The following is a 225,000-nucleotide window of genomic DNA, read 5'->3' on the forward strand; positions in this document are numbered from 1 at the left end:
CTCTTCTGCCACTCAGGTTGAAGAGTGCATCGCTGCATGTCTGGCTGACATCTCACAGTGGATGTTTTCTTCTCGCCACCTCAAGCTGAACCCAGACATGTCTGAGCTTCTCTTCTTCCCAGTTAAGTCCTGCCCAATGCAGGATCTCTCTGTTTCCATCTCTGGTGACTTCCGTTCCAACAACATTCAAGGCACACATCGCAGACTCTATATCAAGGGTTCCCTAACTTTTCAGCCCCCCCCCCCCCCCACCCCCCCACATGATTTTGGACGGGGGTAAAAAAAAAAGAAATCCTTACCTCCGGCTCCCCCCTGACCTACTGTAAATACCATTCATTTTTAAGAAAGATATCATTATTGTATCAAAATTAATTAACTATACTATAAAAACTGGTCAAAAATTGGCCAAATTGTCAAATAATATAAGAAAGAGGCAAACATTTTGAAAATGTCCGATCTACAAGCTCACAATCCCTCGCAGCGTTTTGAGCTAGGCGATCAGCTATTTTCACAATATTTGATATCTGTGGAACCGAGTCAAACTAAATGTAATGCCTCAACTCCTGCAATTCCAAACTATGCATGTTGACAGATTTACTGTACGTACTGTACTCTCTCACCCAAAACGCGCACAAAATCAAGCATACGTTACTATAAACGGCTCTTTACACATTAGTGACGGACTACAGAGTGGGCTGTGGCTGCTCCACTAACACAGTGGTTCTCAACCTGTGGGTCAGGACCCCCAGGGGGGTCCCCACATGATTTTGGACGGGGGTAAAAAAAAAGAAATCCTTACCTCCGGCTCCCCCCTGACCTGTCTACTGTAAATACCATTCATTTTTAAGAAAGATATCATTATTGTATCAAAATTAACCAGTAAGACTCCCTAATCGGGAGATAAGCCCACAAATAGGGCAAAAATGTGTTTTGCCAAAATCTTCCTGATCCATGTTGATGACGAGTGTAGACATACTGTGTAGTGATTTTCGTGATTTTAGGGCAAAATCTGTAGGAGCAGTGTCCAAAAATGTGTTTTTAAAAATCGGCCTGGAGGTGGCGCTATATGGGAGAGATTCATGTTGATGGGATGAGTGTAGACATACTGTGTACCGATTTGCGTGATTTTAGGGCAAAAATTGTAGGAGCAGTGTCCAAAAATGTGTTTTGCAAGAATCGGCCTCATGGTGGCGCTAGAAGAGGGCCATGTGAGAAATGAGGGGTGGGGTCTCCGCGCCGGCAAGGCGGACGAATAGGTACCGGCCCCGGCTGTCCCGGTCGCTCCTAGCCGGAGTTACGGCATTTTATGTGAGCTGCAGTGTAGGGGGTCCTCCACTGGGGGCGCCACCACTTTTGCATCCGTTCTGGAGCACCAGGAGTCGGTGGTCTTATCAGGGTGGGGGGTCCCCAGTTCAAATATGATTATTTTGGGTGTCGTGGGTGAGAACCACTGGACTAACAAACTAGCCTGGAGGAGAAGAGAGCGTGTCATTTAGAAAGCATGTTATTCAGACTGATGCTAGGTTCATTGTTTACCTGCTATCCCATAGTTTCAGTGTACAGATCAAACCTTCTGATGGATTTCATAGACTTGTTTGACAGCACTGTCATCGTTGTTGTGTTGGATTCATGTTCATGTGTATTTTCAGACATTTAAAGTTATACCATGTAACTTTTTTTATAAAGCAAATCTTAAAATTGTCCTAACTGTTAAATCGCTAAAGTTTTAGAACACCCACTCCGTTATTTTCAGCTTCTAAAGCCTTCTCTTTATATGTTTTCTATGATCCTGACCGGGGCCCGGTTTTCGCGGAAAAATTACGTCATCATACACTACCGGCCAATCACAGCGAGGGTTATACACTGCCGGCCAATCACAGCGCATCTTGAAGTGGGGTCGCTATCACAATAGGGCGGCCATATTTGTAGGCGCCCGTGTGTCTCTATACTCGGGTGAAGGAGTCCGTTTCTCCGGAATGCCTGAACGCACAGGAACCAGGGACCCCTCTAAAGATAGATCTCGGCGAGGTGGAGGCAGACACGGGGGTGTGAGGCCCGGTCCGCGGCGAAAAGCGGCCGAAAGACGCGGACGCGACCGCGGTTTGCTATAGAGCTACTGACCACTAGTTGAGCAACTTACACAGTATAGCTTTAACATGACCTTTGGCTACTTGTATTGGTTATGACATTGGTTTTCCCCTCTTCACCAAATCACTGCGACGTGTTGTGAGCTTGTAAATCGGCTATTTTTGGGCGAATGTTCGCACTAGAATAGGGATGTTGGTTAAGTTATTAACACTTGGGGAGCCAAACTCGTTCAGGGACGAGTTAAGGCCACTAGGTGTCACCCTGCCAAAAGGAGTTATCTCGTTGAGAGACGAGGCAACATAGGGTTAACTTAAGTTACTTTACGTGCCTGTAGCCTGCCCTCTGAATGACCCGAGTCCATTGCGTCACCCCGCAGCAGGCAGGGAGAGAGAGGGGAAGAAAATGGCGGAGGCAGCTTACATTGCTTTACATTATCCTCTGAAACATAAGAAGGGCTTTATCTCCGAATGAGATGAAAAGAGCGCCAGGGAAGCAGAGATCTGATTGTTTTCACGGCGACACTTTACCGCGATGGTCAGCCCCGTTTTGGATTATAGTTTCGCGACCCTAACATCAAAGGGCCAATCACACTATAACTTTGACTAAATGGTTCACCATTGTATTTTATAGTGCTCAGTGTGAACTGCCCTCAACACCACAAATCAACACCATTTGGGACATTAAAAACGGGTTCTATAGTATACACCCATATTGTTTTAATGTTATTTTAATTAAATGGTTAATTGGAAATGTTATTAATTAATGTATTGTTGATTTTGTTTTCCTGTAATAATTATATCTGCTCTCCTCCCAACAGATACACACACACACACACACACACACACACACACACACACACACACACACACACACACACACACACACACACACACACACAACTCAATGGAAATCCTTTTGACAGGCGTTTATTAATATACATTTGTGTCAATAAAGAAATTAAATCAAAACCCACCTTGTCGTGTTTTTTGACGACATACAGTAGGATTAGATAGGTTCATGTTTTTGATAGTATTATTACAGTAGCCTATATGTTGTGTCTTATGATATGAGTTTCTTTACTATATATAGAGGGTGTGTGCGTGACATCATCATCATACCCGGACGTTATGTGGGAACACCTATTGAGTGGCAAAAACTACTTTCTGGCCTTGACAGCCCATACATCCAAACAGAAAGGTCCTGATTGCATTAAACAACGTTAAACAATGTTAAACTCACTTTGCCAACACCACTACCGCCAGAGGGTGTTGTTGTGTTCGGTCTGGTTTAATAACCAGGCAATCACATTGACACTCGATTTGCCACTCAATTTGCCATTCACTTTATGCATGCGCATAGCCTTTATTAAAACACCTTCAAAGCCGTCCGCACTTGCCCGTACTTGCCTCGACCACCAATTAGCCGATCGTCTATTCCCGTACTTTCCCGTAATTTATGAAATTAATCATAATTTTTTGAAAAATACAGTCGCAGGTCGTGCTCTGTCTCTTTAAGAGACGTTGTGCAATCGGATCACGTCAGAAACGTGATGACGTCATCGGCTGGCTCTGCCACTGGCTCCACGAGCGGCCATTACGTTCCCCTTCACTGTGTGTGCTGCAGCCTGGCTTAGCCCATCCCCTCGTCTTTTTCGACCAGACGACAGGCGAAATCAAGGCTTCGGAATGAGTGGAATACATGGAATTAGATCGATGTGCGTGCGACGAGGACGTAATGTACTTTCGAACGCTGTTTTTTCTCGCGGATTACCCCATCTCGCTCCATGCAAATGAACGGCAGAAATACAGCCAGCAGCAGCTTCTAAGTAAGTGGCCGCCCAAACACGTAGTGTGTGCACGTCCTGCTGGCTTGCACTGAACGACCCGCGCGCGTTGTTTATCATTTGGTGTGTTTGTTTTTTAAAATATGTTTATAAATAAAACGCTGATTGCACGGCAGTACCGGGGTTCAGGGGGTTCTGCCGGGGCTTGGAAGGTGTTAATGGTTGAGGTGAGGTTTTTATGTTGTAAAAAAAACATGGAATTCAAGTGGTTGGAATCTATTTTATGTATGTTTCAAGTCAAACAGGCAGAATGCCGTCTAGAATCAGTTAGAAAACAGGATGCTGTCTAAAATCTGTAACTGAATGCAGTTGATAACTATGTGTCTCAGCTTATAATTGTTCATTAATGTGATATGCTGCATGCCATGACTGGGTGTAGTATGTACGACACCGCCTGAAACTTTATAGCTATTAATTATTTGAATGTAAATACCAAAATGTATGCTTTATGATGGAAAAATCAGAACACCACATTAAATATGCGAATATTTAAATATTTGTATGCTTTGACCTGCCATCTGTTGCTTCGACTATAAATATGACTTAAAACAATTTTAAAGTGTGAATGACCTGGTGGTGGAAAGGTGAAGCATAAGACTCGTAAGCAAAAGGTTGGGGGTTTGAATCCAGGTGATAACAGTTGCATCTTTTGTCCATAAGAAGACTCCCTCAGGTGGGGAGTGGCTTAAAATGTAAATAATAAAAAAAAAAAGTTTTGTTTGCTTTTCCCCTTCTTCATTACCTCCTTTCGTCTCCGCCCATCTCGAGGTGTTGCTGTCTACGCCCATCTCCACCCAGCTCGAGCTGTTGCTGTCACTGCCCATCTCGAGCCGTTGCTGTCACTGCCCATCTCGAGTCGTTGCTATCTCCGCGCAGCTCTACCGAATTTGAGCTGTGGCGTTGCTGTCTCCGCCCATCTCAAGCCGTTGCTGTCACTACTCATTTCGAGCCGTTGCTGTCTCTGCCCATCTTGAGCCATTGCTTTTGGAATCTCGTTAGTGCAGTACACCTTACATGCTGATGTTTACTGTCTTTTTCCATTTTACGTTTTTTTCCCATTTTTCGGGATTTTCCCTTGTGCCATCTTTCGCACTTTTCCTTCACCATTGGTGAGGTTTGAACTTGCAGCCTTTGAACTCTGAGGCAATTTTCTTAACCACTTCACCACTGTGGTTCTTACTAATTCAGTTCTCTTACATGCTGTTAAGTGAAACATTATAGGTAAAGGTACAAGAGCCAGGTAAAACTTTGAAAAATCCCTATATCTGGTTTGAATTAGGAACCTTCTGCTTCTTGGCTCTGTATCTACTCCACTGGACCACCATGGCTCTTAAAGTAACAGTTCTCTTGCACAGTTTCAAGTGAAGATTAGTTAAAAGTATAGGAAAAAACTTCAAGCAACATCCTTGCCAGGTTTGAACTAACAACCTTCTGGCCTCCAAGTTTTCACCTTAACCACTACGCCATGAATGTTCGTGAAGAACTTGTTCTCTTGCAAATATTCAGTAAAAGGTTAGGTAAAGGTGCAAGAGTAAGATAACAATTAGGCAGAACTCTTTGCTGGAGTCGAACCAGAACCCTATGGATTGCCAGTCAGGGATCTTACCACTGCACCACTGGAAGTAATAATTTGTTTTCTTTCAAGATTACATAAAGCTAAAATAACTAGATAAAGATGGAGAAAATTCCATGTTGGTTTTGATCCCACAACCCCTTACATACAAGGGCTGCAGCCTAACCACTATACTACTGAAGTTAATGTATGACGCGTTCAATTTTGCACTTTTAAATGAAAGAATAAGTTACTAGCGCCAGACAAAACATGGGAAATGTTCTTGTTGGTTTCAAATCAATCATCCTGATTGCGAGCCCTGTATCTTAACCACTGCATCAAAAATCCAGGTAAACAGAGGAAATAAAGAAAGAAAATAAACAACATATGGTTTTGATTGTGGTAATGACAGTTCAAACTTGAAAAGCATACCTGGTGGTTTCGAACCCACGATCTTCAAATTATGAGATCTGCACTTAAACCACTACTCCACCATGGATCATACTCCTCTGCACTATTACAAGTTCTTGCTTAAAAGATTATACAACGGTAAAAGAGGCAGGTGAAACTAAAATTAAAGATCCCTGCTGGGATTGAACCAACAACCTCCTGGTAACAAGTCCCATTTCTTAACCACTACCCCATCAAGGTCACTCTTGCATGTTCTTCACTAAAAAAAAGATAAAATAAACAACAAATCGATTTGCTTGCGGCAATGCCGGTTCAAACTTGAAAAGCACACCTAGTGGTTTCAAACCCACGACCTTCAGATTATGAGATCTGCTCTTTAACCACTACTCCACCATGGATACTGCTCTTTAACCACTACTCCACCATGGATATTACTGCTCTGCTCTATTACAAATTCTTGATTAAAAGATTATGCAAGGGTAAAAGAGGCAGGTAAAACAAAACTAAAGATCCCTGCTGGGATTGAACCAACAACCTCCTGGCATTAAGTCCCATTTTATAACCACTACTCCATCAAGGTTAACATTTTCTGAGTTCTCTTGTATGTTTTTCAAAGATCAGATAAAGGTGCATGAGTAATGTAAAAGATGGCAGATATATATGCTGGGTTTGAAACAAGAACTTTAAAGTGGCAAACTCTATGACTTTACCACTGCACCAACTGTAGTTTGTGCTTATAATGTTCTCTTGTGTGTTCTTCAGAGTTAGTCTAAAGATTAGATAAATGTAAAAGATCCATGTAAAAATTGGAGAATACTCATATACTGGTTTTGAACTCATATCCTTCTCTACTTAAGGTCTGCACCTGAACCCCTGAACCACTATACCATTGAAGTTAACACTTTCCTGGATTCATGTGGATATCTTACTAAAATATTGGGTTTTAAAAGCCAGGTTAGAACATACTGATCGCAAGCCATAAGGTTAATTAAATTAAACTACTCTTGCACGTTTTTAAAGGGGCCCCGATTCATATCTTCTATAAATATGGGTCTATAATGCAGTTGTACACAGGTTTTGGCCTAAACCAACTCTCAGATATATAAATTTCACGTTCTGAATGTCTCTAATTCCAAAACACCCTTTGTAGGCAACAAGGTACTGTCTTTGGGCTAGAATTGGAACAATATTGTACAGCCCAATATGAAATCTCAATGAGAACCTTGTAGAGTCAATCCATTAAAGCCAATTTTAGTACCACTTTACCTCATGGTTCCACCTCATATTAAGGGTGCATTCGGAAATGCGCACCGGGTGTGTAGTAGTACTAGTAGGCTGCAATCAGACTGGAACGCACAAGTTGAGTGAGAGTTGTGTGGGGGAGGCGGGGGGCAGAGACAGCACAATGCATTGCGGATGGAAGTCGAGTGGTTTGAAGTCTAGTGTGAGTCGTGAGCAAGTTGGACGCAACCACACAACACCACACGACTCGCACTCGACTTCAAACCACTCGACTCCCATCCGGAATGCATTGCGCTGTGCCTGCCCCCCGCCTCCCCCACACGACACGCACTCGTTTTTGTGCCTTTAGGTCTGTAGCCGGCCGTAGAGTGCATTCAGTGTAGCTTTTCAGAAAGTTTTCCTTCTGATAAAGCTCACCGCTGCCCCGTTAACTGCTCGTTAAATAAGCCAGACTGAATGTACTCTACTAGTCACCACGGGGCGGCTGTAGCTCAGGAGGTAGAGTGGGTTGGCCAATGATCCATTGGTCGGCTTCTCCTGTCTACATGTCGAAGTGTCCCTGGGCAAGACACTGAACCCCAAGTTGCTCCCGGTGAGCTTATTGGTGCCTTGCATGGTTTCCACCGCCACCGGTGTATGAATGTGTGTGTGAATGGGTGAATGTAATGTAATGCACATTGTAAAGCGCTTTGGATAAAAGCGCTATATAAATGCACCATTTACCGCCCACTGCACTCACTACACTGAGCACACACCCGGTGCGCATTTCCGAATGCACCCTTAATTAATATATACTAGACCTTACCCGTCCGAATATATGTGCTGCAAAATATGTGCAGAGTGTGGGTTATGGGGAAAGTAACTGTAACTGCATGGTGCGTGCGTGAGAATATGTGGGAGCATCATAATGTAAGGAGCAGCCCATGGAGGAGTGTATATTTATGATGGATACAAATAATTTAACAGCAAAATTAGGTGAATAGAAGTATGAGGATGTATTTGCTCCACATAATTTTTCTATACCCGTTGGAAGATGAGACACACATCACCCGTTGCATGCGTGACCCATGCAGAGAGAGAGAGAGAGAGAGAGAGAGAGAGAGAGAGAGAGAGAGAGAGAGAGAGAGACTGCAACATTCCTAACTGTGAGAGAGGTGTGTGTGGGCCCGGGGCTACAGATCCCATGGCCTGGAGGAACGGACCGTAACCCTGACAACAGGCTGTAGAGCTGTAGAGTGAAGAAACGCTAATAAATAGCTAGAATTTGGGAAAAATGAAATTCGGGCTCCGTCACCGTGTGTATAATGCTAATGGCCAATGCCATGTTAAATTTGAGATCAGTCGCTGAAGCGAGTGAATAGATAATGCATTTTGTGACCTACTGACTGACTGACTGACTGACTGACTGACTGACCTCTCTCTCTAATTATAGTATAGATGCACCCTTAATATATATGAGGTGGAACCATGAGGTAAAGTGGTACTAAAATTGGCTTGAATGGATTGACTCTACATGGTTCTCATTGAGATTTCATGCTGGGTTGTACAATATTGTGCCAATTTTCGCCCAAAGACAGTACCTTGTTGCCAACAAAGGGTGTTTCGGAATTAGAGACATTCAGAACTTGAAATTTAAATATCTGAATGTAGGTTTAGGCTAAAGCCTGTGTACAACTGCATTATAGACCCATTTTTATAGAAGATATGTATCGGGACCCCTTTAAAATCGTACAAGAGTAGTTTCATTGAATTAACCGTATGGCTTGCGATCAGTATGTTCTAACCTGGCTTTTAAAACCCAATATTTTAGTAAGATATTCACATGAATCCAGGAAAGTGTTAACTTCAATGGAATAGTGGTTTACTGTCAATATTCCAGGATGACCTCCCACTTGGGATATGACGCCCCCTGGCGATCATTCAGAGAAACTACTTCAGCTCCCAAACTACTTCAGCTCCCGTACTAACGTAGGTAGGAAGGGCCTGTCACTCAAACCGGAGTGACCCGCCTCCAGGCTATATAAGCCCCCGGAGGCGGAAGTAACATCCTCTTTTCACTCTCTGCGGTATCACATTCAGATAAGTTGAAACTCAGCCTTTGTATTATTATTCTTCGCGCATTAGCCTAAAGCGGTGGCATTAGGAGTCGCCCACTGGCGAGTGTTGAATTAACCCGTACTTAAGAATACTTATTCTTGTTCCGTCCTAAATCGACGGTTATTTCCTTTTATAACAAAGGATTATTACTGCTTGTTCAGGCCTCCGCCGAAGCAAGCGTGGCATAGCATTAGCCGTTAGCTTGTTAGCTCGTCTGCTATTGTTAACGTTAGCTACACTGCTCACCGCTTGTTCAGGCCCTGCCCGAATCAAGCGTGGCCTAGCCTTAGCCGTTAGCTTGTTAGCTCGTCTGCTTCTGGTTAACTCTATCTACAGTGCTTCGCCATGGATCCTCTGGCCTTCCTGCCGAGGCAATGTCCAGGCTGTCCAGGACTCATCGACGGACAGGATCTTCACCATCTCTGTGTCGGCTGCATGGGCGTTGCACACGCCTTCTCTGCACTGAGTCCTCAGGGGAGAGCAGGACCTTTCTGTGACTGCTGCGTGGCCTACGACCACGATGTACTGATACACCGGTTCTTCCTAGCCAGGGCAGGCCTCGGGGCCTGCGCTCCACCAGGTGGGTCCACTGCTCTCAACCCCACAGCCCAGTCTTTCCTTCCCCAGGCGGCCCGCACCGTTGGTCAAGGTGCGGCGCTGCCTTCCGGAGATCCGCTTGACAACCAGCGCGCCATTCCAAGTCAAGATGGCGCCGTGCTACATGAGACACCGCCTGCCGCGCAACCGACCGCAGCTAGCTCCACTGTCACTGGAGCTGGCGGGTCTGGTGAAGTCGCCGCTAAGAAGGCGACCAAGAAGGCTAACACCCAGACGAAATCTCCGGTAGCCTTTTCCCCTTCGGGCGCGGTGCCCAAAAAGAAACGCTTGGATGTGACCGTCGGGGACGTCCCCCTCGACGTGAGCATCACCAAAACAGTCCAGACCTTCAGGCGAGAGTCGGACCTGAGCTCCGGTCAGAGCGAGGGTTCTGGTTCTGAATACTCTGGATACACGGCCGAGGAGGAGGAGGACTCCGTCGAGGACGAGGGTTCTCGACTCACGGTCACTGTGAAAGGTAATGCCCCTGCGGCTCCAGCACGTCAACTGGACGCCGCAGGGAGCTCCCAGGCCTCCTCAGGCACCACTGCCCCTCCACCCGCCAGTCAAGCGAGTGAAGCGGGAGCAGAGGACGTCGATTCTGCAGCAGAAATGCTGGATCATCTCACAGTCTACATGAGAGCTCTGGCCAGAGTTGGAGAGGAGTTGCCACCTCCTCTCCCCTCTGAAGAGGCAGAGGATGATGATGAAATGCCCGGGCAGGAGCCTTCGGTTCCCGCCCCTTATGTCCTCTCCAGGCTGCCGCTGGTGAAAGGTTTCACCAAGGCCCTCCATTCCTCATGGAAGACACATAAAGACCCCAGGAAGCTGCCTTTCTCTGTGCTGGATTTGGTGGGCGGTGCGGAGGCAGGCATGTCCACCTGCCCTAACCTGGACCACCTGTTGGCACAATCTTTTCTGAGTTCCGTCAGACCCCAGTACAAAGATGTAGGCACGGCTAAAAACGGGCCGTTTGTTGGCCCCGTCGGCACCAACCCGCCGGGGTTCACTGTCCTGGAGGACAAGCTGCAGTCGGACAGGGCTCGTAACGCCTACCGGTCCGCTGCTCTGGCCGCTAAGGACCTAAATCTGATCCAGCTCTTGCTCGCTTCCACCAAGGACCTGGTCAAAGGTCTGCCCACGGGGGAGCACACAGCTGAACTGAACACTCTATTTGACATCATGCTGAAGGTCAATTGGCATGCGGTTAAGTGGATGGGCAGGTCCATGGACTACAACCTCCAGTCTGAGAGAGCCCGCTGGCTCGACTATGTCGACCTCGAGCCTAAGAGGGACGTGGGCGAGAAGCCTCTAGGTCCTCGCGGGGAGATGTACAAGTCTCTCATAAATATGGAGAACAGTCCCACCACCCTCATGGGTGGGGGCTTGGAGCTGCTGCAGGGTAGAGTTACCTTCTTCAAGGCGGCTAAGGACATCGTCGAGTCCACCACAGTGCCACAGGATGAACCGCAGCAAGCTAGGAGGACGTCCCGCTCCTCCCGCGCCAAGGAAAGGGGCCGCTCTGCTTCTTTTAAGAAGCACTCGTCTTCCTCCAGGGGAGCCTCTGCAGCCAGGGCGCCTGACAGGCCCCGCACCAAGGCTGTGGTTCCCGAGCGCGCTCAGCCGCGCCGCCCGTCCAAGGATGGCAGGCAGCAGTCTTCATACCGCGGTGGCCGCGGTAGGGGACAGCGCAAATGACACTCTGAAGAGGGGAATTGTGCTGGGGCGGGGGTCCGAGGTGTCTCTCGGTCCCCCTCCCCCCGCCCCGTTTTTCGGTACCCCGTGTCGGGGAAATGAAAATGTTAATTTTGATGCCTCCTGTGTCGGCAATAAACATGTTGAAAGAACAAAGTCTGTCTCTGTCCAACTCTCTCGCACTAGCACAGACGACCCCATCGTGCATGCCTCCTGTAGTAATGATGAAGTCCTGTCAGGACTCGATAATCAATCACAGGTTTTATCAGAAACCAGTAATGTTAATGTCAAACAATTATGTGGTTCCTCAAGCGCGCGAGTGGGATATCCCTCGCGTCGACAATATGAATCCTTTATGCATGCCTCCTGTAAGAATGATGGAGTCCCGTCAGGACTCTTTAATCAGTCAGAGGTTTTATCAACAACCAGTAATGTTAACGTCAAACAATTATATGGTTCTTCATGCGCGCGAGTGGATTTTCCCTCGCGTGAGCGATGCTATGAATTTAACCTTGAGTCAGAAATTCTGTCGGCCTACTATGAGCCCGGGTCAAGGGACAAGCATAAAGGCCTTAGAGCAGGTATTAAACGTAAAAGTTCCTCTCCTGTCAGGGGAGAATGCTTTAGTTGTGGGCGAGTCTGTTTATCAGTCGAATCGCTTTGCTCTTCCTGTCGCTCTATCGAGCCAAAACCGAACGCTTCCGGTTTCACCGGATACGGATTCGCTAGCTCCCCGCTTCCGGTCCGGCCGCAAAAGAGCTCCGCTAGTCAAGCGGTACAATCGGAAGGTGTTCCCACCTTGCGGCCTATTGAACCCCTGCGCTCCGCATCCGGGTGTTCCGGATACGGATACGCAGGTTCCCCACTTCCGGTCCCGCCGCAAAATAGCTCCGCTAGTCAAGCGGTACAACCAGAAGGTGTTTCCGCCATGCGGCCTATTGAACCCTTGCGCTCCGCATCCGGTCGTTCCGGATACGGATACGCAGGTTCCCCACTTCCGGTCCGGCCGCCAAAAAGCTCCGCCGTCACGGAAGCACAGGGGTGGGGTTTCTCTCGCTCAAAACACGCTAGCACGCTGTGCGCGCCAGTGGAAGTTATGCAACCCGAGCCATTGGGTATTTCGAACGATAACCAGGGGTTACAGGTTACAGTTCGCAGACATACCCCCGCTTTCGAGCAGGGTTATTCATACCAGAGCACGTGGTTTAAAAGCAAGTCTTTTGAGAGAAGAGATCAGCTCATTGCTAAGCAAGGGTGCTATAGTGGAGCTGGACAGGACCCAATCCCGCATGGGATTTTGGAGCCGTTATTTCCTGGTGCCCAAAAAGGGGGGGGGGCTACGTCCCATCCTGGACCTAAAGGCACTAAACGTGTACCTGAAGAAGTACGTTTTCAGGATGCTAACAGTACCCACCATGTTACGGTCGGTCAGGCAAGGGGATTTCCACTGTTCAGTGGATCTGAAGGATGCTTATCAGCACGTCCAGATTTATCCCCCACACAGGAAATTCCTTCGGTTCGCCTTCGAGGGTCGCCTGTACGAGTATACAGTACTCCCTTTCGGTCTGTCACTGAGCCCGAGGGTTTTCGTGAAAGTGACCGAAGCAGCCATCGCCCCGCTGAGACGGCAGGGCGTCAGGTTGGCGACGTACATCGACGATTGGATGATTTCAGCGAGCTCCGCCCACGAAGTGGCGCGTCACACACAAGTGGTTTTGGCTCACCTGAAGGCCTTAGGTTTCATAGTCAACCACGGCAAGAGCATGCTGACTCCAGCAAGTCGTCTTACATTCATTGGGGTCCTTCTGGACTCATCCGACATGTCGGCCCGTCTCTCAGAGGAGAGGGTGGACAGGTTTCGGGAATGTCTCGACTCCTTTCAAGTGGGCCAGGAGGTCACTTACAGGAGTTGCATGGTACTGACGGGAATGATGGCTTCCGCAGTACATCTGTTGCGTTTGGGCAGGTTTCATATGAGACCTTTTCAAAGATGGATGTTATCCCTCGGGATCCCGCCCTCCTTGAAGTACAAGAAGGTTACGGTTTCCCCTTCCTGCGCGATCGCCCTGTCTCCGTGGCTGGTGGAGGGGTTCCTCACCAGCGGAGTCTCGATTGGCGAGGTGGTTTCCCACAAGTCGATCACGACAGACGCCAGTCTCAGTGGATGGGGAGCCACTTTCGAGGGGCGCACAGCGCAGGGGCTTTGGCCTCTGGAGATGAGGGGTCGTCACATCAACTATTTGGAGTTGATGGCTATACTCCTGGCGCTCAAGCATTTCGAGCCTTGGATTTTGCATTGTCACGTCCTGGTCAGGACAGACAATACGACGGCCATGTTTTATGTCAACAAACAGGGGGGCCTGTCGTCGTTGCCTCTGGACCGTCTGGCTCGAGAATTGACGGTTTGGTGCTTGTCGCGCCTCAAGTCGATCAGGGCCTCACACGTCCCAGGTCTCCTCAACAGCGGAGCAGATCTCCTGTCCAGGGGAGGTCCTCGCTACGAGGATTGGTCTCTCCACCCCAGGGTGGTGAGCCAGATTTTTCGCAAGTTTGGTCAGCCAGTGGCGGACCTGTTTGCGTCAGCGGAGAATACGAAGTGTCCGTTGTTCTTCGCGGTGAAGGGCAGTCCTCCCTTGGGGTTGGACGCCTTAGCGCACACGTGGCCGAGAGGTCTACTGTACGCGTTTCCCCCCTTCGACTTAATCCGACCCACTCTGGAGAGAGTCAGGAGGTTCGGTCTGGAGATGCTCCTGGTGGCTCCCTACAAGGGCACGTGGAGATCGGCGATCGCCCCTCTCCTTTGCGAACCGGGTTGGCAGCTGCCTCAGTGCAGGGACCTGTTGAGTCAGGCCAGGGGGGAGATCTTCCACCAAGGCCTGCAGGTCCTAGACCTGTGGGTTTGGCACGTGAAAGGTTAAACCTGCTGGCAGCCGGTTTTTCTTCTGAAGTGGTTGATACCATTCAGAGTGCTAAGGCGCCCTCTACGAGGGCGTCTTATGATGGAAGGTGGAATGCCTTTGAGGACTGGTGCGAGTCGCGTGTTCCACCTGTGGTGGCTCATGTGGCGTCAGCCCAGGAAATTCTGGAATTTATGCAGAACCGCTTGAGAAGTGGTCTAGCATTTTCTACCCTTAGGGGGTATTTGGCGGCTATTAATGCCTGTCACCTGGGGGTGGCGGGCAAGGCACCTTCTAAAGTCCCGGAGGTCATCAAGTTCATGCAAGGAGTTGAACGTTTGAGGCCGGTGACTAGGTCTTTGTTCCCAGTTTGGGATCTGCAGGTGGTTCTAGGGGGCCTATGTCGGGCTCCCTTTGAGCCGCTTGTAGGGATGCCTTTGAAACTTTTGAGTTTCAAGACGGCTCTTTTGCTGGCTTTGGCCACGGCTAAAAGAGTTGGTGACCTGCAAGCTCTCTCGGTGTCTGCGGAGTGCATGCAGTTTATGAACAATGATCTCAAGGTGTTGCTCAAGCCTCATCTTAAGTTTGTTCCTAAGAACATGGTGGTTCCTAAGGAGCCTGTTGTTCTTCTGGCTTTTCATCCTCCTCCGTTTGTCTCGGTGGAGGATGAACGGCTGAATTGCCTTTGTCCTGTCAGGGCATTGAAGGCCTACTGTGACAGGACTGCTGGTTCTAGAGCTTCTTCTCAGCTCTTTGTAGAAATGGGCAATGTTCTTGTCAGAAAGCCGGTGTCTAGACCCACTCTTTCGAGGTGGATTGTGGATGCTATTAGGCTGGCTTACTCTAGTGCGGGTGTGGAAGTGCCGGCGGCACTTAAAGCCCATAGCACTAGGGGTGTGGCTACTTCGTGGGCACTGGCAAAGGGAGTCTCCGTTCAGGAGATTTGTGTTTCGGCGAATTGGTCTTCGCCTTCTACCTTTGCAGCCTACTATCACCTGGATATCGAATCCTCTTCGCTAGCGCATTCGGTTCTGGGTGCAGTTGCCTCCTCTACGTCATAGAGGAGTCGGATCTTCCCCTCCCACAGGTGGGCATGTAGCCACCTGGGGTATTTTGGGGGGGACCCTGTGTTTTCCTTATATAGTGTGTCTTACTTATAAGGCGGACTTGTCCTTTTCATTTAGTTGAATGAGGCGGACTTCGGTCTGTCAGGGTCTCTCCTTATTTTCTCATGCCTTCACACCCAGGTCCGGTGGGCCTGGGACCTTCTGGGTGATGGGTCACGCCCGTTTGGGCTGTGCTCACCCGTATGAGGGGTGTGTGGGGGTATGAGAGTAGGTTGTGGCTTAGAGGGGAGTTTAAGAATCCCAAGTGGGAGGTCATCCTGGAATATTGACAGTAAACGGTAGGTTCCGTACGGAACCATTGTTTACTTAGATATGGAAGGATGACCTCCCACGTAATGCCCCTCTGTTTCACTGAATGTGGCAGAGAGTGGTATTAAGAGGATGTTACTTCCGCCTCCGGGGGCTTATATAGCCTGGAGGCGGGTCACTCCGGTTTGAGTGACAGGCCCTTCCTACCTACGTTAGTACGGGAGCTGAAGTAGTTTCTCTGAATGATCGCCAGGGGGCGTCATATCCCAAGTGGGAGGTCATCCTTCCATATCTAAGTAAACAATGGTTCCGTACGGAACCTACCGTTCAGGGGTTCAGGTGCAGACCTTAAGTATAGAAGGGTATGAGTTCAAAAGCAGTATATGAGTATTCTCCAATTTTTACCTGGATCTTTTACATTTATCTAATCTTTAGACTAACACTGAAGAACACACAAGAGAACATTATAAGCACAAACTACAGTTGGTGCAGTGGTAAATATAGCATAGAGTTTGCAACTTTAAAGTTCTTGGTTCAAACCCAGCATAGATATCTGCCATCTTTTACATTACTCATGCACCTTTATCTGATCTTTTCGTGAAAATCATGCCAGAGAACCCCATAAATGTTAACCTTGATGGGGTAGTGGTTAAGAATTGGGACTTGATGCCAGGAGGTTGTTGGTTCAATCCCAGTAGGGATCTTTAGTTTAATTTCACCTGCCTCTTTTACCCTTGCATAATCTTTTAAGCAAGAACTTGTTATAGTGCAGAGCAGTATGATCCATGGTGGAGTAGTGGTTAAAGTGCAGATCTCATCATCTGAAGGACGTGGATTTGAAACCACAAGGTGTGCTTTTCAAGTTTGAACCGGCATTACCACAAGCAAATCGATTTGTTGTTTATTTTATCTTTCTTTTAGTGAAGGAGATGCAAGAGTGACCACAAAGTGTTAACCTTGATGGGGAAGTGGTTAAATGGGACTTGTTGCCAGGAGGTTGTTTGTTCAATCCCAGCAGAGATCTTTAGTTTAGTTTTACCTGCCTCTTTTACCCTTGCATAATCTTTTAATCAAGGACTTGTAAAAGCGCAGAGCAATAATATCCATGGTGGAGTAGTGGTTAAAGTGCAGATCTCATAATCTGAAGGTCGTGGGCTTGAATCCACCACTTGTGCTTTTCAAGTTTGAATTGTCATTACCACAATCAAAACCACGTGTTGTTTATTTTCTTTCTTTATTTCCTCTGTTTACCTGGATTTTTGATGCAGTGGTTAAGATACAGGGCTCGCAATCAGGATGATTGATTTGAAACCAACAAGAACATTTCCCATGTTTTGTCTGGCGCTAGTAACTTATTCTTTCATTTAAAACTGCAAAATTGAACATGTCACACATTAACTTCAGTAGTATAGTGTTTAGACTGCAGCCCTTGTATGTAAGGGGTTGTGGGTTCAAAACCAACATGGAATTTTCTCCATCTTTATCTAGTTATTTTAGCCTTATGTAATCTTGAAAGAAAACAAATTAATACTTCCAGTGGTGCAGTGTTAAGATCCCTGACTGGCAACCCATAGGGTTCTGGTTCGACTCCAGCAAAGAGTTCTGCGTAATTGTTATCTTGCACCTTTACCTAACCTTTTACTGAAAATGTGCAAGAGAACAAGTTCTTTCCAAACATTCATGGCGTAGTGGTTAAGGTGAAGACTTTGAGGCCAGAAGGTTGTTAGTTCAAACCTGGCAAGGATATTGCTTGAAGTTTTTTCCTATACTTTAAACTAATCTTCACTTAAAACTGTGCAAGAGAACCATTGCATTAAGAGTCATGGTGGTGCAGTGGAGTAGACACAGAGCCAAGAAGCAGAAGGTTCCTAGTTCAAACCAGATATAGGGATTTTTCAAAGTTTTACCTGGCTCTTGTACCTTTACCTATAATGTTTCACTTAACAGCATGCAAGAGAACTGATTTAGTAAGAACCACAGTGGTGAAGTGGTTAAGAAAATTGCCTCAGAGTTCAAAGGCTGCAAGTTCAAACCTCACCAATGGTGAAGGAAAAGTGCAAAAGATGGCACAAGGGAAAATCCCGAAAAATGGGAAAAAAACGTAAAACCAAAAAATGGAAAAAGACAGTAAACATCAGCATGTAAGGTGTACTACACTAACGAGATTCCAAAAGCAATGGCTCAAAATGGGCGGAAATGAGCGGAGACAGCAACGGCTTGAAATGCGGGGAGACAGCAACGCCACAGCTCAAGATCGGCGGAGATGCGCGGAGATAGCAACAACTCGAGATGGGCAGAGACAGCAACGCCTCGAGGTGGGCAGTGACAGCAACGCCTCAAGATGGGCAGAGCCAGGTGCGCAGAGTTGTGCGTAGACAGCAACACCTCGAGGTGGGAGGAGATGGGCGGAGACAAAAGGAGGTAACGAAGAAGGGGAAAAGCAAACAAAACTTTTTTTTAATTATTTACATTTTAAGCCACTCCGCACCTGAGGGAGTCTTCTTATGGACAAAAGTTGCGACTGCTATCGCCTGGATTCAAACCCCCAACCTTTTGCTTATGAGTCCTGTGCTTTACCTTTCCACCACCCGGTGATTCACACTAAAGAAATGTTTTAAGTCATATTTATAGTCGAAGCAACAGATGGCAGGTCAAAACATACAAATATTTAAATATTTGCATATTTAATGTGGTGTTCTGATTTTTCCATCATAAAGCATACATTTTGGTATTTACATTAAAATAATTAATGGCTATAAAGTTTCAGGCGGTGTCGTACTACACCCAGTCATGGCATGCAGCATATCACATTAATGAACAATTATAAGCTGAGACAGTTATGCATAACTTTATGCATAACTGAATGCAGTTATCAACTGCATTCAGTTTTTTTTAACAGATTTTAGACAGCATCCTGTTTTTTAACTGATTCTAGACGGCATTCTGCCTGTTTGACTTGAAACATACATAAAATAGATTCCAACCACTTGAATTCCATGTTTTTGTTACAACATAAAAACCTCACCTCAACCATTAATAAAGGCTATGCGCATGCATAAAGTGAATGGCAAATTGAGTGGCAAATCGAGTGTCAATGTGATTGCCTGGTTATTAAACCAGACCGAACACAACAACACCCCCTGGCGGTAGTGAGTTTAACATTGTTTAACGTTGTTTAATGCAATCAGATAGGACCTTTCTGTTTGGATGTATGGGCTGTCAAGGCCAGAAAGTAGTTTTTGCCACTCAATAGGTGTTCCCACATAACGTCCGGGTATGATGATGATGTCACGCACATACCCTCTATATATAGTAAAGAAACTCATATCATAAGACACAACATATAGGCTACTGTAATAATACTATCAAAAACATGAACCTAACTAACCCTACTGTATGTCGTCAAAAAACACGACAAGGTGGGTTTTGATTTAATTTCTTTATTGACACAAATGTATATTAATAAACGCCTGTCAAAAGGATTTCCATTGTGTGTGTGTGTGTGTGTGTGTGTGTGTGTGTGTGTGTGTGTGTGTGTGTGTGTGTGTGTGTGTATCTGTTGGGAGGAGAGCAGATATAATTATTACAGGAAGACAAAATCAACAATACATTAATTAATAACATTTCCAATTAACCATTTAATTAAAATAACATTAAAACAATATGGGTGTATAGAACCCGTTTTTAATGTCCCAAATGGTGTTGATTTGTGGTGTTGAGGGCAGTTCACACTGAGCACTATAAAATACAATGGTGAACCATTTAGTCATAGTTATAGTGTGAATGGCCCTTTGATGTTAGGGTCAATTCTTGTGGTGTTAGGATATATTTGTATGGTGTGTGGGTTATATTCCTACTTTGTATGGTGTGTGGGTTAAATTCCTACCTTCTGGTAACACTCTAACAGGATGTGGTCTAGTAGAGAAGGTGGAATTCTGTGCATCAGGATCCTGATCCACTTCCTCAACAGTGGATCCACCCTGAAGGTCAAACACAAAGGTCATTAACTGATGCAAAATTATATTTATAATCCATTCATTTCAACAGTAGAATAATGATCAGATACTATAGCTATAGACAGTTATATCTATAATCCATCCGAGGACAAATATAATTACTCAGGATTCCTTGTTCCCTGAGGGTTGTCTCAATCTGAAGGGGTCAACGTAGCCTTTCTTTCACATTTTGTCAGGATATATGTCGGCCCTTGGGTGTTTTAATATTTTCTAATGTGGCCTCCTTTGAAAAAGGAATGTGGCCCCCTTTGAAAAAGATTTGGACACCCCTGATTTAGGAGGTCTAAATCGGCCTCAAATCTTAATGGGAGGAGAACGGCCCTGTGTGAGTGATTCAGATTGTAACATTCACTGCCATTTGCTACACAGCATATAACCTAGAACACTCACAGCCATGGTTTTCCTTTGTTTTAGTAAAATAGTCTGATAACAACAAAATGATGCTCAATTTGGGGCAGAGGGTCTTCCTTGACCTACCGGGAGAGAGAGTGAGTGTGTGTGTGTGTGTGTGTGTGTGTGTGTGTGTGTGTGTGTGTGTGTGTGTGTGTGTGTGTGTGTGTGTGTGTGTGTGTGTGCAAAGTTTGAGCTGCACTCGTACATGCGCACACATGCACACAGTGTGAAGTGAGCTGTGCTATTTATGAGCTAATTTTCATAAAGTGTCCCGCAAAGCTTGGCCAATGTGACCCTGGGCGTACAACACACATTGAGCGTTTGTGCCAAGATGTAGGCCAGGTGTAGGCCACGCTTCAGAGCCCGGACGAAGACAGATGTTGGAGCTTAGCTCCTTCCAGGAGCACGCTTATAAACAACGTCTGTCCCATCTGCACTGGGACCGTAACGCTACACCACTTATCGATATAACATCACAGTCAAACAATAGATTAAAACCTACATCAGTGAGTGACATTACAATGAAGGCATTTAGCAGACAATCCTCCATCCAGAGCGACTTACATTAAGCAAGGTAAACACATAGGCCTACAGTACATAGAATAGAGAGATAGTGTAGTGCCTCAGTAAACTATAGGATCACATACTGTAGAGGGGGTCACAAACAATATAGGAACCCTATTTGTTTATTTTTTTACATTAACCACTTAATAACTTAACCAACATCCCTATTCTAGTGCGAACATTCGCCAAAAATAGCCGATTTACAAGCTCACAACATGTCGCAGTGATTTGGTGAAGAGGAGAAAACCAATGTCATAACCAATACAAGTAGCCAAAGGTCATGTTAAATGTCTGAAAATACACATGAACATGAATCCAACACAACAACGATGACAGTGCTGTCAAACAAGTCTATGAAATCCATCAGAAGGTTTGATCTGTACACTGAAACTATGGGATAGCAGGTAAACAATGAACCTAGCATCAGTCTGAATAACATGCTTTCTAAATGACAATTCTAACATTGTGGTCAAGAAAAACAAGCCTAAGTAACAAAAACACAAGAATGACCAGTACAGGCTAGTTTGTTAGTCCAGTGGTTCTCACCCACGACACCCAAAATAATCATATTTGAACTGGGGACCCCCCACCCTGACAAGCACTTGGAATTGCAGGAGTTGAGGCATTACATTTAGTTTGACTCGGTTCCACAGATATTAAATATTGTGAAAATAGCTGATCGACAAGCTCAAAGCGCTGCGAGGGATTGTGAGCTTGTAGATCTGACATTTTCAAAATGTTTGCCTCTTTCTTATATTATTGGACAATTTGGCCAATGTTTGACCAGTTTTTATAGTATAGTTAATTCATTTTGATACAATAATGATATTTTTCTTAAAAATGAATGGTATTTACAGTAGACAGGTCAGGGGGGAGATGGAGGTAAGGATAGGCATTTCTTTTTTTTGCCCCCCCTCCAAAATCATGTGGGGACCCCCCTGGGGGTCCTGACCCACAGGTTGAGAACCACTGTGTTAGTGGAGCAGCCACAGCCCACTCTGTAGTCAGTCACTAATGTGTAAAGAGCCGTTTATAGTAACGTATGCTTGATTTTGTGTGCGTTTTGGATGAGAGAGTACAGTACAGTACGTACAGTAAATCCGTCGACATGCATAGTTTCTCTACGTTATTTACGTGCCGACCCGCTCTATAGAGCAATGGAAAAGTAATTTCCCTCACTACTGCCCTATTCGGTTGACAACGGTGGACGTGGGTACTTCTTGATACGGACAAATCTTGTACGTTCAGTTGGGAGCTGTACCTACGTACAGGGAGAAACTAATGAAAAGGATCAAATGGACCCAAATCTCTCTCACCCTCTGTTTCTTGTGTATTCCTGCGGTCCTTATGTACTACTATGCATGGTACTTTAGTGGAGCAGCCACAACCCACTCTCCAGGGTCCAGGGACACTATGGGTTCCGTTTGGGAGGTCTAAATGGACCCTTACAAGTATGTAACTCTGACAGTATACAAATGAAACCAAATGGACAAGTTTGAGAACTACTGATTTAGACCAAAATGTAGGTTTAAATGCATTCTGCAATGAATCTCTGTATTAACAATTCAACAGGATTTTCTATAAGGCTCTCCCTCATTGTATCACGATACATACAATATCTCTGAAAAGGTATAATGTGGAGATATAGTATCGTCTCAACAATATTTATCACCATATTGCCCACCCCTAGTTACAGGCCGAGGTGGAGTCTCAAGAGGTGAGAGGTTTCCTAGAGTGAAAAACTTGGCTTGTTGGAGACCAGGCATGCTGCATTTGCTGGGTTTTCAGTGCACAAACATGCTGGGAGGGCCAGTGAGGAGAGAGTTACACTAGCAGTAGTTTTGATAAGACTGATGTCTGGATAAGGAGCTGGTCAGCTGGGCTGACTCCTGGGTGAGGAAGGGTCTGAACCTTACAATGTTACTGAGCCGTGGTTCCCAAACCCTGAGCCGGGCCCCCAAATGTTGTTTTCTCACTCAACAGTAAACAAACCAACATACAACGTGTATACAGTGGTATCTGCACATTACTTAATTTAAAATGTAATGACTTTTAATGGCCTTTTAAATACCAAATTGGCTAAATATTACACATGAAAGAGGCAACCATCCACCACCACAGAGGTTGTGGGTTTGAATCCACAGCGGTGCATCAGGCTTTCCTGATGCACCGCTGAGGAGTAGGACGAAAGCTCTGCCTCTAGTTATTATCAACTGGCATAATACAACTGAGCTTGTAGATCGGCTATTTTCACAATATTTATCTGTGGAACCGAGTCAGACTAAATGTAATGCCTGCAATTCCAAGTGCTTGTCAGGGTGGGGGGGGTGGGGGGGGGGGGGGGGGGGGGGGGGCTGAAAAGTTAGGGAACCCTTGATATAGAGTCTGCGATGTGTGCCTTGAATGTTGTTGGAACGGAAGTCACCAGAGATGGAAACAGAGAGATCCTGCATGGGGCAGGACTTAACTGGGAAGAAGAGAAGCTCAGACATGTCTGGGTTCAGCTTGAGGTGGCGAGAAGAAAACATCCACTGTGAGATGTCAGCCAGACATGCAGCGATGCACTCTTTAACCTGAGTGGCAGAAGAGTGGAGAGAGAAAGGGTTACAATCAACTAATTGCGACCGTATGTCACATTTAATTGCGACCGAAGGTCGCAGTTTACCATGAGAAATGTCGCAGCTTGTCTCCGTCTGTCTGTGTCAGTCAATCAGTCAGTCAGTACACATTTTTACAGTCTATGGGTTGGTTCCCGTGTCACTGTGACATCATAGGTGATATCACAGGTGACATACCCTATGTAAAAGTCCATATATGGGTATTCCCCAGATTCCCTTTTATGCCCATATATGAAGATCCCTGATGTCATCGATATACTGTATATCACTGGCAAGATGGCCAAGACATGGCCCATATCTGTGTGGCATACAATATATGTATGTATATGGATACATATTATTATTAAAAAAGGATAAAATAAAAACAAAGTCCATATATGGGCATTCCCAGAAACAAAATCCCTTTTATGCCCATATATGGAGATTTCTGATGTCATCAATCCCAGGCCCTAACTGGCCCAAGGGCCTGCTTTACTCTGATTTACACCCTACCTTCCCCGAAAATGTTAATATTAAGTCCATATATGCAAACTTGCCACAAAAAGTTCGGAAATCTAAATTTGGTTGATTATATCTCCCCTTTAATAAACCCAAATGGTATTGTGTTTTATATCATTTTTATCGTTGATTTCTCACCTTTCCAACGAAGTATAGCTTGTAAGCATCGGGCATTCGAGGCATGAGCTACACAGCCAAACGTGTGGGTAGCGCTGACCAGAATTTTGCCAAAATGGCTTGCAATATACTGTTCTGCTGGCATTTACTCTCGTTTTGGGCTTCCCTGACACTGAGCTTAACATTAATAAAGTGTAAAAATTGCCAATATGTGTTGTTTTTTCTTTTCCTTATTACTGTGAGAGAGTGCAATCATTCAATGCCTCAAGTAACAAAGGTGAAGACCAAAAGAACAGTATTGCAGGCCTGCCAGGCCATTTTGACAATTTTTGGAGGAGCGCTACCCACATGTTTGGCTGTGTTTCTCATTCCATGAATGCCAGATCCTTACAAACTGTACCTCATAGTAAAGGTGACGAATCAACGATAACAATGATATCAAAAACAATACCATTTGGCACAATTAAAGGGGGGATATAATGGACCGAATGTTGGCAAATTTTGGGTCAGCTCAACCCACACGTTTGGCTGTGTAGCTCATGCCTCGAATGCCCGATGCTTACAACAAGCTGTACCTCGTTGTAAAGGTGACAAATCAACAATGAAATGATATAAAACACAATACCATTTGAGTTTATTAAAGGGGAGATATAATCGACCAAAGTTAGATTTCCGAACTTTTTGTGGCAAGTGTATCCCTCTAAGGCCCACGGTTGTAATATTACAACGTTTGTATTTTATCCAAAAAAAGGTTTAAATCATTTTATTTTAGCTCCCCCTACCACCTAAACACCACCATTGGATTCTATTGTTTAGTATTACAATGCCATTGGCCACAATATTTGCATATAAATACCCCCCACAGGGGCTGACATTCACACCCGCCACACCCGCTGAAATTCCAGAGTTTTGACGAACAACATCTCACTTTTTCATGGAAGCTATACCTCAAAAAAACATAAGTAAAATGCCTGTACTATTCTTTTTGGTGATCATTAGAATGTCTAGAACATGTACATATGTTATTATTTTGAAAAATATCCCCCATATGTAAATTAGAGCATGATTTATGATTTTTGATTTATGGCTATAAAATCTTACAAAAACATTTTTTTTGAAAAAAACATTACATTTTCCTCTTAATAGGACTCCTACAACACCATCTGATTTTTTTCAATTTTTTATTTCAAGTATTTCTTAATGCGGGCCTTAGAGGGGTATATATGTAAATAAAGGATAAAATAAATAAAATGTCCATATACAGCATGGGCAAATTGGGCATTCCCAGATGATGCCCTGTTAGGGTACCCCCTTATGCCCATATATACCCAGACCCTGCTTGGCTTTACTAATTAACATACGTTTTGGGCCCATATAAGGAGATCCCTGTCCCAATGTCATCAATATTAAGAACATATCTGGGAATGCCCATATCGGTAATGTCCATATATGGGCATGTTTTGACATCACATTGTTGACTATCATGCAGGGGTCTCCATATATGGGTAACTGGTCCGATATACATCACTGGCCAGATGGCCAAGAATTGGCGCAACCTTGAGGTCGCATGTCGCCCTGAGGCGTCTTACTAGTATGAAAACCTGCAGATCATGTGAGTGCGTGCATGCCTCAGTCAGTCCGTCACGCTCCATATGTGGCCAAGACAGTCCCTTTTATGCCCATATATGGAGGTCCCTGATATCATCAATATTAAGCCCATATCTGGGAATGCCCTTATATGGACATATTGTGTCAGTCTCTGTTGTTTCAGCACAACCTCGCTTCTCGCCCTTAGGGTGTCTTACAGGTAATAAGGAGTAAAATAAATATCAGATCCTAGATCTGTGTCACCATCATGACATTTCACTTGATGATTTATTGTCATACAAATAATTGCACAACAATTTAATTTAATTTGTCCTTTGAACATTGGAAGGAATATATAAATTATAGGCCATAAATAATGTTATAGTCAAAATTAAAAGTAGTGGAAATAACGTGTCACATTGCGATGCATTTTGAGCATATAGATCAGATATACATAGCTATATTTTTTGCAACATGGAGACGATTATGATCGCGATTATATCATAATTGTGACATGCATATCTTCAACCAACCAATAGTAACAAAACAACTAGAAAAATATTGTTCCTTCGAAACAATTGTGGGCTCGCTTCAAGCCAGAAAACAATGGCTATAAAAGTACAAAATGTCAAGATCGCAGGCAGTGCTCTCTTTGACGTTACTGACGTCAAAGATTGGTCCATTTTGTTCCAAAAATGTGTTGTGCAAAAGTTGACCCGCTGGTGGCGCTATAACAGGCCAATGTGAGAAGGGTGGTATCTGTTCCTTGACCTATTGGGAATGTGCTTGCAAGATTTCACGCACATTTCAGGCTGTGTTCATGATTTGAGGTGTTTTTGGCTTTGGACACTTTATCGCTGCTTGCAGCTATATTCATTATTATTATTTTTTTGTGTGTGTGCACTTCATAGGCATATTAGATAAAGGTCCTTAGATTGTGTGTAGAATGTTTCATGCAAATTGCAAAAAAAAAATCCTAACGGGTTTAAGCGTTTCACAAACTGCTCAAAATGATATAGCGCCCCCCTTTGGCCAATTGGGGTAAGATTGGTTTTAGTGATATTTGGACTAACACTCTACATCTTTGCCAAATGCCATGAACATGTTACTTTGCATGTATGATTTAGAGGCAGAAGAATAATTTGCATAAAACTGCAATATTCATTGAATTTATTTTAAAAAGCATGTTTCAATTTTAAAGAAATCCGATCTGACAGATCTTTAGATATCGGTCCAAAGTTCACGTAAAAACAGTTTTGTGCACGTGGAGCAAAAATTCCAGAATAAAAGCGGGTTTACGCGTTTTACAAACTGCTCAAAATGGCGGAAAATCGAAGGGCGGAGCTTACTTAACAACGACACAGATGTCTTCCGCTTGAGTCAAAGCACGCGTGTAACAAGTTGCATGTCTTCAAACGAAACGAGTCATGACTTATGCCCGTTTGAAGTTTGAATTTTCAAACGCTTCGTATAGCGCCCCCCTTTGGCCGATTGGAATAAAATTGGTTTCAGTGATACTTTGACTAACCCTCCACATCTTTGCCAAATGCCATGAACGTGTAACTTTGCATGTATGATTTAGAGGCCGAAGAATAATTTGCATAAAACCGCAATATTGATTGAATTATTAAAAAATTATATTTCACTTTAAAAAAAATCTGGTTGATCAATCTGACCGTATTGGTCCAAAGTTCATGTGAAAAAAGTTTTGTGCACTTGACGCAAAAATCCCAGGAGGAGATAGATTTTTACTGTTTTTCATATAATTCCGAATTGTGGGAGACCTAAAGGTCAGAGGTCAAAAGTTAGAGGGTAAAAGTTGTTCGGCATGAGGAGACGCATAAGTGTATACAGGTTTCATGGCTGTAACTCAAACACAGCATGAGCTATACCTGTTCAAAGTTTGCACTTTCGAAGGCTTCCTACAGCGCCACCATTTGGCCGATTGCTGTAAAAAGTAATAGCACACTTCGCCACTGTAAACTGAACACATTGATGTTTTTATTTTCATTTTCTCACTAAGTATGTAGGAGTAGAAAGGAACCGAAATCCCGTCTACTACTAGATAAATAAATAAACAAATAAATAATGACAATATCTAAAGTGTGCTCGCCTTATAGGCGAGCCCACAATAACATCAAACTGACTGATTTACCTATCATTAAAGCAGCATCATACATGCAAGAAAGAAGTAGTGAATCACTCTGCTTTCATTTAAAAATAATGATTCTAACATGAAGGACCCATCCAGTCCAAAGGAACATTTATTTTTGTGATAGCTTCACAAACTACATTTGTTTTTGTCCTGATTGCTTGTTGGAGTTGATTTGAAATCCTCAATGAAAGTATTGTCTGTGCTCACAGTTCCTCTGAACTGAAAACTTTGGACAGACTGCTACCTGCAAGAAGTACCCCAACAAGATGAGTTTGGGTGAGCTGGAGAACCCAGTACTTATTTGTCTGTCTGTCTGTCTGTCTGTCTGTCTGTCTGTCCATGGATCCTCTGGTATGCAGTAACACGTCCTAATCACCTCTACTGCACAGCTTTGGTCGCAGGTAATATAAGCACACAACACTGTTAAATTAATTTATGTATTTCATATACAGTATAAAGCCATAGATCACTCCTATGCTCTCCTGTGTCGGTGACATTGTGAAATGTATGTGATATCAGCACAGCCATTCTAGGGCTGAAGTTGTCAGATAGCGTCCATACTCACTCAGAAACCAAATGTCTCCCACACTCTCTTCTCCTCCAGGCTAGTGCTGTTGATCATCCACAGTCCATCTAGTAGTTAGTAATGTCAGCTGGTTAGGTTATGGTAGAAATACTGAGTGAAAACCCATCTCCAAACACACAGACATGCTGATATATCCACACTGGTGTATTATCCCTGGCCTGCTTCATTTGGTGACAACATTTACAAGATTATTGATTTCATAAAGATCACAGTTTTCAGTAGTTTCTCTGTCAGATTGTTGTCCTTCCTGCAGCTTTTAGCCCCACCCCCTTCTTGTACCTGCTAGGTTGTCTAGAGTTGATTGACACCTGGATACCCAATGACATTGCTTCCATGATCTTGGTATAAATCTACCACATCTGACCAAGTAGCTGCATGTCTGCCCCCTAGTGGACCTGGTGCTTTAGAGTAATTGCCTTCACAAATTGTCATTGTATGTTGGGGGGCCTCTATAGAGTTTACTGTACCTCAAAACACCAATCATCACTAAGCATCAATCAGAGTCTGTACTTTAGAGATTACCAAAACACAAACAGCTGCTCTGTCTGCTGTAAACTCTATTCCCCCTCACAGCTTCCTTATGTCCTGATGATGATGGCTGCATGCACCCCACAACTGACACGGCTGACTGTCTTTCCCTCCACTCCTCTAATGGTAGGTGCAGTGTGGAGGTGCTTGGAGAACGCCCTCTCTGAGGACACCTCCTCTTCATGCATCACTCTTATTATTTTCATTCAGATTCAAGTTGTTTGGAGCATTATAAACTACCCACAAAAAGTTAGGAAACCAAACTTTGGTCCATTTTATCTCCCTTTTAATAATAATATAATGTGTTTGATATCATTTTTATCGTTAATTAGTCACCTTCACAACAAGGTACAGCTTGTATGCATCAGGCATTTGTGGAATGAGCAACACAGCCAAACGTGTGGGTCTCTGCCGAACTGTACTTATGTACAGTATCACCTGTCACTATCACTCCTTTTCATGGAGCATAGGCCATTGACTACAGTCTGCCAGCTAGTCCTCCATCCTGGGCCTTCTTTTCCAGCTGATTCTATGACAGTCCACACTGCTTGATGTCTTGTGCCTTGCGGGTTCATGTAGTCCACACCAATGCAACCCCTTGCAGTTTGAGCCCCTGACCTCAATGACACCTCAACTACAGTTGCTATATAAGGTCTACGGACAAACTGTATAGTGTAGTATATCATTCAAGCACAAGATTCATTTTACACCGATATGGATTAAATAACACAATAGAAACTGAACGTTAGTGAAGTTAAAAACTTTATTTGAAGATGTGACAAACAGGAACAACAAGGTCATTTCTATAAAGGATTCAAAAACCTTAAAGCCCTTAACTTCTTCTCTCTTATTTTTTTATAAGTGTTTTCTTCACAGATATATTAAACACTGAACAGGCAAATTCTGCAAACACAAAACAAAGCTCAAACATTTACTTTACAAATGAACATCAGTCCCTTACTGTCCACAATGCCAGAGTTGATTCAACTCTTTCCCTGACCACTAATCTCACACCAGTATTTGTGTCAAAACATCCTGGAAATATAAAATACATGAGAAACAAAAATAATTCAACTTTTGAATAACCTTCCGTAAAAGGAGCATATTTTTCTTTAATTAATGAATCCCTCTTTGTCAATCCCACACTGCACACATGTAGTTGAGAATGAGAATTAAGTCATACTCTGACTTAATACAATGACAGAACATTTACAGTATTTACAGAACCCTTTTTTTTAAGACACAAAGAAAAATAACCTTAATTTGGTTTTAAATGTACATTTATCGACTGAATTCCAGTGTGAACTTAGAACTGTACATGTAAATCTCTAGCCCTGCTAGAAAACATGGGAACACATATTTATGTAGGTATAAAACAAAACATTTTCTCTGTATACCGAGTTGTCTATGGATAAATATCAAATACTTTCAAGAACTCATGTTGCACAGTGAAAATAAGCTCATCAGCTACACAAGAGAGGTTTGGACTGAAGAACCTGTGGTCTTTTAATCAAACACTGCCATCTAGAGGTTGTATGTTAAAACTGCACGTCCTACAATACATTTCAGTGGATGATTAAAAGCACAAAATAAATAACACTTTAATTTTGAAAGCTTTTGTATTTCAAACAAGAATACTTTTTTTTGTAAAGGTGAATAGATGTGTGCCTAGACAGAGTAAGAACCAGCATACCTTTAGAAGTCATAAAGTACAATTCAAACAAACTGGGGGAAGTTTTTACATTGACATTTAACATGATTGGTGACACCTCATAACCTCATACAGTATATACACAAATTAAATTCCTGGTATCACAAAATATTTCCTTAAAATATTATCTTCCATAAAATGTAAATTCCAATCTTATATGCAACGGCAGCCAAGTACTGTATCTAAATCCATCTATCAAAAGATCAACAGGCTTGGACATCACTGATATCAGGTTATTAAACATACAGGTATTTTCAGCCACCTAGTAGAGCATTTATAAATGTGAAGCAAAAGAAAAAAAAACAACCATCCCTGTTAAGACCTCATTGATGGTATTCACAGTGCCCAAAAGGTATATACTGTACACTGAATCTCGTTGCATTAACTGAAGTAGTAACCCGTGGTTACTACACTGGTTAAAATATAGCAGTTTTGTTTTAATAAACACAGGACAACAGACACCAACAGAGCAACTGAGAGGTGATGCGGAAGTCTGGTAGACACCAGACTATACAGGGGGGGAAAAATCATTCAAGACAAATCAAAAACACACGATCAACAGAATATACCTGCAAAACCTTGCCCTTAAAAGATTGATTGCATGTTTTCAAAGGTGGGATATTTGCTAGTCTCAAAGGGATTTGCTGCAACAGTACTTAACAACCAGGAAAAGTACTGTAAGGCAATGGCATCAACAATAGCATACATGTAGCATGCAGAACAACTATGATGGCTTGACGAGAATAAACCCTCCCTCACCTCCCAAACACTGTGGGTAATGCATACTTAGCAACATTACTTACCATGTGCCATGACTAACAACCATCCAGTATTATTGGCTTTGTTGGCACACCAACTCCACTAGACTGCAGCTAACCTAGTTGTACCATCACAACCTGTACCTTGTGATGGTGCAACAAGACTACTATTTCTAGGCCCACATATACCCATACTGACCAAGTATTGCGTCCTGACAACGTCTTCTTCCTATGGTTTCCCAACACCAGCACATCAACACAAATAGAAGAGGGCTTGGACAGCTCCAGCCCAACTGTCCTAACTGCTGATCACAAAACTGACAGAACCAGGCCACTGCAATTTCCTTGAAAGCATTGCAGAGGAGTTGCACAATCCCAGCGAAACACCTGATGCTCCACGGCAAAGAGCTGCAGTACCTGAGCAGCAGTCCTATAGTTATGGCACGTATCCAGTATGACTACTCCTTTTGGTTATAAGCCAGGTGTTTCATCTTAAGCTCACTGTCTCAAAAAGCAGCAGGAGCATCTGCTGATCCCTCTGGCTCAGTGACAGCAGACAACAGCCTGAGAGAAACTTGAATGCCAACATTACAAAGAGACACTGAGCGGGGTAAAATAGCTGCTTTTAGAACGAAAAGCGATATAATGTGGGACGTTCAACAACAAAGACAGCTCATTAGCTAGAGTGTTTTCAGTTCAGTCATCTAGGACTATAAAGCACTACAGAGAAGATGTCTATCACTACTACTCCACAAGACAGACATCAAAATTACATCAGAAACAAAACCTCCAAACAATGTCTCTCTCCATTGCTTGCTCTAACTGGCACTCTGAACAAGCTGTTCTCCAAAGACAGGAAGGGAGGGAGACTAGTTAGGAATCATCCATAAGAGACCGTGGTACTTAAAACACCCCATTTCTCTGACAGCGTACCTGGGTCCCCACCGAGGCAGTGAGTGGAATCTTTTTCTTTGGAACAAACAAGCCTTGCTGCAGCAGTGCATCAGCTAATAGAGCACGTCTCCCAGAGGGTAGTTCAATATAGGACACTCCACTTCCCCTTCCTCCGCTTAAGCTATTAATAAACCCAAACAAAAGAGAAGAGGGCTAATGAGGCAGCAACAGGGAACTCATGCACACAGAGCTTTGTGGCGTTTAGCTGCAAGGGTTCCAGCTTTTAATAGAGGCAACAGATACTACTTGTCTATTTCCACTGTGGTTAACGTACTGCACGGGCCAAAGCACAGGTAAACTTTTGTTGGCTATTTCAAGTGCTGTGTTCTGACCCCGTTGGCCTTCTTAACCACTTTCAACCCGGCGTCCCTATTTTAAGCATGACAATATACAGGCAAACATTTTCAATATTTTAAATAGCAAATCTAAAAAATAGGGCTGAAGTGGTTGTTAAAATGATAAATCAATTGAATATAGGCGTACATGGATGCATAGTTCTGAGTGAAGAAATGTACTCACGTTGATAAGTCCTTTAAAGTTGCAAAAGGCATACCATATCCTGCTACTAAAAGATGATCTTGACAAGAAATATTTAACATTAGTTGGCCAGAAAAGAATGCGACAGAAAAAAGCATTTCTGAGCATACGTATTTGCATGATAGCTTAAGTTAAGAGCAGGTACTTTAAAGTTGCTCTTCAAAAAGATTTGTTTCTCACTGTCCAGTACATTAAAATGGAATTAGATGAATCAATGCATTTATTTAAACAGAAACTTCCATATAAAAAGATGATATCTCAATTAAGGTCTTATTCAGGTGAAGCCTTTTTATACTGTATGCATCTTCATCTTCATATTATATATTAATAGAATATCCCAAATATTCACTCAGCCTGGGTTTAAAAAATATATTGATAAAACCATTTTCTGGTGTTGTTTTTTTTAAAGGCCTTTGCTGTTCAAATGCACTAACCCTTAACATTCCAATAGCTCCAATTGTCACTGAATAATAATGTAAACACTCATATAAAAAAAAAAAAGTATAAATAAAAGTATCAGCGTCATAAAAGAATGCAAGTTATCACACAGTGCAAAGATCATTATTTCAGTCATGCAGTACAACATTGCAAAGAGAGGAAGTGATTTGGAAGAATGTAAAAAAGTTCCTCATTAGGAATTATTATTGGTGAAATTAAAATAAAATAAAAAGTAAAACAAATATATATATAAGATCTATAAGCTCTCAACATGCTGCGCAGCATGGTGTTGTGAGCTTGTAGATCAGCTCAGTGGCATGTCCAGACTTTTTTTTACCTGAGGTGGCCCTATTGGCACAGGCAGTCAGGCACACATATGCGTGTCTGTGCGCGTGCACATGGTGCCACACAAATGTAATATTTGTGTGCATTCATAAATATGTTGCGAGAATCTTTTCAGAATTCATTGCGCACTGCTGTTGACGTCATAGAGCGCATTATTTATTTATGAACGGTAATTTTCCATTCTCAACGTTCATCCCAAGTATAAAGACGATTATAACCTGATTTGTTACGGGTAGATGCGGACATGCGGTAAAGAATCTCAAACCACCAAGAGAGATCATCCCCGGACACATCTGAACGTATTTCCCGAATGCACGAACTGTAACTGGGTGACACCTGGGCTGGCACCTCTGACTCCAGGGGTGACCCGTGCCACACGAGACCACCCACTGGAGTGGACATGCCACTATTAACAATATAATGTAAAAATATTTGTGGTTAAGTGGTAAGAATCAAGGCGCTGATAAGCAGGGCAACCTTTTTGTGGCAGGTCTGATGGACATGGGTGACAGAGGAGCTGCCTTTTGCTGCCAGGTTGAGAAGCACCATCCATCATCACCCTTTAACCAGCAGCATACTCCGAAAGGAATTCAAACATTTATACTGAGAACAAACAGTTTTATACTGGCTGCTCTTAACAGATTTTCTTACAGATCTCTGCTGTTTGTTTACATCAACCTCCGACGTTCTTTGATATAATTTGTCTCACAATTTCTGGCGACAGACACGATGGACAATGTGCATGCCATCTCTCTCCGTGAATTACTTGCCGTCTGACATACTGTACACCTCCTAACCTCCTCAGACAACCTTTTACAGCATGTTACACTGCCAGCAGATTGCGGAAACAAAATGAATCACAAGCGCATTGGGTGTCTGACCAGTCACACGTCTCTGCAGTGATGTTTGGCGAGTTTGAAAGTCTTGGAGGTGTAAGATGGCAAGGCACTGCGTTTATTCGGTTCTTCTGTAATTACCGAATGTTGTTATTTGCCTGCTGGAGCAGAACCTTTTTGGAGTATGCTGCAGGCTTTACTCTGCATGCTCTACTGTACATTTTTACTGTACATTTTACTCCAACTTCGTACTTCGGGGGTTGGTAATCCTCCAGTATGAAATGGTGCAAATGGCACATAATATATCTTAAGAGAAAAGCAAGTCTAATTTTCCCTTTGGCACGGTGAACGTCAGCAAACTCAACTTAACAGCTCATTACGCAAGGGCTGGCCAACCTGAATGTTCTGGTAGGATATTCAGACCAGTCCCATTCTTTGTATTCATGTTGAGATTATGTCAACTTTTAGGTTCTTCACCACAAACTACTCCCAGTCTCAAGCCAGTTCCGCTAATTTGATTTGGGGAATCTTTTCTATTAGGGTCACTTCCACTCCGGTGTTTGACTGACACAACTGCATTTGGTTGACTATGGCAATATACAGTATACATATTTTCTTATCAACAGACTATGCTAGTTTAAAAGCCCAAATAAATATTTAAGCAAAAAAAGAACCGCATAGGAACCATAAAAAGAGGCAATGCATGTCAAGTGAGCAAGCAAGCGGGTCGAAGTGGCTTATTATCCCCCTAACAACAAGGTCCTAGACCAGGGAGAGGGATTGCTGAGGTGGAGCACCTCATATACTGTCAGCTCCCAATACTTATGCACAAACAAAGCCATGCTACTCATACGCTTAGTTGGCGGTGCCTGGTATCAAACTGAGAACCTTATGATTCAAAGTTAAGTGGTCTACCGAATGTCCTACGCAGGCATGCTAAAGCAGCTGGTATGGTAGAGAAAATTTAGCCACAGCTAAAATGTACTACCATTTAGCTGAGGGCTAGTGTTTATTTTGCACCATGCTTCTGAAGATTAGACACCTGACATGAACTCTATACTTAATGTGTAGTCCTGATGTCTCACATTGAGAGAGTTGGAATTAATTTATCTCAACGAGTTGGTAACTGTGAAGATTACATAGAGATGTTGTCTGGTCTTTTCTTCTTTAATTCTATTTTTTTGCTCAAAGCATAATAAATACATACACAAAATATCTAGTTTAAAAAAAGACTCACACCGTGTCCATTGATTAATTTCAGAGCCATCTGAAGCACACACACAAATAAGTTAACATAAAAACAATGTAGCTCATCATAAATAAACTTCAGTCTTTAATGGTTTATAAATTACCCTGCTCCATTCTGCAGAGACCTTTCTCAGAAGAGGAGAGAAGTGGACCCCTTTACCAATAAACTGTATAAATCACACTGCAACATTCCCTTTAAAATCTCTAGAGCTCTGGACACATGGCAAAAATTGAGAATGGTTAAAGGCAATATAACTTGGCCTCAACACATTGGACACATTGGGGCAGTAGGACAGCGCATTTGTTTGGTGACACTTTTCCTTGTACACTCCCTGATTGACACCGTCTCGTGTGAGAGAGGGTGGGACACGTTAAAAGACTAAGGGAATTACTAAAGGCTATTGCTAGACATGATGGATTGATTGATTGATTGGTTGGTTGTGGTGGTTGCTGCTCCTGTTGCATGCTCGGTTCGGAGTCATGCTCTTGTCCATGCATAATAAGCTCTCTGCCAGAGGCCAAAAGGGAGAGTGAGAGGAAAAGAAAGAGAGGGGGAGAGGGAAGGAGAGAAGGATCCCTACACTGTTCCTATCCATCTTTTAGTTCAACAATATTTGCCCATGTCGCTCCATCGCTCTTTCACTGACCCTCTGAGAAGCGGAAGGCTGGAGGCGCTGGCTGGTCTGCCTGCTCAGAGTCCGTACCCGCGGTCAGGGGTGTGTTGACAGGGGTGCTGCAGGAGGGCTGGGACACGGAGGGGTCGCTCTCCGGCGGCGTCTTCTCCTGGGACTGGGAGGAGGACGAGGAGGACTGGGTGCTCTCGCTGGAGCTGCTGCGCGTCTCTGTGCTGGTGCTCGTCTTCTTCATCTTCCTCCTTTTGGCCAGTGGCGCCTTATCCACCGTCTGCAGGCGGAACCCCTCTCGCTTGCACTTATTGAATGCCTGTGAAAAGCCAAGGGAATGATCTGGATTAACGTCATGTAGAAAATGATAAAAACACAATGTTAGAACAGAAAGGTGAGGGCCTTTCTGTGTGGAGTTTGCATGTTTTCCCCGTGTCTCCTAGGGTTGATTGATACCCTCACAAAAACATGCAGTAATCCTGGTCTCAATAATGCCTCCCCCTGGCCAGCCGGGGCGCTTGATGGAGGGGAAAGGAACTGGTTGGAATAACGCGTTCCTTCCACGCGCTACGTCCATCCTGGGGAAATCCCCCCTGTCAGGTGAAAAGAAACAACTTGGACTACTCATGCATAGAAGGAAGCATTAGGTCAGTCCGTTGTCTCCCCAGGCGCGGCAGAGGGAGAGCAGAGCCCAGGATTACATAGGCAATTGGCACTGGGTGAAAATGGGTTGCAAAATCGTGGGATAAAAATTATATAAAAAAAAAAAAAAAGAAGGTGAGGAATGGTTAGACTCCCCCCCCCCCCCCCCCCCCCCCCACAGAATACAGGACTGTTAAACCAGTTATACAAAATGTTATGATTGAAAAACCAAAATTAACAGAAAGAGAGAGAGTGTGTGTGTGTGTGTGTGTGTGTGTGTGTGTGTGTGTGTGCGTGTGTGTTTAATTTCATACATTGAAGGTGGCTTTCACATAGGTGTGGACGTTGGCGGTGGAAGAGCCCAGGATGTCTGGGGTCATTAGTGGGTTGGAGGACAGCTGGCTGTCATCCTGGAGCCAAGCATTGTAGCGCAGACCACACATCTTAATCCTCTTGTTTGGATCCACCGTCAGCAGCTCTATGGGAAGCCAGACAAACCATTAACGTCAGCTCTTCTGAAAGGGTGAGCCAAAGGGTGAGCATTTTCCCTGGCCAGGTAGTTCAACCAAACTTGAGCTGCTCAGTAGAACTTTTAAGGTTTAGACATTTACTAAAAAAAAGAGAGTATGTACTGTGCCATGAATCATATACATAGCAGTTTCTCTTCTATTCTATTCCTCCAATAAAATGATAAAATATACCCTTTACAAAATATCCTGGGAGAAAGATTATAATAAAGAAATCGTACTCAAGCCAAGCTACACTTACAGTAAAACTCTTGGGTTGGATACAAATTGTTGTCAACTCAATTCTAAATCTTTAAGCTCAGTGAGACTGATGAAAGGATTCACCTTTCCTTACAGTTTAAACGGCTCACATAATTATATTTTTACTTGTTGAAATACTTTCCTCCCAGTAAATCGCAAACAGCTCACAGATTTGTCCTTGTTGAAAATATTTTTCTTTAATGACAAGAATAAGTATGGGCCTGAGGTGACAAAACAGATCAACATTGACCCTGACCACAAACTCAATGGTCGGTGGTCAATTTGACCACCAGGGCCTCATTTAAATGATCCATGGCATGGTGTTGTGATTGTGTTTTATAGGTGCAAGACTAGGCTGAATTACTTTTAAAAGTAACTCGTTACCTTACAGGATTACCACCTTAAAAGTATTCCGTCACGTTACAGGTTTACCGTCTGAGAAAAGTATTTGGCGTTACTATTACTAATGATTAAAACCCACCTGCGAGGAAGTTTGGTAAACATAAAATCAAGAGTGCAGCCTAAGCGCTGGACGTGACAATGACAAATACGTCAGTTGTAAACTAACGATGAGACTAGTACTAAACTTAGCAGTGTTTAGCGATGGGTGTAAAATAGGGACCACAGTCAGAGTCCATCCTCACCTTGTATGAGGTCCTTAGCCTGCTGGGACACATTCCTCCAGGCCTCTCCCTCGAAAGAGAAATCCCCCTGTTTGATCTTCTTCATTATCTCTGCTGCACTGGTGTGGGTAAGGCTCTTCTCCTGGCACTGGAATGGTACCTGGCCTGACAGCATGGTGTACTGAAACGAACAAGAGCATCAACTGTGAGTCAAATCACCTGGCCAGACAACACAGTGTACTGAGACGAACAAGAGCATCAACTGTGAGTCAAATCACCTGCCTGGCCCGACAGCATAGTGTACTGAAACCAACAAGTGTCAAATTCCAAGTGAAAGGAAACTTGGCCTATCAGGCCTGAAGTATAGAGTAGTGAAGTGTGACGTAATTTACACATCCTACCTGGTTCGTGGTTTTCTTCCCCCAATCTGAATTCCCATAGACCTTTTTCATATCACGTCATATAAGAACTGTGTTCCAATTATAAATCAGCGATTTGACTCATATGGATATGAAGAATCAACTGATGGTGAAAAAAGCTAATGTTACTGTCGCCGAATTAGTTACATTTTTGACTATCATAAACCATACAGAGCCACCTCGCCAACAATATCGCAAAGACCGTTTGTTTATTTTTGGACCACAATGCTTATATGAGACGATTTAACCCATTCTGTGCCCCAGAGATTAACGGATTAAAATGTCCAGAGTGCCTCTCATTGGCTCCATTAACGGCCTGTCTCTTATTTTGAAGGCCAGAAGTCCATAGCGTTAACACTTCCGGTCTGACGTCATCGCGTCATGACGCCGATCGTCCACATGGTGTTGTGTAATGGCGGAACTGAGCTTTTCAACATGTGTTTTATTAGCGATCATCTATTGCCATCCTCCCACTTGAAAGTGTTGTTTTGAGATAATGGACATTAAAGATGAGATTCCCCGTCTGCCTCAATGTTATGGGATTACTATTTTGTGCTCGTGGATCTGTGATGATGAGAAATCAGCGACGGAGATCGGCTCGGAACCTTCCGCCATTGTACCCGGTAGGATAACCACCGTTACAGTAATATATTACTTTTCGCGAGTATACTCGGGATCGGCACTCAGGCTACTCGAGTACTTTTCACAAGTATTCTCGGGAATGGCACTAAATCGATGACCCAATGTTATTCTCCATAGAGAATTACTTCCGTGGAACCGGGGTCATGACTTCACTGTTCTATAGGGTTTAGGTTGTTAGGGTGATCTAAACTGCCACACTGTGGTTCTAATTTCCAGTATGATAAGTTTGCTAGTTTTAGAATATGGCACTACTGACCTTCACAAAAATGTAGTTAATTATATTTAAAATACTTGTTCACACACAGGAGAGAAGAGCATTTTTATGCAGTATCAGTAAACACTGCTGGATCTCTAATGTAAACACGGTTTTAGACATATTATTGCTTGCAGACTTAATACCATATTATTTAAGGAGTCAGTGACATGGAATTTAAGCAACACTGGTCACGTTTCCAGTTTCCACAAAGAGGTTTTATTTGAATATACAGTATATTTGTAAGAATATATTTAACTATTTAATGGTGATCAGTCTGCTAGAGATGAGAAGCCTGGGGACAAGATTAGTGCAGTTAGGATAGAGAATAATAGGTCTTCATAAAGAAATCGATTAGGCACAACAAGCATTACATTTGTCTTAAAATGTGTTTTGCTATAAAAACAGATCTGCTTTTTGAACCTTTGTGACATTTGTTAGGTTATTGATGGGCATTAAATATTGAATGTCTTTAACTGGAACCCACTGCTACACTATAGATTTTGTTAGAAAATAACCTTTTAATTGAACATTCATATTTTAAATCCTATATAATTCATTGTACAGTATGTCGAATAGCGAGATAGCTAGCTAAGAGTGCTTCCCCTACATTTCAAAGCGATCAGAAAAGGATTGCTCCTTATATTCACAAAATGCAAATCCATTGCCTTTCTATTGCAATTATAATAAATAATTCAAAGAAGTCAACAGAGATCACTGTCCATACCACATCTGCAGTAGTAATGCAGCAACAACATGGCAATAGCCTGTGCCTTTTATCTCCCTGTATTGTGACTACACCATAAAATGAGGGGCAAAAATAATGTTGAGATTATTATTAACCACTTAGACCCCATATGGTCGAGCAGAGTCCCTCGGGGCGCCACACTAGCGTCTTTTCTGTTTTTCTGTTATTGCGGAGAAAGCTTTCGCAGAAAATAGCAGATCGGCAAGCACACAATGCGTTGTGCTGTGACGCATTGTGAGCTTGTCAATCTGCTATTTTCTGCTGTGTCTCAGAACAAATGGCAGAGATCTCTGTGCCAAGCTGCTAAAAGAGAACACTCTCACCTTGGCCTGATTATATCTGCCCTCCAATTTCTCATTATGCCTAATTTATTCTTAGTTTTGTGACCTGTGTCGCATGCCAAATGTAGCAGATACAAGCTTGTACATCAGCTATTTTCGGCACACAACTATGTAAAAATCTGTCTTTAGACAAGAGTCACAGCAGAGAGGACCTTTGGCTGCGTACACTCAGATGTGCCCTAATATCTCTCTATCTCTCTCTCGTTTTCTCTCTGTTCCTCCTCGCTTTCTGGCACATGCATATTGTGAAAATGCACTGTTTATATGTATTTTTCTGTCTCTCCTTGGCTCGCTCTGTTTCCAGGGCATTGTGCAGGCAGCTTGTCAGGAGCCATTTCGTCAGGGCTCTATGAAGCGGCATTGCTCTCCTATCCCCCCCAGGGGGCGACAGTGTGGAGCAGTGCTTGCAGTGCGAAATGACAAGAGTGAGCGGGAGTGTGTGAGGGAGAAAGATCTCTGCATGCATGAATAGTCTCTCTCACTCTCTCGCTTGCCCTCTATCCACAACCTCTGATTTTAATTTTAAGCATGAATTATACTTGGTTGCACGTATAACTCAGGCTTTACTCCTGTCTGTGCAGAGAGCTGCTGAGTTAAAATGACAATTGTGCTGCCGGGGAAAGCCAAGTCTCACAAGGATGCAAGCATCAGCTTTAACCAGCTCTGTGATTTGGAGCTGGTTACTAGTGGGTCTGTGGTGCATGTTAAAAACTGTGTCAGCACACCACATGACACCAATGCATGCAGTGCTGAACAGGAGAGGGAGATGGATATCACACAAACCTGACTAAACAAGACACAACAACACACATACAGTATATACATACGCACAAAGACACAACAACACACATACAGTATACATGCACACAGACACACACAATGGAAAAGCCCAAACCTGAAAATCTTGACACACTGTAATAATCTTGAAATACAAAAACGGATTAACAATGCAACACTGGGCCGCCTAATGAGAACACCCTGCAGCAAAAGGCCAACCCATAGACTGGAAAATAATATCAACACGCAAACGTATGAGGAAAGCCATGTAAACAGCACCCACTTGTAATGTAGACTAAAGACTACAGTTGACAAACTGGAGGTCAGTTCTCCACCAGGGGGTGGGGGAGAATTGTAAATATGATTTACACAATGTGACGGCCAGTACAGCTAACACAACCAGTAAGACGCCTAAGGGCCGTGTCTTGGCCATCTGGCCAGTTATGTATATCGGACCATAGTGCCATCTGTCTTGGCCATATATGGATTCTGTTGTCTGATCATACATACAATCCCTTTTATGCCCATATATGGAGATCCCTTATATGCCCTTATATCCCTGCTCTGAGAATCTGACATCACTGCGATGGCACCTGTGATGTCACAGTGATGTGTCAGGGGATCCACAGTGTCAGGTGTTACAGACAGACAGAGATACCGTCAAGCTGTGACGGTTCACATACTAAATTGCAACCTACGTTCGCAACTAAACTGCATCCTATGGTCGCAATTAATATTGATGACATCAGGGATCTCCATATATGGGCATAAAAGGGATTTGGTTCCCCTGGCATCACAGGGATCTCCACATTTCCATATATGGGCATAAAGGGATTTGGTTCCCCGGGCATCACAGGGATCTCCATATATGGTCTTAAAAGGCATTTGGTTCCCCTGACATCACAGTGACGTCAGAGTGTGATGTCAGAGCGTGAGAGTCAAACAAAAAAGACAAGCGTTACCCATACAGACAGGGACAAGATGTGACGGTTCTGATACTAAACTGCAACCTACCATCACAATAAATACACTATGTTACCATGTTGATGCTAGGATATTTTGGCTAAATGAATAAGACTGAGCTGCGGTTAGTACTGCAGGTTTGACTAGTCCAGAAATCTGTTCACTCACTGATAAACCAGTGGTTGGCAGGTCTTGACCCTGTTGGTGTTTTTGTTTTGAATAATTGTGAGATAAAGCATCTTAATGTTTGTTCCACTCAGAGTAGAATTACCTGTCTGTTGCTTTTTTAGCAATTACGTTTTTCCTTTTTATCCCAATTTAGCGGTTATGCCAATTCCCAATTCCCCATGTAACGTAGTCTCTTTTCACTGCCATCTCCAACAGTTGGTCCTAGGGACAGTACAGACAACCACATGTCTCCTCCGATGATCTCAAGGCCACTTATTTTCACCTGACAGTGAGGGGTTGTACCGGAGGACTCAAAGCACGGTGGATATACAGTACACCTTATTCTTCCTAGTTGCACTGAACAGGCACCTTGACCAAGCTGTAGGAGCTTCTGCAACACCCGAGTGTCGTTTTGTTTAGATTTCTAACTTTAGAATAAGACACTATACTGTATGATGGTCCTATGAGTGACCCTCTATCTCTTGGTGTGTACATGCTTTGCATCTCACCAGGATTACTCCCAGACTCCACAGGTCACAGGACTCGTCATAGCCATCATACTTGAGGATCTCGGGCGCGGCATACTGCAGCGTGAAGCAAGGTGTCTTCAGAAGCTGATTATCTGGAGGTTTTAAGCGAGCAAAACCAAAGTCTATGATCTTTATCTCCAAGTTTTCACTCTCGTCGGTAAAGAGCAGGTTCTGTAAAACAAGTTTGACAGAGAGATTGTGATCATTTATAGAATCCGGTTCAGACTTGTCATTCCTCATCATTTCCCCAATTTTAAAGAGAGACAACAAAGTCTCTCTTTAAAATGTATCATTAAAAATAATACAAAATGGGGCTGAATAATATTGATTAAAGCCATTAGGATTACAGTATCAACTATGTCGATAACAATATACCCTTGTGGTAACCCTTTACCTAAAGACCCAACCTCAACATAAAGTCTTACCCAATATTTTGTGCAATAATTGAAAGTGCATTTATTCTATGCTGCAAATGCCAGAAATGTTACGAGGTGCTGAGTGGAAATGCGCTTCATGTTAACGTCTGGCATTTTTATCTAGGCACCCAAGTTTAAATATTTTCAACTGTGGCCATTTGGAAGCATTTTAGGAGTGTGCTTTGGGTTTTCAGCAGGGAAAAACGCTTTTGGTGGACACACGGCCTAAGATCAAGTAAGGTAATAGATGTATTTTTACACCGTGTTAATTTATACATTTGTAACTCTGGGAATATACAAATGGAATGAATTGGACCCGTGAATCCATTTGGTTTCATTTGTACGTCCTCATAGTTAAACGAATAAGGCAGGGGTCTTCAACAGGGGGTCCATTACCCCTAGGGGGTCCTCAGAGTTACTACAGGGGGTCCTCCAAATCTTTGTGTGATAGAAACCTTTTTCTATTTTTTTATATTAACCACTTGAACCCTAGCATCCATATTCCGAGAACTTTAGCCAAAAATAGTAGATCTATAAGCTTGTAGATCGGCTTTTGGTAAAGAGGTTTGGTGTAGAGGGGGAAAAGAGCACTAAGAACAGGGTGAAAGGTCATGTTTATTAAGGGTGCGTTTGGAAATGCGCACTCAACGCACTGGTGTGCCATGTTGTCGTTTGTTTATTCAGTGCACTTGGTGCGTTGTCGTTCGGAAATCCAGTGCGCGGCGCACCAGTGTGCTGCGCACCAGTGTGCTGAGTGCACGCACTCACCGACCCTACTCAGAAGATGGGGTTTGACGGTGTGGTGCGTCAGTGCGGTGTTTTGATTGGTTGGTTTTCATGGCCATGTCTCGAACGCTTCACAGATGTCAACAATGGAGGAAATTACCGCAAAATGCAGCATTTGCAGCTTCATTGGTCGTTTGGGCTTGATAGCTTTACACACATCAACGTGTAAACTAACAGCAGGTATGCCAATGTTATGAATTACATCTCCTTTCAATATCAACGTTACGTTAGCAACTGCTGCTTTTCAGAAAGTTTACCTTCAGAGTTCAGAGTGAAAAAGCGCACAGCTGCCTCTTAAGTCTTAACTGGTCGTTCGTAAATAAGCCACACTGAACGCACTCTCTAACGTCATGCCCACTGCACTCACTACACTGAGCACACACCCGGTGCGGGTTTCCGAACGCACCCCATGTATTGACGGTTCAAGTGGTTAAATATCTGAAAACAAACAATAATTTACATGAATCCAAAATACACTGATGATTGTGCTGTCAAATAATGAAACTACCGGTATACAGAATCTATGAACAGATTGTAGGGGTCCCTGCTTCATCTCTCTCTCAACCAAGGGGTCCTTGGCCTGAAAACGTTGAAGACCCCTGGAATAAGGAATAATTCATGAGTTTTACAGTATGGGTACCTCTGGTTTGAGGTCTCTGTGTACAACCCCTACATCATGCATGTGACTGACAGCAGACACCAGTCTGCGCATGATGCGGCTGGCCTCCGTCTCACTGAAGTGCTGCTTCCTGCGGATCCGCTCCAGCAGCTCCCCTCCTCCCAGCAACTCCAGAACCAGATATGTGTGGAGCTGCAGAAACAGAGAGACACAGGCACGGTGGCGTAAAGTAACTACTGTAAGTGCATTTATGTACTTGAGTCAAATTTTTAGGTATTTTTTACTTTACTGGAGCATTTCCAATTTTCAGTTCTTTTAATTCAACTTCACTACATCTCAGAGGCAAATATACTTTTACTCCACAACAATTATTTGATACATTAACCACTTTCAGACCTACAGTATACATTTTGGTCATTTGAAAAGAGACGATCTACAAGCTCACAATGTGTTGTGTTGTGATGTGAAGTGTTGCGAGCTTGCATATCTGCTATTTTCAAAAGATTTTGAAAATTCTTCATTATGAGTACTTTTACTTTTGGTATTTTAAGTACATTAACCAATTTTGATGCAAATACTTTTTTTTACTTTTACTCTTAAAATGTGTGTATTTTTTCCACCACTGCACACACACACGCACACACACACATCCAGTCCAAGTGTAGGCACACGTGCCCAGACACACAGACCGGCAAACACACAGTGTATTTTACATTTCGCCCACTTCTTTATTCTTTGACACAGATTGAAAAATTATATTGACGATATCAACAGTGCATTACATGTGCAAACATTCCTGCAGGGTTATGCAACTTCAACAAACAGCGAGTTCAATTACAACTTGACGTTGACTGATGTGTTTGTAGTTGATCGTGTTCACTCAGATTGGAGTTCAAAACAGTCAAACACAGACCAGTCAGTGATCTGCCGGCAACAAATCTTTCTTATGTGACAAATATCAGCCCGCCGCCCCACCCTCCCCCTCCTCAATCCCAGTGTGAGATCAAACCAACACGGTATCGTATGAAGTGAAAAGCAGGCCAAACAAAATTGGTGATGGGAATAATGTGCATGTGCCTGGTGGTGGTACAGTTTCTCATTAGTGCAGGAGCCAGGGAACAAAGGCAGGGGTGAGGCGGTAGTGCTTTGATCTGGGTCACAGGTCCTCTGAGGTACAGTAATAACCCCACTGGGCTCATGAGAGTTTAACGCAGTGCTCCCGTGCTTGAAGGGCTGGCGCTAATGAACCTGGACACCATCAGCCACACAGATACACACTCTTCCACGGCAGAACAAGCACTCCACGGCAGAACAAGCACACCATGTTTCTCACGATGTGCACACTTGTGTGGGTCAAGTGTGGGCCCGGAGATTAGGTAACGCAGCGCCGGCGAAATCTAGGTTGTACAGGAGGAGCCGGCAAAATAAGTGTTGGTGCAGCAGCCGTTGTTTGAAAATAGATACGCTGTGAGATGCCAGGAACAGGGAAAAGTGTTTATGGGCCGATACGCGAAAAGATAAGAGGCCCAGAGGGCTCCCAACACCCCCAATTAATCTGCTTTGTTCCAGTTCCAGGACTTAATAAGGCTGCAGTCTCTAGACATTCACAGTGAACATCAAATAGAATTCACTGGTGTGAATACAGGCATAGTTTTGCACCTCACCTGATCATGATAGACCTCATGTAATTTGACGATGTTGGGGTGGCCATCACACAGCTTCAGGGCTGCTAGTTCCTTCTGTGTTTGCGCCTCCATCCTGAAGGTGTGAGAGTGAGAAAAAGACACAATGGTAAATGAAGAATGAACAATACAGCGCAAAACCACAAAGACACTCCACTTCTATAATTCAAGCCGCTGTGCATATACCAACACGGGTGACATGGTTAACTAAAGTATCATTCACCATTCATCATCGCAGGAAGGTTGTGCTGCAAAATGTATCTTCCTACAGCCACTCTGGGTGGCTGCTTGTCACAGTTTATTAGTGGATGAACTTCTGCTCATGTCAGAGGGTGTCGGCACACCTTGAAGCCTAATTTATGTCTCTGGGAATACATGTTGTGTGACATGTCACTCGACATTTTTGTTGAAGCATAAATTAGGCTTGTAATATGCGGAGAAAGAACGTCCCAGCTGTCTTGTGACCCGGCGGGGATTGTGCACAGAGCTGTGTGGCCTTGTGCTTCTGTAATGTGATAGTCAACAATGTTCAATCAATTAATCAAGCACTTAAAAGACCAGTATACATACATTCTTGGTCAGACAGTATTACACCGTTAGCCTGGAAACCAGACAAATCTGCCATTGCAAAATAAAAAACTGCAGATTTGGTCTGTCACTGCTCAGTTGTGATTGGCTTTCACTCCCTTCGAAGTAGTGAGGGACCAATCAGGGCCCAGTATGCAAATGTAGATAGAGCAGGCTTATCACCAGGGCCATTTTTTTATTCAGACCTTGTAAATTCAGGTTCCACACAGAGATTCCAGACTAATATCTACGCAGTGATATTAGTCTGGCCATGCCAGGCTATTACAGCGTGGCTCTGCAGGAGACTAGCCGTCTAAAAGGGGTCAGTGTGTGTTTGTGTGTCCTCAGCTAATCTCACAACCTGCTGGATTGATCAGTGCAACATTATATATATATATTCAATTCACATATTTAATTCTCTGGATTAAGAGTGTCTGCTAAATGACCAAATTGTAAATTACTTAACATATTCATAATATCTAGGCTAACACGCACATCAAAGCAAGCATATTTGTGCTGGTGTGTTTCAGCAAAATAACCATAACATAACACTGATAATATTTAGGTAGGCAAGCACACTGGCAAGTACCTCTTGCTGACAATCTTGACTGCATATTTCTGGCCAGTCTTCTTGTGTGTGCATTGTCTGCAGATGGAGAAGCTGCCCTCTCCTAGAGCGTTTTCCTTCATGTCCATCTCATAACTCATATAGAAAGGAGAGTCCTGTGGAAGGGGAGACAATGGCCCAAACCAATGGGTCAGATCCAAGAGCATAATAAGCACATGGAGGACATGAATAGGTTGATTCCAAAATGATATGGCAATGACACCTTCTCTCTTAGGGTCATCGTAAAACATTTGTTTAGGCAAGATTCATTTCAGCTGTTGAATTTTTCATGAACATTCTTTTTATGAATCTCTTTAATTCTTTGTTATTTGTTTTCTGGAGACTTTTTTTTTGCATAAAATGCAACTACAGTCCTTTTGCCTCCAAAGGGACTCTATGATAACCAAACTGAAAGACTTCCTGCTGTATTGGTCACATCACAAGGGAACCTGCCAGAGACACTCAAGATTGGGTCAGATGCAAACACTAGGCAAAACATTATCAAGGGAATGGCTCAAAGTTGACTTTTACGCTAAAAGGACGAGAATAGGGGGAAAAGCTATCCGTCAGTGAGGGCAGCCATTAGCGTGAGTGTGTTTGTGTAGCGGGCTCCAGGCCCATCCATCTTACCTTCATCATGGCGCTGCGGGCCACCGCCGCAGAGCCTGGTCTGTCAGAGCCCCCACACAGCTGGACGGTGTCATCCATCACCACGTTCCTCTTGAACAAGATGGAAGGGGCCATGAAGGAGTAGCCCTGCACCAAAACATGCACACGTTTACATTAGGGAGAAACTAATGCGATACGGAGCTGGCCTATGTCACAGCACTACAGAACAGGGCTTCACATTGAAAGGGAAAATACAATTCACATAATTTAAAGCCTCAAGACTAAACCGTAGCATCAGCATCCGATTGATATACAGTGTGTATGTATGTATGTATGTATGTGTGCAGCATATATACTATACATCAGTGGTTGAAGGGGACCACCAGTGGTCCTTGAGGGGATTCTAGGTGGTCCCCGGCTAAATGATGGAGAGTTGGTTACCAAATTAACAAATTAAACCAATTAAAGATCTTTAACTCTTGAGAGTGTAAAATGAAACCAAATGGACCCTTTATTTTACACTGTCAAGAGTTACATTATTGTTAATGATCTGCATTAATTCATTTACAAGAAGTCTACACAATTAAAGTATATAGAAGAATTGTTATTTTGATGAACGTTTTGCCTGTTATCACTCATGGTACCAATGTCAATACGGCATGACATTTTGGACAAAATCTTATCCAGCAATAGGCTGAATCTCATCAAATGGTGGGCCGTGGCTCAAATGCCGCATAAATAATGGACCTTGATATGAAAAAGGTTGAAAAGCACTACATATATGCATACTGTCAACACACACACACACACACACACACACACACACACACACACACACACACACACACACACACACACACACACACACACACACACACACACACACACACACACACACACACACACACACACACACACACACACACACACACACACACACACACACACACACACACACACACACACACACACACACACACACGCTGTCCATCTGTGCCTATTATTAGAGCTGTCATTTGTGGAAGGCTGCCTGCATGGTTCCAGCTGTTGGAAGCTCAGGGCCTTGAGCTGGCATTAATGTCTCCCTCCTCTCTTTTCACTCAGACGCACACAGAGACACCACACAGCTGTGTGGCACATAGTGACAGCCGTGGATGGACGGAAGGATGGATGTTGAATGCATGAGAAGACCCTAAATTACCAGGCTTGAATATTTGATTGCTCTGCTGTGAAATTACATCTCAGGCCCATTAATGCAATTTTAATCTTGTTTTGTGAGACAGCATTGTGGGGGGGTTGTGGGTAAACGCACCGTTTAAAGTTGGGCTTGCTGCCATTACCTTACAGATTACTAGGCTTGCAAATTATAAAGACCACAAAATTTGAGACTGTGAATGGCAGGCAAGAGGTGAAGAGAAAAAAGAAAAAAGCCAAGATGAAGTTGGCAATCAAAGGTTGAAGGCGTAACCGAGACAGAAATGGTGATTCTCTCAAAGTGTAACCTTTTATTCCATGAGAGAAGCCTGTTAATGGATCTATTGATCTGCTGGGCTCAAGGATCCAGAAGGCAATCAGAGTTGAAAATTCATACGATACATCAGACAGACATCAGCTGGCACAGAGTTTGCAGGCCACATTATGGTTCAAAGCCACATCAAAAATAGTCATTCACATCTGTTACCTCAATCAAAAGCTGCATGTGGCAGTAATTACAAGCCTTCAGTGAAAGCCCCTTCAGTCAATTTGAATACTGATGCACACAGACAGGCTTGTGTTGACTCACAAGCAACATTCAAGTGCATTCAGAATTTCACTCGAGCATTTCAATAACTGTGGAGTGAGTATCTCAAATATAGTCGCAGACCAAAACTGTACAAGGTGCAATGTTGTTTTTCATTTTACACTGCATGCAACCAAAGGCCAGCTGTAAAACCAAATATGTAAATCTACTAAAATAATGTACAAGCACAGTTGACAGTGAAAAGATAAATGTAGGCCTGCGTGATGACCTAAAAGCAGCACGCAAAAGATATGCTCCCGTGCATAAAAAAACAACATAAATCGTCTGACTGTCTCAAACCCCTCATGTTCCTCCCACCTGGAAGATACGGTCACAGTTCTGAGGCAGAGCTGCAGGAGAATAGGTAGGGTCCATCTCTGTGAACTCTTCTGCAAAGTTGCTGACATCCAGCTCGTCTCGAATAACTGGCTTGAATGGCGCATGCACCTTCTTAGCTGCCAGATCTTCCCAGTTAATTTTCTAAAAGAGATTATAAAGGGGGGAAAAAGGTCTATTCAGCACCAGTTTCTTCTCCCCATTGCTGAGAAACAAACTACATTCAATTTAGTTATTGGCCTCCGAGTGGCTCCATGATGCAACACTAACAGCCCACCCTGCAAGTATATTTTAAACAATGTGAAGTGTCCAGAGAGAGGTGTCCCACCTGGTAAAATGGGTGTTTTTTAACATTTTCTGCCCCGCTGGGACCTGAGCCCAATCTCTCCTTTGGATCTTTGATGAGTAGCCGCTGGATGAGGTCTTTAGCCAGTCCCATTTCTTTGGGGAAAGGAGGATCCTTCTTTAAAATTCTCCTGAGAGGTAAGGGGCAGGGAGACACAGTCAGTAATCAAAACAATATGAAAATGTATTGCAAGATTCATTTCAGTACAGCAATCAACTTATAGTGGCTTGAAACCTGCTCAAACTATCTAACATATAATTTAGCGAATGTCTGTCTGAGTGTCTGAGTGTCTGAGTGTCTGTCTGTCTGTCTGTCACAGCGTTTCTCCTCAGTGGCTGGAGCAATTGATCTGAAATCGCATCACCATTAGCATATGAACACACCTGACACAACTGTGAAGCCCTTTTTTCACTTTCACAAATCGTTTAATTGATATTAATTTATTAGTGAATTAATTTTTCCCATTGACTTATAATGGGAATCGCAAAAACTCACATTCAATATTTTTTTTCTCGCAAACCATAGGGGCTACAGTTACAAAACTCTGAGAGGAGATTTATAATGATATCAAGGATTAAATAAAAAATAACTTTGTCAGTTGGCCTCATGGTGGCGCTATAACAGTCCACTTTACGTTTCGGCCTGTAACTCTTGAACCGTAGGTCGGAAAATTAAAATTATTTTTTCCCTGGATTCCGTGGGTCGAGACGCATCTCCCGATATAGGCCACGCCCATTTGCGCCAGGCTAGATTTTCCGCCATCTTGAATTTTCTCCAAAACACACTTTTTGCTCCTTTTCCTACATATTTTCTTCAAATGTCGCAAAAAGCGGTATACATGATCTATGAACCCATGCAATGAATATACTCAAGGGATATGTTGATAGTCTGTACCGTTCGTTCGTAACGGGCTTCCAAAGTTATTAGCAGGATGGGACCGCAAACAATAGCCGTAAAGCACAAACAAATTGTCGAGTCAACACTGAATTTTAACCAAGTGTCGCGGGTGGCATACTCAACGAATCCCCAAAAGCATTTCCACTCTGCCTCATGGTGGCGCTATAACGGCCTACTTGCCTTGTAACTCTTGAACCGTAGGTCGAAAAATTAAAATTCTTTTTTCCCTGGATTCCTTGGGTCAATACGCATCTCCCCATATAGGCCCCGCCCATTTGCGTCAGGATAGATTTTCCGCCATTTTGAATTTTCTCCAAAACACACTTTTTGCTCCTTTTCCTACATATTTTCTTCAAATGTCACGAAAATGGGTACACATGATCTCTGAACCCATGCAATGAACATAGTCAAGGGATATTTTGATAGTCCATACCGTTCGTTCGTAACGGGCTTCCAAAGTTAGCGGGAGGGGCCCGTTTTGCAAACAATAGCCATAAATCACAAACAAAACGTCGAGTCAACACTGAATTTCTGCCACAGGTTGCGGGTGGCTTACTCAACGAATCCCCAGAAGCATTTCCAATTCCACCCGTAGAGGGCGTCACAAACGCGCAAAACGTAACCGTTTCGTTCCAAAACGCGTTTTTCAGGCGGACCGACCCTCTCAAAAAGAAACACAGACTACTCTGCGGATGGTCTCACGGTCCAAACCGCTGCACACACACACACACACACACACACACACACACACACACACACACACACATAGCCATTAAACGAAACGGGTATTTCTTACATTGATGCTCCTACATATTATCATGCAAGTACCAGTTAAAGTTACTTTCCATCCCTCATATACCGTGTGCACAGTGCACATCCCATAACCCACACACTGCACATCATTTCGGAGCTCATATCTTTGAACGGGTAAGGACTAGTAAACTATAAACAGCACAGCTATAGTCAACTTTTTCTTGAAAAACGGATGCTAAAATAAAAATAATGTTTCGAAAATATTTCATGAAAAAATAAGCTTCATATAAGTGTTTCTATTCAAAAATGACCACAAAAAGCGTGAAATAATGATAAAATAATAATTTCGGCCATTGTCAGACGGACACTTTGTTTACATTCTAGTCTATAGACTAGGATGTAAACAAAGTGTCGGCCCTACAATTAAAAAGTTGACTATAGCTCCTTTAAATATCATTGCATGTTTTTTCTTTTCTTTTTTATGTCAAAGTTATCTTATTTTTGCATTGTAAAGCAATTGAAAGATTCTTGCACAATACAGATTGATTGAGTACGGATTAGTTACATTATTTTGGAGAAATAAAAAATAAAGCCGTTGACAGGGAAATGTCCTAAGTTTATGTAAAATATATAGCCGATGACAATGACATTGCCAGTATGGTCCTTTAATATTGCACAGCCCTTGTCAATATTGCAAAACTGTAGTTGAGATCAAGGAGAATCCATACTTGGCAATGTCTGTGTGTGAGTTCTCATCTCCATCAACAGTGAAAGGTGATCCACCCGTTAGCAGCTCATACATCAGCACACCAAGACTCCACCAGTCCACAGCCTGAAAAACATTACATCTTCTTTATTTCACGTTCCATTATACAAATATAATAATAATAATAATAATCTTTATTGTCCCCGGAGGGAAATTTGTCTTCACAGTCTGTTCAAACAAGAAACAACATGTAACACATAGCCAAAAAGACAACACAACATATCACACAGACAAGTCATCAGTACCCCACTATACACAGAAAAAGACCCTCTTAGCGACGGGGGCGATTGTTCAGCAGAGTGTTAAGTGCAGCAATGGCTGAGGGGACAAAACTCCTTTTAAACCGAACTTTTTGCCACGCCAAGGTTCTGTATCTTCGCCCAGATGGCATTAGGTCAAAGTGGCGATGCAGAGGATGGTCAGTGTCACTTGTTATTGAGAGTGCTAAGCGTGTAATGGCCTTATCGTTCATATCAGACAGTGTGGGTATGGGAAGTCCAATGATCTTGGAAGCAATACGGGTAATACTGTAAAGTTTGTTTCTGTTAGGCATGGACAGTATGGTGAAGAAACATGCAGAGCAGTACAACAGAACAGGTTGTATGATGCTTTTGTACAGTAATAACAGAAGATGGGGGGCAACGGATAGTGATCTTAGCTTACGGATTACATGAAGTCTTTGCTGAAAACGTTTATGGATAGATGTAATGTGTTGATCAAACCTCAGTTTATTGTCCAAAGTGAGTCCAAGATATGTGAAGCTATCAACCTGTTCGACTGCTTTACCATGAATAGTGAGTGGGTTAAGTCCAGTGTGGGTTTCTTGAAAAACCAGCTCTTTTGTTTTGTCCACGTTCAACTCTAGATAGTTGTCAGTGCACCACTGTGTAAAATGAGAGATGGTGTTCTGGTAGTCCGTAATAGAGTTATTGTCATGAAGCAGTCCGAGAATAGCAGTATCATCAGAGTATTTAAAGTAGGTGATATTGGTGGGGGAGGGGCTGGTGCAGTCATTTGTGTATAGTGTGTAGAGGAAGGGGCTGAGGACGCAGCCCTGCGGGGCTCCTGTGTTGGTAATGACTGTTGATGAAAATGATGAACCTACTTTAACTGCTTGTGGTCTATTGCTTAAAAAGTTGTGAGTCCAGTGGATGAGAAGTGGGGGAATGCTGAGGTGGTGCAGTTTCTTTATCATGTGATGTCGTTGAATGGTGTTAAAAGCAGAACTGAAATCAACAAAAAGAAGGGTGGCAAAATTGTCTGATGAGTCGTCCAGGTGTTTGAGAAGGGAATGAAGGAGGCATGCCACAGCATCCTCTGTCCCCCTCTTGGCCCTGTAGGCAAACTGGTACGGGTCCAGCTGTGACCTGACAGCTGGCAGCATGATGTTCAATATCAGCCTTTCCAATAATTTCATCATTATAGATGTTAATGCCACAAGAAAGTAAAATTCCTTGGTTTCAGCTCTTCTTCATTACTAGCAACAAGTGAAAACAGACAGAAGTTGCAGTAAAATTACAGTAAAAAAAAAGGGAGAAACTAGAAGCAGTGCTCTTCCGAGCACAGGTCTCCACCAGACCGTGCGTCCTGGTGAACTGATCGGTGGAGTTATAGGTAAAACCACAAATCAGCCTGTTATAGCGCCTAGTGGGAACGTGTGTGCGCGATTTCATGATAATTGCACTTTGCGTTTGTGATTTGAGGCATTTTGTTCAAAACGGCTCAATCCTACAAACTTTGGAAGCCAATCTTAGCCAATCAGGATGGAATATGCCAAATCGGACAGATCCGTGTCGATCACATGACTGTCGAGAGACTGCCTACCGATTTGTAGGATTTGTGGACAAAATCTGTAAGAATAGTGCACAGAAATGTGTTTTGCAAACATCGGCCACTAGGTGGCGCTAGAAAAGGCCCATTTGAAAGATTTAGGGCAGAGGTTCTAGATTGGCATCCAGGGAATGTGTGTGCTCACTTTGGCAGCGACCGGGCCAACGGCAGTGCACAGAAATGTGTTTTGCAAACATCGGCCACTAGGTGGCGCTAGAAAAGGCCCATTTGAAAAATTTAGGGCAGAGGTTCTAGATTGGCATCCAGGGAATGTGTGTGCTCACTTTGGCAGCGACCGGGCCAACGGCGACTGAGATTAGCTGCTCACAAACTGCGAGGACGCACGCAATCCTACAAACTTTGGAAGCCAATCTTAGCCAATCAGGATGGAATATGCAAAATCGGACAGATCCGTGTCGATCACATGACTGTCGAGATACTGCCTACCGATTTGTAGGATTTTTGGACAAAATCTGTAAGAATAGTGCACAGAAATGTGTTTTGCAAACATTGGCCACTAGGTGGCGCTAGAAAAGGCCCATTTGAAAAATTTAGGGCAGAGGTTCTAGATTGGCATCCAGGGAATGTGTGTGCTCACTTTGGCAGCGACCGGGCCAACGGCGACTGAGATTAGCTGCTCACAAACTGCGAGGACGCACGGACGCGAAACATCGGCCACTAGGTGGCGCTAGAAAAGGCCCATTTGAAAAATTTAGGGCAGAGGTTCTAGATTGGCATCCAGGGAGTGTGTGTGCTCACTTTGGCAGCGTCCGGGCCAACGGCGACTGAGATTAGGTGCTCACAAACTGCGAGGACGCACGGACGCACGGACGGACGCACGGACGGACGGACACACGGACGGAGGGGAAAACATACTCTCCCTCAGCCTTCGGCTGGTGGAGACAATAACAATGAAAACACCTATCCGTGACAGGTCACTTTATAAAAAATCAAACCTCGGTTCGAAGTGGAGTGGTGAATCTGAGCAGCTATACCCTGTGTGTGTGTGTGTGTGTGTGTGTGTGTGTGTGTGTGTGTGTGTGTGTGTGTGTGTGTGTTTGTGCCTGCACAACAGCGCCCCTCCTTTAACTTGTGTGGCCACTCAAGGTATTGCCAGGCTACGGACATAGCCAGCCAGCCAGCCACATAGCCAGCCACCCACCCACAGACATACCTGTCTATTGGGAGCGCTTTCACCGCTCCAAAAACAAAAAAAAGGAGTTCACTGTAGAAAGCTAATCACATTCTGGAAGAAGTCAGGGTGTTTCATGAGTGGGAATAAAAAAGAAATACAGAAGAAGAGCAAACCAGCATGAAACTGTAGTATACCTTGTCATGCCCAGACTGCCCTCCTTCCACTATTTCTGGAGCCATGTATTCAATGGTGCCACATATGGAAAATGCTCTCTCCACCTGTGTAAAGACACAAGAATCACATACTTTAGAACAGTGGTTCTCAACCTTTTCAGGCCGCGACCCACAAAATAATCATATTTTAACTGGGGACCCCACCCCCCCCAACCTGATGAGCACTAAGAGTTGAGGCATTACATTTTGTATTACACGGTTCTATTGTGAAAATAGCATAACCCCCAAAATAATTTGGTGACCCCCCTGGGGGTCCCGACCCACAGGTTGAGAATCACATACTTTATTTTTTAGGAAGTTAAAACTTAGGCATTAACATTAACATTCCACGTTGGGTTGGAGATGTGATGGAATATTTAAAACTTGAGATCTCAAATACTCGACCAGGGCCTCTGTCCAGAGATCCTATAAGGTTTGGCAGCGTTTATTGGATTATCATAATTTGGAATTTCTGGCTAAGAACATGGTGGTTGGTAAATTGTTAGATTGAGAACAAGAAAATTATCAAAATGTTGTTGTTTTTTCTGTATCACTGTTTTTATTTTTGTATTGTGTGGTGACGTGTTTTCCTGTGGCGTATACATCTGTGTATTATTGACAGATTTATGAAAGACCAATAAAAACATTTGAATAATAATGATAATAACCAGTAAGGCTCCCTAATCGGGAGATAAGCGACCGTAGGTCACTTATCTCCACAAATAGGGCAAAAATGTGTTTTGCCAAAATCTTCCTGATCCATGTTGATGACATGAGTGTAGACATACTGTGTAGTGATTTTCGTGATTTTAGGGCAAAATCTGTAGGAGCAGTGTCCAAAAATGTGTTTTTAAAAATCGGCCTGGAGGTGGCGCTATATGGGACAGATTCATGTTGATGGGATGAGTGTAGACATACTGTGTACCGATTTGCGTGATTTTATAATGATACTAATAATTCAATCAGGATTTGAGAACCCCAGGCCCTCAATAATGATAATAATAATGGTTAGAGCAGCAACAACACTAAGTGCATATACAGTATATTATACATTAAAGCAATATATTCAGTGAGCAGATTCATGAATCCCAATCAATGACGTATAACTAAAAGTAGGATTTCAGTGTGGATGACTGTGTGATGAGAATGTCATGGTAGGGTAGTATCACTCAGTTTCATATTGGTTACTAGTAAGGATGGAGAATCCAAACACACTATCACACAGACATACCTGGTCAAACTCTTTACTGAGGCCAAAATCTGTGAGGACTATATGACCACTACAGTCCAGCAAAACATTCTCTAGCTTCAGGTCACGATAAACAATTCCAAGCTGCAATGAGGGGAAGACACAAGGGCAAAAGGTACAGTTATTTCTTTTTGGCATCACAGTACATTCATTATTAGCTAAATTGAAGCAGACATAATGTGTACTGTAGGCTATTAAAACCATTTTAGGCCTAGAATTATTGAATGCTTTAACCAGTGAAAAATAGCAGATATACAAGCTCACAGCGCGGCACCGAGTGCCGCGCTGCGAGCTTGTAGATCTGCTATTTTTGAAAAAGTCAAGAAAATGTGTGCAAATCTTTGAATGTATTTTCAAAGCGAACGTTTGCAACTCAAATTTTGCTTCTGGGCGGTCCCTGGAACTAAATATTTTGAGATGCGGGTCCGTGGCCAAATACATGTCATTTTGGGGGTCCTTCACATGAAAAGGTTTGAGAACCACTGACACAGTAGTCTCTCAAGAACCAATCTGGGAACCACATCATCAAAGAAGGGGCGACGCCCACTCTGCCTGTCTCTCTTCCTCTTCAGAAGTGTAGCGACTCTGAGGCTGTCTTGAGAGATTACTCAAGAACAGACTAACTGAGCTCCAGTTAAGTGAAAAGGACCTTTTCTTTGACGATGGCTTGCCAGATTGCCGACATAGAAACATGGGTTTTACAAAAAATCTCAGAAGGATTCAAAAGACACTAATAGAATCGGGTCAAAATTCTAATTTTCACGATTTTTCAAAAATAGCAGATCTACAAGCTCGCAGTGAGCTTGTATATCTGCTATTTTTCAATAGCTAAAGCATGAAATAATGATACACAATAATGTGTACCCATTCTAAATGGGTTAACAAAACTGAAGAAAACATGACTTTGTGGAATGTGGGAGTTACCTTGTGTAGGTGCTCTAGTGCTAGCACGATCTCACCACTGTACAGGGCCACCTCCTGCTCCTTAAACCTAACCCTCTGCACCAAATGCGTGAAGAGCTCCCCGCCGTTTACATAATCTGCAATGAGAGGAGCATGACAAAGACATTTAAAGAAATTGGACACTTCATGCATGCAATATCATTACCATAAAAATGATTTCACTTTGCGGGAAGGTCACTTGTTTTTAGAACAACCCCCTTGTGTATAGAATGATCCAGCTGGTAAATGTTGGTCCACTTATTTCACCGGCCTAATGACACTGACGGGTTTGATTTATAAAAAAATAAAGTAGAAAATAGCAACTTAAGCCACACACTTCCTCATAGCTTGGAGCTTAGAGATCGGCTATTTGTAGCAATGACCAAAGTGGAGACGCTAGGGTCAATGTTAATGTAGTTACACATAGATTTTTAATTAAATAGTTCAGTAGTGCTATTAGATCAAACATATCAAACAGTCTACATTTCTCAAAAGGAAGTCTATGAATTTAATTCAGTCTGACCAGAAGCAGTGACAAAACATAGCACCGCCGGTGATAAAAAAAAAGAATGACCAGAGTGGTCGCCCAGCAAATCCAACCCTAGTAACTTATAACGCAGGAAATCTGTATCACAAGTAGGGATGGGACGATATGAACATTTCATATCACGATTATTGTGACAAAAGGAATCGCAATTTACGATATTATCACGATAATTAAAATCAATTATCCTGGGGCGACACATTTGCCAAAAAATAGCAGATCTACAAGCTCACAACACGTCGCAGCGCGTTGTGTTGTGAGCTTGTAGATCGGCTATTTTTTGGCAAAGACATTTGATAGAGAGTGAAAAAAAGACTATCAATTACGTATATTATACCATTTCTAGAGGGTTTATGTGGTACCAGATATGCAGCTCGGCAAATAAAAGGTGAATTGATCCCAGTGCATGATGGAGGACGATGTCACACTAAATTAAATCTCCACGATACGATTATCATGAGTGTTTTTTTATCATCATAATATCGCTTATCGTCCCATCCCTATAACTGATAACGGAGGGAATCTGTATCACAAGATAAAAACAGAGAGACTGACCAAGAATGAGGTGTAGCTTGGTGTCTGTCTGGAAGGCGTAGTGCAGCGTGACGAGGAATGGCGACTGTCGGATGTGTTCCAGGACTTGGCGCTCTGTCCGCGTGTGCTCGGCAGTCTTTGCTTTTTGCACGATGGTGGCCTTCTTCAACACCTTCATGGCATACAGCTTCCCCGCATCGTGGCCGCTCACCTTTCGCACCAGGAACACTTTACCGTATGCTGACAGGGGAGGAATGTTATCACAAAGACGGCAAAGACCTCAATGTTGAGTCATCCATCAACACCACACACCGTTGGACATAAACAAGGAACCTCATCATTTCAAAAACAAACAAAAAAAACCACAAACCCTAAGATTTTCAAACACTTAAATTATCACATATGCAACCAATTGTAATATAGGTGGCGACAGGCAGGCAGAGATTCATCAGTGTTTCTTACCTCCAGTGCCCAGTACCTTTAACAGCTCAAAATTCTCAATGCCAACCCTTTCCACATGGCCTGTCAGGTTGGCTGAAATAGAGCAAAAAAAAAGGAAATCAGATAATGTAAGGTTTAATAACATAGTTAAATACATGACATACAGTATAACATATAAAGCAAGACAACAATGACTTGAGAAATAACAGGTAAGCAAAAATAAAATAAGAAATACAAAATAATAATCACTACCAACATTACATCATCACAAAAACCATGGGGTGTCTGTAGGTATCAGCTTCCCTGATTTGCCAAAAGAAACCCATCAGCCCTTTACCCATGACATCGATGACAATTGTTTGTGTTCAATCTGTGTTTTGAGATATGTCTGTATTTCAGCATGTACTAGTGATGCATTTGGCATCATATGATGCAAAAAACATCACTGATGATGCAAAATGCATCACTAGTACATGCTGAAATACTAACATATCTCAAAACACAGATTGAACAAAAAAAAACCTCAGGATTGTGTTGATCGTGTCCCAAACAACAATAAAATAAGATCTGGTTGTCCCAGTGGTGAAATGGGCCTTTAAGAACTAGAACTGCACTTTGTCGAGGTGCCTACTTGTGTGCCAGCAGAGCGCACCATGAGGTACTTTTACAAGTAAGTAAATATCATAGTTTTGTTTTGGATAAATTACATTTTTCCTGTGTAAAATTACTTAGGCCGGCCCATTAGTTTAATAAGGTGACAAAAAGGAAAATGAAAGATCACCAATTTGAACCCCTTTGTCCATTTTAGAAAGCGCAGAGAAAGCAAAGTGAGTGGCCCCTTGTATACAGAGAGACCCTGCAATAGTGCCATAAAGATCTCTCACTATGCTGGCTTTCTTTTGCTGGCAGCAACATTCCTGCCTTGAACAGGTTGTGTAAATGGGCTAGTAGTTGTGAGTGCCAACAGCTGCTCCCAGGTGTGCATATATGTAATGAATGTGTAGCAGCCAGGTCAGTGCTCCATCGGCTGCATGCTCAGCAAACCTTCCCTGGACAAATGCTGGCCAACCACTCTTTTCTCCGGTAATGTAACCCAGGCTAATTAAACTCTCACCTAAACAAACAACACCCTGTGGCCTAATTGTCATTGAACAAACAGTCTTTTTTTAAATGGCAGAAGTGTCTTTCATCCATGATTCTTGTCGAATTTGGCCTTGGACTTCAGCGTGCCAATGATTTTCATCATCACGACCAACATGTTGTGATGTCTGTCTGCATGCCACTACCACTGTCCAGCTGAATGAGCATACAGTAGCACGCTCATAGACATGCATGCCCATTGTACTGAACACATTCCTTCTGTCTCACACTCTGAAAATAGACACAGCACTGCACAATTAAGGCAGCTGATTCAATCTTTTTCCTGTGTCCCTCTTTCAAATTAGATTAGAAGCAGCTAATGTAACTATTAAGACAATTTAAGTGAATTTAATATCAACAGATCAATTATTTCTGACAAAATGTGAGGTCAAGGGTTCAGGTTGCATAACACCACCATCAACCTCTCCCTACTAGGGTCAAGTTTGATCTCAGTGTTTATTAATAGACTGACAGAGTATATCCATCCAGATCAAGAAACATAGCCGAACTACTAAAGTCTATCTGTGCGTGCTTGCTCGAATCATGTGAACCTGCAGCAGGGGAATGGCATCCTTTCATATGATTACAAAGATCTTGGCGTTTTCTTCTAAATAAACAGCTGTCTCTCATCCAGGCTTACTACTTACAGGAGTTTGACATACAGGCTTTGATTTCTAAGTAAATCACCAACATTGCAAAACAGAAAACAAAAGGTCTTAGAACAATTGTGTAAGAAAGGAGTGCTACGAAACAGCAGGCAGGAGGTAGAAAGGGAGAGGGACAGAGTATTTTCTCCCTCAAGGACAAATGACATACCAGAACAAGTACGCTAGAAAAACAAGATATAGTATGGAGGGTGAGAGGGTTGAAAATAATGCTGCATAATGTTATCATATATAATTCTTTTCTTCATATAGTGCAATGTGAATTTCCATATTAAACATATCGCAAAGGCCTTCGATGTCAGAATTGCTGAGCTACAGGAAACCAGTAAATTGGGACAGCAGTGAAAGGTCCCCTTTCTCAATACATACTTCTGCTTCAGGCCATGCAAAGAAAGTAGGCTATACCTTATTCACACCACGGCCATCGGATCACATGACCACATGAGGTGGTGACAACACATCTGAGCCTGCATTACAAATCATTGTAAACAATGGAGCGATGGTCCCAAAATATTAGTTATTTTCAACCAATGTCTTTGAAGAAATTGACAAATGGGCAGATGACAAGGTCAACATCCCCAAAAGGATTCAAAGGAAGTAACTGGATTGAATGGTACATCCACGATATTCAAGGTGGCAACATTACTGTGTACAAAGATTTGCTACATTATCTGTGCAGCAATCTGGCTAGCCATCGTCAAAGAAAAGGGAATGCCCACTCGGGTTGTCCCTCTTCCTTTCCTTTTTTCCTTTTCTCTTCAGAAGCGTAAGCTATCATGACTCTGTCTCGAGAGAATGTCTGTGCAGTGCTTGCTCCGCCGTCATATTAACTTACCGCATTGTGATTTTTGCATGTTAATTATGAATCAATCTAACACGATTAACTTGCAATCTAACAACTTAAGTAGTGCTAACATTAATTAATTACATTCATTCATGTAAACATTAACTGCTGTCAGTTAGCTGTAAGTAGATATGAGCAACTTGTAGTTGCTAATGTTTCCATGCTAACATTGTTTTATTTGTTATTAACAAATAGTTAATATGAGGCAGAGCAAGCACTACACAGATGCAAGTCCGTACACAGTAATGTTGCAACCTATATGTTGGATGTACCATTCAATCCAGTTACTGTAGCACTTATTTTGAATCCTTTTGGGGGTGTTGACATTGTCATCTGCCCATTTGTCAATTTGGTCAAAGAAGTTTGTTGAAAAGAACTAATATTTTAATAATACTAATATTCACTCCATTGTTTGCAATCATAGGCGATTTTAAGGGGTGTCCTAGGGTGCACGTGCAACCCCTGGCCGCCAGGCGGCCATTTTGATTTTTTATTTTTTTGTAATGTAACTTTACATCCACTCAGACCGAATACAACAACACCCCCTAGTGGTAGTGATAGAGGCTGGCAGCTCCAGGCAGCCCCCCCCTCCCCTCCTGATGTGATGTCATATCCACGCGCCAGTATTGAAATTGAAAACAACATCTGTTAAAAATAAAGCATGGAGTTCGAGCTCTTCACTACTATGGACGTGACTACCGGTAGATATTATAATATAGCTGCTTGCCCTGAAACATCACATGGAGAGGATCATTTTGTACCTGACTTTCCTCTACAAAACACAGACCTCAGGCTCTATCAGCCAGGACTCTTGTCTCACTGTGCGTGACTGAACCATTTCCTCCTGACCAGCCCAAGGTAAGACTAAGACAGTCAGATCATGCTTTTATAAACCCTATTATATTAAGCCCAAAATGGTTCTGCCGCCGTGTAGAACCGAACCGATTTTAACTTGAAAAAATGCATTGGGTACAAAATTAACTGCAGAAATCCGCTAAAACAACATTACAAAACCGCTAATATCCGCATTTTTTTTCGCGCGCGCGCGAACGTCGTACACGCACGCTGTGCGCGCGTGCATGAGGTAATAGAGGTCGTGCACCCCTTGCTGGAAGAGGCTAGAGTCGCCTATGTTTGCAATGATTTGTAATGCAGGCTCAGATGTGTTTCCACCCCATGTGGCTATTTCTGAAGGAATGCACACAGTTGGTCTATGTTTGAGGAGGGCATCTTGCCCCATACCAGTAGCTAAGCGCAATCATACCTGCTCCGAGCAGATGATGATTACAAGGGAAAATCCCAGTTGTCCTACGCCCAGTTGTCCCACCTCAGCATTCGTACAGCTACTCAAGTAGTGTACAGCTCTCGCCGAAAATTTGCCGTCCTACTGCTGTAATTATTGTCCACAACATTGCAAGCGGCGCGAAGGCCAGCGGACCTTGGTCCTGCTCTTCGCGCCCGAGCGCCGCAGGCGCGAGTGCCCGCAGTTACGAAGCCGTGGTGAATGCAATCGTTATATTTATGCCCAGGCCGTAAGGCCTGGCCAAGCGCACGATAAACGCATGAATGGGATGAAGATCGCTTGCTTTACAGTCTGTTCGCGGACTAGCCCATACAGCCAGGCTACCGTAGGACAACTGGGACACAGTAGGACAACTGGGACGTAGGACAACTGGGCGTAGGACAACTGGGACTAGCCCGATTACAATAGTCATCATAATCCTCAGTCATCATAATAACTGCTCCTCCCAAACCCTAACAGCTCATTTCCCTTAGCCTCCACCTTCCCTTTAATCAACCACCATCCAGCCAGCCTGACGATGATGCAGGGAGCAATATTAAGCCCACGGTATATCCTCCTCACTATCTCCTCCAGCACCAGAACCTCCTGTGTGAACTTCAGCTCTGCATTCGATTCAACACTGTCTGCTCCAGGACAAGCTCACTCAGCTGAGTCTGCCTGGCTCCACCTGCAGAAGGATCACTTTGTTCCTAGACAGGAAGCAGCCCGTGCAAGCTGGGTGAGCAAACCTAAACCACAAGTTTGTTGACAATACAACAGTCTTCGGTCTGCAGTGGATTAAATTGGTCAACCGAAAGGATCATCTGTGGCTACCAGCCATAACTCCAGGGCCTGCACCTTCAACCCTAGTGGTCACTACTTCTTCCAAAAGCTGTCAGTATATCACTACCTTGCTCCACTCAACACTTTTTACCCTGGCAGTGAGGCTCACATACCACCCCCCAAAGATACCAATATGGAGTATCGAAGGCCAAAGTTAAATTCTGTTCAACTGGTCATTGAATAATCAGGTCATATCAAGTTACCAATCACAAAAGAGAAGTGCCCGAGTGAGTCTATATTTCAAGGTGATGAATCAAAAGATATCCTCTAACAACAGAAACATTGTTGTTGGAGGCAACAATGAAGGCTTTTTAACATTGCTGGCAATGCTGAGAACAATATTTTCACTATATTGTGCAGCCCTACTACTTCTTGAAGAGCTGAGCCAAACAAACGAATGCCGGTTGCACCCACAACAATAACCAATAGCCCAGCCCATCCACAGCTCAGCAGTGGGACTTTGAACGTAACCATTTTATTATTCAAACTAGAAGCAGTGCTCTTCCGAGCACAGGTCTCCACCAGGCCACACAAATTGCCCTGTTATAGCACCACCATGAGGCTGATTTGAGAAATTTGAAGTGGCATTTCTTCCTCTACCTAGTGGGAATGTGCACGCCCAATTTCACCAAGATTGCACGCTGTGTTCATGATTTGAGGCATTTTGTTCAAAACGGAGCAATCCTGCAAACTTTGGAAGCCAATTGTAGCCAATCAGGATGGAATATGGAAAATCGGACGTATCCATGATGATCACATGACTGTGAGTGAGATACTGTCTACCGATTTGTAGGATTTTTGGACAAAATCTGTAGTAGTGTACAGAAATGTGTTTAGCAAACATCGGCCTCATGGTGGCACTAGAACAGGGCCATTTGAAAAATGTGGGGCAGAGGTTCTGAATTGGCATCCAGGGAGTGTGTGTGCTCAGTTTGGCAGCGATTGGGCCAACGGTGCCGGAGATTAGCTGTACACAAACTCGGAGGACGGACGGACGGACGGACGGACGCACGGACGGAAACATACTCTCCCCCTGCCTTCGGCTGGTGGAGACAATTATTATTGTTCAAATTACTTTGAACCGTTGGGTTTCTTGGAAGAGTGTTTTTGGGGTTGATTTTGCAGGCCAATGAACTCAACATGACCTCCTACAATACCTGCTGAGTGAGCCTTAAGGTCTGGGCTGGGTGCAATAATAGAGGCCTATTTTACCATTTTACTGATTTTATATTGTACCAAATGTAAATATTTGATATTGGCACAGTTCAGTAGTAGCCAGGCTGCTGTGTGAAATTATGATAACAATGACAACTAGACTAGTAAGACTATCTGCATATTTAGGGCAGGACAGTAAATGGGAGGGGGATTTAGCTATACATGTTGGTGCCTGAATGAAACATTATAAACCAGTGGTGTTACTGAAACTGCATTCAGCAAGCCTCTGTGTTTAAGTACAAGACTACAGGGTGTTCTCTATTACACAGGCATTATTACAAACATCTGGGAGATTCTTGCAGTGGCTTGTTTCCTGTTTCATGCTACGAATTGTGTGTTACAATTACAAAGTACAGCAACCCATTTATAACAAAATCAATCAGACTTCTTCACTCAGTTTAAGACATGGAATGAGAAATGAAACCATGGTCTGACCAAGTGAGTTAAGAATGACATCTATGACATAATAATCTACAGTATATCACCTATCATTCAGGTAAAAAACACAATATCAGGTACCCATTTTGAGTTTTTCACGTGAATCAACGTTAAATGCAACCTGGTGTTCTTGTGACTGTCCACCCCTCTGCCAGAGTGGACAGTGGAGACATCGCCGTTAGCTAATAGCTGTTCACTGAATGCATGTGTGTGGTCTTTGGTTTGAGAGTTATCTAATGTTATGTCCGCCTAAAAATCCAAACACGTTTCTGTTATTGTGATCCGCAGATTACGGTCATTCGCTGTGTTAACTAGGTTAACAGCAGCCAGTGGTGTAAAGTACATTTACTCAAGTACTGTTCTATAAGTACAATGTTGAGGTATTATTTACTTTACTGGAGTGTTTGTAATTTTCAGTACTTTTACCTCTACTCAACTACATCTCATAGACAAATTACTCCACTACAATTATTGCTGCTATTTCAATGGATTTTTAATACATTTTTAAACATGAAATGGGACCTTCTGCATAATGAGTACTTTCTACTTATGGTGCATTAAGTACATTTTGATATTACTTTTGAAGTTTTACTCGAGTACATTTTGTGTTCTGGACTTTTACTTGTACAAGAGTATTTCTACAATGCAGTATTAATACTTTTACTTAAGTGAAACATATGAGTACCTTTTCCACCACTGGTATTAGCAGCAACTAAGGGTTAGGTAACCGTTTGCTTGCCATAAAGCTACAACTCCCGTGGACGGACGGTTCACAAACGTTAGGATTTCCCTGCCTTTTTTGGACTTTGCCATAAGACTGAGAGGAACATTTATGTTGTAGATAATTGCAAACGCCCATCGAATCGATGGAGGGAAGAAAGGCTACTATAGCCTAACACGTACGCTATCGTTTATCTTGTCACACGTGTTACCAAAAGAAGAAGGGACGGACAGACAGGTAAACACGGGCTATCAAGTGCACAGCTGGCTGGCAGCCAAACTTACCATGTTTTAGCTCGTGTTTCACAGTAACCAGGTCACCTTCTCTGGAAGATCCCTCCATCGGGGATGGCATCGTAATTTCGTATTCCACTGAATGTTGAGACACAGACACCTTGCTATTCACACTAGCAAGTCAGTTTGCAATATATCAACATGGATAAAACAGACTGATTCAGCGAGGTCCGTTAAAGCATTTGCATTAGGAATCGAACTTAAAAAATAAAATAAAAACTATACCAAAAAAGAAATGGGCAGAATATTGCGAAATCTAGTGTAGCAGCAGGAAAATGCAGCGCGAGGAAACACTTGCTTTTACCACCACTACCACTACCATCGCAACCATGCAGCCCTACAGCGTCGATTGGGGTTGCTATGTGAAAAGGTACCCTCTAATTGGCTGTTTCTAGTGTCGATCACATATGGACCGCCTCCGTCGAAGGAATTCCCCTCTACTACACCCATTGGTTGAATATTTGATGTTGTTATCATAGTTGACGATAGATGGCAGCGTTGGATAGCAATACATCCGTACAAGATCAATCTATGAATAAATAGAGAATGTCACCTGAATCACAACTCCAATTCCCATAATCCAACATTATAATGTGTATTATGATTTATTTTTTTTAAAGATGTTTACTTTAAAGGAAGGGGCGGGGCAAGTGATATGTTTTGGTCAAAACAAGTCATTAGTCATCAATTATTCAATAAATCCATACATCATTATGGAGAATTTAGAATTGGTCAATGAATACCAATTCTCCAATGCACCAGCATTGGAGAATAAAGCCAAGCCTAAATTGTACTGGTCCTTCGAGCCAGAACCTTTAACTGCTATGGTCATATGTCATAATATCTGGACTATGTGTTTGCCATGCCATCATTTACATGTCATGTAAAGTCATAATATATGTACTGTGTTTGCCAATCCATCATTGACATGCAATATTATTTGGACTGTTTGCCATGAAATGCCATGCCATGTCATAATATCTGGACTGTTTGCCATGACATCGTGTCATGGCAAACAGTCCAGATATTATGGCATGTCATTGACATGCGATAATATCTGAACTGTTTGCCATGCCATATGATAATATCTGACTGTGTTTTATATGACTGAAAAGCTGCTCCTATGCAGCACTGGCTGGGACACACCCATGTTATTTTAGCCTTACTGTGTAAGAGAATGACAAGAATGAATATATTAATATTATTGTATTACCTAAAATTGTAGTTTGTAGCTTGTAGTAAGAAATTACAAAAAAAAAACTACCTGAGTCGAGTCAGTCGACACGCCACATGAATAGGAATGTAGTTGAACTACCAGCATACCTACAGCAATATGTATGTCAGTCAGCCATTCATGTATGCATTTATAGTCAGGGCTGAAGGCTGATCCTGCTGCAACAGATGCAAACATGTCCCGATAGTGCCTACAAGTTATCCAGGTGCTCACATGTCCCTAGTGCCCAGATGGTTTTAGTGCCCTGTAGTGTGCCCACCTCTCCAGGTGCCCACTCATCCAAGTGGCAACATAGTGTCCAGGTGCCCACATGTTCCTAGTGCCCAGATGGTTTTAGTGCCCTGTAGCCCAAGTGCCCACCTCTCCAGGTGCTCACATGTCCCTAGTGCCCAGATGGTTTTGGTGCCCTGTAGTCCAAGTGCCCACCTCTCCAGGTGCCCACCCATCCAAGTGCCAACATGTCCCTAGTGTCCAGGTGCCCACATGTCCCTAGTGCTCAGATGGTTTTGGTGCACAGTTATCCCAGACAGCAGTGCCCACTGCCCAGATGGTTTTGTTGGCAGGTGCCCACCTGACCTGTTACCGTCGGCTGTTTGTAGCCCAAGGTATGTTTTTCATGCTACAAAATTGCTTGCAATGGATTCAGACCTCTCCACATGCTACTTAAAGAAGATTTTTTTGTGGGGGTCTTTTTGGAGCTGTGTGGAACACAAGCTCCCTATACGTGGCCGTGTGTGTGGGTCTGTCTGTCTCCGTCCGTGTCTGTATGTAGCCTAAACTTCGGCGCGTAACTAGTGCCGCACCATTTACGCCACTCGTGCAATATATACATCAAAATGTGCGGCTCGGCCGGGAATGGTGTTCTATTACCTTTCGTTCCGATCCGCCTTACCATGCCGACGTAATCGGCAAAAAACGATGCTTAATTGTCCCCATTGACTTATAATGGGACAATGCAAGAAATCACTTTCAAGTATTTTTCTCTCGTAAACCATAGGAGCTACAGTTTCAAACCTCGGAGAGGAGATTCATAATGATTTTAAGAATGAATCGAAAAATAATTACATCACTCGGCCTCATGGTGGCGCTATAACGGCCCACTTTACGTTTTGCCCCGTAACTCTTGAACCGTAGATCGGAAAATTAAAATTCTTTTTTCCCTGGATTCCTTGGGTCAAGACGCATCTCCCCATATAGGCCACGCCCATTTGCGCCAGGATAGATTTTCCGCCATCTTGAATTTTCTCCAAAACACACTTTTTGCTCCTTTTCCTACATATTTTCTTCAAATGTCACAAAAATCGGTACACATGATCCTGGGTGACCAGAGAGGTGCTGTTGAGTCTAGCCTGCCCTGAGCATCAACTGCAATACACACACACACACACACACACACACACACACACACACACACACAGCTCCACTTCGAACAGAGGTTCGAACTTAGTATGTGAATGGACCCAAACTTGAACCCCCTGAATTTACCTTGTCTGATCCACTAAATATATAATTCACAACCTTTAATTTGTTATTTATGTTATTTATGATTACTATTGCAATTTCTTGGCTGGACTAAACAGACCCAACACATGATCCATCATTGAAAGCGGCGCAGTGATCAGCATCATACCACAACCAATCAACCGCTGGGTCGTTCTCGTAACAGCCAATCAACTGCGAGTCCGCTCTAAGCTCAGCCAATCGACTTTGGTCTCGGCACCGTCTCTCTTTCCCGGAAATAAAATCAAGTCATCGCAGGCAATTTCAGTACTGTCTGTCTGTCAGTCAGTCTGCTGTTGACTGTACTTGACCTCCTTTCCAACATGGCTGGTGTTCGAGCCCTTGGTGCGCTCTCCAGAATAGCATCAAGGAGATACGCTCTCATTTCAGGTACAACTGACTTAATTTCTGTGAAGGATTACATTTTTAAAAGAGCCCAGTGTTAAGTTGACCATTGGGAAGAATTAGCCTAGCGGCAAGTTAGCTCGGTGCTGATCGTCTCAATGAAGGCTAACACATACCAAGCCTTTGTTTTTATATTATTATTCCACTTCGCACACATCTAATAACACAACACAGGCTTGTCATGTCAGTGAATACCTCTTCACACATAGGGGCTTGAGGACAACAACATGTAACTCCTGGAAAAAGTGAAATTATAGTAGTATGAGCTTAGATAACTGGCTAGCGAAACCAGGCTAGAATGGGACCAATTCGCTCTGCACATTGCAGATCCGGTTATGAACGGATACGGAAACTGTTAATGTTTTGTGTGCAAATTACAGGTTGCAGTAGGCGGTTTGTAGACCGGATCTGAGCACTGAGCAGTTAAATGGAACTTAATATTGGTACTGCGGAAAGCCCGGTAAAGCGAGGTTAAACCAGGCCCCGTGTTTGATCGAAATACGTGTTTGGTATAGCTTTATTACTGTTAAACGTTTGATTTCTCTAATGGCATTCACTTCAGTTCTTGGTTTGATGATGGATATTGACCGTAATGTTGTTGTGTGGCTAAGTTGCCATTCATTTTATTATTCATTTGACTTTTCTGTGTGGGAGGGGGGCGGGGAATGTAGGTGAGAGGGCACGTTTCAGTGGATTTGCATGCGGTGTGTCCTGGCAGACTGACTGCGAGTCTTTTCAGGTCACAAGTTCTCACAACACAGATTAGAACTGTCAGTCAGTTTGTCTTGAGTGCCAGACAGTTCAGAAGTTGTCCCAGCTAGGAAGTGATATTTCATAACAGTTGTGCTGCAGGGGTACTGTAGATGGAACACAGTCAAATCCTTTTAACCCTGAGAGTGTACAAATGTAAACAAATGGATCTGGATACTGGATCCATTTGGTTAAATGTGTATACTGTATCTGATTTACAAAACGATATAGTGTTTACATTTATTTTACTGTGCAACAGTCCTTGTTCTGTGATTGCATACACTTATGACGTTCCTTTTCCTCACAGGCACTACTTATCGTACCTTCTCAGTTGCACCTGCCATGCAAGGTAATTTAAAATCATATGCTGTGGACAGTGGACATAATGGTACATTTGGTTAACTTTCTATCTCACTGCATATTACTTGTCTTGTATACTTTTAGCCAGAACTCACGTAAGCTATGAAGTCAAAGACGATGTCGCTGTTGTACGGATCAATGACCCAAACTCCAAGGTATGAAGTGAACCACTGACTGCATGTTAGCAGCACTAATGTAATGCAAGATGATGGTTGTCATTTAGGACCTGTGTACCCAAGCATAGAAGTTAACTCTGTCTTATGTATTTTCAGGTCAACACTTTATCGGTACAAATGCAAAAGGAGATGGCAGAAGTTATGGAGGAGATATGGGGAAATAATTCGGTTCAAAGTGCTGTTCTCATCTCCTCAAAGCCTGGTTGCTTCATTGCAGGAGCTGATATTAAGTAAGAATTAATGGACCTAGCCCTTACAATGTATCTGATGTACAGAATTATTTAACGATTATTACATTATTATTATTGCCTCAAGTTCTGCTACTTGCCATGTGTAAATGACACTCCTCTGATTTCACTTGTGTATTACACCTGTAATTCACAAAATTACATCTGTAATTCACAAGTGATTGTTTATTAGGGCGGCTGTGGCTCAGGAGGTAGAGCAGCTCGTCCAATGATCCGTGGGTTCATTGGACAGCGGTTTGAATCCCGGCTCCACCTGTCCACATGTCAAAGTGTCCTTTGACTTAAAAAATACATTGCAATGGGAGAATAGAATGGATATTTCCTATTCCATGTCAGACATGGAAGAGGATGTACTCAATCCATGGGGACCTCTGTAATGCTTATTTTCCATAATATAGATGCATTGGTTATGAACATTGATGTAGGGCACTCATCACCCATCTACACTTTTCTCTGTTTATGGGAATGTCTAAAATGTCATTTTAATGTCCTTCCAATTGTCTGCAGTATGATCCAGGCTTGCAACAGTGAAGATGAAGTGACCAAACTGTCTCAGGAAGGGCAAAAGATGTTTGAGAAAATTGAGAAGTCTCCTAAACCCATTGTTGCTGCCATCAATGGTTCTTGTTTAGGTGGCGGTCTGGAGGTGATAAAAAAGCTCTTTTAAAACTTGAATATGTTTTATTTTACTGGACATTATTTAACTGCATATAATGTACATTTCAGTTTGCCATCGCATGCCAGTACAGAATTGCAACTAAGAGCAAGAAGACAGTCCTTGGCACCCCCGAGGTGATGTTGGGTCTTTTACCTGGAGCTGGAGGGACACAAAGACTCCCTAAAATGGTTGGTAATACCACTTGAGAAAATTCTTTAGTGTACACAAAACTCTTAAATGTGTTGTATTGTGAGCGTATTCTCTACCACCACCAGTCTCTTGTTATAACAAAGCGAATATTGCAATTGTCTTTTAGCTTGGACTTCCCAGTGCCTTTGATATGATGTTGACTGGCAGAAATATCAGAGCAGATAAAGCCAAGAAGATGGGGCTTGTACATCAGCTTGTAGACCCGCTTGGTAAAGCCCTATCCCTAATTCTTTTCATCCATTGTTAGTTTGAAATTCTCCTTGTGAGTGATGTTGAGCTGTGCTCCAGTAGTGCAAGCCGTGGCCACATGCATAATTTGGTTTGTTGGATGAAAGTGAACTTAAAATATTCTAATTAAATTGACAGGTTTAGACAAATGTTTTTGGGTTTTAATCTATTTTACATGTTGTGTTTTAGGCCCTGGCCTTAAGGGGCCAGAGGAAAGGACAATGGAGTATCTTGAGGAAATTGCTATTGAATGTGCCAAAGGAATTGCCAATAAGAAAATCGCACTCTCCAAACCAAAAGGCATGATGCAGAGTAAGTAAAAATGGAAAATAAACCAACAGAAAAGTAGTTTTTCCCACCTTTCATGATCAAAGCATATTAAGGAATTAAGCAATTGAGGGTTTTGTTTTTTGTTTTCTCTATAGAGATTCAGGACTACATTATGAGCTATGAGATGGTGCGGAATCAAATTTACAGAACTGTCCATGGAAAGGTTATGAAGCAGAGCAAGGGACTTTACCCAGCACCCCTCAAGATCATAGATGTAAGTTTAAGGTTTTTTATAAGCTTTCATTTTAACTATTGTGAGTTGTGACTGAACTGAAATGTCAAGAACTGAACTCGGGTTTTGTCACACGGTATCCTCTGCCCTATTCTCTTCCGTGGAAACCCAGCCAACATTATCCATGTATTGTAGCTTGGAGATGTCTTTTAATTTCTTGTTAAAATAGACGACTACATTTGGCCGTCTTTTGTTCCTTTTCAATTCTAGTCCAGAATTTGCTCTATTGGGCTTCCCATTTTATTTGTTATAAATGGTTCATTCTTTACTGTCCCTCTTGACTAAAATAATACTGGTCCCATCCTCTTTTACAGTACACTTTAAGACATAATAAGACAGAATAAAGCCATAATAAGAAATAATGTGTTGGTAATTTGAGCTATTATATTTTATTAGACAGAAACAAAGACAGAATAGTAGAAAGAGCGAATACATTCTCTGGCACCGTCACCTGCCGCGGAACTGCAGCGGCAGACACTGCCGCACGACCGCTAGTTCGACCAGCAGTCGCACTGCATCGCCGGCGATAGGACCAGCAGTCCCGCCAGTAGGACCGGCGGCCGCCGCACGGACCGGCAGGTCCCGTAGCGGTAAACTGCCTGTCCGTGCGGTGGTGGCTGAGACAGAATAGCAGAAAGCGAATACATTATCTGGCACCGGCATCGCTGGTAACTGCCGCGGCAGCCACCACCGCACGGATGGGCAGTTTACCGCTACGGGACCTGCCGGTCCGTGCGGCGGCCGCTGGTCCTACTGGCGGGACTGCTGGTCCTATCGCCGGCGATGCAGTGCGACTGCTGGTCGAACTAGCGGTCGTGCGGCAGTGTCTGCCGCTGCAGTTCCGCGGCAGGTGACGGTGCCAGAGAATGTATTCGCTCTTTCTACTATTCTGTCTTTGTTTCTGTCTAATAAAATATATTAGCTCTAATTACCAACACATTATTTCTTATTATGGCTTTATTCTGTCTTATTATGTCTTAAAGTGTACTGTAAAAGAGGATGGACCGGGACATTTCTCTTAATCCTTTTAAGACTTGAAATTATTAACATTTGTTTTTCAGTCTGTAAAGGCTGGAGTGGAACAGGGTCCCACTTCTGGATATCTCGCTGAATCTCAGGTGAGGGGGAAATGCATTGTTTCTCTACATCAACGCGTATGGAAATGTACATATATACATACTGAACATACATAAATTGCTGTTTCTGTGCTCTTGTAACTAATTTCCATGTTTCGTTTACATTAATTTTTTACACAGAACTTTGGTCAGCTGGCAAGAACCAGTGAGTCACAAGCCCTCATTGGCCTTTACCATGGCCAAGTTGCCTGCAAGAAAAACCGCTTTGGAGCCCCTGAAAGAGCTGTGAAGTAAGCTAATGTAAAGAGACTTGAAGGGCCCTATTTTGGGGCAGGCGGATTGGCATGAGGCTTGCTGTAAATGGGTGAATTGACCATTTCCAGAGGTGAAGTGGTGTGATTTTTTTCCCTGCCTGCATGTGTTTGGAATTTTGGGGCCTCGCTGTGCACTGTGTGGGAGAAGTGCAGCAGGGGATTTGTTTTGTAAAAATCAGCAGTGCACTGCAATTCTGGGGTCAATAGTGATCAGGACCTGTGCTGCCTGCCTGCCTGCCTGGACCAGTTATAGCGATCAGGGGTGTCGCACCAAATTCTGGGCCCCGGGTACAAGGATTCACTGTGTTATTTTGCTTTAACTATTGAAAAATAGCAGCTGCGAGCTTGTAGATTTGATATTTCATTTAAATCGTGAAAGTTTGTGCAAGTTTTTGAATATTTAAATTCCTTCTAAGGTTTTTAAAAAAAAACTACGTTTCTATGTCGGTGGTGCTCAAACATTTTCATGTGAAGGACCCCCAAAATGATATGTATTTGGCCATGGACCTCCATCTCGAAATATTTAGTTCCGGGATCCCCCCAGAAGCAAAATATGAGTTACAAATGTTCACTTAAAAAATACATATATTCAAAGACTTGCACACAATTTCATGACTCGCAGCGTGGCACTCGGTGCCGCACTGTGAGCTTGTAGATCTGCTATTTTTCAATAGCTGAAGTATAAAATAATTAAGGCCTCTCCACCTTGAGCCCTAGTAACTCAGTCCCACTTTCCCCCCTTGTGACGCCCCTGATACCGATATGCGCGCTCGCCCATTGCTATTTTTGCACACTTTAATTGGTGTAAGCGCATCCAGAATGCTGTCATGCCTTTCATTTTGGTATGAATACCTCAAGTTGGAAAATATTTCAGGATGTTTTATTATTATGCATCTATTACTGATTGGTCAACTACTGTAGATAGATTATTACACATAATGCCTGTTCCAGGTTCTGTTGGGCTTGCTGGACATCATTGACTTATATTGATATTTAAAGAAGTGGAGGTACTTCTGTGGCCTATTGGCTGCTTGGTCCAGCGGTTTGTGAGAATAACTCTGGACAGACAGACAGAGCCACGGAATAAAAATGACTGCTGCAAGGACTTCCTTGGCGGACATCTGATCAGGGCCTGCTTTATGTCCAGACTGACCTAAAGTGAACCCTTAGCAGATGTCTGCCTTGGAGGTTAGTTTTATTTGCTGATTATGAACTGGGCTGAGAAACCTTTCTCACGGGACCAGTTCTTATTTCCTCCCTATATACAATAAAAAATGTCTGCGAGATTCTGTATATTATTGATGACTTTACCTCCCACACAAGAATATGCACGCGTTTACACGCTCGTGCACCGTTCGGTGCCGTCCGTGCGTCCGTGTGGGAATTTTTCCGACCACACGGCGTCCGGTCGCGTCCGGCCTCCAAAGCGCTACTGTCCATGACATGAAGATTGCTAGTGCTCTGCTCTTAAAGCTAATGAAAAGCATTACCGGTACTTTGATTTGAAACATGCAATACACCCATTCTCCCAATAATAATATTTTGAGCCTAATCCAACCCACCTGCCTCGTCACTTTAACCTTCTCAAGTCCAGAAAATGCCACATGTTATGCACGACCCACCATGCTATTGACAGTGCTGCACGCCACTTTGTCTGTTTCCCCAAAATATGGCATGACATTTTACAATCCTTTCAATTAGATTATTGGCTAAGTGTCTGTTTTTGTGCCTCTTATTATTATTGAACAGAACACTGGCCATCTTGGGAGCAGGTCTGATGGGGGCTGGCATTGCCCAGGTAACAGTGGACAAAGGTGTGCACACAATCCTGAAGGACACCACAGTGGAGGGATTGGCAAGAGGACAGCAGCAGGTCTACAAAGGGTGAGACCAAATAAGGTCATCTTGTCTGTCCATTTATTTAGAATGTTGATAAAACATTTGACCCAGATCTGTGGTATGTTAAACCAAATTGATGGCATTTTTGAGAATTCTCCCAAGTCGGTTCTTTTTTTAATACAGTACTTCAATCCCTCAGTTTACTATACTTGTTGTGTATCAGGTGTATATATATATTATAACTCTATACTTGTGTATCAGGTACATTATATATATATATATAACTCAACACGTACTTGAGTAGGAGTGAGCAAAGTGAGAAATTGTATGGCTTTCGTTGAATCACCTCTGAATAATGTTTTTTTTTTTTTACCAGGCTTAATGACAAGACCAAAAAAAAGAACATCACATCCTTTGAGAGGGACTCCATACTTTCCAATCTGACTGGCATGTTAGACTACAGTGGATTTGAAAAGGCTGACATGGTTATTGAAGCTGTGTTTGAAGACATCAACATTAAACATAAAGTCATAAAAGAGGTTGAGGCTGTAAGTAACTTCATGCCATATTATGTCCTGTGCTTATTCAGGAAAGGTCTTTATATTGTGGGATTGTCATTAAAGTATTTCCTAAAAATACTAAGCTTTTACTAAGCTTAATTTAAATATTTCAACAGTTATTGTTTGATGCTTAATTAATCATTCATATTTAAGTTATTAATCCACAAGCCTTTGTTTTCAGGTGATTCCCCCACATTGTATATTTGCCACCAACACATCTGCTCTACCAATTAAAGATATCGCTGCTGCCAGCAAGAGACCAGACAAGGTGGGTAATGGTAATCTCTATGAATATTATAGTATAGTAATATAATATTTACACATTTGCTTTCTTTGCACTCTTATTTATGTGATAATTTACATCGTTTGATTAGGGTTCATGCCATTTACTCTGATCTTGCACTAATTGTAAATGTAAGCCAGAAATCTTGTTATGTACAAAGGTTTCTATAGGTCTGTTCAGCATTTCTTCAAATGTGTATGTTAAAAACTGAAAGCAATAAAACGTATTAATCGCAAAAATCCCTTTTCTTATATACATATGATTATAATGACTTTGTTCGCTAGTCACACTAATTGTACAGGAATTGTCCTTGTGACAATGGAACAGATGCTGACAGTGGCATATTTTTTTAATGGTTTTCTGTTCTCTGGCCCTAGGTCATTGGAATGCACTACTTCTCTCCAGTGGACAAGATGCAGCTCCTGGAGATTATCACCACTGATCAGACCTCAAAGGACACTACTGCCTCTGCTGTGGCAGTGGGTCTGAAACAGGGCAAAGTCATCATAGTTGTGGGGGTGAGATAAGTACTGCAGCTTCATGTTAGCAAGATTGCAAGTAAATGTCTAATACAACTTGATATTTGCCAGTAAAGTACTGATATTTCTGATGATAGAATTCTCTTTTTTTAAGACTCAACAACACAAATCTTGGGTAGAAATTGAACAACAACTGGGAAAGCATATTTTGACTTCTCAGATTTTGTCCTCTACAGGATGGACCTGGATTCTATACTACAAGGTGTTTAGCTCCCATGTTGGCAGAAGCAGTGAGAGTACTTCAGGTTAGTAGTGTCAGGGGGTGAAACCCAACCACGAAGTTAATAAGTTGTAGCCTCTCCCATATTGCTTGACTGAATGTATGAGTATTGAGTAAATGGAAGTGCTCGAGACTCAATACATATCAATACAAACTAAATAAACAACAAAAGATGGAGTGCACTGGTTGTAATAACAAATCCCAACACTGAAGTTATGGGGCACTTTTATATACTTGCACTTGCTTTTTATTTTGGGTGATTTTGTGTATATTTTTTGTACTTGCAGGAAGGAGTTGACCCCAAGAAGCTGGATTCACTAACCACAGGCTTTGGGTTCCCAGTTGGTGCAGCAACGTTGGCTGATGAAGTCGGCATTGATGTTGCTGCCCATGTGGCAGAGGACCTGGGTAAAGCTTTCGGCTCTCGCTTCGGTGGCGGAAACGTGGAAGTCCTTAAAACCATGGTGGAACTGGGATTCAAGGGTATGATCATTCTACCTGAAGGACTGTAATTTTATATTATCTAAATAAAATATTTCACATTTGAAATCTATATCAATTGTAGGTTGCATGATTGTTTTAAAAAAACAACAAGTAATGTATAGTTGCATAAATGTATTAATCCTTACCATGTCTTTTTAATCCAAAGGTCGTAAATCAGGAAAGGGTTGTTATGTCTACCAGCCAGGCCTCAAAGTCAAAGATGTCAACCCTGATATTGAGGACATCCTGGAGAAATACAAGATGACACCAAATCCTGCTGTGTAAGTTAAAATTGGAGAATTTTAACTGAATTATACTGTATGCTGCATCTCTTTATCTACAGTACCTTTGCTTGAACCTTGATTACGCCTGGTCATCATGGCTTTGACTTAATCACTGGATTTGATTCTTTGTAATCTCTGGGCACCACTTATGGTGGAATTATATCATGGCCACAGAAAAAAACTTGTTTCAGTTTAATCACTGTTCAAAATCAATGCTCATAATATCAAACTGCATGTAAACATAACTGTAATAAACAATCTGTATCAGCTGTTTGGAACATTGATTATATGCTGTCAATTGTAAAAGTAAAACATATAAACAAACCCACTTTTTTGTTGGTAAGTGGCCATGCTATTCCTATGATAATGCATTCATGATAGGATGTCTTGCAGTGCTTTATACATATATAATTTCTGTAGCTGTAGCTTTATGTGGCAGGGTTCTTGGCCCTGCACAAAACCCTTGAGAGGTGGGTTGGCTTTAATGATGAACAGTTATACAGTATATGTCAAGCTTAAACAATCAGTTGCCCATTTTGCTTCTGTGGAGAAAATATAATGTTGCAATAACATTTGAATTATATTCAACAGTAGGTCTGTAGTTTTAAAATGGATGCTTGATGAATCTGGCATGATCAATGCAAATTATATCAACCTTTGAGTCTGTACTATCAGAATATGTATTAAAAAATGATGTACTAAGTTTGTTGCTGTCTTCGCTTCGCTTCCTTCAGGTCCTCAGATTCTGATGTCCAGTATCGTCTGGTCTCACGGTTCGTCAATGAGGCAGTGCTTTGTCTGCAGGAGGGCATCCTCAACGGTCCTGTGGAGGGAGATATTGGGGCAGTGTTTGGACTGGGATTCCCTCCTTGTCTTGGAGGTCAGCATTCAACTACATTTCTGATCACAAAAGCAGCTCATGTTTTGCCTGTTGGAACGGTTCATACTGAACAAAACAATGACACTTTTTCTCTGTTTGACATCATTACACATTATGAAAGAAGGCTTAAATTGATGAGTCTCAGCATTTACTAAATGAGTGTATGTGCAGTGCACAGTGATGTAGTAGACCTATCTACCAGTGGTGAAGTCTAATAGCCTTTTATTCTTGACTTGTGTGACTGATTTTAAAATAATGGAATCTGTGGAGGTGGTCATGTAAAGTGATGGCTGTTTTTCCTGCACAAAAACACATTACAAACAACATAGTCATCCTTTACTCTTTCACAATGGTTCTGCTGCAAATAATGTCTAGAGGGTACGCTCATATGGACCAGTGACTGAATGATAGAAGTGTTGACTATTTGTAGCATTTAAATGTAAAGTCTCCCATCATGTGAAGCAAACCTAATAGTTATCTTCTGTTGTTCAGGTCCATTCAGGTTTGTGGACTCCTTTGGTGCCGACAAGCTGGTGGAGAAGATGAGGAGATTTGAAGCGGTCTATGGAAATCAGTTCACCCCATGCCAACTATTGCTTGACCATGCAAAGGACCCCAGCAAGAAGTTTCACAAGTGAACACCATGTGCTGAAACGAACTCATGCAGTCTGCCACTAGAACGTGCCTAACATTTGCGTGGATCACAAAAGAGCAAGAAAAGAAATGCAATGTCCAAACTGAAGCAGAGCAAGAACATACTTTAAAAATACAATGTCCTCTGTCCAAACTCAAGCATTTTGATTGTCAAAGATGGATATGGTCTTTTTTTGCACTTTTTTGAACATAATTCCTGAAGTTCCTACTAAGTTATGAACCAAGAGTCAAGAGTTTTGATAGATTTAACACTATTACAAATGTTTAAAAAATGTAGATGCAAATAAATTCCAAGTTGAACTGAAGTATGGTCAGTAGATGTTTATTAATAAGTAGAATTGACTGTTGTTGTTTTTTTTTTTTTACATTAAAGACTGGCCTTATTCTGTGGTGTGGGCACTTATGTATTATATTTGAACCCGTAAATAAAACTTTGTTATTGAATCAATACGAATACTTGTAATTGGCTGTGGGTGTTAATTGGAGTCTAATTTATTATATTTACAGCATTAATATCAGCTGCATCATGGAAAGGTTTCTGAAATCCAATTTGTTGTGCAAGTCACATGTCTTCTCCATTGTCCGCAGAGTAGGTAGGGTGTGTGCATCGGGTACCAGTCTGGCTGGGTTGGGCGTGTGTGGGTTTTTACTCCGGCGGAGGCGCATTTCGCAGCATCCTTTGTATCATGCATCGTCGCTTGACAGCTACAGAGCGCGAAGGTGGAGAAAACGCAACGTTCATCAGGACATCCAAACGATTATACAAACTGGGCTACGGCGATGGAGAGATCCCATGGGAGAGATGAGGTGTGTCTGTGTCTCGACTGCGTGACCGCTTTTTCTAAATGAACGTGCATAATAACGTTGCCGCACCTGTATACGATACGAGAAAGAGGCGCACGATCGAGGTACCGCTGTTTTGTATGCGAACGATGGCTACATAAGGCGTTGTTTATTAGTAAGAGGATTGTATAACCAAAATGTCAAAAACCAAACATTCCGAGGCTGTCAGGGTGGTGGTCCGCTGCCGCCCGTTCACTACGAGAGAGGAGATGATGGGCTTTGACAACATCCTGGAGGTGAATGATAAACTGGGACAGATCACTATCCGGAATCCGAAAGCACCACCTGATGGGCCAATGAAGGTATTCACGTTTGACTCGGTCTATGACTGGAAATCAAAACAAACAGAGATTTATGATGATAGAATTAGACCTCTTGTGGAGTCCGTGATACAAGGCTTCAATGGGACTATATTTGCTTATGGACAGACCGGGACAGGTAAAACATACACAATGCAAGGCGTTTCAAACGACCCAGAGAGGAGAGGAATTATACCAAATTCCTTTCAGCACATCTTTACACAGATATCCAGAACTCAGAATCAGAAGTACCTGGTGAGGGCTTCATATCTTGAAATCTACCAGGAGGAAATCAGAGATCTCTTATGTAAAGACAACAACAAGAAATTGGAGCTCAAAGAGAATCCTGATTATGGGGTGTATGTGAAAGACCTGTCCTCAGTAGTCTGTAAAAATGCCACAGAGGTTGAGCATGTGATGAACATGGGCAACGAGTCCAGGTCTGTGGGGTTCACAAATATGAATGAGCACAGCTCTCGATCCCATGCCATCTTTGTCATAACGGTGGAGTGCAGCGAGGTGGGGGCAGATGGTGAGGACCACATCCGAGTTGGCAAGTTGAACATGGTTGACCTGGCCGGAAGTGAGCGGCAGAGCAAGTCAGGTGCCAAAGGGGTGAGGCTGAAGGAGGCAGCCAAGATTAATCTGTCCCTCTCTGCGTTGGGGAATGTAATATCAGCCTTGGCAGATGGGAAGAGCTCTCATGTTCCTTACAGAGATTCAAAGCTGACCCGCTTGCTCCAGGACTCACTGGGTGGCAATGCAAAGACTGTCATGGTGGCAACAGTGGGGCCCTCGGGCAAGCACCATGACGAATCCCTCACAACGCTGAGGTATGCCAGCAGGGCAAAGAACATCAAGAACAAGCCTCGTATCAATGAGGACCCCAAAGATGCCTTGCTGAGGGAGTTTCAGGAGGAGATTGCCCGTCTGAAAGCACAGCTGGAAGAGCGATGTATGCTTGCAAAAGAGAGGAGGAGGAGGAGAAGGCACAGTAAAAGATTGAGTCAAATTGTGGCTGGCATGGAGGATGAGCTCTTTAAAGAGCGAGAAATGGAGTTGTGGAAGGCTGTTGATGAGGAGCGGGAAGTAGAATACTTTCTGAAACATCAGTTTATGGACAATGCTAATGCCAATGCCTACCAGGGAAGCCCTGAGAAGTGGAAGCAGATGGGTGAAAAAGTAAGAACCATGGAGGAGATGCAAAAGGAACAGGAGGCACTAGAAAGGATGATAGAGAAATATAAGGTACTGTGCAATAAAATCACTTGCCTTTCACTGTAGTACAGTATCCACCTGCTGACATACTGTAACATTGGAACAAAGGAACTCCACATAAATAATGTATTGCATCATGTCTGTCTTTGTTCTCAGGCTATGGAGAGCAAATTATTAGTTGGTGGAAAGACCATAATTGACCACACAAATGAGCAACAAAAAACACTGGAGCTGAAGAGGCAAGAAATTGCAGAGACGGTAAATTGTGTCAAACAATTTGGGTTGTCAAATATCAATAATATTAACAAATACTGTACTGTCAAATACTGTCTGTGACACCAACTTTCTTCATACTGTCTGTGACACCAACTTTCTTCATAACTGTGCAGTTCAGAATTTGTGTACTTGTTCGTGTGTGTTTGTACTGTTTGTTCTGGACCTTGGAGCTGATTTGTTTCTCTGGGTTTGTAGATAAGACGTGAGAGGGATATTCAACAGCAAGTGATGGTGCAGGATGAAGAGACTATAGAAATGAGAGAGACCTTCTCTTCCCTACAGCAGGAGGTGGAACTCAAAACTAAGAAGCTAAAGAGGGTATAGGATGATTTACTCAATCATCAATATGTGTCACTCACTGCCCCACATTTAATACATTAATACTAGTTTTATTCATGACAACACAGCAATCAAAATGTATTTTGTTTGTGGTGGCTTCTGTTAAGCCTTTATAAAACAGTTATACATTCCACCCATTTGATCTGTTTAATTGAACAACTGGATATTATAATACCCATGTCACTTTAACTTAATGTAACTTAATCTCAACCCAGTAAACTATTCCTATGTCCATCCAGATATATGCCAAGCTGCAGCTCGTGAAGGCAGAGATTGGTGATGTAATCGATGAGCATGTTACAACTAGGCAGGAGCTTGAACAGACGCAGAATGAGCTCACCAGAGAACTTAAGTACAAGTGAGTAATGCACACATATGACCGTTGATGTGCCACCAGATGGAGTATTACATTCATATTAAATTAGCCTTTGATTTTATTCTAATACAGAGCTACAGGGATGACAAAGTCTTTTTGTAGGAAATCACATGAGTTCCCATCAGATATTTCCAATTGCATTTAAAATCAAACAGCAAACAAAAGCTCATGATATTATTCACATATTTTGTTCAACAGCATAGTCTCAAATCAAATCAACTTAGTTAAAACACACACACACACACACACACACACACACACACACACACACACACACACACACACACACACACACACACACACACACACACAGCATAAAAGCATAACAATTTCACAGTTGAGGTATTAACAGGTGTAATTTATATCATAGAACAAAATGTGAAAGTCTCAGGCTGATGTTAGCCGCAGACTTTATTTTACACTTAAATCCGAAACCCTATGGGATAAGGTATTGGGAAAACAGTGAAGGAACCCATTGTGAACTTGCTTCAAGGTTTTAGTACTACAGTCCAATCTGTATAACGCTGACGTTTCTTGCTCACTCATCTCAACATGTTATTAAAGTGTAGTAAAAGTCAGAACATCACAGGCAAACTACATTTGGGAGAGACCTGGTTCTTTTGTCCCGTCAAATCATTAATATAGCTTGGAAAGACAAAAAAAATGCCTTATGTTATTGCGATCGAATTGCAGAGCTAACCACATGTATAATATTTTTCTCAAGTGACAGGTTACAAAGCTACTAATAGAATATCAAGGATTGAATGTCTCCACTTCAAGTGTACAGCATGTATCAAATGTATGTCTGCTGTTCACAAAAGGACACCTGTACTTTATTGCAGGTACCTCTTGATTGAGAATTTCATACCTCCGGAGGAGAAGAACAAGATAATGAACAGACTGCATTTTGACAATGAGGAGGACCAATGGCACTTCCGGCCTGTCATTCCATCAGAGAGGTCAGTGATTTGATCTCACTGATGGTAGGTACTGTATAATATGAATTTCTGCCCCTCCTTTTAATATATATTTGTCTTTATTGAAATGGCAGTAAAACTGGTAAAGGAGACATAGTAGTAGAGATTATGGTGAGAATCACTCCTCCAAAAGCTACAATAGGGTCCATTCAGTGGTGTGTTCTAGGTTTTTTGGAGTGGTGAAAGCACTCCCAATAGACAGGTATGTCTGTGGGTGGCTGGCTATGTGGCTGGCTGGCTGGCTGGCTATGTCTGTAGCCTGGCAATACCTCTAGTGGCCACACACAACACACATGTTAAAGGAGGGGTGCTGTTTAGCAGGCCAGGCACACTCAACACGCACACACGCACGCACACACATGGTATAGCTGCTCAGATTCACCACTCCACTTCGAACCGAGGTTTGATTTTTCAGAGTGTATATGATAATGCCGAGTCCGACATGCGCTTGGTTGTGGTTACACTCGCACATGTTTAATAGATTAAATGGTTAGTACAAAGCTGTGCTTTTTTTCAAAATATTCTGCACATCATACTACGTATATAGTGAACACGGTAGAACACACCACTGGGTCCATTATGGTTCCAGTGATAATGATTTCACCTATTTTACATCATCTCTTTGTAAAAGAAGGAACATGTTTCTAACCCTTGGTTTTCCATGTATTCATGCCAGTGCACCCACTCAGGTTAGGAAAAGGCCTTGCTCTGTCGTGGGACACAAAAGGCCAATCAGCCAATATGCACAGCTGGCTGTTGCCACTGCAGCAGGGGCCCCATCCAGATACCAGGTTGGTATTTAGTATTTAGTATTTAGTTTTAAAAACTCTAGTGAAGTAACATTTTATAAATGTCCAGGTCAGAAAAATTGTCCTTCTTTAACTCATAATAGATACTGTGTTTTACAACACTGTGTATGCAAATGAAATAGACTATAACTAACTATATTTGACAACTACCTTATATTGAAGTTGATATTGTTAAATATATCATTTATATTTTCATCAGGTTAAACAACTAATGCCTTGTTTATTATTATTATTTCTTTTTTACTTTTTTTGAGTTTTGACTAGATTGTGTGATCATTTTCACCACACCAGCTTGAATCTAGCAATATAGTATTCATACATTGGTTATAATTATAAATGATAGATGACTTTATCTTTTAGTTTGTCATACAAATTTGAGCAAACTATATCTACTGTATATGAAACACCATGTGACGTGGAACATTTCATCACATGCTTGGCTCATATTTCATTGTAAGCATAGCATTGTGTGAGAAACCAACCAGGTTCTTTACTTGTTCTTCCTCCAGGCTGAGAATATAATGCTGTTAGAGTTGGACATGACTCCACCCACAATGTTCACCTTGAACCTTAATGGAGCTCATCTGGAGCAGGCGTTCTCTCCCAGACCCATGAGGGATCTGCTCACAAGTGCTCCCTTCAGGGAGAGGAACACTGCATCAAGAGTCAGGAAGTCCCGATCCTGGTGAGACTGGTTGTGTCCAGCCTAATGTATGATGATGACACTGTAATAACCAATGTCTGAATTGCTATTTTGTTGTATTTCTTTTTTTACCTTGCACCATCTTTAATGTGAGTTATTTGTGTTTTGTTCAGAGCACACACCTGACAAAAGACCATTGATATTAAATATTGATGATAGTTAAATATTGTAATTGCGATGCATGTGACTTTGTTATGGTCCGACAGAAAGTACATTTTGTCAGGAGATAGCGTCGGCCCTTGGGTGTTTAAATATTTTGAATAAAGTTTGGACACCCCTGCAGTATGTGGTACAGTATATTAACAACCCACTGTCCATATGTTGTGTCAGTGTGTAGTTGATTCAAAAAGTTTATTTATTTTAGTGTAGTGTCACTAAACTGTCACTATAATGTTGTTATACACTACAGGTATCAGGCACCACAAGTCTCATCCTCCTCATCATCCCAGTGCCTCTCTCAACCTCCAAGACAGAGACCATCATCCGTTGCCTATCATCCGCTTGAAGGTGCCAGTGAGACGAGCCCTTGACATGAGTGAATGTTTGCATACACACATCTACGCTCTGGTCTAAGTGCTGCTTGTGGTTCTTGATTAGCCAAAGGGACAAAATAAGTGATTGAATATCCAGTAATTTTTTTATTGATTTTAAATTAATTTGTGAAGATATGGGATTCATTTAGCATGACATGTATCTGGTGTCACAGGAGAAATCAGCGTCTCATCTTTCATTTGGGTATATACGGCGCTCAAACACTAGAATGCCTAGAAGCTTGTCAGAAGAACATACTGATCAGGTGGAGCTCTTGTAACTAGCCCTACCAGATGCACAGTAAAATTCTCAGTGTTGTACAATCCATTCGTTTTATGTCCTCTCCCGATGGTGAGACTGAGAGGTAATTGTGATTGTAAAACACCCAAGATTTGAACCCAGCTTTCCTGCATAGGAAACCAAACACATACTGCTTGCTTGGCCTGTGGAGATATTGGGCTTATGAGCTTCAGACTGGGTTACTTATCAACCAGTAGGTGTTGTTTTATTCATTAAGATAAACTCCAGATTGCAGCTTTAATAACTGTAATCCAAAGTTAAAATAACACTCAGAATTTTACAGTGTGACCTTGTTTTCTTGCCTAGACATGTCTCCCTTTACCCTACATTGTCCTCTAGGAATATCACAACCCAAATAATATTAATAATTCTTTGAAACATTCAAAAGCGCCACATTATTGTACAACCAGATGCAAGCATTTTGGGGGGTGGTCTTTAAATCCTTAACGATGGATTTACTGCTTTTTCAATATAGCAATGATGTAGGCCTACTCCTCACTATATGTTAACATAAGAGGCCTTTAGGTTAATTACCTTTTCATGATGCCAAAAATTGGAAAATGGATTAAAATGTAGGGGGAAGATGACTGTCACCATATTATGGCGAACCCTGGTTAGATGTAATGAATTTTATGATGGGTTGTTCAATGTTGCTTCTGCCTCTCGCTAGATTGTATGAGCAAAACATTTTGTGAATACATTTGTGATGCTTTCTTGATTAGCTGCCTTATTTTTCTCAAGGTTGTGAAATTGTGCAAAATCCATTTGCTTTACATATCAGAATAAACAATGGGGAATGGAAAATGACTCTTCATTATTTGTTATACATTTTTATTAATTACTACGCAATTACCAAGTCATAATTGTGGTGGTCGTCATGTGTGATTACAATATTTGTGATGTGATGATCATGCATAGGCTACATACCTTTATATAATTGGTTCTCAAAGTGGGGTCTGGGGAGTGGGGACCCCCAGGGGTCATTGAGGGAGTTCCAGGGAGTCCCCAGCTAAATGATAGATAGGAACCAAATGGATCCTTATGGGTATGCAACTCTGAGTTAAATTAACATTGATTTTACAATATTAATTGGGATCTCAGAGCCTAATAGCCTACAAGTTTGACATGTAGGCTATTAAGCTAGTTTAGTTTGACAGTCAAACTGGGGGTCCTTGAAATTAAAATGGTTAGGAATCACTACTAGAGGCTATAGAGCCGTAAAAATCTTCTCTTATGGGGGTCCCTGGCATGTCTTTTTAAATTGGGGTCCGTGGGCTATTTGCTTAAGTGTCCATTTGGGGGTCCTTGACATGAAAAAGTTTGAGAAGCACTGGGTGGCCTAGCTACATAGCCTACATACATGAGAAAACTCAGGACTTTGACATGACAGCAGCCATACAGTAAGATGACGTCTCTTTCGGTAGTCACATGACACACTCTTTACAGTAAAGTCCAACATGGCAGACGGAGAGGAGCTTACGCGGTAACTAAAGCAACATTTCAACAGACACGTTCAACAACAACACTAAAATACTCCGCACAAGACGGCGACGATGAGGGAGCGGCAGAAGAAAAAGAAGGGGAGGACGTGGGCAGAAGCAGCCAAGACGGTATCCATGCCGTTTTTTCTGATCCGCCCGTGTGTTTGTGGTTGTTTTCCTTTGCAGCTCTGCTCTCCCACTTGTACAACTGAACTGTGTTTATGAGTTCATCCATGACCCACCGCCGCCGCTTGCTGCAGACTTGTCGTACGTGTAGTGGCGCTCGCCGACAAGAGCCGATCGATTGGCAAGCTGGCGACGCGTTGTGAGCTTGCCGATCGGCTCTTGTCGACAAGCGACACCACCATCGAACAACCGTACTAGTAGGAATAAAAATGAGGCTTGAAGGCTGCGTCCACGGCGACGATCGAGGCCTGTGTGTGTGTATATGTGTCAGTGTGTGTGTGGTGTGGAGTGGACGCTACTGACTGGACGGGGATCCACGTTTGGACGTTCCACGGTCACGGCGGCTGTTCGTTGCGCGACCCGTGTAGTAGCTCGACAAAAATGATTCAACTGCATGGGGGAGGGAAATGAAAGTGTAGATGCGACCCGCGTCATTTTTGTCGCGAGACACGCTCGTGCGACGTACATATTATTAAGCTTTAAAAAAAAAAAGAGCTGCTAATGTGGTGTAACCATGGTGTAACACCCTTGAATATGTGTACTTGATTCAGACCAATAGAAAGCAGTGTTTTTCTTTTTGTATGCGCACCCAAACCCATGCGTGTCGTGTCTACTAGACAGCCAGCGCGTGTGTGTGACAGACAACATGTCACACATTCTAGACTAGAGTGAGCTAAAGTAAACCTTCCTTATTAGTAAACACGTCAAAGTGTTGCCTATAAAGCTATAGCTGTGCTGCTAGCCAGTTAGCAGCTCGCTCTGTCTGACCTAGCTAATCTCTTACATGCTAACGGAGCGAGATATAACCAATACTTGCCATAGGACTCAAGTTACAGTCTTGCTAGTGTAGCGCTACCATGGAGAGCTGCGATAAGCACATACATTCATGTATAATCACATAATAAACGTAACTATGTTGCTTTCGTGATTACAAACACTGAACATGATTCTTGTTTAATACCTAGGATTGTCCACATGAATGCCAGCTGCTTTAAAACCTTCTGCAGTTTCAATACTTGGGTTGAAGTGGAACTTGGATGACTGTTTTCTTATTGACAAAGTTAACTCGTGTACAGAATCTACAGATAGTTGATAGATTAGTAGCCTAAATATTTGAGCGAAATAAACTAACGCCACAACAGAAAAAATATCTGCAAGTTCACAACGCAGTGCTATCTGTGTTGGGGCTATTAAGGGTTAAGGTTTAAATTAACTAAGATGTGGTTAAGTGAATACTGTCAGAAAACACATCTGCTGTCATTCTGAGAATCCTCTCACAGTGATGGAAGTATGTCATTGCCCCTCTGCAGAATATTAAGGTAGCAAGCTATACGTTACAAACATGATAATATTGCCAATGAATGACTGCTTCCTCAGTCAGGATCCCTCCAAGTCCCAAATACCCAAAAGCATTTTCCTATATTAAATTCCTTCCATCACGGTGATGGCATCACCAGAATAATTTACTGCTAGTAGTACTGCACTTGTCCACTGAGGGGGTCAAGTTGATATAACCGTAGAAAAGCACACCTTCATTCATTAGAGAAGTCTGTATGCATGTGTCTTTGTTGTTGACAATTATCCCAGAGGCAAGGGAATTAGTTACCGCAGATGTTATTTCAAACCGCTGATGGGATTTCTGTGGATTCCCCAGCTCCAGCCCAAGCTGTCAACTGCACTATGTAACTTTACTCTTCTACTTCTACCCCAGATTTGAACCCGGTTCAAGAGGCAAAAGAACAACATTGAGCTAATAGAGCCTTCTTGCTTGTTCAGGGGATAAACTGAATCTTGATCATTAGGTCAAAATTCATGTCAGATCCTATGTCTAGGTGAGACATGACTTTTGACATGATAAATGTCTCAATAGAAGAGCAGGGAGACAATATAGGCCTACAACCACACCAATTGTTTGTTATATATTGTAATAATATACTCTGCCATACATATTGGTAAATTACATTTTACAATTACAAAAAAGTTACATAGTGCCGCTTTAATGCCGCTCTTATAACTTCATAAACGCCATACATTTTGAAAACTGACATGTTGAATTTGTTGCAACCCATAGGCTGTTGACTTTGTTGCAACCCATAGGCTAACCCACTACATTATGTAAATTTCACTTTGATGGCTACTGTAGCTACTACTCCATAAAGGTGTATTATATAGAATTGTAGCAGTTATATTACCAGTTATATTAGTTTATGCTGCACAGCATAGTCAAACATTATTTGCATCATTGTAATTTTTATGTCCTTTAAAAATATTATGTTTCTTTCAGGTTTTGGAGAAGTATCCAAACACGCCCATGAGCCATAAAGAGATCCTGCAGGTCATCCAAAGAGAAAGGCTTAAAGAAATTAGGTAAAGAATAATTCTAGTTCCTTCATTTCTGGCAGTAGTCTTATCATGGCAAATGTTGTTCACGCTAGGTCCATAGCGTCATAAGAAGCAGTGTGACTGTGTCTTTCTCCTCCTGTATGGATGCTCATGTCATGTAATTTCCTTCAACTTGTTTACATAGTGGTGATTATTTCACTCAAATTCTAATTATATCATTTCTTTTTGTCTCATTGTCACTGTTCTCATCTAGAAGGTAAGAAAAAAGCTAGACCCCACCCCCCACCTGCCCACCAACTATACCCGTTAACCAACTCACTGCAATGCCATTTTGTTTTGTCTTACCTTGTGCATGTTATTAACAATAACATGTCTTTTGTTCAGTTTTGTTTCGTTGTGTAACTAAACTATTACTACAACCTTTATTCAAATTTGTTAAACACACCTGAATTCAGCTGTTGCATGAAAATAAACTTTTCATGCAACAAGAAGCAATTTATATTTGCATCGTTTTATGGACGTTGAGTGATTGCATTTAATCTGAATAATAACAGAATTGGTAAGAAAATTTAATTTACTGAACAAAAAGCCTAGTTCAAAATGTCTTCTTTCAAAGGAATATTATGGTATATAGTTTGACAAATGGGACAAATAATCTGGCAAATGTTAGCCAACTACCTCTGTAGGCACCCTGCTAGTGAACAGTGAATTGTGGAGTAATTGTTAACATTAACACAATAGTTGATGGCTCTCTTGGGGAGAAATGTTTTGTGCATTTGTTTTCCTATGGAAAGATACAACTGTGCAGCCTGAAAATCTACCGGTATATTGTATTTGTTAATGCATGATAGCTTTTCCCACCCAGATACCAGAACAGGTTTTCATTCCTTTACAGCACCCTCGCAGCAGTCTTTCTTAACGGTGAAACAGATGTGTAATTTGCATTTCTCTTTTATGATCTAGTGGAACCTCCCCATTGGCATGTCTCAATGCAATGCTACACACAAACTCCCGTGGTGAGGAGGGATTATTCTACAAAGTTCCTGGCCGAATGGGAGTCTACACCTTGAAGGTTAGCCTGACAATAAGACAGTTTCGAATCAAACACCTTTGTTGGCAGATACATTTGCATATACTATGAAGTTGACTTGGTGTACAGTGTAAACGGCTCTCCAAAGAACACTATCCTCCACAAGCAGAAAAAAAATCCACCAGCCAACAGGTGGTACATTTTGTCTGTGGTTGGTCAGTTTGCCTACTGTATACCAGCCACTTTGGCAGCCCTCCAAAAATAATAAAAAATAAATAATAAACTGGTAGTGCTCTTAAAAGTGACTGGTGGGGAAACAATCCTAAATAGGGTATATGTTCATGGTCATTACAGCACTTAAAAGATAAGTAACATACATCTTTCACACACACACACACACACACACACACACACACACACACACACACACACACACACACACACACACACACACACACACACACACACGCTGTTGTACATGTAACATAAAGGTAATTAATATATGCCTGTCATGTGTTATGTAGAAGGACGTCTCAGATGTGGCCAATGAGCTGTCCGAAGATGGCTCTGAAGACAGCAGCGACAATCTCTCTGATTCCCGAAGCACAGAATACAACAGCAATTCCAATGCACCAGAGGGCCGAAGGGGAAGGTGGAGGCGGAGAGGTACTGTGCATATTAGTTAAGAAATTCAGAATGTTTACTTTACATGTTCCATTGGTTTATTATAGCTGCATCAGTCTTTCTGTACAAATCCATCATGGATTTAAAAATGTAACAACATATTTTGTAGTAGATTTCACCCAAATATGTTTTTCATCTTTATGCAAGTTATTACACTTCCAGAACTGTACTGCTACCCCTGTAGGTGTTGTACAACTGTAGAACCAAATAAGAAAATTGAAACGTGGTTATATGAGAAGACCCTGGCTATACGGGGTCATGCTCAAGCTCCCTCAGCCCTATGTTCCCTCAGCCCTATGTTCCCTCAGCCCTATGTTTCCTCGCTCCCTAACAATTTATTATACCCTATGTTCCCTCAACCCTATGTTTCCCCGAGCCCTATGTTCCCTCAATTCCAAAATAGACCCTATGTTCCCTCAGCCCTATGTTCCCTCAACCCAAAAATAGACCCTATGTTCCCTAAGCCCAAAATAGATGCCATGGCATTAGTCCGACATCTCATTGTTCCGATGTCCCATTAAGGGCGTCTTACTGGGCAAGGTCGTGCCATCTGTCTTGGCCACCAGTCTTGGCCATATATGGATTATGTTGGTGTGGTTCCCCTAACAGGGCATCATCTGGGAATACCCATATGTGATATGGCCTTAATAACCAGTAAGACTCCCTAATCGGGAGATAAGCGACCGTCAGGTCGCAGTGTGATTTTAGGCCAAAATGTGTTGGAGCAGTGTCCAAAAATGTGTTTGAAAAAATCGGCCTGATGGTGGCGCTATATGGGACAGATCCATGTTGATGACATGAGTGTAGACATACTGTGTACCGATTTGCCTGATTTTAGGGCAAAATGTGTAGGAGCAGTGTCCAAAACTGTGTTTGAAAAAATCGGCCTGATGGTGGCGCTATATGGGACAGATCCATGTTGATGACATGAGTGTAGACATACTGTGTACCGATTTGCCTGATTTTAGGGCAAAATGTGTAGGAGTAGTGTCCAAAAATGTGTTATTAAAAATCGGCCTGAAGGTGGCGCTAAATGGGACAGATCCATGTTGATGACATGAGCGTAGAGCAAGTGTGTACCGATTTTTGTGATTTTAGGGCAAAATTTGTAGGAGCAGTGTCCAAAAATGTATTTAAAAAAAATTGGCCTGATGGAGGCGCTATATGGGACAGATCCATGTTGATGACATGAGTGTAGACATACTGTGTAGGCTACCGATTTGTGTGATTTTGGGGGAAAAAATGTGTTTTGCAAGAATCGGCCTCATGGTGGCGCTAGAAGAGGGCCATGTGAGAATTGAGGGGTGGAGGTAATGGTTTGGCAGTCAAGGAGTGTGCAGACGCGCGGGTCCCGGTCGCTCGTAGGCCGTGTTACGGCATTTTATGTGCGCTGCAGTGGCGGGGGTCCTCCACTAGGAACCACTTTTGCAACCACTTTTGCATCCGTTCTGTAGCACCAGGAGTTGGTGGTCCCCGGGAATTCCCAGTGAGCAGCCCCGTTGGGGTAGTTATTTGGTCATTTTTTAACTTTTTGGCAGGCGGCGGCAGGGGGTCCCTGGAGCTCAGGGGTGGAGGTTGTGGTTTGGCTGCCAAGGAGTGTGTGTGCAAAGTTTGGCATGGATAGGGGCAACGATGGCGGAGATATGAGTAGGGCAAAAGTGTGACGTGACGTGTGATGGACAGACGGACTGACTGACGGACTAACAGATAGCCAGTGGAGGTTTTTGCGACTGTCAGGGAGCAGTTTACTATGAAAACCTCCACCGGCCGTCCGTCCGTCCGTCCGTCCGTCGGTCGGTCGGTCGGTCACACGTCACACGTCACACCTTTGCCCTGCTCATATCTCCGCAATCACACTGCTAGCTTCGCTGCTGGTGATGTCACTAGCTATGATGTCACTGTGACTGTGCACCATGCCCAAATTTGGAGATCATGTGTGGCAAAATATCAACAAACGAGTGAAAGGCCTTTATCAAGTAACCATAGCAACTAAAAATCAACAAATTGTGCAAAGTGAAATATCTTTATCTGGTAACCATAGAAACCAAAATAATCAACAAATATGAGTATTTGTCCCCTTGTAGTATGTCACTAATTTGAAATATGTGGGAATGGCTGACACAGAACTCCATATTTGGACATAGAAGTGACAGACAGATGATATCTCCATATATGGGCATAAAAGGGCATGGCTGATGATATCTCCATATCGTGTCCAAATATGGGACTTGTGAGGTCAGACTTAGTGAGATTCGTCGGTTATCTCCATATATGGAGGGATGTGTTGGTTATCTCCATATCTGGAGATTCAACCTTCAACGATTTTGACATCTTGTTACTAATCTGTCGGTAGATAATGCCGGTCTTATATAAGGGTCATTTGTGTACGGTGTGATGTCATACTGCCAGCATGACTCACACCATCCTTCCTAGACGATTTTGACATATTGTTTGTGGAGATAAGCGACCAACGGTCGCTTATCTCCCGATTAGGGAGTCTTACTGGTGATAGTAACTGCGACCTGACTGTCGCTATTAGCCTTCTTTCTGTGTTAAATACAAAGTTATTTTAATCAGTTCTAACCAAAATAATCCCTTGCAACATGATGTACACGTGTAAGTATCCCCAGAACATGTGCTTTCAACAGTGCACGTATAATTTGATGTTGTGGTTACCATCAACACAGGTGTAAAGAAAAATGTGTGGGCTGAGGGAACATAGGGCCTATTAGGGGACTGCCCATAAGTCTGACATCTCTTTAGTCCTGCAGGGTTAGGTTTAGGCATAGTTTTACTGATGTTAGGGTTATCATTCACCAGGTTAACATTAACCAGGTTAGCATTCACCAGTGTCATCAGGTTAGCATTCTTCAGGTTAACATTCACCAGGTTAGCATTCACCAGCATCGGCAGGTCAGCATTCACAAGGTTAGCATTCACCAGCATTCAAAAGGTTAGCATTCACCAGTATCGGCAGGTCAGCATTCACGGGTTAGCATTCACCAGCGTTGGCAGGTCAGCATTCACCAGGTTAGTATTCGCCAGGTTAGCATTCAGCAGCGTCGGCAGGTTAGCATTCACCAGGTTAGCATTCACCAGCATCGGACGAATGGGGCGTCAGAACAATGAGACGTCGGAAACAATGCCATGGGGGACTGAGATTTTTGGTCTGAGGGAACATAGGGCTGAGGGAACATAGGGTCCTATTTTGGGATGAGGGAACATAGGGCTGAGGGAACATAGGGCTGAGGGAACATATGGCTGAGGGAACATAGGGCTGAGGGAACATAAGGCTGAGGGAACATAGGGCTGAGGGAGCTTGAGCATGGACCCGGCTATACTGGGAATATACAATATATAAGGCACTGATATAGGCAATATGCTTACATATGCATTCACGTAGATGTTATGTTTTATTTGTTGGTGCTGGTAAGTAAACACTGATGTAAAAAGCTATAATATTTTATGTCTCAATAAAAGTAATATATTTATTGCCAACAGAGTAGTTTGTGGTTATTCATCACAATGAGTCGAGGTTCTTTGGCTTCTATTTTTCTTGCTCTATATTATGGTTTCCAACCACTTCTTTAGCTTAATTACACCTGTTTGTTTTATTGTAGAGCAGCTTCAAAAAGAAGACCCTTTTGCCCAAGTATAAATGTTGTTTATCATTACTGCTCCCTGCCACTTTAATATTTTGAGCGAGTGTTGAAACAGGAAACTGTATTTTCTCAGTTTGACCCGTGACCACTTCCTCATTATGCATGTTAGAAACTGGCAAGCAAATAAATAACCTTGGCACAGTGCAGGGTGGGAGGATGTCTCTTGACTAGACGTATTCGTGAGATAATCTATGCAAAGAGCCAAGAGGTCAAATGCTAAGAAAACCACCTAAAAGACACCAGCAGCTCTGCTACGGTATGTGGAAACTTTGCACATCTGTGAGAGATGAGGAAATAGCAGAGAAGTCTATTGCCGCGAGGCTTTTAGGCCATTTTGATTTTGATAATCAGTTATTCTTGAATAGTAATGCCATATGCCTATTTGTGTATCTTAATGGTTTTAACTTTCATCAAAACAATGGCACTGCGTGAAAAGTCAGTGTGGCTCCCTCGGGGGATGTATTTTGTAACATCTACTTTGCACTTTTTGTTTTCTTAGTCCCCTCCAAGCTCCAGTCGCAGCCCTCGTCTCCACAGCCTCGATGCTCGTCACCCTCTGTCCCTGCCAGCAAGCTCATCTCTCCTTCTCAGAAACACAGCAAGAAAGCCCTGAAGCAGGTACAATGTCTTTATTTTCTACAATTACTAACTGTTGGGACTGTTGCAGACAGTCTGTTGGTTTCTTCAGTTGTCTGAAAAATAATTGTTTTCAATAGCACATATGCCACAATTCATATTAGTTGTTCTTTTGCCTCTAATCTAATCCTTGTTAATCTGGTAAATCAAAAGAAGTTTGCCTTAAAGGACAACTTTAGTTTTTTACAACAAGGGTTCATATTTTAGATTGTAATTAGAGAAAAGAAAAGGTGAGTGTGAAAATGTTTTCATTTGCTTTGTTCTATTGTTTTATTGCTAAAATGTGGGGCATGCGTACAAGTGGCTAAATATGTCTTTTTAGATAATAAATCAGCAGTTTCTTTATTGCTATTTACAGTAACACTTCTAGCCCCCATAAGTCACATCCAACCATGAAAGGTTGCGTTGTGTCTTGGTAATGGGTTTATTCTGTGTAAAATGACATATTTAGTACTTGTACGCATGCCCCCAACCACTGAAATAAGAATCTCTAAAACAATAGAAAGAAGTAAATGAAATAATTTTAACACTCATCTTGTATATTCTCTAATTACAATCTAAAATATGAACCCTTGTTGTAAAAAACTAAAGTTGTCCTTTAAATTTGATACTCTTTGCTGTAGTACATTTTCACAAAATGCCTCAGCACACAATTTTGGTGCTACTGTAGGTTTTCACACAGGCACTCGTTATGCTTGTTATGCTCAATTCCCAGGGTGTTACTTAGACATCTTGTGCTGGTTATTTAAAAACAACGGGTGTCAGGGGAAAAAATGCTTATAGCTGGTTTTATTAATGTTCTCATAATCCACCCCTTCAACATTTTCCTATTGGCTGCCTCATGCCTTTTGTGTTGCATGTAATTAGATTTCACTTGATTGCACAGATTGTAATTCACTCCATCTGCACTCTAGTGGAAATGTTCAGCTAAAGACCAATTGCTTTGGTTTATTAGGCTACTGAAACCCTAGTAAGATGAAGGTTTGGCTAAAATGTGAGATATTGTGGAGACTTATAACCGCCCCACCCCTTTTTTGTATTTATTTTTTTATCATTTGAAAAGAAAGGAAAAGCATGTAATCAATATTGTTCTGGAATCTGTTGGTTATCTTTATATGATAATTTGTGATCAAGTTATGCATTTCATTTCATTGGAACACCATTTTAAACTCAGGCGAGCATTGGCTTCAGCCGGGGGAGAGAGAGCTGCTCATTTTCACACAGAGACTTGTTTTGAACATTTCTTATCATTGTACTTTCGTTCCTTCCTTATTGTCTCTTTTCTTTTGCTTGTTTTAGGCCTTGAAGCAGCAGCAACAGAGGCAGCGTAGGCAGGGTGGAATGGCTACTACCTCCAGCCCCAGACTACTCCTGAAGACGGTCAAAGATATAACTGACAACATTACTACAAAGACTAGTAAGTGGTAAATATTTCAGTTTAAACCAGCCCCAGCACACCCAGCATATTTCGTTTCGCTTGGCAATGTAGTGTGGCACAGGATCTCCTAGTACAAAAAGTCTTAATTTCATTGTAAAAAAAACAACAACATAACTTTTCTGATTGGCAGCATCACTATGGGAACTGAAACAGTCAGAACGCTGTCCTGCCAGCCCTCAGAACTCGTCCTCCAGTTCCTCTTCCTCTGTCAAAACAGAACTGTGCCACACGGCTGCAACCAGGAAGATAGCCCCGAGGTCCAGTCGTCTCAATGCACGTGAGTACAAACGTCAGGCATATTTATATTAAATTCTCCATTATGATCGACTTGTCATGTCATCTCATTTCATGTCACAAATATGAAAGGTTTGTGTTGATAAATCGAAAATACTGTATATCGACATCGTGTTAAGGTTATATCCCTCCCTTGTTTTGTTTTCCAGGGCAGCTGAAACGTAACAAGTGTGAAATAGATGTGGAAACTCCAGACTCCATCTTAGTCAACACTAACCTGCGTGCGATCATCAACAAGCATACCTTCTCTGTCCTTCCCACAGAATGTCAACAGAGGCTGCTCAAACTTTTACCTGAGGTTGACCAGCAGGTAGATCCAACATTTATGCAGCCTTGTTGCACTTAAATAATCTCACCGAATGTGGAGAGGATATCAGGGAGACCTCGCCTATTATGACCTGCACAGGCCCCAGAACAGGGGGCCAGAATAGGGTTCTAAAGGTTAATACATGGCTTACCATCTCATACCCCTAATACCGGCCGGGGACGGGTCTCCATTTCGACGCACCATGTTAGCATACACCAGTGTCGGCAGGTTAGCTACTCATCAGGTTAGCATTCACCAGCGTCGGCAGGTTAGCTACTCTTCAGATTAGCATTAACCAGCGTTAGTTTTACTGAGGTTAGGGTTAAGGTTAGGTTTAGGTGGTCGGAATAGCGACGTGTCGGAGTGCTGACGTGTAACCATACCGGCCACCTCTCCTTCTCCCCAGGCATGTATGGATGGTCTTCTCAAGGTCACCAGTTCTGCCCTGAACAACGAGTTCTTCACATCGGCTGCACAGTCATGGAAGGACAGGCTGGCTGAGGGTCAGTGCCATTGGATACATGAACAAATTATCGAATTCACAAAGTCCATTATAAGAACAACACAAAAGAGGGGATGTGGAAAGAGAGCAAGTATAATGTAAAACATTTTCTCTTTGTTTTTTCAGGTGAGTTCACTCCAGAGTTACAGCTAAGAATACGACAAGAAATTGAAAAGGAAAAAAAAGTGGAGCACTGGAAAGAGACCTTCTTTGAGAACTACTATGGCGAAAAGTAAGTCACTCTTTAGCATGAATAGAAATCAAAAGTGGAAACGTCAGTACATCTCCAACAATTGATGGCAGCTTCCCTGATTTGTAAACCCAATCCATTGGTGAGCCGATGGGCCGAGCTTGATGACATGTGGCATCAATAGTGGTAGTGTGCTGTGCACAATAAAAGTGAAACTTATTTTACAAAGCAATGCACAAAATCTCTGTATCTGTCTGTCTGTCTACGACTCTACGGGTTCGTAGGTCTCCCATTTATGTCGATGTATGTCATCAACACAACGTCGGCAGTTATTGACGGCATCACAGATCCTCGTATCTTAATATTTCATATTGTAGTTGGTAGGGTTCTCTGACAACAGATACACCACAAATCGGTGGGGCATGCATTCCCAACTTGCATCATTGCCAGTGCCTATTCATACCATAAATATCACATTGGTTGTAATATCTAACATTATTTGTACTGTACGCAGTTGGTACTCTAGCAATGGGTACAGCGACTCCAGTACAATGGGTATTGCATAACTGGGTGGAGCATGCATTCCCAATTTGCATCGTACCTGACATACAGTACATCAGTCCCGATTTGTGTGGTTCCCAAGTATGTCTAGTTTTGCTCAGGCTTGTGTAACTACAAATACTGTTTTATGATTCCTGTCAAATGGCTGGAAGTTACTTTCTGTAATGGTGATACATTTATATACAGTACATATTTTCACCCTTATTCATCCATTAATTTATTAGTGAGAATCACGGCATCCCAAATAACTAAAACTGAAACTCAAAACTTGACACATTAAAGCTAATAATAGAACAAATAAATATGAAATAAATAAATATAAAATAAAAGTTAAAAATCTTTTTTAACACATGTCCAATGTTAGAGAAACAAATGTATTGGTAATGAAATTGTCCCACCTGGTGCTTTTTAAGCTGTGTTTTCCAGAGAATTGTTTCCGTCACAATTCTGACAATGAGTCAGAACAGAAAGCGTGATTGTTGATGATTGTATTATACTATGTATACAATGCAATACAATGCATACAATATATACAATGATAATAATTATTTTTCAACCATTTCTACACACCATGTGTCTTCCTTTGTCTCTTTTAACACTCCTGCCCCCTCCCCTTTCTCTGGTGTGTAGCTCTGGGCTCAGCTATGAAGAATCTAAAGAGCTGACAGAGGCTGATCTGAATCAAGTACCTGCCAGGCCCCAGTCTCCCGGCCACCGCACAGGACCTGCTGTTCAAGCACTGGAGAATCCCAAGGACACGAAGGACAACAGCCAGTCTGCTGCTGCCACTAGTAGAGACACGAAGTCACTATCACAGGAGCCTCCAAAGCCACAGCCTGCCCTGAAAGAGTCGGCCCCCACCACTATGGAACCCATGAAGACACGGCGATCTCTGCTCATTGGGGATCGAAGGCTGGCCAGATCCGTGGCACCTGTACCTGTTCCAGTGCCGGCACCTGCACCGACAGCACTCGCTGTGGAGAGACCCGCCGAAGTGGATGCAGAAGAAGTCATTCCGCCTAAAAAGAACCGCAAAGAGGACGTGAAAGAGGATAAGGAGGATCTCCCTCAGTCTCCCGTGAAGAACATCGTGCCACCAACGGCCACTTGTGAGTCAAAGGAAGACGTGCCAGCATCTGTGGATCAGCCTAACCGGCTGGACAGTGAAGAGTCTGTGGATCAGCCTAACCGCATGGAGAGTGAAGAGTCTGTGGATCAGCCTAACCGCATGGAGAGTGAAGAGTCTGTGGATCAGCCTAACCGCATGGAGAGTGAAGAGTCTGTGGATCAGCCTAACCGCATGGAGAGTGAAGAGTCTGTGGATCAGCCTAACCGGCTGGAGAGTGAAGAGTCTTCATCAGTTACCCTGGTGGCCACCGGCCCTGCAGAGCCACTGAAAAGGAAATCTTCCAGTGACTTGGAGATTGAACTGACACCTGAGAAGAGGCCCCGTTTGTCCTCGGTTTCTTCAGTGTCCTCGGTTTCCTCTGTGTCTCCTTCAACGTCATCCATGCCAAGCCCTGCCACACCCACTGCAACAACGAACCAGAGAGTTCCACCACTCAAGGTAGACAAATATTAGTAAATCGAAATTCCTTATCAACTTATTATAATGAGTTATTATGCAGCATGTATGACTGATGTGTTTACTCTCATTGATATGTGCTCATAAAATTATTTGTCTTTTTGCAAATATAGATTCCAGTGTCACGAATCCTTCCCATCCCGTTGTCGCCAAGTCCAGTCTCGCCAAGGACGCCAATCCCCACCCCCCTCAGCAGCCCTGGCCGTACCGGTGCCCGTACTCTTGCCGACATCAAAGCCAAAGCTCAGCTTGCCCGAGCACAGAGAGCAGCAGCGGCTGCAGCTGCTGGGACGTTTGGATGCAAAGGTGCAGTACCAGGCCCTGGGCCAGGGGGAGGCGGTAGTGAGCAGGGACAATCATCCCTGAGCCCTAGCCCAACATCATTGGAGTCAAGCCCACGGTTACCAACCAACAGCAATCAGACCATCACACCTCCTTCCCACTCATCAGACTCCTTTGGTCAGTTAAATCAGGTTCAGTCTCAAGCCTCTACCTTCAGCAGGGCTGATGATGAAAAACAGAAATGTCAAGTAGTTTGTCCTTCAAATGTAGGGCTCCAGAACGTTCAAAAGGCTATAGAATCATCATCGATCCAACCAGGTCCCTTTTCTGTGTGTAGTGTTAAGGGACCAGATATCCCTTTATCCACTGGATCAATAATCAGGTCCAGCTCCTGTATCCCTGCAAATAACCCACTTGTCACTCAGCTATTGCAGGGCAAAGAGGTTCCCCTGGAGCAGATCCTTCCAAAGCCGTTGGCTAAGATGGAGGTCAAGGTGACAGGCTTACCATCTAGTAATAAGGGAAAGACATCACATGCAACCACCGGAGGGGACCACAAATCTGAAAAGCAGGTCTCTCACCAACCCTCAGTAACAGGACGATCCGCGATTTTCCAAGACTATGTGCGACATCAAAGAGAACTGCCTGATAAAGAGACCCAGGATCAGATACTACAGGCTCTGATGCAGAGGAAAGCCCAACAGAGCCAACCTTATGGAGTCATTGTGCCTCCACAGCCCAGCCCGTACATAATCAACCAACTGGGGCATGTGGAGGAACGCGAGGACAGGCCTAGGTTCTCTGTCGGCTTTCAGGGCCGCAAGAGGATGGCCAGACCTGCTATGACGGGACATTACCTCCTCAATGTGTCTACATATGGCCGAGGGTCAGAGAGCAGCAGGAGGTTGCACCAGTCTGTCATCCCTAACACCACTGTGACCAACTTGAAAAGAGAAAACGCGGAGGGAGAGGAGGGAGGGCCCAAGGATGAGGAGCCAGCCAGGAAACGTATGTCTCCTCCTTCTGGGGTAAAGATGGAGCAGCATGGATACTGTGCTACCAAGTCAGATGAAGCCGTAAGCTTTCCGCAGTGTTCTAGAGTAAAGTCTGAGCCTCTGCCAGTAGGCTGCGTATCAGAGGATGGTGCTGCCGGTGCAGATAACAGGGACAGTATGAGAGCCAAAGATGCCGGTCCCTTTTCTCAGTCCCAGCGGAGGCACCTCGAAACCAGCAATAGTAATCAAGGGAATTCCGAGCCATATCTCACATCGCCTCACATAGCAATGGACCCCAGTCACCAGCGCCGGACCGTATTTCAAACGCAGCGGACACTCGATAATCAGGAGGCTGCGGTAGGTCCGTGCTACGGTGGCACTATCAGCATGTCAGTACCTCACACTTTGAACCACAGCCCCGCTGCCTCCCCGGCCTCGCTGTCGGGGGCTAATGACGGTGGTGTCCATGGGAGCGTGATGTCCTTCTCAGTGACTGTTACTACCATACCTGCCGGTCACTCCTTAGACCACAGTAACCAGGGTGAGCCATCGCCGGAACAGTCATTCATGGAGGCCTCCGGCATGGAGGAGGTCCAATCTAAATGCTACTGCCGGCTAAAGGCGATGATCATGTGCAAGGGCTGCGGAGCTTTCTGCCATGACGACTGCATCGGCCCCTCTAAACTTTGTGTCTCATGTTTAGTGGTACGATGATAGGAAAGTAAGAATAATAGTGGGTTGTTTTGGTCTATTTCAGTGGTTCTCAACCTTTTCAGGCCGCGACCCCCAAAATTATCATATTTGAACTGGGGACCCCCCCACTCTGACGAGCACTAAGAGTTGAGGCATTACATTTTGTATAACACGGTTCTATTGTGAAAATGCTGTTGTGAGCATGTAGATCGGCTATTTTCAAAATGTTCTGCCTAGAATATTTGACAATTTGGCTAATGTTTAATTTGTCATTTTAGAGGTATTTGAAAAGTCTTTAAATTGTCACTTTAGAAATGGGCAGATACCCTCTATACACTTAAACTTAATGTTGGTTTGTTTACTGTGTGAGAAAACAATGTTTCACATTAAGCTAATCATCTGTGGACCCTCCAAAATAATTTGGATACCCCCTTGGGGGTCCCGACCCACAGGTTGAGAACCACTGGTCTATTTGGTTTGCGTTGCATCCATGCACAAAGTTAGACTAACCTCATTCAGGATTGATAAACATCGGTTACCGGGCGTGAGGGACTGTAGCCGTACACCAGCATGTGGTTGCTATCAGCAAGGCAGGAATTCACACTGGATGTTCGTATGTTCCCCAAACAGCTGAGAAAAGTGGTTTGTTTTGTGCAATTTTGGTAGTAATGTTGATCAGTTTGATGCAAATCGGTAGTCTTTCAGATATGTGACAAATGTCAAATCTGGCAATTCTTTGCACTCAGATAGGGTTAGTGTGCTATATTTTTTTATATATGTTTGTAGTTTTTTGAAAAGGAGGGAAAATGAATGTTGCTATTTTTGTAGATTATAACGACTGTGTTGTGTTTTAGACTGACACTTTTTATTGTGGGGCCTGAGTTGGGATTGTTCAAAGACAAAAAAGGGCGTTAATGATAATCATTGGTTGTACAGTACCTCCTATTTGGTATCTATGTACAAGTGGCAGGGACGTGCAACTTAAAAGCAACTATTTTATATAAACTGTACATTTAGTACTGAACACATGCTGATTCAGAACTAGAAAATTCTATACTTTTAAAAAGAGATATTATTTAAAAATATATATATATCATTTTGAATGATACTTTATAAAAAAATATGTTATGAGGATTGCACATCACCTTGTTTTTACTAACAGTTACAGGGGAGAGCACTTGAAAAATCACCTACATATACCATAGTAATAATGTACAGCACTTAACACTCACAAAAGACATTTCGTCTTAGAAAAAAAAGGAGCAGAGCAAGTTTAGATGTTTCTGGCCACGGTCATGTTCTAAGTCGGTTTCTACAGTGTGAGTGCATATTGCCTCCTCAAAAAAGCCTAGACTTGTAGATATGCTGTCTCTGATGTGTACTGTATACTCTCATCTGTTATCTGTTTGTAAAGCTAGAGTTAAATGTTATCCGTTACAAACGGTAGAAAATGACAAATGGAAGAAAAGAAATAACACTCGAGGGAAGGGAAGAAAATGAAGATAATCGCTCTTGGGCTTGTTTGTTTATTTTCTCTGTAAATATTTGCTCAGATTTGCCTAGATTTACTAGACCTTAATTTTCTTCATGTTGCACAGCTTGCTTGAGCATATGTACGTCTTATATGACAAAAGGATTTATACAGTGGAAAAGAACAGCAAGTTTTGATAAAATGGCAAAAGGAACTATGTCAAGGAACAATTAATTATTGCACAGTTCAGCTCTACAAGACCATGGCGGTACATTGTGACACAGCAAGGCAGAAGTGAGTGTTTGTACTTGCTGATGGCAAATCAAAGAATTATTAATAATATTTCGAAATCTCACAGAGGTGCAACCTATAGGCCTACGTTTTATAGCAATTATTTTAATGGTAATATGCCAAAGTCACCTTAAGCAGGCAAAATAATCAGATTTTGTTTTTCCATGTTTGACTAGTTAATCAAAGTAATATATTTTAATTAATATATTTTAATATACAAATCTATTTGCTAATTTAAGAGAAAAAAACAACAGGGTATGTACTATAATAATATACTGTGATTTTTGTTTAGAGTGGACAGATCATCATGAATTTATTGACTACTTTTATAACTTTAAATTGACCAATATTCTGATTCTGTAAGGCCCAGGTTTTTGAATAAATCTGTCTATTTTTTCCAGAGGGAAGATAATATAATATTTGTAGCCCTCAAACTCTCTGCCATTTGAATAGTATGAGAAATCTGTTGTGATCATGTGCTTATTTAGTGAAAACGGTCGTGATGAAAACAACTATATTTTACCTGTATATTTTAAGCATTTACCAAGACCCATTTTAATAGCTAGTAAATTAGTTTCTTAATGAGGGATATTGTCAGCTATAAAATGCATTGAAGGAGGAGTTGTAGAATCCTATTGATTCCCCCAATACTGAGGATGGACATATGAAAATGAAAACTGATATTTGATAGAATAAATGTGTTACGTTTGAATTAACCCCTGCCTTCTAATTTGGCTAATTTGAAGGTCTTTGTAATATTAAAATGCTTATTTACTGATATGAAAATTGCGCTGTGGACTGGATTGCACTGTTAAAAACAAAACATGAAAATGAAAAGAAATCTATCAAAACCCCACAGGGCAGCTTGCATCTTAACACAGTGGTTCTCAACCTGTGGGTCAGGACCCCCTGGAGGGTCCCCACATGATTTTGGGGGCCTGAAAAGGCTGAGAACCACTGTCATAACATAATTGAGAGGGTTGAGAAAGTGATAACCCATTTGTCTCTCTTCTTTCATCATTGAGAGAGAGTGTGTGTGTGTGTGTGTGTGTGCGCGTGCGTGCGTGCGTGCGTGTGCGTGCACGTACGTACATTTAGAGGAGTACGCCATCAAGTTCACTGGGAAAAGTGTCACAGGCAATCAGATTCTTTTTGTAAATGATCACATTTTGTCATGAGGGGTGAATGTCTGTCTGTCATTCTCGCTGTTTTGCATCGTCTAATGTCTCCATTTTAAAATGCGGTGAATGTAATATAGTAATCAGCACTTGTAAACGTTTTATCAAAAGATATAGGCTATTATAAATAAATAACACAGAAGTAAACATTTTGACTGAATTCTTTTAAGTGTGATCTGCTCAGAAAAAAAGATGCCTAGACGCTATTATAGTAGGTAATGCAATATTTGAACAGTGGTTCTCAAAGTGGGGACTGGGGACCCACAGGGGTCCTTGAGGGGATTTCAGGGGGTCTGGGGTTCCAGGGGAGGTCCCCAAACAGTGGTTTGGGACCCATTTGTGGGTCACGGACCAATTTTTATGGGTCACGACTCAAGGTAAAATCCAATTTTATTTTCCTAAGTTTAAAAAATAATATAATACATTTTTAAAAATATATAATGAAGAAGTAGTGAAAATACTCTGAGGTTAAAAAGTTTGGGAACCGATATAGGCTATTTGAAAATATCACACCTACACAGTACACACATTTGAGCTTACATTCCCAATTTTCCAAAAGGTCTTGAAAGAAATGTGGAAAAATCCAATGTATTGGCTATTTCTGAAACATTTTAAGCATAGGCCTAAATCTTGTATGGTGGCTGATGGCTGTCACAAAATATGTTCAGATGGTGAGATGGGGTTCCATGGCCGGGAGTCCTTGGCTTGACTGGCTTGACATGAAAAGGTTTGAGAACCACAACCACTGCTGTGAAATTAAGTGACGTCATGGCAGTTGTATTCACACATGATGTTCTGGATCCCATAGTCGGACCGTTGAGCAGTGATTGGCTGGTTAGTTGCAGCCTTGCAGGGTAACTACATAACGATGTAAGTATTAAAAGAAAGGGAAAGTCGAGCAATCTCACAATTATGACGGATGACATGAGAGGTGGCAGCATAGGGCCAGGATACTATGTGATTGTGTGGACACAGTTGTTTATTCATTTTCTGCTGGGCGTTCAAACCATAAATATTAGTATTGACTAAAACAGCGGTTGCCTAACAACGACATAATAACCAATCACAGCGTGGCGACCCAGAGAGTCCCTTCGGTCTGTGGGATCTACATTAGCCTCTATGAAGCATTACCTCTATTATGGTGTGCACACTGTGCAGGGGTGGGAAAAGTATTCACATGTTTTACTTTAAAGTAAAAGTATCAATACTGCAATATAGAAATACTCTGTTACAAGTAAAAGTCCGGAATTCAAAATGTAGCCTACTTGAGTAAATTATTAAAGTATTTGTATCACTTAAAGAGTAAAGACAAGTAGCCTACCAAAAGTAAAAGTAGCCTGCTACAAATTGTTTGCAAAGCAGATCTACAACTTGTAGATTGGCTATTTTCAAATAGCCTAGGTATAAAATAGGGTAGAGTCAGTGGTTAATGTAGGCTATAGGCTATTTATAATAATATTATAATGTAGGCCTATATCTACAAAGTAACTAGTAAGTTGTGAATGTAGTGGAGTATCGGATATTGGATATACTCCAGTAAAGTACAAATGCCTCAAAATCGTGCTCAATAGGCCTACAGTAGGGCTTAGTATTTATAAGTAAATGTAAGTTTAGTTACATTACACCACTGTGTGTGTGTGTGTGTGTGTGTGTGTGTGTGTGTGTGTGTGTGTGTGTGTGTGTGTGCGCGCGCGCGCGTGCGTGTGTGTGTCTGTGTGTGCGCGCGTGCGTGCGTGCGTGCAGAACCGTGCGTGGCTGCTTGCATGCGCGTTGCTTTGCTGTCCTCTGCCGTCGGGTCGTTGATGATGCTGAGCAGAGCGGGGCGCTCGTACATCTCTATGTCGCTACAACAACCGCAGTTCTGCAAAGATCGAGTCGAATGAAACAGGAAAGAAGGAACTTGAAATGCGATGATGATGATGATGATGGTGATGATGATGATGGATGGCGTGGATCGTTTCTCATCGCCCGGACAGCAGCAGTAACGTCAGCCGGACCAGCGTGCGCATACATCAAAGGTGAGAGAGAGAGAGAGAGAGAGAGAGAGAGAGTGCAGTGATGATGAATCACGGAGAATAAATATCCTCCTTATTCACCCTGGACCACTTATTATCCTCTTCATCTGATGCTGATGATGCTCCAGTCTAACGCAACCTGCGTGATTTTCCTCCTGGTAAGGCCAGTTGTCCAGTAGGCTATATGCCTCTTATTCGGTGGCCAGCCTTGGGGAGAGAGAGATCATCAATAAGGAGAACGCGGAATGTAGAATTATCTGTATTTGTTATCCAGAAATGATCATGGCCATCACGACACACCATTCATTCACATTGCGGAAATAAGGTAAATTGTGAGTTAAATCATCAATATGGCCGCGTTTGTCGTGCCGTTGCTTCTAGAGTGGAAATGCAAGTGCTAAATAGTGTTCCACACACGGTCAGATTTGGGGTTTTATGGACACAGGGGGAAGTAGGAAAATATTTGAGTCGTTCGAAGGTACTGCAGTAGCCGAGTGCTTATGTGGAGTCGCGTCAAAGGATGTTGTCATTACCTCAAAGCTGAAGGTGCGGTTACAGTAAAATGCACCTTTATTATACGGGCCTATGATGGATAATAAATACTCCATCTGGAAATGTAGCTGGGTTAATATTGGCGATTATTGTGCAAATGTCTTTATTTTAAACGTTTATTTTTTATCATTATTATTAAGGCACACAATGGATGCAGACTTGCAGTCATTCAGATTATATGGATTTAAGAATCCCAAGACTCAGGCCTTTATCTGACTGATCACTGATGGACACAATATGTGAACCTGTTATATGCATTATATGCATAGAGCTTTTATTCTTTCAGTTATAGGTTATTTGAAGCTCCGTCACACACTGATAAATCAATGTAATACATAGGCTATGACTTATTTTTGTTTTAATGACCTACATCAATTTTTCTGACGTCCCCTGCAGGCTCATATAGGGCTCAGTCAATGGCTGTCTTACTTGTGACTTTTACTCCAATTAGGTTACTTTTCATTGCACGAATCAGTCATATAAGGTATAGATTAAACTGCCATCATCTATGTCCTCGCCGGCTGTTCACAGTTTAGCTGTCAAATGCCTTCCCACACAAGGCAGCGGTCTGGTTGCCTACATGAGTTGGTTGTAGTTACTTCATAGCTGCATGTTTACAATGAACCATTGTGTGTTATTTTGCTGACGTGACTATTATAGGTCTCCCACTGCTCAGCTGATGTTTTCTACCCTTTCCCCCCTTTGTCTGATGATACTAACTTAAGATATAGGCCAGAATTGGGCAGATCTTTGTACAAATGGAACTGTGTGTGTGTGTGTGTGTGTGTGTGTGTGTGTGTGTGTGTGTGTGTGTGTGTGTGTGTGTGTGCGTGCGCGTGCGTGCGCGTGAACATACACACAGTGTATAATCTATATATATTCTTATATTCTGGATGGTATTCATCCAAAACGCCTTACATGAGCTTGTACATTTTGGGTGAGCTTGTTTCCCCCTGGGGTGGGCCCAGGGGGAAATGTGCCCCTGGTCCTGCCAGTGTTTCTGCCATGCTCTGGCTGTTGAACCGCAAAAGGTCCTACCCCTTTGCTGGGGTCAAGGGATGCCTGGTGGTCCCATGAGCCCGAGTCCTCTTTTAGAGCCAAAATAAGTCTGTGTTGTATTCTGTCGTTAAATCTCACTGAAGAGTGAAATGTTTCTAACTAAGAGGAAACTGTGGTCTCGCCACATTAGAAAGAAAACAAGAAAGATGTCACGCCTATCGGCTGATATCCTGTAGTTAGCTTAACCATAGCTACTTCGCTCACACAGTTGGTGTACTGTAGCTGATCCACACACATCCTGTATGTTTGTTTGTTCAGTAGTACCCTTGTTGGTCCACGAGTGCATTCTGTGTAACAAACATGTGACTTAGACATGTTTGACGCTTTGGAGTTAAGTCCCTTAGCCTCGGCTGTCAGTGCTACCCGGGTCTTATCCCTCACTGGCCAGCCCCAACGTGCTCCTCCTTGTCCATCATCGAGTGGGTCCTCTGTGGCCTGGTTAGTGCCATTAGCCCACAGGATGTGGTCTTTGCCAAGCGGGATGTCATAGAGAATTAGCATTTACACAGAGCATGGGTACTCGAGTGTTACTACACACGGACACTACTGGTGGGGGGGAGACTTAATCAAGCCCTACAAGGATTGGAAAATGGTGTTAATTGCTTACTAAAAAGCTAAGTGTGTTCTGATAGAGAAGAATTGTTTACCTCTTGGAGTAAAGTAAGAAACCATTACTAACTGTCCTGATATGACTTCTCTCTCTGTAGGGTTGACGTTTTTAGACCTTCAATTTGCTTGAAATTCAGCCAGCAACAGGTAAAACTACCTTTCAATGGCCTGACATGAAGTCTACCAAAAACTACTACTACTTACACTAGTATGTGAACAGCAGTATATGTATGAGTTCTTCAACCTGTGTGGTGCCTTCATTATATACTCTATACATTTCTGAGTGTAAGTTAAATTAACAGCTTGAAAAACATAAGTAATGGATAAATTCACTTTATACTTTACCGTACAGCAAAAACTGAAGCATTTCACTGAACGGTCAACACAATTTTAATTAGGCTTAAAAGGTGCATGCTCTCCTGTTTGATGTGCCACAGAATGATCGAGGAGGGCAGCAAACGAGGCAAAGCCATGGTGGAGAAGAGACAGCTCTTCATGGAAATGAGTGAGTGGACTCAACTGACTGAGAGAAATCTCCCCTTCACAGACAGCATGGGCTTATGCAACTCCTTCACTGACTGGACATCACATCTTCCTCTGACACACACGCACACACGCACGCACGCACGCATGCACGCACACACACGCACACACACCCGCACACACATTGAATACCCTAGCCAATTGTCATGTTGAATGTCATTAAATCAATGTGTTTGGTGTAATCCTTCTTTGTGTTCTTCTTACTTTATACAAAGTAACACATTCATCCGATAGCGGTATGATGTCTGTGTTTCTTCGTAACTTTGTAAACTAAACATCTATAACTATGTCTTGTTTATGTCAACAGGAGCTCAGAACTTTGATGTTATTAGATTGTCAACCTATAGGACCGCCTGTAAGCTGCGGTTCGTGCAGAAGAGATGTAATCGTAAGCACACCTTTGTTTGAACCATATAGAGAAACATACTCTTTCTCTCTTCCTTCCCTTTTCAGCAACTTCTTTTTTATCTCTTTATGTGGAATGAAATGAAGAATAGAAATATATTCAGGAATACGATGAGGATTGTAAGCTAACTACTCTTGTCCTCACTTGAAGTCTCTCTCTCCATCTCTCTCCCTCCAGTTCATCTGGTGGACGTGTGGAATATGATTGAAGCCTTCCGTGACAACGGGCTCAACACGTTGGACCACAATGCTGAGATCAATGTGTCCCGGTTGGAAACTATCCTGTCTTCCATCTATTATCAGCTCAACAAGCGGCTTCCCACCACCCACCAGATCAATGTGGAGCAGTCCATCGGCCTTCTGCTCAACTTCATGGTGGCCACCTATGACAGGTGTGTCCACTATGGTCAATGCAGAATAGGGCTGCAACTGCCGATTATATTTTAACAATTGTTCTATTGATTACTTTTTCAAATTAATCAAATAATCGAGAAGCACATTTTTGGAGTATATATGTTACAGTTAGATTGGGTAACTCAGTTAGATTGTGGTAAGAGCACTCGTTTTGTTGTTCACCACACACCCCTACCACCACCTGGATCAATTCACTTTGATAGTCTCTTATCAGCGCACCTGTGTAATTCTGCGTAATCACCATGAGATGGCGACAACAGCCATTCACTTGTGTAGTCGCTGACGTCACTTGTTTGCGACCCCTCTTTATTTGTTTATCTACTAGCCTAGCTCATCCTTGTTTAGCCATTAGCTTACTATGCCTAACTCTAACCCTAACCCTAACCTTAACCTCAGTAAAACTATGCCTAACCCTAACCGTAACCTCCGTGGGGTGAGGCGCTATCATTCCTGCCGACGCTACGTTGTCGTTGTCGTTGTTGTGGATCAAAGCGACTGCTTGTTCCGCCCCGCGCCGCACGACGAGCGCTCCGGTTCTCGATCTAACTGATTCTCGATCTAGCGGTGACATATACTGTATATATACAGTATATATACATATATTGTATATCAACCATTCAACGTGAAAACATCTGAATAGATTTTCTAAATTAAATTAAATTAAATAGTTTGATTAACAACATTTAAGCCCTATTTTATACTCAAATCATATGATGGTGTCACATTAAAACAATATCTACAAGTTTACAATATGTTGCTTTGTGACACATTGTGAGCTTGTAGATCAGCTATCTTTGCTATATTTATGTTATTGCAATCAATTATTTATTTTCTAATCACATTAAATCGATTAATTTGATTAACCGTTGCACCTCTAAAGCAGAACAACACTACTGTCTAGTATTTACCTATCTGTTGTCTAACATGAATAACAATCAATGTTATACCGAACATCACACTATGTGTACACTGTACATACATAGGTGCAGTATTTGTGCGACACATCACTGTACTATTATATTATTTTGCATGGCTACATTACTGTAAACAGTCACAATCAGATAAAGAATCACTGGATTAGCCAAGTGTAATAAATGTACAGGTCCAGGAACTTGTCTGGTCGGCATTTGATCTTGCTGCGATGCAGAGAGATCAAATCTTATGTAATAGTACAGAACAGGCTGATACATGCGTGGTGCAGGGACAGTTGCATCTCATATACACAGTGCGACATTGTAGAGCATGACAGTAGATGGAAAGTACTGTAGAGCAGTGGTTCTCAACCTGTGGGTCGGGACCCTCAGAGGGGTCCCCAGATGAGAGTGAAGTGACAATTTAGGTCTTTTAAGAACGTTTTAATACCTAAAAAACTAAAACTATGAAAAATACCATTATTGCATAAAAAGTCAGCAACAAACTAACTGGTCAAACATTGGCCAGATTGTCAAATAATAGAAGAAAGAGGCACATTAAATTGAAAATAGACAATCTACAAGCTCACAACGCCTTGTAGATCTGCGATTTTCACAATATTTATCTGTGGAATCGAGTCAAACTAAAGTGAATGCCTCAACTCCTACGTTCCAAGTGCTTTTCAGGGTGGGGGGTCCCCAGTTCAAATGATTATTTTGGGGGGTCATGGCCTGAAAAGTTTGAGTAGAACTCTGCAGTAAGTAAGAGTCAAGCTGTGTTCAAAGAATGGCTGTGTGAATGGTATCAAACACGTGACGTCACACGTGCATATCTCCTTGTATGGGCCGTTCTGTCCGTGACGTTTGTTATCTCAATACATGGAGTTCCGTGCTACACAAAGCCAGACGTAGGAGCGGTTAGCACCGCTCAAAAAAAGACACCCTCATGACGTGACAGGATAGACCCTTATGACAGAGAAGGGATATACGGATACGACAGGAGTATTTGATACAATAGAGAAGTAAATATACACGTATTGGAGCGGTTAGCAGTGCTAAAGAACAACAACACCCCTTGTAAATCTCAAACACACGGATTCCCTTTTGTTTTCACCTGGACACCCATCAAGACTGATCAGAAGATACCGTACAACTAGAAAGATGCAATTGGAAATTGCAAGTGTGGTTGCCTTGAGGCGAGTCACACTTGCAAATATCTCTCAGTCCTTGTCCCTATTCGAGCGGTGCTAACCATTCCGTCCTTGTCCCTTTTATGCCCATATATAGAGACCCATGATGTCATCAATACACATTAGGTGCCCACTAATAATCTTAGCTATTCAGTGACAGCGTTTTCTGGTGATTTTACAATGTTTTCTAATGGTGATCATCACACATGCGCACGTGGGTGCATGTGCACGCTGCTCTGTTCTGCAGCACACTATAGGTGTAGTGGCTCAGAGTGAGGCGAAACATTTTTAGCCTGGTATAACTAATGCATCTAGCTAACTAACTGCAGTATCTATCCTTCCCTCCTTGTTTTAACATGGGTGGATGATGGTATATCTGCAGCTAGGCTAAAACATGTTTGCTCCCTGCCGTGTAGCTTCTCCCAGGCATCACTACACACTGTGGGAATGGGGCGCATGGCGCTGGGGAGCGCTAGAACGGAAGCTATGCTCGTTTTTTCGGCAGAAGAAGAATTGAACCGGATAGAGGAGTCTGTTTTGCTTTGCTTTCACTTCTGTATGCACTCGTCTCATAGTGACCGACGGTCACCCGGATTGTACATAACGGCGATATTAATCAGATTAATTAATAAAGAAGATAAGACGGAGATCTCCGTTTTAGGCACGAGATGGCCTACTTTTGGTAAGACGGAGATCTTTGTTTTTAAACATTTTTAACGAGTTGTGGGTTGCGCCATAATATATCCATATATGGAGCTGGCCAATACCTCTACATCTGACATCACAAACTCCAGATATGGATATAGCTCCATATATGGATACAAGTCAATGGAGGAAATTCATTCAAGAATACATTTATATCAATTAAACTATACAACCTTTCTCTACAGATATGTAGAGCACATGATTCCTGATGAAGCTGGTCAATTTTACATAATATGGCATGAGTGTGTGGCACAAAAACTGTGGGAGGAGTAGTGTGGCAAACGTTTGTCACTCTTGAATAATAAAGTCGGACAAGTATTATAGTACCAAACTTTGGTCACTCTTGAATAATAAAGTCGGACAAGTACTATAGTGTGTTGCCCTGTTAGGGCAACCACACTATTTAATGATTACAATGCACTTGTACGATAATATCAGGGCTGTTTCTGTTTTAACTTAAGAAAATAAGATTCATGTACTCTGTTCCTTCCCTCTGCTCACATCTCATTACAAACTGATTTAGACGTGAATGAAGTGGCTTCCCATCATTTTAAAGCATCTAGAAGCAAGATCTACCTAAGATCTACGATAAAGATCGACCTATTCCCGGCAGACTGTTTCTTGAACTACTGCATCACTCGACTAGTACAATTTTAACTTAATTTGATATACACTATACAGCATGTTATTTTAAGTTGTATTTCATCCAACCTCTGTATTTGCAAAGATATACTTTTTTTAAGCCAGAGCGCCAAATTAATCTCAGAGCGACTACCAGGTTAAACAGTAGAATCTAACCATTAATCCCCTGAACTAGCTCTTGAAAGTCGACTTGTGACTGAAAACGAATTGGATGCTTTCATGACATCATTGCAAGCTCACAATCTTTTTTCTATTTTACAGTGAAGGCCACGGGAAGCTTACTGTGTTCTCTATGAAATCCATGTTGGCAACTATGTGTGGAGGGAAAATTGTGGACAAACTACGCTGTAAGTCAACTGTATTTAACCTGAATATTGTTTTCCTGGGTTGCTGGTATTTTATCTACTTGTTTTTCACAGATCCAAACTCAAGACCCCCTCAGGGGCTATTTGTCCATTGGTGTAGTTGCTCAAATGATGCACATAGGGGCGCTGTTGGGACACATAAAAACACAACATTGCATACACACATTAAAGACATGTTTTAATTGCTTGTACTTGTTCTTGTATGGTAGGCAACTGGAGTGAATTGTTTTAATTTCTACAGAGTGCACAGTCTGTGTTATTTTTACAAAAGAATGGGGCTTGAAAAATAGCTGATTTAATTAGTATCATCTCAATCACATTAGACAAGATTAGCTCCCCCTGCCTTCTTCAACATTACTGTCGTTCTTATGAACATAATCAGCAAAGGAGTCTCTTGCTGTGACACCTGTGAATTCACATAGTTTAGGACTAACCCAGAGAGCACATGGATCTTCTTCCAAAACAACCAGCCTTTTATAACGCCACGAGAGGCAGACTAACCTACCTGTGCTAAAGTTTAAAGTTACCCTAATCTTAATGTCTATTACTACTGCTGAGCCAAGTCTCCTGAGGTGGCGCGTCTGAGGCCTGTCCTGGACAAGTGTCGTGTCACCGGACGTAAAAACCTACAACAACAACTACTGTGATCACCGGACGTCTTAAACAAATGGCAACCCTATTTTGTGCATGTCATTTTGTAGGTAAAATCTTTAAATAGCCAAAATAGCAGATCTACAAGCTCACATTAATTTAGAGAAACTCGGGCCTCAGCCACTTTCTTAACCACTTACATCATATTTTTTTACTTCATCGTACAACGTTGTGAGCTCGTAGATTGCCTATTTTAGCCATTGTTGACACTGTTGTACAATGAAGTAGAAAATAATGCTTGGGTGGTTAAGAATCTGGCTGAAGTGCCAGATATACTCTCTTTAAATGAATACAAAATCAAGACAATCTTTCTTTCTCTCAGATATTTTCTCACAGATCTCTGACTCGAGTGGAGTGATGGTCTTTGCCAAGTTTGACCAGTTCCTTCGCGAGGTGCTGAAGCTGCCCACTGCTGTGTTTGAGGGACCCTCGTTTGGCTACACCGAGCACTCAGTACGCACATGTTTTCCCCAGCAGGTAAGAGGCCAAAATATCCCATTTGAATGACCAGGGCAGAGTTTTCTGTTTGACCGGTAACATTTTAATTGGTTGGCAAATTTAAAGACTGCCGGCCACAGTGGCCAGCCGTAAATGCTGTTATTAAGCCTAAATATTATTAAAATGATTTTGATTAAAAAAAATGGTATCCCGATCTGACACTGTCACGAAGGCTTGCTTCTGTAGCTGCTGTGTGCAGAACTATATCAGTCTATTTGTCATATGATGGTGTCGCGCATTGAAAATATCAGAGCTACAAGCTCACAACATGTTGGAACTTGCAGCTTTGTGAGCTTGTATGTCTGCTATGCTCGTCACGCACCATCATACGGCGAAGCACAAATCCAGCTTTTCACAGATGAAAGAGGGAACGCACTAACCACCAGCGCTCTGTGTCTTGGTTTGCTCGGCACCGTTTACTGTTATGATAAACCGCCCGAGGTATTCCAAACTCTATATGGGTCGTGGAATCACATGGATATTATACAATCAAGCACAATGACTTTCTGATCGCAGCAATGGATGTGGTCTGGGTGACCAGATCCAAACTATTCATTTGAGGGACAGAAGTATTGTTTGTGTGGGACAATGTGGGACGGTCAGGCAGGGTGGTTAGCAACTTAGGCCGCTCAAGTTGCTATGCTTTGAGGTCATTTGATACTGTCTATCGTTTTGTTGGTAACCTGCTGTAGCCTAGGGGATATTTTAACAGGCTTAAAAACATCTTGCAGGAAAAGGGACAATGAGAGAGATTTACAATGGAAAGCCAATTATTAAGAAGATACCCAACCCTATAATGTATTCACATGCTGCTAGAGCAATGCTGAATATGTCCAGTCTGGTCCAGTCTAGCTTGCTCACTAACACCTGCACATTGATTATTACACATTGATTACACATTGATTATTACACATTGATTATTACTTTCACCACATCATGTGGTGAAAGTTGGACATGTTGGTTGCAGCCAAGTCACCCTTCCTTGTGCCATCATGACATAACAAAACAAACAAAGGTTGTAGGTTTGCATAAGGTTGAATGAGATCAAATTATAATTATATATTAGTTTGTAGGCTACTGTGCGACTCCGCAAGGCAAGCAGTTCACCCGTGTCCCCTTTATTCAGTTATGTTTTGGCAAGCGACACCTCTGCATGAGTACTGTAAATAGATATTATTTAGTTAACTATAAAAACAGGAACAGATTGCATCTTTGATAAAGTGGAAAGAAGTGCATCGCCAATGCACATACAGTAGCCTACCGTTGTTTCCCGTTGAGATTGGTAGATTTCACCCAGATTTCTTCCTCTCACTCACGTCACTTTGTCTGCTGACCTCACTCAGCAATGAAATTAAAATAAAATAAAATAAAACAATTCACAGGAGGCAAGCAGTGATCACCCCCTGGTGTGCAATGCAATGTAGTATCAAATGCACCGCTTTTTTAAGAGTAAAAATCGAACCTCTGTTCGAAGTGGAGCTGTGTGTGTGTGTGTGTGTGTGTGTGTGTGTGTGTGTGTGTGTGTGTGTGTGTGTGTGTGTGTGTGTGTGTGTGTGTGTGTGTGTATTGCAGTTGATGCTCAGGGCAGGCTAGACTCAACAGCACCTCTCTGGTCACCCAGGGTTACTACATACAGGCTGCATACAGACCCACAGACCCACCCACCCACATACCCACATACCCACCCACATACCTACACACACGGCCACGTATAGGGAGCTTGTGTTCCACACAGCTCCAAAAAGAAAATAGACCGTGTGACATGTGTGATCTTGGATATGTGCCAATCTCAATAGTAAACAACTGTATCTGCAAACACGCATACAACATTAATTATAATATGAACGATAAATTAATTTGTTGACCGGTAAAATATAATCCTGCCGGCCATGGTGGCCGGCACTGAAATTGCCTAGCCCCCCTCCCCCCGGTTTTCATTTTTACAGTTTTCTTAGTTCTGCTCCTGCTGAACTTCTGACCATTCCCACCATTGTATCATTTCTGACCGCCTGCAACAAAATGTAGTCATTTAGTCCAGATGCAGCATAATCCCGTAATATTACCATCTCGTCATGCTTCAGGTGTGCTGATATCCAGTTTAATGAGGTACGGTGTGGGATTCTTTGGGCCCACAGGTCATTCCCACTCACAAATATATACAAAATATGCTCGCCCCTCCAAAAGTTGCATAGATTCCCATGGGATCCCGCTCCCAATGCATGGCTCTCCTCCCTGTGTTTCCAGCTCTTTAGTAAACAGAAAATACATTTTCAGGTGGGATACCATTGGAAGACAATGGAAAAATAAGCGGACTATACAATATAAAATGTAAGCTGATAAAATACTGGATCTTTGTGGGGTTCTCTTTCCTGATTGGGTAAAATTGGTATCACACATGAACCTGTATGTATGAATTTCCACAATAGCAAAAATATAAGATCTACACGCTCACAAAACATCATGATGTGACTAAGTAGTATGGCTTAAGAGAGGTTTCCGTTTCTTCTTCTTTTTATTTACATATGGAACCCTGATGACAGCTCATATCAAAATGAACTCTGAACCTTTTACAGCTATTTTTAATCTTGCTACAGATCTTTATTTAACTACTCTTGCTATTCTTGGATGCTTTTCACTGAACGCATGTGTCTGTTCATATCTAGAAGAAGATCTCGCTGAACACGTTTTTGGATGTGTTGATGGCAGATCCTCCCCCGCAGTGTCTAGTGTGGCTACCTCTCATGCACCGACTCGCTAATGTTGAAAATGGTAAGTCTGGCTGTTGTAACATATGGGTCTAGCATTTCCAAAACACTATTTTTCGGGGGGATAATTACTTGGAAATTATCAATCAATATTCTTACATTATACATCGCAGTGTTATCAGTTTAGACACATTTTCTCAAGTAAAATCCCTTACCCCTTGAAAAGTTATTTTCTAAAGAATTGTCTGCTGTCAATCTTTTATTTTAATTTTTTATAACTACAAGTCCTTTCGGATGGCATTTGAAAGCATTTTTCCTTCAGCCTGTTCATTTATTTCCCTTGTCCTTTCTTCACCACCCAGTCTTCCATCCAGTGGAGTGTTCATATTGCCGGAGTGAAAGCATGATGGGCTTTCGGTACCGCTGCCAACAGTGCCATGGTTACCAACTCTGCCAGAGCTGCTTCTGGCGTGGCCATGCCAATGGTCCCCATAGCAACCAGCACCAGATGAAAGAACATTCGTCTTGGGTAAGGCAGATCCTGGATTTCACTCAAATACTACAATGTGTTCTTTTTTTGGGTCCTCTATCCAAAAGATACATACTGTAAAGGTGCAGTTCACAATGAGCACTATAACTATAACGATAACTATATCGTTCACCATTGTATTTTTTATAGTTGGTGTGAACACACTTGACTTCCACTTGACTTTGAACTATTCTTTTAACTATATTTTTGTTATAGTTATAGTTATAGTGCTCAGTGTGTACAGCCCTTAGGTTGTGGTCATCGGTACTCAGATTGTTGTGAATTCCGCCATCTGTACCGCGAAGCGCCCATCCTGCTTGTCACATCGCTCATGCCTTCAACACGATTCAGAAGGGGATTTCCAGTGTTGGGAAAGTTCACTTTAAAAACGAACTAGTTCAAGTTCAAGTTCAGAACTTCAAAAATGAACTAGTTCATTTTTAGTTCATAAATCCCCATTATGAACTAAAGTTCATGGTTCCCCAAAATGAACTACATAGTTCTTTTTTAGTTCTTTTTTTAACCATATTTTTTTTATACTTTTGGCTATTCAAAAAAAAAAAAAAAAAAAAGGAAAAAAAAAAATATAAAGGTCTATATATATAAATGTTTAGACGTTGCTGCATGCTATTATTTGTCAAAATTATTGACTCAGCCCATATAGAACCACACACAGCAATAATTTCATCCAACTTAACATTGAGGTGCCCACAATATTTATGTGCCCACTGCCTAGTTCCCAGTCTTCCTGCACCCTTATTGTGAAGGGCTGAATGTAATAACCATGTTATTGTCTCATTGTGTGAAATATCATAATATTCAAAACAAATATTTGACTCCAATTGATTCCCCACACAGTATTGACTTGATATAGCAATAAAAAAAAATATATATTACACAGCAGTTGTGGGAAAACTAAGACATTGTTCAAAAAACACAATTCCGATTTTGGTCATTTTGGAAATAGGGCAAAATATATATTTTTCTTCAATCTACTGTCTTGACACTCTAACCAAAATTGTTCTATAAACCATAATCTACAAATTGGAAGTGAAAGAAACTTTAACACACATTTGAAATGAAAACAAAAAATTACATGTACAAGGAACCCCACTAGAAAAAAACCAAAAAATTACATGTACAAGGAACCCCACTAGAAGGCAGACGTTTCTAAACCGTGCACAGCATGTTTCCGCGTTGGTTAAAATAGCTGATCTACAAGCTCACGTTGTCTCGTGGATGCGACGCGTTGTGAGCTTGCAGATCAGCTATTTTCGCCGTGCAACACACATAGGACAAAGTATAGTCAGTCAGGCTTGCGAGACGAGGAGGAGATTCACAGTGCATCAGCAGAGTGCAGACAGCACCGCATATCGGAACGTTCACGAGATGCAGTAGGCACTGCTGCGTGCTGCTGCGTGCAGTGCCTACTATTGGAGCATGTGAATGAAAAGAGAGACGAGAGGAGCAGAGGACAGATGACCGCGGAGGCGCGGACCGCCGCATGAACGGCCGACGAACGCCGACGAACGTCGTTCACGGGCGTCAGAATGACCGCGTTCGACAATATCGTTCATCAAGCGAAAACAATTACGTTCAGTTCACGTTCGCCCAAAATATGAACGTGTTCATGAACGATCGTTCTTTGAACTCGTTCGGGTACAACACTGGGGATTTCATAGGGGTTTCACTCAGTTTAGTCAATGAAATCGTATTGATTGGATTCTCAGTGTTGCTTCGTTTCCCCAATGCTCAATCATTGCGTTGTAAATTGAAACAAGGGAAGATATATGCGCTGCTTCCCAAATCCAATTCCCAACCCGCTGAGTGTTCTACAGATAAGAAGGATTGTTCAAGAGGCCTCAAGACCAGAAGGGAATGTCTGAGCATAGAAAGTAGGGAAAGGATGTTGAAATCATCTCAGTGGGTAGAGGGTGACAAAGTGTGCGTTTATTCTGCTGTGGAAAGCAACTACTAAAATGACTTGTGAAATTACATGTAATTAATAAGCCACTGTTGACATAGTATGGCATTAAGTGTGACATTCTAGCTCTAGATATGCAAGCTACACCTAAATGAGGTTAAATCCAATCATAAGCCACTGTACTGCATTATAAATGAACAAGCTGATGGCAGCAGATATCAGATAACAGATATAACGTCTGCTCTGCCCTTCTCACAGAAGTCTCCGGCCAAAAAGCTGAGCCATGCAATCAGTAAATCTCTAGGCTGCGTCCCCATCGGAGAGTCACCTCATCCACTGTTCCCAGAGCAGGCTGAAAGACCACAGGAGCTAACCCACACAGTGTAAGTGCTGTTCTCAAGACGTTTGTCACAGTCTTTGTGCTACTAATGACAGAAGTCTATCCGATTTGTTGATTAACAGCATGGCAAGGTCCAGTATACCGGTGATGTATGGTCTATTCTTGCCATGTTAACCCACCTCCATCTTTCCATCTTGCCTTCATAAAATCAAGTATTGGCTGACATCATTCAAAGTTATCAAGCCCCTGATTATTTGATAATGTGAAAATGCTGATATGTTATCTGAGTTTGTGCGGAGCTGCAGTGAGCAGCACAGCCGTCCCCATTAGTCTGTTGGCAATGAAACTAGAGTGATGGTATAAATCTCTGCGCTCTGCCTTTGAAGGCTCCTGGAAGTCATTATAGAAAATGCATTATATTCCAATGCTGTCTTAAGCCTTCAGTTTCAATTACATTTCAGCTGAGAAATAGGAGGATTTCCATAATCAATTCCAGCATCGAGATAGATCTGCAGTTGTCCACATTGCTAAGGTCGCTTCATATCTTTCTTATCACTGTGCTCTAGGTCTGAAGACATGACCTCACCCACTGGCACATAATGTGTGAACGTAGAAATTATTTGAAATGAAAAAATTATGTATGATATGGTCTTCATTGTATGGTCATAGTATCATTTGAAATGTCACAATGTACTTGTGATGTGAATATTTGAATGTAAACCCTGCATTTGTTCATGGCACGTTTCATTACATAATCATGCTCCATATTCAAGTCACGACCATGAATCTAAGCTGTCGGCTATTTTTCTTTATGTGCCGCTCATGGCAAGTGTCAGTGAGTAATTGATAGTTGGTTGCATCAGGGAGGAGAAACTCGCTCTACCATGGAAAATGGACAGGACGTAAATACATCAGGGTGATTTCCTGCTGTATGGCATGATAAATATCTAACATCCCCGAGTGACTTCTCACAGAAGTTCTAGGAGCTCACTGACAGAAAGATTTTTTTTTTCCTGCATTGTAACCAAAGTTATGCATTTAAGATTAAGTTAACATTTACATAAATTTACAATTCATTACAACGCGGAAAATAAACTGTCAACCCAAATGTTTCCCGCCAGCAAGAGATCGGGCGATTGGATTAGCTCGTGCGGTACAGGCTGTGTAGCATGAAATTGCATTACGCGAGTAGATTGATATTGATTAAAAAACAAAATTTGCAGCTAAAACTATTTGAAGATCACATCTCTCTGGTAACCACGGAAACCGGTAATCCGTGCCCTTTTCTCAGTGTTCATTGGTTTACACAAACTAGAGCCACGAGAATATCAAGTACTTTCCCGGAGATTCGGGGACAATTCAACCGGGACTGTTCGTCTTCGTTTGTACAGGATTTTATGGTACAACGGCCCTTCACATTGATTCTATTTCTCAGAAAGACTTGAAACAGGATTCTAACTTGAGGTTTTAGGCCTCTTGTGGTAGTAATGCAGAGCCATGTCCACTGTATGACTCAAAACTAGCAATGTATCAGGGATTGGACGATTTGAACATTTCATGTCACATATTATTGTGACCAAAGAAACAATATTATCGCGACAATCAAAATACCCCCAACATCCTTTATCCTGGGGTGGAGCATTTGCCCCAAAAAATAGCAGATCTACAAGCTCACAATGTCACAACGTTCACTGAAAAACGTTACTTCCGGGGCGTGCTCGTTGACGATGGTAATGCATCGACCACCTGGGTTGCATGTCCTTCGCATGTCCTGTACATTTCAAAGACAAATAAAGTACTTTTGACATAGCCTAGCTGTGCAAGGCTACTTTTGACACAACAACATTTCTAGGAAGGGAAATCGTACATTAACCACTTAAGCCCTATTTCAAATCTACAAGCTCACAATGCATCGCGTTGTGAGAATATTCGTTTGCATCAGTTTGCGGAACCTCACTGTGTTCGTTAAATACAGGAGCTAAGTAATCTAAGTCATCAAAAGCAGTATGATTAAATGTGTGTTTGTGATCCTAATGACATTTTGAAATATAATGAGTGAGGATGTATTTTCAAGTCTGCCCTTTTTCTTTCTTGGTTTAAATCTTGTATCCAAGGTCTAATGCCCCCATATTAACTAATTTCATCTGAATAAATCACAGCACAAAATGACTTTTAAAGGCTATTCCATTGAACAGTCAATGCATTTTAAGCATGGCTGGAAACATCATGAATTTCAGTTAGTCTGGGATATGATGAAGAAGCATGATGTGATATTAGAACAATAGAATAAAATGAGGCGACTGCAAATATTAAGATCTAAAAAGGCCATAATACAGTGGAATATATATAGTTTAATGATACAAATTTATATTATTATAAGTTATAATAATCAAGCAGAACACTAACCTAAAATATTTATTTAAGAGAATACACAGTAAAATCCTCAGTGTTTCCATTTGAAACTAAGAGTGTACAATCTTAAAATAAATGCACAAAATGTCTGAACGTATGTACGATACAAATGTACGTATGTCTGTCCATAGTACATGTATCTTGAGAACCGTTCGCCGACCGACTTCAAGCCCTTTCCCGAGTAAAGTAAGATGTAGTTGGTTAAATTTGAACTCTTTTACTGCATTGCTATTATTCCTTTATTATTACAGAGAGAGAGAGAGAGAGAGAGAGAGAGAGAGAGAGAGAGAGAGATAATGAATGTAGTGTCATAAAACCTACTGCAGCAGTTAGGGCTGGGCGGTATGACTTCAAATCAATATCACAATTATTTCAAACTTTTGCCTCTCTTACGATTTATGAACAATATATATATATTTTTAAAGTGCAAATAGCAGGTCTACAAGCTCACAATTAGCTGTTTTCACTATTTTGTGCGAATATTGTACAGTGAACTATTGTATAATAAAAGGCTTAAGTGGTTAATTAGACTAATTGATTTAGTCAATTATAACTTGTTAATAATAACAAATTAGCACATTAGCATTAGTAAAATGTTTGTGAGTATTTGTGTGCGTGCTTGCTGGTTTCAACACACACATACGCACACGCGCACACACACACGCACACACACACACACACACACACACACACACACACACACACACACACACACACACACACACACATGCATGTTTGCATATGTGTGTACCTTTCCACTGAATAACAATGGCAGAGTCAAGGTAGAACAATTGGGTTTGATCAAACTCCATGCCTGGCCTCCCAGGACTCCCAGCCGGCCAAATTCAAATGTTGCCATTCTGATGGTGTTTTGAAATATTTATTCGCGTCTGAAAGCAAAGACTATCAGCAAGCTGACCTGTGAATTTGTGGTCATCTCAAAACTGGGACTTGGACTGAAGAGTGAAGATATACAGTAGGTGTAGTAGTAGTGTCTTCTCTCAGACTCTCTATGTAGGATATGGCTAACAACACAGGCCTACTATTCTGCATTGCTTCAGCCGAATCTTTTCAAGCAGAGAAATTATTCAGAAATGCGTACCAAATCCGACACTGCGTTGATGTGGAATGCATATTGTACAAACATGCATACAGTACAGTGTCGAATTTTCAGTGCTGAATTTTTTACTGATTTTATAGAAACCAAATAATCCCCAGAAATCCCTTTGTATTCCTTAAATGGTTTCCACTGTTTTATACAGTTATTCATTTTCCTGATTAATCTAAATTCCATTAATGCCTTTAAAATGGGGGCACATGCATGCAAGTAATTTCTGTTAGCATCGACCATGTTTTTTTTTTTTTTTTTTTTTATGGCTTTATTGACAAGCTTGGGGAAAAAAGAAAACAGACCTTTGCCAGGAAGCTATGATAGGAGGCGGAGGCTTCAATGTATTTGCATATTATTTTTAGCCGAGAGATGATGATCAAATGCAACCATGCACCGAGCAGTGTCAGAAATAGACTAGAGGCTGAACAGTGTTATGAACTGAACGGAAAGCTATCAAAGCCCTGACTTTAAGTCCCCCTCCTGTCCTTTCTGTTAAAGGTGATGTACAAGGAGAATGGGGGAACATTGTCATTCACGGCACACAGGTAGCACGAGGCTTAGCGCATTGCAGACTCTGATCTTTGAGTGCCTAAATGTTATGTCAAGCTGGTGCTGCTGTGTGACCTCCAAGGTACCTCGTGGCTCCGGCAGGAGCGATGACCGATGGTTGTGCGGGCGTTTCTGTGACTTTGTGTCACATCTTGATGTGTTGTCATCCATGGAGACTGGAAATCTTAAGGCTCTCTGGGTGAGGCAGACAGAGGCACAGAGAGAGAACGTGTGTGAAAGAAACAGAGGAGAGAAAGAAAGAAAAGAGAGAGAAACAGAAATAGAAAGGAGAGCTTACTATTTTACCTTCTGCAGCGATATTATTTATCAACATTCATCATTCTGATTGATTGATTGAATATTTTAGTTTGCAAACAACAAGCACAGGAAAGTACAGTTCAATACAATGTCTGCAAAGAGGATTTTAAACCCAAGAAAGTACTATGGCTTGTTTCCATTGGGGTCCTTTGTATTCAATTCATTGAAAAGTTGTTGGCAAAAGCAGCATCACTCACTGACAGGACGCTGTAGTTATAGGGCTCAAGAGGTTAAACTGCTTTCAACACACACACACACACACACACACACACACACACACACACACACACACACACACACACACACACACACACACACACACACACACACACACACACACACACACACACACACACACACACACAGAAGCCTTTATATAACAACTTCAAGTATTGTTATTCATACTTCACCCCCACACCAGTTATTTTGGTGTGCTCTTTGTTTGTTTGTTTGTTTTTTCCCATGAAAAGATACAGGTTGAAATGCCTGTTATGTAACTTGCCAGGTGAGAAAGGGTCACAGTATGTAAATGTAATTATTTGGAGGGCAATTATGCTCTTTTCTCAGATGGCTCAAGGGAGAGATAAGAGAGAGAAATAATTTAGGTGACCAGGCTATTTGGAGGTCGTGGCTGCAGGGTTTATCCTGGCTCAGAATGGGCCTCTGAGGGTTGACTACACACGACAGTAAGGATGATCTGTTCACGTTGTGACTATATGCAACAGTAAAGGCACTGAGCCTGTGTTACCTTATTTAATAGAAATCTATACATTTTCCTGTCATTTCTGAACATTTGATAAACAAAAATGTATATATTATCTATTATGCTTTTGTAAATGAAACGCCAATTATCAAAATGTAAAAAAGAAAACGAAAAAGAATAATAAATTGGAAGGGAGGGGGATGGGAGTGAGTTTGAGAGGGGAGTGGAATGCCATAAACCCTTTGAAGGCTGGTGATTGATTTATTGATTGGCAAATAACTTACTTGGGCACATAGGGGGCACACATTTTATTGTCCATTCGTATCATTTTGGTGCTGATAACTCTCCTTTGGGGCAGTTAAAACCTCTTTGGAGGCCACCAGAATTTCAACTATGCAGGAAAAACCCTAGGCTGTGATATTTGTCTTTTGGTTCATCGTCGGTATGTATGTGAATGTTCATTTATGCGATATACAGAAAGTGATTGAACAGAGAGCAGGGGCCAGTGTACGAGAGAGGGATTGGGAGAGAGACAGGGTATTCGGAGAGAAGAGAGACAGCGAGGGACTGGGTATATGAGAGCGAGAGAGACAGAGGGAGGGAGGGCGAGAGAGAGAGAGAGAGAGAGAGAGAGAGAGAGAGAGTCTGTGTCGTCATAGAGGCACGTGACTGCTGAGTTTCCTTGGAGACAGCAGCACAGTACATTGAGATGCTCGCCCGCCCAGTTGAGGGCACAGCAAGGCATCTGACAACAGCAGCAGCGGTAGTTGGATGTATTTGACCAGCCAGGCAGGTGCCTTCCGTCCTCGCTGAGGTAAGTAAGTGATTCCTCGTGTCTCCCTTTTCCTTTAATCAGAAGAACCTTGAGTGGTAGTGGTATTGATGCTCGCGTGTCCGGAAGGAAAGACTTAGCTGGCGTTCCGTAATGTCTGGAGAGTATGGAAAGAAAAGATCTAAGTGAAATTGGATTAGTGTGTGTGTGTGTGTTATGTTGGTGTTGGTGTACGCTGTCTGCCTTGTATATGGCATATTCACCTGCATGTTCCAGTTTTGAGTATTCACAGGGAGACCCTCAGCTGCCTTGTCTTATTTCTGCGTTTTAATTTTGTGGTGAGAAAGTTAAGCAGATAGGCAGAATAAAAGGCTGTGCCATTTATTATGGAAATGAACATTGTGACCCATGAATTACTTGTGAAGGACCACCAAAAATGATTCCATGGCTTGCTTTTGGATGATATAAAATTTACAATTGTCCCTTTTTGGGAACAACATACTGACTCCTCAGCAAAGAGAATTCATGCATTAAGTAATTCAGCCTATTGACAATTAGGAAAAAGAAAAGAAAAGAAATGCCTCAAATTACTTGCAATTATGGACCCACAAATTATGCTGTGTTGTGATTACTATCATGCAGACATAACTACTATACGTCAGTATTCAGCCGCTGTACAGAAAAGATTGTGTGTGCAGTTCAACTGTTGACACCACCAGCAGGATACAGCTTTTCCTACATTGTGCTGGAAACACTATTCCATACGACCTGGAATTAATAGTTAATAGTTTCGTAGTTGCCACAATTCTCCATTGCAGAAATAAGCACAGCAAGAACATAACACTGTTCCATGTATACTTTGCCGTCTTTGCATTAAAAAATATACTATTATGAAGAGAGAGAGAGAGAAAAAAAGAAATCATTAATGACTGAAACGCAAGATGTAGTGGAGAGATCGCAGAGTTACACACAGATTTCCCCCACACAGATATGGAAATATGGCGTTGTCTATTGTGCTGGTTGTTTTCCATCCCTGGGAAGTGCTATTGTAGGAACTTGGAACACCTGAGATGTGCGGACAGATATTTAGATCTGCTAATGAGGTACTGTTGTGCAGGTCTGGGTGCCAGAGAGAGATAGAGACTATCTCCAGCTGGACCTCCAGTGCTTTGTTTACTTTCACAAATTACCTCCTGCAATGTCACCTTTCCTTGCCTTTTACCACATGCTTCCTAGTTTAATTAGATTCCTTGTCTGCGGTTGCTCCTCTTGCTTGTTTTAATTAGGTTCAAGCTGATGGCATTAAATAAAAAAGAAGAAATCTAAATAGCTGTTATCGTAAAAGTAAATTATTCCTGTAGGATTTAGAATGAACTGGTGGATATTGTGTCACGTTGCCAGTTTGCGTGGGGTACAACTTCAGATAATAATTCCCAGACATAAAACAATTTTTGTACATGTGTAGTCAGGATTGCTGATCCATGGTTATTAATAAAATGCAAATGTCCTCTCCCCCCCAACACGCACGCACACGCACCACACACACACACACCCACACATACGCTCCCTGGTGACAAGCACAAAGGGCTCTGCAGTGTAGCATTAAAGACCTCTAATCTTGTCTTTTAGTCAGCCGAAACCAGTGACCAACAACATGAACGACACAATGCTAATGTCCTCTGGGGCACCGACACCCACCAAAAGGTAAGTGCCTCAGGTACACGTCCCCCCGCCCCCAGGCATATAAACACACGCATGCACGCGCGCGCCACACACACACACACACACACACACACACACACACACACACACACACACACACACACACACACACACACACACACACACACACACACACACACACACACACAGCTTTTGAAGATGTTTCTGGACTTATGCCACGGAATTAGACTCGGTGTGAACACGTTAACTTTAAAACCAGTCCGCACATTTTAAGATGACAATGCATATATTCAAGTTACAGCACACGCGCCCTATATCAAATGATGTCCACTTTTTGCGCAGAAGAATAAAAAAGAAACGGGAGGGAGACAAACGTTCTCTTCCAAGCTGAAAGGAGGTGAACAACAGGACTACAGATGTTATTGCTTCTCTAGACACACGTTGTTTGCATCCAGAGCAATATGCCCTTGCGTGTGTATTTTTAGAGAGAAATTTGTTACGCTGTCATGAAGCATATCTGAGCACACCCACTTAGCAGGCTCATTTGACAAAGAGATCATGATGGAATTACACCGTTATAGTGTAACCAGATAGATGCGAGGCTCTATGTGCAAGCTATCTAATTGTCCTCTCATTTCAGCCCCCCAGTTAAAGGCCATCCCTATTATTATTTATTTGTAATGGTAATGAACCGTCTAATAGCGTGCTGTGGTTATGAATTCAATAACAAGAGTGCTCTCTGAAAGCGCTGTAATGTGTCTGCACTCTGTCCTCCATGTCTGCCCATTACATACAGCGTACAGCATCTCGTTGTTCAGCCGTATCTTTATAGTAATAGTAATTTACACGAGCAAGATGAAACCACTCTGAGACGATTCTCTGAGGACTTCTCTGAGGACACGTGTACTGTATCTGGAGGGAGGGAGGAGCAGGTGTGCTTTGTAGGATGCAGCCATCGTAGAAGTGCTACTTTTTACTGCAGGCTTGTTGAACCTTTCATAGTGATATGGAATGATAGTGAATGCATAAGGGGGGGGGGGGGGGGGGGGGGGCTGAGTTACTAGGGCCCAAGGTGGAGGGGCCTTAATTATTTTTATACTTTAGCTATTGAATAATAGCAGATCTGCTATTTTTGAAAAGTCGTGAAAATGTGTGTAAATCTTGAATATATTATGTATTTTTTTAAGCGAACATTTGTAACTAAAATTGTGCTTCTGGGGGGGACCATGGGGGTCCGTGGCCAAATACAGATCATTTTGGGGGTTCTTCACATGAAAAGGTTTGATCACCACTGACATAGAAACATTTTTTCAAAAAAAGGATTTGAAAAATTCAAAGAGTTTTCAAAAATAGCAGATTTACAAGCTCGCAGCGCTGCACTCGGTGCCGCGCTGTGAGCTTGTATATCTACTATTTTTCAACAGCTAAAGTACCCAGGGCACAAAATTTGGTGCGACACCCCATGTCATATGTTACAAGGAATGTTTTGGTAACCAGTTGGCTGAGAGACATTATAAATCTCTGTTAAAATGTACTAATTTGGTATGCCACATTCATGTACTGTATTGCAGGCCTAACGATATATTGATTCAGTATATTGACTGAACGAACTAAGATGTTAAAGAAAAAAATAGTTTGTGGTAATTGTAATCCTGACTGTATATTGATTTAGTATATTGATTGAAGGTTACACCATAACGTCAAAGAATGGTCTGCTGTAACATTTGCTGTGCATTCGTGTATTGTAGGCCGAACAGTATACAGATTTCCGTATTGAATTTTATACCATAATGTTAAGGAAATAATGTTCTGTGTTGAAAGCATGAAGTGGTGCAACAGCCACCATTGTTCTGTAGGAAAAGCAGAAGTGTTCACATCCACTATTTTATGTCAGCTGCTGGATACATTTGCATGACAAAGACCTTGTTAGTGTAAAAGTGGTGCACCGAGTGCTTGAATCCAATGTGGGGATATTTTTCCATTTGTTCCATCATGCCCATGTGGTGATGATGCTACCTAGACAGCAAACTCAAGACACTTGAAGGGCAGTACACAGACACTGCAAACAAAATGCCAACGTTTACAAGTCGTTTCATCTATTATTGAGTCCTAAATTCCAGTTTTTCCCTTCAAGTGGAAAAAAAACTGCTACCGAGGCAGATAATTTAGCTTGTTTACAGTGCAGAATTGCATGGTTCATGACCTTTCGTCCCACGAAAGCCAACATCTTAAAATGAGGCAGCTACCTCTATCCCAACTCTAGTGTCAAGGTAGCAAATGCATTCTGAAGAGGTAAAGAAATTACACCCCACTGACAGATCTTATTTTATTTTTAATACAAAGAAAACCACATTCACTACTAGATCAAATGTCTCATTAGGGAGGACATTTTGAGCAATGCGGAGGCTACATACGTATTTTGTGAACAGTGTCCAGAATAAAGGCGAATTGAAGAGAGCTGACATGATTGAGACACCTCGGGCGGTAAATCGTGCCGTTCATCCTGACCAACGGAGGTCAGTGGAATGCTGCAATGTGTAAAGAGAAGAGGAAAAAAAAGGCTGTGATCTCCTGGGGTTTATTTCACTGTGGCAAAGTAATGAAAGAGCCCGATAACCTTTGTCTTGACATTTGGCTCTGTGAGTCAGAGCTGTTCTAGGGAGATGTCACGTGCCAAACGATGTTTTCGCCTGAAGGCGTCGGAGCATGGGAGACGGCGTGAGGGGGTGGAGAGTAGGGGCTGGAGCCATAACAACTTGAAAGCTGCTGCCATATTTCGGGCAGAAATAGCACATTATGCCAATGCCAACTGGTTTGTGTTTGAGTATCCACATGGATGCTGGTTAATATTGTTGGATAAGCAGCGAAAAGGAGCAGGCCTGTTTAGACTTTCAGTCTCGTCCAGACTGTCTGGGTCTGAGAGAGTTGACATATGCTGCCACATTTGTCTTGTAAAGATGAATCTGTTGATACGGTTACACTCGCCTCGCACTCGCCTGCCTCTGTTCACATTAACGTCCTGTGAGTTGAAGATGCCATTGCTAAATAATGCAGATCTCCTCTGGTGGCAATGCCGCGAGACTGAATGTCATCTCCTGCGTGTCTTCCCCTTCCTATTACAGTTTTCACTGTAATAAGAAAAGACAATTCATTTGATTCGGTTGGGACACTCTGGTCTCCAGAATTGTGCGAGCTCAGGCTATGGTGTCATCGCAGACAAGAAGGCAGCGCATGCTGGTGTGTATGAAATGGTGTTTCCTTTCGGGTCTAGACGTGCGAGTCATGCTCCCAGCCAGCCTCCATCACAGTCTGTCCCTGATACTGTCTGCTGTGCTGACACGGCATCTGCTACCCTCCTGCCTCGCTCTCTCTCGCTCTCTGTCTCGCAGACAGTCGTTTCACCACCAGTCCTCCAAGGGCGAACCGACACCCCGCAATTTATTACCCGTTAGTCATGCAGAACCACCGGTGCCAGAAGATATATATATTAAAAAAAAGAAAAAACTAATTTGCTGTCGGAGCTGGATGAGTTTTTAATTTAGAGTTAACTTGGGTATTGAACAAATGTCAGTGGATATGAAATCTTTTAACTCAAGTGGTAGACATAGCCGTGTTTGTGGTGCCAATACTATTAGGTCCAAGATGTATACAGAGACTTATCATCTCCTAAAATACTAGATGTCATATACTTTGTAACAATCTAAACATTGGAAATACATAATGACTTATGTCATTGGTATATCTATATCATTGGCATATCTATACCAATGTCTTCTTTCAACTCTTACCATATTTTATTTTAAGCCAAATGTTTGAGCTAATCTGGTGGTATTGACTTGGTATAGGCCAGGGTATCAAGGCCAAAATGCAGGAAAGCTAATAATATTCGTTCATATTTACTATTATACAGTTCACACATGCAACTGGAGACTGGTACAAGCACCTAAAACCGTGATGTCACCAAACAATCACAAACAATCGGAGGTGTGTGTAGTGTGAAGTGTATGACATCACTGACGAATCCTTGTCTTTATTCTAGGTTAAGTGCCAGGAAACTTTGGCACTGAATCAAAGTCATAGAGAGAGGCATGCAGCTTCACAGCCAGAGCAGTCCAGATCCAAATGACCCCTAGTCGGGTCAACTCACTTTATGTGCCAACAGAGAAGGACTCTGATGTACCTTAATGTATTACTTTAATCTACAAGGATGACCTCCGGCACAGTCTAGAGTTTAGACCACAAATTAAGTTGTAAGCTGCAAAAAAAAAAGTTGCCTTTAAAAAATAATTTAAAGTTATACCATGTAACTTTTTTTATAAAACAAATCTTAAAATGGTCCTAACTGTTAAATCGCTAAAGTTTTAGAACCCCCACTCCGTTATTTTCAGCTTCAAAAGCCTTCTCTTTATATGTTTTCTATGAGCCGTGAGGGGGGGAGAATTTCGCGGCGAAATGACGTCATCATACTACCGGCCAATCACAGCGAGGGTTATACACTGCCGGCCAATCACAGCGCATCTTGGAGTGGGGTCGCTAGGGCGGGCATATTTGTAGTCTCCCGTGTGTCTCTCTACTCGGGTGCACAGTGAAGCGTGGGTGAAGGAGTGTATCTCCGGAATGGCTGAACGCACAGGAACCAGGGACCCCTCAAAAGATAGATCTCGGCGAGGTGGAGGCAGACGCTGGGGTGTGAGAACCGAAAAACGGCCGAAAGACACGGACGCGACCGAGGTTTGCTATAGAGCTACTGACCACAAGTTGAGCAACTTACACAGTATAGCTTTAATCTTGTATTGAGTCATAACAATTGTGTTAAATGTGTATTGAGTCCTAAAATGTTGAGTCTTCAAACCGTTCAAACGGGACTAGAAACCTGCCTCCAAGATAAGATTATTTGACTTGTATGTGTTGTAAGCCATCTTATTTCAATAATGTTCACTGAATCACAACCATTTTGTAATAGAGCCTTGTGGGTGAACTGCTTTATTCCAAGATACATTGTCGCTGGTGTAAGAAAAAATAAAGAAAATAAAATCAGTGAAATAACCGCATTATTTATATTTTCTTTCCTCACACAAAATTGGCATTTTTGCAACATATAGTGACTGGAGTTTAGTTGTGTTTTCTTGAAGACAGATTGGGTTTAATGGGCTTAATCATTGCTCGCTCCCCAGTCAGAGAGGCAGATCAAGAGCTGTCCTCACGCACGCAGGGAGCCGAGTGTCATTTCAACTCTCCTTCACTTCTCATTACAGACTCACTAAAATGGGGCAAACATATTCCCCATCATCTGTTCATGTCATGTACCACACCCACTGCCATTCACAGTCACACGCGTAAAAAATGATGGGGATTGGGAATGATCGTTGGCACAACAGCTGCCAAAGCATTTGGCATGCTGCATTGGTAACCTCTAATTCCCATCTCAAATCATAATATCCAATAGTCAGTCCATTACCACACGAGTCATAATCATGTGGCATTCTTTAAGGGCAGTTCAGTCGAAGTTTATTTTATTATTAAATTAATTGATATGAAAACAATGAGGGTACAAGTGAAGCGTTTCATTCCACCACGAGACACCTGTCCTTTGAAAATCGGACCAAATTTTGAGTAAAACTATTATGGTTACTGATCAGCTATCAGCTTTATCGAGGTCTGTGTTTACAAAACACAGGACAGGACAGGAATGTCTGTACTTCTGAAATAGCACACTGATCAATTTCTGATGTAATTCTAGAAATATTCCATGAATGAAACCTTCACACGTACCCATATTCCTCTTACTGTACATGTACAATAAATAAATCTATGTGTGTGCGTACGCTCGCGCATGTGTGTGTGGTGTGTCTGTGTAACGTTTTCTTTCTGTCTATTCGGTCAGTGTCTTGGAGAGTCCTAGCCGGCTAGACGAAGAGCACCGCCTCATCGCTCGCTACGCTGCCCGACTGGCAGCTGAAGCGGGCAACTCCACTGTGAGTGAGCTCCAAGCGTGCCCCGTGGTCCACTTCAGTCAACCCGCATTTCACATTCACCATTCTGACAAGTTGGCTGATTTATACTATGTCGTACAGCGGAGTACTGTGCACTGTCTCTGTCTGGCTGGAGAACTTTTCAACACTGATGCAAGAGCTGGATGAATCCACACTGCAGAAAGCAGTTCATCCTTATATGTTTAATCCTGTATTGTCATAGTCTGAATTTCTATTTAATGTGTTTAGCAAGTGAAAATTAAAATTTGCCAAAGGCGGCTAGATAATTTAACTTCTTTGCCAAATGCTATTTCTTCTTTGGTGAGGTTTTGAAGAATAGGCAAATCTCTCTGTTTGTTTTGTTCGTTAGTTTCACTTTATGGGGAACAAAGACCAAGAGATGTGAGATTTTTGTCTCATTTTGAGAACTATAAGGTAAAATAATAACAATAATAATGTTTTTCTCCTATAGAATAGATTAGAATATTATACAATACAATAATTGTATTGGCATCAGATTAATTGTATTGACTGCCCTGATACTGAGCTTGCTCATTAAGTTAAAGGGTAGATCACAGCAGGAGCAAAGATCCTCTATACATATAAAATATATATAAAGCCTCTAATAGGTCACTCATTACTGTTTCATTGTTGTCAACAGATAGCATAGCGTTCATTGTTGTCAACAGATAGCATAGCGTGTGGGATTTGACTTTTATACTCTTCTATTCTTTGTTAATATATATATATTTTTTTTATGATAATTTTGTCTTTCAGCAACAATGTCCTCCAACAGATCTGAGTTTCAACTTTGACGCCAACAAGCAGCAAAGACAGCTGATTGCCGAGCTAGAGAACAAGAACAGGTGGGATGCTGCACATTGTGTATCACAGTGATTGACGTCTACATCTGATTTAGTCTTATTACATCTCGCCTGAGGTGATCTGAATTTGGATAATGCTTCCATACGATATGATTGAGTACACTACTAGATACATAAGATGACAGCCTACACATACTGTATAACTATGTACCGAGGTGCCCAGAATGCCTATGACTGTCAGCTTTCCAACTGTCTGTCATATTAAAGACATATTGAAGTACATGGCGGGTTCTAGTTTAAACAGAGAATAGCGATTCCCCAATGTTTCTGTATGGCTGACCATAGTGGGAATTGCAATGTCAGTTCTTCTAATTACTCGCCTTTGTTCTCCCAAGATCTAAAACAAATGATGACTCACTCATTAACTTATTGATTATTTGATACTTGTAGTTGTTAAACAGTTAGGTTTGGTCACTGTGGTGTGTTGCTGATGTTTCTTGTATCTATGGGCTCCTCAGGGAGATCCTTCAGGAGATCCAGAGGCTGCGCTTGGAGCACGAGCAGGCCTCCCAGCCCACCCCAGAAAAAGCCCAACAGAATCCTACCCTACTGGCTGAACTACGGCTCCTCAGGTAGAGTACAGTATATGGTAATACTGGTAATACATTGTATGTGTGCACAGTATGTGCTTGCAGTGGGTAAAATCACAAGATTTGCGGTACCCTTACGGGTCCATTTGTACACTCTCAGTTACAAATGTATAAATTAAAGGTTAGGTAAGGATTTTACTGTGCAGCATCTGTGTCTTTGTAAACATTCATGTGCATTGCTATGTTATCCAACTAAATTACATAATGAAGGAACCCGTTTTTCACTTTTCCCACAGTATGGGCTATGGGATCAGTGTTTATTCACAACGCAGTGTTCGAATGAACGTTCTGTTAGGACTCAATGTCAGGTAAATGACCGGGTTGTTACAAACAGCCATGATCAAATGAGAAGCCTCCTCACCAAAATTGTAATCAAACATATACTATAGTGTGTACAAAGCGCATAATAACCAAGCCTACCTTGGGGAGGGGGGGGTCAGGGTTGGGGCGTCCATCTAGCACCCCTAGTTCCTGCGGCTATGCGCACAACCCCAGGTATGGACTAGTGATACTATATATTATCTTGTGCAAAATGCTCTGTCTTTTGACTGAAGAAGCCTGTGGCTTAGTTTACCCCACACTGATGACAACTGACAGAAACACATTTAGAATTCCATAGCTTGGCCCAGCATGGCAGTGTTTCTTTTGATTGGCGAACAACAGGGAGTGGGTTGTATCGGGTTATCAAGCAGCTAAACTATTCAAGGGTTCTTGTATTTGTGTCAGCAAAATACATTCCTCTAGTAGAGCTAAAGTCGTTCTAATTATAGACTGTGCTTTGAATTGTCTTCATCGCCATCTCTAGATTGTAGAATGTTATCGGTCTGCAGGCAAAAAGCACAGGGAGGGATATTGGGCTCAAGCCTGGATAGAGCCTCATCCTGGGGGGAAGTGGCATCACTTTCTACCATGAATGACACTTGCTGTACTTAAGTTTCTATGTGATCCATTCAGAGATATGAAGTAATTCAATAGTACATTATAATAAGAGAATCACTGAAGCGCACGTTAATTGATCCCTTTCTTCTTTTTCTCTTCTGGTTATTCAATTCCCTGCTCGTCTTTGGTGGCGTAATTCTTTTTTATATGATGGCATGGCGTCAGGGGTGTCACACCAAATTCTGGGCCCTGGGTACAAGGATTCACGGCATAGCTCAGGGGTAGAGAAACCGTTATTAGAGCACGAAGGGTTCCCAGGGGGCTCCCCCTGAGTTAATGTCGAAGGGTCCTTGGGCAAGACTCTGAACCCCACATTGCTCCCGGTGAGCAGGTTGGTGCCTTGCATGGTTTCCTCCGCCACCGGTGTATGAATGTGTGCGTGAATGGGTGAATGTAATGCACAATCTCTGTAAAGTGCTTTGGATAAAAGCGCTATATAAATGCACCATTTACCATTTTCACTGTGGGCCCCTCATTTGAAAAATCGTGGTCTTGAATATTTCAAATCCTTCTAAGGTTTTTTTGTTTCTATGTCAGTGGTGCTCAAACTTTTTCATGTGAAGGACCCCCCGAAATTATATGTATTTGGCCACGAACCCCCATCTCAAAATATTTCGTTTCGGGGACCCCCCAGATGCAAAATTTGACTTACAAGATCTACAAGCTCGCAGCCGCGCTGTGAGGCCCCTTGGGCCCTAGTAACTCAGTCCCACGTTTCCCCCCTTTTTGACGCCCCTGCATGGCGTGCACTGATGCACGCCATGCAAGTGCTCCAGTGATCATCAGGATCAGACCATCCTGTTTTGGCTGAGGCACAGTGGCAGTTGTTATTGAAGAGCGTTTAAAAGGGCCTTATCTGACTCATTGAGCCAATTTTCAAGTGTGACATTCCTTCTCTGCCCAGCCTGGAGAGGATTTCAGAACTCGGAGAAAGATACATTATCAATCTAATGTTCTGAGAGGAGTTGGATTGGGTTTGGCGTTTGGACGGCTGGCTGGACTGCCCTGATATTGCTTTGGGCTCGCCCCAGGGTATAGGACAGCATTGATAGGCAGAAGCAGCAGATGTTTGTGTGAGAGTGTGATACCAGGACACAGGGCAGACAGACTGGAGAGCAGTGCTGCTCTGTAGTGTGGTAATTCTCACTCTCATATTGGAGTACATCCCATGAACACCAGAGGGAACTGATGAGCCAGTTTTGTCCTCGCCAGAGAGATGGACAGACATTTAACCTTGGAGTTGGAGGATGACCAAACAGAACAGAAAATGACAATATTTTGTGGTGCTAAATTGACCCACAACTGGTGAATCACAGGATACTGAAGGTTCCAGAGGTATAGTGGTTGATTGTTGAAGATGTGAGATACAAACTTATACAAGTCAGTACTAATTACATCAGTAAGTAATGGCCAGTTAAATAGAATGGTGCAGTCAATAAATCTTTGTATTCTGTTGTTTATACATAAATGCTGGTGCCTTTTGTTTACTCATTTGGTCACAAGGTGTCTGATATGAGGAGAAAGGCCAATATAGTTAAAACCTTCAATGCTTAGTTTGGCTCTGTACTTGGTCTGCTCTTTTTTCCCCTCTATACCAAATCTCTTCCCAGTAAATAGCCGATCTACAAGCTTTGCGGTGCATTGTAAGCTACTATTTTTGGTGAATGTTACCCCCAAAATATGGATGCTATAGGGTTTAAGTCGACATGCAGGTATTATTCATATATCTGCATATACTGTACGTGGTCTGGTCAAAGTGCAACAGAAAATGAAGATTAATTGATTATGAAAACAATCGTTTGTTTGCAGTCCTAGTCTAAGCCAGGGGTTTTCAAAGTGGGTGACGGGGCAACCTGAGGTGCTGTGACAGCAGTCCAGGGGTGCCGCGAGATAATTTGATAATATTTGGAATTTATACAAGACTGTCGCACAAAACTAGTGAAAACAGCCGATCTACAAGCACACAACGATGCGAGGCGTTGTGTGCTTGTAGATCTGCTGTTTTCACTAGTTTAGTACATTTTATAGATGATAAATACAAAACAAACGGTTTTGGACATACAAGGTTTCCACCCGACAACGACGATATGCTATAAATATAAGGTGCTGGGAGTGAAAATTATAATGTAGGGGTGCCTCGGATTAAAAAAATATTTATGGGTTGCCCTGAGACAAAAAGGTTTGGAACCCCTGGTCTAAGCCACTGTTTTCCACATTTCTTTTGGCCCTCTTTGGCCACAGACACAGGAAAGATGAGTTGGAGAGACGCATGTCGGCCTTGCAGGAGAGCAGGCGGGAGCTCATGGTGCAACTGGAGGGGCTCATGAGGCTGCTCAAGGTAAGAACACAGAGGTCTCAAAAGCCTCATTTATTCTTTATCTTACGACGTGTCGTCGTTTATAGTACAACAGGTTTTTAAGCAGTTATTTTCAGTGAGAGACGGTTTTGAGTGTCGTATGATGAAATATACATTTGGTTTAGCACATTAGACGAACCGCATTTAGAGCTTTAGATAGTAAACACATGCCCCCCTGACACAATCAAATTGTTTATTTGCAGTTTTGTTTGGCAGTATGTTGCAGTTGATGCTAATGATGTATGACTATGTAGAATGCAAGAGATTTTTTAAAGCCGGTATCCGGTAAGATACTTGGTAAATTAATATAGTGTTCATTTAATTGACACAAAAGACACTGACTTAAAGGGATATTTTAACATAGCTATGCATCTCAATTTGATTATGTAAGTCATTGCAGGTAAAAAGGTTAAAGTCTCTGTGCGTGACAGGCACTTGAAAAGGCACTTGAAAGGTGCGCTCAGTAGATTGCGAATCTCCGCCAGGAGGCATGCTCAAATAATAATAATGTTGTAATTCATTCAGTTGTATTATTACCTAGAGCTCTGAAACAGTAGAGCGGCATGTGATCAGTTCTTCGTAGTCCCAGCTGTCTTCCGCCCTCTCTCTCTCTCTCTCTCTCTCTCTCCTACACATTGATTGTCTACCTCTCATTCAAATGTCTCCGTAAGTCTGATGGTTAATGCCATATACTGTATAAGTTTTGTTTGTATCACCATTTTGAAATGTGTTGGGTTTTTGCTGCCCCTCGGGTCACTTTGCGAGTCCTAAGAGGAAGTAAGCAGTGTAATGTCATTGACATAACAGCTACACAAGTTGACAACTGTACATGAAATTGATAATAATGGCTGGTAGGTCAGGTTGAGATGTACACATGGTATATCTGAAAGGTGGCCAACCATGCCAGCATAGTTTCATGAAAGAGTCCTGCGTGTGCGTGTGTGACATTCATGTGCATGTGATGGAGAGAGAGAGAAAAGACACAGACATTGCTTTCTCAACCCATACAGCATGCATGCATGACATATTTAACATTAAATTCAGTAGGGATGTCCCGAACAAAACACACAGAACACGTTATTTTCACATCCAGTATGCTTGACCAGCAGCTGTACATGGGTGCTATAAATACCTGGCTCTGGCTGTAGTCGACTGTATTAGTCTTGGTGCGTGCATGCATTGGCAAACATCAGCACTCTAAATTGTGTCGAAGGTCCTAAAGACTGTCTTAAGACATTATTTAGCTGAGTTGAATGTGCACAGACATTAGGATTCTCCAGATTTGGGGGTTCTGGGGTATGTTGAAAAATTATATCGTTTTTGTGTTAATCTAAAGTGGACTTGCGCTGGCATATTTTCATGTCTGTGATTGGCTAACACTGGTACAACCTGTAAGCAGGAGGGGGCAAGAGCATTGTAAATGGCTAGTTAGTATAGATCCCATAATAGACACCAGATAGGCACCTGATTGGCTAGTTCCAGTCTATAGCCTCATTGGATGGGTATCCTTTATGCATGAAGAGGTAGTGTACGCATATCCACCTCAAGTGTCCAGGTGCAGGAAAAACAACAGTTCAATAAGCTTTGTCAGAGGGTGCGTTCGGAAATGCGCACTCAACGCACTGGTGTGCCATGTTGTCGTTAGTTTATTCGGTGCACTTGGTGCGTTGTCGTTCGGAAATCCAGTGTGCGGCGCACTGGTGTGTTGAGTGCACGCACTCACCAACCCTACTCAGAAGATGGGGTTTGGCGGTGTGGTGGTGTGGTGCGGTGTTCTGATTGGTTGGTTTTCATGGCCGTGTCTCGAATGCTTCTCAGCTATGAACAATGGAGGAAATAACCGCAAAATACAGCACTTATTTTAGTTATTGCAGCTTAATTGGTCGTTTGGGCTTGATAGTTTCACACACATCAACATGTAAATTAACAGTAGGTATGCCAATGTTGTGAATTAGACCTACATCTCCTAATAGCAACGTTACGTTAGCATACTCAGCAGCAACTGCTGCTTTTCAGAAAGTTTACCTTCAGAGTTCAGAGTGAAAAAGCACACAGCTGCCTCTTAAAACTGGTCGTTCGTAAATAAGCCACACTGAACGCACTCTCCAACGTCACGGCCACTGCACTCACTACACTGAGCACACACCCGGTGCGGGTTTCCGAACGCACCCAGAGTACTCGTTGTACCCGTCTGTCTGTCCCTTTTGTGCCCATAGCCTATCTGTCTGTCTACCTGTGCCCCTTTTATGACTATATATGGAGATCGCCTATGCATCAGTATATACTGTATGGGCATAGTGGTGGAATCTGTGGCCCTGGACAACCAGATCTCCATACATGTACAGTATATGCCTATGGGCATATTGGGTTTGTTTAGTCTGAGTCATAGTGACATGCCTATATATAGGCGTATTGGGTTTGTTTATGGTCTGAGTTATAGTGGCGTGTCCGTAGTAGTCCACCCGCCGGTCCTCCCATTAGCCAATTTTATGTAACAGGATAATAGAGGGTATGCGCATGACATCATCATCATACCCGGAAGTTATGCAGAAACACGTACTGAGTGGCAAAAAACGACTTTCTGGCCTTGACAGCCCATACATGAAAACAGAAAGTCCTATCTGATTGCATTAAACGACATTATACAATGTGAAACTCACTTTGTCACTCGATTTGCCATTCACTTTATGCATACGCATACCCTCTATACAAAAAAAGCCTTCCTGTCGTTGTCCGTTTTGAAAAATATTCTGGAATTGCGGTCCTTGGCCTGCTGGCAGCATGCACAAGAACAATATAATGCTGATTGGCCTGATAGTATGCACCTTTAGATGTGGACAGACACACATACAGTACACATACACACAGGGGCGAATGCATGAATCTCCTGGCGGAGTACAATTTAAAATACCAAGGTATCCCTTGTAGTCACTTCAAAGTACCTTACTGTGCATGCAGAAAAGCTGTCTGCTATCTTTCACTGCTTTAATTCTGTTGCTTTCACACTTCTACTCTATCTATCTCTCTCTCTCTCTCTCTCTCTCTCTCTCTCTCTCTCTCTCTCTGTCTCGCTCTCTCTCTCTCTCTCTCTCTCTCTCTCTCTCTCGCTCTCTCTCTTCTCTCTCTCTTTCTCTCTGCTTACCTTTGGCTGGCTAATAGGATGAAGAGCAAAAGCAGGCAGTAAGTGGCCCTTAATTCAGTTTGCGAGGCGCAATAATTGGCTGACATCACAGCACTTAGTGTAACAACACTGTGACTGTACTTCCATCTTTACAACAGACGATTCACATATTGTAGAATTGCAATGCTTTCCTAGCTCTCCATACAAATGAATGGCGTGAATGTTACAGTATAAGATATACACACCATGTTTTCACATGGTATAAATCTTATGAAAAGATAATGTTAGGAATCCACGATCTAACCAAGTTACACAAATCAGACCTCTCATTTCAGGCTGGCTCAGCATTACATTGCCTTCGTTCTAAGCCATTGGCCGAGCCTAAATGCCAGATATGACCTTTTAAAAAACAGGTTTTTCTCAGGCCTGCGGTGGGGCGCGGGTTGTCAAGATCCGTGTTTTTCTTTGCCCGAAATGTCAGAGACCTGTTCCTTTCATCAACGCTAACAACCTCCCCGTCTAATGTGACTGCAGTCTGGCTGGCCATCTGCTGCCTGGCGTCATGCCACGGGCCTGGGCTCTGCCCCCGCTGCCAGGCGCGCACACAGTGCCCCTTTTCTCTGCAAGCCATAGCACCCTACCCAGCACAGCCCCCAGCCTCTCGCCCACACATGGTTCTCATTACCGATCTGGAACCATGTAAAGGTGCACTATAGATGGACAGTGTATGGATGGTGAGCCGGCGCTCAGGCAGCCGGGGGGTAAAGTTACCATAAGGCTATCTGCCATTTGGATTACTGCTTTATTTTCCCATCCTTTTAAGGGCTTAAGTGCCACATGTGTGTGTATGTTTGCTTTAATAAATGTCACTTTTGAGAGGCAGTAAGGTCATCAGCCTCTAAAAACTCCCTCCCCCAAATTCCCGAAATAAGTTGTGGTGTCCCTAGGGCTGTCACAATTATTACATAATCGTCTAATCGCGATTATTTGACATAATCGCGATTATTTTTCATAATCGTCATAATCGTTTCCATGTTGAAAACTTTCATATATATTTTTTTAATGTAAAAAAATGTGGAAATAGCAGATCTACAAGCTCACAATCGGCTATTTCCACTATCAATGTCCTTTTTTAAGTTGTCAAATATGTCAGTAATTTATTTGTATATTTAGGTTATGTGTCATATCTGCCATGTGCAACTTCAAAGCCTAAAAGCCAAACATAAATGTCATTGTCAACGACAAAGACACAATTAAATCGTTAATCGCAATTATTTGAGTGACAAATAATCGTCATGTAAAATGTCATAATCGTGACAGCCCTAGGTGTCCCCTCATTACTGAATTAATTATCTGACCTCTGTGTGCAGGTATACTGCCAGGGTGTAACGGTTAACTGTATTCTAAATGCTTTTTAGCTGTTATAACTGTAAACCTTTACAGTCAGCACATAAAACGATTCTGATCAGTTGAGAAAAGTTTTTTGAAAAAAAAAGTTTTTGAAAAAAAAAGTTTTTTGAAAAAAAAAGTTTTTGAAAAAAAAAAAGTTTTTTGAAAAAAAAAGTTTTTGAAAAAAAAATTTTTTTTTGAAGTTTTGAAAAAAAAAGAAAAATTGAAAAAAAATAATTTTTGACTGCATTGCATTTTTTTGAAAAAAAAAAGTTTTGAAAAAAAATTTTTGAAAAAAAAAATGTTTTTGATTTTTTTTTTTTACTGAAAAAAAAAAGTTTTTTGAATTTTTTTTTTTGACTCTGAAAAAAAACCGGGAAACGAGAGTGACGTCACTCTCGTCAACTCTCAGAACAGCACTGTTCTGAGAACCCGTGGAAAGCTTTTCATCTCTGTCTGCCCAAAACCAGAGAAAGACACAACGGTCAGAAATTGGACTTTGTGAGGATAGAAGGTGCCAGTGGGACCCCAAAAAAAGGTTTTAAAATAGAAAAAGTGAAAATTCATGGTGTAGGTCCTTTAAGGTGAGCACACACTGTGTCGTCCTAGACAATTTTTCCATATCACAGCAAATTAACGTGGCAAAATCATTCACCGTGACCGTCCTGGGTTGTTCAGTGTGACAGGGTCAATGACATTGACCGTGACTGTGTCTACAAGCTAATCCATGTCGTAGTAAGTAGGTTCTGGCAGGGCCAAAACATTTTGGCCATGCGGGGTGCCTGGTGGCTCAGTAAGGGATAATGAATGGCTCCGCGGTGAATGACGACAGATAACTGACCGACGGACTGATAACTCCCCGAGGCGCAGCCGAGGGGAGTTATCAGTCCGAAGGGAAGTAAGGAGCCATTCATTATCCCGCTTATTACCCGGCTACTAAATAAAAGTAATAATTTGACTCAAAACTAAAAACAAAAAAAGTATTTCCTTGTTTACAGACGGCTGGAAGTGTTCCACAAGTGTTGCGCTGGGCGTCCTCCCAGCGCGACACGGTTGCCTTGGAAAACAAGGAAGTGCTGATTAGATAGAATCCATTTTCTGATACTACGTCCTCTATTTCTCGCTTAAAATATTTTTAAAAACATTCTTGAGATCAACGTTTAGTTGTAAATGTCGCTGTGTGGTTGTTTACATGGCTGACATGTTGGCTACAGCACAAGGTTCACGCAGTGCAACTTGACTGCAGCAGGTGCTCTGAGTCTTTGATTAGGCAGCGGTCTGTTATAGAGCGGAGCGGTCTGTTATCGGGTGATAGCAGACCTCTGATTTCAGCGCTCGACCAATCAGAATCAAGCTTTCTAACAAGCCGGGTAATAATGCCAGTTAATGCACAGAACATGTGCTTGTGAACCGCGATTATCTTTTTCTGCCCTAGGTTTCCTGTCTCTGCTCCTAGTCCTATCTCATAAATAACATTGGGCCATGTTTGTGCAGTGGCTGATGTTGTAGTACAATGGTTGTAAATGTGAGCCCGTTATGTAACGGCTACCAACATGTAAATTGTAAAAGGTCTGTGTTAACAGAAAATGTCACCTTTAAGGCAGGATTTCTACAGGGACTAAAACGCTGCTATAACGTTATATAATGTGTGTTTATTACAAACATGGTACATCAATACCATCAACACCAACACGGTGTGATATTGTACTGTATTCCAGTACACTGCAACATCACTGACTTTATTTTTTTTCCAACACAGGATGTCTGTGATTTGATGTGATTTAGTTTGAATAAACAATTGATTGCAATAAATGATCCTTTCCCTATTACTTAGTGTATACAGTCATTTTCTAACCAAAACAAATGTGTTTAATGTGAAGTTGCTCTTTAACTGGTAACAATGTTTGTACATTCCAGTCCCAGTCTGGAAGTTCCCCTCATTCTTCCCCGAGCCATGGTGCAGGCTGCTCAATGCCCATGCCCATAAGGTCCACCTCCGCTGGGTCCACGCCTACTCACACACCCCAGGACTGCCTGGCAGGCGTAGGAGGTGATGTGCTGGAGGCCTTTGCTCACGGTCAGTCGGTCTGAATGACTTAGAACTTGATTAATTAATGTTATTAACTCTAGCAGCCCCCATTCTGGGCTGAACATTCACCGAAAACAGTTTATCTACAAGCCTGTTTGCCTGTTTTCGGTGAAGAGACTTTGTGTAGAGGGGGAAGAAGGTCCTATACAAATAAGTGCACCATAAAGCCCTTTGCACACAGGCGCGTTTATCCGTACGGATAAAACAGACAATTTCACTTTTTAAAAAGAAAACAATGATTCTCTATGACCTCATGCACACCGGATCCGAATTGGCCGTGCGACGAGTGGCTGCGGTCGTGCGTTTTTTTCTCGATCGAACCCAGTTCGATTTGTGCGTCTTGTCGCATGCGGTAAAAAACTCATCACTCCTTTTATGACTCCTTTTGGGATCCGCAGCGCCGATTCCGCACAGCATTGCACACCAAATCCAATGCGTTTTATTCATGCCGCAAACGAAAAAAACGCAACTGTCCTGTGTGCAAAGGGCTTAACACAACTGCTATAAAGAAATATATTTATTTTTGACAATTAACTGGAGTCCATAGTGATTAACCCTAGCGTGAATTTAGGCTAAAGTAGATGACCTACAAGTGTGCAGCACATTGCATTGAGAGCTTGTAGATCATAGAGGGATACTAGCGGACCTACCTAAAATGTTCATTTGTTATATGCTCTAGGCCTAATGTTATTAACTTTCAAAGATAGATATGTGCTATTTTGGAATTAAATCCTTGGAATCTCCCTCTGTTCCAGGTGTGCCAAGAAATCTTCGGAATGATCTGTTAGTTGCTGCTGATTCAATCACAAACACCATGTCGTCGCTGGTCAAAGAACTCCATTCAGGTTCGTCTAGATTTAGTCCTTTATTAGTGTGAGCTCGTTGCTTAAACTTTATAGTATATCTGCCATCCCAATTATATATTTTTTGTCTCTGCCCATGTTTGAGTTTGATGTTTTTTTGTTTTGTTTTGTTTTATTTTGTGTTGGCTTTTTAGTCTGTTGAATATGATATGATTAGTTGTTTTGTGTTTAAAGTATTTTAACGTGGGTGCTAATAGCAACCTTAACTGATGTTTTGGGGTTTGGGTTTAAAGTTGATGTAGATGAAGAAGAGGCCAGCATGCGGAACGGTGGGGACCGAGGTAAGTCAGTCTGCAAATTTGCCAGACCAGATGCATGTACTATACAGATGTCTACCTGCTAGTTACAGTACTGTCGTTTTCTTATCTCTCACTCAGATTGGTTGATTAGGGTTCATGCCGCTTGCTTGCATCTTGCATTTTGTAAGACACTCTAGATAAGAGCGTCTGCAAAATGCCTAAATTAAATTGTTTATATTAAATTGTTTCTTTTTCCTAAGTTACAAACATTTCTAACCTTTAAAACATTTAACACAGCTAAACATTTGATGAATGTATCATAACTAGCCCTTACCCGTTCAAAGATATGAGCTCTGAAATGATGTGCAGTGTGTGGGTTATGGGGTGCACTGTGCACACAGTATATGAGGGATGGAAAGTAACTTTAACTGGTGCTTACATGATAATATGTAGGAGCATCAATGTTAGAAATACCTGTTTCGTTTAATGGCTATAGAGATACTGTGTACCGATCTGCATGATCTTTGGACAACATCTGTAACAGGGCCATGACACTCCCCCCACCCCCACCCCGCCGCCTGCGCGCGCGCATCCACACACACACACACACACACACACACACACACACACACACACACACACACACACACACACACACACACACACACACACACACACACACACACACACACACACACACACACACACACACACACACACACACACAGAGCTGGTTAAACATATGTTGTCTCATGCTAGATGCAGAATAGATGAGCCTCATGCTAGATGCAGAATAGATAGTAGATACACCATAAAAATCACACCCGTGTGAACTGAGCGGTGGTCGTGGAGGCTGCGCAACAGCAAAATATATATATATATATATATATATATGGGTAATAATAATAATAATAATAATAATAAAAAATATTAAAATAAAATATTAAAAAAATATGAATAATAAAAATAATAATAATATGGGGGGGGGGGGGGGGGGGGTGCTTGTTTGCGTGCGAGAGAGAGAGAGCGCCATCCATCCATCCATCCATGCATGTCACTCAGGCCGCCACTGGTATTGCAGATGATGCTCAGGGCAGACTAGACTCAACAGCACCTCTCTGGTCACCCAGGGTACTCAGGCTACACCAGAGGCTACATACAGACAGACACACATACACAGACGGCCACGCTATGGAGACGGTGTGACCACCGCTCAAAAATGCTAATATACAGCATACGATTTGTGAAAGTGACAAACTGGCCTCACAGTTATGTTAGGTGTGTTCATATGCTAATGGTGATGCGATTTCAGATCAACAGACAGACACTCAGACATTTGCAAAATTATATGTTTGATATGACCTATGAAATCTGTGCATTTTGTTTGTTTCATTTTCTCTCCAATGAAAATGAATCATATACAGTATGTTTCTGAATATTTTCCTTCCATTTTCTGTTTTCCAGCCGAGGCAGATTGAACAAAGACAAAAAGTATGCACTGCATTTCTATTTCATATCATTTAATAGCATTAATTAAAAGTTGAGATGTACTCTAATTGTTACTACTGATCAGGAATTTTTCTTGATGACTGATGCAAAGGCATTGACGGCTAACAGAGTTTCAAAGTACTCTCCTAAGTGCTGTCCTATACAGCGGGGGTCTTCAACAGGGGGTCCTCAGAGTTTTTTTCTACACTACCTTTGAACCCTAGTATCCCTATTATGTGTGATACATTAGCCAAGAAAGAATAACTAATCTACAAGAATAGCCAATCTACAAGCTGCGAGGCGTTGTGAGCTTGTAGATCTGCTATTCTTGGCAAAGAGGTTTGGTGTAGAGGGAAACAAGAGCTGCCAGACTAAGTATTGATGGTTCAAGTGGTTAAAGAGGTGGTGCCATAGTTTTGCACTTTTTCTGGTTTTCATGTTTCTAGGAGGTTGACAGTACTTCATTACTAATTAGACTTTTTTTTCCCCCTGGAGGCTGCCACCTTGTGGGTCAAAAGTGCTGGTCCAAAAACACAGATACAATTACATCATAGAATCAACCCCTCCCCTTTTACCATTCACCCAACACTGTGGGTGTGGCTAACTACACATTAGACCAACAACCTACACTGATGACAGTGCTGTCAAACAAGTCTACTCTGTCTAAGAAATCTATGAACATTTTAAATTCCAACACAATTTTATACAATATGTAGATGTATTATGTATTTTTTTTTCTTTCTATCACACAAAGATTTGGAGGACCCCCTGTTGTAACTCTGAGGATCCCCTAGGGGTCCCGGGACCCCTGTTGAAGACCCTTGGTTTAGATTAAACAGTCTGTGTTGCACACAGTGACTGTCATGAGCATTAAACACAATCCTCTTTGTGCAATGTACCCATCTATAGGCACAGTCACGGTATACAAGCACTGAGAGAAAAGAGAACTCCATTCCATCCTATGAGGAAATCCAGACCTCTACTGGAAAGAATCAGCATCAACAACAACAACAACAACAACAACAACAACAATCCCCTCTGGCGTTAGGCACATAGAGTAATGCATGCTGTAACCTTTACAGGATAATCACTATGTGAACTGAAACTGTTTCTTCACACCTTGCAAGGGAGCAAGACGTGTATAATTAGCGAGTGTGTATGTCGTTCTGTATACAAAAAAAAAAAAAAAAGATGAGAAAAAAATGTAAGTACCTAACAATTTCCCTCATGACTGCTAAGAATGGCTTGCTGTGCTTTCCTCTCCACCCCCCACCCCTAAACTGAGGTCAGGTCATTCTGTATAATACTGTAAAACATACACATGACTTTGGGACAAAGTTCCCCGTCTTTGCTTTTTTGTATAATTAGCGTTCGTATTTGTTTTAATTTTTTCCTCCATTTGGGTTTCTTTGCATGACGTTGCACTCATGTCTGGATTTAGGTACTGCTTATGCCAGCTCTTTGTGGGGTTTATTGTGACTTGCTGGGGTTTCAGAAGTTGTCTAGCCCCAGAATTCACACAGTATGTTACATGCACATTCATATTCTGGTATTACAGGGGAAAGTCAAGAGGTGCATGTATTAACCACATCAAAGACAAAGAACATCATTTACAATAAGCTACGTAAAGATCCAGAAAACTATCTGAGGCGTGTTATCCCATTTATGTTACCTTTTTTCTGTGGCTTGTGTTAATTGATTTTCCTTGGTAATATTCAGAATAATCTGTTTATTTCACAGATACTGGCTTATTTGTGGTGGATATGAACGTCCCACATGGGTAACCAAACATACACCACTGATCCAGAGGGGAATCCGACTATAAGCTGAAGGAGATTAAAGTTTATGGGCCTCAGGCAGGGCTACTCTGCTACATTCACCCTGCCTTTGACGACCACCCTATTTGGAAACCTGATCCAGGCCACAGAACCAATGTAACCACCTGGATTCTAAGCTGGGTCTTCCGCATGTGTTCCTCCACGCGGGAGACACCTAGTGCTGATCCAAATGGGAATCCCCAACCCCCCCGGCCAAGCGTATCCCCAAAAAAGATACCGTAGCCGTGATAGAATAGTAATCCAGAATACTGTGTGCACGTGAATGTACTCGCTGAGTCACATACTGTACTGCTGCTGCTACTGTGAGCTCAGAGAGCCATCCTTGCAAATAAGAGGGCTGTTGGGTCAGAGAAACAGAGGGGCTACTATCAACCCAATAACATTGTTTTGTCTCTGTGAAGATCTGAATGGACTTAAAATACCTTGTAGAAGCACCTGTTGCGCATTTTAAAACTTTGCAATGCAAGGTTCTTCCATCTGAATGCACTGACTAGTGGGTAGGTGGTATTTATTGTTTAACGGAAAGGTGGGGAAACGCCTCAGGATGTTTAGATTAATATTATAAATTAGGCATTGAAATCTTTTGTCGAGAATTACAAAACGGGACACATACAGTACGTGAGTATAAGTGAGAAAATAAGTAAGTAGGAAAAAAATGCATTTGATAGCTTTATTTAGTTAATAAAGAAGTGGAATATTATGTATGTTTATGTGCAATGACGGTAGGTGCTCAGGGATTGTAGTATTATTGTAGGTCAAGGGTCACGATTGTGACCTTTAGTTAGTGGACATCATTGTCTACAGACTGGCTTTGCTCTGTTAAGAGGTCACAGGGCCAGTGTTAATACTGAAGGAAGGGTTTCAATCCAAAATGTGATATGTCCATTTTGAGCTAATCTAAAGCCAGTAATGACACCATCTTAAAAAAAGGTATGTTTCTTCATCCATCCTCAAGGTTCCACAATCAAAGGTCATCGGGTACTTGATAATATTCATTGGCGACTTCTTACTTTGATATGAACAAAAATAGCTTTAGACACAGGTTTATACCACATTTTGGAATGAAACTCGTGATGTCTAGAGGAAAGTAACAGCAAGTAGCTAAACGTTTAGGAATGTGGATTATTAAAGGGAGCAAACTTTCTGAAGTGCTTTTCGGTGCTGCATGTCAGTGGATACACAGTCTGTGTCTGTGAATTAGTGTGTCTGCCTTTGATGAGGAGTGTTGGTCAGTCACTACAGGGACAGCTGTCGACATACACAGGATATTTACTTGAATCAGGAGGCGATCAGGTCTTAGTTACTTTATTTTGTCTTCTGGTGGGAGATTTTAGACATTCTGGGTGGCCATCTCAAATACGCTGGCTTTAGTAATGGTGACGGCGACGATTTTCAGTGCAATCTGTCTAGTTTGTAAGGAAGTAATAATACTGTGTTGGACAAATCTATTAAGTTAGGGAGAGTATATATTATTGCGTGTGCGTGTGCGTGTGCGTGTGTGTGTGCGTGTGCGTGTGTGTGCGTGCGTGTGTTCAAAACCTGTATGGGAAATCTGCATCGTACTGTACCAACAACTGGGCAAAACAAACCAAGCTGTACTTGAGTCCTGGAGTTAGAAAAAGCGTGAACTCTTATGTGAGATTTGTACAGTAAGCCTATCTTATAAGCTAAGTAAAAAGGTCTCAACAACCTATTACACTGTGTCGACAAAAAGAACAAAAAGACGCTCCTCAAATATTGTTGTTCTAAATGTTATGTTTTCATTCAGCTTTTTTTCCCCTTCTCCTGAATGCTATTATCCTAGCTATTCATCTGATTTGTTAGTGGAGTTCACTGTAATGATTTTGTAAAAGCACAGATTAACGTGCACACTTTGCACGCACACTATGGAGTTGTACACAGTAAAATCCTCAGTATTAATTTAACGACTTGAACCCATATCGGCCCAATTCTGGGTCAAACATTTGGTGAAAATAGCCGATCTACAATCTCACAACGAGTCGCAGCGCGAGGTGTTCTGAGCTTGTAGATTAAATATTAAAAGCGTAAAGCGCAAGTGTAAAAAAGTACTGCTTCATAAAGCATGGAGCTCATTGTGTCCAACACTGTCAAAGTCGCTGTCTATTCAACCTTGAACATCCAAAAATAGATTAAATGCTGAGGTGAGATTTTTATTTGTTTTATTTTTAGAGAAGTGAATTTATTGTCTTCCCTTTCATGCTGGCCACACCTAGGAATGCAATGTCAAACTGATCTTTTTCTTTTTTTAGGTTGTGCCTATAGGTGTTCTGTAAAGTGCTGTATAAAAGTAAACATTCTGCAGATAAGATGATCTATCAGCCTTCATGTAGAAGTTCTAGTCTGTGACCTTGTGGAGATTTTTAAGTTTTTAATGTATTGCCTTCAGGCGGTGGTGGGGGAGAAGTGGTAAACTTTTTTTTGTTCTGCCTTTACATGTGTGCCAAACTGTTTGCAGACTTTGTGTGTCATTCAGATTATGTGTCACAGTATATCCGTATTACTATGTTGTTGTCGCCCATTGTTGATCACGAAAAATGCCTGTCGCTTTATCTCTCCACACTGAACCCTTTTTGTTCTCTTTTCTTTCTTTTTTTCCTTCAAATTTCCAGAATTCTGGAAAAAGGCTAACACTCCATAGCAACCAAGTAGTGTTAAAACATTCCAAATCTACTGACAGTCAGTCAGTGATGTCATTCTAGCCCTTGAGGAGGCAATACGGTACACACCATCTGACCAATCTCGGGGTAAAGACAAACACATAGACAGCCAATCATCACACCGGAGAGGGGCGTCCATTGTGGTCCTTAGTTTTTGTTTTGCAGAGAGACAAATGTGCAAGCTCAACAACCTCAACAGCGCTCCTGTGTTGTTATTTATCTATGTACTGTATGTGTTACATTGTTATGCTTCTGGTAGCCTATATACATTTGTTTCTCATGTTAATTTGACAGATATTAAGATAGTTATATGTCACACAGCCACTGTCTTTTGTAAATAAATAAATTGTGAAATATATATTAAAAAGATTTAAAATATGTGTGTATTTGTGTATTTTATTTAGATTATAGGTTTTTAGTTCATGAGGACACCTATATAATTCATAACTTAGTTATTAACACAATTAGATCTATGCTGATATGGCGCAGTATACTATAGGAAATCAACTCCTCAATGTCATTTTTTCATTAAGGATTTGTGCAAAAACATGTACAAATGAGCTATCATACTAAATTAACACTCAGGACCATCTATTCACTACTTGCTTCTTACCCATCTTTAGACGGAACAGAAACATGCTTTTGACAGTTCAGCTACAAATGTGCATTCACTTCAAGGTGGCTGAGAAGACAAAACACAACACGAAAGATGAAGTCAGCTCATTTTGAACCTCAGCACCCCGGTTGAGAGGACTCTGGGGAAAGCGAAAGTGTGGGTGTGCGCGCGTGCGAGCGAGCAAGCAAGCGTGTGAGAGACAGAGAGAGTGTCTCTACTTCCTGCATTAGTCTCTTGTATAGGTTATGTCATCCTTCTACTGTCCTAACATGAACCACAAGACCCAATGACTCCTCTGACAATGAGAGAGAAAGACAGGCAGAGTCAAGAGTCTCCTCTCCACCTCCCATGAATGCATTAGTCTTGTCTATACTGTAGGTTGTGTCATCCTTTCTAGTACTGTCCTCATATGAACCACAAGGCCAATGATAGCACACACAATGGAGAGAGAGCGGATGAGAGGTGAAAAACCTTCAAAATCTCAATGTACACTAACAAGTTATGATTGCCAAAAAATATATATATACTGTATATATTTTCCCAAATTTGGGTGGTTGAACAGGGACATAGCTTGAGTCCTACCCTCTTCAACATATCAATGAATCTGTTGTTGAATCTATTATTCTAAGTCAAAAAAGGGAGGGCTTTTTACATCATCAAAAAAAGGAACATCAAGTTGAACATCCCAATTCAAATCTGGCTAAAAATATAGGTCCAGGGTCCACTACCCCAGTTTTTCTCAAAGTGGATTCTATGGACTTTGTGGGTTCCTTTATTTAGGGTCTAAATTGACTGTTGAAAAAGTCTGTAACTCTAACAGCAGGAGACCTTGAAATGTAAAAGTTTGAGAAACACTGCACTACCCAACCGAGATGTTTTGCAGAAATTTTTGCAGAAATTACCAAGATGTTTTGCAGAAATCTTTGCAGAAATTTAGGTCATTATAAATTCTTCGGTGTGTGTGTGAAATTATGGAACTAGACCTTGCCTGTTGTGGTGTGTACTGAGGTAAAAGTATCAGTCATTATAAAGTCTTTGGTGTGTGTGAAATTATGGAACTAGTCCTTGCCCGTTGTTGTGGTGTGTACTGAGGTAAAAGTATCGGTCATTATAAAGTCTTTGGTGTGTGTGAAATTATGGAACTAGTCCTTGCCCGTTGTTGTGGTGTGTACTGAGGTAAAAGTATCGGCTCGTAGGATAGGATTTAGGACGTATCAGTGAAGTCAGTCATCTCCAAATTATGGCTGTCACCATGGCGGTGGTATCAGTGATGTCAGTCCGGTCATTTATGTAGGATGTAGGATCTTGGGATCAACATAGAAATGTGGATCTTGGACTTGGCTCCATTGTGGATCTCGGCTTTCATGTGACTAGTCTGTGATCAATCAGCTGGTCTATGTATGAAGTATGACACCAAATTTGGGCAAGGTTACAGCACGATCATCATTAACAAATGAAAGTTAAATATTTAAGAAAGTATAAAGCAACTGTGAAAAAATAGTGGCCTACTGGCAGGAGGAACTTTTATGACGTACAGCATGCATACAAAGTTTAAGCGCTGATCAGTCCAGTGGTTTGTGAGATTAGCTCCGGACAGACGGACAGTCAGACAGACAGACCATCATAGAGGCTAGTCTCTTTCAGAGTCATGCTGTAAATTGTAATTAATAATACAAACATCAGATATCAGGGTCGCACCAAATTCTGGGCCCTGGAGACAAGGATTCACTGAATGTTCTTCGTGGGGGGGCCCTCCTTGTACCCTCTGTGTACTTGTCGGCTAGGGTCCAGGCAGGGGCTTGGCCATGGATGTGGGAACTGAATCTAGCCCTGACCTGAAACCCAAACGGCACCATGTCACCGCCTAGTGGTCATGTATGGAATACATGTAGGTTAAAGTACAACTGTAGTGTGATCACCTTTGATGACTTTTGACATGTAGGTTTTTAAGCTGGGCCACCAGCTTCGGTAATCAGGTCATTTTCTTAGACGACCATTGATTACCTCTTCTGGATAGGCTATCCATGTACATGGTACTGAGCTAAGGGCCAATCGCAGGACAGTACCCCAGGAGTGCCCTTCCAGACAATGGGGGGGAAAGAACTGGGCCAATAGCAGTTACCGCTCCTCCAGGCTATGGGGGAAATTAGCTGTTGGAAAAAGTACTCAAATGTTTTACTTAAGTAAAAGTATCGTAAAAGTATCAATACTGCACTGTAGATGTACTCAGTCAGTTATAAGTAAAAGTCCAGAATTCAAAATGTACTTGAGTAAAAGTATGAAAGTATTGTCATCAAAATGTACTTAAAGTAGCAAAAGTACAGATGCGACACGTTGTGAGCTTGTAGTGTAGACAGTAGCGGCCTTTACTATGTTTCAACCGTCAATTGAAACGGGCCGCGGCCGTCAGGGGGGCCTCCGACTGCCGGTCAGTCTAAGTCCAAATCACGGTCAATGCCAATGACAGTCCATCGAAAACCCCCTCTCACATTGGGGCCCCCTTTCTGTAACGCGCTGCCTAATGTCCTGTGGCCAGGGGGGACTCCGACTGCCGGTAAATCTCAGTCCAAATAAATGACACTCAATGCGAACGACCCTCCATCGGAAGCCCCCCTCAATGGGCCCCCCTCTGCACAGCATCGTTCAGCTTGACTTTGGAATACGCAATACGACCCAGGCGCGCGGTTTAGTTGTACAATATATGTACTGTGAATGGATGGACTGTCAAAACAAGTTGTTATTAGTTAGAATACATCACAGATCCTTTCAAACGAGAGGGCACTTGTGAGTAAAGTTAAGTTGTTCAACCACTAATTAACAACAAACCGTATTTCTCTATTGCAGTATTGATACTTGTACTGGCCAGCCTGCTTGTGATAAATGAAACAGAAGAAAAGAGAGGCCTAATACTTGAGTAAAAGTGCAAAAGTATTGGCATCAAAGTACAAAATGTTTGTATGATTGCTTGTAGATCGGCTATCGTTCTTTGATTTTCACAAGTCATTGTTGACATCATCATCCATTTAAGCTTTATAATTAGCTTCATACTAACATTAACATTAAATATTAACAGTACCATAACCATACACATTAAGCAACATTATCTGTGCATAGAACAAATACATTTGTTATTCAACCAAATGTTCATTATACAGAGAGAATCATACACCTTCATTGAAATGTAGTATGTACAGTAGGCCTACATAAATGCAACAAGTTAACTTTAGGGTTTAAACCATATGGCTAACAATCATCAAAGAAAAGGAAACAGTCTGTTCTTGAGAGATTATTCTATAAATAAAAACGACCTGCTCATTTCATGGCATAACATTATCATCTTTTGTGACACAAGACAAGATTTTGGAAAATAGCGTACAATCAATACACTTATTTGAACACCTTGGTTACATTCTGCATAATGCGTACTTTCTGCTTTTGGTACATTTTAATACAAATACTTTTTATACTTGTACTCAAAGAATGCGAGTACTTTTCCCACTACTGCCTAATAAGCATGCTAGTTTTAGTGAAATCAGACATCCCAGATAGATAGGAAACAGTCTGTTCTTGAGAGATTATTCTATAAATAAAAACTACCTGCTCATTTCATGGCATAACATTATCATCTTTTGTGACACAAGACAAGATTTTGGAAAATAGCGTACAATCAACCATTACCTGTATTAGATTTCTTATTATATCTGTGTTCTGCCCCCACTCATTGGACATAGACAACCTCCCCGTCTTTTTAACCCACATCTGACCAGCTTATATATTGACTGTGTCAATTCTTGTTTTTAAATGGGTAGGCTCCCTGCCTGTCTGCTGTCCCTGTTTCACCAAAACATGTGTTTAGGTTTTTTCTTTTTGAGCGGTGGTCACACCGTCTCCATAGCGTGGCCGTGTGTGTAGGTATGTATGTTTGTTTGTGGGTGGGTGGGTCTGTCTGTATGTAGCCTCAAGCCTGTGGTGTAGTACCTTTTATGACCACACATGTTAAGGGAGGGGCGCTGTTTTCAGGCCAGGCCAGGCACACACACACACACACACACGGGGGGGGGGGGGGGGGGGGGTAAACCACCGCTCAGTTCACACGGGTGTGATTTTTTAAAATTTGTATACGTTTTTTCTCCAGCCAGTCCAAGACACATTTACGAGGCATATTCTTTCATGCGGAAGGTTGGGGGTTCAAACCAAACCCTGCCTGGGATCGACATCAGCAAGGGCATGCAGTCGCAATGGGTTTCCAACGCCAAATCAAATGGGTTCAGATCTCTGAGCCAAGTCTCCTGAGGAGGCGCGTCTGAGGCCGGTCCTGGACAGGTGCCACCGGACGTAAAAACCAACATTGAACATTCTACACAGGTTGAGGTAAAACTCCATAGATAATACAACCCTTTCTACTCATTGAAGATACATGATGATGATTATACCATAAATAAGAAAAGGCCATGCAACTGCATCATTTGGACCTCCAGGAGTTGTTTCAACAATATGGGCTTTAGACAATTTCGCCTTAAAGCTATAGTAAGACGCCCTAAGGGCGAGAAGACGCCCACATGGGCGCGTGCCGTGCACATGCATGGGCGCGTGCACGCATTTGCCTGGGTGATGGCAGACTGCTGGGCGAGCGCTGGCGCTTTGGCATGGGATCAGGGTTGACCAAAAAAAGTGCACAGACCTGGTTGGTTGTTGCGACCGAAGGTCACATTTACCCTGAAAAACCTTGTCGCTTGAGTGACCTTCCTTTTTTCCTTCCGTAACCTTCCTTCTGTAACCTCTGTGATGTCAGTGTGATGTCAGCGAGTTGTGACATCACTTCCTGTACGGGGCGGCTACACAAGACTAAGAAAGACAAAAAAAAGAGAAGGATACACAAGACTAAGAAAGACAAAAAAAGAGAAGAATAAAAAAGAAAAAAAGGAGGAGGAGGATAAAGATACCAAAAGGAGAGAGAAGAAAGGGTGGATGAGGTACAATGTGCAGTCGGCAGTCTCAGAAAAGAAAATGTAACAAGGAGGGGCAACAGGTGGCCAGATAAAGTTATTAGGCCTGGATCCGACTTTAAGTCGACGCACAGGATTCCAGAAGTGTAGCGCTTATTCGCTCTTGTATCAAACCGGTACTTGAAACGTTCTTAGAATTTAATATATTTTCTAAAGTAAATATGGGGGCGGCTGTGTTAAGAACGTTTCGTTGTCAAGCTCAACGTTGGGCTTTTGGACCTATAAATGGAGAAATGGAGCAAACCTGCCTAAACATGGAGATGTGGAGAACACTATATATGGAGATAGTCCAGTCCATCATGTCATATGGGACTACCGTCATAGACAGACGTCATAGACAGTAGCCATTGTTAGGCCGGAGTCAATGGCTGTCTGTCTGACTGTCTGTACAGGAAGTGATGTCACATGACATACTTTTTATGCCCATATATGAGTCATTCTGTACCACATCTCCATGTTTAGGCAAACTCCACACAGAAAGGCCCCTATCGCCAACCCCACCTAGGGTGTGGGCGATAGGGCCTTTCTGTGTGGAGTTTGCATGTTCTCCATGTGTCTCCTAGGGTTGATACCCTCACAAAAACATGAACAAACTCCCCCCAGAATGACAACAACTAGAATCATCAGAGAAACGCTGTGGTTGGCCAGATGTAGCCTGGTTAATAAACCAGACTGCACAACAGGTGTCAGGTGTCTTACTAGTTTATGCTGGACAAAATGTGCCCAAAATGTGGCCATATTTTCCCAAATATGGACAGACTATGATGTCTGACGTCATAGACCACATGAGGCTGACACAATATGTCCATATATGGGCATTCTCAGATTAATATTATGGCTTAAAATTGATGACATAAGAGATGTCCATATATGGGCATAAAATGGACAAGGATGTGTATTGATGACATCAGGGATCTCCAATTCTGTCTTGGCCATATATGGAGCGTGACATGAGGCGTGACGCACAAATGGACAGACATGAGCTGCAGGTTTTCATAGTAAATGCGACAACGAGTAAACTTATATTCTGCGAGTTTGAACATGACGTGTGGTGTAGATCTGCTACGGCACACAACACCACAGCGTGCAACTTAAAAGTATAAATCAGGCTCTTAAAATATGTCTTCAACCCATCTTCATATAATTGGACCTCACTAATGTTCATGAATCATGATAATAGCAAAATAATATTTTAAAAAATCTACGCGAGTCGATGGGGACTCCAAGCCAATAGAAACTGCAGGCTTTCTATTCCTGAAAAGTTACCATGGTATAATGGAAGCCATTGTTCTTGTGATATTAAAAAAACAATGATGATGATGTCACTGGTAGGTAGGTTTCCGAACTGCCCACAGCCACAGCCCTCCTAAAAAATGCTATTTTATCATTCATGACTATTAGTGAGGATATGATAAGATAGGCCTAGTTGAAAAGTGGTGAAGTTGTCCTTTAAAGGAGTAGTTCACCCCCAAAATGACTTTTTTCTATTGATTACTCATGCAAAAAAAAAAAAAAAAAGAAGTACCCTGATGGTTTCCCCATCCACTGCCATTCATTTGGGTCCCCAACCAGGGCCATGCATCCGGGTCCCCATCCGGAATCAATGGGGGTAAATTTACTATAATCACATTTTTGTCTTAGGAATGCGACAAATACAAACAAATATTATTGAACTCGAGTCTCCATGGCATGAGTAATCAATAGAATGAAAGTCATTTTGGGGGTGAACTACTCCTTTAAACTCAAACGGACTGCCTTTAGGACCTGGTGGAAGTGGCTGTGTAGCATGCAGCCAGCCAGTCCTCGGGCCCCTGCAGTGAGGAGACTAGAGCGGAGCATCTGGAGGAGTGCTGGCCGGCTGGGAGGCGCTTCAGGACGGGGAGGACGGGGAGACGAGAGGCAGGAGGCTCCGGACCGGCGGCGAAGCGAGACAAAAAGGGGGTCAGGCCTGGGAAAAAAGACGGGTAACGAACCACTGTGACTCACTCATTTAGAACCGTAAACCCGGCGCTATGCCGGACGCTGACGCGAGCAGCGTTAACCTCTATGTGATCGGAACAAAATGTGACTGAAAAGAAGCCTCTGAGAGCGGAAGACGCTCGGGGTGGAAGAGGAAATAGACAGCGATTATAGGTTATGGTTGGTGCCTTTTTGTGTTGCTGCAGATGTGCTCATTAGACGTTGGCCGATGTGCACTTGAACTTGATGTGGAGAATATTTACAGACAGGATTGCCTGGTTCGGATAATGTAACCCGCCTCATCATCATGAATATAACGTTTTTTTTAATCCTTAAATATCCGTGGCCTGTAAAAAGAGGTATAATCCCCTTGGGGTAATTATGTAGACTTTTATACCCTGCAAAAGATATCTAAAACATTGACATTTTTATTGCATAAACGCATCGAATAACATGATTTGATCGCAGTCTTTAGAGCGGCTCGTTTGATTCTAGCCTGATGTGCATGGAAAATGCCTGACACTAAAATGCCTGTGTGGCCTATATTAAATTATTTTCTTCAAGATAACACGTTCAGGTTATAACCTGCAATCAATGTCAGGGATGAGAACACTCCAATCGCCTGCATGGTGATCCTAAATACACCAAAACCAATTGGCAATAATCCCCGTGTAGATTTTTAAAGGAAATTAAACACAGACTGGTTTCTGAAATATGTTTTACATTACTGTATATGCGCATATGGTGTGTCCCTCCTACCGAAGTGCGTTACACACTCTTCAGTTAAACCTGGCGAGTTATGGAAATGGTGATGATGTTTAACAACGGTTTGTCACGGAAACAAATCTTATACTGTACAATATTGCCATCCAAAATGTGTTTGCATAATGTAGGCTATGTCCTGTCGCCTGAAGCAGTGCCATTTCTTGCCGTCTAGTGTATATCTGAATCCATGTGGCCTATAGGCCCTGTGCTATAGTAGCCATATAGTAGTCTATTCTATACAGCACCCTTTAACACCCGCAATAGTAGGCCAAGCACATTTTCAGATATATGCAGGTTTTGGCTATACTATTGAAAGAATATGCTGTAGCCTATTCATGATTCATTATAGAACATTACTTTTCAAATTAAAACATGCAATGCAAAACTGTTACTGAAAAAGCCAATCTTTGCAATACTGGATTGATTGGTTGATTGATTGATTGATTGATTGATTGATTGAAGAGTTTATTAGCAGTTTGCAATAGAAAAAAGTGCAGTTTCATGACAGCACAAATCACTGGTACAAGGTCAACTAAAAGGAGATCCTAGTAAGCTTTAGGCTTATTTACACAGGAACCACTGAACACTCCATGGCATGCCATGTTTGACTATACTCCTTTAAAGCATGCCAGTAACTTAATACTAAACCTTTTTAGAATATATCTGTAATACCTCACTTATTAACATGCTGGTTGTTAGATTATTCACCATCCTAATCAGGCCTGTTTTTCATTTTCCAGGAGAGCAGCAAGAAGAAGAGGGATCATCAAATCATATTTTTTGTTTTGTTCTTGTTTTGAGTTAAATTTCCATCAGAAGATCCCCTCATTCACACTGACCACCAGATCCTTTTGCAATGCCGTCCAACATTGGTACCAACATGCCCACCACCGCATTTAAAGGTGCAGATTACGGTGACTCGCCTGGACACAGAATGGTAAGAGAAAATGGCCAGGGGCGTCACAAGTGGGGGGAAAGTGGGACTGAGTTACTAGGGCCCAAGGTGGAGGGGGCCTTAATTATTATTTTATACTTTAGTTATTGAAAAATAGCAGATATACAAGCTCACCGAGTGCCGCGCTGTGAGCTTGTAGATCTGCTATTTTTGAAAAGTCGTGAAAATGTGTGCAAATCTTTGAATTATACTGTATGTATTTTTTTAAGCGAACATTTGTAACTCAAATGTTGCTTCTGGGGGGGTCCCTGGAACTAAATATTTTGAGATGGGGGTCGGTGGCCAAATACATATAATTTTGGGGGTTCTTCACATGAAAAGGTTTGAGCACCACTGACATAGAAACATAGGTTTTTCAAAAAAGATTTTAAATATTCAAAGACTTGCACACATTTTCACGATTTTTCAAAAATAGCAGATCTACAAGCAGATCTGTGAGCTTGTATATCTGTTCAATAGTTAAAGTACCCAGGGCCCAGAATTTGGTGTGGCACCCCTGTCCCAAACTGTGGGCTGGGGCCCACCGCTGGGCAGTGAGGGTATCGCAAGTGGGCCCCCAAATAATTGGCTAAACACTGCCATTTTACTGATGATATAACATTAGTATAAAACAATTAATGGAAAAAATGTAAAAAGTCATGGTATTTTTGACCGGTGCTCCTGGAACAGGAGCTAATAAGCTCCAACATCTGGCTTTGTCCGGTCAAAAACTGATGGGAAAAACATGTTCAAAAATGTCCGGGGCTTAAATAAACTGAAACGTGGCCTAGATCTGGCCCAGACATGGCCTACATCTGGCCCAGATATGGCTCAACAGTTGTTGTATTGGGTCCCATTGGCCAAGATTCGCAGGGCACGCTGTGATTGGCTAGCGGGTCCCTTGATGAAATGAATTCATAAAAGAGGTGTGATTTTTTCTTTAAAATTTAGTTTTCATTGTGATACTGATAAATAGTTCCATTGATCCAAGCCCGGAACACAATTGATTGATCATTAATATATCCTGACCCTGATCCCTGGGCCCTGATCCAGAAAAGGTTGGGAACCACCGACTGTTTATTTTGTCCAACGTGCAGGTGTAGTTAGTGAGAGGAAAGAAGGTGGGGAGCTCTATTCTGTTTCCAAAGCATGAAGAATGGAAGCTACAGTGTTAGTGTAGCAAATGAGGTCATCACTAAAGCCTGATTTATACTTTATCTTTCGACTGTCACGCACGCCGATCTACAAATAGTCTACAATTTCCGGAGCGCGACACAGCGGCACTAACGATGGACCATAAATTAAGCTTTAGTATGCCTTACAAAATGGCTCTGGGATTTTGGGGAGAAAGATATATAATCTATCTATAAATGCGAGAAGTCTCTGTCTGTCTGTGTGTCTGTAATCCGCGTATCTCGAGAACCGTTCGTCCCACCGGCTTCAGATTCGGCACGCGCGTTCCCCGCCGCGGCACGGAGTGCAGTGCCGGGTCTCGACCCGACCCGACGCGCGGTTTTCCCGAACCGGCGCGAAACGTTCGGAATCTCCTTATGCGGGGTTGATTGTTGACATCAGGCTGTTCCGGAGGAAATCAGCGAAAGCTCTGACTCATTGTGACATCACTTCATAAAAGGCTCTGACATCACGTACGCCACATGAGTCAACAAAAAATCTCTGTGAGTGTGTATGTATGTATGTAATCCGCGTATCTCGAGAACCGTTCGTCCCACGGGCACGCGCGTTCTCCATATATGGGCATAAAATGAATGCCCCCATATATGGGCATAAAATGGATTGCAGACAGACAGATACAGCACGCTGGGCCGCCCGGGCATAAAATGGATTGCAGACAGACAGATACAGATATCTCCATATATGGACATAAATGGACAGAGGCAAACAGATGGTCAAAGATCTCCATATATGGGCATAAAATGGACGCAGACAGACAGATACAGATATCTCCATATATGGGCATAAATGGACACAGGCAAACAGATGTTCAAAACGGGTCCTATGACAACAGGTATAATGAGGTTTGCATTAAAGGGGGAACCGGCACTGTGTCTGCAACACAGTTGGAGGCACAGACAGATACTCCATATATGGGCATAAAATGGACGCAGATAGACAGATATCTCCATATATGGGCAGGACATAAAATGGACGCCGACAGACAGACAGACAGATACAGATATCTCCATATATGGGCATAAATGGACACAGGCAGACAGATGGTCAAAACGGGTCCTATGAAAACAGGTATAATGGGGTTTGCATTAAAGGGCGGGGCATTCATTCCCTATTTACATTGTTCCGAGTTGGCCAGGTCGCCGACTAGACGCTGGGCCGCCCGAAGCTTCTAGTAATAATAATTATAGACTAGGCCTACCCTAGTTGATGGATGTGTGCTGTGGGGTTTGGTGCAGGGGACAAAGGGTTAAGGTGGGTGGTGACAGCATTTTGTTGTTGTCGTGAGGAAACCCTGTATTTCCAAAACCGTACGTTTTGCATTTATCATTTTCAACATGATTTCAAATAGTGAAAATAGACACAACGCCCCGCACCGCAAGGCGGTTTGTGCTTGTAGATCTGCTATTTTCACTAGTCTTGTGCGACAGTCTTGTGTGATGAAGCAGGACTTTACTTAACGAAAAAACTTGGAGATACAAGGTTTCTGCCCGACAGTGACACTTTGTGCCATATTGCTCTTTCACATCGCCATGACTATAGTTTTAGGTGGATCTGATAACAAAACAACTTATTTGGGTCCAGTGACAAATGACTCAACCATTCCATATCAGCACGTAATACAATCCTTCCCATGTCACCTATTTTATGAATGGGCTGATCACTTCAGCCATCAGTTTCATTTCATGCCTTATTGATTCCGTGCAACCGACAGGAGAAGACTTGGTAGCATTGATCCCTCTGTCCTTTTATTGAACTTAGGAATCTACTCTCCTCTCACCTTGGTGCACGGCCTGTAATACAGTCCCCCTAATCAATGCTACTGCTACATTTCGTCGCTGTCGGGCAGAAACCTTGTATCTCCACATTTCAACTTTTTAATGTGTTTTTCATAAATCAATGCACTACTTCATCGTACAAGAGAGTAAATAACTGAACTACAAGTTCACAACGCGTTGGCAGTTTTGGATGTACAAGTTCCCCTCCTGGCAGCATCTCACCCTGCCTGTGTGAGTTGATACCACATACCATAGGTGATGGTGGTTGATGACGTGGGCGTTGGCTTGATGTAGGTCGTGTGCGAGGCGGAATGGCTCTATGTCTGCTTTTTACTGGTGGGGGGTTGGGGAGAGGGAGCGGGGTGTGTGTGTGTGTGGGGGGGGGGGGGGGGGGGGTCTGTCCTCTTCCTCTACTACGCTACGCGGCACTGCCCCTAGTCCTGTTGCCTAGCAACAGGCATTGCCTTAAATAACCGTCCGCCTAGATGAAAATAGTGCAATGATATTGACGGCATTGTGGGGTTCACTCCAGGCAACAACAAATTGTTTTACAGGCTGCTTTAAAAATATATATTTTTGGGATGAATTCATGTCGGTAATACTTTAGCTGTACTATTTCCACTTTGTGTGTGTGTGTGTGTGTGTGTGTGTGTGTGTGTGTGGGGGGGGGGGGGGGTCCCTCAATAGTGTGCTGTAGTCCAGTGGTTTTCAAACGTTTTGTGGCCAAGGCACACCACTGGGCAAGTCAAAAATATTAAGGCACACCTGTAATTGCGGTGAAATTAGCAGATCTCCAAGCTCACAACACTTCACAATATGATGGACTGTGAGCTTATAGATCTGCTATTTTTGCTATTGTTAACATGTGGAGAAAAAAATATATACATTTAAAATTAAACGTAAAGTTTTCGCCCATAATGACATCCAAAGTAGGAAGGCCAGGTTGAAAGTGGTTCAAATCTATATTTTCGATAAAGTATAAAGTGGATTAGTAGCTGTCTGGGGGTTTGGATTAGAGCAGTGGTTCTCAACCTATTCAGGCCGGGACCCCCAAAATAATCATAGTTGAAATGGGGACCCCCCACCCTGATGAACACTACTTGGAAGTTGGAAGAGTTGAGGCACTACATTTTGTTTAACACGGTTCTATTGTTGCTAGGCATTGTGAGCATGTAGATCAGCTATTTTCAACATTTTCCCGACCCACAGGTTGAGAACCCCTGGATTAGAGTGCAGACACTTGGCCATGTTGAGCATCTGTATGAACACAGTTGACCTGTGTTCAGAGGTGAGGGTGATATCTGTCGCTGCACGTACTCCTACAGGCTGGAGCGGAACCTGTCAGCGGGGAGTGTTGGGCGAAACGAGTAGGACGAAGGTTATACAAGTCTACGTCCTCCCGGTGGGGGCTCCTCACTGGCAACTGAGCCAGTAGGACACAACGGCAGTGACAACAAACACACATAAATGTGTGTGGGGAGGACGTGACGACTGAATTAGGGAGAAAAAGGGGTAAAAAGCAAAAGGGTATAGAATTTGCCTCTGTATTGGGAAATGAGTGCTTATACCTTAAATTCTAAAATCATTCACAGCTTGTTGTGTAGTTGCATGTATTTGCAAAGCACGCCTGGACTCGTGCCACACAAGTGTGTCTCAGAACACCGTTTGGTAACCACTGGTGTGGTCTGTTCAGAGAGAGTCTAGAAATAGTGTTAATCGATTGTCAATGTGTGTATAAAAACTATGTGGAAAGTGTTTGCGTCTTAGTTCCACTTAGCGTCTTTTAGCGCCAGATTATGTTAATTGGATTTTAGAAGACCATTTTCAAATATTTTGGAGAGTGGCTAACGTAATACAGTAGTGAGTGTAAACAATACATTTTTGAGAGTGTAACTCTGTCGCTATAAAGCCGCAACTCAATAATCACAGCTCAGATTCCGCCTGTCCCAACAGAAGGCAGTTTGTCATTCTGGAATGTTGAGGATGGGTGTATTTTCTCCATTCCCCAGCCGGCATAACAGCCTGACCTTTGAAATTCCTGGCTATTTTTATTGACATAATTTCCCCTTTCAGCCATTAGTATAGAGTTTGGGAATATGTGCCTACATGTACACAAGCCAAGGGTTGGGATTTTTGTAATATATCAAAATAAAATATAAAAGCCATTTCATATCATTTCATCATGGTATTTGTAACAACTTTCCAATCCTGACCAGACATCTTGAAATGGCTTACTATGCTCATCTCATCAGTCAAAACACAACTTGTCATTTTATAATAGATAATACATTAACGTTTTAGTGAGAAAATAATCAATATGAATATCACATAGACATTTTTACATAATTAAATGTTGACTGACCCTGACAGCAGTCAGCAAACCAGCATGCAGACTCCATATAGCATATTAGAATAACTGTCAGTAGAAAATAAATAATACAACATTGTGTTATTATTATCCCCCCTCTGTATGGGGATTGCAATCTCATTTACATTCAGGCGAGTTGTTGCTGGTGGTCCTATTCAGTGATTACTGAAACCCCGGAACATATACATTAGTATCATCTGTTCTTCCATCAACCCTGGCGGATGCTTTGTTTGCTTTGTTCAGTTTTGGTGGGAAGACAGTTTTATTAATCAAAGAAAAATTGCAGTGTAGGGGGTTGGGGGGGTAGCAGACGTCTTTGTAACGGTGTCAAGAAGGGGATCCTCTGTGTAAGGTCAGCTCCGCGTCTGCAGAGCTTTCACTTCAGCCTGCCTCAAGAGTGTGTCATTCAATTTGCTAGCCATCTCATTGTCCACTGAGCCCCAAAAGGGGCTCAAGGGCCCTGTTGTAGTTCCCCTGACTGTTTGAGTGTTTGTGTGTGTGTGGTGGATTGGTGAGTGTACAACAAATGCAATCTGAAGGTGGGCACATCTTTAGTTGGGTTCAAGCAGCCACTCGGCCCCTTGCATTGATGATCCCACCCCATCAGACCTGTACTGTAATACTGATATGTCATTCTGTACTTTACTGTACTGCATAATTACCGCAACTATTGAAGGATACTGTGTGTCTCAGTCTAATGCTGTATCTCTTTGGTTCACAGGGTGAACAATACACAATACTGGACAAGGATCTAATGACAGAGGAGAAGCCGGCCAAATGTAATGCCTCTTATAAAACTGGCAGGCCTGGAAGAAAACGCAAGCAGTTCCCTGTGAGTACCAGTGACTTTATGTAACAAGAATCCTGCTATCGCCTGTACAGTACTGTACTTTGCTGACAGTTATTCTACTATGGAGCCTGTCTGCCTGCCGGTTTGCTGACCTCTCGTATTACAGTTAACAAAAGAAAGAACTATTTCAATACAAATTTTCCCTTTATGGGCCAATGAAGCCTTGAACATGCAGCGCAGTGATGTGAATAATCACTGCATGCAATATGGGAGTTTCAATGGATCCTCAACCAACATGTTTTGTGCGCTGCACCTTGCAGTTCCCCCTTTAGAATATAATGGAATTATATCTCACATAAGACACCTCCCGCCTTGTGAGTTTCCTAGTCCTACTACTTGCTATACCAGTATTAACTGACACATATGCGCCTAAAAAGACCACACTTCAACTAAGGTTCATTCTACTGAGTGCCTTATACTTAAAGCCACTGAAGAGTGTCTAAAAGTAGATAAAAGAACCCCCATGCTTGCAATCTGGGCACCTCTGGGGGTGTTTTCACAGCAGTTAAGGGTGACAGAGTTAGGGCAGAGTTACCACATGAATAAATACTGGAGACTGGTAGGTGATTTAACGGGACGTTTCTTTATCTCGCAGGAAAGCTGCCACCAAAAATATTCTTGACATTTGACATTTCCTGATCTCAAATGGCTTTTATTTGGGACGTATTGCTATGCTAAGCACTACATCTAAACACAGCAAGGCAATTCACTGTTAGCATGACTTGTTTGTTGTAATAATTAAAAAGCAAGTCAATCTGAAATGTAAACATAATGTGCAACCACCTTTATGCTGGCGTATACTATATCGTCGTTGTCGGGCAGAAACCTCGTATCTCCAAGTTTCATATTTGTATGTTTTTTCGCAAAGTAAAGCCCTGCTTCATCATACAAGGCCGTCGCACAAAGGTAGTGAAAACAGCAGATCTACAAGCACACAACGCCTCGCGCTGCGAGGCGTTGTGTGCTTGTAGATCGGCTGTTTTCACTAGTTTAAATCATTTTTAAAATGATAAATGCAAAACGAACGGTTTTGGACATACAAGGTTTTCACCCGACAACGACGATATACACACTAATTACGTAATACTTTTGTTATTTAAAGTGACAGTAATCCAGTTTGACCTGAAATAGAGAGAGATGTAATACTTTTGTCGCAACTACAGCACTTGATCTAATGTGATTATGCTTCCATGTATCACAATAACTGGCTCTCAATGCAACATATGAATGTGAGATATTTTGAATCATACAATGTTATTCCAGATAATATTCCTTAAAAGCATAGTGTAGGCCTTTCTTGAGAGATTTATTGCACAGATCTGCTTTTAGTATTGTTTGGGATGTCTGTGAAATATTCGCCAACATCTTTTATCAATATCCAACTTTATGATGTAAAAGCAAAGTATTATAGCATTTCCAAGAAACAAAGGGAAGGCAGTCTAGTCATGGACAAATATAGATATGAATCTACATTACTAAGTTATTACTTGAACATAGGGAATTACAAAAAATGAATAATTGAGCAATTAATTTATCAATTTTGTAATGGATATTCCTTATTAATTAATTATGTTGGGTTTTGGCCATAGATAGATCAGTGGTTCTCGACCTTATTCTGGGGGGGTCCCCAGATGATTAACTTAATGTGCAATGTTGTTTTCTCACTCAACAGTAAACAAACCAACTTAAAGTTTAAGTGAGGGTATCTGCACATTTCTAAAGTGACAATTTAAGGACTTTTTGATACCTCTAAAATGACAAATTAAACATTGGCCAAATGGTCAAATATTATAGGCAGAAATTGTGAAAATAGCCGATCTACATGCTCACAACGCAGTGTTGTGAGCTTGTAGATCTGCTATTTTCACAATAGAACCGTGTTACACAAATTGTAATGCATCACCTTGTAGTGCTCGTCAGGGTGGGGGATCCCCAGTTCAAATATGATTATTTTGGGGGCCGCGGCCTGAAAAGGTTGAGAACCACTGGACTAGATGACTACTATAGCTCTGGTCTGATAAGCTGTTGTGTCAAAGCAGTGATGAACTGAGTTGGCTGGATAGTGTTTTGACCTGACCTGTGTCTAATTGTCTGTGCTGCCTGATTGACTGGCTGTGAACTCTAACCTCTGGCAGACGGCCATATGTGGATCAGTGTGTCACTAAATGTGTTGCATAACACTGACTGTTGCCGACAGGCATTGGTGTGTGTGTGTGTGTGTGTGTGTGTGTGTGTGTGTGTGTGTGTGTGTGTGTGTGTGTGTGTGTGTGTGTGTGTGTGTGTGTGTGTGTGTGTGTGTGTGTGTGTGTGTGTGTGTGTGTGTGTGTGTGTGTGTGTGTGTGTGTGTGTGTGTGTGGAGGACTATATTTATGTGGCCTTGTGTGATTGTTATTTTGTGTGGTTGTGTCTCCGCCAGGACACCTTGTCTGTGTGTCTGTGTTTGCCTCCTGTGCACAGCTAATCTCGGAAACTGCTGGACTGATCAGTGTCAAAATTCTCTCATGCAGAGTAATTTGAAGTTTTATGAGATACGAAAAGACAGCCACAATTGATGTTTGAGGTTCTTCTGATCGCTTCATTTCAATAATTATTTGAATGCATTACATAAGTATCATACTCTTATACTGTATGGCCATATGATAATTTACTCAGGATTACTGCATTATTAGTGGTTTGGTTTTGTTCTTTATTACTGGCACGACACTGATTTTACAGCAGGTCTTTAAAACCATGCTAGACCATGCTAAACCATGTAGACCAGGGGTCTTCAATGTTTTCAGGCCAAGGACCCCTTATTTGAGAGAGAGAGAGATGAAGCAGGGACCCCCACAACCTTCTCATAGATTCCATATAGTTTCATTGTTTGACAGCAAAATCATCAGTGTATTTTCGATTCATGTCAATTTGTGTTTTCAGATACGTATTTAACCACTTGAATCGTCAATACATAACTTGACATTTCACTCTGTACTTAGTCTGCTCTTTTTCCCCTCTACACCAAACGTCTTTGCTGAAAATAGCCGATCTACAAGCTCACAACGCCTATGGACACTAAAGTGGTTAAAGTTTCTATCACACAAAGATTTGGAGGACCCCCTGTAGTAACTCTGAGGACCACCTAGGGGTCGCTGACCCCCTGTTGAAGACCTCTGATGACCTCACATCCATTCTGTGAATGTGAGGTCTACACCTGCCCTGCCATTTTGCTTCCATCACTCCTGTTTGCTGAAAATCCTCAGTTTGAAGACAGAAAGTCTTTCTTTGTCGCATGTCTGAATTGCGGGGGTTTAGATGTAAGCACTCTACCTGTCGACAGGAGTTGAAGGATCTAGCGCTACTGTCGACAGCATGATCTGATCTCACAAGACATGCTCCACTTTCTGCTTTCACTGACCCAGTAATGGCATTATCTGTCTGGGAAACGGTTCTTATTTTATTTTTTTCGTGGCTATTTTTAGGGCAAGAACAGAGACGCCCTATATGAAAACACCCCCCACCCCCGTTATTACCCCCATCTCAGATTTCCTACACTTCGAAGAGTTGGAATTGATCTTTTCTAGGTCGACCCAAAAGAGAGAGAGCACATTTGGTGATCAAGGTGAAAGGGTTGTGCAAGTGATGAATCTTTCTCATTTAAAATGCGATTCTTTTGAATAATAGTATTGTCTCTTGGAGTTGGGTAAATGGTCTTCGTGGAATGAAATATAGTTTCTTGGGCGTTCCAAACTAAACAGACCTAAGGGGAAAAATCCCTCCTATCCCTCAAATAGCCAGCATTCTTTTCATATTTGTGTCTTGCTGTAACAAAGAAACTGCACGGTTACAGGAAGCTCCGTACTGTACTCTGTGCTCTATACTGTACTACTGAACTTGTACATTATCCTTTATTTGCCTCTCACTTAATTGGCGTACCGCAGAGCTATGTACACAGCTTTGAAGTTTATGGCTTCCCATAAATGGAGCAAGGTGGGAAATTCCTCAATTCATTGACTAATAAGTGTAAAGTCAAAGTTTTTAGTTCTCCCCAGACACAGCTGTGTAAAAAAAAAAGAACGAAAAAAAGAAAAAGAAATTCACTATGAGATAGTTGCATATCATTGCTTTCGGGTAGAAACCTTAAAGGAGTAGTTCACCCCAAAATGACTTTTTTTCTATTGATTACTCATGCCATGGAGAGTAGAGTTCAATAATATTTTTTGGTTTTTGTCACATTCCTAAGACAAAAATGTGATAACAATAAATTTACCCCCATTCATTTCGGATGGTGACCCGTTTAGAAACGGGTCACCATCCGGAATCAATGGGGGTAAATTTACTCAAATCAAATTTTTGTCTTAGGAATGTGACAAAAACCAAAAAATATGATTGAACTCTACTCTCCATGGCATGAGTAATCAATAGAAAAAAAGTCATTTTGGGGTGAACTACTCCTTTAAGTTCCAAAGCTTTCAGGAAAGGGATGAAATAGCCTTTGTGTTGACTGTTCCAATGGATCTCAAATGTAGTTATTATTTTGTCACAAGCTCTTGCAAAACATTTCAGTGGTTAAATATTTATAAAACCCACTGACATGCATATGACTGTGGTTTCAACCTGGTGTCTCTATTTTGAGCATGACATTATAGGCAAATATAGCTGCTCTATAAGCTCACAATGCATCACGGTGCATGCATTGTGAGCTCGTAGACGAGTATTTTGAGAGACATTGTATATGACCAGTAAGACTCCCTAATCCTAAACTTTAGAAGGCAATCGTAGCCAATCAGGAGGGAATATGGGAAATGGGACAGATCCATGTTGATGACATGACTTTAGAGATACTGTGTACCACTTTGCCAGATTTTAGGGCAAAATCTGTAGGAGCAGTGTCCAAAAATGTGTTTTGCAAGAATCTGCCTCATGGTGGCGCTAGAAGAGGGCCATGTGAGAAATTGGCATGGATCGGGGCAACGATGGCGGAGATATGAGTAGGGCAAAAGTGTGACGTGATGTGTGACTGACAGACTGACTGACAGCCGGTGGAGGTTTTGATAGTAACTGCGACCTAACGGTCGCAATAAAGTATAAAATAGGGCATAAGTGGTTAACGGATGACCAATAGCATTTATGAAAGAAAAAGATGAGAGATGGAGATACAAGGATTCTTCCCAACAGTGATATACAGTAAATGTATCACTTTCTGTCAAGCTGTCCATTTCCCCTCTCACTGTAGCATCGACCTATAAAGGCCTTACCCTGACACATCGACAATGGGAATTTTCTTTCCCAAGCCACTCTCTCAGATAACATTTTTTCTCCAAGGCTTCTCGATGACACCTTGTAAATCCTGGGTTTGTGTACTACAAAGCCCTCTGCAGTAGATCTAATGATGTGTCTTAACCGCTGGCAGCTGCAGCACCGCTGCACGTCTTCTTCATTATATCAAATGGTGATTTAGTGCTACAGCTATAATGATATGTACACCTGACAGATGGCCACGATACCAAAAAAAATCCAGCTTTCTCTTCCCCTGCCTCCCTGCAGGTTACACGCTGAGTACATTAGTGTGGGCAACTCGTTAGAGTGGCCATCAAAGGGGCCGCCGATAGCCAATTGCTTAAGGCACCTACCACATAGGCTCTGATGCCTGACAGCAAGTCCCGGGTTTGATTCCCGAGTTAGTGTGGGCATCACACTAGTGTAGCTATCAAGTTAGTGTGGCCATCACGTTAGTGTGGGCAACAGGTTAGTGTGGGCAACAGGTTAGTGGGGGCAACAGGTTAGTGTGGCCATCACTCTTGGTTGCACATCGGCACTTGCCTGGCGTTGCCAGCCTCTATCACACACTTCGTTTTGGGAAGAGAGTCTGGGATTTCAGGAAGAGTTTTCATTTCTGGGGTTTGCCCCAAACCACATGCCCCAAGCTTACAGAAACCACGTGCCCCAAGCATACAACCCTGATTGGCCAACCCTTGAAGCTGTTTGAGGAAATAGAATCTCAATGGATCGGTGCCAGACCGTACTACAACACCACTACCGCCAGGGGGTGTTGTTGTGTTCGGTCTGGTTTATTAACCAGGCAACATCGGCACACAACTAATTATAAATCAGGCTTAAGTGTGAGCAGCAGCCAATTGGGGAAGGGTAGTTAGTAGTTAAGTATTAGCAATTGTGTGTCTTTGCTTTTGTCTTTGAGTGTTTTCCTACATTCACACACTGCTGCTCAACTGCTTGTTATGGATGTCAGAATACTATAATCAAAGTCAGAATATCAATAGTGACTCAGCGGCAGGCTCGACAGTTATTTCCATTTATCACAACAAACAAATTATTGGCACTTCCTAAGAGTTACTGAGTAATTTAGGATTGCATGCAGGGAAGAGGGAATTCCTTAAAGCAATATTTGATTAGACTTTAAAACAGGGGTCTTCAGAGTTACTACAGTTACCCCAAATCTTTGTGTGATAGAAACCTTTTTTCCTCCTTTTTTATATTAACCACTTGAACCCGAGTGTCCATATTCTGAGAAATCTAGCCAAAAATAGCAGATCTACAAGCTCACAACGCCTCGCGGTAGATCGTCTATTTTCGTGAATATTTTGTATTGACGGTTCAAGAGGTTAAATATCTGAAAACACAAATTGAAATGAATCCAAAATAAACTGATGATTGTGCTGTCAAACAATGAAACTATATGGAATCTATGAAAGGTCGCGGGGGTCCCTGCTTCATCTCTCTCTCAACTAAGGGGTCCTTGGCCTGAAAACGTTGAAGCCCCTGCTTTAAAATGTATCTATATTAATACACTATACAACATTATCTACTGTATTATTGAGAATGATCTTCTTCCTTCCCTGGCGCGTGCAGGTGGAGGGCTGCAGCTCCTTTGCAGAGAGCATGGGTCTGGGTAACAGCCACGCAGGGCTGGGTAGGCCGTCCATGGCACAGGTCCACAACGGAGACGTGGGCGGGCACAGGGACAGGACGTCCGACGCCTGCTTCCCAAAACAGGAGAAGAGGGAAGTGGAGAACGGCCTGCCTAGAGACACTCCCTGCCGGGCAGAGGACGGCTCACTGGGCCAGCGCGGATCAGAGCGCCCTTCTCTGGAGAATGGATTCCTAGCAGCCAGCCGGGAGGAGCAGGACTCTCAAGGGAAGGACGACAGCCTGGCAACCCCGCACAAGAAACGAGGCAGACGGAAACTGGAGCGCCCGACAAAATGTGAGTTATTATTGGCTCCGTTTTTCTCAGCTCTGTTATCTTCTGTGTCCGACGCCTGTTTTCCATTGTTCAACACAAGTAAAATTAAAGCTACAATGAATAGGATTTCAAGAAAACAACTATGTATAGACTGCGTCTGCAGAGACCCTTCCCTCTGCATGTATTTTTCTTATTTTAATTAGTCGAGACGTTTCTGGGCGTCAGCCTTTGGACAGTAGGGGGGGCGCTATTGGTGTCATTGAGCCAGGGAGGACGGGCCAACGTTGAATGTTGTGTTTACAAGACACAATCATAGACAGCGTTGTTTAAGGGGAGGGTGGGGGATGACAAATGCATGATGAACCATGGGCTGCAAATAAACAACAGACCTAGAGGTCCTATGTAATTGAGAGGACTTAAAGTATATGTGTGTCACGTACACTGTACTCCAGCATTGCAGATCGCCTTTCCACTGGGCCAGTTTAATATACATTTGCTCATCACGGCATTGTTTTTGGATCGGCACAAAAAAGCAAAAATCTTATTCGAATGCCCAATAGATACATTTTTGTGGTAGAGCCATGGAAGGCCATTGGTTGTCTCTTCTCTAGTTGTCTTACACAGGCTCTCTCTTATTAATGAATCCATCACTCTCTCCATACTCGTCTCTCCTCTCTATTTTATCCTGCTCCTGGTCAGCCACGTGTTCTCTCTCAGTGCCGCGGAGAGACGCTCAGGCTGTGACCTTGATGAGTGGTGCAGTAAATAAAACCCAGGGTAGAGCGAGGCAAGCCGTCTCCTGGCAACGTGCCTCAGTCGCTTGCCGAGTGCCGGGAGTCAGCGGGTCTCTCTTGTGGCCCGCCACTTGGTTGCTGTCTGTGTTTGAGTGTGTGTGTGTGTGTGTGTGTGTGTGTGTGTGTGTGTGTGTGTGTGTGTGTGTGTGTGTGTTCATGTGTCTGTGCATCAAATAGGGTCGGGTGGGGTGGGGGCTTCCAGGTGGATGGCACTGTGCCCAGAGCTTTTACACACCAAGTAGTCTGCACTCTGTATTAACCTGATCTATGCATGCTGTGGGTGCTGTCTTTCTCACACACACGCATGCACGCACTCACGCACGCATGCACACACACGCGTACACACACACATGCACACACAGACATAGTCACAAAGACATGCACATGGTCACACAGGGAAGAGAGACAGAAAATGTGCAACTCTAAATTACTTCATTAATCCCAGAGCCCACTGGTCCTTGCTGACCACTCTAAATTTGCTCCATGCATCCGCATAGACACGCCACAGTTGACTTTACATACAGCTGTATATCCCCGAAATGTAATCAACATGTATTACATGATTACAAATGTAATCCTATTAATTACATGTTCACATCACGTACAGTATGCGGTAGTGTCCGACCGATAGGCGTTTTTTGTGTCCGATACGATAACCGATTTGAGGGAGGGGACAGTCACAGTGGCTCGGGAAAGAATTTTGGGCCAAAGATTTTGCCCCAATATGATTATGCAAAGGTACGGTGGTAGTAGTACTACAGACAGCTGCTTTCTTAAACCAATGTCTTTATTAAAGACTTAACTCTATGTTTTACTTGTCAGTCAAGGTGTCTGAGAAAAATAGAGTGACACAGAGACATGTACAGTATGTCCAACTGCCTGTTTGGGTGTGTGGGATAGTGACTGTGAGGACAAGCCAGCCTTCATCATCACACATGTTGTGCTGATATTTTAATAATTATTATTATTGGGGAGACATTTCACAGATACGATATGACCCGATATGACCAAATAAGGGCATATAGGTGCCGATATATATCGGCAACCGAAATATCGGGCACTAGTATGCGGGGCGATGCCAGTACAGTCACTAAAATAGTTTGTGTAGAGAAGAGAGAGCTAGCACCCCCATGACAGAGAGAGTTGAGAGGACGAGGGGGGCAGCATGGTGGATCGATAACCCGCCATGCTGGGTTTCTGTTCTCCATCTGGAGGGCAACAGGAAGGATTGGTGCGCCGGCTGGAGTGGAACCGAGCGCTAGCAATACGAGAGCTGGAACGCAGTCAAACTGGCAAGGTATACTCTCTGTGGGCAATGCAAGCCAGCTCTCCTCGCAAACCCAACGACCTTGGCAAGCCACACGTAAAGTTACTCCCCCCCAACCCCCCATACACACACACACACACACACATACTTACATACACACTGCCTCAGCGAATTGTTATGTAGTCACTTATTCCCATTGAGCAGGGGGGAGGGGGAGGGATGGAAAAAGAGAGAGGAGGGTCGGACGGTGCAGGCTGCACATGGAACAAACTAGAAGAGGCTGTTAAGAGAGTGGTCTATTGTTTGGACAGGCCTGTAGCTTCAATGACAGCCAGGGGTTGACTGCATAGAATACATGCCACCCAAAAGTTTCCCCCCTTAGAGCTCAAACAGGGTTTGGGGATACAACTCAATAGATGGCAGCCATGTTTACCCAGACCATGCCAATCCTCCTGCCAATGTGGGACACCGCCAGGCCTGTCACAATTATTACATAAATCGCTTAATTGCAATTATTTAAGACATTTTCCAAAAAAAGTAAAAAGTAAGAAATAGCAGATCTACAAGCGCAAAGTGCTTTAGCTTTAGGCTATTTCCACTATTCATATAAAATATAAAGTTGTTAAATTATGTTAGTTATTTGTCATATCTGGCCTGTTTTTGTTTATGAAGCCTAAAAGCAAAACAGAAATGTATTTATTATTCATAATGTTCCAATAACGTTCAACGACAAACGACAATTAAATCTTTAATCGCAATTATCAATTTATTATTTAAGTGTCAATTTATCGCCCAGTAAAATGTCATAATCGTGACACAGTTCACACAGTCTTGGAAACAGAATTTGATTCCATTCAAGTTTAGTTAACCACATTCAACCTGGTGTTTTATTTTATATGATAAACCATAAAATAGCGCTTAATCGGTCAAATACTGTAAGCCGACTAGAGTAGCATAGGTGTTTCTTGGGCAGGTTGTGATAAGAATAAGATGTGATTTTGGCTTCCTTCCTCCTCCTGCTGCTCTAGGGAAAAGGGAAAGAAGAAAAAAGTTTCATGAATCATGAATCCTGACTGTTTGATAGTGTTTCAGTTGGGTTGTCTCCATGCTCCCTGGCTAACCTCTCTGCTCCGCTGAACACAGGAAAACAATGATGTTCAAGAATGAATAACATGCCTTTGTTGTTAGGGACCTCCAGAATCATGGCTTGAGTTAATAGGAAATCCCGACATTCTCAGATTTTATTGCGGCAAAGCCTTTTCTTTTTTATTACTACTGCGGTTTCGGTGCAAATTTCAGCAGAGCCTGGAATATTTGCTGTTATTTTTGACGGTTTGTACACTCCCGCTAGTTTGTGGTTTTTGCAGCTTCCTGATAGGTGAAGCAGCACGTGTGAAAGTGGCTGGCTGATGATGTGCAGCCCCCCACTTTTGGAAGGTTTATTAAACAATCTAAAACCTCAGATTGAGACATGCATGGTAAACTGTATGGTGGAAATTATTTTAACATACATACTGTAGGCGTACAGGTTCTTTGTAATACTCAAAATGAGTAATATTCAAAATGATAGTTAAGTAGTAGGATGGCCTGTTTGATGGGTCTTAAATATTCACCTTGGTTGGCTGGTAGTAGGAATGAAGACCCTTACTCTGTGCCCCTTCTGCAAGTTCAACACCAGTTCTAAAAATAAATCAATAAATCAAACTGAATTTATTATAGTCTGTTTGTCAGTGAAGAGACATTTTGTCTCACCAGGACCCGAACTACAGAAAATAGTTTATTTATTTATTACATTATTACAAATGTTTGAATATGTTTTTCATTACTTTGAAATCTTTGAAAATCTTTTAAAATAATAATTAGAAAGCAAAATATTGGGTTATGTGTTTGGTTATGGACTATAAGAGGCTCATAGCTTGATGCTGCCTTGGGAGATTGGCATGGAGATTACATGTGGCCCCCAAAGTCACACAAACGAAGCAGTATGTTGTTGCCTTTTCTGCTCAGTGTCAAGGGTGTGTGGGAGGGACCATGCTAATGGCAGCCAGCTGCAGCTCTCGTGAAAAAGGGGGATGTAGGGTCAGAGGTGTGATATTTGCCAAAGTAAACCTGGCCCCTCTCCACACTCATCACAACCTGGGCAGCATCTCCATGCCTTCTGGGTTGCATCAAACCCACATATGGCACTCACCACCTAGTGTATACCCGAGTGTGCAATGTGATCCTAAATCCACTGTGATCAAGCAGAGTTTAACGGAGGATTTAGGACAGAGTAGAGGACATTAAGCCCTGCACCCGCGTAAGGAGTTTTACCCTGTCGGTTTCTCTTAGTGGAAGCCCTTAAGTGATTTTATTTACTTATTTGAACGTATTTAATCAGGCAGGACCATAAAGAGTACATGCCCTGGATTACAGTGTCAGCAATGTACAGCATTAAATTTCGGATTGAACATAATTAGTAATATACACATTTTATATAGCAGATTCATCTTACACAAATACATCAATTACGAATTACCTACATTACCATTTGCACATTGAGCGCATGCAGGGTGGGCAATGGTTTCTCAATAATCTGTTGCATTTGAACATAATTTATTTCCTTCAGAATAACACACAATCAAAGGGTAGCCTACTGCACACAAATGTGTACTTATGATCATTTCATAACGTGGCCTGGCTGACCTTAAAGCAAGAAATTATAGGCTACTCATGCACACAGGTTATACTGTAACAGATACAGGCAGTGGATGCCGTCCCTGCGTCTGCCGAGGACAGCTTTTTGGGAAAGTTGATAAAGCATTTGTAGAAATCTTGTAGTCTCCTCAGAGATATTCCTTTCAAGTGGTAATGTTTTAACGTGTCACTGCTGCCTACCTTTGGGATTAATGTCGTGTTTCACCTGGATGCAGTGTGGATAGCTTTTGTTAAGAGTCTTTAGGCATCCGTGTTTGTTGGATGTTTCATCTTCAAATGCGTGTGCATTGTTGTTAATTAGTGGCTTCTCGTTTAAAGGTGTCTGTGATGTAATATGTAACTAATGATACAACTTGTTTTGACTGTTCAATAGGCCTACACAACTTAATAACCCTCCGGTAACGCATACTGTAACTCTATGCGACAACTTCCCAACTCTCTTGTTCCGGTCTTACCTTCACAATAAAGTCTCTCCCGTTTACCTCCCAATGCAGCACATTTTACACAGGTTATTATAAGGTCATGCAGACCTGATCTACCGATCTCTCTGACACGAGTTCGACACTTTCTCTCTCATTTCCATTTTCCCGTAACTTTCTCCACATTGGCTAGCGCTGTAGCCGGCGCACCACCATGGGTCCATTTGATTCTGGCTGCAATAGAGAAATAAGCCAAAGTTTATATCTAGAGCTCGATAAAGAAACTCTGGTGGTAATATGTAATTAATGTGCCGTGCGGCAGCGTTTTTAATTAGCTGAAGACGAGAGAGGGAGGCCTGAGTGATGCCGGCATAGAGGGCATTACAGTAAACAAGGCGAGTTTGACGTTGCTCAAAGACAAGAAGGACTTAGCCTTGGATAAAAGCCGTAACTGGAAGAAGGAGGATCTTATAGCAGCATTTATCTGCTTGTGAAATTTAAAATCACTGTCCATTATGATACCAGTAAGACGCCCTAAGGACATTGAGGCGTTACTCACGGTCGGACAGGATCTGCCGGGTTTCATAGTAAACTGCGACCTATGGTCGCAACAAACGCCCTGGGCTTCACATAGGGAGTCAGCTGGCCTAAAGGGCTGTCCATACTTTCTCCGAAAACCGAACTTTTCGTCAGAAAGGTCCGGTTCGACTACAAAATGACTTGAAAAGCATTACACCGAATTAGAGTTCAGAAATTCTCAGAAGAAAAGTTCGGTTTCGGGGAGACTATGGCCTTTAGTCAGGGTGAGGAGACTTGCCAGCAGTACTGTACCTGGTGTAAAAATCACGACCTCAGTTTTCTTTTCCTTCAAATTTAAAACATTTAGCCATCCAGGCTTTCATGTCAATGCTGTGGTTCAATGCACATCTTGGTTTAACAAAACAAGGTTATTACACACAGGATAAATTAACATTCATTTGAATGCTTTTCAAAAGATCCAAATGGGAAATGATCTTTGTAAATTAAGTGATATCAGAACGTTATGAAATCGGAGCACATGTTACAAGCGTAGGTGTGATTAAATTATGCTGTATCTAAATACAATTGCATATCAGCGCGCACACCCCAAGGAAAACTGACAAGTTGACAACACATCTGTTACTAATCGACAAATTAGACACAAAAGAATAATTCAGCCAGATTGAAAATGCTTATAGCCTACCGGTATACCCTACCATGTTCCAACCGATAGTTTAACTATTTTATTATGATCCAGTAGCACAAAGTTACCTATTTTAAATTCCATTATCACTGAGAGATATTATGTTTTATGCTGCTGAACTGAATCCAAACCATTGTTTAGTTAGAGTTATTACAAAGTATAGCTGTCCCACTTTTATGGGGGGGGGGGGGGGGGACGACACACACGATACAAAGACAGAGACAAATTCCTTTATTGGCCAATAAGCAGATTCTGAATATATTTCTACCGTTATCAAGTTAATTGTGCAGCCCTAATGTAAAGTAACACTTAGCATGATGTTAATAGCGTTAAGGTGGACATAAAGACTGAGCTTGAACGTCCTGTATAATTGATGTGTCTATTTACTAATTAAAAGGGTGGCTTCCACAGGTTAATGATGTAGATTAAGTATAATTGATGTGACCTGTAGCTTCTCCAGTCTCTTATGAATGATTCAGATCATCCATTGTCTCACTGTCTTCCCTCTAGATGTGGAACGCAAGGAGGATGACGGAGGAGATGCAGTCAAGAACGAGGTAAGAAAGAATTCTCTTTCATTATGTCTCCTTTCCCTGGCTGATGCTAGTGTTATGCTGTCAAGGACAAGCCACCTCCAGGGCCTACATCATCCACCACACTACCGTTGTGAGGCTAGTGTTAATACGCTGTCAAGGACAATCCCCCTCCAGGGCCAGTGTACGCCAGCAATTGCTCATCATGCTGTTTTTTCTTCCAGTCTACTTAGAATCTTTGTGCATGTCTTGTTATGGGGGTGGGTGAAGACACAGAGGGCTAAACACAACATTAGACAGTTAACAGTATACTTGACATACTTGACCTAAGTTCTTGGCTGACGAAATGACACCAACAGACATTCAGACAAGCATACAGTTAAGTCTTGGCTATACATGATAATGTTGATTTGTTTATCGATTAGAAGTGGGATTTTGTTGTGTGTGTAATGTTTTTATATTGTGATACAGAATGTCAGTACAGTAGAAAATGCAGACGGCCAGGTCAGTCTTTAGGTCTTTAAATATATGGTGCTTTTATTGATGATAGAATGTACACGATAACTATGCCTCTATTTCTATCTACTGGCTTATGCATTATGCTTACCTGTTCAGTCCTGGCACAGAGGGCCAGGTCAGATGTGAATTAAGTCATCTTTTATACTGTCTATATTGTTATACTATTTTAATTACTGTTACTCTACTACTAGTCTCGCGTAGCCAGACAACTATTCCACAATCTCCAAATGCTATATAGAGTCTGGAACGGCAGCTCCCGAACGGCGAGTATCGGAAGTAGCCAGTGCTGCACTGAACTGTAGTCCCATTGGAAACATAACAGAAACACAATAGCTCAGACAAAGTCATTCGAGCGGCCTATTCTTGTAGTTTACGAAAACGTTTGAAAACATCACGGTGGTAACACCAATAACACCAGAGAAAGACAAAATAACGCCCCCAGAAATGTTGAAAGGAGACATAACGCTTCCAGTAGGACATGTTATTGTTACTGCACCAAGGGAGCGGTTGCGTCACATCCGCTTTATCTCGCACTCATCGTTTCTATTTCCGTTAGCCAGACTGTGTGCCGGGAGCATTTGCCCAAATCGTGGAGGCAACAGTCTGGCCTCGCGAGACTACTCTACTACTTATTCTGTACTGTACTTGTTCTCTACCCTTAACTGTATCTTTATTTCATCCTTACTGCGGTGCTGCTTCTGTATGACAACTGAATTACCCTTGGGATCAATAAATGTCTATCTACAGTATTTACTGTATATTCCCTAGATCTGGGCATCACTCTTTATACCAAAGGATGAACTGGTAATGGTTATTGTTCTATAATGAATATACTATATCATGCTTATTGTCTGGTATGATGGCCTAACCTGGGGTAATCAGACTTTTCATGTACACAGTAAAATCCTCAGAGTTAATTTAACTGACTGTGTACAACTGGAACCAAAGGGACCCATTTGTGTAGATTTTGTACACTTTCAGAGTTTTAATGTATAAATTAACGTAGAGCCTGTACTTTAAGAATTAGGACTGCTTCCGATTCTTCAAGCAAAAGCCTAGCAAACGCTTGTCACTGTGTGGACAGGACAAGTGGAATCTGCACTAAAGGACACATTGTCAAGGGTTGTGGAGGACACGAGTAGTTCTCTCGCTTAAGCTGTGAAGTGACCTTGAACTTGTGAAAGAAATGGTACCTAAATGGCGTATAGATTTGAAATATCAAATACACTTGGGAGGCCCTCACATCGGCTGGCTCTGGTGACTTTGAGGCAGAGTCTGTTGCCAGGGCGGGTGCTGTGAATAGATACTGTGCCCATGCTCTTGCCGCTTGACGAATCACGAGCGGCAGCAGGGGACCAGATCAACATGTGAGTCATCATCTCTTTACAGGTTAGACACTCCCCTCCAGCGCCTCAACTATAGAACAAATCACTGAATCTTTAACAAGAGTCTGCCTCAGCTGCTCTAGAGATAGCTTCAGTTTAGCAGCGAAACTCACCTCCTCCTCTCAGAGTCTGTCACCGAATCCTAAACAAATAAGAAAATTCAGAAACCCAGTAGTAAAATTTTTTCTTTATCTATTTATTTCTTTTTATTTACGCCTTTAAACAGGGAGATCGGGGGAGGCTGCGAGGGGGAGTTGGTGGGGAGATCAGCCTTCGTCAGAGGCCCATGCCCAGAGTAACCTTCCAGGCTGGTGACCCTTATTACATTAGCAAGAGGACCAGGGAGGAATGGCTGGCCAAGTGGAAAATGGAGGTGAGTACCCCTTCTGGGTCCTCTCAGGGGATGCTAGACAGTACTGTCATATAACAAACGCATTTGTTTCTCAGTGGGAAATAAGGATTAGGAGTACTAAAAAACTTTGAGGGGAAAATCTACCTCAAAGTTTATTTCCTATCCTGCGAAAAGGGATTGTTACAGAAGTGGATAGCATTTCATTGGATATCATGTGGGTACAGGGTACAATGTTATGGCATGTGATGTATACAGTAGACTGGATTATAGTATATACAGTATACTGAAAAATCGAAACCCTAGTTTTGACATCAGAACTTCAAAAACCACAAAAAGCTGTTTGCTATTTGCCTTCGCAGGGCTAGAATAGCGCAGGAGGATTCAAGTTAGCCGACTGGCTGGCTGGTCATGGGTTGTGAATCACTAGGGTTAAGAGTACAGCACCATAGTGCATTTGTGTCCAAGTGTATTTGATGGGTCATTTGATATCACATGAAGGTACCATTTATTTCATTGGCTTTGTGTGGGGGGGGGGCTGGGTTCACTCGGTTCATGGGTTTCCTGTCTTTGTTTGTGCTATATCCATTGTTGGCAAATGAAAATTCATGGCAGCTGTTGCTTCCCAGTCACCTTCACTTGACTTATGCTGTACAGATGAAAGTCTTGTAGTTTTTACACAGTGGTTCCACCCCATAAACCTCCCCTTGTTGTATCCTTCTTCTCAATTACAATTTTGCTTCTCCGTGTGCGACACTTATGCATCACAAGGTTTTGTTACTTTGCATCGACACTCACACTTTCCATCTCACAACACTGTAGGAATACAGGAAATGGTTGTTTTTGATAAATCAACACTGGTGTAGAGTGTAGTGTTGTAGCACCCTGGTTCCTATTAACCCTATTCTGTATGCTGTGCATGCATGTACAAAAATATGTCTGCACAGTGAAATCAATAGTGTTAAATGTAATTGCGTAAAACAGGATGTGTTTTCGCCGGTGAACACTAATATGGAACACACAGTGTTTTTTATTTATCCCACAATGATCACATAGCCAGTCTTAAGTCTCACTGGATATGGCAGCAAAGCCTGGTTTCATTTCAGACCATTAATAACTGTTCCCAAAAACAACACAGTGTGTAAATCCTGTAGCATTTCCAACCCGCCCGCCCAACCCCTCCACTACTTAGGCCAGTCATGATAGATATTACTCCTGGTTGTACTGTGATGTAGAGCGACTATATGAGTGTTACATAACGAGTTGTCTCCATAGTAACCAGAAGTCTACTGACCCCCCCCCCCCCCCCCCCATACACACACACACACACACACACACAAGCTTTCCATTGGAACAGGCTTGAGGAGAAGCCATTAAAGTGTCTAAAGGCAGGAAATATTGCCAAATTAGCAGGACATGCTGGGGTCTCACAAGTGAAATGTCGTTAAATACCGGGGGAAATAGGCATTTCACATCTTCCACGCAGAGAGGGGTTTTCTCTACAAGAAGAATATCGAAAAGAGTTGTTTTTCAGTTTTTTGTTGTTGTTGCAAAGAGGCAGATTCTGTGCAAGCTCGTCTGTTGCTTCCCCTTTTTGTCGTTTGGCTCATTACACGCTTTCATCTAATTTGGACAGGGATTGATTTGTTTTGGCATTGCAGGCCAGCCCTTTTCCAGAGGACCTCGCAAACGGTGCAGATTAAAGTTGGGTTAGATTCTGTGCTCTGTGCCTACAGAGCATTTTTGTTCTAGCATGTTGCTGGGGCAGTCGAGGCTGTGAGGACATTTTGCCTGAAAGGCTTAGTTTACTGACTGAAACCCTGCTGTCTCGCGCCTTCCCTCCGGGAATGGGATCACTCTTTTTATGTGTCTTGTGTTACAGTGGACTTCTCCCACTTCTCACTCTCTCTCTCCCAGCCCATTCTCTTCCTGACCCCTCCCCCAGCTATGGAAATAAACTCTGTGTTATGGATATGAGGGTGAAGATGAGGTTTGCAGCAAATTTCCAGCCCTGCTTGCTCTCGCAAGGCAAGACAGCCTCTTGGATCGCTGCCAACATTTTGCAAGTCCTCTCTAGCCAACCAGAATTCCTGTCTGGAATCACCTGACCCTGAATTCTCAGACAAAGAAATGTTCATGCTTTCTTTTTCCTTTTTTTGAAGCAATCTCTCCTACCCCTTAGGAGAGTTGAGGGGCAAAAAAAAAAAATTCCAATCGCGACACATTGGATTAGACGTGTCGCGCACCGGCGTGTATGGGTATGTGCAATGCATTGTTTGTTTGATAACACAGTAGGATAGTGTGCATGTCTGATTAGCCTGCTTACAGCGAGTGGGAGAATATGCTGACTTCAGGTATTTCCACGAGTTGTTATGAACCATCTGCTCTACGCACGGCTTAAAGGGAAACCGTCTCTTTAAAAAAAAAACAGAATGAGTGAGTGAGTGCAGGCGTTTGCAGATGTGCTGAGGGGAAAAGTTGCTTGCACAGAGAAAAAAAGAACGTTTTTCTTTTTTTTTTACTTTTTTCTTTTTTTTTTAGGGGGGTGGGTTAGTGAGTGATCCCATGGGGGGAATGTGCAGAAAGTATTTCCTATTTTACAACAAGGCCAAGAAATGTTGATTTCTTAGATCAAGTGTGTTCAAGTGTGATCAAGCAAATATTTGTTGTGCAATCACATGATTTCATCTTACGTAACATAGGCCTATTTGTTTTTTGGATAACAGAACTGTATTAGACTAACATTAAATGATTCTTATGATTTGCTCTGTGCTCTGATCTAGTCTAGTTTAGTGTGCTGAGGTGTTGAACACCTGACAAGTTGAACTTACGCTGACCTGGGACTTTATCTGAAATATTGATTGTAAGAACTAGGAGAAAGTTCGTAGGCCTGAAAGTCCTGTTTTGTTAGCCAGCAGTCATTGAAATCATGTAATTACCTTGTACTTTGTTCTCTTTGAAGAGTGAATGGTGTGTTTTTCCTTCTGTTTCTACATTAAGGAGGTCTATAACCACAGGAGCACTAAAGGGATTACTTAACAACCTTTTGAAAAGCTTTTGGGAGCCATATAGGCAAACTCCTTGGGGAGCTATTTTAACAATGCTACTTGTGGATTCATGGGGAATTATGTTTATGTATTCATGGCTGACCCTGTAATATTCCTAATTATCTCTTAAAAGGACATAACAAAATGAAGACCAGATGGCCTCTTTTTCTCTGACCACCCCCCCCCACCCCCGCCCCCAAGGCCATAAATGAAATACGCCGTGCCTTTGTGCGGACCAGTGCTTAAAATCTGCCTTAATGAATGCAATAGCTACACTGCTCCACAGCAGATCTTGAGGAATGTTAGCCTATATTTTCTGCTCGAAAGAAGCCTTTTTCGAGACCAGCATTAAGGGTCTAATGAGTCTTTCCAGTTTGTTAGCTCCACCTGTCATAACTTGAAGAAGTATTTGTTTGTCTGCGGCTCTGTCGTAAAGACGAGCTTGGCCGTACGAAAGTGAACGCACTGACGGCATATCTCACTGTATAATCCATCAAACAACCATACAGCCCCCTGCAGTGTCTTTCTTGTTTGACGTGCATGACAGGATACTGTATTCAAAGGTCAAACTCTTTTGTGAGGCTTCAAAGGCTGGCTGTCATATGGTATAATGAAGTAATGTTCAACATAACCTGATAAAACTTTCCCCTTAAAATGCGTCTCCCCTTCAAAATGTGCTTTTTTAATTCAATTTAAGAATATTCATGATTTTTACGGTACCTGCTGTCTTTGCTACATAATGACAACTCTACCCTGCTTGCAGCCCTATGCTGCTTCTGCTCTGTAGCAATGGGGCTTTGCATCTGTGCCCTGCAGCACTGCAATCAGAGCAACAACTTTGATTCTTACTGTGAAAGTAACTGTTAGTGTAGTCAGGAGACTGGCCATGAAATCGACTGCAGGTGTTCGCCTCATTAATAAATAAAGAAAAATGATTGTGTTGCTGTAGTCAACTGACTCAACTCTATACCATTAAAGGGCGCCTTCGCCACTTTTCAACCCATCTTTATCTAATTGGTCTGTGGGCAGTTCAGAAACCCGCCTACCAGTGATATCATCGTTAGGCAGAACATAAAAAATATATACTGTATATTTAGATTGTTATTATTGCAAGAACAATGGCTTCCATTATAGCTTGGTAACTTTTCAGGAATAGAAAGCCTGATGTTTCTATTAGCTTGGATTCCCCATCGATGATGTCACTGGTAGACGGGTTTCTGAACTTCCCACAACCCTACTATGAGACAGAGTCGGAAAGAAATTGTGCTATTTTACCATGAACGTTAGTGAGGACCAATTATATGAAGAGGGGTTGAAAAGTGATGAAGTCATCCTTTAAGCTTTGTGCATGAGCGGAAAGGCAACATTCAGGGCTTAATTCAGCTCTGGACTGGACGTCACTGTATTTCCCCCCCCCTTATCTCCAACATATTCCAAAATAACATGTCTCAAAATACATGTGTTGAAATGTCTACACTCCACCAATTTCTCTCTTCTTTTTTTCCCCCCACTGCCTCCCAATGCACTCCATCACCCCTTGAGCCCTCAGGGTATCATGCTGTACAGAGCTCTAAGTCAGATTAGCCCCTATTGTGCACCCAACATGTCTCTGCACTCTGCCAGCGGAATAGAAGACTTGTGTTTTCACTGTTCTTCAATCTGCAGCAAAAGCTCACAATTACTGTAAGTACTGTAAGTAGGGTTGGCGTTTCCACTGTAGTCACATCTAAGATCCAAGCTCTTGTTCAGGAATACAAATGTGTTGGTTTTGAATCTTGCACTGTTTGTGTGACCACAGAGACTCTTCTGTACGTAATAATCCCAAGAGTGGTGTCTTTTTTTGTTTGTTTTGTTTGCCTTTGTCTTTCGACGCAGAATGACAGGTTATGTAAAGTGCTTGGTATTCCTGAAGCTGTCAGTGACAGGCAGGCGTGCGTAAATGATAAAGACGGCATTGTGTCTCCGGCAGGGGCGTCACACCAAATTCTGGGCCCTGGGTACAAGGATTCACTGCGGGCCCCCCATGAATGTTAAAGTTATTGAAAAATAGCAGATATACAAGCTATTTTTGAAAAATCCTGAAAATGTGTGCAAGAAACCTATGTTTCCATGTCAGTGGTGCTCAAACTTTTTCATGTGAAGGACCCCCAAAATGATTTGTATTTGGCCACGGACCCCCATCTCAAAATATTTCGTTCTAGGGACACCCCAGAAGCAAAAATAGCAGATCTACAAGCTCGCAGCGCTGTGAGCTTGTATATCTGCTATTTTTCAATAGCTAAAGTTACTAGGGCCCCTCCATCTTGGGCCCTGGTAACTCAGTCCCACTTTCCCCCCCTTGTGACGCCCCTGGTCTCCGGGAACCTCCTTTGCTATTTTCCCCCTCAGACCCAGAGAGCCTGTCTTGCTGGTGTAGCAGAGCTCACACAGTGAGGCCCCCAAAAGGGGGCATTTACAACTGGGAAGAAAGCCAGAGACAAATATCTGCTTCTTATAGCCACTGTACTCTCTCTCTCCCTCCCTCCCTCTTCCTATGACCCCCCCCCCAGCATTTAAAAAAGGCATTTTTCCTATAGTGCAGTGGTTCTCAACATGTAGTTCTCAACCTGTGGGTCGGGACCCCCCAAATTATTTTGGGGGGTCCCCAGATCATTAACTTAATGTGCAAGATTGTTTTCTCTCTCAACAGTAAATAAAACAACATAAAGTTTAAGTGTATAGAGGGTATAAGCACATTTCTAAAGTGACATTTTAAGGACTTTTTAATACTAAAATGACAAATTAAACATTGGCCAAATTGCCCCAGTTAAAATATGATTATTTTGGGGGTCACAGCCAGAAAAGGTTGAGAACCACTGCAATAGTGGAGCCGTAACTGTAGGCTGTACCCCCGGAGTCAAACACCAAAAAAACTGCAGCCACAGCAGTGGTTTGGTTTAGCAGCTTTCCTGCTCTTCTGTACCCCCCCCCCCCCTGCCCCACCAGCTCTAATACCTCTGTCATCAGTAGACACTGCAGATGACAAGCATCACTTCAGAGCAAACAGGATCATTTCTCCTACAATTAGTGTCTGTCAGCCCCTCTCTCCTTTCTAGCTGGTTGGTCTGAATGCACGGCGTGCTGTAGCGCCGCAGACCCCGTTTCCCCCCTTGCGATATAGAATAAATAACACATTTAAACAAATCCAACTGACGTCGGTTAGTTTTTGCAGTTCATTAGCCACGTGCAAAGTGCACCATCCAAGCAGGACCGTCTAAGGGCCGATGCATACTCTAACCTAATTTATTTCGCTTCGGCACTGTCCAAACTACAAAATGACGTCATTCAGAGGTTCGGGGAGGGCGGGTGCCGTCATTAATTTGGCTCTTCAGTTTTGTGACTCCCTGTACCGAAACAAAACAAATTTGTCTCTAAAAGTGGAGTATGCATCGGCCCTAACACTGACTCCAGTGTGGCTGCGCTGGAGCCAAGAGGCCTAACACATATGGCCCAGGCCTTTGAACTTCCAACCAGCCCTACTGTACTGATATTTATATACCACAGTGGAGCCTCTTGATTGAAGAGCACATGTTTCTACTCTGCACGCCGTAACCCCTCCTCATGCTGTCTAGCAAGCCCCCCCCCCCCTTAAAGGCCCTATTGTTAACCAGACACAGTGGAACTAGGGGCTGAGGCCAGGACTGGACTCTCCCCCCCACCCTCTCTCCATGCATCTATCCCTCTCTTTAATCTATGTATCGTCACTGTCGGGCAGAAAACCTGTATCTCCATGTTTCAAATTTGTACGTTTCTTCGTAAAGTAAAGCCCTGCTTCATCACACAAGAATGTCGCACAAAACTAGTCAAAATAGCAGATCTACAAGCACACAATGTCTCGCACCGCAAGGCGTTGTGTGCTTGTAGATCGGCTAATTTCACTAGTTTAAAATCATTTTTTAAATAAATACAAAACGAACAGTTTCAAACATACAAGGTTTCCAACCTACACCAACGATATACAGTACACTGTGTCTCTCTCATATATACTGTACTGTACTATGTATACTGTATTGTATGTACGTATAATATGTATCCATCCCTCTCTAACCCTCTCTGGCTGTTCTTTTGTCTTCATTTCCCCCCTCTGCTCTCTCTCGTGCTTCCACCCATATACAGTACCATCCATCTCCCCGCAGTCAATCTGGCGCAGACCATTAACACTGTGTGTGAGAGAGAAACCCGAGAGTGTTTTTGGGGACAGAGTATAATGGCATGAGCACAGCTGTGCAGGAGACACACGTGGAGCCTATAGTATGAGTCGAATGTGTTTACATAATGTGACTGCGGTTATATACTCTAGAGCACTGGTTCCCAAACCTTTTAGCTTGAGACCCAAAAGAGAAACGTGATGTCTCACCAGGACCCAAACTATCTACAAGCTCACAACGTGTTGCTTGTAGATCAGCTATTTTCACTACTTCCTAATACTTTTTTTTTTCTTCATGGAATTCCTTTGATTTCATAAATTTCTCTTGAAAGATGTTAGATTTTCTTCCTAAAAACCTTTGCCCCCCTCCCTCTTTTTTTTGGAAACTCTTTTGAAATAATTACAAATAATGTAAGGAAACTGAGAAATAAAAGGACATTTACTGGCGAGTGGCGACCCAGGCAAATGTGTCCGCGACCCACTAATGGGTCCCGACCCAGTGTTTGGGAAATGGTGATCTAGAGCAATGGTTCTCAATGTCAGGTCCGGGGACCACTCTGAGAGGTGTGTGTGTGCGTGTGTGCGTGTGTGTGCGTGCACACGCGCATGAGAGAGACAGACAAGAGCCTGGAGGGAGTGTGTGATAGATGAATAAAGTGAGTGTGCTTGTGCATTTTAGAGTGACTGAAGAGAGAGAGAGAGAAACAGAGACATCAGAATGAGTGCAGCTGTTGGGGATTTAGTGTGTGAGGGGCTTAAATCACGGCTGGGACTCGTCCTCTCTGATGCGCATCGTGTCATGCATAAAAAATAGCAGATCTACAAGCTCACAACGCGTTTGCACCGTGACACATTGTGAGCTTGTAGATCTGCTACGTTTGATGCACGACACCAGCACGCAGACCAAGTATAAATCAGGCTTAATGGTTCAGTGTCAGGTACCACAAACCCGGTGAACTCGCTTCCAGCAAGGCCCGAGACACTATAGAGTTACTGTACATGCAGTTATTGATGAATAGGCCTCTCAGTCGCTGATAGAGATGTTTACCCAAGGCTGTATGATCTTTATCCACCTTACAGTAAAGACACATACAGCAGGACATTTGTAATGGTGCATTGTAAAAACCTCCTTTCTAATATTAAGAAAACATAATAATAGTAATTACTAGAAAGGTGCAATTCTGGGAAATGACAAGTGTGGTTACACTGACATGAGCCGTGAGGAATCCACTGGATGACCAAAAGCTTTACTTTTACGTTTGTGCAAAAGTTTACAAAAAGCAGATTCACTTTGCTGGCAAAAACCTCTCGGTCCGAGAACAATAGTGTGTTGCCTATAACAGCGTGGCTATAGCCAGTCTATGACATTAATCATGTATGACATCAGTCATCATCTCCATGTTTGGGCATTGTTTCAGCTCAATCCGACCCACTTTGACTTACTGTATACAGGATAAAGTTCAATAACATTTTCAAAAAGTATTAAAACGTGAGAAGTATTCTGTGATTTGCTTCCTTGGCCTGTGGCAGTATGCACAAGAAGTCTGGTGCTGATCGGTCCAGCGGTTACCAAAATGATCTGCATGTCGTTTTTGTGCCATCGTTTTTAAACCCTGTAGCACTTTGAGATTTGTGAATATGTCATGTGCGTATTGCTATTATTACAGACACACAAACCTTCCTCTAGTCGGCTCAGCTCCTAGGAGCCACACTGTAAAAGCGGGAGATTGTTCTGGGTCGGTGTGGTTATGCATACTAAACAGGAACAGACCTGGTGACATCATGGGTTCAAATCAGTCCAATGATCTGTGTCATACGCTGTCTACCCCACAAACAGAAAGGCCTTTAAACATAATCCTAAAATCATTACAGAAAATCATTCATCCCTTAATACAGTTTCATGAAAAAATACAGACATGAAAAAAGTCGAACATCAACAGGACAGGCAAAACAAACACTGGGGTTTAGATTTGTTAACCGCTGAATAAATGTAAAAATAATAAATGCTTTAGTTGGAGGGTTTTTTCTTTTTCACTTTGCCCCAGGTCTCTCTCTTTCGCTCCCTCCCATCGCCCTCTAGTCTCTTGCTTTCTCCATTTCGTTGTTTTTCCCGCCATCTCTGCATAACTATAGAGTTACTACCGGTATATACATTGCTGCTGATGAATAGGTCTCACAGTCTGACAGAGATAAAGGAGTGTTTGCTCAGGCTTTAGTAGCTTGACATTCTAGACTGTACCATTCTGCTGTATGCCTTCTGCCACTTACACTAGTCTCTATATGCCTTACAATGAGTCTTCTACCACACAAAGCCGCCAAACAGGGAATTCACAAGTTGTTAAACTGAGAGAAAATGACTTCCAATTTTAACTGCTGTCCCAGCAGAAATATTGTTGTTAGAGCAATTTAACGCTGTAATATTCGCGTGAGTGCAAATCAAAACAGACCTTGAAAACACAGAGAAATCAGTTACTACTGTCTTTGTTGGTCAGTGCTGTTGATCAAGGAAATTGTTTATACAGCAATGGGGGAAATGGCATCTTAAATTGCTATTTGTATTAACACTCAGAACATGGTATGTGTGTTCAAAGGTAAATAAATGGAGGGATTTATCTGTAATTTGAAAGCCAGCGTTTGCTCTATATATTTATCCAGTGGTTTATACGAATGGCCTACATTTGAACAAACGAAGAATAAATCGTCTACTATTTACGCTATTTGTGTATCACTGCTAACAGTGTATGAACAGTGCATGCAACCATTTAGATTTTTCATCTCTGAATATAGATTTCTATTCTGACTCTAAAGAAACACAAGGGACAATTCAGGGTTTTACTATCTGCACAATCCATACCACAGCTGACATCTCTGTTATGGGATTGCTTTTCAGGCAGACAAAAAAAAACTGGTGTCAGTGTTGAACGAGATGGAAGACCACGAGGACCATGAGGAGATGGAAGCAGAGCCCCAGAGAGAGGAGGTCTCTGTGATCAAGCGTCCTCTGCCACAGAAACCGCAACAGCCCCAGTCATACTCGAAGCCTCAACTTCACTTTCATTCTCATCCTCTTCCTCATTCTCATTCTCACTCTCAGCCTCATTCTTACCCGCAAACTCAGTCTCAACCTCAGTCCCAAACTCAGTCCCAACCTCAATCCCAACCTCAGTCTCAACCTCAGTCTCAACCTCAGTCACATCCTCAGTCACATCCTCAGTCACATCCTCAGTCACATCCTCAGTCACATCCTCAGTCTCAACCTCAGCGCCAGCCTCAGTTCCATCCAGCGCAGCAGCAACAATCACAATCACAACTATCACCATCGCCACCACAACATCAGCAGCAGCAGCAGCAGAAGCAGCAGCAGCAGCAGCAGCCCACTGACCCTGCCTCCCCTACTGTGGCCACAACCCCTGAGCCAGTGGCCATTGGAGGTGGAGAGAAGAGCTCCCCCAAATCTGCAGACGACACTGAGCCAGAATATGAGGTAAAAACACTGTTTTGGTTGGTGCCTGTTGGCTCAGCCAGTTAGTGCACTGACTATTATGTCTTGTTATCCTTTTGAATCGTGAGGGCCAGAGTTTGTATCCTGGTGCCATCATGTCCCCTCACTCTCTCTCCCCTTGGTTCCTGTCTATCTATGTTCTGCTATCTAAATAAAGCAAAGAATAAACGTCCATAAAATGTATATATTTTCAAACAATCAGCCGTATGAGTTATGGTTTAAAAACAACTACTACGCAAAACACAGAGAGACTTACAGAGGAGGACAAGGAGGTATTAAGCGAAGTAGCGGACAAAGATATTATTCAGGCACTGGAATAGACTAATGCTGTTTTTCAATATAGATCTCTATTGGGAACATGGGATTTTGTTATCTATCCATTCTTGTTTTGGGAAAGTCTTCAATTTGTTTCATGATTATCTCTGAGTGCCATCATTTTTGTTTTTAGTAAACCTTACATGGGGCTTCGGCTTCCCCTATCACCGAATCTCCCGACCGACCATTTCAAAGTTTTCACAAATGATGTGTTTATTTGTTCATTTAAAGTGTAAGCAACCCTAAGCTGACATTTTAGAAATGTATTTTCAATTAGACTGGTTGATTGGTGTGGTTATATTAAACTTTGTCTATCATTGGGCTGCAGGATGGCCGTGGCTTTGGCATTGGAGATCTGATTTGGGGGAAGCTGCGAGGGTTCTCTTGGTGGCCTGGTTGTGTCGTGTCCTGGTACGTGACGGGTCGGAGTAGAGCTGCAGAGGGAACCAGATGGGTTATGTGGTATGGGGATCGAAAATTCTCAGTGGTGAGTGTGATAAAATAGTTCTCATCTTTTTAGGTTTACACTTCATCAGGCTATGTTTTTGTAAGATGGAATGCTTTATAACCTCACCTAGCACAATTGTCTGTTTCTTTTTTAAAGGTACTTCCATGTTGGCAAATATATAAAAGTTTAATTTCTCTGTACTCTCCCTCACAGGTCTGTGTAGAGAAACTCATGCCTTTAAGCTCCTTTTGCAATGCCTTTCACCAACCAACCTACAACAAGAAGCCGACATACAAGAAAGCCATCTTTGAAGTTCTGCAGGTGAGCATACATTTATATTCAGTTTCAAATTCACTGAGAAAGAAGGCATAACTTGTATACCATACACTCACTAGGACTGGGCAATACATCTATAAAATATATTTTTCTTGTTGAAGTGTGATTATAGTGTGTGTGTATACTGTGCTCTATATACAGTGTATACTAACTGTACAGTATGCACACATTTGACATTTCTTAGATTTTCAGTGGAATGAATTATGGTTTCAAACTGTACAGTATCACTCATGCCGTGCTATTACTGAGTTGGCAGTGGCTGAGATTGAACCCACAACCTTGTGGTCCTAAGGTGACCAACTGAGCCAACACATTTGTTGTAAAACATCCCTCACACTAGCCTGCAGAAGCCTCATCCACTGGAAGCATGAAGTCACTTGATGATCCCAAAGGATCCAGTTGCCAACTTGTTATTTCAACAAGATATGTGCTATGCACAGTATTAAAATGAAAACAAACCTACCCTGGTGAGGGAATAATAGGCAACACCAAAGGGAGGAACAACAGCAGAAACCTTTTAAACTTGTCTGTGGCGAGCCAGAGATCATAATATAAAACGTTGACTCACTCATTAATGGTATCTCTCTGTGGCGCTGGTCCTTCTGTCCTGCATGGAGTCACTCAGCAATATCATCAGTCTCCTACACCTGTTGCTGCTGCAAGATGGGTTCATCTTTATTGTTGATAGCCACTTGTCTACATAATGCATCCAAATCCTCAAAATAGTCCATGTCGAACTTGGCCCTTGATGAAAAAGTTTGCGTTTTCTTAAGACAACAATGCTACCTATATATTTTTTTTGACAATAGCTATTTTTGACTGTAGTGTTCCATTCAGGTAAACAGAGTCAGGGTGCTGCCATTGTGCATGTTGGCTCATGGAAATGGAAACAGAGCCTTAATTAGTATCATTGGTGACACCTGTGTTTGTTTACCCTTTAATTCCCTATCAATATGGCTGCACAGTGAAATAGGTCTATTACTGTACATCACTTAAACATTTGCAATCAACTAGCTAGCAGTTATGTCAGCTAGGGTTTACACTCATTTTCAATATACATATCCTAGAAAGTTAGAAATCAGTTTGGTTTCTTCCTAAAGTTATTTAATATATGGTTATTTTCTCAGGTTATGGTAGTTGCTGATAGGATAATACCTGGTCGATAATATACAGATACATGGAGCCCTTGATATGGGAGCTTTGGATACACTGAATGTTGAAGATTTGATAGGCTAGTTATTTTATTTTCCTAAAAAACGAATGTTGCATATATTCTTCCACAGGTGGCAAGCACCAGGGCAGGCAAAGCCTTCATGGCCTGCCCTGACACTGATGAGACGGAAACATCCAAATCAGTGGACATGCAGAACAAGCAGATGATTGATTGGGCTATGACAGGGTTCCAGCCCACTGGACCCAAGGGGCTAGAGCCACCAGAGGGTAAGAGGAAGTCTGCCAGATAATTTAAGCTAAGATCATTTTAAAATCATTTTTTAAATTGAGTTAAAGACAGTCAACTGGGGTGACTTTCTGGCCAAGGTCTGTAGTACACAAAGGTAGTGACTCAGTATTATGGATTACATCTTGCTGCCTAGAATAATTTATAAATAAATAAATACGTAATTAAATAATAATGATAATAATAAAAAACTAACTTCTTTGTTGCCCTTTGCTGGTAGCAGTTGTCCCAAAAACCTGCCGTGTTATCACCTAATACACTATGTTAAATAACTAGAAGCTATTGAAGTACTGCAGATATAAATTGCATTAGAGGAAAAGTAATAACACAATGAAAGTAATTAGAAAGAAAGAAAGAACAAAACAAAGAAAGAAAGAGAAACAAAGAATGAAACGAAGAAGGGAGAAATATATATATAGAAAATATATATAGAAAGTCAGCATGAATGAAATGAAGATGTTAAACATATCACCAATTGTCTAATATCATGTGCTGCTTCACCAGAGGAGCGTAACCCGTACAAAGAAGTTTACCCAGAGATGTGGGTGGAGCCAGAGGCCGCAGCTTACACGCCTCCTCCAGCCAAAAAGCCTCGCAAAAGCACAGCAGAGAAGCCCAAGGTCAAGGACATCATTGACGAAAGGACAAGAGGTGAGCTGCCTTGTTAATTGGGCTAAAACAGCAGTCATGAACCCTATATCCCGTCCCTTGGGGAGAACTCAACTGAGTTGTATATCTGAGTGAGTGAGTGAGTGAGTGCAAGGAAGAAAATGGACAAGAGGCCCATTAGCTGGGCAGATTTAAAGGGGGACAGCACTCATTTGTGTGATGTCATCAGGTGTAATGTCTGGAGCTGCTCCAGTGAATAGGAGGCTGATTGTGTTGACTGCATAGGCCCACCCAGTCTGAGTTTTTATTCACAGAGATTCTATAGAGGGCTTTTAACCAAGGAATCCTCCCAATTGTACTCTCCCAGTCACCTTTTCCCCAGTGGATTCTATGTAGGGCTGCTCTAGGTTTTAGAGCTGATGATATGAATCTTTCAGTCTTTCTGGAAGGCTACTTGTCATCCAAGATTGGGATATATTAGATGACATGAAGAAGAAATGGGGACTTGAGTGGCGCCAACTTTAACTTTCACTCATTGAACTACTACTACTACTTTGAAATAATTCTGCCCTGTGTACCAGTTCATTAATCTTTGTATCCTTTGAAAACAGTAAAGCAGCACAGTAAATAAAATGACACAAACTCCTAATAATTAAGTATTCAATCAATCAATCAAATGTCACTTCTACATAGTAGATTTATCAACAGCATAAGCTGTTGTTTAGCTGCCCTTTTTGGCAATATTTTAAAAGCAAAAAAAAAGAAAAAAAAACTGTCAACCTCTGAAATGGGCTGTCGAGAGAAAAAGACTAATCGCGAGCGTTGTCATCTGTTCTTCAATCAGTTGTCTTATGTTGTGTTTTCAGAGCGGCTTGTTCATGAAGTCAGACAGAAGTGCCGAAGCATAGAGGGTAAGTGATGTGTCCTCTGTGTGTTCTGGCCACCAGTGGGCCTGCAGGACTTCTCAGGAGAGATAAACACATAGATTAAACTTGCCCTTGAGGTTGATGAACACTGCATGTGTGGCTGTGCTAATGCTAATCACTTTCTGGTGTCCCCATTTTGGACATGTCATTAAAATCCTGAAAAATGTATAGTGTATACTTTGTTGTAAAACAGCATATCGTATATTGTATTTAAGTATACTTTAAGTATACATAAGTATACATTTCTTATGAGATCAAGATGTGCCTCACAGCTGTTCAAATAATAGCATTGAAGTGAGAGGATTTTCGTTGTGTGGCAGCGGAGTGTTCTCACCTCTTGGGGCGATGTGTGTGTTGGTACGTTGGTGCATGGTCTGACACGCCCCGTTGCCCTGTTTATACACAGACATTTGCATCTCCTGTGGAAGTCTGAATGTTTCTGTTGAACATCCATTGTTTGCTGGAGGAATCTGCCAAAGTTGTAAGGTAAGCTCTGGTGTAGTGGCTTTGAGCGGATGTAGAGTCATGGATGTTTTATTACGTTTCTGTTCCTTAAAGATACATTCCTTTTACTTACAAGGTGACTGCTATGAAGTAGAAATACTTTTGAGCATAAAAAAGCCTAACAAAGATCTTTCACATTTTATGCATCCTGTTTTCTGTACCTTGTGTCTAATAGTGAGTGTAGACTTGATTTTATGCTTTCCTGCAAACCAAATGTCCCTTTTGGGAACAATAAAAGTTTCAACTACACATTTCCAGCTGCCTTTAACCCGTCTCCCTGTTGCAGAACTGCTTCCTAGAATGTGCGTACCAGTACGATGATGATGGCTACCAGTCATACTGCACTATCTGCTGTGGGGGACGAGAGGTCCTCATGTGTGGAAACAAGAACTGTTGCCGGTGAGGGGTTAATTATAATTTATACTGCAAACTTAAAACAGTTACTGCTTACTCTATTCTCTATTTTTTTTTAGCATTTCTGTAGTGCTTCTATCATAAGAACTTTAGGATGTGTATTACATTCACCTATTCACACTGATGGCTGAGGCAAACATTGCAAGGCACTAACCTATACGCTTCAGGAGCAGTTAGGGGTTGCGGTTAATGTCTTTGCTCTGTGACAGGATTTGTAAATGTATGTCAGCTTATAGATCTGCTATTTTCAAGATTACTTAAGACCTTCTTAAATTCATAAAATCGTTTTGATCTGGGTATGCAACCCAGAAATGGGTCCCGGCCAATTGTTTTGGAAACACGGTTTAATAAAACATCTTTGTTTTTGGGGCAGGTGTTTCTGTGTGGAGTGTGTTGATCTCCTGGTGGGGCCAGGTGCGTCTGTTGCAGCTATTAAAGAGGACCCCTGGAACTGCTACATGTGTGGTCAGAAGGGTGTGTTTGGTCTACTGGAGCGCCGTACCGACTGGCCATGCCGTCTCCAGCATTTCTTCGCTAACAATCATGACCAGGATTTTGTAAGTGCTGCATTGTGCTCCTTATTCTTATGCCGAGAACAGACGATCTCACAACACGTTGTGATGTGATGCATAGTGAGCTTGTAGGTTGGCTATTTATTTTCTGTGCGCAATCCCATCATACAACAAAGTATAAATCAGGCTTTAATCCCAATCACGACTTCATGCAGTTTTTAGCTCTTTATCAACGTTGTCTGATTTCTTCTTGGTGTCATTTTTCAGGAACCGCCAAAGCTATACCCCCCAGTCATGGTGGAGAAGAGGAAACCCATTCGTGTCCTATCACTATTTGATGGCATAGCAACAGGTTAGACCAGAAGGGATTCCCCTCTGTACTCTAACAAAACACCCTGCAAAAAGTCCCTGTCTGTACAACAGTTTCTCCCTGTATTAGGTTACATCAAACTGCCCCACTTCTTCCTAAATACATAATTACACTGGCTCATAAATACACAGCATGAATCTATTCCTACTGCTCCCTTCCATACAATCTTCTCCCTGCAGAGAACCTATTGTTTCTGCCAGATTATTGCTGCTTCTCTAAAATGGAAACTTTTCAGGAATTGAGGAAAACAATTGCATCCTTTAGCCTTTATCCTTTAACTTGCATGTCACATTTCTGGCTCAGAACAGGAGAGAAAACTAAAAGAGTATAATCAGAATGGACAGTATAAAAACAACAGATGAGATGATCGACAAGATTTGGACTACCCAATGTTCTACAAAATGTTAACTTTGCTTTAAACTTTACAAGGTGGTCTTTACTTCAATGATAATCATTACTTTGATGCTCTCCAGCTAGTTAGAAAAACAATTGATTAGATAAATTGGATAAAATTGGTATTCCGACCTAAAAATATAGTTTCTATTAGAGCTGGAGAGATGAGATACTTCGGGCGGCCGAGCTTCTAGTATATATAAAAGAAAGAATGTATAGACCTAGATAGAACAAAGAACAAAATATATAATGACACCAAAACAGTGATTGATTATTTATCGATTATAATCAATTAATGATTATTTTTTAGAATCGATTAACTGTTGCACTTGATTGTTTTATAAAATTATCTTTGACATTGATTGTTTCGATGAACTGTTTCACCCTTACATTGATCCACACAGGACTGCTGGTGCTGAAGGACCTGGGTATCCACGTGGAGCGCTACATTGCATCTGAGGTGTGTGAAGACTCCATCACTGTGGGTGTCGTCCGGCATCAAGGTCGCATCATGTATGTCGGCGACGTGAGGAACGTCACACGCAAACATGTGAGTTTACACATATCTTTATGAAATCCATCCATCCATCATATGAAAAGATGAATATCAAGGAGGGACGGTTGAGTGAATATCAATACATCAGATCCTGTCTCCTGACACACATATTTTAAAAGCATTGGATAAGCCACAGCAGGAAAGGTAGACCTAACTGGCACAACAAATAGTTACTTTGAATGATGCAGTATGTCCCATTTATTGTTTCATACCTGACCTATCAATTAGCACTCTGTTCCTACACATAAACCAAATATACCTGTTAGCTCACTTTTTCCTTCTTAGCCACTTTCAACCTGGTGTCCCTGACTCCCTGTACTGTTTATGTCAATAGAGGGGACATAAAGAATAGTTAAAATAGCAGATATACAAGCTCAAAGTGATTTACAACGCAATGCACTGTTTTTGCAGTGTGACACCATCGACCGTACAAAGAAATATAAATTATAAAAGTGGTAATCAGCACTTTTTCTTTGTTTCTTCATCTCCTGTCTCTAAAGATAAATGAATGGGGTCCTTTTGACTTGATTATCGGCGGGAGTCCATGCAATGACCTCTCCATAGTGAATCCTGCTAGGAAAGGTCTGTATGGTAAGTCTTAACAACCATCACTCTTAGATTCTATTTGCCAAATTACGATTCTTTTTTTTTCCTGCCTCCTCGCCTCCTCTGTCGGAACAGTCACATAACAATACTTAACCGAATGACTCTACACTGCCTATGCCAGTGTTTCTCAACCTTTTCAGGCCGCCACCCCCAAAATAATCATATTTTAACTGGGGACCCCCCCACCCTGACGAGCACTAAGACTTGAGGCATTACATTTTGTATAACACTGTTCTATTGTGAAAATAGCCGATCTACATGCGTTGCGAGGCGTTGTGAGCGTGTAGATCGGCTATTTTCACAATTTCTGCCTCTAATATTTGACAATTTGGCCAATGTTTCATTTCATCATTTGTCATTTCAGAGCTTTTAAAAAAGTCCTTAAATTGACACTTTAGAAATGTGTAGATACCCTCTATACACTTAAACTTTACGTTGGTTTGTTTACTGTTGAGTGAGAAAACAACGTTGCACATTAAGTTAATCATCTGGGGACCCCCCAAAATATTTTGGGTCCCGACCCAAAGGTTGAGAACCACTGGCCTAAAGCCAACAATTTATTTATGATAATTTGTATCCAGCAATATAAATTATATACTGGTATTCCAGTGAAAAAGGAAAAAAGAGAATTGAAATTTGGCTTATGTTCCATGCAGTGTGTGAAATGTGTGTCTCTCTGTCCTGTAGAGGGCACCGGTCGCCTGTTCTTTGAGTTCTACAGGCTGCTACATGAGGCCAGGCCCAAAGAGGGCGACGACAGGCCTTTCTTCTGGCTCTTTGAGAACGTGGTGGCAATGGGCGTCAGTGACAAGAGAGACATATCCCGCTTCCTGGAGGTCTGCCGCTTTACTGATCATTAACAGCATCACCTTAGTTGGCAGTGTTCATAGGATGGGGCATTCCTTGATAATAATGTGCTCTTTAGGATGCATGACTGTGACCAATGTTTTGTATTAATCCCCCTTGTGGCTCCAATTTGACATTTCTGTGAGTTTAAAGAACAGTGCTTATTCTTTGTGCTTTTTTAGTTTTTTTGGTATTTCCCTCAATACATTTTTTATCACATGGCATATGGTCTTTAAGGTTGATTAGACTCTTATATTGCAAATATTCCCCCCCGCCCCCCTAAAAAAAAGGAAATATACTGTAAAAATAAACACCTAAGCAGGTAATCCAGCCTGAGATTGTGTTGCGGGTTCGAGTCCCGATTCCAGACAACCTTTGCAGCGTGTCACCCCCCCATCTCTCTCCCCATTTCAAAATTTCAAATAAATAAATAAACTACAATATATATTGGGATACAATATATTATACTAGTAGTATAAGTATATGGTGTCATGCTGATATGTCATGCCATACCAAAGCTATACCATAGCATCTTCCTTTAGCTCTTGTCTGACCAGTGTATTTTCTATTTTATTTTTTGTGTTCCTGTCATCAGTGTAACCCAGTAATGATTGATGCCAAGGAGGTGTCTGCTGCCCACCGTGCACGCTACTTCTGGGGTAACCTTCCTGGCATGAACAGGTTGGTGGCAGAATGGTGAGGGATCCAGCAGGCTGTGACTTATATAGAGCAGGCAATGGGAAGCAGCTAAACCCACAACCTGAGCATGACATAACCCAACAGGCAGACAGACAGACAGACAGACAGTCAGACAGACAGACAGACAGACAGACAGACAGACAGACAGACAGACAGACAGACAGACAGACAGACAAAGATCTCCATACTGTATTGGCAGACAGACAGAGAGACAGACAGACGGGTACAGAAATATAAAACTGCAAATCCCCGTATGGAGTACTCCAGTATGTCCTCAATATGACGTGATGGCACTGGTGTCATAGACTGGCCTGGACTTGGGCATGCCTGACACGAAACTCCATATACAGTGTGGGCATAAAGGGGACACAGACAGATGGCTACAATGGGTAACCTGACAACATAACTTGCATAACTCGGTGAGGCATGCATTTCCAACTTGCATCGTTCCTGAGTAGCTCAACGGACAACGGTCTATATAAAGTATATACAGTATGCTGTAATACAAATGTCTGTAATATGGAATATATTAGTAATGAGGATAGAACTGGCAGTGCTGAGTGGGAATTCGGACGGACCAGGAGTTGTTCAGAACCAAAAATCCACAAATGTCTGTATCTGTCTGTGTAGGATGCACCAAATGTCTGTGTCTGTGGGAGGTGTAGGCATCTGCTTCTCTGAATGGCCAACCCAACCCATCCCATCCGGTTCACGGAATGGCTGAGGTTTGTGCCACGTTCCGTTGCACCAAGTGGTTGCGTGCACAATAGAACTCCATTCGTACAGGGCAATGCACAAATCGTCTTTATCTGTCTTTCTGTCTGCGGGCCTATCTGTCTTACAACTTACATTGCTCCCGACGTGGTCCACGGCGTTGCGTGGTCCCCGAGTAGGACTAGTACCTACGACTCGAAACATTAGCCAAAAATTGCAGCTTGTTGCGACGCGTTGTGAGCTTGTAGATCGTCTATTTTTGCGGAAGAGATTTGTTGTAATCAGAAAAAAGTGGTCCAACTACAGTTGTTGTAACTCAAGTCCATTTTACTAAGACTACAGGATTTAAGTGCCTGATTGTTTGATTATCATTATTTGTCTTTCACCCCTCTAGGCCTCTGTCTGCATTGTACTCTGACAGGCTGGGACTTCAGGAATGTTTAGAGCATGGCAGAACCGCAAAGGTATTTATAGCAAACCAATGAACAAAGACCCCCAAATTAATATGTATTACCGTAATATGTTTTTGGCTGAGCAAGGGACCCACCATACAAGATTTGTGTTGTTAAAGGGCAAGAACACTTTGGTAGAGGTTTGGGTTGCATGGTTACCTTGCCATGATGTAACTCCAAAGGTGGGCAACAAATCAAAAATGGTTGCTCCATTGATTAGAAACTGATCATTCAAAATATGCTCCTCATTGACTTGCACGTATGTATGTTGAAACAAACACAAACAAAGCCGATTCAGACAATATAGAACATCACAAAACCCTTATTCATTTTTAATTTCATGTTGATTTTACTATTTGAAGATCCAGATCTACAGATCCAGTCCAGTCCTAATAAAACTAGCAAAATCAACCCAAACCTCTAGGCTGGTAAACCACCCATCGCGGAAATCACATTTCATTTAGAATGTTTACCAGGCTACCAAACCTCTACCAAAGTTTTTCGCATTAAAATAGTCAAACGTTTTATCAGATCTACAAGCTTACAGGATCTTGTAGATCTGGATTTTGCAGTGCAGTGTACTTATTACCTTGATATTTTACCTCTCTGCAGTTTGACAAGGTGAGGACTATTACCACCAGGTCCAATTCTATAAAACAAGGCAAAGACCAGCACTTCCCTGTCTACATGAATGAGAAGGAAGACATATTGTGGTGTACTGAAATGGAGAGGTAAGAAGTAGGGCTGCAATTTTTTATTATTTTCTTAATGATTATTCTATTCATTACTTTTTGAAATTAATCAAGAATTAGTTTTTTAAATATATTTGTTTGCTTTTTTTTAACTAATACATTAACCCACTTTAGCCCTAATTTATAGTTATACTGAATCAATTATAGTACAAATATAGTGAAAACTGCAGATCAATAAGCGTGCGACATGTTGTGAGCTTGTAGATCTGCTATTTTTAGTTTTCTGAAAGAATTTCTTTTCTTGCATGCCCAAAATAGAGATCGATTAATCTATTATTTTATTCAATTATCGATTCATGTTTGATCTGTACTGCCACATAGGGCAACAGGGAGAGTATTTAGATAACACTTCAAAAGGTTAGAAGTTCATTTCCCCCATTGGGACCACCACCACCACCCATGCTAAAAATGAATGCAGTCCAGTGGCGTCAGTTCAGCAAAAGCTAGGGCAGTGCTACTCAACCCGCGGCCCGCGGGCCGCATGCGGCCCTTTCCGCATGTCTGTGCGGCCCGTCATGATCATGCCAAAAAAAATATGATTTTTTTAAGCCTGTCAAAGTTAACGCGAAACGCAAAACGCGGTGATGTTTGACCCTCGGTGCACTCCGTAGTTCACTTGGAAGAGTCAGGAAGCGAATGCAGTAGCAGTGCAGATATGCAGGCGGCTACACTAGAGCTACAGTACAACGAGACAGTCAGACAGACAAATATGCGGAGATTTTGCAGCAGACAACCACAGTCGGGCTCACTGGAGCGGAGACGCATGACGGTCGTGCGATATGAACGGCCGCGAATCCCGCGATCGTCATGTTTCAGTCTAATGAAGACCTAGCCCTTGTCTCCGCTGCTTGTCTCTCCCTCCGCGACTCCGCCAGTCAGCTCCGACTATAACTCTATGGCACCGACAGTGCAAGCATTCCAACAGATCGCGCTGCAGCCAAGGAACTATGCTTATTAACACAAATCTCCTCCAACGAGCTGTTGTGTTTTACAAAGCTCAAAGCATCAAACTGTTTTACAAGTACAGTGCATCTGAGGGGGAGTTGAACTGTACTTGAGTTATTTTTCCATACAATAACTCTCTTCACCAAAAATAGCCGATCTACAAGCTCACAATGCATCTTGTGGTGAGCTTGTAGATCGGCTATGTCCCCCAAGAATAGGGATGCTGGGGTTTGAGTGATTGAATAATAAGTATAAACGTTTATTTATTTTAAATCTGTCCTATTAATGAAAAGGAGTGTTAGTGGCATGAGAAAACATGTACTTTACATTGCCAAAGTTCACTAGCTTTGCATACCCAGACACAGGGGAGGTTACAAAAAGGTTGAACCAGAACTGTTCATTTTCACTTCACATTTTGTGAATAAAGCCTAATTTGATAAAAAATTCAAATGTCATCAATTTCATCATTCCATCCATGACAATCTTTTGGTTCAATGAGGTTTGGCCTGGCTTATGGAAATGTGGCTGTTTTCTGTGCGTTTCCTTAATTATTAGACTGTGTACTGTACAAAATCAATGTAAACGTCCAAAATAGGACCGTCATTTTTAGCTTGCGGCCCTTTGGACTTTTGGTATTTTGCTGAGTGGCCCCTGAGCCATCTCAAGTTGAGTAGCCCTGAGCTAGGGTATGGCAAAGATGGGAGTCCTCATGGAAAATAGGCATTACACTTTGGATAACACGGTTCTATTGTGAAAATAGCAGATCTACATGTTCATGTAGATCGTCTATTTTCACAATGTCTGAAAAAAAAGAGAATTTTGACAGTTTTTTACACAGGTTTCTACGGTTTCTTGGGCTGGATATGGCAGCCTGGAATAGTTTTTCAAGTGCAGCCAAACTTGGCATGTTAGCAAATGTGCCACAATTAACAATAATGCATTGCACCTGTGCAGCTGACCAGCGGAACCTGGGAATATACCATTTTGTCAAGATAGGGAGAATACAAGTGTGGAGAATATAATTATAATACATAATATAATTATAGTAACTTTTATTTCCCCCCCCCCTGGACCCAGGGTATGACAGCTGCATACCCCTGCCATACCCAATTGACGCCCCTGATGCAGTCATGCTAGTGTAAAGGCGCTGTGGATAAAATTGCATGTGACTCAAAACCTTAAGAATGTCCTCCCCTCTCTCTCTCCCACTGTCTTTCTCTCCTTCTGTTTGTCTGTGTGTGTGTCTGTCCATCTTCCCATCCGTTTGTGTGTCTGTGTTTGCCTTGCTCCCCCCCCCCCCCCCTCGGTCTGCTGGGTTGCCATGCCAGGATCTTTGGCTTCCCTGTCCATTATACAGATGTGTCCAACATGAGTCGCCTGGCGAGGCAGAGGCTCCTGGGGAGGTCATGGAGCGTCCCGGTGATCCGACACCTGTTTGCACCACTCAAAGATTACTTTGCCTGTGAGTCGACGAAGACGAAGAGTACTGAGCACTGAGCAGTGAGACGACTCACTCACACGTGGAGCCATTCGTGACACCCAGCTTTGGTTGTGCATCCGAAAAGCAGAGTCTTGATATTCAGATTATACCGTCGTATAATTTGCAAAAAATGAAACATGGACGTAGAAATTTCACATTATTTCTTGTATTTTCCAATGTAATTCTTATTCTATTTAATTTTTTGATATGTCATTTTACCTTTTAGCAGTGTTATCCAGTATTTGTTTGTTTTTTATTGATTTATTTGTGCAAGCTATACTTGAGGACTTGCTTTCTTCTCACGACACTGAGAATGAAAAGTGCTAACTATCGGATTTAAAACGAGACGAAGATGTAATGGAAGACACCTGAAATACAGCTAGGGCTTTTTAGATATGTTAAATGCGTTGGTTAGTAAAATGACATCAGCTGAACATCAGGTGATGGACTACAACCTCAGAGGTGGACTACAATTCCCACCTAAAGTGAAGCCACGCTTCCATCTACTGAGCCTCACAGAGATGAGGTGAAAAAGTTGATTCAGTGTCTAGAGAGCCATGTCTCTGAGAATCCAAATCACCAGATCACATATACCTCTTTGTTTACAGTTTATATACACAACTGAAGGTTATAAAGGTACTACTGTAATATGGTTACAACACCATGGTGCTCAAAAATGATAAGAAACATCCCAGCCCATGTGGCATGACAACTTAGACGAGATGCAGCTCTTTAAACGGTCGCTTGGAAAAGGTTTTCCGTTTTGACGATTTCACAGTTTTGAAAAGAAACAAAACGAAACAAAAAAAAAACACGTCATGCTGTTCTGTTTTACTTCAAAGAAAAAAGGATTGAAAGTAGACTGCAAGATGCTCTGCATATCCTCTTTTCTGAGTTTTACAGCTTTTATAAATGATTCTACTGGTGCTTATTTAATCATTCAGCCTTGCTATGCTCAGGCCCTAACTACCCGTGTCTGCACAAACAGAAAATGAAGCTAGCCACATGGGAGATGATGTTTTCTGTCATAAAAGAAAAAAAAAACCTTGAGATCAAAGTCTGTGGTGAACTACTTTTTTTCTAGTTTCATCCTGACCAGTGACATTACTGTACAACTGTTAGTAAGCGTGGTTAATGGAGCGAGTGTGACCGGGTGTTTCCAAAAATTCCAGGTGAACCTCCCCGACTTCCACCTCTGCAAACTGATAAAGAAAAAAAAACAACTTAACAAACAAAACTGTCAGGTGCAAATCTTCAATAATATGGTGCGGCTTCACAATTTTCTTCTACCTTTTTATAGCAATTTTGTGCTGTTTTACCAACAATATAAAGCACTTTTATATGTATACTTCCTTTTTATTTCCTTGATATCTTAAGGGAAATCTTGGTTCTTGTGAATTGTTTTGTTTAATGATGTGAACTGATCTACCCTTGTGTAATACTTTCTGTATACAGTAGGGCTGTGCCAATAGAAGTGAAAGATTGGATATTGATATGTGAAACATGTATTTGACGCGTTGTACAGTAGATGGAATGAAATTTGCTGTCCTTCTCTTGCATCAATTCATATTGTCCTCTGTGGTTAAGCAGTGACACACTGTTGCCACCCAGATTGAAAGAATGTCTCTATTTCTATTAAGATTGTACAATTTAAGGCAGAGTTTTAAGTAACTATGTCATTTGTTTGTATTATATTTTTGCCCCCCTGTGAAACAGAGTTTGTCCTCTGCCCTTTCCCTATAAAATTAGGAGTACAGAAAAATATATATTAATCCAAATGTGGATTGCTTTCAAAACATCTAAATGCTCTTGATTGTAACCTTTAGGCTAAACATGGAGGATTTAGGCTGTAGTTTGTCAGAACTCAAAACTGGCAAGATGTTATTTTCTCAAACTTGGCGATCCAAACAAAACATGTTATTACTTATTTATGTGATATTTAAGTATTCAAAATGACAAATGTTTTGGGAAATTTAATTTCACAGTGTAATTAAGTTCTTAAGTGACCTTATTGCCTTTTTTTTGTCCATTGCCCCTGGGGTATGAAACCTTGCGCTTTGGCATGTCGTCTCTGTCGGGTGGAAACCTTATATGTCCAAAACTGTTACTTTCCATTAAATGGAAAGGAGTAACCTGTGTTCCAATGGGTCCAGCGTAGTCATTATTCAGTCACAAGCTCTTGTTAATACTTTTCCATTGATTTAATATTTATAAAACTCACAGACAGACTTGACCACTTTCAACCTGGTGTCCCTATTTTAGGCATGTCACTCAGGGTTCCCACGGTCATGAAATTCCTGGAAATATTTTGGAATTTGAAAAATATTTTTCCAGTACTGGAAAAGTTTTGGAATTTATCAAGGGTCCTGGAAGGTCCTGGAAAAATAGCTATGCATTGTCTTTGGTTATTGATTTTGTTAATACCTCTGAAATGATATGTTAAACATTGGCCAAATTGTCTCATATTAGAGGCAGAAATTGTGAAAATAGCAGATCTACATGTTCACAACGCCGTTGTGAGCATGTAGAACGGCTATTTCCACAATAGAACCGTGTTATACAAAATTCCTCTACTCTTAGTGCTCGTCAGGGTGCCGGGTTCCCCAGTTCAAATATGATTATTTGCGCATAGGAGTAAGCGACTCGTTATAGAGCGGAATTATTGTTATATAGTCCTGGAAATCGGGTTAAGTATTCTGGAAAAGTCTTGGAAAAGTTTTGGAAATTAATTGGTAAAGATGTGTGGGAACCCTGGTCACTGTAATCTGCATCTTTGACAGTACAAGCTCACAGCACATCATGTGATGTATTGAACGTGAGCTTGTAGATATTTGCGCCACTTTTGTGTGGCACTGTCATACGACGAAATATAAAATAGGACTTTAATTTATGAAAAAAACTAAAGATGGAATATGAAGATACAAGGTTTCTGCCCAACAGCCACAATATTATTTTGACCAGATGTAATTTCCCCCTCTTCCCATAGTACAGAACATGCAACGGTTGCATTGCAACACTCATTTCCTTTTTGTAAGTTATGTACATAGTTTTGCTGTTGCTGTTTCCAATTTGTTTTTGTTTGTTTTTTTAATTGTTATTACATATGAGATGTACAAATATAATTCTTTTGCTAATATATATATATATATCATGAAATTAGAAAATCGTAGATTCAAAATGGAAAATCAAATGAATGAGAAAATCTGATTCAAAACATACTTTTGAGTATTGATAGGCAAGACTCCACAAGTCTAATTCTTTTTAGTACTGTTAAATTGTTTTTCTTTTCTTTTCTTATTTTGTGAATCGTGGTTTTAAAATGTCAGCTGACTTAAATGGAGGCCTACAGAACAGCTTTAAAGGTGGATGGTTTAAACTTCACTGCAGTGCACAGCCCTACACGGTGTTGTATTATGCTTTTATTTCTGTTGTCAGTTTTAAAAGAGCGGTTGTAGGTGTTTCCAATGGTGCTAAACATTTTATCTAATCAAGAGGAAAATATATTTGATTGGAAGAGAAATAAAACTTGTATGGACAATGACTGTTTTTAAGTTCCTTGTAGTAAATGGGGATGAAGCACTATAATTTCACTCATATGAAATATATTAACAAAGGCATTTTAACTTTGTACTTGAATAAAAAGTAACAATAACAGTTAATGAAAGGTTTCCTATATTGTTTTAGCCTAGAGATTGCTGTAGTCAGTGCTTATCTGTGGGGTAAATATTCATAAGGAAAAAAGAATCCGTAATAACCTTTTCTGTAGCAAAATGTATTCTTAATACACATTGCATCTTAATCCTACATTCCATGCCATAATATCCTCCATGTCTAAAAAAAAACCCCTATTAATTAATTATTTTTTATTTTTATTGATGCATACCTTTTCTTTTTTTGTTCTTATTTTTATTTTGTTTTTACTTATAACAACATTACATTTCACTGTTCAAGGAAGGTCAGTCCTATAAGTGATGCTATTCAGAGACACCCTCTGTGACTTCCTTTCTGTCATAACTGTTCATGATATAATGATTCTTTCCAAGACCAGATCATACAGCAAATGTAGCAGTCATTCTCCACTTTTACCCCATACTTATGTTTAGTGTCCAGAGAGAAGATAAAGGTTCCTTACAGTATGTACTTGTGCTGGAGAACACTTGAATAAATGTGTTGTTTTTGTGCAAAACAATGCCATAGCTCTTTTGTTATTATTCAATTTCATGTTAAAGGTAGGACAAGTGATATTTTGTTGTTTAAACAAAAGTTTGTATTCTATTTAACACTTATTTTAACCAAAAGAAAATCACTTACCCTACCCTTAATTGTTTAACAATTCTCTGGGTAGAGATTATACTAGACTGTGGATCAGTAATGAAAAATGTTGAGCATCAGTGTTTCCATGTCCGCTCATTATAAGTGACTTTGGGCTTGCTTTTCTGTAAAGGTTACTTTTATATTGGTTGTTGCAGGGTGCGTTTTTGTGGATTGTTTCCAAAGTGTAGTTGCTTATTTGGGCTTGATTCCAATGTTGTTAACCAGTGATTCTTAAACATTTTCATGGCAAGGAACCACAGATTAATATGTATTTGTCCTCAGACCTCACCGTCTGAAAGTATTTTACACTATCAACAAAAGTCAAGGAAACCCCTAAAAAACAAAAAAGGGAGCTCTTTGCCCATTTTAACCTTTCTTCATATAATGTGTGCATATGACCCAGGTTTCCACATTTCGCAAATCTTTTGTTTTTGCTGTCCAGACTTGATAAAGCCAATCTGATTCCAACCTGGATAGGCAAAAATCTGATTTGGGGTGCCAGTGTGAACATAGATCATTTGACTGGCTCGGCAGAAGATCTGAGATGCTGAGCGAGTAGACAGAATGGTGCCATCTTATAAAGAGCATTAGTGAAAAACAATGATATTATGATAAGGATCTTATGCTCTGCATCACTGGACATCGTAGCTCCCCTTATAAGCTTTCTAAACCCTCAGCCTTGTCAACACAAAACCAACTCCATGCTGGGTAAATGACAGGGTCCGGTCCATAAGAAGGTCATGTAGACAGGCTGGACGTAAATGGAAAGTTTCCAAAGACCTCTATAATCACAATGCCATGAAGACACTTTTAAAAGAACTAAACAACACAGTGAAAGAATAACGATCAAAATATTTCTCTCTTCTAATTGCCTCCGTAACCCAAAGCTTCTCTTTAGCACCATCAACTCTCTTATACATCGTCCTTCTGTCTCCAGTGAAATAATCTCCACTGAGAAATGTGAAGACTCTCAAGCCTTCTTTTTAGACAAAGTCTCCAGCATTAGAGTCCAATTAATACCTTCTTTGTGCACTTTACCACACAGAGAGGTAGGTCAAACCCTAAATTCCTTTTTTCCAATTTCCCAGTCTGACCTTTTGAAGATAATTAACAGCATGAAATCCTATTCTACCCCCACAGACCCTCCAATATTCAATAAAGTCTCTATCTTCCGGTGTTATCCCTTCAATTTTCAAACCAGCTGTAGGGCCTACAAACTCTGTTGAAGAAAATCAAACCTTGATATATCCACTAGAGACAGTCGTTTATTCACGGCTTTTAACTTTTATGAATGACTCACTTTTTGAAATGTTTCAGTCTGGTTTCAGAACACACCATAGTACAGAGACTGCACTTCTGAAAGTTCTGAATAACATCAGGATGAACTCAGATGTTGGAGTTGCACAGTGTTGGTGTTACTTGATCTCTCAGCTGCATTTGACATGATTGACTACTACTATATTTTATTAGACTTGAAAACTGGGTAGGTGTGACTAGGGACTGCACTTTATTGGTTCAGGTCCTATCTATAGAACCGTTTGTGTCAGTTGGGAATGCGTTCTCTAGCCACGCTAATTTTACTTGTGGCGTTCCCCGTTCCCCCAAGGGTCAATCCTTGGTCCGTTATTACCGGTATTTTGTATTTATCTGTATTATCTTCCTTTAGGTCATGTTATTCGCAATTTTAACGTTCCAGTTCCCATGGCAGGTGGGGATGCATTCTGTCAAGATGCTCTCGGTGATGCCTCTATAGAAGGTCCCCATGCCAAACTTCTTCAGCCGTGAAAAAGCGTTGCTGAGCCCTTTTCACCACAGGACCATATTTTATTGTGCCCTCGTGCAAGGAACATACTCCATATACTCCCCCCCCCCCACACACACACACACACACACACACACACACACACACACACACACACTGTAGATGGAAAAAGGGTGGTTCCCTAAGCCTCAAAGCACTGGATCAAAGATGTGAAGATGATCCCACATTCTGTGCATATAAGCTACACCGGGCATTTAAAACTAAAGGAGAAGGCTACGCTAACTTGTACGTATATTCCTATGCTATTCAATATCATTTGACATTTTTCCTAATCTAGTATTTTTATTGTTTTTGTTATGTTTCTTATTTACAATCATTAATTAATTAAACGTGTAGTTCACTAGCCCATACAGGAAATAATGCTGTTTTAATACAAATATACCGGTACACCTATTTCATAGAGGTGTATATTTATATTCATTAAAACAACAATATCACATTCCAAATAGATTAAAATAATGATATACAGTACACCCTCTCATTATGTTATTCCTCCCAGTTCACACCCACTTTCTCTACTAGTGGAACCACCTCTCAGTGGACACGCCCCGCCCCCAACTCCAAGGCAATTGGTTTCTCTGGCTACAGAGCCGGCTTTAGATGCTGGTGATTGGAGCATCTCTCCGTCTCGCAGCTTTGGGATGCTGCGATCGGCTTCTGCATGGTCCACAAGGAGGCATCTGCTGTGTATCCCTGTACGTGCTATACGGATTCTGTAGCACACTGTGATTGTCACACAAAGTAACCATAACGACGCCTCCTGGAGCAGTAGGCCCATAGAACAGGTACGTGCATGGTACCCGGCATTATTCTTGCAGACAGTGTTACGTTTAGCTTGGTTTAGCCTGCTACACAGCGGAGATATCTCAGTTGCAGCGATCTGGACACTTTGTTACCCATTATCCCCCAAACAGCTGCATGTCTGGGACTGGGTGGCTACCCTGCCCCTTGATTGGTAGCCTACATCCTAATAGCCTACTGTTCCTGCCATCATTTTTTGGTAGCCTGCCCTACATCGATCACCTCAAGTGCAATCTAGACCACTTGAGAGGGCAGGGGAGATATAGAATTGCCTGATTTGTGCTATTAGATAGAAACCTGATCTTTAGGCTGTTAGAGAAGGGAGAGACGAGAGCACACTGTTTGAAATGCGGTTTCTAGGTCGGTGATTTGAACATTATGCTGGTTGGTTGGAGAAGACCGGTTTCTTTGTGTCAAGTAACATAATGTGCCAAAGTGAAAATTCTCACAGCGGCCTTCATAGCGATAATATTAAATGCAAATCTGCATAGTATTTATTTATTTATTATTTAGGCAATAAAGCACTGAAAGGTGCAGAAAAATTACCAAAATGCTACAGCACTTATAACATTTTCACATCAAACTGAATTAGAAACACTGATTTAGATTAAAGTCATTCATTTGAATTGCTTGGCTAGTTTGTGTTTATAGTAGCCTTCTGTTGTTGATCCCAAACATAATAGCCTTAGCTTCGCGAGTGTCCTATCGCTTCTCAACTTTCAATCTGTAAAAATTTAAATTATAGGCTAGTTTTAAGCGGTAGTGTTTTCTCTAGCTCTTCATCATTTAGGAAAGGACCATAGACCTGCCTGTGTAACCTATATTAGTGTTAAAAGACGCCCCTTTCCAAGTCATTATCTGCTTCCAAATCTGAATCTATGGAGTCCATGCGGTAAAGTTGCCGCACCCACAATACATCCACACTGTCTATGGTGCTCACACCAGCAGCATATAACACACATGCATGCAGAGTCAGACACGCATTCACTGACAGACGCGCGCGCGCGCGCACGCACGCACGCACGCAGCACGCACGCACACACACACACACACACACACACACACACACACACACACACACACACACACACACACACACAGAATGATATCACATCAGACAAGACAAAGGGGAGAGGGAGGAGGATAATTATCTTCTTCATACCATTTTGTTCAAAGATTCATCTGACAGAGCACATCTTCTTTGGTATTCTGGTAGGTGCATGGTAGTAGCATAGTTACTTATAGAGTTAGTAAGTAGACTTAGTAAGACTGTGTAGGCTCTACCACTCCATCACTACCCATTGTGATGTTACTGTAGGTCACTGGCAGTGACTGACACAGTCTTGTGGCTGATGTCACTCGCACAGCCTGACTGACTGGCCATGCCAAGCACAGAGCAATGTCATTGACCATTCTGTCAGCTAGGTTCACAGCAGCCAGTCAAAATGAAGAGGTACAGTGGAAGTTATTTTCTTCTTGTCCTAAATAGTTGATTTTAGGGATTCAGAATATGATGTGATTTGTGTTCAGCTGTTCATTTTGAGAAGTTAATAGAAAATATCTGTTTTTGTCCTTGTTATAGTGTTTTGCTTATTTAGATATACTGAGCAGTATTGGGGTTATTTGGCTATTCTCAGCGCTAGTGAGACTACAATACGCCAGATTTTGTCTGAAATAATAATCCCATTTGTTTAGCAAAATATTGCAATGACCATTATATGATAATGTTTGCTGATTAGTAGAATATAATTGTGTTATTACACTTTTTATCTTATATACTCTATATGTATATTCAATGTATTCAGTATGTATCTTCAATGGACACAAGATGTGTGGGCACTAGGAATATCTGGGCACCTCAATGTAAAATTGGCTATTTTGTCCAAAATGTATAGTCCTACTTTACTCCCAAATATATATTTTGGGAAAAAATGCCAATTTAACACAGAGGTGCCCACTCTTCCTTGGTGCTCATTATGCAAAATATGGTTAATATGGGCAAAATATGGTTGAAGAAATAAAACAGATGCAACCACACAGCAACCAATGTGTATCCGTACTGACATTCAACAGACATATAACAGAAATTGCGATCAATAAAACTGCTTACTTACCATGTGTTTGTCTCTTCCAGAGGTACAGCCAGAGCTACAGCCAGAGCTACAGACATGTCTTCCAGCACAGCAACGAGTCGGATTCTGATAAAGGGTGGTAAGGTGGTGAATGATGACTGCACCCTGGAGGCTGATGTTTACATCGAGAACGGAATCATCCAGCAGGTGGGGAAGGACATGATGATCCCGGGCGGGGCCAAGGTGATTGACGCCACAGGTAAACTGGTCTTGCCAGGTGGCATCGATACCAGCGTGCACCTCGACGAGAACTTCATGAATGCGACTACAGCGGATGACTACTACAGCGGCACCAAGGTAGGGAGGCTCTGGCTGGAGGTCAACTTTGAAGGGAAGTGAAAAATATAGGCATGAGAAAAGGACCCGAAATTTAACATTTTATGCCTTATGAAAACAATACTACAGCCGCACAATGATAGAAAACATGTTGGAGATTGGCTTTGGAGAAGAAAACAAAGAGCTGATTGCCATAAAGGGCATATTATTTTGAATCATATCAAACTTCATCAAACTTCAACAGCTTGGTTGAATACTCGATTGTGATTGGCTCAGCAAGGCTTTCTGCACACTCATTTTTGAATTACGGACCACACTTCTGCTTCGGTTTATGTTGCTACATAAGTGATATCATGGAAATTATAGTTTTAATCTATAAGTGAGTTGCCAAGCTCACAAGAAGATTCCACACAATGGGTAGAAAGTTCCGTATTTTGATGCAAGAACAGGCCACCACAATCAATCACACATGTTTGTTTGTTTTTTTTACTTTTTGTGCAATCTGAGCAAAGGAATTTATCTACTGTATATCCCATCAGGACGCTCATGTCACTATGACTCAGTCATAACCATATACGCGAGTTCCCAATGGCTACGCTCAAATATGGAGTGTGTTGCCTATGGCATCAGGTGCAAACAATTCAGTCAGCTCCATATATGGAGCGTTAGAACAATCACAAGTTTGAGTTGTTATTCGTGACCAAATATGGAACTAGACAACAACAGAAGGGCAACATAGCTGCCAGAAACCATAGGTATGAGGGTTGCAATATCAATATAGTGTTTTTGAGAATCGATACAGTATCACAAATCATAATATTGTGATCCTCGATATCGATATTTTCTTACACCTTTACTTCATGGTGAAAAAAAAAACTGATTGATCGATTGATTGCTAGAAGTTGATAAGTAATTTGCCGTGGTTCCAGAGAAAGCTTCATGAGTCATCAGAGGTGAGCCAGCTCCAGTTGCTCTTGGTTTCTTCATGAAATAGGAGGTCAGCTGTCATTCAGTTCTTTGGGCCTATCCTTCTTTGGCACTGGAGCCATACAGGATGTTTTCATGTTAAACCGTCTTACGGTCCAGTCCTGGGGCTACTATATGTGGTGTACCCCCAGCCCCAATAATTTCCCCTTGTGTAATTTACCCAGATCGCTCCTCCTCACCCTGTCCTTAATGTGTCCATACCCCATAAGCATTTTCATTCCCCTCCTAGCTTTGTTTTAGCTCAGCAGATCTACTTTCCTCCTGTGTTATCCTTAACTACAGCTCTCTCTTAATTCCCGATTTGTCTGCCTTCCTGAAGGCCTCATTGAGAAGCTCCTCCAGGTCTTTTGCAACACAACCCAAGGTGTATTATTTTGAAATTAACAGTCCTGCTCTGGGTAGGTTACTGATATTTCTTTCACACAGAATTGGAAGTATTCAGTTATGTAATCTTTGAGGCCAACAATGTTCTCACCAAAATGCATTAAAGAAAGAAATACCTCCTGGAGTGCTTTCATGTTCTCCTTTGTCCATTTTCTTAACAGTATGTCTCCAGACCCAGGAGTATAAAATGTATGTCAAATAAACCGATATGTTTATCAATAATATCACATACGCATATTAGTCAAGTCAGATCCCTAAACTACCCAAAAGCAAGCGGTTGGTTGGTGGTTATGTGGGACAAGTCCATTCTCTCTAGAATGTTTTTGTGTAGCACATAGAACAACGGAATAAAACAAGCAACATGGTTTTCTTAAAATAATCATAATAATAGTAGAAACCAAGATACTAAAACAGAAATACAATTATTATTATTATTATTATTAAACGTGATTGTGATGTTATGTGCTATCTTAACACCTTGTAAATGCTATTGTTTGTCAGCATGATGTTGCAATTTCCTCTCTATATGCTATAGCAAGCAATACTAATACAAGGCAATGACGCTTCCAGACCATAGAGTCAGCATGGTGACTTACGAGGGCTCCCCCCATTATCCTTCAGAGCCACAATGACGAGTCATGGTTCTGTAGCTCTCAGAAATGACAGAAGCAGGGAGCATAGTATTTTGTGTGTCAAGAGAAACACGTCAGGAGGGCCTATTCACTGGAATGAGGGCCAGTAGGCCTACACACTGGTGACAACAGAGGGTTACTATTCTCTACCTCTCCCCACCCCTCATCCCTCACTCCCTACCCTGCCCCTCTCCCCCTACAATCCATTGCTGCTGCATATTCCACCAAGTCCGGAGACGAATACCGATCGGCTAACGTTTCCATGGCTACAGGGGGGGCTGCTGCGAAGCCTTTTTCCCCTAACGCAATTGTGCTAGGAAACAATAGTTCTCAGACAACCCCCTCCCACCCCCCCACCCCTAGACACTACTCTACTCTCTAGGAGTCTAGGGTCAGCTGACAGATGCTCAGTGAAGCATGCACTTATACACAAAATACTTTATCCTGGCTTTTGTAACTATTTCTGAGCACTGTGTGGGTTATTAAGATACTGTAGTTGGTAGTGGGAGTAGTTAACAATTATGTGGTGTAGTAGATCACAGGGCAGATGAGTGTGGCTATAAAAGTGTCTTAATTATCCACCACTAGGAAGTTGCTCTTTAACCCACCAATAGATTTACAGGTTTACTATAGCAACCTCTCTGTACACACACTTAGACGTGGGGCTGCGCTGACAATGTTAATACACAATTCAATAGAATATAGTAATAATACATAATAGTAAAACTGTATTTTAGCTATTTTAGAGATTTTGAAAGTACTACCCCAGACATGCCCAAAATAGGGACACCAGGTTGTTAACACACAGGTGACTAACAGGTCATTTTGACCGATGTTGAGATCGCAAAGTGCAATAACTCTCCCCGTGAAGGTCTCAGAAATTTCCCCTTCCATGACTTTTCCTAAATACTCAAGACATATGTTCTAGTTTTTTTCCCCCTTCTGAAAGGTTTCCTAAGTATGAAATAATATACCATTATACCACTCTGACTGTTAGTTATCGGTCATAAAGACAGGTCTCACCCATTCCTCCCCCTCCCAGAAGCAAGGAGAGAATTTCACACCTTTTGCGCTCCCCATTTGAGAGATCAATTGAAATGCTAATTCACATTTGGAAGACAATAGAACCCCCCCTGGCAGCAGGGGAGGAGGTGTTGCTCTCCTGGGCCAAAATGGAGAGAATCTACCTGTCAATTTGACTGATACATGCAGTCAGAGTGGAAGTGATTTTTTTTCAGTCACCCGAATGTTAAAAGGTGAAAAGAAACCCGTAAGAATGTTTTACTCCGTAAATTCCTAAAAAGCATAGTCTAATTTGTAATTCACTTGAGATTTATGGCTTTGGATTGAGATTCATGGCTTTGGATTTTTGCCATGTCTATTTCTCCTGTACGCCTTCCCCATCCACTTTCTCTGATAGGGCTGAAACCTTGCCCAAATTTGGATTCATACATCACTGATATGTTATAGATGACTGACATCCTACTGTAGATGACTGACATCACAGGCTGCACAAATGAAGGCCGAGATCCACATTGGAGCCGCACCGTTCTCTTCTATTGTTCTTCCAGTTCAGTGTGGATTGTTCAGTTTATATTACAGGGGTCTTCAACGTTTTCAGGCCAAGGACCCCTTAGTCGAGAGAGAGATGAAGCAGGGACCCCCCACAACCCATAGATACCATTTGACAGCACAATCATTGGTGTATTTTGGGTTCATGTAAATTTGTGTTTCCAGATATTTATGCACTCGAACCGTCAATACTTAATAAAGTTGTCCTTTCACTCTTTACTTAGTGTGCTCTTTTTAAGTCTCCACAGTCCACACCAAACCTCTTTGCCGAAAATAGCCGATCTACAAGATCGCGCGAGGCGTTGTGAGCTTGTAGATCTGCTATTTTTGGCTAAAGTTCTCAGAATATGGACGTTAGGGTTCAAGTGGTTAATATAAAAAAGGAGAAAAAAAGGTTTCTATCACACACACATTTGGAGGACCCCCTGTAGTATCTCTGAGGACCCCCTAGGGGTCCCAGACCCCCTGTTGAAGACCCCTGATTTATAACACAAAAGAATAAGACAAA

At 42.1% G+C, this 225,000-nt stretch overlaps 8 protein-coding genes across 9 annotated transcripts in view; 7 read left to right on the forward strand and 1 right to left on the reverse strand.

Annotated features, from left to right (window-relative positions):
- Window positions 1-35,667: 35,667 nt before the first annotated feature.
- Window positions 35,668-67,848, reverse strand: rps6ka5 (ribosomal protein S6 kinase, polypeptide 5). Its single transcript, XM_080750079.1, has 17 exons — window positions 67,667-67,848; window positions 60,256-60,327; window positions 59,815-60,033; window positions 58,698-58,813; window positions 57,756-57,857; window positions 56,507-56,590; window positions 53,310-53,413; window positions 50,914-51,061; window positions 50,568-50,729; window positions 48,491-48,616; window positions 47,843-47,976; window positions 46,669-46,762; window positions 45,026-45,196; window positions 43,163-43,354; window positions 38,364-38,523; window positions 37,267-37,430; window positions 35,668-36,629 (listed from the first exon to the last, which is right to left on the reverse strand). Exons 1-17 carry the CDS (start codon window positions 67,734-67,736, stop codon window positions 36,327-36,329), a joined length of 2,421 nt encoding a protein of 806 aa, XP_080606205.1. The 5' UTR covers window positions 67,737-67,848; the 3' UTR covers window positions 35,668-36,326.
- Window positions 67,849-70,672: 2,824 nt separating this feature from the next.
- hadhab (hydroxyacyl-CoA dehydrogenase trifunctional multienzyme complex subunit alpha b) lies at window positions 70,673-81,586 on the forward strand. Its single transcript, XM_080749999.1, has 20 exons — window positions 70,673-70,799; window positions 71,872-71,913; window positions 72,009-72,079; window positions 72,197-72,330; window positions 72,856-72,994; window positions 73,075-73,194; window positions 73,323-73,425; window positions 73,634-73,756; window positions 73,870-73,988; window positions 75,068-75,124; window positions 75,263-75,372; window positions 77,146-77,280; window positions 77,612-77,783; window positions 77,977-78,063; window positions 78,456-78,596; window positions 78,794-78,862; window positions 79,125-79,320; window positions 79,487-79,601; window positions 80,339-80,484; window positions 80,977-81,586. The coding sequence occupies exons 1-20, from the start codon at window positions 70,733-70,735 to the stop codon at window positions 81,120-81,122; spliced, it is 2,292 nt and encodes a 763-aa protein (XP_080606125.1). The 5' UTR covers window positions 70,673-70,732; the 3' UTR covers window positions 81,123-81,586.
- Window positions 81,587-82,118: 532 nt separating this feature from the next.
- LOC308306099 (kinesin-like protein KIF3B) lies at window positions 82,119-87,508 on the forward strand (the record flags this gene model as incomplete). Its single annotated transcript, XM_080750998.1, has 8 exons — window positions 82,119-83,528; window positions 83,655-83,756; window positions 83,970-84,092; window positions 84,353-84,471; window positions 85,332-85,448; window positions 86,143-86,257; window positions 86,785-86,960; window positions 87,388-87,508. The coding sequence occupies 8 exons, from the start codon at window positions 82,119-82,121 to the stop codon at window positions 87,506-87,508; spliced, it is 2,283 nt and encodes a 760-aa protein (XP_080607124.1).
- Window positions 87,509-89,276: 1,768 nt separating this feature from the next.
- Window positions 89,277-107,700, forward strand: asxl2 (ASXL transcriptional regulator 2). The gene is made up of 12 exons (XM_080750739.1): window positions 89,277-89,419; window positions 91,761-91,843; window positions 92,783-92,891; window positions 93,374-93,515; window positions 97,695-97,813; window positions 99,131-99,248; window positions 99,400-99,546; window positions 99,713-99,873; window positions 100,277-100,373; window positions 100,499-100,604; window positions 101,754-102,690; window positions 102,822-107,700. The coding sequence occupies exons 1-12, from the start codon at window positions 89,363-89,365 to the stop codon at window positions 104,697-104,699; spliced, it is 3,954 nt and encodes a 1,317-aa protein (XP_080606865.1). The 5' UTR covers window positions 89,277-89,362; the 3' UTR covers window positions 104,700-107,700.
- A 4,591-nt stretch (window positions 107,701-112,291) lies between these two features.
- Window positions 112,292-160,578, forward strand: dtnbb (dystrobrevin, beta b; the record flags this gene model as incomplete). The annotated part of the gene is made up of 18 exons (XM_080751001.1): window positions 112,292-112,358; window positions 112,704-112,784; window positions 112,980-113,193; window positions 116,925-117,010; window positions 118,002-118,156; window positions 120,841-120,946; window positions 121,245-121,411; window positions 123,594-123,718; window positions 131,170-131,244; window positions 137,108-137,198; window positions 137,973-138,061; window positions 138,538-138,651; window positions 141,850-141,946; window positions 145,124-145,144; window positions 148,392-148,551; window positions 149,319-149,408; window positions 149,624-149,707; window positions 160,421-160,578. The coding sequence occupies 18 exons, from the start codon at window positions 112,292-112,294 to the stop codon at window positions 160,576-160,578; spliced, it is 1,980 nt and encodes a 659-aa protein (XP_080607127.1).
- A 2,566-nt stretch (window positions 160,579-163,144) lies between these two features.
- On the forward strand, window positions 163,145-189,609 carry LOC308306102 (uncharacterized protein; the record flags this gene model as incomplete). Its single annotated transcript, XM_080751002.1, has 8 exons — window positions 163,145-163,255; window positions 164,756-164,952; window positions 171,008-171,118; window positions 177,983-178,337; window positions 180,325-180,473; window positions 185,195-185,272; window positions 187,379-187,565; window positions 189,419-189,609. Exons 2-8 carry the CDS (start codon window positions 164,872-164,874, stop codon window positions 189,607-189,609), a joined length of 1,152 nt encoding a protein of 383 aa, XP_080607128.1. The 5' UTR covers window positions 163,145-163,255; window positions 164,756-164,871.
- Window positions 189,610-189,629: 20 nt separating this feature from the next.
- On the forward strand, window positions 189,630-215,670 carry dnmt3ab (DNA (cytosine-5-)-methyltransferase 3 alpha b). 2 transcript variants are annotated; one of them, XM_080751350.1, is made up of 18 exons: window positions 189,630-189,759; window positions 197,625-198,218; window positions 198,880-199,038; window positions 199,213-199,320; window positions 200,619-200,775; window positions 201,299-201,445; window positions 202,270-202,314; window positions 202,736-202,815; window positions 203,120-203,232; window positions 203,621-203,804; window positions 204,027-204,111; window positions 204,927-205,072; window positions 205,579-205,669; window positions 206,372-206,520; window positions 207,126-207,226; window positions 208,338-208,407; window positions 209,008-209,126; window positions 211,421-215,670. In XM_080751350.1, the coding sequence occupies exons 2-18, from the start codon at window positions 197,661-197,663 to the stop codon at window positions 211,587-211,589; spliced, it is 2,481 nt and encodes an 826-aa protein (XP_080607476.1). In that variant the 5' UTR covers window positions 189,630-189,759; window positions 197,625-197,660; the 3' UTR covers window positions 211,590-215,670. The 2 variants fall into 2 exon arrangements, with proteins under 2 accessions (XP_080607476.1, XP_080607477.1); XM_080751351.1 differs by having other exon boundaries at window positions 207,126-207,211.
- A 5,007-nt stretch (window positions 215,671-220,677) lies between these two features.
- The window catches only part of dpysl5a (dihydropyrimidinase like 5a), a gene marked incomplete at both ends in the record, with an annotated part of 12,717 nt that continues 8,394 nt past the window's right edge, over window positions 220,678-225,000 (forward strand). The window contains one exon of the mRNA XM_080750562.1: window positions 220,678-220,938. Coding sequence (XP_080606688.1) covers window positions 220,678-220,938 — 261 coding nt within the window. The remainder of the gene's footprint in view (window positions 220,939-225,000) is intronic.

The sequence above is a fragment of the Nannobrachium achirus genome (assembly GCF_963921795.1).
Source record: "Nannobrachium achirus genome assembly, chromosome: 20".
Classification (NCBI taxonomy): domain Eukaryota; kingdom Metazoa; phylum Chordata; class Actinopteri; order Myctophiformes; family Myctophidae; genus Nannobrachium; species Nannobrachium achirus.

Coding starts and splice junctions, on each gene's coding strand:
- asxl2 (XM_080750739.1), top strand. CDS start 89,363: ATGAGGGAGCGGCAGAAGAAAAAGAAGGGGAGGACGTGGGCAGAAGCA. Junction 97,814..99,130: donor GCAAGAAAGCCCTGAAGCAG/GTACAATGTCTT, acceptor TGCTTGTTTTAG/GCCTTGAAGCAGCAGCAACA. Junction 100,374..100,498: donor GAAGGACAGGCTGGCTGAGG/GTCAGTGCCATT, acceptor TTGTTTTTTCAG/GTGAGTTCACTCCAGAGTTA.
- rps6ka5 (XM_080750079.1), bottom strand. CDS start 67,736: ATGCCATCCCCGATGGAGGGATCTTCCAGAGAAGGTGACCTGGTTACT. Junction 56,591..57,755: donor TCAGTAAAGAGTTTGACCAG/GTATGTCTGTGT, acceptor GTCTTTACACAG/GTGGAGAGAGCATTTTCCAT. Junction 53,414..56,506: donor GGCAGTCTGGGCATGACAAG/GTATACTACAGT, acceptor AATGTTTTTCAG/GCTGTGGACTGGTGGAGTCT.
- dnmt3ab (XM_080751350.1), top strand. CDS start 197,661: ATGGAAGACCACGAGGACCATGAGGAGATGGAAGCAGAGCCCCAGAGA. Junction 201,446..202,269: donor CATTGACGAAAGGACAAGAG/GTGAGCTGCCTT, acceptor TTGTGTTTTCAG/AGCGGCTTGTTCATGAAGTC. Junction 202,816..203,119: donor GAATCTGCCAAAGTTGTAAG/GTAAGCTCTGGT, acceptor TCCCTGTTGCAG/AACTGCTTCCTAGAATGTGC.
- hadhab (XM_080749999.1), top strand. CDS start 70,733: ATGGCTGGTGTTCGAGCCCTTGGTGCGCTCTCCAGAATAGCATCAAGG. Junction 71,914..72,008: donor AGTTGCACCTGCCATGCAAG/GTAATTTAAAAT, acceptor GTATACTTTTAG/CCAGAACTCACGTAAGCTAT. Junction 80,485..80,976: donor ATTCCCTCCTTGTCTTGGAG/GTCAGCATTCAA, acceptor TCTGTTGTTCAG/GTCCATTCAGGTTTGTGGAC.